The following is a 279229-nucleotide window of genomic DNA, read 5'->3' on the forward strand; positions in this document are numbered from 1 at the left end:
AGTGACATCAATAACAGCAAGTGAGGCCTCATTCGCAGATATAGCAAAAGTGCCACCTAGTGGATGCTCAGTTAAAAGTCTCCATCAACAATATGTTTAATGTTTCTCTGACTTATTTTTTTACCTGTTTTGTTATGTGTATAATGTATATTCTATGTATGTATATTTTATATAAAGAGATTATTTTCATTGTTAATCTCTGACTAACCATGTGGTCGAAGAATGGTTCAAAATGTCCCTCACAATAAACTGAGCTGCATGGTAATGTCCTCAATTGTCCTGTTTGGGTCAACCACTTCTGCAAAGTCAAAATATTAATTTAACTATAACGTAAGAGAATTCTTACATTTGAGAACAATTAGTTCTTTATTTTATCAGTTTTGTTGCTGTTGCTTCCAGCTCCCACCTCTGGCCCTCAGAAGAATCAGTAGATAAGTAATGGCAAGGATAGATCTAATACATTTATGAATATATATTTATATTTATTTCCAATTATTTTAATCCGTATACCAAAAAAAAACTAAATTATATATAGCTCTATGCATTACATGTGAGTGACCAGTATGTGCAGTATTTCAGCAGCAGGTGGCAGCAGAGGCCTAGCTGCCGTTTAACCTGCGCATTGACCCACTTACTGAATTTCAGTGGGTCAACTATTTACCCCTGCTGAAAGAAGAGCATCCTGGTTCCCATGACAACCAAGGTTATTTTATACAAAACTATAACTTTATATGTTAGCAGTAACATAGACATGAATACACTGTGTAGGTCTTGGCATTTGGATGGTTTGATTTGACTCATTTCGGCTACACAGTGTAGTAACATGTTATTTACGTCAAAGATCCCCAGATTTCAAATATCATTATGACAAAACATGTGTTTTTATCATTTAGGCAGAGAAAGAGAAGCTAAGAATGGAACAGTGAGTTCTCCCTGAAGCTGTGGGCGTCCTTCCATGATCATGAAACCCTTTATCAAGTTTTAGTTTCCTCATGGCCGGTTTCTTCACGGTTTGGTCAGGGACTGACGTGTTGTAAGTAAGTGAATGGAGCAGTTGTAATAAAAAATTTTAGATTTGGAAATGTCCCCCCCACCGTCTCCTCTCAGCTGGAGGAACCTGCTGTTGTCCAGACACAAAGTCTTGACCGTGACCCATTGCTGCAGCCTCTGTTCCTGTCTGTTGCAGCATGACTTGTCATGTTGCAACAAGTCATGTCTGCTGGGATCTAACGTTTCTCCATGTTCCTCTCGTGAAGAAATCACCAGCGGCTCTGGGGGAGCTCGGTACACTGCAGCTGGGATGTGTGGGTGTACTTTGAGTATTGTCTATTACTTATTTGTTTTACATTTAGTGTAGAGCTGAACTTTAGATTATCCTCAGGGAATGGTTACAACTTCCACTAGTGCAATGGTGGAGTGTAACTAAGTACAATTAGTCAAGTCGTGGACAGAAGAATACGTTTCTTGTGATACTCCTTATGAACTTCTCATTTTAGGCCACTTTCAATTTCATCAGCACATTTACTTTTTATTGCTGTTTATTCGAAAGATGTTTATTAGGTTTACTAATCAGATGAACTCTATATGATCAGTTTATCACATATGATCTTTGTTATATATTAAACTACCATGTATTCTTCCCGGAGCTTTCAACAACAAAAGGCTCAGTTTATTATTGAGTCATGAGTACTTCCTTAACTGTTATTTCCGAGCACTAGTGTTTAACATTATATCAACAAGGACATGGTTTTGGACTTTGCCTCCGGGAATGACATCATTAATACCGAGGTCAAGAATGAACGCACATGCTGAGTACACAAAGCAGTTAAAGCTGCCTCCATCTTGACCAATAGTGTTTAATTCTTAGATGTTTATGATACATTGTACATGAGTCTACTGGTCAATCACTGGGATTTTAGTTTTGTGATAAGGTGAAGTGGTGGTGATACTGGTCCACCATGAGATGAACTGAGTGTTTGGTGTCAGGAACCTTTAACTGGTAGGAGGCCGGCTGAACAATCGCCATTTGGATCCTCTGGTATCCGATCCACTGTTCTGCTGCGATAATTGAAAAGACTTGATTCTTTCTCTGCAGTGCGAGTCATTTTGAGGTCAGAAGGAGCTGTTGCACTTTGGACAATTTTTAAAGCTGTAGTTAATGTTTACTTTACAAGTTATGATTGACAATCTTATAAAAACAAATGCATATATTCCCCCTGCTATAGGCTTGATATCCAACGGGAAAATGCTTTTACGATAAAGTCACAAGTAATATTTAAAAAATAAATAATTGTATTGTGTGTGTTATGGTATATGATCTGCACATACACTGAGTGTACATGGAGGTTATGAAGGTTCCCCTGTGGCCTCATGATTTTTTGCACAACAGCCAGTGTCTGCTTCCATGGAAGTGTGACGCCCACATTGTTTTGCCAGAGATGTGGAAAGACAGCGATGGAGAGCTGGGATGTGACTGTGGATGAGGAAACGGCGAAGCAAGAGAGATGCAATCAACACGTGGGGGTCGCACACGCAGCAGCTGGCATGAGCTGAGAAAACAGATCTGTGTTATTAATGGGCAGATAATTGCATCAGTTTGATTGAAAACTCTCACAGCTCGGCCTGAGGATGTTGAGCACAATGTTTTCCCCAGCTGCCGTATGATGCTGCCGGAGAGTCTATCATTTTCTTTGGCACAATTACAACATCTCGGAAAACTTCATTTCGTGCATTTGGAAATTCAAAGATGTGCTTCTTTCAGATTTGAGAAATACTGTCTCACTTCACAGCACCATAGATTGCACATGACCAAATAAAGTGTTGCGTTCCAACATGTTTTTTGCTCATTACTCACTTCAGCTTCACTGCCCAGACTAATGGACGTGCAGAGTTCGATCCTAGAAGGCTGTCTCCAAAATCATATCAGCATTTTTATGTTTTAAAACATTGGGGGCCTTCGAGAATGTCAGTGATTTCTTTTTTACTGCCAAAGTAAGTTTGTGTGATGACAGACATCAATTTCTTTTAAAATATGAACAGATATGAATCAAATTCTTGCCAAAATTGCTCTTTCAAATCCGCTTTGTTAAAGTTGTTCACCAGAATATCTGGTAATGTAATAGACTTGGTCATATCATCTTAATGACCTGATGATATAATAATATGAATAAACTGGATGTTTTGTGAAGTATTGTTACTACTGTACATGTGAGTTTAATCTTGGACTTGTAATGGAGTAATTTGTAAGTGTAGGTATTTATGAAGTGTATATTGTTAACTTTACTCAGAAATGTATTTAATAAAGTGAATATGTCATCCACCACACTGACACTGTTCTCACTTCGAGGTTTGTCTTTGTTTAACTTTGCGGTTTATGTGTAGCTGTCTTTCTGTAGAATGTTTCCTGTCCAGGACTGCTAATAAATTCAGTTTATACCTGGACAATAACATTTTTTTGATTCTGATATAACTGCAAGACACATATTTCAGGACTTTTTTTTTAACATTTTCTAGAATTTCCCATTTTCAGGAAATACTTTTTTTCCTGAAGAAATATTAGAAACGACATGTTGAATTATGTTTTCATTGTGTGTACACTAATCATGTTTAAGTTTATGCAAAAGTGAATTCGTCATAGTGTTGTATGTACCAATAAAGCTTTGTTAAAGTGAATTAAATGTTATGAACTGAGAGAGGAAGATGATGGTGATGATGTGAGGAGGCTCATATAAGGTGCTTATGTCACCAGCCTGTATTCAGAAGCCCTGTCTCTGATTATCACATCACAATACATCCGATATGTTTGGACCCATCGTTCTGCAGCAGCACTTCTCTGTCGTCTTTTCATTCATTTTTATTGGGACATTTATTAAAAGCACTCTTTATTCCAGCGACCTCACCCAACCCGGTGGGCCTGTCACCATGGCGCGGGGGCGTCCTTCTCCCGGGGACCCGCTGATTCTATTGGCTAAGACAATGGGTGTGTCAGGGGGGGTGTGGGCTTCTCCTCTCAACCAGCTGTCAGTCATGGCGTCACTTCCTGCGGGTGTGATCGCCGTGGCTCTGCTTTGTATGGAAGTGGTGGGGGACTTTTGACAGCGGCAGCGCTGTGGGGAAACAAACAAGGACGCGGTCGGCGGGTCGGCGGCTCTTCTTCACCCTCCTGCTCCTCGCTCCTCTCTCGATCTGGCACCGAAGACTCCCGGGGACATGGCGGCTTCGGATCGGGCTGTTTATGGGAAGGTAGAGAGTCTCTATTGGACTGTTTCTTAACAGTGTGTGTTGTTGAGCGAGGTGCACTCTCCTGCAGCGGCAGCCTGTGAGGGAATGTGGCTCCTGCAGCCGGGTCGCAGCGCACGGTGCAGCAGCAGCAGCTCTGCAGCCGGGAGCAGAGGGCGCCCACCCGGGGCTGTTTGCATGCAGCTGGGCGGCAGATCGATAAATCCTCCTTCAGGTGTGCAATAACATTGTTATTGTATGGAGAGAGGGTGCTGATGCGATTTTCAGCGTGCACGCCTGCGCAGCTCCAGTGGCCCTGGCTCATCAATAGACAATCTCTCTGTGATGTAAGCTCTTCATCAGTGAGCCATGCGCTTGATACAAAGGCTGTTTATCTGCCTGCTGCAAGAAGAAGCTGCACATCGCTTATATGTCTCTGCTTAGCAGGTCTGACAGTAACGATGGAGGCTCGATGTTGTGCGTAAATTAAGCTCTGATTGCTGGACACACATCCATGACACCTGAATGGGGTCACATGACATGGAAGCGACTGAAAGAAATATGATTGGACAAAATATTATTATAAAATATCAGAAGCACTAAAATCCAATAAAAGGAGCTCCGTCTTATTTGTCCAGGTAATTAACACAAATCAGCATTGGTTTGGAGTCAGTAGGTCACATGACACGGACGCTACTGAAATACATGACTCTATAAAATGCATGTGCAGCACCTGTTGTAAATCTGCCTGCATGGAATGGACTGTTTGCTTTTCCTGTGTTAATGCCCCGGAGCATCCTCATAATGATTCCTTGTCATTCGTGAGCACTTCCTAAAATAGGCCTAGAATATACTTTTTTATAAACAGTCTATGTTGGGGAGTAAAGTTAGAAAACAGTGTTCATCCTACCTGATTTATCAGCAACAGAGTTTTGACTCACCTGGGGTTATTTTTTCACACATGCAAAGTTCACGACTTTAAGGCTTGAGCATGAGTTGTCTAATTCAGCTACATGTAAATAGAATGAATGGTGTGCTTTTTCTTTGAGGGGAATTAACCAAAGAGGAACTTTAAAGTAAACATTAACAACTTGGCCCACAGACTGAAGGCACACTGCCCCTCCCCCATTCACCACTGGTTGCTTGTTTATAACATTTTTCATTAATATTGAACTTTTTGCGTGTCTGGATCGCACCAAATTTGACTCTTCACTTCCGAGGCCCACAAAGGAGACACATGCCAAGAATGAAGCTTAATAGTTGAACAATTCATCTTTCTAGTCCTATAAGCCTTTGAGACAGGTTTGATATATTGCGTGAAAATCCCCAAAGGCATGAAAACTATTTATTTTAACCTTGCTTATAATCTGCGTCAGGCACTTTACTGTGATGGGTTGCGGTGCTGGATGTATGGAATGGTGGAAGCAGTGGTGAATATATCTGCAGGTGCTGTCTGTGACTCCTGAAGCATTTCACTCTCTCTCAACACCTCGCTCTACCTCAGTGACTCGCTCCCTCACTCTCCTTGCGCCTGACGTGCACAACTTCTGTTCCTCACAGCTAACAGAGGGGAGTTACATAATTATTCATTAATCAATGAAGGAGAAGTGTTTACCTTGTGTGATGACTGAAGTTCAGAGATTACCAAACACTTTACTTATCACTGTTGCATATGGTTCCTATATGAAGGAAGAAATGCATAGTCACAGTGAATAATATTGTTTTTTACTATGTGAAAGCTGTGGGCATGACATTCAACACCTCAACTTGAGCTTTAGTCCCTTATTTAAAAAGGGCAGATGGCCTTGTTTCTGTTGAAGGGAAATTTGACCCAAATCCTATACATGTCCCATTCCCCTAGGCAATATAGGAATGCATCCTTTCTAAACCGGTCCTATCTGTGATTTCAGGTGTCTACTCTTATAACTGTTCCCTCCCCTCAATGTCCATTTAAGATTAAAATGCCTTCAAATCAATAAAGTAGGAAGGAGTTCCACAGTAGAAGCCCTTCAGCGTTCCTTTTTACAACCTTCATGTTTTATTATGATTTTTGCCATTTGGATTGACTGGCTACCACCGCGAGACAATGTGTGATTATGGTTTTGAAGGCACGTGGTTGAAAGAGACTCACATTTTTATTCGCGATTGCAAAGTGCATGTGGAGATCCAGCTGTCTGCAGACACGTCTTCTAATAGTGAGACTCTGAGGGGAACTGAAGACAGGTTCTCTATTCTGCACAGTCCTGCTCCAAATACATGCACATCAAGATACAGCTCAGTGCTGTGTACCAGGCTTTTACCTGTATTTGCTGACCCTTTAAAGCTGGTCTCCACGGAGATGTGGAATTTCCCTCAGGATCAAAGGTCTTCAGTCAGAACTGTTTTTACTCAGTTTATCAAACTGGTTAGTGATGCTAAGAAAAACCCTGTAATATTTTTTTAAAGAAACAACTGAAAACAAAAATTGAAAAACATTGAATGTATATATGTGATTTAGTTTTGTTCTAAATGGGTGGAGTTAATACAGAGAACACTGAGATAATGTCAAATCCTAGTTATTAGAAAAATAAACAAATGGAAGTAAATATGACACCCTGTCTGAACCCAGTGTTGCAGGAGTGCCCTCTTTTATTTTTCAAGTCTTATCACAGCTCGTAATTCATCAGACTTTGCTATTGTGATAGTTTGAGAAATGCAATGCATTTAAAGATAGTGTTATCTGCCGTGCACAGTACATGAGACAAACGGTCAGACCTCGCTGTTCAGGCAAGTGCTTGCTCTGCTTTAAGTGAACATTAAGGAACTCGCCCTACCAATGTTTTATTTTTTTTTTAAATCTCCTGTAGCTGGTTTCTCTCTAGCTGCTGCACTCTGACAGTGTTGTCCTCCAGAAACCTGAAACCTTTCATTAGCTTCTGCACTGCTGCATTAACACCCGGAAGAGAGACCGGCTTCTAAAGACAGAAACAAGAACAGAGTCCTCGTTTTTATAGCATATATAACATGAGGGTTAGGCAATGGATTACAGGGCTGCCAATATGCACCATACAGGCAAAATCAGAAAACATTTCACACTGGAAACAAGCGATTACTGTAATAAAATCCATATTATATCTGTAATATTATAACTGTCTTTGTCCATAAGGAAGGGAGAATATGGGAGGGTATATACTTTTCTTCTTTCTTACTTTGTTTGGTTGCTTGTCAATTTTGTCCTGATGAATGAGTGGTCACTCAAAATTATATTCATTATTACTCGCTGCTCCAATCATGTGACCTACCTCACCCTACACAATCATCTATAATACACCCCCACCCTATTAGGCGATCTATTTAAGCTGATTTTCCCATCATTCCCTTTACTGCTGCATGCCCACCACCACACCATCCACTTGTAAGCTCCGACTGGGGGGTTATAAATATTTGCTCATCACTCCCATCATATCTATGTAATCATATCTGGGGGCGTGATTATGTTGGAGCCTAGACGCCGAACACTAACATGTTGCACTAAACATTTGATGGTGAGCTGTCTGACTGAACTATATCTATAATGCAGATAACAACATTTTTAATTAGTAATGCATTTTATTGTTGTTTGATCCACTTGTACAGGACCTTGTAACCTTGTCGAGTAGGTTCTTTTCTAATATGCTTGTAAAGATACAAGAAAGGGTCCCTTTGCCAGCTGAACATTTTATCACGTGTCTGTGTTTTTGGCCTGTAAAGGTTTATTGAAAGTATGTTAACAAGAGCTGAGTTTCACGACCCTTTTTTTCAAGTTCCTGTATAACATATGGCATAAGAGTGCTAGAAATAAATGTGACCACTGGGGATATTTTCTTCAGAAGGCTCTTCCAACTCTTGTGTCCAACAGAGATGAACTATACCACTGCCTAATCCACTCTGCACTTCTTGTATTTGTCACTTGAAAGAATAACCCCAGAGAAATCCGCCTCTAAAGCTGGGGGGGGTCTTGAACTAGGGGCTGGCGGTTGGGTTGTGTTTGAAACAAACTGTTTAAGGCGTCCTCCAACTACATTGAATGTGTTTAAAATCATGTGGTGCATTTTTAGGCTCAAAGGAAGTCAAGGTGTCAGACTCATTTGGACACAGGAGTAACAACAAAGAATCTGTCTGACATATGACAGGTGTTCCAGGTGTTGTTGGAGAATCTAACCATCATTTAGTTTGATGCCTTAAAGCAGCATTAACAGTGAAAAGGATAAACCATCTCCTCCAGGCAGCTGAGTTGGCTCCATATTGGGCTTTAGCGGGTAAACAAGACCATGAAGGACACATATTTGTGCATTAAGTTGTAAATGAAACCGTTTTTTCTTTGTTTTCCATCATTAAGATGCAAGATGAAAGGATGCTGCTGTGATTACTTTCCAGATATTGTTACATCCCAGCCGACGAGTGTTGTGATGTCTGATAAAGCGTCAACGTCATGGAGGTGTTATTCAAGCTGCACTTCCTGGATCAAATTTCACCTTCTCCCATGCACCTGTAGTATCACACCCACAGTCCAAAGTGTTCAGCTCAGCAAGGGCTGTTGTGTCTCTTTGCAGTCATGTCTAAGATGCGTTTGTTTTGCAACTGGTGTCCTCTATGGGTTCCGGGTTTGACCTTCATCTGAGCCAGGTCTGCTCCTCTTTGAGCCTTCCTTACGCTAAACTCTTTCTGGGTTGAATAGGATTGGGTGCCCCCCGCCAGATTTACAGTAAGCAGCTCTGGACAGGAGATTGTCTGCACTCATGATCGGGAAGCAACGCTGCGTATAAGCCGAGTTTTGTGCTTTAAACCGTGAGGGGACCCGGCAGGAGGATTTGACAGGAGGACTCCGACTGGTGTCGCTTGTAAAGGAATGTCTTTCTCACTGTGGCTCTTTTGTCTCTCCCAGGCCTGTGTTTCAGGTTTGCACGCCACATTTTTTCAACATCACTTTTGTCGAAGACTAAGACAGACCCATTGTTGGGAGATTTACTCCTTCTTGTCAACTTTACGTTGAGGCAATGGTATCTGATCCTCGTCCACGTGAGCCGCGGCCTGTAGAAATCCTCATCAATTACCTTCACCCCCCCCTGCTGGTCTTAGTTACTCTCCCATTTTAATTCTATTACTGACAAAGCCCACTGTCTCTCAGCGCCGTCAGAAAATACTTAATCTTCTATGACCTCATTTTACTTTTGATTCTTATTGTGCACAGCGAACAAACAAGGCCTCTGCAGGATTCATGGGGTGTCAGCCTTGCTTGAGAAGGTGAAGCAGAGCTCTTTGACGCTTGTATGGGAATTCACAGCGTTTATTAACATGACAGATGAGCATGCCAGAGGTCGAGGCAGGGAAAAGATTGTTTTGGTTTTAAGGTTACTATTTCTGCCACGGCGAGTTAAACAGACCCTTTCAGATCTTATTGAGAAGCAAACAGAATGAGACAACTGTATTGTGTGATTGGGTGTTCCGAATCAATTAATGTGCTATAATGCAGAGGTCTGTGGCCCTTGGACAGACTTACAAGATTTTCATTTCGATTATGCGCTGCACATCAGAGTCCATTGGTCTATTTGTCGTATACACCGAGACCCTACTCCAGACAGTAGCTGATGACCGAGTCCTGTCCCCTGGCCTGTGTGCTGCACGTCTCCCCACAAACACGTGGGCTGCTCTGGCAGCCGGCAAGGGGGAACTCAGGACTCCAGTGTCATGCTGGAAAATGAAATAAGATACAAACAGCTGTCAGAGCGAAGACGAACCGCTCCCCGCCTCATGTTGTTCTCATCTCAGTTTTGGGTGATTTTCTGTTCTCTGGCACCACTCCCAACCCCATTGTTTTTCATTATTAATGCAAAAACTCCCTCGAAACAGAAAATGCTTGAACAAGCCTCGTCCCTTTGTCTGCTGTCCTTGTGTCTCTGTGTTGTCGGGGAATGAAGGTATTGTATCTTGACAGCCTCAGGGCACAGGGCTGCTGCTAGAGAGGTATGGACTCAGTTGAACATTCCCTTCTCTTTGGCACCCGCCATGATATGTCCATTTTGCTGATCACACGTGCAGTATTTTTATGCATGGAGCATATTTGCACTGGACATAATGTTAAAAATCCTTGAAATGAGCACAAGTATATGTCATGTTGACATTTGTTGTCTGTATATCAAAACATGAGCATGGAAAGAGGGGAAAACAGTCACAATGATAGTGTCTGTCTTTTTTATATATTTTATGGTGTGGTTGCTCCATTAAATAAATGCAAGGTCAGATTTCTGTCTTGTTACCATGGACCTACATCTGTCTACAGCTGAGACAAAATAAGGCAATTTCCACACTAGTCATTTCCAGCGTGGATGAACCACAGAGAGGTTTTGTAACGGTGGCCCGCTTGTTCCATGTGACTGATTTGGAAATAAGCAGAGAGTGGCAGCCAGGAGCCTGCACTTGGCAAAGAGTGGAGGTGTTGCTTAAGGACAGCGTTGTTAGCTGTGGGTGATTTTCGCAGCTGGAAACAGCGAGGGCCGAGCCTGCCAGGCTCAGCTGTGACTACATGTAACACTGCTGCAGAGAGTTGAGCTGGGGCCGTGCTGCGGGTCAAGGTTACACAGCAGCTGTGGCATTTCTGCACACAACCTCAGATGTTGCTGACACATCAGGACTCTATTCAAAGTAGAAAGCTTTATGCGATTAAAAACTTCCCATAAAGTTTTTTTTCAACATGTTTCCTTTTAGTAGTTTTTTTTGTATTAAAACTAATATTTATTTATTTCTGTAATTTACTTGAAGTTTGAGACAGCTGGTCAACTTAAAGATACTTCAGAATTGTCCAAAGAAATGTATGTAATTACCACCTTTTAAAAACATGAGCCAGTAAGATCCCTATTCTAGTTCTTGAGATGTGTGTTGTTGATGGTCACGTGTAGGTGGTCCTCCCTCTTAAGTACAAGTCTGTGTGCGATGCAGTCTATGCACCCAAATCCAGCTGTCTATATTCTCTGTATTGACATGTTTACCAAAACTGATTATCCCTGAATGAGTTTTCCTTGATATTTCAACATCACCCTATGTATTCTGTTGTATTTCCCTTTGTTTATATTTGTTTACTTATTTATACTTTATTAGCTTTTTACTGGTGTTTCTTTCTATTTTTACCATCTCCTTTGCTGCTGCAATACAGCAATTTCCCCCCGTAGCGGGACTGATGAAGGATAATCTTATCTCACATTGCTGCGGAGAGCATCACCTCCATTTTTCATGTTGACTGGACATCACACACACCAGCACATAATGCTGTGGGGGGGGGGGGTCAACCACGCAGCGTGAAGGGTCACTGCAGACCTTTAAGGTCACATGATACACTGTCACACTGCACCTCCTGCAGTGTTTTATGGTCAGATTACATGCGCTATCGTCTCGTGACCATGTGTGGACATTTAATTATTATTTTGACACCAGACACGCTGTCAATGCAGAGGTCAGAGTCCGCCAGGGTTTATGGGTCTTGTTTTATTTCTCAACTCGCTGCAGCTGTGGGAGTTGAATATGCTGACGGCCAATGATGGATCTTCACGTTGTATAGCCAATATGTTAATCCTACTGGTATACAGCTTAACAGTGTACGGTGAATGTGCGAAATGTAGGTCATAGTCATGAATGTGAATTGTTAAAGATCCTCAAAAGGTCTCCTGGTATATTCAGTTCCCGAATAAGAACTTTCAGAAAGGAAGTGATTTGGGCTGCCTTGGCCAGTGGGTTCAGAGCACAGCCCTCCACCACCCTTGGTTTGTGCTATTTTTGCCTCTGATACCTAGAATAAGCTACCTGACTATCAAAACACACCTGACATGGCTGCTTGACTCAAAATGTGTTTCCATGATGCAGCTTTCCTCCAGACGTCTCCACATACATGTAAACTTGTATTGTATATGTCTGGGAACTCACACACACAAGCTTTTCCTGCATTGTGCATTCCCAGCCTGGTACCTTGAGTTTCTATTGGACGTGTGAGAAAGTGTGTGAGATATAGTGACTGAAACGTGACAGATTAAAGCTCCATGCTCACCAGCAGTCACCTCAAAGCAATATCAATCTTTTGGCAGATATTTAATATAAAATTATTCTAGTGATGTTCTCACTTGTGTGTCATAGTCTAAATTGTAGGAATAGTTGTTTTCTTTAGTCTAGAATGGGCCTTTTACATTTAAATACTTTATATTTACATCAGGAGTTCTGCAGCCATCCAAACCGGACAGTCTAAACACCTTTTGAGTTGTTATGACAACTGAAGGCTGCCTGGGGTTCTCTTTCATGTTTGGAAGGGGGGTGGTGAGGTGAGGAGTTAACCTCTGCCACATTCATGGCATGGATTTGAAATAAACAATGGAAATTATACATCAGCTTGACCCGGTGTTGAGGTAAGTGACCTGATAGCAGAGTGATTGTAAGGTTAGCTATCATATGGCTCATCTGTCCGAGGCTGCAGCTCAAGTCCAATGTCAATTCTTCCCTGGCCTGTACTTTGGCCAATCTACATAACGATAAGAGGGCGCCGGCCAGCATATCTGTCCCTGAGTGATAAGGGTTCAAACGAGTGTTTACTCTGCGGGCACGGTCCAGGCAGAGCTCCTAAGAGTGAACCATTCAAACAAATGGACAGGCAGAAGCGGGGGGGGGGGGGGGGGGGGGCAGCAGCCCCATCAGCCCCATCAGCCCATGTTCCTACTCTAAGACCACTGGTCTTCCCTTGTGGGCCCCTTCTCCTTATAGGCCTGTCTGTCAGGCCACAGGATGGGTTGGTTAAACATTAACATGAGGTGCACTCTTTTTCACACACTCACAAGCACACACACTCATGCATACACAGTGAATGACCACACAAACTCTTGGAAAGAGCCGGTGTCATGTTGGCAGGGATCAAAGTCGAACGGAGGACTGAATTTATTATTGTTATTATTTATTTTTATTATTGTGTTTCTTATTTTATTACCTTTAATTACAAACTGTCTTTCAATGATTGGTAGCAATACAGGTTTTGTTATTACCACATCACACAAATAGTACATGATCAAACTTCCCTTCCCTGCCAAAGTATGTTCTCTCCTGAACTTGGAAGCACAACAGTGTTTTTCATCATGTTGTTTTTCCATCCTTTTGGTCTGCTTCCAGCTTTATGTCTGTTTCTTTGTCATCACACCCTTTGCTATTTGTATTTGTCAAGCATGAATCTTGACTGGACCCCCAGAAACAATAGTTAGTTACTGAGACTGAGTGATTATATTCATACTCCGATCAGCTACTGTGTGGCTATATGCCACGTGATCAGATAACATAGTTCCTTTCAAGTTCTTATTGACTGATATCAGTAAGGAGGCTGTCAACTCAGCAGCGCTGCTGATTCGCAGATCTATGTCTTGAGGATCTAGCTCTATAAACTTTCTCTGTTATGTCCTTTTCTGTTGGAAGGCTGTCTGCATGTCCTGCTCAGATCCTGTTTATCTCCCTCAGCCAGGGCTTAGTGGTTGCTTCACAGCCTGTCTGTCTAATATAGGTCTTGCCTGAGTTGGAGGAGTTTAATGGGGGGTTTTGGGGGGGGGGGGGGGAGGGACTACTCAGTGCAGAAATCCATCGGACTGTATGGATTATTTATGCTCCACTCGTACATCCTGCGTTAGTGTTACAGACGTGCGCACAGTTAAACCTATTTTTGTAGCAACCAAAAGGGGGACTCATTGATTTTACAGAGAGATTGAATTCAAGAGGTAGCAGTGTCTTCATGTACCCACCCTATATGAACCATGGCATCGTCGGCCTTGAGGTCTTTTGTCAATGTAACCCTCATCCTTGACTTTGATACTCTTACCCCAAAACAAATGGCTTCGTAATGTAGCTTAACAGACATTCTTCTTCACCCTCTCCCAGTCTTCCTCTGTCTTAATCCACTAGACTTCTGCCATCTGTAGCTAAGTAGCTCTGTGTGTTTACATTCTCGTTGTGTATGTTGGTGGAAACACAAGGTTACCTTGGTCCACCTTTTCTGCTGGTAGGGGGTCATGTGTTTAGAATAGAGCTTGTGTCATGTATGTTATTTAAATAGAAAGCTACGCATGATGTGTGTTGACACAAAGCCTCACTCTGCACTTTCCACTGCAGACTGATCCATATCTGGACTTATTGATCGCACCAAATTAAGTTCCTAAATAGTTGACAGGCACAAGTTTGACGCTAGTAAAACTGTCACCAAGAAGCCTTTTATGTTAGACCTGAAGCAGTTTTATAACGAGACAGTGCTGAGTGAAGTGAGTGTATGGAACAGGATGTCCTCTAAAAGAGCTGAAGGTCAGGAGCTACATGCTGAATGCTAAAGAGGTTTGCTTTATCCTAGCAGGGCTAACACTGCTCTCATTCACAATTACAAGTGTATTGTAGAATGAGTTGCTCAGTAAAAGTGCTCGCTGACGTGACAGACTTCTCTTCATGATTTGAGAATGGGTAGGAATCTCCAGGGTCCTTCTCACTATCGGATTCAGTTCTGATGACATTTTCTTCATGCATTGTGGTTTTGTCTGCGGAAAGAGGCTATATTTGAGAACGCAAATGTCCCGCTCATTTGCTCAGGACATTGTCCAGAATACTTCCTACCAGCCCCCTAGTAAATGTTGGTGTGTGTCAGAGTGATCCCATGTGAGAATAGTGAAGAATATATCCAGAAAGTGGCCGTGTTGATGAATCAAGATGTCAACTTGGACAAGAGATTATTGATACGGCCCAGCGCCTGTTTTACTGTGATTTGTGGAGCTGAATTTGTACATTTTGTCTTTCCTCCTGCATGCTCTACACAGACACCCCCACTTGTCTGAATGTTCTGTGCATTTCCCTGCTGTTTGTCCCAATGGTTCCAACCCTGCAATTCCTGCATTTGAAAATGAATGAGAATGTATCTCTTTTATTTGCCTCCTGCACTTGAAGCAAATCTATATCTACATGAACTATACTCTCTATAGTTACTTCAAACCATGTATTTATGTCATTAGACCTTTTAAATAGACTCACACTTAACACTGGGGACCGAAATGTTTTGAGCGTGCAGTCAGTCTCTTTTATTAAACGGTGTATAGTGCCAACGGGGCAAGTTAAGGTTAAACTAAAGGCATGTGAGGGCATGGAACGGCTGAACAACAAACAGCTGCTATCTCACAGCCCCCCTTTCATGTTCTTATTACTGGGGGGCCCCGATGGAGAGGGCTTACCGAAGATTGACCCAGTTTCCACGCAAACGTTTAAAGTTTGAATATGCAATGTAAGGCCCTACTGATTGTCAGTCTTAACTTAAGCCAAGAAGGCAAGCCCACTTCTTAGTGCTCTATGTATCCCCTCTGCAATTAAGCAAAATCTCACCCATCTACTGTACGATTCAGTCTGTCATGTCCCCTTTAGTAAACCCCCTACCCCCAGCCTTTCTATCACAACACAACCTAAGCCAACCCATTGACCTACATTCATTCCTCCACACGTCTCTGCGCCTGCCTCTGTTTCTGTGGGTCCTCTGTCCCTCTGTTCCCGCACCACTATGAGGTTTGTGAGGATACGGTTACTGTATTTTGAGCGGAGAGCTCAGAGGAGTGGAGTGTGTTGTGTCATAAGATACTCCATGTCCTTCAGTCCCCCATTGGATGATGACCAACTCTAGCAACCCACATCACCTGTTTATGTGCATGGTCACGTTAAATCAGCCCTAATGATAACACCTAAATGTATTCACTGGTGTTGTGTTTAGTTATGTGCGCTGAAAGATATGTAGTGTTGATGTTATAAATGACGTTATCAGTTTTGCGTCATGCTAGTGGTATGGCTTCATGGATGGCAGCGTCAGTAGGGCTACTTTGATCAAAACGGAAATTCGTGAGGCCCTGCTGATGAATCTCCATGACTGTTCGCATCCTTTTGCTTTTCCATTATTACCATCATAAGGTTGATATTTGTGGTATTTAGTGCAATGTCTCAACAACTATGAGATGAATTACCATTGGTACCTAAGGAATCACTACTGTCATTACACTTTTGGGCTCCCATTATTTTACATTTAGCGCTATCATCAGATCACAGTTTAAATTTCTCTGATTCTTAAACTTTACCATAAACTATGATTTAGGACAAAATACATGTAAGACTAGTAACATGTTTATTTGTATTGCTCAGTAGCATATATCAGCATGCTAACACTAAAGTAGGCTGTTGAAAACAGTAGACATATTTCACCTGCTTAACATCATGTAAGCAAGCTGATTTTAAAACGATGCAGTACCATATATGTAAGTAAACCCTCACAGAGCTAGAGGATGTAGATTCTTCGTATCCAGGGGTGACCTTTAAAATGTATTATTGTCTTGTCTCTGTTTATCTGCCAGCCTGAGTGTCCATTGCACCTCTTTAACCTCTGTCCCCCCCCCCCCCCCCACCCTCCTTCTCTCCTCTGTCTCCAGTCTGATGATTGAAAGTGGCGGCCGCCTGCTCCGCCACCGCAATGGTCGACATGGAGAGCCACTACCATCCCCCTTCTCCCCTGGAGGACTCGGTGCTGGGCAGCCCCCTGTGCACTGATGACGACTTCATGGAAGGCATGGAGGAGCTCCAGGACATCTCCCAGTCCATTGACAATGATGCCCTCAGCTCCTTCGATGTCCCTGAATACCAGTCCTCCAGCAATGGCTCGGAAGGGTCCACTGTCCTAGGTGAATTGGATTTTAATGTCATTGACCTTAAATATCTCTTAAGGTCATCAATAATGTGTTGACAACAATATAGGGGTTGCCGCCATACTGTCATTTCACTTTTCAAAGTTGGCTCAGCGTACTTGCTTTGCGGTTGCTGTTAGATCTGTAGTCTCCCAGTTTAGCCCCTTATCCCCTAATTTCATCCATCTGAATGTTCAGAGAGGATAGACACTTGCTTTTCTAACCATTTACTACAAGGCTAATACTTTGCATTTTCCATTGCAGCTAATGCATCCCCCTTGCCCATTTCCAGCCATTTCCCTTATGTATTTCCCTCTTACTTCTCATTTTCTTTCCTTATCTACCTCATATTTTATATACACCCTTGTTTTACCTCTCTGTCTTCCTCAAGCCTTCTTCTTCTCACTCAAGATCCACAGAGGAATTCAAACATTCCTCAGCCACTTTGCTCCGCCTCTCAGGAAACATCCACTTTGCGTCTGTGTTCCCTCCTGAATAGAGGTGTCATGGACAAGTGGGAAATTTACGCCACGACCAAATTAGGCAACAAGTGAGCTATCGGTGAATAGTGTAGAAAGATACTCATGAAATGGGAGAATAGAGGGCGTGGGTGAGAGAGATAAAAGACAAAAGAGAGGGGCGCGTTGGGAGAAGGCATCACGGAAAGATTTGATGATGTCATGGAAATATCACTGGGATGGTGTTTAGGACTCGTTGGTGTTTACCAGTGTTAATTGTGAGCGACAGGAGCAGGAGAAGCCCTGACAGGCTGCGCCTCTCCACACCCATTTGAAACATTTGCACTTGCAACCGGCAGCAACAGAGCTCCACGTCCTCTGCCAAAATCTGCCCATCCCCATTCTGGCCTCTCTTGACTAACTAATGTGGCCTCACTTAATGCCACTGTTTTGCAGGTGCAAATGGAGGAAATGGAAAACTGATGGGAAGCCTTGTGACCTGTCTTCCATGAGGAAGATCAGTAATAATACTCCGGCACTGTTATTCTTGTGGCACCACACAGCACATACAGCGTGTTAATGACTCTGAATGAATAGCCTCTGCAGTGCAATGTATTTTCATCCACACGCAAACAGTGTTCAAGTCACTAAATTGGCGATATTTACTTCCAAAGTGCCAATTTTCTAAAACATCTAAACCGTGTCTAGCCTCCATGTAAAGGGGAACTGTTTTGGAGATGACTTTGTGCATGCCGACTGTTGCTTCTTGAAATGTGCGTGCACTAGAAACAACGACAACAATAGCGGCTATATCTCATTGAGCATGTTCTTATCTGGCTGGTTGATGGATTGTTAATTAGGACTTTATTGCCATCTACTGACCCCGGCATGCTTGTTTGAGCATTTTTAGTCATATTTGCTTTCTGGACTGAAATAGTTTGTTAAGCAAAGATCAAGTAGAAGGAGTTTTGACGATATCAGTTCAACAGATATCGACGGTATTGTTGACAAGGCCCAGGACAATTTCTCCTCAAAGGCGTCATTTGGTTGCGCACGAAAACAGTGCAATTACATGGTATCCTTGATGACCCAAAGGATGAAACAGATGTGCACACAAGATAATTATAATGGTGGGAACAAGGTAAATAAGTTGTGCAGTCAGAGTTGATATCTGCTCAGTAAAGATTTGAAAACCTAACCCTGCTTTGAAGACAACACTAAGTTGCATTTATAGCTTTTAAGAGTTTGCTTGTGATGAAACATAGTCCCTCTGCTGGCTGAGCCTGTTGTCAATCCTTTGTCTCTGTGCAAGAGCAACAAGAAAATTTCATTGTATTCCCAGGTGAAAATTAAACTTGATTGGCTGAGTCTATGCTACAAATCTGGTGTGTGCATCTGAGTGGTTGAAACACAAACATCTTCAAAATAAATAACTTATAATCTTTCGGGACTTCAGTGGCTCCGTACAAAAGCGAGCTAGGGAGTGAAATTCAACTAGTTCATGCATTGCTGTCTCACTTCTGCACAGCTGTTCAGTCACAGCATGAAGCGATCCCTAAAGTCAGATTGTCAGTTTCAAAACTAGGGTTTCAGATGCTGTTTGAAGGATACGGATTCCTTTGGTCTGCATCAAGAGTAGTGCTTAGAGTTGTATGCATCAGTTGGCATAATACTGCATATTTCTGCATGTTTAACCAGCCATTTGTGTGTGTTCTGTAGATGCCCTGACGCCGGCGTCCAGCCCCTCGTCGGTTGTTTACGGGATGTCAGTGGGCCAAGAGGAGTTCTCGTCTACCTCCTCATCGCTCAGTCTGGAGTGTCGAGTGTGTGCTGACCGTGCCTCGGGCTACCACTACGGCGTCCACGCCTGCGAGGGCTGCAAGGTGAGATGAAGATAAGCTGCGCACACAAAGGATAGCCAAACAATTGGCCCTAAGAGCTCATGTTAGACGGTGGAGAGAAGTAGACTAATGTAATGATCAGGGACTGAGAATTCTGATGATTGAACCTGTAGTCTGGTTCCATCTACCAAAAGAGTCCAAAAACACCAAGCTTGGCTTTCTTGTTACTTTTCAGCCTATTGTTAGTGTCTTTGAATGTTTTCACCTTTTCATATATTTTTGTTTCTGAAGTCAAAGTAGCTACTGAATCCAAATTCCTGTTGACAGCTATACACCTAGTTAAGATCCACATATAAGCTGGAGTCTTGATGTCAGTGCTCCATCAAGTCAACATGCTGTTACATAAACTGTTACATCAGAGCAGCAGCTCACTCAAGTATATATAGTAGAACAATGACTATGTCTTTGTGTTTGTACACCTGTGGATATATATCGTGCTTCAGTGTTTCAATACTACATCCAAGTCCACAGGGCAGAGTCAATGTTGTGTGACCTATGCAGAGTGAAGTCACAGGGCTGTTAAACAACAGGTTATCAGAAAAGTCAAGGTGAATTTGTATAGTTTAGCATCTACCTTTAGGAGGGAGTCTTTATAGATGCATCTATCAGTTGTGACCAATGACATGTCAGAGGGTCAAGGTGAAGACAGCACCTTCACCCTCTTGCAACATTATCTGGATAAAGTGAAGTCAGCATTCCATGATCGTGGCTCTACTACACTTTGTGTCGTATCTTAAGCAATGTCCATCAAAGACTTTCTCTGTTCCAAAGAATTTTCCATATTCAGATAATCTTTTTTTTACCCTAACCCATCTTGGCATTTTATTTTACTTTATTCAAAGCTACGAAGTGAAGTTGCCAGAAAATAGTCAAACTTATGAAACACCTAATAAACCAATTGATCTACTTCAAAAGGTTAAATATTAGAGCCACTTAAAGGGGAATTTTTTTTTTATTTTGAGAATAAAGTAGCAGTTTTAGGCTCTATGCGTTCGAGACACGGAACATCAGAGGATCAGCCTGCCTTAGAAAAGGAATATGGAACTTTTTCAGTATGGGGACTTAAATAAGATTGTGTAAGAAAATAGGTCTATTCCAAAGAAAGAACTGCAAGGACTTGGCAGAAATGACTTCTTTTGTGTAAAAGGAAATGGTTTTAAAGTTTTGTTGTGGTCCATTGCATCTGTGTGGTATTTAACGTGGTTTCGTAGAACAATGAGATTAAAAATCAAGATTTTGGATCAGGAAGGATTACTCCATTGTGCACAGGTTGTCTTTAATGTTTGATCTGCTAATTTTGTCCTCATTCTCGTAACATACTGACTATTTTCTTATTAAATTACAACTTTAATCTCGCCATATTATAACTTTTTCCTTGAAATCTCTGAAAACAGATTTTCTTCAATATGGCCTTAAATACACTGTTGAATCGTCATCAGGACTGTTGTGATTGTCCAAGTACAAGTAGTCTTGTTTAAAATGACATACATACTGTAGGAGTATACAGTACAGACTCTGCATGTGACTTGGCCATGGAACAGTAAGAGGAGGAGGCTGACCTCTGTGATGACGATACACAGATTCTTTACAACCGTGGACACGTATGAAGTCCATCCGCCCTGGGTTCCAATTCTCCCCTGGCCCCTGGTCACCTCAGGTTTGGGGTTAGTGGGTGAGAGTGCCAGCCACACTTACTTAACATGTGCACACATGGTTGTAGCATGTCTGTGTAACCTCGCCTGTGTGTCCTCCAGACTGTGTATATGTTTTTTGGCACACTGGGTGATAAATGTCATGAAGAAATTCCCCCAGGCCAATTTCAGCCCAAGCGTCCAACCACAAGCATGCCGCTCAGGCCATGTCCTCTTCAGCAAAGATAAATGTTTCTTTTTTTCGAGGTTGCTTAAGAGAGGGGAGGCTGGCGGTGAAACTATGTATCTGCGGTGAAACTATGTATCTGATATTGTCATGCGTCATTCTAACGTTGTTGCAATTAGTTGCAGTAGTCAAGGATATTGATGATTAAGCTAACAAGCATTTCGAAAACATTACATTTGTGGCGATAAGACATGTATTTTCCACTCTTCTGTGGTCAGGGAAGGTCTGCACACTCAGAGCATGCTCCACACACACATGCATGCATGCAAGCCCACGCATACATGCAAGTACACACACACACACACACCCCCCCCCACACACACACACACATACACACACACAGACACACAGCAGAGCAGCGGAGGGACTGAGGGATAGTGATTCATGTGAGGATACCTCAAGTTGACGACAACAATTCTTGTTACTGTCAGTGGCGGTGCAGTAAAAAGTACTTTATGAAAAATACCTATTCAACAAGCATGTAGAGAAACGTACACAAGCTGTGGTCCTTCGGATATTTCAGTCTGCCTAAAATCTTCATATTCTGCTAATACTCGTTAATTTAGCTTGTTACTGAGACAAAACTAAAAAAAATACATTTCAGTCTGACAACTCGCGCTCAAAAGTTTATTGCAGCAGTAGAACAGGTTTAGTGTTTGGCATCTTGGCTCCAACTTAATCACTCCCCCATATGATTACACAGGAATGATGGGAGTGATGAGCAAATACTTGTACCCCCCCCCCCATCGGAGCCTACAGGTGAATGCTGGGGTGGTGGAGGTGGTGGAGGGGCTGAAGCACCTGGTAGTAATACTGCAGCAGCAGTTCGAGAAAAGGGGATGACCGGGAATTTCTGTCTGTTTAAATAGACCACCTGATAAGGTTGGTGTGTATTAAAGATGGCTGATGTATGTCACATGATTGGAGCAGTGCAGCTCAAGTTGGCTGGCTGAACTAGCTCGCAGGTGTCGCTCCATTTTTGCGTCAGATGAGCATTATTCTCAATGTGACATTTTTTCTCTCCGCTTCAAACCTTCAGGGTTTTTTCCGGCGGACCATCCGTCTGAAGCTGGAGTACGACAAGTGTGAGCGCCGCTGCAAGATCCAAAAGAAGAACCGCAACAAGTGCCAATACTGCCGCTTCCAGAAGTGCCTGTCAGTGGGCATGTCCCACAATGGTGAGTTCATCAGGGTATAGGCCAGGTTTGGGCAGTGTCCCAAGATCAGCAGCACACGCACACATGCGCACACATGCACATGGTGCACACACACACACACTGTTCACAATTGTGCAGATGCCAAGAAAACTTGAACAGACACGTAGGCACATAATTAGTACAAATTATCAATCTAACACCACATTTGGTGTGACGTTACATGTTAGGGCAAGTAAGTAAATGAAGACTAATCCAGGCTACAATACAGCTCCATGTCTTCTGCTATATTAAACCAGTTGTATTTTCCTTATTCAAAAACCGAACTTGTGCAGTTACAATGCAAAATCAGTTTGTGTCTGTACCTTACAGCACTGGAGACGAATTGCATTTCAGTGGCTGAGCTCACTCAACCCATTTGGGGCAGATACAGTGCCTTGCATAAGTATTCAGCCCCTTTGGACTTTTCTACATTTTGTCATGGTATAACCACAGATTAAAATGTATTTCATCGTGAGTTTATGTAATGGACCAACACAAAATAGTGCATCATTTGGAAGTGGGGGGAAATATTACATGGATTTCACAATTATTTACAAATAAAAATCCGAAAAGTGTTGAGTGCATATGTATTCACCCCCTTTACTGTGAAACCCCTAACAAAGATCTGGTGCAACCAATTGCATTCACAAGTCACATTTGCAAGTCACATACTTAGTAAATAGGGTCCACCTGTCTGCAATTTAATCTCAGTATAAATACACCTGTTCTGTGACGGACTCAGAGTTTGTTGGAGATCATTACTGAACAAACAGCATCATGAAGACCAAGGAGCTCACCAAACAGGTCAGGGATAAAGTTGTGGAGAAATATGAAGCAGGGTTAAGTTATAAAAAAATATCCAGAGCTTTGAACATCTCTCTGAGCACCATAAAATCCATCATAAGAAAATGGAAAGAATATGGCACAACCGCAAACCCAAAGCCGTCCACCCAAACTGAAGAGTCGGACAAGGAGAAAATGAATCAGAGAAGCAACCAAGAGGCCCATGGTTACTCTGGAGGAGTTGCAGAGATCCACAGCTGAGGTGGGAGAATCTGTCCACAGGACAACTATTAGTCGTCTACTCCACAAATCTGGCTTTTATGGAAGAGTGGCAAGAAGAAAGCCATTGATGAAAGGGATCCATAAAAAAATCCCGTTTGGAGTTTGCCAGAAGCCATGTGGGAGACACAGCAAACATGTGGAAGAAGGTGCTCTGGTCAGATGAGACCAAAATTGAACTTTTTGGCCTCAATGCAAAACGCTATGTGTGGCGAAAACCCAACACTGCCCATCACCCTGAGCACACCATCCCAACAGTGAAACATGGTGGTGGTAGCATCATGCTGTGGGGATGCTTCTCTTCAGCAGGTACAGGGAAACTGGTCAGAATAGAGGGAAAGATGGATGGAGCCAAATACAGGGAAATCCTTGAAGAAAATCTGTTGCAGTCTGCAAAAGACTTGAGAGTGGGGCGGAGGTTCATCTTCCAGCTGGACAATGACCCTAAACATACAGCCAGAGCTACAAAGGAATGGTTTGGATTAAAGAATGTTAATGTCTTAAAATGGCCCAGTCAAAGCCCAGACCTCAATCCAATAGAGAATCTATGGCAAGACTTGAAGATTGCGGTTCACAGACGGTCTCGATCCAATCTGACTGAGCTTCATCTTTTTTGCCAAGAAGAATGGACAAACCTTTCCATCTCTAGATGTGCAAAGCTGGTAGAGACATACCCCAAAAGACTTGCAGCTGTAATTGCAGCGAAAGGGGGTTCTACCAAGTATTGACACAGGGGGGTGAATACTTATGCACCCAACAGATGTCAACTTTTTTGTTCTCATTATTGTTTGTGTCACAATAAAATTTATTTTGCACCTCCAAAGTACTATGCATGTTTTGTTGATCAAACGGGAAAAAGTTTATTTAAGTCTAGTTGAATTCCAGTTAGTAACAGTACATTATGGATAAAAGTCCAAGGGGGGTGAATACTTATGCAAGGCACTGTATGTTGAGTGCAGCAATGTCCTTGTCGGCAAATCTTGCCATCTTGGTGACGCCCCCAGGGAGATATTTCAGGATAAGATCCGGCTACTCTCAATTACAAAAGAGCCACAACTGCAAAAACAGCACAACTGCATTTATAAAATCGCAGGTCCAATCTGATAATTTTAAAAGTTTGACCCAAAATAAAGTTGAATCGTCTATTCAATTCACGTTGGGTTTTATTTCTATCTCGGATGCAAACATGTATTCCTTAATGGCTCAATCCAGAGAGGCATTATATCATCAGCTCATCCCACCAGAGAACCAGCACACTTGCTGTGATGAACCTCAGTTGTGTTGGTGCTGCAACACGTTTGGCTTGGCACGTTACCCAGGTTCAAGAGACCATTAGCTGTGTCAGGGGAGGCGCTGAACACGTGTCATTCAGCTGTCATATTTTTATTTTCTTTATTATTTTATCTTAACAATAGACTATTGTTAATCTTTTATTCATTTTGACACTTGAAGAAACCCTGAACTGTGATTTTAAGCATCTCATTTGTACTCCTGGGTTGTAATAGTCAAATTAAGTCATGTCTGACCCCTTTTTCTCTTGGACTGCAGTCGTATGTTGACACCATCTAAGCTCAAATAGTTTTTCTCAGAAGTTACCTTAATACTCCAAAAATGTGTCTAGGTAATTTGTTCAATCAGGCATGTGCTTACAGTCCAATCTTTTGGTTACACAAGCCGAGAAAGTGACTCTGATTGTTTCCTCCGTTCGTCTTTCACGCAGGTCACCGGCACATGCAACATCTGTGAACACCCAAAACAAAACATTAGTCTTTTTTAAAACCTTTGCAGCAGATTTCATCATCCGTGCCGCTTATCTTTGTTTGAAATGCAGGAATATTGAGGTCAAAGTAGGAGATTCTGGTGCACGTTGTTGACTCTGTGTAAACATACGACATGGCACGCTGACCCTTGGACGGGGTCAGTGTCCCGATCGAGTGGCAGGTGCTTGTGCTCGCTGGCCCGCTGCTGTATTTCAACTCGAAAAAGGTCAATGTAATTGGTGGGTTTACATATAGACAGTGCACACACAGCAGATATTCCATACGGGTGGCAGTGAACTTGTGCATGGAGGAAACGGATTCAGTGTCCTTATGTTGTCTCGTGGGGTTATTGACCCATCCAATACTAGATCTTGATAGTGATAGGGCCTATAGCTCTGCAGGAGCTGCATTTCTCCTTGCTGTACTTCCTCTGACGGCACACGTGTATTGAGTTTCATGTGTCTAAATGTAACCTTAGATGGAGAGGAAGGAGATGGGTGATGCATCGCAACCCGACCTTTTGAGGTCTGGTCAATTTAAAGTGCTACAGGACCACAAACCTGATCATTTTGGAGGGTTACCGTTCAGTTCGTACCGACTGCCAATTCATGTGATATGTAAATCTGTCTGGACGGGCCTTACGAAAACATCAACTGTACATTTACTCACTTACGGGCGGCTGTGGCTGAGGGGTAGAGTGGTCGTCCTCCAACCTGAAGGTCGGCAGTTCGATCCCCAGTCTGACCCATCTGCATGCCGAAGTGTCCTTGGGCAAGATGCTTAACCCTGAATGACCCCCCCATAGAATAACAAAGTGCTGCGAATAGATGCACTGTGTGAATGTGTGTGTGAATGGGCGAATGTAAAACTGTTCTGTAAAGCGGTTTGCGTGGTCATCAAGACTAGCAAAGCGCTATTTAAATACAAAACCATTTAACGTTACATATTGCTCAGTAAACCTGTTTTAAGTTTCATTTAACTAGTGCAGGGCCCGTTCTAAACTTTCCATCTGAAGCTGTATAAGTGATCTGCAGTGATTGAGCCGCGGTGAGTAAAGACCTGATGCTGGACCCAGTCCACAGAACCCTGAAGCTGCACCACAGCTGCTGCAGACACAGAGCTGCTCACCCGTTTGTTCACAGTGGAGTGAAGCGCGACTTACTACACGAACAAGGTGTTGTCGTGATTGACAACATTACTCACAGTGATGAGTCCCAGCTGCCACTAATACTGAGCGCTGGTCGCCTGTTTATCCAGAGTTGATCAATATTGAACGTGTCGCATGTCCGAATTGTACCAAATTTGACTCTGTTCTTCCTCGGTGCCTGAACAGCACACATGACAAGTGTGAAGCTGATAAGATGAATGGTTCTCGACATATTCGAGCCACGTACAGACAGATGTTTTTAAATTACTAGACAGATAGTCGCCACTTGCTTCAATTGTATTGGATTTGGCTGCAACGTGTTTTGAGGACTCAAACACTTCACCCCCCTTCTCCATCGGCTTAGTGGTAAGTATATAATGAGTGAATTAACATTTTTGGATGAACTATCCCTTTAAGGTTTGTGCTGTGTAAGTGAGAAAAAAAATAAATCCAGAGCAATAAGTCTGACTAAAGTGAGGAAGGTGTTTATTAGCTGCTGTCGTCCTCCTCAGCAGGAGATTCAACTGAACGACAGGTTGCACCCACACCTCTACGCTCCCCCCTCCCCCCCCCCCCACCTTGAGACGCAGACTCATCCCCTCACACCGGCTCTCGGCAAATGGACTTATGCTCGGCTTAGCATCACTCACTTCCTCTCATCTTAATTAGACTTGGCTCCTGCCCAGGCGAGCGCCGCCGAGCTTTAGCGGCTTCAGATGATCCATCCACTTTGCGAGCAGTAATCTAATGGGCCCTCATGCTGGCCACTAGCTCGGTTTCTCATCCCCGAGCTCAGTCTTGCTCAGTGTGAGTCTCTCAGTCTGGATTTGTTTCATCGATGGGTGGTGCGCTGGACAAACTGTGAAATTAGATCTCCTTTTGTGCTGTAGTAGTCTTGTAAATACAGGCAGCAGGTGCAGCTGGATGTCATGTTCTTAGAAGGAGGCGTGTGTGTGTGTGTGTTTGTGTTTGTCTCCATTTTCTTATGCCAAAAGAGATTGTCGGAGAGGGATAAAAAGAGTTCACCTCTAATCTTATTAGTCAAATGGGATCAGGCCGTCTGAGAGATGCCAGCATTCTCTCACAGAAAAACAACTCTGTTGTGGTGTTGACGCACACTTCACGCAACCACCACGTAACTGTGTAGTAGTAGTCTGGTGTGTTCATTCATAATCTACTATCCCTGTGATACATATAACAGGAAGCAGACTTTGATTCTGTATCATCTTTCATTTATGGTTAACTGACCCTGTATGAACCATAGGGGGTTTTGAAACCTAGAACATGGGTGGGTCAAAAACATGCACTGCCTCTTATGGTCATTGTTTTTGTACCTTAAATACTCTTGCGTTTTTTTTTTTTGTAGGGATTGCAATGAGCTTCTGCACAAAGTGTTTCTGTTATCGAATCCCATTGACATGTGATAACCGGGCGAGGACCCTGTACTTTGGATAAAATGTCATTTATTAGGATTTAGCTGATGAATTGTTTGTATTGTATTGATGTTAAATGGCTGACTCAAGTTACATCACTGATCTCTTACTCTGCTCAATCTAGTCACAATTTGAAAATAAGTCAAACGTGTTTTTCATTCTCTTTTCTTGCTGTCTATTATGGGATGTTCAGGTGTAAAGCCAGTTACACTTTAAGTGATTATGGTTAAAAAAAGGCTTTGGCACCAGTCATTTAACATCATAGGGTGTTTTTGTAGAGGTTATGAACATGATTCCTTCAGATGTCACCATGCTGGATAAGTGATTATTGTGGTGTTGGGTGCTGAAGCTATTTTACATTTTGCCAAACTGGATTGGTTTTTAAAGCTCTTAATTCTCTGCATTCTCTTTTCTCTTAAATAACAGTTGTTTTTTTGTTTTAGTTTTTTACAGTAACCACCACATATAAAAAAGACCTGTTAATATTTAAGTACATTTGATACACATACATTTAAATTCATTGGAATCACAAATTCTGTCACCTCATCTGACTTTTCCTCCTGCTCTCCGCAGCCATCCGTTTTGGTCGGATGCCTCAGTCGGAGAAGCTGAAGCTGAAGGCGGAGATGGTGACGGGGGACAGAGAGGTGGGAGACCCTCAGGTCGCTGACCAGAAGACGCTGGCCAGGCAGATTTACGAGGCCTACCTCAAGAACTTCAACATGAACAAGGCCAAGGCTCGAACCATTCTCACCGGAAAGACCAGCACCCCTGTATGTTGAGTGGGAGTAGGGGCTTGTGTGTGTGTGTGTGTGTGTGTGTGTGTGTGTGTGTGTGTGTGTGTGTGTGTGTGTGTGTGTGTGTGTGTGTGTGTGTGTGTGTGTGTGTGTGTGTGTGTGTGTGTGTGTGTGTGTGTGTGTGTGTGTGTGTGTGTGTGTGTGTGTGTGTGTGTGTGTGTGTGTGTGTGTGTGTGTGTGTGTGTGTGTGTGTGTGTGTGTGTGTGTTTGTGGATTGCGTGTTCATGGCTCTACGCAATACCAGAGTTTCTTCAGAGCTCAGTGCATTTCTTCCCCACTGGAGTGATTCCAGTGTCATTCAGTGCACACGGACAATTTGCAATCCACCTCATGTCTCAATTTGACCTGGTACCTAAAACCTCTGGGTCTATTTGCAGCCAGTGACAGAAATAACTTGCTCAATCTCTAGTGGGAGCCAAAACACTGTTTGGACAAGGACACGTCTGTTTGAACTGAAATGCACTGAAGATATGAGAAAGCCAGGGTTTCTGAGCCCATCACTCTGCCCCTCCACCTCCTGTTTCCCCCCATTCCTCTGCTTTTCTCACTACTAATTCCCAATCTCCCCGAAATAAGTCCCCTTGCAGCCTAGTTTCTTTCACTTTCTTTTTATCTTAGCAGAGGGGTTAGTGCGGGGGGGTAGGGAATGCAGTGCAGTTCTTGTGAATTCCAAGGAATGGATGTGTGTAGGTGTGAAATAGTTCTAGAGGGACAGACCGGTCCAAGTTCACATCCACGCTGAAACGGACAACCTACCCGCTGCTTCTGAAGATCAAAGCTCTCAGATGGATGAGTGTCCATTAGCATCAGAGGGAGACTCTGTGTTCTGCAGACTTTGGGAAGCAGTCAGTTGGAAATTAACATAATGTTTGATCTTTAGGTCCATTCCTGGTGTCTCTGCGCTTTTATACAAGGAAAGAACTTCCCATGAAAACCTTATTGTACTTGCAAGAGCTCGTCGTACCAATGCTAACATGTTACATAGCCATGATTCCGATTTTTTAGGATATATTTGTACACAGTTATACACATTAATAACGAAACGATAAAAATGGTTAATCACTCTTTGGAAAAAATCTATCGTCTTTGATTAACGTCCTCTGGTATCACTCTTGCAACTGAGGCAGAACATTTCCATCAGGTTTGACTCATCGGTCTCTGATGACCACTGACTGTTAGTTGTGTTTATTTTATTGTCTGACTTGACCGGTTTTTTATTGGTGTGATTCACCAACAGAACAGAGAGTCTGGATGAGCTGCTACAGAAAGTCAAGCCCTCACAAGAATTGTGTGTGCAATGTATAATTCATAACAATGATCCCAGAGACTGACTAACAGTCAACTTTGATTAGTTCTATAATTAATATCTTTATTTATATCACCATTTTGGTCCAGACTGAAGACTATTGGATGCATTACCATGATATTGTACAGAAATGCATGAACCCCAGAGGATGAATCCTGCTTTGGTAATGTGTTGACCATAAGTGCTCATCATCAGGTCAACACTCTTGAATATCTAATACCACTAAGTGAAAGCATCTTTGTGCCCATGTGCAGCCCCTCAGAGTTGCTTCCAGAGCTGTAGACTTGTCTCTCGTGATTTTGTGGCTACATGTATATTTCTTGTGTGTCATAGTGGAGATGCTGCAGAGTTGTGCCTGAAAATCACTTACTAATCACAAAGTCCAATATACTATAGTCAATACACTATAGTGACTTTGCCATTTGGTGTCCAATTTTTTAAACCCTATATAGTGCAATCATTGTTTCCCATAATGCATCATGAAAATTTGTGTACAACTGATAGTTACCAACTGAGAAATACATACCATCATGCATTGCGCTCGTTGCGGAGAAGCGAGCGGAGAGAGCGCAGCAGGAACAGCCTGACCTGTCGTACAAATTGAAATACAAGCAGAGCAGCACATCACAGCACAAACTGAAACAAAGTTAATTTCTAAATTTTAGATCATCCAAAATATTTTTTGTGTAAAATAGACATAGAAAACATAGAAAATGCGTCAAAGGTTTTTGTCTATTTTTTTCCTGATGAGCTCAGTAGTGCTATATAGAAGACCCTATATAGCAGAGTAGGGGTTAGTGATTGAGTGGCTGATTCTGCACAGAACCAAGGACCGAGCTCATTGTAACAGTGGGATGATCATTTTGTCGTCTTTGCTTCTGCACGATCACAGTTCACGCTGTGTGGCCCCAAAAAAGCTCTTCGTATCCTTGAGAAAATCTGTGTGACTTGAGCAAGTGAACAAAAACAACAAAGCATTCTGAAACTGAGATTAATACCTCATGAAATGAACTTTGGAACAGTGACACAGCTAAATGCACAATAATCGGTTACTGCTATTCACAGCTTACATGGCTGGTTACATTAATACATTTCTTTGTAACAACGTTATTATGGTACTGTGCTTCTCTTCTTTTATTTTGAAAGGATAAATTGTCAATGGAGTTTAGTCTTTTAATAAACTACCTTCTCATGTTTGGGACATTTTGAGTGGTAACTCGACTTGGCTCACACACTTTCACTTACAACCTCACCTGTGCTTATATTTCTAGTTGCACCTGAATGTGAAAAGTGACATTCATATTCATATAGCCGAAAGGTCAAGGAAAGTATTTATGTCGTTTGGAACTATTCAAATGCTCTGGACTCAGCCTCTGATCTCAGTGAAGTGTAAACACTGCAGTCACTCAAGCTTTTCAGAGGTTTGCTGATTCAGCCTTTTCCATATATTTATGTAGTCAAGTCGGGTCAGGTTTGTTTTCTGTATGTAGGCCAATGTCACAGAGCACGCTCTGCTGACTGGGTTGCAGTTCAGTTCAAAACATATTTGCATGCATGCTTTACAAAATGCAGCTCTGGAGACTGTTTCTTTCTCTTCTACCTGCAGCCGTTCGTCATCCATGACATGGAGACCCTCCAGCTGGCAGAGCAGACGCTGATGGCCAAGATGGTCGGCTCTGTGGGATCGGTAAAGGACAGGGAGGCAGAGGTTCGGATTTTCCACTGCTGCCAGTGCACATCGGTGGAGACCGTCACGGAGCTCACAGAGTTTGCAAAGTCCGTCCCCGGGTTCTCGAGCTTGGACCTCAACGATCAGGTGACTCTTTTGAAATACGGAGTGCACGAGTCTCTCTTCGCCATGCTGGCCTCCAGCATGAACAAGGACGGCCTCCTGGTGGCGTATGGCTCAGGCTTCATCACGCGGGAATTCCTCAAGAGCCTGCGGCGACCGTTCAGCGACATGATGGAGCCAAAGTTCCAGTTTGCCATGAAGTTCAACGCGTTGGAGCTGGACGACAGTGACCTGGCTCTGTTTGTGGCTGCTATCATCTGCTGTGGAGGTGAGAGTACAGGAATAACTTTGTATTTTATACTTTTTTTCCAATTTTCATGAAGTGTAGAACTATTATGGAACTTCTATTTGCTGAGTATTTTATTCTAATCACTAAATAATGCTCAAGGAATCTCACTCCACGTAATTTGTCCTGTTTAGACCGACCGGGCCTGGTGAACGTGGAGCACATCGAGCAGATGCAGGAAAGCATCGTGCAGGTGCTGCAGCTCCACCTGCTGTCCAATCACCCGGATGACACTTTCCTCTTCCCCAGGCTGCTGCAGAAACTCGCCGACCTCCGGCAGCTCGTCACTGAGCACGCACAGCTAGTGCAGGAGATCAAAAAGACAGAGGACACGTCGCTGCACCCGCTCCTGCAGGAGATCTACAGAGACATGTACTGAAGTTTGTGGAGGAGTAATCCAGGAGAGGCACTTTGCAAACCATTTCCTTTTTTTTTTTTTCAGGGACAGAAGAAGATGTCCTCCATAAGCTAGGGTTGAACCACTTACACCTTCCTAATGCAGCAGGAGTTAGTTTTGGTCAGCGCAAGAGCTCCTGTCCAGGTCCAAGTGAGAAGTCTTGAATTCTCTTGGTCTGGCCCATTGCTCTCCACTCCCAGGCAGAACAGTTGTGATGTCCAGCTGATCGAGCCCCTGTCTAGACACCGGTGTATTCAACCTCTGACCAAAACGCTAAACTAAAATCTTTAACGAGATCTCCATGGTCATATCCCCACCCTGAACCGTAAGAGATGACCACAGGTGAACTTGATCGCAGGTGTCTGGTATGTTTGAAAGTAGATTTAGATTCTGATGTCAAAGAGCCATACACCTTCACAGTGAACAGCACCCAGATGACACCTGTGGCAGCAGCAACATTAAAACCGACATGAGACAGTTTTCAGTCAAGGCAGCTTCTGAGAGATTTACTACAAGGTATTATGGTCATATACAGAGAGATTTCAAGAGTAATGTCATGGTAATACAAGAATACATTTGTGACTGAGAAAAAAGAACTCAGTATTAGGAGAATAAAGAAGTCATGATTTAGGGGAAATAAGCAGCAAAGAGAAGCCGCCCTCGCTGTAGTTCCACGAAACCTCTTTGAATATGATGCAGATGTAATAAACGATAACCGCTCTCGACCACTACCAAAGGTTTCCTCCTCCACGAAAAGAAGCAGCTTCCTCCATGTCCGTCTGGTTCTTTCTTCAGAATATAAACAATGACGTGCTCAACACCAAGTCCTGATACTTATGGTAATGTGGTTCTGATGAGCCAAAATAACTTATTTTTATTTGTAAAACTATTTTAGTGCAGGTTATTCGTCTGATGACCCTTCTTGGGTGACACAGCCTAAAATTATGACTTCATTCTCATAATATTATGACTCTATTCTCGAAATCTCAGACTTTTTATTTTCTTTAAGTGGCCCTCATAATGCTTTGAACAGATTAGCTACTGGTGAATGATGGTTATCCAATCACAAGCCCTCCAGCAAGTTTTATAGCCATAGACACAACTGTCAAGAGGCTTCTGAAACTAAACATGTATTAGTACTTTAAGTCCTCGAAGCCATACTTTGTTTAAAACGATGGTGGAAATGATCCTCGTTCTTTGTATTGTTTTCTCCTTGTAACAAAACAGCCTCTCGACTCAGTACGGATTATCCTCATTTACACTTCGATTCCACAAACTGATCACGCAATAGTACTTTTAAACATCAGAATAAAGAAGAGGAATCTTACAAGTTTATGAAGGGAAAGGGTTTTGCAGACTGACATTTTGCAGATTCACTGTGCACAAGTACCATGGTGCAAATCTGAAGCACAAACACACCGTCGATGTGTCAATGTAATATGTTTTACTGGACCTCTGTTCCCTGCCTGTTTGGCAAAACACACACACAGACGTTTGGCACTCCATCCTGTTCTGTGTCCTGGTATTCAAGGGCTAACACCGAGATCAACCGCATTACAACCTTAATACTGGCAGGGCGGATTTCCAGAGAATTAATTCATCTGTTTCTTAATTTCTCATTTGTTAAAGTCCCGTTCAACAAAATTCCATCTCAATAGTATTATTTTTTGTCTCACTCCTCGCTCTACTTCTACTGTGTTTGACTGGCTGTGTTTGGTCCTCATAATGTGCGGTTGATTGAGATTCGAAGGGGTCATCTATGTGCATGTCTTTTACCTGATGGCAAATGCAAAGCGTTCTTCTTAAGAGAAGAATGATAGTATGCTGAAGTTTTTCCATCATCAGAAAAGAGTTATTTTTGGGTGAGAAATGTTCTGTGTTGGTCATTTACGGCAAACAGTCAAACCAAAAGACAAACATGTGGCCATCTGCTCTTATTCGACTCAGAGAGCGTAAGATGAAGCCAGTCAGACAACATGGGTTATTTTTCAGAATAAGACAAGTAAAAAGACTGTACTGTAAAGATGGATGGACCAAATACATTTCCATATGGTATCATTTAGATGTTTTCTTTGTGTCCTCCATCTGTTCTGATGAACTGTGCATTTGAAAAGGCCACTCCTCTATGTTGTCATGTCGCATTTTGTGAAAAAAAAAAAGTTAATAAGTAGAAAATGCTCTAGAGATGACTTTCACTAAAGGAATGTTGATGGTGGAAACATGCATGTGTAATAGTTTGGATAATATAGAGTATATGTGGACCTGTGAGCGAATGCTCTCCCCTCCTCCTCATCTGCTTCTCATCCAAAATCTCCTTATATCACCATGAATTGATTTGAAATTCAGTCACGAGGAACAGACCTTGTTTATAATCGCAGTGAACTGTAAATAGCTGAAACGATCACGCCGACCCCTCGCCCTCAGCTTTTTAACCCTTGCGGTATACAAGGTACTAATGATGATCAACTTTTGTATCCCTCAGTTAGGTATAAATACTTTTAAATGTTTTTAAAAAATTTACTATAAGTGTAGTCACGTACTGTATTGTTTATTCGCTTAAAATGCCACATTAATTGTGTTTTTTCGATGATTGAATTGGAATCATATTTTTATACTAAAGTTAAAATGTACTGTAAATGTCTAAATCAGATTATTGTTTATTTGAGACGGCACGGTTTGAAGCGTGCGGTGTAAATAGATTTTTCGGGTGATAGGGCGACTGGTAATCTGAATACCCACAGATCTGAATCCCATCGGGGGACATTCCTATTAATTAATCGTTGATTTCTAGAAAAATGCATTCAGTTCATTTCAGCTGCACTTCATTTATCTGTTCAATTTAGCGCTTATGAGAGAAAGTGAAAGCACACAGGGATGTGCACGGCCACATGAGCTCACGACTGATTAAAACTTGACCTCTGAATAAGACATTTACCTTTTGAAAGGTCATAATACAACTTCCGCACTGATCACAAAATACTAGTCTCCTCCTTTTATACTCAGGTTGCATTAAAATACAAATGGGGCGTTTGAGATATGCACAGAATTTCATTGTTGTTATCAGAAATTCTCCATAGTTGCCTCTTTATATTTAACAAACCTGTATTTTGTGCTCACGCATCTCTGTTGGTCAAACAGAGGAAGTGAAGGCACTCACAGTTTGCCATCACATGTTATTACAATGACGACGATGCAGTAATGAAAATGCAGTATATTGTTGTTTTATAATTCTCCTTTTGCCACACGTTTTTTTTTTCTTTTTCTGACACTTCTCTCATAACACGCTGCTATAATGTATGAACTCGCGTTAACACTTCTTAAGCCATGAGTAGATTAAAGACACTTCAAAGTCCCTCTTACTTTACATATATATATATATATATATATATATTTTCTCAGAATGTCAGTCCCACATGCAGATTTCATCGAATGCAGCTTGGTTTATAACTCCCCTCGCACACTCCAGCGGATTTGGGAATGTACTTGGGGATTAACCACAATCAACCTGTGCCTTAACGCGTATGCCCCGTGCCATACAACACTAGAGATTCAGAAAACAAACACAAAAAGACTTGACTCGTGCACACACACACTTTTAGAAAACTGTTTGTAAACTGTTGCGATTCAGCGACATAGTACGGTGGGGGCCACACATACAGGAAATTATGTCATGGCAGATTTTAAGAGAATATCCTCCGAGGTGAAATCGAAGCTCAAAAGTGAAACTGAAGCTTTGTTTTACAGTAACAATGAAGGATTTACTTTAACGAATGCTCAGACTTACAGAGGTAAAAGGTTTAAACCCATAATGGTTGAAACACTAGAGCCTGGCCCTTGTGGAGAGGTTGTGTAAATGTGTGATGTCTTCTTACCCTTAGGAATGTCTGTTTTGTTTTGAAATGACAAGGGAAGGTTTTTTTTTTGTTTTTTTTTAGATTGTATCAGGGAAACCTAGTCTTCCTTTGTTGAACTAGCTCAGGACATAAAAAAGGTACTGTTCTTCCTTCTCTAGCTCTCTCGCTTATTCTCTCTGAGATAAGTTTCTAGTGCTCTGCCTTACAGCACAAACACCCACAATAGTGATTAATTTGACTTTATTTTTATATCTCCAAAACAGACCGAAAATAGGGGCAGAAGTCATAAGAATTAGATGTTTGATTTGATTTTTCGATTTTTCCCAAATTTATTGGAGTTTGTTTTTGTGGCTATAGTGTCATGCAAAGAGAAAACGGAGACTGTCTATGGATGTGTTGTTAATGTGTACTGTGGCTTGGTAACAATACTGTAAATGTTTGATGAATGTATATCTAGTCATTTAAACAATGAAACAAGTTGTCATTGACCGGGTGTCAAAATAAAATGATTTGGAAATTCACTACGTTTGTTTTTAATTGAATTGGACAATGCTGGATTTAATTATGGATCATTGAAGTTTGGTTTCTGTAGTGGATTCATAGCACATGTCTTTGTTTGACTAAAATGTCTACAGATTTATTTATTATGTTTACAAAAAATACATTTATAAACATAATAAAATCCATCTTCTCAGCAGGTCCTGATGCGAGTTCATCATGTATTGATCTGTGGACAAACCTGCAGAAAGAGTATATTTACTTTATACAGTGAAGAGAAAATGCTGCATTTTGATTTAGTGTACTGATTAGTGTCTGACCTATGGGGGGGGGGGGGGGGGTCAGGTTGATCCTAATATTAGGGGGAGTCACGAATTTAAAGACATGCTACTGCAACATATTTCTCAATATGGTTTTTGAGATATCTTTATCAAACCCTTATGATAATGAAATGTAACTGAGGCTTTTAATGTTATATTACAATAAACCATAAGCTTTATTATAGATCACTTAAGCTTATATCCGAACAAATATACAATTGAAATGAGAAAATAATCATTTGAATGTAAAACATTTGCATTTTCCGCATTGTCTATTCTGTAAAGTTAAAGATTTTGCATCAGTGAATGTAAACGCAGATACAGAGATGTCTGCGAAAGGCTCATATCACTAAATAATTGAGATCATTGATTGATAATTGTAATGCCAAACTAAATTGAGTAAAATAAAACCACACACGATTCAAAATAGAAATCACACACTATCACGCTTTGCATGGATTGCAGACTAATAAAGTGATATCAGTAGAAATTAGTAAAAGTCGTCAATATTTGTTTTAATATTTGTTTAAAACAAATATTGGTTTGATTTGATTGGTTTGATTTGATACTTTTTATATTAAGTGTATGACTTTCACAAGCTTCAATAAAAGGGAAGAAAAAAACGACAATATTACATTGATTATTGTTATGATTATGATTATTATGGGTCCTTATTCCTTTTTCATCGAGTATGGGAGCACCTGCCACCAGCCTTCTTATTTAAGAACCAAAGCACTAGAGGGCGCTGTCGTCCCAACACACCGCCCATGCTTCCTCGGTCTGCTCGTCACATTGTCCAACATGGCTGCGCCCTTGGCAGGAACCTGCCGCTTTCTACCGCGGCATGCGTCCTGTGTCCTCCTCAGGAGAACGGGTGTGTGGCTCAGCCTCAGGTCTAGAATTCACTGCTCCTCCCCTGCACTCAGCGGGCTGCTCTTCTCCCTCAACAGACGCGGTGTTCTGAAGGACTCTTTCCCGGAAAACGCAGCCCAGGACCAGCTGCCGCGGCTGCTCCAGTCCGGTGCTCAGACTGTGTACTGCGGCTTTGACCCCACGTCCGACAGCCTCCATGTGGGCAACCTGCTCGCCATCATCGGCCTGCTGCACTTCCGCAGCGCCGGGCACCACGTCCTGGCGGTGCTCGGAGGGGCCACGGCCCGAATCGGGGACCCGAGCGGGAAGACGAGCGAGAGGGAGCCGCTGTCCGCGGACACCGTGGAGGAGAACACCCGGAGCATCCGGGAGAGCATCCAGAGGATATTCTCCAACCACGAAGTGCACTTCCACGATGGCTCCAGGAAGCCGGGCACAGTGACCGTGCTGAACAACCTGAGCTGGTACAAGGACTGGGGCGTTGTTCCCTTTCTGTCCGAGGCCGGCAGACACTTCAGGATGGGCACCATGCTGAGCCGCCACAGTGTCCAGTCCAGGCTGAAGAGCGCCGACGGCATGAGCCTGACTGAGTTCACGTACCAGGTGTTCCAGGCCTATGACTTCCACCACCTCAACCAGGTGTACGGCTGCAGGATCCAGCTCGGGGGCACCGACCAGCTGGGAAACCTCATGTCTGGCCACGACTACATCCACAAGTGAATAACGCTCCTACTTTTACTTTTAAACAGTGTCACCGAGGACTGTTTCCTAACCTCCCCGAGATATCTATTAATGTAGTACATCATTGATCCACGGTAAATGTCCACACAGCAGCAGATGTGATTGCATGTGCCATGTGGATTGTTAGGAGCCCTGCTTCAATTCTCCACTAAGGATCTATTTTACCAGTGGGGTCGCTGTTTATACACCACAGGCCTATAACCTCTACCAGCCAAACCAGTTATGTATGGTTGCAAAATTCAGCTCAGATATCAACCAGCCCGGTCGAGTGATTTCTGTCATTTACAAGGGAATGTCCATCCAACTTAAAGACAACTCTGAAATCTTCTCCATGGAGAGATACCTGTATACCAGACCCTGTTAAAGATTATGATCAATTACTAATTTAGCAATCCTGGTAAAAAAAAAATCTGCATTCTTCTAATCCCCCAATTGACAATGTGTTTTAGTAAAATGTGGGAACTTAGGTGCAGGCATAATTTCTGTATACACTGTGCTAGAGCTACCAAGACACTCGAGAATGTTAATTTCCTTGTTTGTTCTATTGAAAGTTTAACACAATATGGGAAATGTAAACAATATTCCATATCAAATAATTGTGCTGTTCGATATGATGAGGTGTTCTCTTATTATGCAGACCAGAGAAAACTTCATTTAAAAAAACAACTTTATTTAGTTCTTGTTTGACAACACAACTTTGTAAAACAATAATGAAACTTGATCATATCATCTCTCTATTCAATTCTATTTGAAGTTGCTTAAGATATTATTTATCTCTCCAGAGTGAGTGGAGAGGAGGTGTATGGACTGACCACCCCCCTGGTGACCAGCTCTGCCGGGGACAAGCTGGGGAAGACGGCGGGCAACGCAGTGTGGCTCAACAGAGACAAGACGTCACCGTTTGAACTGTATCAGTTCTTTCTGCGACTGCCTGACAACACTGTGGAAGGGTACGTGGAGATAAAGGCATGTGTGTGTTCGCTTTGAAAGCTTCTCAAAGATGGGTGCTTGGGGGGTGGTTGATGATGCTGCTTACATGTGACAGACGCAACAATTAAAAGGAAAAAGGCTTTGACACGCACATAGAAGACACCGACGAAGATGTAGAGAGAGTTTGTGGTGATAGGAGCCGACACCTGTGTCTGTGTGCAGTCTAGAAAATAGTGTGATGTGTGAAAAGCAAACCAATCGGGGAAACTCTGTATACGATTCTCCAGACTTAATCTGTCATGTCTGACAATGGCTTGACATGCTGTAAATGTGCAGTGGCTTCAGAAAGTTTTGATTTCCTTTCATGTTTTACACAATTTCCATCAATCTCCACCTAGACTTGTATAAAGAAAAAGAAGAAACGTGTCTTTTCGAAACTTGTCTCGTTGGTGTGCCTCAGGTCATTGTTGAGTGAAAGATGAACATCACCCCCACAGGCCATGTGTTTGCCTTCATTCATCCCTCCTTCATATCCTGATGCTGCCACCACTATATTTCATCATAGGGACAGTATCATTCAGGTGATGAGCAGTGTCTGGTGTTCGCCCGATGTTAAGAGTTTCAATTGATATCTCATCAGACCCAGAAATTGTTACCCTCATATTTGCCGACTCATTGAAATGCACCGTGGCAAACTCCCAGGTTTTACTGAAATCCTTTCCCATTCTACAATAAAGATCTCATGGATGCAAGGCTGCTGAGAGAATCCCCCTTCCTGTCAGGTTCCCATTCTCTGCAGAGAAGCTTTGTTAGCATCTTGGTCACTTCCGAGCTCCTGCAATAGAAAAAGACTTAAGAGTGGTTTCCTTATCTTGCCCTTATCTATGCCTCACATTACAATTTAATAGACTTTCTCTAATTAGACCCATGGCTCGGTTTTTGTTCCGACTTGAAGTTTGAATTGTTTGACCTCATTTCTACCGGTGTGAACCTATTTCATCTATAACCAGTCAATTTACTTATTCACAGCTTGACTCCGGTCAGGCTCTAGGCACATTTAAACACAATTGGGGTTGCTGCAGACGAGGGTCTGAAGAATTTAGTAAATTTTAAAGTTTTTTAATACATTTTCAAACATTTCTTGTAACACTTTTCCACTTTGTTATTATAGATTAGTTCTTGAAGGCTAGTAAGAAGGCTAAAAGGAATTTTATTAATTTGAAAAAAAATTGCAAAGAGTTCAGAGGTCTGAATACTTTCTGGAGCTGCTGTAGATATTCTCAGCCTTGAATCCGAGGCTCAGGTGTATTGTCTTTTTACAGGTATCTGAAGCTGTTCACCTTCCTGCCACTGGCGGAGGTGGAGAGGCTGATGGAGCAGCAGAGGGAGGATCCAAGTAAACGACTTGCACACAAGCGACTGGCTGCAGAGGTGACCAAACTGGTGCACGGAAAGGAGGGCCTTGAAAGTGCTAAGAGGTCAGATCAGGCCCTGTGTGTTTGAGTGTTTGTCTGTGTGGTATTCAATGCTGTTTTATTCAGGGTTTCACATTTCTTATTTGATAGGTCATTCTTAAAAGTAGCAGGATGTCAAATAGCTGGACCATTAACAAATGTAATTTAGAAGATGCCAAATCTGTAACTCCACCATGTTCCCAGTTCAATAACTCCTAGTGACCTATGATCTCATTACTGAGGGGAAATGTACCTATTCAGAGAAGAAAAGTCATATTTAATATTATCGTTGCAGATGCACCGACGTACTTTTCCACAGCAGCGTGCAGGCCTTGGAGGAAATGAGTGACGATGAGCTTCAGGAGCTTTTCAGGGAGGCTCCCTTCGTCGAGCTGCTGTTGGAGCCGGGGACCACTGTGATAGACGCCTGCCGCAGAGTCAACGCAATCCCAGAGGGACCCAGAGGGTGAATACGCCAATGTCGCTTTCCTTAAATAAAGTTACAGTGTGCAAATACCATTAGTTTATATTAATAATTTATTAAATTGAACATATTAAACTGTAAATATGAAAGTTAGGTCAGTCCACTCAAATCACAAACATTTCGTGCAAACTTCTTTTATGTGGCTGCACATTGTTTTGACAGCGACCATATAACTTAATATTCAATCATTAAAAATCAAGCAGCTGTTAGGCAGAATGTCTGCAGTACATCCTGTGGATTAATTGGCCACTATTTCTGGAGACAAATGTTTCTGTTAAATTTGTAAATTTCATTGCTTACATCACTTTGTGAACAACAAATATAATTCAATTCAGCTCCATTGAATCAAAAACATTAATTGAAATAGGACAAATTTTTAAATAATCATTACAAAATGCCCCAAAAAATATTTTCATTGCATTTCATTAGCCCATAATGACATTTACAAAGTCCCTGTTTTTTCAAACAGTCCAATCATTCAGTTTATAGAGATATAAATTAGAAATGTTGCAAATCCTCAGTCGAAGCAGAGAATGCTGGGAATTCCTTTCCTGTCTTCATATCAGTGAGTTTGCTCTATGTTGAATGTTGTATGAATAACTGCAGTGCACGTTTGTTTGATAATTGGAAAATGAATTACAAATGATTTTGACCAATAGATTAATAATTTAAGTTATATATGTTGTCTCGTGAGCACTCTACACTGTAATCTGTCATTTGCACCCATGCTTTAATTAGATTATACAGGTTAGAATGGTTTGGTTTGCATGCTCACTTTGTGTTCAGCAGCTATGTGAGGTAATGTCTCTGACTAGTTGAGATGGTCCTAACCGACCGTGTTAACGCTTGTGTGCAGGTATCAGATGCTTTCAGACGGTGCAGTGTGGATCAACCACAGACGGACAAATAAACCAGAGCAAGTACTCATCCCCAAACTCCACATCCTGTCTAATGGACTAACGTTGCTCAAAGTGGGCAAGAGGAACTTTTACATCATCAAGTGGCTCAGTCTCTGAAGTCACCTGCTCTCAGCAATGGACCAGTATACTGTAATGGACTGACTGGGAAGGTAGGAGACTGCACCTCAGCAGGTCAAAGAGGAGACATGGATGGACTGATAGTTTGGTACATAGCAGGTTTTGATGAAGTTGATTTCCCTGTGGTTGTAATATAAATATGTATATGTACAGATGTGACATTTATCAAAAGCTGCGGTATTAAAAATAATTTGACATGAAGACGTTGTTCAGTTTTTGCAAAGTGAACACTAGGGGGCAGCATGGTCCCAGTCATAATGATGGTGCTGCAGGCAGCCACAGCTGAACCACTTCGCCTTCTGTGACCCCATAGACAAATAATTGCTAATAGTAAAATAAAATTGCATCATTGCTCGCAAACAGTTTATGCTTCTATTTTGAGCAAATTGTGTTTTTCCAGTTTGATGTGAACTCGAGGCCAACATCTGTCTCACTGCTGCTGTTCTCTTCTGTCTATTTGGTGTCCAGTGCAAAATGCACCACAGGGAAAGAAGGAGATTTTAGATCAAATTTAAAAACCAACAAAATTCGATTGGGGATTATTGTCTGATTTCGTAATTTGTATATTTCCGTGAGCAGATTTTTTTGTCAAGATAAGAGTAAGATTTCCCCCATTAAGTACAAAGTTTTCACTGTGGTGTAGTTAACAGTTTCTGAGGCTCAGCACGCACGGCCTCCTTAAATGTTTTTTTTTTTTTTTTTCAGTTTGTATTTTGGTTTTTACTTATTTACAGACACTTGAATGTGGACATGTTCGTGGCTTTTTTTTTGTCCTGCATCTGATCTTTTCTTTTTCTCCTGGGGGCCAGTGGAGATGAGGACAGGGTCTGCTGTGTGCTGACGTTGATCTCCCTCGCTCACCTCCCGATTACTGGGGGACATACCAGGTCATTAAGATACACTTGCTAGATTTGAAAAGTTTTATTTTTTTTCTTTACTGGACATAATCGGATAGATTTGACATCTTAGCGGTGGGGGAGGGGAGATTCACTACAAGCAGAGGACCCACACCTTGAAGCTTCATCCCATGCATGTTCAGAAATGGCATCTCTTAAGGTGGAGTGTTTACAAGCGATTCATTTTTAACAATTTGGTTTAAATCAAAAATCAACAACTTACATAAGAAGAATATTTTCTCAGCCCTTTCGATTTTGATGTATGCAAACGTTTCCCGAAATGTAGATTGTTATGAATATATTTGGTTAATAGTTTTGACTCTGAATCCAATGCAGTTGGTGAGTATGTCAAAGATTTAGCAAGATGCATTTGGCACGGCTGAAGTTTAGTCTTTTTATAGGTAGGCTGCTTTACTAAAATCATATCACACACACCACCTACCCACAGCTTTCATAGATTATCTAAAGAATAGTTTTTTTATGTTGTAGTATAAACTGATAACTTATGAGAATATGAAGATATTATGTAGATTTTGATTCTGAAAAAAAAAATAGATAAATGTATCTGTAAAATAAACTACAGCCTCATTAAGAAATTAAACCCAAAGGAAGAGAAACATTTGAGGAACATTAGCAGCTGCGTGTTATTGTTGCGACATTAATCTTCATTTGAAGAGAACAAAAATAGATTTAAGCGTAAAAAGTTGGCCGTTTGTCGCAAGGAGCCGGTCCACCTTAAGAGAAGTGGGCGGGCTTAAGCGCGACGGCCAATGAGCGGCCCGCTCCGCATTTAAATAGCTCTCCGTGTCAATCATCCCCCTTCCTCGTCCCCCCGCCCCCCGGACCCAGGCTCCTCTCGGTCCAGCTTCATCATCCATCGCCATATTGGGAGCTGAGACGCTTCGCCCGCAGTCTATCTCACCGCGGGGCGACATCTGACAGACAGCGCGTCTCCGGTGCCCCGTGTTTCACTTCGCTCTTTCCCGGCTCCGCGCAGACGACGCTCGGCTCCATCACAACCGCGGCCGTTGGCGTCCCCTGCTCCGCGTCCTGCATGGCAACGAGCCGCTTCTCTCTGGCTGTGGATCCCGAGCGGAGACGAGGAGATACCCGTTGTTTCTGAACGGTGGTGGGCTTCTCTACGTGGGAAAACTGGACGATCGTTTGAGAAATTGTCTCTGTACCGTATTGCTTTTTTTTTTGGAGGTGGGGGGCGGAAAATAAAAATGTCAAACGTTCGACTTTCAAACGGGAGCCCGACGTTGGAGCGAACGGAGCCGCGGGTGTCGGAGCACCCGAAGCCGTCAGCCTGCAGGAGCCTCTTCGGCTCCGTGGACCACGAAGAGTTAAAGAGGGATTTAAAGGGACACTTGCGGGAGATGGAGGACACCGCCTCCGCCAAGTGGGGCTTCGACTTCGCCAGTTTCTCGCCGCTGGTCAACGACAGGCTCGACTGGAAGTTAGTGGACTGCAGGGACGTCCCGGATTTCTACAAGCGGCCGCTGCGGACGAGGACCCGGGAGAAGGGCGTCTGCTCCGCCGGGAATAACAATGTGGATCTTAACGGGAATCATAGCTGTGTTGTGGCGGCGGCGGCTCCGGGCGACGACAGCGCCAGGTCCGACGTGCAGATGGAGTGCACCGGGCTGAGGAAGAGACCTGCGTGCCACGGTACTGAGACCTGACACCGACTCACCTCCATGTTTTTACACCGACTGCATGTGTTCGTGAAACGAGAAGCCGGGCCGGGGCTCGAGTGCCCATCACTGTGGTGGCACCCCCCCCCCCCCCGGCTTTAAAATGCGCTGAAACAAAATATTCACACCCTGACCCAAACCCGAGCTTCCCGCATGACAGTTAAAACATTTTTTCCCTGAATATTTTTGCCTGTTTTTGTTTTTTTTTTAACTGACGCAAACTTTGCTCTTTGCAGAAGCCTCGGGCCAAAGCAAGAGGTCACACAGCAGCAGCGCGGATGGGGTGATCTGTCCCAGTCTGAGCCCCTCTGCAGAACACACACCCAGAAAGAGCAGCCCCAAGAGGCTGACGTGAGCACCACAGACGGTAAGACCCTCCGGGATCCGCTGCTACTGGGACTAGAGCGTGTGTTCATACTGGTTTGAGCGACCGCAGCTGGTTGTTTGCCAGCGTCAGCAGAGAAAAGTTCGAGTCTTTCCCCACCCCCCTCCCCTCTCTCCCAGTTGTTGTTTGCCTCCAACGAAAAACTTACATAAGACACAAAAAGTTCGCTTCTTATTTTATTTCCATAATAATAGTTGGTTTTCCTGGATCCGATCACTTATCAGATGATGGTGTCCGATCAGGTTCAACCTTGACAGTTGTTTTCTCCGTGTGCGCGTGTGTGTGAGGGGTTGTCTGTCAGCTGGTGCCATTCATCGACTACGGGTGGAAATCGTAGTAGTGAGTAAAAGTGGTTCATTCTTGTTCCTGCTCGTGTCTCCGCACCGCGATCGATGAGTTCAGAGTGAAAACGAAACGTGTCGGCTGCACATTTACACGTTTTGTTTTTACTACAACCCGCTGGCCGCCGCGGAGAGTTTCCGACTGAACTGTAAACAAGTGCTGAACAACAGTGTAGTAGTAACACGTCAGCAGCCACTGCCCCTCACCGAGGAGCAGGGACGGGAAGGGGCCGGCCTCTGTGTGCAGAGTGCAGCACACACACACTCTGCACACACACACACACACACACTCTGCACACTCTCTCGTATCTGCCTCTGCCGCCGGAGAGCCGTGCATGACTGAGATCAAGTGTGCTCGTCGGCCCCTCGACGGAGGAGAATAGGCATGAATTCTGAATTGTGGAGGCAGCATGTGAAGTTTCAAAGCTGCAGTGCAGGATAAACACCGAGTGATAACTTTTAGTGCATGCTCATGTTTTAATTTGTGGAGAACGGTTTGTTTTGCTGGGGGATGTTAAAACAAATCCTTAGTATATTTATAATGTCCAACGGGGGCTTATTTTAGATTCAGAAGAAATGCAGGAGGCTTGTGATTCTCAGGCGGGGAAAAAAATTGTCATGCCTGGTGGTTGTTTGTTTAGTTGTCTCCTAAAATATCATTTTTATCAGTGTGAAATAAAGTATGAATGTGCAAGTGCTCATCAAAAATCACTTATCTGCTGTTTTTAACCACATAGTAAAAAAAATAATTTAAGTGAATTCTTGCATCAGTATTGTTGTATACAATAACCAACACAAAGTACATCGAACTTGAACTTCACCCTCCTTGCTCTTGTCATAAGTACTAAAGGATACAAGCAATACCCCCCCCCAACACACACACACACACACACACACACACACACACGTTTTGTGCACAAACTCTCAGCCCATCCTTGATACAGTTGCTTAAGTTTTTTCTGTCTGATGTGAATAAATGAGTCCTCACCTCATGTCTTCTTCTGTTCCCACAGAGCCGACGATGTATGTTCCCTTTTTTATGTGGAAAGATTCAGCGTTGGCCGAGTTTTTTTTAGTTTTTCTTCTTCTTTTTTTTCTTGCAAGAGGAACTACACAGCATCAGAAACATATCAAGTCTCCTGAAGGACGAGGAGGACGCTGTTGAAGCACTGAATAGAAACACTAAAGTTGTGGCACTCAATTAAAAGTTACTGCCTCTGAAAGCAGTCAATGTAGCAGTGTGCAATTAGGTTTGATTTCCTTTTTTGCTCCTTTTTTTACTACCTGTGTGTAAATAAATATATATTATATTATATTTCTCTCCATATGTAGCACATAAGATAACATTATGATTTTGAAAACAAGTCCTTTATGTAACAAGGTGTGAATTTTGATTTGACTTGAAGAATTGCAGTGTAGTTTGATACATGTTTCCAAAATGCTGTTTTTTGTTTTTTTTCTTATTTTATCTTCTGAAAGACTTTGACACGGTCCCTAATTGCTACATTTAAAACAAAATCATGGCTCCTTACAGTTTCTTATCAGTGTGTCTTCACTCCGTCATCTCCCTAACTCAGCAGTGAAGAAAGGTACAAATGTAGCGCTTCTGTCTTTTATTTAAATTTATTTTGGGTAATTTCAGTGTCACCAAGTGCAGGTTCCTCTAAAAGATCTATATCCCCAGGAAATCAACAAAGAGAAAGACAGTAATATTTCAGTTTGAGTAATTTAAAGAAAGTCCTATTTATTTTTGTGGGAGGTGCTTTTAGCATCAGTTGAAATCTGGAATATTTTTTGTTTTTCTCAAGTACTCATGCACACCTCAGCCACTTTGTCACGGTGTGTTTTGATTGTTCTCTGGAGTTGTGCGGTACTCAGACGTTGAAGGACTAAGAGCGTACAAACTGCACAGGTTCCACGACTGTATTCCTGTCGTTTCATCAGCCTAGGGAAAAAATTGTTTTTTTGTTTTGTTTTTCTAAATAAGGGTTGAATGTCCTACAATACCAAATACAATGGTTGCTTCAGTATGGTTGCCAACACTGCCTTTGCTTCTTAGTTGACTTCACATTGTATTTCTTTGTGATAACCTAGACTTAATATTCCATTGTTTTTCTTTTCACCAATGTTTAGCCTGCTGACGATGCCAATGTGAGCATCTAAAAGCTTCCCTCTATTCGCCTAAAGTTTGGGTTATGTTCAAAGAGACCAGTGTGCACCTGGATGCAGAGAGAAAGAACAGCTCGTCTCAGAAATGCAGTCACCATGCCTGTGTATTTGTGTAAATCTTTGCAAATGTACCTTTTGTACATAATTTTGTAAAAACACTGAGAAATTATACTAACTTATTTATGTCAATTTTTTTTTATGTAGAATAAAATAAAAAATGGGTTTTTGATTACGGTTATCCAAAGTGGCATTTACTTTATTATAATTGTCTTATTTTGTAAAAGCATATTTTTTGTAGTTTTTTTTTTTTTTTTCTCTTATCAATAAGGTTGCAAACTGAGCCTGATAAAATATTTGATGTGGATTTTGTAATGTGTGGTTATAAAATGTGTTGCAATCAATTAAAATAATTAAATTTGTCCTGCTTGAAGTTGCTTTTTACACTCGGTGTAGTTTCCCCACACAAACACAAACACACACACACACACACTCCAACATATTTTTACGTTTTACCTATAAAAACACAACATTTTCCAATAAAAAGCCAAGAAAATAATTGCAGGAAAAACTGCAAGTATAAAAGAGTGGATTTCTGTACATGTAAGCATCCTGGTACAATGCAGTGACTCCCAAGACGAGTGTAGCACCGTTTTGAGCAGACTGATGATTGACACTCTAGTCCTCCAATGAAAAGGAGAAAGGGGAAAGCAGACCACTTGTTGCAGCCAGTAACATTCAGTAATTTATGGGAATGGCTCTCATGGGAAAAAAAGGGTAAGTGTGCTAAACTCGGACTACGATCTTCAAAAAGCAAGGTTAAATTCTGCAGCTGGTAAATACTTTTTTACAATTTTTGTGAGAATCTGTATTTGTACGTGTGTGTGTGTAACAAAGTGAGTGTGATTGCATTTATGTACATTGTCTGTCTGTTAATTTTTTTTTTTACCATAAATTCAATTTTTATGTTTCATTTTCCTGCAATTTATATGCAGGAACTTAGTTTATATGCAAGATAATATATACATTTAGTCAATGAATGTAAAATATATTTTAAATATTTTTTTAAAAGCATTGTTTTTGTTCCTTTCTATTAGTGATGCAATCATGTTAGTTTAAATAATAATCCTGTAAAAAAAAAATAATGTTGCAATTACAAGTAAAACCTAAATTTACTACTTTTTGCTGGAATTGAACTTGTGCTTATTTCTTGTCATGTGAGCATGTCTGCCAGCAGCAGAGCCCTGACCCAAGGCCCGCTGCTCTTTGACCTCTGGTGACTTTATGTGTTTTGCTCCCTGTCATGGCACATCTGCTGCTGTGAGAGCCAAATGAATGCTTTCTCTACCTGGCATCTCCCGGCTTCCTCATGGTGCCACTGACACAGGAAGACACCTGCACCGGCTCTTTAAAGCTGGCGAGGTGGGGGCTGTGTGTGTGTGTGTGTGTGTGTGCATGAGTGTAGGGAAGGTGGGGGGTGGTGGTGGTCTGCTTCTGAAGTGTGCAGGTGGGTAACCTCAGCTCAGCCGTCCACCCCCACTCTGAGACCGGCCTATTGTCCCAGTGTGTGGGCCTTTGTGTGGTGGGCCATTGTAAGGGGGCTGGGGCTGGCCACTGTTGTGTCTGGGGCTTCTCTGCTCAGACAAAGGGCCTGTCTGCGAGCCTCCACCCTGCCTAAACAGCAGACAGATTGACTGACTGACTGGGTGTCTGACTGACTGACTCGGTGGCTCGCTGGCTGACTTACTGGCTGAATGGCTGACTGGGTGTCTGTCCGGTTGACTGATTGATTGGATGGAGGCAGAGGAGGAGGACGTGTCAGCCAGTCAGCAAATGCTAATTATATCCCTCAATAATTCATGTAAAAAAAACACAACGGTGACTTTACCTTTAAATGTAGTATTTTCTTAATTATTTTGTCATTTAAATAATTTAAGAGCATTAAATTAAATTGAAGCACATTGTGGTTGGAATATATGAGAATATTATTATTCACAATGCATATATTAAACATGGGAGAATAAAGCAAAGTTTATAGGAAATTTGCATAAAATGCATGTGATGGTGTGTTTGTGTCTGTGTGTGCAGTTGAGAGAATTAATGGCTGAATATAATATTTTAAATATTTTTTGTGTGTGTACAGTCATGTGATTTGTGTGAAAAACCTGTTATGTGCAATATGGTCACTGTCTTATTTCATTAGGAAATGAAATAACAATTTTACACTTGTATCCTCATATGTATGTAGTTTTATAGTATGCTTTTTTAAAATTAATTTATTTTACTTTGTTTTATTTAAATTGAGGAGTTGTTCTTATTGCACTGCTGAGCGGACCTGTCCTCATCCAACACTTTTCATTGCACTGATAAACCTGTACACTCACTTAATACAAATAAAACTTGTGTGTAATTATAACATCACCACACTGATGTAATGACTACATACAAGTTCTGACAAAGCACATAGTTTCGGTGTGTGTGAGTGTGTGTGTGTGTGTGTGTATTTGTGTGTGTGTGTGTGTGTGTGTAGATTTGAATTAAGGCTAGAAATTTGGTTTTTGAGCAGCTTTGTCTTTAACACATTTTCGAATAACCGCCATTCCATGTTGAATCGGTCCAGACTAATTGCTGATCAACCCTCTCACACAATTGTGCCACAAGCTCAAGTGTTTCAGCTTAAACTAAACCCTCCATTTGTGGGCACCGCAGAAATGACCACAAACAGTATAACAGGGTCAGTTATTCAATAGGTCATTAGGTCGCATAAGGTCCTTATGAAAGTCCACTCTGAAGCAACAGTATCACTCCTTTCATAACACCTTTTCTGTTACATCAGGAATGTCCCTGCAAGCATTCCTGTAACACTCCATCACCGTCACCCATACAAAACCACCGTGAACTCGAGGAAATTCCAGTGAGCCAGTCAGTCAGACGCAGGACGGCATCGGCGGCCTGTTCCTGTCTGCGACAACTCGCATATGCCAAGAATTCACTCTTCCTTGCTGTATCAACAGAAGCAGGTTATCTTTTCCTGTGAACCGCCCCCACACTTAATATAAAGCCACAAGTTCCTCCCCATGTTTCCTGCCGAGGCCGCAACTCACGTCATCAAGCTATTCCCCTGGCACCCTGGGCTCTGAATGAGGGGAAAGAAGTGCCCACAAACAAACACCTAACAACTCTCTCTCTCTCTCTCTCTCTCTTTCTCTCTCTCTCTCTCTCTCTCTCTCTCTCTCTCTCCACTCCTGTCTCTCTGCCTCTGATTCTTTCTTTCCTTCACTAACAGACTGCGTGCAGGCCAACCTGCGTTGGTATTACTCTAATATTTTTTCCCTTTCTGCGTCTGAGCGTTGGTTTTAGCCTGCATGGAATGCCCCCCTCGTGGGTGGAGTTTGGATGGTTTCTTGGGCAGCTGGAGGGAGCCAGGAAAGCTGTATCAATATAGGGAAACTATTTCATTCAATAGAAAACACACTGAAGTCACTTTTGTCCCTCAGAGCGTTGCGGCGTGTGATGTGTGTTGGTTGGAGACGCGTGTGCGTGAGAGCATGGGGATGAGTGACTGGCTAGCAGGAGGGGAGAGGAGAGGTTGGGGGGGGGATGCTGAAGAGCATCGAATGACAGATGTGCAGATGTGCATCTGCAGTGCGTTTTTTCCAGGGAAGAAAAAGGGGGGGGGGGGGGGGGCTGGTAACGTTCATTAAAGCAGCGCACCTGCAGCCTATCAAAGAGCCTTTATCTTTTATCTAGGCAAATCTGCTCAAGCACGCAGCGCGAGACGTGACAACAAGCAGGCTGTGCTGCACGCCGACCATACTCTGACTCTCCCTTTATCTCTCCCTCCCTGACCAGTGGACGGTACCTGGCCCAGTAATCCCATCAGGAATGCTTCGGGATGCGCTTAGATGCATTTGGCTGAGAAACAGAGGCCGAGCATCCAGCTGAAACATCTGCGTGTGGAGCAGATAGACAGATTTTTTCCTTTTTTTCTTGGCAATGCCTCACTGTGCTATCCTCTTTCATTGTATTCAATAAATCAATAATCAATGTTCGCCGCTGTACATTAGTTATCTGTAGAACTCTACTTACAAACCATGCTTGCTCTCCCCTTACATCTTTATATACATTCATTGCTCTAGGTTACAGGAGATTTGAACTTTATCTGAGCTGCAAGTTCAAACATAGCCTGGAAAAACTGGTTTTAAATACTGTACTTTACATAATCTGAATGTGTTACACAATTGGTCCTAGACGATAAGACTACCTGTTTGAATCAAGGAGGAAGGTTAGTCCTAACTGCATTAATCACTATTTCCATTAGCACTCAATTATTTTTATTTTTTATTTTTTTTATCAGTTAAGCATTTATTTAATAAATAATGAAAAATCCCTATCACAAGTTCCAGTAGGCCAATGTGACATATTATATTTGGATAAATGGTGCACACTCTCAGGTTTGGCCTGAGGGCTGCATTCCAAACATGTCCAGTGTTTTTGACAAACAATTCATGAAATAATATGAATTAAATGATTAATGCATATGCAAACATTTATTAACACTCATATACTGTATGGTTGTTGGAACAATATATTTGTGTGAGTGTGTGAGTGTGTGTGTGTGTGTAGTGGTATTTTGCAGTTCACTGTGTTGGAGAGAGCGCTTCAGTGAAAGTCAGATGTCTATTTCTATACACAATATATATGTACACTATACATGGTCGCACGTGTTACAGACGTGTGAATGTGATTTTTTTTCATCATGTGCAACAGGGGCTTTTTCTTATTCAGGTGATTCAAAGAAAAACTTCAACACAGAGATGTAATAATCAGACACAAGTTCTAAAGCAGAATGTAGTTTCTGATAAATTTACTTTATGTGTAGTATAGTAGAGAGTATATAATGGTAATAAAATATATATATATTTAAAATATAAATGTATGTGTGTGTGTGTGTGGGGGGGGGTGAGAGTATAGCATGGCTGCATACAATGAACTATATTTTAGTCATGTGAGTTCTGTGAAAAACCTGTTACTAAATTATTCTTTTGGCAATGACAATGTTGAAATAATTATACACATAGTTCTTACACAGAACATACAAATTTATATATATTTGTATGAATTAAACAAATACAAACAAGGACAAGAACACACAAACATATATGAATAAATAAATAAATAATAATGATAATAATAATATAATATATATGTTTTTGTGTGTTTGAATTAAACTAGAGACTAAATTTGTCGAGTCAGTTGTGTAACATACTTTATGCATAATGTACAGCAGCAGTGTGTAAGCTAGCAGAGGAGCATTCCCACACAGCTGATGAGGATGGTGACAGTATGGGCGTGTTAGGATGTGATGTGAATTGGACATGATGCAAAACATTTCAATGTGATGCAAGCTTTTTGTAACATTTGCACAAGTGTGTGTGGCAATAGTTCCAGTCAGTCTGAATATGTCTTACAACACGGACCACATCAAATTACATCCCATCCAAGCGAGCTGTGATGTCTAAACCAATGTCAGGGAACAGTGTTGGTTCAAATGAATGGAAAATTGTCTTTAGCCTCGTTTTGGATCAGTACCAGAAACGATCAGCTTTTCACTTTTCATTAAATAATAATGTGGCCCACGTTACACATGAATATACCCGGGCTTCTTTTTTCTGTCCTGCTTCTGCTGCCCTCATCAGGAGGCTTGGGGGGGCCTCTGCTGCACTGCTCGGTCCTCGGCTCTGGTGTTGAAAAGACTCCTGCCGTAAAAGAATGAGTGAACATGTTCTCCAACATGGGCCTTGATGAGAAAAGCAGACTCCTCAACCGTATGAAACCTACCTCTGCCTTTGGACGATGTGGTCCGCCGGTTAGCCAATACTCAATTTTTCAGTCTGTTTTCAATTTTCACTCACTGCAGAATATGGTGTTGCTGTTTAGGGGATTTTGAGCTGGTTTGCTGTTCAAATTCAACAGGGAGGAGGCAGGTATACAATCCGAAGACCCTCGTTGAACCTCCTGATCGCCTGGTAAAGAGACATTTGTGTGTAACGCTGACGGAGGTTGAAAGGGATTTTGACAGCAGTTGATCGCCGCCTCATCATCTTGGAAACCCTATTCCTGACACATCACTTGTGAGAATCAGCGTTGTGCGTAATAAGAAGTGTGTCATAGTGAAACCATATTCCACAGAACTACACACCACGTTTTTCAAGGAATCCTTCAGCTTTTGTGTTCCGTTTTCACTTCCCTTTCCTAATTAAAAATACCTGGAAGGGCCAAACACAATGCCAGTCTGACGTTTCATGCTCGTGTGTCACTTCTTTCTAGTTGTACAATAACTGCCCCCCCCCCTGCCTGCCCGCTCCCCTCCTCTCTAACAGTAGCTCCATGCAGCTGTCCACCATGCCTGACATTCTGCCTTGGCTGGCCAAACATCAGCGCACCACTGAAGTCCTTCCAGTTTCACGCCAGAAATTCCCTTCCCCGTCTGGGGGAAAAGTCCCCCAATAATATGACCTATATACTGTCGGCAGCCCCCAAAGCCATGCAGCCTTTCTTTGCTGCCCCATCCCTCCACCTCCAAAGTGTGCGGCAGCCGTAACAACACATTAGCAGCAGTCACACTTAGCATAGCCAGCCCTGGGTGGGGTTTCTGTTCCTGGCCGGACCCAGGATGTGAAACTGAGCAGCTCAGACGGATCTCTGGCTCTCGAGCGGGCCTGGGTTCGCGCTGTTGTTCTTGGCCGCAGGAATTTTTTCCTCTGGCCATGCATGGGGAGGGGTGTACGCCGTGGTGAGCCACAGGCATATGGTAAAGGGAAAACTTGCAAGGCCAAAGGTCACGGGGGTCAATCTAACCTCCCGGGCTCTGGTTGATTTATTATCCCGTGGGTTGATGTCCCTATGCCTGGACCAAACAGAGATGGGGTCAAAGGGCATACTGTATTTGCTGTGAGAGGCTGCACCAGAAGTTGGGGATAAGGGGACACGTAGGACCCTGCAAACAGCGCACACGGTATTGTGAGACCGTTTAGAACAAGGAACTTCACCTCTGCTGCATTCCCCATAAGGACACCATGGAAACCAAGTCAATACTTACATAATACGAGGGCTTACCCTGATACGTTATAGGGGCTGCTATATGCTTGTTATTGCGTGAGTTAACCTTGGCTCTCAATTGCCTACATACCATAATCATAAAATGATGTAAATAATTTTTTCATCAGCCAATAATACAACTATAATCCAAACCTCCAATCATCTCCCTTCCCTTTCTGTGAGAGCTGGGGTTTCTCTATGTAGTTGCGGTTCAAATGGGATCACAGGTGTGTTTTTATTGGGTGTTTCACGATGGTTTGGAGCCGGGACTAAGCCAATCAGAACAAACTGCAACAATCTATTTAATGCCCCCAGACCAAAAATGGGAATATTCTATGGAGAGGTGGGCGGGGGAGGGGGCAACAAGGTACACCAACTGTCGTCCAGGCAACTGCTGGCCCTAGCTATTTAGGGACAGCTCCTGACGTGGTGCCTGGCATCAGCTGCTACTTGACATTGTTTGTGTCACACACACACACACACACACACATATGCACACACACCTGTTGAGTCATATCTGCTTTCATATAGCACTGCTGGGCCTCTATACACGCCTGGGCCTCTCTAGACAGGTGGCCTCCAAGTACCCCCATGGTGGGACGGCGCAGCCACACAGCCTGACAGCTACCACCCGTTCACCAGCCGCGGCCTCCCTGCTGAGCCTGGTGTGTGTGTGTGTGTTTTTCTTTATGGGCCCACCCCATCATGGGTAGTACATGGTATGAGCCACAGATCCAGACACACTGAGGACTGCTTTACACCTGTTGCCCACGACTTTTCAAGTCTATTACACATGAGATTTAAGACAACTTGTTTTACCCACAGATCAGCCACAACATGAAACCTTGTTACTGTCAACACAGTCGTGGCTGATCACTAGGCCAGATCACAAATCTGATTTCAGTCTGTCTTGGTTGTCCTGGGTCGTGTGCCGTAGTGTCCTTGGGCAAGATAACCCTAACCCTAATTGCCTCAGACGGGTCTGCCATCAGTGTATGAGTGATCTGTGACGGAGAAAGTGCTGCAAATAGCTGCGCTCTATGAACGTGTGTGTGAATTATAAATAAAAAGTGTGCTGTAAAAAGCAGGTTTACACCGGCTGGTTGAACACAACCTGCCCAATGTAAAAAGAGCAGACAGTTGAAGTAACGAAAAAAGGTTTAGATATGACATCAACAATTTTGCTGCATCTTGTCAATATACCAGTATTAACAGGTCAGACAATTTGGTACCATAGCATCATTTAATCATTTTTTCTAAGATGTCTAAGTTCCACAATATGTCCTTATTTTTTAACTTCAGCCTCCTTTCAGCAGCATAATAAGAGCTCTGTCCTGTCCTGAGCCTGGCTACGATGACTGGATCAAAGACGACATGGACGATCAGCAAACCTCAGAGGGTCTCTAGCGTTTCATGACCTTGCATGAGTTCCCCCTCCACATGGATTTCACTGTCCAGTGTCTGTGACAGTGTGGCCCTTATATGCTCCTTTTAACTGCTTTCTCAGATCCTCTTTTAGGTTGCGCTCCCGTGTACTTCTAACATCAAACTGTCTTTTGAAGTCGGGAGTCTCTCTCTTCTCTCTGTCTCGCCTTAAGATGAAAGAGGAGTACGGGGCGACATGGAGTGGCCTCAGCAGACAGAGGTAGCCATGGGGTCTCTCTCTCCCTCTCTTTTCTGCTCTCTCTCTCCCTCTCACTGCCAAAATCCCCTTGAGGTGATAGAAACCAGAAGAGGACAAAAGGCAGTGGAGCACTGCGGCCCTCCGGCCCATGTAGTCTCTCTGGCTAATTGAAAATGGCTTTTGCTCCTCTTTGCTCTCTGTCCTTCGCCTGCCTCTCTGCCTCTCTCTCCCCCTGTTTGTCCATCCCTCTCCAGGGACCACCCCTCTCTTCCTTCCTCCCCTCTCTCCCTCTCTCAGCACTGGAGCGTGCTGATCTTGGGACATCCCCAGTACTTTTTGGCCTCTCACAGCAAATATAATTGAGAGGTAATACGAGACATATTCTCCTTTTCCTCCGCATGCCTCATTCAATGGGTTATGGAATATTGGAGTTCAAAGTGGGCGCGGCGAACATGTATTTCTTCTTTCTCTTCTCCCCTCGTGGTGATTGCAGTGGGAGAGGAATTCGGGGGCGAGATGGTGAGCCGAGGAGATTTTATTTGGATGGAAACTGTGGCCTGTGGCTTACCTTGACCCGGCTCAGCTCCGGATTTTTAGCAAACAGCTGAGAGAAACTGCGAGACAGGTTTTCGCCCTCCAACGAAAGCAAATTATGGAGCAGATGAGCTGGTAATCAAATTCTCCCTGAGCCAAGAGAGCGGGCCAGAGCGTAATGAAATGGGAGTTTTATTATTTACAGCAGAGCCACATTGCAGAGGGTATGCGTGAATATCATTTACAATCATTTCCATCCATCTGTACAACGGGAGCCTCGGCCTGTGTTTCTCATCACACCGACAAGCAGACATGGTCCAGGATGATAATAAATACAGTACAATAAGGCAATGTTTCTATTTACATCTCTTATAAAACTGTACAGCAGATCAGACAGGCAGATAGGTGTCAAGGTCTGTCACAACATTAGAGTTTATTCAAAATTAATTTCATGGAAGATAAATAATATTCAATCACAGCAAAAAATGAAAAAACATGCTGGTGAAGAGAATCATTCTCTCCTCTCCCCGTCCATTGGTTCATCCCTCTTTTGTGTGTGCATCTGACTTTTTAGGAATGTGAATGCTATAATTACGGGAGGCCTTTCAAACAGTAGCTACATAGTTATGTTATTTTCTATTTTCTATTTCCTACATGCCTCCGTGTCCAGTCAGATAAATACAATGAATACGGGAGCACAGTGAGCGTATTGTCTTTTTATCCGAAATGTGGGCTCTCAGCGGTAGCCTGATATTTCCCAAACGTTTCGCACAGAATCGGTGCGCCCGCTCCTCGGAGCTTGAATTCTGCACATTTTCCAGTGTTTCCTTTCATTAGAAGCTCCCAGTGACTGATCTCCCCTTACCAGGAATTCAGCACTTCATTAGCTCAGAAGAGAAAAATAAATAATCAGAGGTCTAATGGGAGCAAATTTATTTCAAATTGCACACAGCAGAGTGAGCCCCCCCCACCCCCCGAAATGGGTAATAGAGCATATTAAGCCTGCTCCTGGTGCAGCCTGAGATCGAGATGCATTTGCAGTCTCCCGGTGAAAACTTTGAGCAAACAGAGGCCGTGCCATAACTTCTGACTGTATTTCTGTAGCACAGCACCAGGCCCTGTCATGGCCGTTTGGTTATTTTTATTAGCCCAAACGTAGCTGTAAATCAGCAAGGCGTTAACCACCCCGCACACATTTATTCAGTTCCATTTCTTTTTACTCCAGCCTTCCGGTCCCTGTAACGCAGGCAAAGTCAACAGATAATCTGCCTTTCCCTCCTCGGGTTATTTGATCACTACTAACAAACAGCCGCCGCAGTCTAAGTTCAGTTAGGCTAGATGGATATGTGGCTATAGAAATAACCCTGTTGTGTACTTGGTGTGGACGGTGCCAAGATAATCAGACGGATTTGAGGAATGCCTCTGCCATGGCTGGATTCTGGGTTTTTCTCTGTGTCTTTGGGGAACTCGGGTGCTTTGATTGCATTACGGCTTCATTACTGGGTTAGTTAGCTTTGGAATAATATTTGGAGTGCAGGAATGCAGCTCAGTGACAGGCCACATATAAATTAACATCATCTGAGTAGTGTGATTATGAGGCTAATGCAGTGAAATAAATTCATGTGGCATGTCGCTGCACGGAAAGAGACAGAGGGCCCACAATGCAGGTGCAGGAGGTGCATGTAGAAAAGAGAGACCCTTCCAGGCCTCTAATCATCAGAAAGTCAACTGTCTTACAAAACCTCTCTCTGTGGTTCTATGAATCAAGTTGTTCTCTTCATAGGGGTCGAAGGCCTTGGAGTTTTCGAAAAAAACGTGAATGGAGTTCGGAAAATTAAATTTTTGCGATAGCCCCCTGTATTGGAGGCCAGGCTGTGTATGTGTCCTAGTGCCCTTTGTAATTGTCCTTTGGTGATGACATCATCATGCCCAGCAGCGTGCCGTCTCCATGACTTCATGGCCCGTCATCGATGCTGGCACCCATGCACTTCTGGATGGTCACCCTGCGGATGGAGGGCTTGGACCTCAGCTCCGGTTTGGGCGAGAACTGCTCCTTTAGAATCCGCAGGACTGAGTCCATTTTCTGGTCCATCTGATGAACCTGGATTCAACACAGGGACAATACACAAAACAGGCCGAGTCAGCTGGATGCCTCCAGGATACATACTCTGCACATACAGCAAAGACCTGCGTTATGAAACAAAGAATGTCAGCGAGTTTGTGCTCTTCTTTCACATGCTGCTGCCTCTTTAATGTTGCCATACACCAATGACAGAGCAGCGCAGAGCAGGACAGGGTGTAATGACATGTTAGTCTGCCAGTCGCTGTCTACATGCTAAAGCCACTCATTACAAAAGCTGTTTAGCCATATGATCCCTGGGTGGACACACACACACACACACACACACACACACACACACACACACATCCACCCACCCCCCCACACACACTGCTATTGTTTACACACTTTCCCAACTGCAAACATAGGTGTGTCACCCAACAGACAGTCTGACCACAGTGTGACAACAGAGTGATTGAAGTTCAAAAATACAACCAACTACATGCAAATACTGTCAGGAGATCTGCATAAATACACACTCGGACACATTCACGCACAATACACACAATAAAAGAAGGCACTGAAACATCCTGCACACAGCCTTCAAAGGGATTTTCTACATCCTCACAGCCTTGGCCTTGGTTTTACCTCTATACTTATCTAGTTAGCCCTGCCGAAATGCTTACACACCACACACGCACACACACAAACACACACCAATATCTTCCAATGGCTCCAGTGGATTCAAGAAAGCATAAGAAACGATAAAGATGGCGCTTTGTAAATCAAAGACTAAACAGCGAAGCACATCAAAAGAGCCATAACATCTCATGCACCAGGGCTAGAACAGGCAGATTCAGACTCCCGTCTTTACAAGACGCTGATAGCGAGCCACTCCGGCCCAACTGTGCAGTACTTTTGGCAGGGGCACTGTTTCGGACAGTTAACATCAATGGCTTTTTCATGGGCTTAACGGGTATATGGCCTCTCTTTCTCCCCGTCTTTTAGTGCGTGTGCCTGATGGGCTCTGACATTTTAACAGCAGAGCAGGACATTTAGCAGCTATTATTGTTGTTGAAATATGAGCCATGATAGGAGGTATAGATCTGGGATATCAGAATGTGTTGCCAAAAATAAATGATTATAGTGATTATGGGTGTTGCGCCGAAGTGTCTAACAAATCAATTAGTTTTGCTTTTTCATGAGCAAAACATCTCTGTCATCCACTTGCTGAAATGGGTTTCCAAGATCTCATTACTGCAAATCGTTTGCACATCTCCAGTCAAACACAGCACAGACTCTCAACTTGAGGTCATTAGTAGGATCGTGTACAAGAACACTGGCTGCTCATGGGACCGGTTTTCATCACTTGCTTGTAAATGATGGATTGCTATGAAATATACAGTATAATGGAGCAAGAATAACTTGATATTGACCCTTTTTGCTCAGGTTCACTGACGTTTCGCCAACCGCAGTACTTTCCTCTGAGATTTTACCATGACCTAAATAGTTGCGCTAAGTAGACGAAGCACGCGCTGGGCCCGGATGAAGCTTAGAGAATAATAGGCTATCATAAACATGTTGAGCAGTAATCTACAGACGTATCAACATTCTCGTCGGGGCTTAAAAAGGATCAGGCATTCCTTCTGCCGTGTGTCTGAACAGTGTGGCCCACAGGACTCACCGAGAGACAAGAAAAACATAATTAGTCAGACGTGCTGCAGACACACTTTTTTTATTATTGCCACTAACTGAGTGTGTGTGTGTGTGTGTGTGTGTGTGTGTGTGTGTGTGTGTGTGTGTGTGTGTGCTTTCTGGGTGTGCATATGGGTGAAAGATTGTGCAAGTGCATGTTTATGAATGTGTCTCTGGAGGTTGTGAGTGAGTGTGTTGCAAGAGTACATCTCCTGGTATTGTGGATTTGGATGAGACAGATGAGTGTAAATGCAACGAGGTGTGTGTTTGTCTTACTTTTCCTAATTGCTACATACAATCTGTAGCCTAGCTCTTTCTGCAACTAACAACCAAATGCTTCCCGTTTACACTGGCACATGCATGCCCAGTGCACGCAAGGGTGGTCGATTCAAATTGATACAAAGCCAAAAAGAGATTGTTTTAGTTTGAAAACCGTGTTGAATAAAAGATGTAGCATTAGAGACAAAATACAAGGAATACATTCAAATGATCAGGTTGTGGGATGAGAGGTAATGGCTCGACTCACATTCATTACTGGAAGTAGAGTCTGTATTATCCTGTTGAGGCCTACGTTCAATGCTGGGGAGTACTTGAGTGCATTGTTGTTCTTTGCCAATGTACCTTCCTCCTGTGTTTGACACATAGTATTGTATGTTGTCATGATTTCTGAGATGTGACATCATTGTGCAGAGCTTACAACAGAAGCAATTATTACAGCTACTATTGTAAATGGCCTCAGGTACTATTTATACTTCATTATCATCTTACAGACACAAAAGGCTCCAACATGGCATTTTGTATCTTTATAAGCTGAAAATTGGAAAGAAAGTGGGAACCTTTGACAGGCGTTAGGGCTAGATGGTACTTGTCTAATTAAATATGGTTCAGTGATTTGCCTTTGGCATTTTAGTGCAATGGACACAAGGCTCCTCAAACTGGTATTTACTCTCTGGCCATTGCATTGGGAAGGGCGTGTTCTTTTTTAAATTCTGTCCACCTTATTTAGTGTGTAGTTGGGTATCACCACTGCTATGTCATACAAACACATGTGATCCAGTGACAGGTGATGCTCCAGCTGTCCCTGAGCCTCCATCTGACCACAGACAACACATGGGACAGTCACAAAAAGGCCTGACACTTCAGCAGCAGGGCATTCCCCTGACCCCAGATAAGGTCCCTCTGACTGAGTCCACTCACAGACACAAGGATACTGGTGCTTTGAAGCTTTGCTGCACAGACGTTTTTTAAAAGTCAATTCAAGATGTACACAATGTTTTTTAAATGAAAATTAAGCATTCGTTTAAGTTGACATTATTTTCTTGACTGTTTTTCCCAATTTCTAAACAAACTGAAATGCAGACTCTTGTATCGTTCGGGCGTGACCGCCTTTATCACTAGATGAATAATACAGAGGATGTAATAAAGCACAGCGACACAGTACGTAGGAAATAGTTATGTAACGTTTTTATTCAACAAAGATAAAACAAGTATTTTGGATTCACTGAGGATATGTTGTCTCTCAAAACACTGGAGAAAGATAAATTAGATATTAGTTGAGACTGATTATCTTATTCATTAGACATTGACCAATTATTTTTTATTTATACCAAGATTTTCTGTAACCCCAACCCTCTGTGATTATCTGTGACCTGCACATCATGAACTCCCAGTCATTGCAGCGACTGGGGGAGACATGAAGCACAGGGACAACAGCGGGGAGGACAAAGAGCTCCTGTTCACACAGGAACACCCTTCCTGGACCACCTTCCTGCCCTCCCCTGGGGGTGACTGTGTGCTATATGGTACACTGCAACAAACATGGGAGGATACGAGGAGACAAACAAACGCACATACATTATGTACAAACACTTGTTTGTGCTACTCCCCATGTCAGAGAGCAAACAACGACCAGTAAACAAGAGACAACATCCTTGTTAGGACATTAGCTGAGGCCAAAAAGCTATAGGTAAGAGAGTAATAATGGAAAACTAATAACGACATGGTGACAGCAAACAACAGAGTGTTACCACTAGGTAAAAGTCATCATCAATCCAGCAGTCAGTCAGTGAGTCAATAAGACTTTATTTGTATAGCACTTTAAAAACAAACACATTGAAAGATAACCTGTTTTTTACGATGAAAACAATACTCCATCCATACACAAACCAAAAATGTAATAAAAAAAAGACTCAATAAATACAATTAAATGTTATCTTAAAATTGTAATTCTAAATACTGGTTGTACTTACTGAAGTACAACCAGAGTCAGAGAATATAAAATAAAGGCAATCCAGACAATAAAAATAGAAAGAAGGGATGCAATTATTTAAATTTATTATCTATTAACTTTACAATATTATAATAATTATAAATTAACAAATAAATGCATAAAATACGTACAATTTAAGGAAGCATCTGAATTGTACTTAAAAAAATATCAAAACTCTCTGCAGCCCTCAGGTCATGAAGGCTACTCCAGAGACGTGGTCGACAGTAATGAAAGGATGAGGATGTAATTAAAAGGCCACAACCAGAATACCTGAGGTTTCTATAAGGTTCATAGGATACAAGCAAATTTGTTAAATAGGTTGGACTAAGATCATTACGAGCCTTAAACAAATCAATGAAAGGATCTTTAAAGCTGTAGAGCTGTAGAAAATTCTTAATGCGCCACAACCTAGTATCTAAAATAGCCTAAAATATAAAAGGTAGGTCCTGCATCAGCCTACTTACGGGAATTGATGCCTTGATGCAGTGAAGTTCGCAATTGGCCGCATGTAAAGTTTAAAAAGTGTATATGACCTACGACTGAACAGAGAGAATCAACTTCCCTCAGAACACCTTTATTTTCATCCACACTGATGCTGGTGCACAGAAGGCAACTGAAGCAGCCAGAATAAAAACAAGAACAGTGACCAGCCCATGTGAGACACACATTACATCATCCATGGACATTTGACAAAGCTTTGCTCTATAAACCTATACTGGAGAATTACTACAGATGTTGTGGGGCCAAGCAACATTTAAACAACTTGTTATTTTTTCTTCTACCAGTGCAATAGTTTCCAACTGTTTCCAGGGGTGCTGAATATGCTGAATGTGTATAAAATGACACATGAAAACAACTGGAATAAAGTGCTTCAGTGCCTTCGGTTTTTAATATTTCACTTTCTGCAACACAAAATACATGGAAAAATACACAATTCTCACTCTATGCTATACGCTGCTGTATATTTTCCCTGAATTGCAAGAGAATTTTGGCAGGAAATCAGAGTTAAAATGGTAATTTAATTATCTCCCTCTTTTGTAAGAGAAGAGAAGAGAAGAGAAGAGAAGAGAAGAGAAGAGAAGAGAAGAGAAGAGAAGAGAAGAGAAGAGAAGAGAAGAGAAGAGAAGAGAAGAGAAGAGAAGAGAAGTCTATAATTTACTAATGTAATGTAGAGCGGCAATCCTTCACTGACACTCAGTCCTCTCGAGCCGGCCGGTGCTGATAGAGCGATTCACACTGCCATCTGTTGGGGAGATATAAAGCCTGGAGAAAAGCTAAGCGCTGCTTTCTCTGATTTCTGCCAAATTCTACCATTGCATGATTACTGACACATGGAAACATGACATGCTGGATATGGATATGATGAGATACTGGCTGAGGTAGTGTGTGGTAGCCTTGACATGTCATGAATGGTAATTAGGTGTTGTGAAGTGGACTGGCTTGTTCAGCAGGGAAGAGAGGCCGATGTATTCACTGTATAGCAGAGTCCTGGCTGGAGTGGATAGTCTTTCGATGCACTGACACAAAAACACAAACAGAGACACATTTATGTTCCCTTCTAGCCCTTTCTCCCTGATGGTCACCTTGAGGAGCACGGAGGAATGGAGGAGGAGTGAAAAGAGAGCAGAGTGGAGGAGACAGAGGTGCGGGGCTGCCAGAAGGATAGGCTACCAGCAACTGGAATGTGTTGGCATCTATGTCCGAGCAGAACGTGCTATTCAACAAAACAAGATTCCTGCCATTGAAATGCTCTCAGTCACACAGAGACAAAGGAGACGGAGCAGGAGCACAGAGAGAGATAAGACCAGAAGGAAACAACTGCACAGGTCACCGTCCTTGCACCGTCCTAGTGAATGTGGAATGCATTTTCCCCGCCGCTCTGACCTCAGACGGCCTCAAGCTTTGGGCTGTGGAACACCAGACCGTTTTAAGCATCGTTGTTTTTTTCTCACCTTTGTTATGACTGTGCTTACTCACACAGCACAAGCACGACTAACATAATGTTTATTCCAAATGGAAAGGAATTCTTTAATATCCCCGTTGGGTCCTTCACTTTCACAACATGTTTTTTCCCATAATTGACATCTAATTTCACCATTAACTATATATGTCTGTGAAGTCATTTAAACACACACTGCCGCATTCTAGGGACAAAACTAGAACTACTGCACTGCGGTTGTTTGTCTCCATGATTCAGTGCAGTTTCCGTCAGCATATTGGTACATCATTTTTTTCCTGAATTATGTAAGGTCACTTTGACCTTTGACCATTGAAACACAGTCACTATCTGAAAATCATAGCCTGAGTGACAACTGATCAAAAATTGATAAAATTCCCTCAAGCACCATTGCGATATCACAGAGGCTTTGACCTTTGACCAAAATCGATTGAGTTAATCCTTGAGTCCAAGTGAATACTTCTACCAAATATGAAGAAATTCCCTCAAGCCATGATATATCGCATACATGGGATTAAACATATGTTTATTGTCTAGCCTGTATTATTTATATCCACGTTAAGTGTCTAGCTGTCATCTTCGTCCTTCCTGACTTCTGGCACATTACTGTGGTTCTTGCCGTGTTTCCATCACCAACTGTAGATCGGTGGAATAGTGTATAATCCATTAGCATTAATGTGTATGGCAGAGTGCACGTGTATCATATGAAAAACTAACTTTTACCTGATCTAAAAAACCAGGGCTCAATCCTTCACTTTGGTTCATGTTCTAGATCTAAAATATTAAGATATAATGAATTTAACAAAAAAGGAAAAGTTTTTTACACTATAGAAAATGTGAAAATAGCCAAATCATTCTCCAAAGAGCATGCTATTAAAAGCCCGCTAGTGTTCATTCAAAACATTGGTGAATATAGGCCCAGGTCAGGTGGCAGGCGCCTTGTATACAGAGGTTGAGGTCCCCATGCAGTGGACACAGGTTCACTCCCATTTCACACTGAAACTGTCCTGTGAGTGTGGACGCAGTGGCTGAAGTTATCTTAAAAAAAGTTGTTCTATACAATATTTCATTGTTAAACAATGATTACTATGTGTAATGATGGAAAGACATGAGAAACCCACAGAGAAATCTCGTCTGACTCAATCTCATTTAGAGCTACAGAGCATTTTATCATCTTGAAGCCAATAGTTGTTGTTTTACGGGCCTACACCTCCACTCTCACCACTTTTACCGAACCACTTCCAGCTGCAGGAGGCATCTGTCTCAGCAACAACAACAAAACCCTTGTCGCCCAGTATAATTGCACCCTACTGCCCACGCTGTGTACCAGACCAGATCTGACATCTGTGAATATCAGACTAACACTCAGTGGATTATAATATGCCCCCAAATTAAAACTCTAGTGCACTTTCACCAGGTGCCTGTAAGGCCTGTTCCATGTGACCAAACCAATCAGTGCTCTCTGAAATGACATTTAAACCTAGATGCTGGACGCTCCTACTTCCTGCGGGTGCTTGTCTTGAAAAGACAACAGTTTAATGCTACTGTTTTGTTATATCCACTCACAACGGTAAATTAATTTGAAATTAAAATGTGTTGAAATAATCACTTGTTCAGAGAAACATGGAGACTGTGGTCATTTAAAATCCTTATCCATCACAGTTTTCCCGTAAATCCTACAGTTTAATCAGCTCACTACAGCACAGGGTCAGTTCAGGTGAAGTTTTCTGCCTCTGCATAGATCCCCCTGTGCAGCTCAGCCAGACTGCGCTGCCTGCTCTTTGGGTTTCACCTACACACAGACACACACAAACACAGACGGGCGAGTCGACACACACACACAAACACACACACACACACACATGATCCAGTGTTTCTCTCTTGACACAATGGACAATGCAGAAAAAGCAACAGAGGGTGTACACACTGGCCTCGCTGGTGGGCCAATAACAAGCTTGCATTACACAGAGGTCATCATTATCATCACTGTGACAGGGCCGCATGAATGGAGAATGGAGATCAGGAGTGTGTGTGTGTGTGTGGGGGGGGGGGGGGGATGAGGGGCAGAGAGAGAAAGTAAAGAGGGAAATAAAAAAGAAAAGAAAAGAAAAAGCCAGAAGAAAAGGAAAATAAATTTGAAAGCAGGGAAAAAAAATCGGACACTGGTGGCTTTTGTCTATGGAGGTAAACACACACACACACACACACACCGAAAAACACACACACACACACACACACACACAGACAAAGGAAAGACAGGAGGCCACAATTGTGCTGATACTCTAAAAATAATAAATCATAGACTGTAAATCAAGATAAACGACGTGACAGCTCCCGAAAAGTGAAGCCAGGACTGACAGCTGAGACTGACTCACGATTGGTCGAGTGTATCTATCAGTAGCCCCCACCCCCCCGCTCACTACTGCACAGACTCTGGCTCCAAATGTGGAAGATGGTAGCGTTTGATATTTTTGCTTCATTTCTGGAGGGCGTTTGGAAGTTGAGAAGCGTCGTCCATCTTTATATACGGCATATAGAATAAACCCAGAGTGCATAGAAAATAATAAATTCAACACAGCTACTCTCAGGTTTGTTTTTAGAACATTAGGTAAAAGAGAAGAACGCCTTCACTTTGTGACATGAAATGCCTGTAATTTGTGTTCACGTGTACCTCCCGCTCTGAACGCCAGCTGGATGAGAGGTCGTTAGAAATCATCGCAGCCGGCCCTCTTAGGTTCTCTCGTGCACCGACACATCAACACGAAGCTCTCCTGCAGCCGACTGGATTCACTTTCACTCGGCTGGTCTTGGCTTCCAGAGCAGCTGTCGTGCATGTTTTCTCAATTTAAAAAGTGCAGAAGTAGTGTTATATTTCACAAAGTAAAAAGGATGGGCGATGCAGCTACATCACACTACATTTAATGAAGCTTGTTGATGACTTTAAAGAGTCCCATCAGGGAGAAATGACTGTTTTCCTCTGTGTTTGTTTGTTTGTCAGCAAGATTAAACAAAATTTACTGAACTACTCCCTTCTAGAAGGGTGGGGCATGATCCAAAGAAAAAACGCACTTAACTTTTGTGAGGCTCTGGATCAGAAGGCTTTTTCTTTTTCTTTTAGGGGACTGATATTTATTAATGTAGGTGCAGATCCAAACCAAATCTGGATTAAGGGAATCGTTTGATAAGAGGGATGTTGGGCCTTGATGTCATGTATCAGTAAGTGTAACTGAGATTTAAGATTTCTTCATGAGTTTACATTATCCTGTTCTCCTCCAAAAACTTCCAAACTTTGCTGCATGCCATTTTTTCAATAATTCACAGATTAACTGTTCAAAGTTTTCATATTTTCAACGTTTTGCATGGACCATTCAAACATTTGGTAGTGGCCTGCATCTGTAAAATCTCTTTTTTATCATCTTCAGTGGAGGTGTGTAATTTTCTTCAAACTTCTAGCTTGATAAAACCACAAAGCTGTACAAACTGTAAGCACACACACACACACACACACACACACACGCACACACACACACACTGTGGAGTGTGTGTGTGTGTGCAGCCTTGGCTCTATAAGAGAAGTCACTAAATTTATAACGCGCATTTTAAAACAGCACAAACTGACCAAAGCCAGTTAAAATGTTCAAACGCGTCTCGTAAAATCAAATATATAAAAACAAAGCACACATATATACAACATAAAAGAGAAGCACAAACAGAGGGGAAGACATATAATTGTTTTATGACAAGCGTGAGCTGGTGGTTAGGAGAGGCTGAGGGGAGGAGATGTGTGGATAAAAGGATGGATGAGAGCTGGAGGAGAGAAAAGAGAGAGGAGGACAGTCGGGGCGAACTTCAAAAGACCCTGCTGGTCTTTTCTTCAGCAGTTTGTTTTCGCTGCCTTTGCCGAGTGTGTTGACTCATCTTCTGGGCTCTTTCATTTCTGAGGGGGGGGGGGGGGGGTTGTGTTCTGGGCCTGGACCATGATTATGAAATGGGATAGCGTCTCATTATTGGTGTGTTTGTGTCGGTTTGTGTTTATATCAGCTTTCATTTGGTGATGTGTTTTGGGTTGCGTGTGTGTATGTGTGTGTGTGTGTAGACTGCAGAATCAGGGCTCCACACACACTCTATTTCACCACGTTTACGGAAAACAAATTTGAACTGCCCCGATGTCCAAATGTTGTTTCGTAGGATGACCATGTTTTGGTCAAAGGGCAGACGGACAAACGGACAGACAGATAGATGCACATTAGCAACACAAGCTGGACCTGCTGACGTAATTCAAATCATCCCAATGCCTTTTAAAATCTCATCATCATGACATCATTAATACCACGATGATGACAAATAATTGGTTTATCCAAATAAGGTGTAGATCACATCTCTAATCTTATCGGGTGCAAAAGTTAATGCACCACATTGTCTCCACATATCTAATCTCTATAAGCAGATTAGGCAAGAAGGCAGGGGACAGGATTTCGGGACAAGAAGCCTTCTGCTGCAAAGAAGGTGGAACGCATTGATCAAATGCATCTGCTTCTCAGTTTATTTGCCTTCATATGCAGAAAGCTGTTGATAGAGATGAGCCAACATGTATTCTGGAGCAAAAACACCTCCAAAAAGCACAAAATCACTGGTTGTGTTTTGTGTGATAAAAGAAAATATTCAGATTGTGACCAGTGTGTACACTATTTCATCAGTAACCTATTTTTTCATTTCTGTGTGCTCCAACTCTCCGTGAGCTTCAAATTGCATCTGACTGTTTCCAATTGTTTGCCATCGATCTTTTATTTTTTACTGTTAAAGTACCTTTATAACTGTGTTTTGAAAGGTGCTATGAATAAAGTTTACTTTCGACGATGATGAGGATGATGATTATTATTATTAATATAACTGAATTATCATTATTCAATTTTGGAGTGCCATAGTCTGTTTCCCTGGTTAAGTGCCACCCTCGACTATTGTTATTGTGCGTTTTTCCCCTCTACAGCAGAATGACAGTGGGCGAAGCCAGTGCTGACACAGCCCAGCAGACACAATGAAGCAATAGAGCTAGCAAGCAGCTGGTGACTGTTTGAATCCAATGACTAATGAAAAATACATTTCGTGAAATTTGTCCTTAAGTTACCTCAGACTCTGGGTCTGTAGGTCAACTCAGGCTCCATGAGGCCGACGCAGTAACCTCCTGGGTGTTTTGTTTATCCTGCGCAGTGTATTTGTGAGGTCCTGCCAGTAAGCCATGACTGAGGGGAGAGACGGACTGGTGTCACTTTTTGCATAAGATTTGTAGCAGAGACATTTGAGTGTCTTTAGCAACAAGTTATGTTTAACCTTTGCTAAGTGACAGCTTGAAATGAATTAATGAATAATCCTACATGAAATCCTGTCGTAGGGGTCCTGAGAAATATCTGTGTCCAGCCAGGATGACGGGACACCATCAGTCTTGAGCCCTGCTGCATGAATGTTGCTCTTAGGTATTATTGGACTTTTTTATACTTCAGTAGTTTCAAGCTTCATATGTAGGCTACAGTACAGCGTGCTGCTTTGTGTGTTTGACATTTTTTACAACTAAACAGGAACATGATCTTAAAATATTCTTCCTCTCTGGTTTTGAGCTCAAACGGCCTTTGCATGCAGATAAAGAAATGCAACTTGCAGTGAATGTGTACAACTGTCAGTGTGATATATTAATGTGACCAATTTCTAACCTGTCCTCAATAAATGATTCCATCCTGTTTGAATTCACCGCCAAGCTCGTCATATTTGAGAAATTCCTGTATGTAGTCATACTTTGTGCAAGTAAAATGTACGTCAGCATCATTCAAGTGTAACACATGAAAATGCTCCATATGAGGTGAACTGGGGTTATACTTTGAAAGCTGAGAGCAGATAAGAGAGCGAGAGAGAGAGAGAGAGAGAGAGAGAGAGAGAGAGAGAGAGAGAGAGAGTTTGAGAACAAGAATGACAGACTGAGTGAATGAATCTTAAACCGACGTGTCAGCTGAACTCAAATTCAGTAACCCATCGAGCCACCGATCTGCCCCACCAGTGTCCTCTGTGCCAACTGGAAGACACAGCGAGCCCGGCTCCGATTCACCACGAGCCCAAGCCGCTGCCAAAGAGAATGGATTCACTTTAACACTGGCAGATACAGTATGCTCTTTGTATTTGTAAAAAGCAGGGGAAAGAGATGGACAGAGAGAGGGAGAGAGAGGGAGGAAAAGTGAAGGGCAAAGCCGCACGGGAGCGGTGTGGATGGACTGTTTCTACACCGAGAGAGGGAGTAAAGCGGAGGGGAGAGAACGAGGGAAGCGGTGGTTATGTTTTTAAAGAACAGGAAACCGAGCGGGAGCACCTGACGCACATGATAAGCATCGAGGGCTGCGCCACGTGCCGCTAAACTGCAGCCAAAGCTCTTTTCTGCGAGGGTGGTGGTGGCAGCGGTGACGGTGGTGTGTGAAGGGGAGTGTGTCCCGGCTAATCTCTCCTCAGAGTGGGCGCACACTCAAAGCTGCTTTTGTTTCTGAGGGCTACTTTCAGGAGGACGTACAATCCCCCAAGTCCACTCCTCCCCTCCTTCTCGTTTTCTTCCCCTTTTTTTTTTATCTCTCTGTTGTTCGGTGCACACTCCTCCTCTCCGAAGCACTGTGGGTGTTTTATTTGATTTAGTGATCACTCTGTTTAGACATGACTGCAAGGAAACTTTGTATGCGCATCGGTGCACACCCATGTTCTACCGTGTGTGTGTGTGTGTGTGTGTGTCCCTGAACATGCGTTAGTGCTGGGAAACACGGAAACACTGATGGTCTTTCATGGTGTCAAGGTAAAGAGTCAAAAGCCAAAACAGCCAGAGAGAGTGTCGGGTGAGGGAGAGGCTTTGATGTCGTGTTGGAGGCGCATGAGCGTTTTTTTCACATTGACAGATGTGAAGGTCGGGGAAATGTTACCGCAAACAAAATAAACTTTGGGCCTAAACAAGCCGAAAAGAGATGAATCACGAGAAGGCGGCAACAAGAGGCTGCTCACAGGAGCATGCCACAGAACATGAACACTTTTAGGTGTCGGTCAATCGAGTAAAGAAATAAACATTTTAAATATACATTTAGATTTTCATGAGAAAATATGGGTAAAATAAATACTGAACATCTTATATTTATATAGACTGGAAAAGACAATTTAAGACCTGTGTTTTTTTAGGAAGTTTAGGTTTAAAATTCAACAGAATAAAGGAAATATTACACCTCGTTCTCATATCTATCTGTACAATTCAATGGCTAATACAATGTTGTTACACTGTTTCTATTCTGTTTATGTTTTTTTCTATTCTATTAATATTTATTTATTTCCTTACGTTTGTATTGAATGTTTACGTATTCATTATTTTTTCTATTTTTTATTTCTAGTTTTTGACCGTTCTCTCTGCTGCTGTGAAACTGCTGCAAATCAGAATTCAACAAAAGTTATATTAAACAAAGAAAATGTAAAATGCCCACGATCCTCTATTACATGTAAAGTCCATGAAGCAAATCACTGCCTGTCCATAAACACCTCCAAACTCCATCCAGGAAGCTGTCACCACATGCAGCTATACCTGTGACCAAACTGTTAAAGCACTGAAAATGCTTTTTAGTGAGTACAATCAAACATACGGGGGGGGGGGGGGGTTAGGAGCAGATGAGGGAGGGAGGCAGGGTAGAGGGGGGGCGTTGGGTGAATAAGCAGTTGCCCGATGGAGCATTTGTCCTCAGAGACAGCTGAACGCGATCTGTTCTGAACCGCTCCCCTCGTGAGGACAACTACACACACACATTGATACTGTACGTTCAAAGGTGGAATATCAACATTATCGCGAACACATCGATTCATAGATATAATACAAACACAAGTACGCAAACACGCGAGGGACAAAGATTGGGTACCTATGCGCACGCACACAAACACATCTAATCATTTAAGGCCTCTTCTCTTCTAGGGATTATTTCAACACATCCAACGAAGCAAACACTATAATTTCTTCATAGACGGTTCGAACATAAGAGGACTAATGGCTGTCACCACTCCGTCAGACATTGTGATTACATTCTCCTGATCAACAGCTCAGCCACAAGACACCGCATCTACAGCAGCAGTGACGCAGCAGCACTCTTTGAATTACTCACACACACACACACGCACAAGCACACACACACACACACACACACACACACACACACACAAATATATATGCACATGCACTCTAGTATGGAAGGACAGTGACATACGCAGCACCAGTGCTTTGGCAGTTGGTGCATTTAAAGGTACGCTGTCAGCTGCCTTGTTCCTGCTGTCTGGCATATCTGTGTGTTTATCTTTGTATCAAAGCGCGTGTGCATGTGTGTGTTAACAAATGTGTGAGCATGTGTACGTGCACTTCAGCGAGCGACTTTCATCCAGGGCGTGGCCATGCTTGGGGTTCACACAGGGGAGTCTTTATAAATCAGAAAACACCACTCCCCTAACACACACACACACACACACACAAACGCATACAACTACTACTCACCACCAGCTGCCACAACCACCGAAATGCACCCCGACCCCCCAAACACACACTCACCCTCACCCCCAATCCCTTGCCAGGCCGTGGTGGCAGCCAGTGTGGCATCGTCCGTCACCGAGGAGGTGCTATGTTACTACGGCCACTGCTGTAGGTCGGCCACACTGTGGCTTTGTTCTCGTCATCAATAGGCCAGTCAGCCTGATATTATAAATGACAAGGGGCGTGCCAGCACTTTGGTCTAGGTTGAGGGCGACTATTGAAATGGATACTGGATGGATAATGGTGTCGTGGCCTAAGCACAGGAAGAAACAAATCCCCCAACAACACAAGCCATTCTGTTTTTCGGGGGCCTTTAGATATAAAACACACTATACAAATTCTGAAGCCTAGTTGTACTATATGTCTTTTGAATTACTATTTAGTCGGTCTTAGAAAATAAAACCTGTAGAAACTGAGGGTTTCCAATGGCTTTTTTTATTGATCCAACAAAGCAACTGAGTTTCAATTAAAGGTTTTTCAAAAAAATACCAAGCAGTTAAACGTCACATTTGAGAAGCTACATCAAGTTTGTGTTTGTTGATAATCATATTCTGTGAAATGACTGATCACTTAGTACTTGTTACACAAAGAGAAACAACTAAACCTAGATATTTGCCAGTGATGTTTTGAGCAGTAGATTTCCTCTTCCTCAGACCACTCAGATTTTCTAATTTTCAAACGTTTTGCATTGTTTTATGTTTTTGCTGCAATCCGTTGTTTGAGGATGCCAACAGTGCTCTGAATAAAACTGAAAAACAGTTTATCGTGATGGTGTGTTAATAGGCATTATAAAACATGCAGTATCTGGAGTCTATATCAAGCACCACCTAAGGTATTCCTTTATTTCAATTTACGATAAAAATAACTTGCACATGGACCAAAAAGCTCATTGGACATGAAAGAGACACAAAATAGCACAACACATGCGATGTAAACAAGAGTTGCCTCGGCACAGTGGAAGGAATTAAAGATTATGATGTGTATGTGAGTGTGTGTGAGTGTGTGTGTGTTTGTGTGTGTGTATCCTAGACGGAGAGAATCCCCTCGTGCCCCACCCCTCCGCCAGCTGTCTGCCCCGTCCAGACAGTGGCCCTGTGCCTGGTGCCACGGCTCCCCGACGGCATGCCAGCTGATCCTTGGGACGCAGGAGTCAGCCTGACCCCAACCAACCCCCTGTTCCCCTTTTAACCAGCATTAAAGCCATTATTTCAAATAGAGAGCCTTATTATGCTTTATGACCACAGCTGGCCCCATGCACAGGCGGAGAGATGGAAAGGAGGCGGCGGCACAGTAAAGCAACGAGAGAGAAAACGAGAAAGAAGGGAGACACTTTGTCGGCCCTTTGTCCCTTTTTCCAAATATAGCATCTTTCCCCCGTCCCACTCAGCCCGGGGTTTTTGTTATGGTGGAGTTTTTCCTCATCACAGATGCAGACATGGGAGGCGGTGTTAGCAGGGAGCCTTGCAGATGTTTCTCTGGCTTCATGAGGAGTAAGTGTTTTGATGGTGTTACATACAACACACAGGGAGGAGGATTTTTTTTCCTACTGGTTGGCCAGTGAAAGCGTTCAGAGACAGGCGGTTGGTCAGAGTTACCTGGAAAACTGCAGAATGGTCAACAGATCATGCTTGTTCATGTAACCTGTGAACTAAGAGGGGAATCTGAATGAAACACTGATAAGGCCAGAGGAAACTAATCCACTCATTTGGCCTTTCACTGTGGTCTACTTGATATACTGTGTTCACTGCATCCGTCTTCAAGGTGCTACTGTATCTGCATGTGTATATGTACGATAATAAAACACAATAAAACTATAAAATACAAATTAAAATGTTATTATGAACCAAAACACTTTGGACACTTTTTGCCGCTTGCGACCTACTATGCTCCATAACATTTTTATCGTCCATGCAGACAGTCAGATCTCATGGTGTAAACTACAATCCAGTTTGTCCTCTCACGCAAATATTTTTCTTTCTTTAGTCTCTACACCTGTCACTGTGAATCTGTTGTTGGTGAGAGTGTGTGTTTGCACCCTCACGCACGTGCACCCCCATTGCTGCTAGTAACTGCTCCTGCTCAGTCAGGAAGTCTGTCTTCTTGCACCTGCCTCCTAAGTCACATGCACAGTTCCTGTTATCTCCAAACTCCACTACCTCATTCACTCCTCTCATCCATTTGAGACCTGACATGCTCACGTTCAGCCAATCATCTGTAAGCTTTCAAACTTCTAAAAGTCCTCCCTCCCTCCTATCGTTCAGCTGTCAGTTCAGTACCGTGATCACTGAGTGACCGACCTCCACCTCTCTACCACCTCAACTCTGGATACAGGGTCATCAACCTTCCAATCAGAAGTGCTTCATCCAACGTTCCATCACCATGCTCCCTTTTCATCACCAGGCTCCAAGTGGAAGTCCCCTTCTATCCAAAACAACTTTTTCAAAAGAGCTTCCAAGAACCAAAGTCTCTTCCTCCGACGCAATTCATTTTAATTTCATTCTGATTTACTCATTCTCATTTGTTCCTCTTAAAATCCCTCCCGATTGAAATCTTTTTAGTTTGTATTCCTCTTTCTCTACTCCTTTTGAGTCAGAGTACTTAAGTCATATGACATTAACTACAAGAAGTTCCTTTTTGCAACGAAACCGCAGACGTACAATCATTTAAAACATTTAAACATATAATTAGGAGGTCAGATGCCAAAGGCGTCGTCTGAAGTGTCTGACAGCTACTAGACCCGCAGAGCACTGGTTTTACAAGTGGCTCCCTTGGACGCACTACACTGCCAATGGGTCACAATATTCTTCTTCGTAAACCTGCAAAGAAGTAGAAAGCATAAAGAAGAAGAATGCAATGTACTAACCTTGGATGAGAGCATTGCACAGTTAAGGTAATTAATATCAAGATCCATGAATTATTAATGTTAAAGAAAGAGAAAAAATCCTCCGGGTCCGGGTCCACACCAAATTGGAACTGGCTCCTCCTCAAGTCATGCCGACCCTCTGCAAAAGGTGGATGTTTTTGTGAAATTCTGCTGATTATTAAACAAACAAACAAGAATGACACCCAGTAGATAACATAGCTTTGCCAAGGTCCAACTACACTGTCCCAGCTGACATTGGGGGAGAGAAATGGAACCCTGGACAGGTCACCAGAATATTGCAGGGTCAACATCCAGAAAAAAAAACTTTGAATAATAGATATTAGTTCCGTAAATTTAGATCATTCTCTGGGAAATCTGTAAACATGCTGAAAAACGTCCTAACTTTAAAGTAAGAGAAAAAAAAAACCCTGCATCAGCCCTATGATCAAGATCTGTTTTGTGAATAGCCATCCAGTAGTTTTTGTATAATCTTACTTACAAACAGATGGACAGGGGTGAAAACATAACATCCTTGGCGGAGGTAAAAATGTATTCATCTAGTGACCCACTATCGTTCTCTTGTTGTTATCCACATGGAATTTCCTGCTTCACTGCAGACATCCGGAGTGTTTTCAGCATCTCAGGTATGCCAGTACTGAGCCAGGAAAGTGGCCATCAGCGTTACCTTGTTTTTAGCCCTCATGTTGCCTCTTTATGTGGCAACTCTTATCTGATCAGCCTCTACACAAACAGGAAGGTTTTTAATCACAGAATTTGTGAGTACTTTTGTTTAAGAGATGTGGAGAGCGACAGCGAGAGAGAGAGAGACAGAGAGAGAGAGAGAGAAGGAGAAGTAAAGAGGGAGAGAAGGAGAAGTAAAGAGGGCGAGAAGGAGAAATAAAGGGGAGAGAAGGAGAAGTAAAGAGGGAGAGAAGGAGAAGTAAAGAGAGGTAGGGAGAGATGCACAGCTGCCTGGGTACAATCCCCCTCACAGTACCTAGTCGCTGTCACTTGAGAAGGCCACTTGCCTCAAGACATCAGGGTAAAAGCAAGTCGTGGGCAAAGACACACACACAAACACACACACACACACACACACTCTTAAAAATAGAGGCCGAGTGAGCGAGCTGCCGCCGTGAATGGCAGATACAGTACTCATACCAGAGCTTTAACATCCGCATCAACAACACGCTCATTAATTTTGAATCATAGCACTGCCTCAGTTGGGATTTAAATAGATTAGAGAGCATGAATACGACAATTCAGACTCGAGCCAGATACAGGGTCTGTGGGACACCCGGCCTTTTACAAAGGCTGCTGGTGTGTAAAGCTCATGTACATGTGTGCACTTGTAAGCACAGATTTCTGCACACGCTTGCACACGGGCTTAATGTCTGTATGAGTAGTCCAAACACAGAACCATACGCCTTCTTGCCCTCCCATTGTCCCCCCCCCCCCCCGTGCAGCTTTGAGGGATCCTCTCTCAGCCTTGTAGCCTCCAGCTGTTGGGTTAGGGGCGACATACGCACAAATGTACACAGATCTGCCCCTCCCACCCGCGCCTCATGCCTGCTGCAGACCAGGCTGGGTATTATTTTTGAGCTCCCCTTCCCATGATTCTCCATCTCGCACGATCTCCTCCGTCACTGTCCGTCCTGCTCAAAGGAAGCAGTCAGGACACATCACGGTCCTTATTTAGATGATTGTTGATCTAGAAATAAGGGGAGGAAACGTGGCCCTACTCAGGAAACGTCTGCAGGTAGCTGAATCTTTTCAAGTGCCATGCTGAATTAGCTCATTTTATTTAGTAACTACACTGTGCCCACTGTCTGTCAGAGAGAGTGAGAGACATAAAGAGACATGTTCTTGCTGCTGAAACAGACACTCGAGGACAAGCTGGAAATATGCAGTTATACGGCTTGTTTGCCATTAGTTATACCTCTTTCCACCTAACGGAGTCTAATTTGAGCTCAGTAAATAAAGAAAAAAAGAGGTTTGTGGGGAAATGCAAGAAAGGGAGTAAGAGGCAAATTAAACTTCCACTTACATGGCAGAGTATTAATCACTTAGCGTGTGCAAAAGAAGACCTTGGAAATTTGGTGTTGTAAAATGTTGCCCTGGGTGAGAAACATGCAATGACAAATGAAGGGAAGCCACCCAAGTGGCTGAGCGACGCTCCTCCTACCAAACCGTGGTGTGTAATAGAAGGAGTTGCTCGGTGTCACACCTCATGGCTCTTGAGGTCATCCCATGCTAGGTGGGATGACTCAGACAGAATCAGCAATGACAGGCTGATGTATTCCATCGTAGGCAAGTTTGTAGGAATCAGTTTTGTTCCTTGGTCACAAATCCTTTCCAAGTACTGATCACTTCTCTTCTGTTGTTAAAATGCAGAATAATCACTTCTCTTTAGCCCCTTTCACACTGGACAAAAACGTCAGAAACATCTGTGGCTCTTGTCTTCAGTGTGAAGTGTTTCCCTGATTAAATGACTCTGCTGTAGTCATGAGCATTTATTTTCTCCGGCCCCTTTTCTGTGCTGTGACGTCTTTTAGAGATACAAGCACTACAAGTGGCCCAAAACGCTGCTGTTGAACCAGACAGATTCACCTCACTTATAGATAGCGTTTTGGCTACATGGCTCAGCATGGCTAGGTTTACGGTGCTATTCATACAAGGACTGCTTAGAATGTCTTGCTACTGTATAACTTATAAAAAATCAGTAGGCGAAACCAACTACTACTATCTTTTGTTTTACACAGTTTTAAAACTAAAACATGCTTTTTAGCTCCATAATAATCTCTGTCCATACTAACACAACTAAAAACTCTATTCATGTACACTGCTGGGCATGGATGTGCTGATGTAAACAGGAGGCAGACTGTCTTCTCTGCTCAGTTGCAGAGGTTACAATCAAAAAAGAAGAGCAGGGCTTTATTTTCTTTGACAGATGTCGAGCTGTTGCCGACAGTATGTGACAATAAGTCGTCATCTCTGGTTGTTGAATCAGGAATCGAAGGTGGGTCTTTCTGTATCACTCCAAAAGTCTCTGTTTCTGCCTGTTCAGAATACAACGTGTTCCCTGAGTTTTCAAACTACAATTGGGCCCCCAAACCTCCTCCCTTCAAGCTGCTGGAGTAGTTTGGAAGCATCCTTAGACACAACTGATCCCCATTAATCACACTTTTTGATGTAATATGCTATTTCTGTATATTTTTTTTACTGTAGTACATCTGACCACAATCACGACTAGTCTTTGATGTGAAGACCAGAGATTTCAAGAAATTGCTCTGGTTCAAACTGGTTAATGTCAATTGCAACACCAAAAGGCTAAAAGTCAAAGGAAGGAAACCCAGTCAACATATGGCCTTATTTAGAGGACAAGTTGCAAAACAGTTTTTTATTTTAAATCTGAGTCGGCAAGTGACGTTGTGTCACTTCCATGCATGAGTAAGCAGAGATCCACTATGCCCTATTCCTCAAAATACACCCTGAGTCAAAAGGTGGCTAATGAGAGTCACCCTCCAAAGGTGTGTGTGGATGAATTCATGTGCAAAATTCATGTGACTGAATTTGTAAATGTGTAGGTGTGTGTACAGGGCTCTCTGAATCCAGAAACTCATAACTTGTTCACTCACTCACACACTTAAAAGGCCCTGTGTGGTGACACAGCACTAATGCCAGTGAGGGTGTATTGTGAAAACAGAGAGCTGAATGCTTTACTGGTTCTGAACAAGGCTGGAGGGTCTGAGCTCTGATCCTGATTAACCTCTCTATAGCCAACCCCTAACATCCGGACCACTCCTGCCAGCACACTAGTGAACCATCAACTTAAATACCTGGGAGGATGCAACAAGACCGGGGGTAGTCGCACAGTGAAGATAAGAGCACTTTGACTGAGGGAGAACTAAATCCAAATAACATCTGAAGTTAAATTTGGAGATTTTGGCTAATATACTAATTCTAATTGACCAACATTGCAACAGACATATGATACTGTAATGTTGTAATATCGTTAGAATACACATCACTAATGCAGTTAAGAAGGAATTTCCATGGGACGTCCAGCTGACCGATCACATGTTACACAGGAAACTAAAGAGAAATAATCTAATAGTTAAGATGCATTTTATGCATTGACTAGAAATTAACTATTTTCAGTTAAATCTCCGGCAAGGAAGTTATGACAGTTATATTGCAGTATCAGGAAAATCTACTCCAGAAATAGAACCTGAGGACCGTAGGGCAGGAGAATCAATGTGTAGCGGTTTTAATATTTATACACTTCTACCCTGTGATGTCAGACATAAAACTACAGCTATTAGCCCTCTACATCAATGACGTCCGTCCGCTAATTGGTTGACCTCCGCTGATGGGAAGGATGTCTATCCTGTCTGGAAATATTTATAGGTCAAGAAACAAACTAACATTGTCCAAACAAGATGAAGCTCAAAACAAACTTTCCTTCTCTTTTTTTTTTAATGAAATAGAAACGATTCAAACAAACACTGTTAACAGCTGATGTGCTGGATGGAGACCAAGTGCAAATAAAAACATCAGGAAGGAAGACGGAGTGAAGGCTTTTCCGGAACAAATCCTTGTCCAAACACAACGACAGACAAGGGTTTGTTTGTCTCTCTGGCCTCTTGACCTAGGCTTTGTAGTAGCAAACTCCGAGATTTGTTGTGGAGTTAGTGTGTTGGCTCAGCAGTTAGGACCGTGATGGAGTGATTTTCGATGGCGTGCTTTAACCTCGCTTGTTGCTTTAGGATCACCTTTATGATCACCATATCTCCCATGACCTCCTTCTGCCAGTAGGTTGATAGCTACAAAAGTAAAGCAGCGATCACGCAGTCGTCACACTAGTGCAAGCTGGAGAGAAAACGCTGACTGCAGCACTCCCCCTGACGAGATAACACAGACCAATCTTGAGACGTAACTGGAGCCTGCGATAAGAAGAGAACTGTTTACTTTGGGCCATTCCAGACCATATGTCACATGGAGATAATCCTGGCAGAGTAAATATATTTTAGGGCTATCGCTCCAGCTATTTCGTAGTCAAGGTCAAAGTCATCTTCAGCATTTCAAGGAATATAATCTCTTCAGGGCTGACACAAATATTTCACTACAAAGTTAAGAAGCAAACCTGACAAGAATATATTAGTTAGAATATATATTTCTAGTCTTTACCTTTCTAAACATTTATGCTGCAAATAAGGAAACAAAATCCTCACACAGGCAAACTTTATTCCGTTTAGCCCCAGTGCAGAGCTGCATCATCCAGCCATTGGTAAGTAAGATATACTCAAGTAAAAGTACCACATTAATGTTTCTACTTGAGTAAAAGTAAGTACTTGCTTTTAATACTTGCAGAGTGTAGCCTATTCCCTAATGCAACAGTCTTCTAGTCTTACATCCTATTTTCTGTGTCTCAATGACCTCGTTCAAAATTCATTTCAGGTTTTTGTTCTTCACCGGTGAGTGCTGGGGGAGGCGGGGTCTAATGTTACCTACCCACCTTGATTTGATCAATGAACCCATTCCCCTCTTGTGGTTCATTACTTTTAAAAATATAAATAAGTAGCAAGTACAGACATTTGCGAGTAAAAGTGAAACGTAGCAGAAAGCAGGACAAAGCGTAATAAATACACGCGCATTTGCTAATGGTGATCCTCTGGAGAATCTCTTACTTTATTGCAGATTACTACAGAGGGCTTATTTGAGGGGGCTGGCAGGAGAAACTCCAGAGAATGTCCACAGCAACTGACTTGGACATTTGTGTTTTCACATACATACTCTCTGGATAATATCTGGAGAAAATCTGGATTTCAGTCCGTATCTGACAGCTGCTATAGCTGTGGTCTAGTTTTACTATTATAAGTATTGGGACAAAGAGACAATACTGCCTCTAAGGAAGACATTTGACACATCTGCATTATTTGAGTACAGGCTGAAGTTTGTAATTGATAAGTTCTACGTAGACTCAGAAGTCCAGGGCTGCAGAGTGGATAGCATCAAGCGCTTCCTTCTCTCCAGCAGCTCTGTATGTCACGGCTTCCCTGGACATTAGATCAGAATTAAGTAAGAATGTAAGGAATACCTTCATCCAAATGGCACGCACATAAAGTGTCTATTGTTGTACAGGTGACGCAACGTGGACCATTTTCACCAGGCTGAGGGATGTGCTGACTTTACGTGTGCATTAAGAGGCCCACTATCAGATTTAGGCCTGGTCCCTGTGGGCTATAAAGCATGGTGTTGGATCACCACTCTGCTGGGGCCTGTAAGGGCTCAGTATGAGGGGAGTTTTTTTCTCCCTTTCCTCATCCTCACCTAAGTGAACTTTTTTCCTTTCTGAAAAGATTCTCTCTGTTTTTCTTCATCTCTTGAATTGACTTGGGTCACCAGTCTCGTTATTTCCCATTGCTTTATGGCATAACTGTACTCTAGTGCAATGCTGCTATATTGTTATATTGTACTCTCATTCTTCTGCCAGTCAAATTATTTTTGTTCATAATTGTTAATTTTTCTCTATGATAACAAACATCAATTCCAAGTTTGAGAACCTTTGCAGAAATCCTCTGAAATCAAGCTCTGAAAGGGAAATGATTTCCCCATTATAAGTCAACTTGTGTCAAGACTTGTGTAGAAATGCAAGTCAGAATCTAGACAGAAGACAACGTAAGGAAATCGCTGCACAAGAATCCCAGAAAATAACACTCGATTCAAACAAGAAAAACTGTGTAAAACAAAAGAAAGTAGTAGTTGGTTTCGCCTATCGATTTTTACCGATACAGTAGCAAGACATTCTCAGCAGTCCTTGTATGAATAGCACCTTTAGCCTATGAATAGCATCGTAAACCTAGCCATGCTGTGCCATGTAGCCTAAAAGCTATCTAGAAATGAGGTGAATCTGTCTGGTTCAACAGCAGCGTTTTGGGCCACTTGTAGTGCTTGTATCTCTAAAAGACGTCACACCACAGAAAAGGGGCCGGAGAAAATAAATTCTCATAGCAGAGTCATTTAATCGGGGAAACACTTCACACTGAAGACAAGGCTAAAGAGAAGTGATTATTCTGCATTTTAGCAACATAGGAGAAGTGATCAGTCCTTAGAAAGGATTTGTGACCAAGGCTACAACAAAGAAGTAAGTTTAAACCCAAACAAGTAAAAAAAATATCTCATGTACTGGTAGAAAAGGAAAAACAAAAGAGTAAAATACTTTAATTGGCAGTCTGAAGATGACTCCCTGTCTCCCCCTACATCACCTCACCGTCCTCCAGCTTGGGAAGCCATCAGCGAGGCTTTTTTCTCTGAAGGGCCTGCGCAGAGGCAGAGGGTTACGGCTCTGGCGTTTGAAGCACATGCAGAAAGACACACAGGTGGTGTTTCACTCTCACTCTAGGGAGAAAGTGACTGACTTGACTGAATGTGACTGGGCTCCCTCTGTCTTTGCACATCTGGAGAGGGCCGAACGGGGGGAGGGAAGGGGAGTGGAGGGGAGGAGTGTGCGGAGTGGTGAATGGCAAAAAACGCAAAGGCTGTGTGTGTGTGTGTGTGTGTGTGTGTGGATCAGAGATGTGCTTGTGTATACATAAAGGGTGATGACTGTAGAGAATGTTTTCCATGAAAACTTCGCAGTAGTTCTGTTTGATATTTTAACCTACTTCTTTAAAAGTAAAATAGAGAAAATAGCTTTGTGCATCAGGGCTCAGTAATGTGTATGGAATCTGTATTAATGTGTCTGTTTGTGAGTGTGTGTCTGTGTGTGTGTATCTCCAATGTTAAGCATTTTCATTGGCGATAAAAAGGTTTCTGTCAAGTCGATCAGGTAACTTTACTTAAAAACAACGTAGGTAAGTGAGAGGGCTGTGGAATCAGAGAAAAGGAGAAGAAGAAAAATCATCAGAGGAACAGATGTAGAAGCAGAGAAAAGAGAAAAGGCTGGGAGTGTGAAGAACGTAAAAAAAAGAGAAGAGAGGCATATGTGACATAGTGCTGCAGCTCTGCCCAGCGAGTGGCAGTGAAGTGTGCAGCTGCAGCTCCCGATGACGAATTGTTTCCCAGATGAAGATCTGTTTAAAGCCGGGCAGGAAATTTCCAGTTACTTCATGTGTAGTGAGCTGATTATCCGCACAATGCAGCGCTTGCCTCACCACGTCAGAGCTCAGAGGCCTTCATAATTCAGAGCCAACCCAGCCAAACTGAGCAATCAGGGGTAAGAGCTTTGGTTTAAGAGGTGACCAAGAACCCAATGGTCATCTTGGATAAGCTCCAGCTAGAACATGGGACAAACTTCTCGAAGGATCACTGCAGCGTTCCAGCAAGGGGCTTTATGATGGCCAGACAGAAGATGTATGAAGTTTGAGAAAAACAACATTCTCTGGTCTGAAGAAACCGTGACTGAAGTCCATGGCTTCGATTCAAATGTCTGAAAACCAGGCGGCACTCATCACCCGCCAAATACCATCTCAACAGTGAGGCATGGAGGTGGCAGCTTCATGCTGTCGGGAGGTTTCTCAGCAGCAGACGAAGCTGAATGAACTGAGTACAGAGTTTTCCTGAGTGTAAACCTGGGCCTGAGCTCTAAGGACATCACACTGGGCTGAAGGCTCATCTTCCACAGCCAAGACAACATGGGTATGGCTTACTGAGATTCACAACCACAGGTCTAACTCAAACCTAATTTAAAATGGATGAGCAGGCCCCCAACCAACCTGAGAGAGCTCCAGAGGATCTGCACTGAAGAACGGCAGCAAATCCTTAGAACCAGTTGTGCAAAGCGTGTCGGGCTCCTCGGTGCTGCCAACTTTAAGAACTGCGTAAAGGGTCTAAATACTTATCAATGTTATATTTCAGTTTTTCCTTTTAAATACATTTCCAAACATTTCTAGAAATCAATTTTTCCTTGTCATCACAGGGTACTGAGTGCAGATTGATGAGGGGAAAATGAATTTAAATGATCACAACGGAATGTCATCCTAAACCATGAAAGAGAAGGAAAACTAGTGCTGTCTGAAATGAACGAGCTCTATCAGGAGACTCCCTTTTGCTTTGAGTTGTATAAACACATAAAAGTAATTAATGTAAAAGAAGGGCGAGCCAGGCCCTTGAACTTTATTTTTCCTGAGCTGCCTGGTGAGCTCTGAGCCGGTGAGGAGAAGCCATTCCTCTTCTGTGTGTGTTGGAGTGTGCTTCACAGAGAGCTACCTCTACGTTTGGCAAGGGAGGAGTCCACTTCACGCAGCTGTGCAAATCTTCATGGGTCATGTCGATGCATGGTGTGTGTGTGTGTGTGTGTGTGTCTCTGTGTGTGTGTGTTCGTATAGGCACCAGCACCTGTACAAAATCTCTCCGTCTCATCTCAGAGGCCCCCTCAAGAACTCGATACCGGGTCCTGCTCAATAGCAGCCTCACACAGCCACATCGTCCAAGAGCAACAGCGGGGCCGGGGGGGCCTCCTGCGCTCCTGTGGCACGTGCCTGCCGCTCCTCTAGCTCATGACCCAAGATGGAGTTACGGGGTTTAGGGGAGGAACGGCTGCTCGCTGCCCCCTGAGCTCCCCTGAGCTCCTCAGGCTACACACTCCATGGCTACCCCTGGCCCCATCAAAGGCTCCACTGGGTGGAGAGGGAACACGGTCGGACCTCCGGCTCATTGTTTTTCTCTCGCCCAACTAGCCGAGAGCATTAATGTGTGTGTGAGAGGCCACATGTTGAAGGTGGGATTGAAAAGAGAGGAGAAAAAGAGGGGATGTGTCAGAGAGAAAAGTCCGTTAATTAGGGGGCTTAGTGAAAATGTGCCTTCGCGTTAAGTGACACCAAACGTCGCGGGAACATGGCAACTATCTGCTATAGCGAACAGCTGCTGCTTGCATATTAAAAGAACCATTCATGTCACCAGCTTCACGTGTGACGGTGCAGTGTCGACTTCGGTGGGATCTGGACATGTGATCCGTTCAATATTAATAAATATTGAATACACAGGCAGCCAGCGCTCTGCAGCGGTGGTGGCTGGAACCCATCAACGTAAGCACCATTGTCGTTCCTGGCAATGGAAACAATTGATTCTACAGTTCAGGGTCCTGTGTACTGAGTCAAGCTTAAATAATTAGTGCAGGCCACTTTTAGAGTTTCAGAAAGAAGGCTGCACCCAGTTGTCTAAGCCCTCTCTAAAGTAATCACATTACTCAAGGTCATACCAAAGGAAAGGGTATACGATACACTTGCAAACGTTTGAAATAATCTGTATTTTTATCGGGCTAAATATTTATAAATCTCACATGAAAAAAGGTCTTTGAGACATCATGGCTGAAGAATGTATCATTTCTCAGGAGAATCTGCTCTTGGCCCAGCTCACGGCTTTTCACACATCTCGTGCCTTTGGATAATAAACATGGTAGGAGGGATGAGCTCAGGGATGAGCTGAGCTGCCCGTGATGACGCTAAGTTCCTGAATGCAGCATTTGGAGGAATGCTTGAACGGAGAGGCTTCATGGGAATGTTCTATTTCAGTGTCAGCCCTATTCCTGGAATAGAAACTATTTCAGTCATAACAACGGCACGCTCACAAGACGGCTGATAAGATGCTGATCAGATGAGCTCAGTCTGGGGAATGTGTGAGTGTGTGTGTCTATGTTTGCATGATAGAGAGTGAGAGAAAGGAGAACGAGACAAACAGGCAGAGGAGAGAAGGCGGGAGGCAAACAGGCAGAGTGTGTGAAATGCCTGGTTGGGATGAATGAGACAAGCGTCGGTGACCGGAGCTTTGTGGCGGACAGGATTTGTAATGTGTAACTAACGTCAGAGCCCCGTTAATGTTTGTTGTGAGCTTCCTGCCGGAGGGGCTTCCGTTCTGTGGGGAAGGGGGGGGGGTTGTTTTAAAATAAAAAGTGTGGGTTCCTGCTCTCGTATTAAAAACATCACAGGTCACTATGGAGACGGACAACATTTTGCCTAAAATCTTTTTCCGACGATTACAGTAAATGCGGGAAGGCTTTGAGATAGTACACATGTGGTGATTTGAGGGATTCATTTAACTTTTTCATTTGAATCACTGCGGTTCAAGTGCAGTTCAAGTCCTGATTTTTTTTCCCAGCGAGAAAAATCTCTGAAGACAGCTACATGTTTCACGGCTCTTGCATTGTTCTCCTTAACGTGTAGTATTTCCCCTCTCACCATCTTCCCCCCTCACCTTCCCCTCTTCTCCTCTGCTCCGGACTTAACAATGTTCCTCTCATGGTGAGCAATTCATCACTTTTATGCAGCTCGAGGGTATAAATCAGCGGCTTAAAATGCTCCTCAAAATCCCGGGAATCCCACTGCCCCCCGAAAACTGGCCCGCAGTGAGCTGGAGATGAGGTGATTTAATATCAGGAGGTGCTTTGTTTAGCATGCTGTGCCACCGACGTCTCCCCGCACCACTAAAAGCTTGTGCTAGGTCAAGCGTGCAGCTGCAAGAAGGGAGGGAAGGAGGAGGAGAAAAAAAACTGAAACACGTTGTGGAAATTCATGCGCAAGCCCATTGTAGGCAAACACACATGTTGTCGTTACACAATCCCTCGTCTACTAATATTTGATCTTTTCTTTTTATTACTAATTCATAATTCTTCTAAAAATAGCAAGAACATACATTAAATGTTTTTAGACCCTAAGAGGCATCGGCCCACAGGTCTGTGACATTAAGGGCGTAACTAGGAAGGAAAACTCTCCCCGCGGGTTAGGTCAGTGTTCATGGATGATGTGAAGTTACCACATCATTACCCATTAAAACTGACAGAATGGAGAAACCGGCGAGGCCGAATGGAGTGACCACCCACCTGACATCATGCTGCATTGTCACACGCTCAAGCATGAAAGTCCCTATTCTGCGCAAACCGTGTCACCAGTGCACAAACTTGGCACTCGTGGCCTCGCACCTCATGCCAAGGAGGTGTCCGAGACACTCACAGCCACAAAGGAGCCAAGCGAGGCCCGGGATCCCCCCTATTTGCACCTGCCAACCGGAGGAGGGATGTAATACAAGATGTGTGCCAAGAAGTAGACTCATCTGTTTCTAAAGAAGAGCCTGGACTCTTAAGTATCCGAGTGTCATAAGGTTTGCCATTCGGCGACACAATAGAGTTACAAATACCCCATAATGCAACAGTCGGTGAAGAACTGAACCATTAATCGTAACACGTAACTGTAAGTGTCCATATTATGAACACTACAGTTCCCTCTCTCTGCGGAGGGGTAGAGAACCCTCAGCGTACTGTTTTCTGGTTGTGAAGTTTAGGAGCTGCGCAGTAATGCTTAGGCCCTGCGCCTAAGTCTTATAACGGCCGGGAAAACCCTGACATGCCAACAGCACTTATGGGAGTATAATAGGAGCCTTAACTCCACTCATTCTCTTCCTATTATGCAACTTCTCTAGGACCACCATTTCAGCTCTTTTGTCTCATTGCCCCTTTACCCCTTCATCCTACACAATTATGATAAAGTCATTACCGGCTACCATAACATAGTTTGAGGAACGACACATAGGAGCACTGTCCCCCCCCGTTGCCTCAAACTAGAGAAGAGCGCTTCTCATTTATAGTGGGGGGCCTTCTTCCACTGCTGCATTTTCATGCTTTCAGTTCTCATTAAAACCACAAAAAGAGAACCGTAAAGGCCCCTTGGAGCCCGGGCCTTGGAAATTTCGCTACGCTAAACCACCATAATATGTGCCTCAGTCCCACAAACATACTCGAGGGGGGCTCTCTGCTTGCCGTGTAATAAGTCCTGGCGTGCTAGCCTTGTAATTGGCCATAATTAAAAGGAGGCAGAGGGAGACGAGGCTCTTCCTCTCGGCTTCAGCTGCCAGGCGGCAGGAAGTAGTAAAGACACGCTGTCTCTTCCTTTACTAGGTGCCACTCCGTCTTTCTCTTGGAGCCTCTTTTCTCCCTTTCTTCCTGTCACTCAGCATCTTTGTGAGTAGTATCTTTCGGTTCCCTGTTTGAATCCAGCATAGGGTGGAGGGAGGGGGCGGGCTCAAGTGTGTAAAGTCTATCCCTCTTTATCCCTAAAACCCCAGCCGCCCTCACTGCACAGTGTGTGCGTGTGTGTCTCTTCGCCATCTTTGTCTCTGTTCAGCCTGTAATTATTCAGTCTGCAGATGCTCCCTGTGTGTTTGTTGTCGTTGGTTTCCTGCCTCGTCAATTTCATGTCTGTGCAACTTTCACGACACTGCACCACATCTTTAGATCCTGTCTTCACTCAGCGGGCCTACTACGCTTGACGGACAGACAATTCACTTGCTTTTTCCACTCGTGAATTTAGTGTCAGGATCCTGTATACCTCTTTGGAACAACTCTTTATACATAATAGTGTAACACGTGTTTTCCGCTACAACATTCAGTTTAATAACCTTTGCAAAGGATGTGCTGTTTGTTTATCAGATTTCCACTAAACTTGGTAGAAGGATGCAGTGTGTGTCAAGGAAGAACCCGTTTCATTGTGGTGCTGATCCAGAGCAAATCCAGATCATAATCTGGATTTTGTCAATCAAAAATAAATATCTTTATCAGAGGAATTATTTTTATATAGTCTCTGTACAGTAATACATATTTCTTCCAACTAGATAGTGGATTTTTTTCCCTGTATTTAAGGTGAGCAGTTAGTAATAAATGTTTTTCCACATGGTATATATATCTAATGTCAAAATGCAATATGGTGATAGAAGGGCCAATCCGCACTCACTGAGTGTCCTACAAGTTACTATTAAATGCTCAAAATAAATCCCAAATAAAGCTGTTTACAACTGACTTTTCAGCTTTCAGCCTCTTCATGCTCTCTCAGTCTGCCTTGCTCTTCACTTTATGTTGTCAGCTCAGCAAGTAGTGCAGCTAAACATTGACAAATTAAAGCTATGACTTAATAATTTCAGTAACAAAGTATTGCTCTGCCTTTGAGCTGCACACAGTCAAAAGAGGTCTTTGTCAGTCATTAATCACTTTGGACTTAACCTACAGAAACATTTCAGTTTCTTTGTGAGGACAAAATAACTTCTGAAGAAGGGGATGGAAAACATTTGCATAATAAACAAAACAGTAAAAGGGCTTTTTAAATACAAGACCCATGCTGGGCTTTTAATTTCCCCACGGAGCATTTCTAATTCATGACCATTATGTCTATTACAAAGTGATCATTGCTTATTTATAGACCCCCTCAGTGCCGTCTGTGCAGTACGCGTTTGGGGGCAGTGCACTGGTTCATCAGCCTCAGCTAACATCTGCCTCAGCGCACCGCAGTCAGAAGTGCTGACAGGGCAGCGTGGAGCTTTTGTTACCTGAGCGTCATTCGCCGTAACCCAAAACAAGACAGCTGCTTGACTTAGCATCAGGCTGAAAGGAGACACCGACAGGGCAGGGATGGAGAGAATCAGGGCGGAGGAGGGGAGGAGGGTAAAAAGAGAGGTGGCGCGAAAGTGAAAAGTTCATTTGTGTGCCAAGTTTATATGCACAATGCTGAATGTCGGGGATCCTTGTCTTCAACACTGTAAATAGAAAGGGTGGTGAGAAATGCAAATATTGCGAGATTGACAAGTCAATGACGGGAGAAATGTTCCAAAAACAAGCAAATCATCATAAAACAGCCAATTATATTCAAACAAAACATAATGAGCTAATATTTGTGCCGTATTAAAGTCAGACGACCCTAAATCACCCCTTGTTTCGACACGGTAACATTGTAGCTGCTTCCCGTTTCTTCACATCTCCAACTAATCATCTGAACTCAACTGAACTTTGCAGACCTCCGTTTCTCCTTTCTCCTGTTGTCGACAGACGGAAAAAAAATGACAAGGGGTCAGGCGGGGCCCTGCGGCAGCCATATTTCCTGAGGCTCCGCCTGTGGTCTTCACAGCCAAAAATACACACGGACAGACAGTGGGAGGATTCTGCCATGACCTTACACCCCAGCTGGGCTCCCTCGGGGTCAACTGAGGCCATGTTGCAATCTCCGCAGAGGCCAGCACCTGGATCATTGGGCCCATCCACAAGAGGAAGGGTGTGTGTGTGTGTGTGTGTATGTGTGTGTGTGTGTCTGCGTGTGTGTGCAAGGGCTAGGGAGGAGGGGGGGGTCTCTGGGGAAATGAATTAGCCGCTTAGTTCAGCAACCCGCCCCCTCACTTACAGAGCTCGCTTCAGCAAGACCCAAAGGTCAACTCTCACCCTTTCTTGCATTTCTCTGTCTCTTTTTCGCCATCCCTCAATACCTCCCCCACCTCTCTCTCGTCGGAGGTGAACAAGGAGCTGTTTCAGAGTGATGTGAGAAACAGAGGTGGGTGCTCTCTCTGGGTGTGTGTGTGTGTGTGTCTGTGTGTGTGATAGAGTGTGTAGTCTTTTTTTAGACATTAACTTTGAAAATGTTCTCCGGACTTTCTCTGGAGTTAGCCCTTCACATATGAAGAAGGCAGCAGGCGCTTCACCTTTAGATGCCTTCACAACAGCACAGAAATCTCTGGAGCTTTCAGGTTTCTATGCACATCAGCATAAAGTAAGATATTTACTTTACATGTTTTTTGGAGTTTGTGTCCGTCCTTTGTGACCGTCCTTCCTATTCTCTATTCTGACAAAACCCTGAAAATATTTGGAGATTATCCGGAGTTCAGCACAGGTCTGAAATCAGCTTATGTCACTTTGGTCATATCAGGACACAGTGTCACCTCCTGTCCTCCTAGCTAGACTGAACACCACATAAAAAAGCAGACATGGTACATTTCAGGGAAAATCACTGACGCCCATATTTTAATTCAGTCCTTGGCTCGACTTCAAGTTGAAAAAACAGATGAGACCTTAATTGATATTCCACAGCTTTGTTGGTGGCTGCAAAAAAAAAGACCAAGAGCAGTCGGCTGTAATTGCACGTCTGACAGAAGGCAGTAATTAGGCATTTGACATCTTTAGGTGTGGAGTGGGCCGGCAGCAGACGATCCGTCGAGAACACCGGCTGAAGATAAAGAACGTTTCCTAATCTGCTTAAGCACACGGTTCCATAAGAGGCGTGCAGGTATAGCACACGTCTAAATAACATGGATTCATGCTGGAGATGGTAAATTGCTAACTTCACCGGGAATGCTTTGTCAAAATTATGGCTCTGTGTGATTGTGGTTAAGTATGCTGAGCAGTATGATACCCATTCAACAACCACTCTTTTATCAAGGCACATACCTCCGTGCCCTCAAAATGCCTCCCCTCCGGAAAGCTCGGTACAGTATATACTGCAAAGTATAAAACCATGAAACACGAGCTGGTATCGGTGTGGTAGTGTGTGTGTGTGGTAGTGTGTGCAATCATTTTCCATTGGTGCATTTAGCTTGTGTGTATGTGCAGTCAAATTATTGTATGTGTGTAGTGCCCTAAGCGTACCAGTTGGGGCTATCCCTTACCCCGTCACCCTATACGACATCAGCGTGTGCCAAAGGCAAGAGAGCGGAGTCAGATTTGTACGTTGTATGACACTCATCCCCCTTCGCCATGGCTGCCAAACACCCACTGATAGATCGGCCCAACATGCCCTCGCCGGGCATATCAACACAGGTCGAAACACACCCTCAAACACACAACCACAGCGGCACATACACACATACTCACACACAAGCAGAGAAATTGGAGGCAGACACCTACACTGAAAGACCTCAGGGCAGAGAGCGGAGAAAGGATACTGTTGTGGTTGCGAGAGACATGAAGAAGTTGATTTGTGAGTGAGAGTGTGCGGCGTTGTTATGGCCGACATCTGGCTGTAAGAGAATCTGTGGCTACTTAGACGCCCAGGGGCCTGGGGCTGTTGACAGTCCCCCCCCCCCCCAGCCTGATGGCAAGGCCTGATAGTGACCGGAAAATGTGGCCTTCGTCCATGTGTGAATAAACCACAGAGAAAATCACACACACACACACGTAAAAATACTGCCAAAGATATTCTTATCTAATACTTCACTCCGGCATAGTCGTAAATCAAAGTGATAGAAGAAAATGGGGCCACTGAGCTGAGATACGTTTTCACTTTCCCCATCATCCGGGAATAAACTTCAAGAAAAGACGGATCACTGCATTTCCATCCACAAAAAAAGTAAAAACTCTGAATCCTTGATCTTTGTAGTATGAAAATATAAATCCTGCAACTGCAAAAAATGACTAACACAAACACAGATGCAGTGTCGGTAGGCACTGACCCAATATAACTAATTGGCTGCAGAAAAGAAAGAAAAACAAGTGAATTAATACCTCCCACATACAGTAAATTGACACATTAAGCTACATATGTTTTGTAGTGCACACCCCCGGGGGGAAATCAAAGTCACATTCACGTCACTCCATTACACAGCAGAGGGCTAGAACTGGAGAGATCATTGTGCGGCTTTGCAGGCGTCCAGTTTCCACCCCCTTCCATTGCCTCAGAGCAGCAGGCCGGTGCAACTGGATCTGTCAGCCGGGTCCATCAGATAGCCGCCATGGCTGTGCCTACCTCTGTCTACCTGTCAGAGCGATGTGGCTGTCATCCAGCCAGTCCAGGCAGCCATTGCCCGGCCACCGCCCGGGCCTTATCAGGATAATGAGCTGCATTTAGGTCCATTATGAGCTGACCCCGAGGACTTTCTCCGCCGCTAAGCAGGGGCCTTGTGCCAGTGATGGACAGGCTGGCGGGAATGTGATACGGGGCCGCAAGAGCAGGCCTACGGGGGGGACAGGGTGAAGGAAAGCTGCATGTAGAGGCGGGAAACTTCAGGACAGTGACAATGTAAGAGGGAGCAGGAACGTCTGTTCATGTTTTAAGACAATTATAAAACTCACAACAAAAACTACTGAGGAGACAGACAGCGTCTACATTCCACTTTAAGCCACAGATATGCTTGCCTTTCATTTTTACACTACTTGAGGCGGGAGTGACTCTGGGCAGTCTTCTGCAGGTGTCGCTGCTGAGAAAAATGCAGCCTCACCGCTGCAAAAAGGCAACAAAGGCAGCATGGACGTACTGGTCGAGGAGCTCTTTCAGTCATTTCCTGCAGAATGCCACATAACAGAATCTGCAGTCGAGCTCCAGGAGCCATCTGGGAAACTATGCTCCTTCGTTATGACATTAATGAGGGAGCATAGAGACGTTGGCACTCTCTTGCCTCCAGCTGATCCATGTTTGTGTTTGTGCGAGCCACGCACAGCATGCGAAAAGTTATGCGAATAGCCCAAATGATTGGACGGCGCACGTACGTCTGGGAAAGACGAGTATAAACTAGGCTTCACACTTCATACTGATCTAACAATGGTTTTCTGGTAAAAGAGAGGACATTAAGTTTTGAAATTGTAGTTTTCAGATGGTGGAAAGGTAGAAGGTCAATGGAAAAAAGGCTTCCCAGAGGTTTATTGTCTTCAGTAAAATCCGAGAGAAAAAAAATAGTCAAACTGAACAAGAAGGTGAATGGAAAAGGGATTAGGTGGAGTTAAAAAGTTTCTATCGCCACCTAACCAGTATGGATAGTTTCTTTCTTTACTAAGAATAAATATCTTACCTCGTTTCACAGTGTTATTTGTTCACAGTCACGACAGTGACAGCAAGACAGCAGCTGATGTCTGCTTTATAAAATTCAACAGCAATCTGGCCGCTAGTTTATTGAATAAATATTTAATTTCAGGTCTTGGGGTCATCAAGAACAAACACATCCATTCTCTGAGGGTTATGGACACCCACATCAAACTTCATGACCAGTCAAGTCCAAAATACACTGGCACCAAATGGTGTGCCACAAAACCGCCGCCTTTTTATCTTCAGTATAAACACCAAGCAGCAGCAGCTGGCCACATGTTAGCGCAGGTAGACACAACAGTTTACAACACTGTGTTATTTTCTGGCGTCAAAGTTTTTTTGTCTTCTTTTCTCCCTGTTCACTCTCTTGTCGGTCACAATGGACAAATATCCAGATTTCTACGTCCCACAATCCTGGTAAGATATTTAATAAGTAGTTCCAGACTGTAGAACTAAGCCGAAGATGCAATATCATGCAAATATTTTACAGAATACAGCAAAAAAAATCCTATAATGTCCAAAATTTTATTGACTACTTGTGTGATCTGGACTCAATTATTACTCAGGATTTATTTCTCTGGACAAAGTGTTAAATGTTAATATGCAGTCTTGAAAAACATTTTTTGACGGAACTATTAATCAATCAACAAAATATTTAAGAGCAACTACTTTGATTTATCATTTAAGTCAACTATCCAGCTAAAAATGTCTTTTTAAACAGTAATGATTTAGTGATTCTCATTGTTTTTGACCAGTGAAAATATATATATATATTGTATTTATATTTGTAACTGCTGGTTATGTGATATCTTTAATAATGACTTGGAGAATTCTGCGAAATTCTGCAAATAATTTAGGGGAAAAAGATTAAAAAAAAATTGAAAATCACAGTGTTAGTTGAAGATGTTCCTGCTCAACATAACTTTTATGTTTCAACAAGTTCAATTTGAGACTTTATAAGGTATTTTTACGACCATAATAAAATTAAATTTAAGTTAAATGTGTCCCAGAATTTATTCTCCTTAACTGACGATGAGATGAAGTAGACAGGGACAGAATGACCCTCAAATATGGTCTAGAGTACTGAGATAAGTATGTAGTACCTACTTTAAAACTGTTTAAGGCCTAAAATTCAAATTTAGGATTTTATTTTTTATATTTTCAAGACTTAGAAACCATGCAAGTCCAAATCGTTATAAAATAAAATCTAATGAGAAGGCGCTAAACATACCGTTCAGAAGTACAGTGGCAAATATACTTCACACACGACAAGCCACAGACATATAATTTTACTTCCCAGAAGCTCGCTCGTTATCTCTCCCTCTATCTCCCTCTCTTTCCCAATCAGTCAACACAGTTATAATCTATTGATTGTGAGCTCCCAACAAGCTCCTCTTTGTTTTTGCACCCGCAAATTGCTCTGGGGACAGACCTCAGTGACAAAAAAGAGAGTGGGAAAACCCTACAAAGCTTGTCCCCAAGTGACGCACCCTCATTACCATCATCACAAGGGATAATTAGTACAAGAGGGTGAAAATAATGTTGCCATCAATCAAAACAAAGGCCGATGGAGGGGGGCGGCAGCGCAGAACCAGTGAAAGGAAGAAGGGGAGCAAAAGTGGCGGGCTGATGAGTCAGCACAATGAGGTCTATGGGAACTCTGAGTCAGGGGTAGTAATCAGTACGTGTGGGAATGACTGGCTGAGCGCGCGCACACACACACACAGACACACACAAACAAGGACACATGCGCACACGTACATAATTTCTCCTTCTACTAAGTCCACACTCATACTCACACACACACACACACACACACACAAACACCTTTACAGGAGTCCGGAGATAACTCCCAAACAAAGTTCCTCTAAAAGCAGCAAACAACCGAGTTTCCCATGTTCTGGTCTGTGGAGCTCGATGTGGGCTTATCCAGACGTCACTCTGCAAACTTCCTCACTTCGATGGAAATTGCTCTAGATTACTGTTCAACTAACAAAGGCGGTGAAAGTCCCCTGCAAAGGGGCCTGAAGCTTACGTCCGATCTCTCACGACCTCATGACTCTTTCGATTGTGCAGCGACATTGGATTAGTTCTCAAGATGGGGGCTCTTGTCTGCAGAAATCCTGCATGGAGGATGATTATCAGCCTGCAGCGTTTGTCAGAGCAACCTTATCGGCCGTGGCTGGAGAACACTGTGTCGGTCGCTTTGCGTGTGTCTAGTAAAACACCCCTTAAGACTCAGACTCCCTCTCTCTGTCTGTCTCTTAACAGCCGTGAGGACTTGCAGCCGCAGCTGATATTTTTTATGGGTATGGACAAGCATGCAATATTGTTAATAATGCAACCATTATGCTGTCTTGTTTTGTAGCAGATTCATAGTCATGAACTGTTCTTTTTGCGGTGGCTTTTTAAATGTGATTTAATATAATGGGACATTGGTTTAGCTGTAAAGAAGCAACAAAAACAAACAGTGGTTGATATTGATCGCTGCTTGTTTGTTGGTCAGAGGCCTGATAACTTGAAGAACGTCGGCATGGTGCGTTCTCTTGGCTGTGTCTGCTGGAAAGAGTAATCGTGCCATGTCTTCAGTGTCCCATTTTTTTTTACGAGCTGCATTAGTGTTTTCCATCAAGCTGCAATTACAGGCTATTCATACACAGGGCCGGCCCTCCTCCGAGCGCCCTGAATGGAACCAGCTCGCGTTCTCTGCTTGGTTCTTCCTGGGAACGTCTAGCAGACACAAGTTATCCATTGATGTGCAAAGCAAATACATGTCGGTATGCAAATATATATGAGGTGTAAATCTATTAGAACTGAGACAACACTGCAGATATCATACAAATATGGCCTTTGGCTGTTGAACATGGGCAAACTGAGGATTGGTTCCATGCAAATATATGTGGTTCACTAATCTACTTGTTAGGGCTGCTTTGAATTTGATCAACAGAGGTACATTTGGTAGTTGAGACTATGAGAAAGTATCCTAATCCTCCGATGTAGGGCATGTATTATCTACTGGACATTTGTCTTTAATGCACATGGTCGACAAGCTATCTCCCATGCTTCCTCCTTCTTTCCAAAAACCACAGATAATAAGTTTGCACCACCGACAAAACCTGCCAATGATTGACCCACATACACTACAGACTTTGAGCAGCAGCCACAGTTGTGTACTTATGAACCACACCCTGCTACATGATGCTGACATCAACAGGGAAGCCATCCCAGCTGGTACATCCCGAGGCTCCGGTCTCTTTCTCTCCTCACAGCCACAGTGGGGTCGGGAATTTCCTCCTTTCCTACAAGGCCCAGATGAGCATCTCATAAAGGGGCTGATGACTGGGCAAGTGGGAGCTTAGGCACTGACACACATACTGACGTGGGCTGAAAGATTTAAAGGAAAGACAAACTTGGGGGATATGCTCTGAAGAACATTTTTAAGATGATATGCCATCATATAATTAGTTGTCTGTCACAGGATCGCTTGCCATCCTTTGACAAAGGCTATTAACCAACAGTTAACACTTTAACATGAGATGATTAAGGGCATTTCACGCCTTAAAGTCTGAACATCATTTGATCCGGTTAGTTTTGGTTCCATATTAAAAATTTGAGAGCTAACAAAAGACTTCTGTTTGACATACATTAGTCCTGCTGATGTCACCTACATGTGCGGCGTCTACCTATACTTTACATTGATTGGTTATAAACAGACATGCTTCTTATGTCAATTTGTCAATTAATGTCTTTCTGTTTTGAATGGATAAATATATTCACCTGTTATTTCTGTTAATGTCCTTGGCACTGTAATGTAATTGTGGTATCAATACCAGTTTCACCAGCTTCAGGCGCAGTACTCAACCAGTTAAGGAAAGTCCTCGTTATCAAAATACAACTGTATTACATATTCGCAGATGCAGACTGTAAGCAGACCTGTGAGCCTGGGCAACTCTGGAGAGACCAGAGAGGTGTCTGCTTCTTTTTCTTCTTCTATTGTTTACTGCTGTCTCCACTTTCCAAAGAAGTATTTTCACACTACAAATGAACTGAAGCGTAGATCAGTTTGCTCCAGGGACCAAGACTGAGGCACCTTACTGTTATTTTAGTTCAGACTAAATGGAAAAGATCAAACCAGGCAGGAGTGAAAACGTAGTTAGTCTTTGTGTCCCTGTTAGCGTTGTGTACCTCAATGGCTATATTCACTAATTATACTTTGTTCTGTTGGATTTGATTTAATTGTTACCTCTGTGAAGGAGGTTATGTTTGTTTATCTTATATCAGTTTTTTAACTGGTGCTTTTGAAATGATTAGCCTGCGCTCTGTTTTCTTTAGGTTGCTGGTGAGTGCCTGATGAACTGAGAAACACCTGGTTGGGACACTTAGCAGCAGTCAATGAATAACACAATTAAAGCACTACCTCTGTCACTCAGGCAGTCTGGAAGCCATCTAACCAGAGACCATAGATTTATTTCTGCTCTAAATGAAACAAAAGTTGTGTCAGAGCTTTTCTTAAATTTCCACTCAAAGACATGACTTCATTTATTCAGTAACTTGCAGCTCAACTCAACTGTTTTAGTGTCCTTGCTGTTTAATTTGTGACTAACGGTGTTGGTTGGATCCAGATTCCAGCTAGCCCTGGCACGACAGGCAAGATGCACAGAAATGCAGAATCATCCTACAGTAAGAGAAAATAAACTTGAACTTGCAGTGATGTCTGGAGGTGACGACCAGCTGAACATAAACATGAATATGTGTTCTACGACTGCTCATGATTGCCCCTGTCTCCAGGATCCGGACATTTCTCCTGACTTTCACTTTTAGAGTTTCAGCTCAGCGCTGCAAGAAAATATCATGTGATTCACAAGATCACAAATTCGTGAACACATTTCTGAAAAGTGGGTGATGTAAACTAAACTTTGAAATAACAGACTGCAACAGGAGTGCAGGTGTATTTTTGACCTTTCAAAGTTTCAGTGTTTGAGAGATTTTCCCCCAATGCATGTGCATCAGCATGTGCATCTCAAACTGCTTTGTGTTGATGACAAATTTAAGCTTCTACTGCATTTGTGAGACAAAATATAATTCTTGAAACTTTAGACGTTAAAGAAGCAGATCTAAACCTCTTCATAACCTACTGTAAGGGCCGATTTTATGTAACATTGTGCTTTGCAAAGATTAAGCCCTGCTGCTTTAATATACCCAAAAAATTACTAAGAGGCCAATGGCAGTAAACACCAATAAAGACTGACTGGTGGCAATGGTACAAGACAAACTGCCAAAACTACGGCCAGTGGTCGCTGACCGACAGTCGGTCGGCCCCAGCCCTTCGTAACCATAGATTTGAAGGGCAGGCTTTTCCTCCCACACTAGATTTGGAACGTTTGGCTGATGGAGAAGGTCTGAACTATGGGAAAGTCTTAGCGTACGACTGCTTGAAGCGTGGGAAAATGCGATCCTATGTTACCGCACCATTCACGCTCAATTTCATGGCGGTGCTTTTAAAGTGGCACAAAGTGGGATGAAGCTTTAGTGATAGCCTTAGTTTTAACATTAAAGACTTGATAATGAAGAATGCAGCCTGAAAGGAAGCAGACAAAGTATTGTCTTAACTCATGAGAGCAGTTGTAATGTCTGTGTGCTGATCATTGGAACAAACTGGGGTATAGTGTCTATAATGTTTTATAGCTTGGGAGATATACAGTTTTTTTTTTTTTTTTGGGGGGGGGGGGGGCAGTTAAGAGGCCCGAAGATGTTAAAACTCACTTCTCCAATCTTTAAAGAAAATGACTTGTGAAATGCTTCTATTAGTCATTTTTTCTTATGAGAGTTTATTCTAATAGAAATGCATCTTCTTCACCCTTCCTATTTATCACAAGAGGGGTTTACTTCCTCAAACGCTTCTGTTCCCAGACTACTGTGACGTAAGTGTGTCTGTCTGTGTGCATCGGTGCGGGCGAGTGGATATTTGTGTTATGTGTTTGTCAGCTTTTCTCCTCGAGGCTTGTCACACTACATCTTGTGATGCAGCAACCACATATGCGTGACTTCACGCCCAGTACCGGCATGACTCAGCCACCATTTGACAGAGATTTAGAGATTTTTAGCCGATCTGCCAGAACTTATCTGCATGTGGTTTCACTTTAAGCCTCTAACATGGCGTGCATCAAACGTAACACTGTGAGGTGGATGAGTGGATTTATGTTAAGGTGTGTGTGTGTGGTAAATCTGCATCTGCAAAGCCAGTGGTGGTTGATTTGTGCGCGTGTGTGTGTTTTGCATATGTGTCTATGCATGCATGTGTGTGTGCACTGGTGACCACTAATGCGCAGCTACAGCAGAGTGACCCTGTGGTTTGAAGGAGACAATGTGCTGTGGCAAAAAAACGCAATCAAATACACACACATGCATGTATGAACATTCACTTATAGGTCAGCCTGTGTGTGTGTGTGTATTGTGTGTTTGCGTGTATCACAATGACCACCACCCCCTCATTACCTCCACCATGGCTGGAAACAATCAGCCTCTCTGCCCCAGTTGTAGGCCTGACTCAGGCGCTGCAGATCTGCAGACCTAGCATTAGCGAAGCCTCGATCACCACAGGCTGACTGGCCTCAGATTGGATCCAGCTTTCTAAACTATGGGTAGTATAACAAATCATCACAAACCCAAATCAAAATAGCCTATCTCCCTCTTTTTAACCATATATGCTGGAAGCCTAGACAAACAATTTATTGATTGGTCGGGTATGGTCAAATTCAGACTTTGGATGCAGTTGGAAAAAAATGAATCAAACCACCACGAATGGATGACTATTGATAGGAATTGTGAACGCTGGTAAAGCACGGAAAGAGAAAGTGCACGGTAAATAGTTACAGATATAAATTAATCATGTATTTGGTTTCTGTGTATATTCTGCAAAATATATACGAATAGAATAAATATACAGAAGTAAGTCATTAGTCATTTTTTTGGCAAGATCACTTTTATCTATTCGATTGTAGAATCTGCACTCCACAGATGAGGTTTTGAAATGTATCCTGTTATCTAAACAATTTGCTGATATTTTTATTCTACTTCTATTTTTATTTTGTGTTCTGTGACAACAAAAAACATTGCAATGAATATACTAAATCTAAAAGAAACTATCCTTTCTTGATAACTCATGCTTTATATATATATATACGTTTAATTTTGAATGTAATTACTTATAAATTACTTTTGTTCATTTGTTTAATGAAATGTTGCATGGTACATGGTTTATTGTAATGGTCCTTTGTAGCAAAAGTTCTCAGGAACTCTGCAGACATGACCTACTACACTTGTAGTTGTTATGCATGCAGTTTTGTTGTGTGGTATGTGGGTCACTGTTACATCATCTAGAAATTGTCGTACAGTGAATAATTAGACCTCACAGCAGATTTCCTGCAACTTATCTCAAATATATGCATATAGAATATAATTTTTATACAGGAAATAAATAACCTAATCAGTCATCGACCGAGGTGTCTGCAGAGCGATGTGCTTGTTGTTGGTAGGTGTGAAATGATCTGAAGTGTAGGTGTGACAGACACCAAGACAATAGCTTTGGGCAGTAGACATTCCTCTCCAACAGCTGACAATGAGTGATTCTTTCCTGAAACCTGGAGGTTCACCAACGCCCACGTGATGAGGAAGCTCACAGGCACACAAACACAAACAGAAACCTGCACAGGAAACCATCTTAGATTTACATGCGTGAGGATGCTCGAATGCATGTGTCCCGGCATGCACAGTTGCACACCCACATGCATGTTGTGACATTGTTAAAGAAGATTCCTGTGCACACAATCACAAACAGACACACACACACTGGGCAGGGGACAGTGAGAGCAGGCCAGGCTGTTATTCTAGTGCAGGCTGGCTGAGCTGACCGTGTAATCTCCAGGGTGGAGTCCATATTGGGTTTCGAGGCAATTCACCGTTTTTGGCCCCTGATTTAGCTAAAGAGAGAAAAGACAGAGGGAGAAAAAGGCAGCGAGAGGACAACAAGTGTGGGTTGTTTTTCTTTCTGCCCGGCATATTGTTGATGAGTTGTAATGCAGTGTAATACAAATGGTGGTTAACCTCAACGGCCAAGACAAGAGGGGGAACGGGGAAATGAAAGAAGAAAGACAGAACAAAAGAAGGAAAGAAAAAAGAAAGGAAATGAAGCGGAAAAAAAAAAAAAAAAGATCACACAACGCAGACGAGGAGACAAATATAGAGACAGCCTTAAAGGGGGCGGATCCAGAGAAACTTGCATGCAAAACAAAGTTGTGTGGTTGTGTGACACACCTGCTGTACATTGTGTTTACAGTGAAGAGGGGAAACATGTGGAAGGAGGACTTATTGTGCACGATGACATGATGGCTTGCGACTTGCAACAGATACCATCTGTCATTGTTGGGCCTGGTGAGATAAGGACGACAGGGGCTTTACATGCTGTCATTATCAAATGCCTCCACTGGAAAATAGTCTCTCGTCCATAACATAGAAGATATTAAGCTTTTATTCAGTTTTAGTTAGAGCACGAATCATTCAAATTAAATGGGTGATATTAGGGTTTAACTGTTCATTTCCTTTAGTAACAGTAGAAATACACTTCAGAATTAATCCAGAGTAGTCATTTCATAAAAGTTGTGTAGCGGATAAATAATACATTCATATTATTTTACAGGTAAGTGCCTGGTTAAAAGTGTAATAAAGGTGGCTGGCAGTGTGTGAGAACTTTTTTTTCCAGGAGAAATTAGGAATTGAAATGGCTGTGTGGTATTTTTTATATCTAAAACAACATTCCTATTGTCTTCGCTACTTGTAAAAAGTACCGACTAGTTTTAGCTTTTGATAAACCACACATTGTCGCTGAGGAAACACATTGACAGCTGCAGGATTTTGCTGGTGCTGCAACAATTCACACTACATTCTTTTACAACAACGCAACAAAAACAGGAGGACATAACCCATTTCATGTGTGTGACTGTGTATGTAGGAGGTGGGTTTAAAGGGCCCATATTTGACACCTTTTTGGGATTTAATTTGAGGTATTGGTACTCCTTAAATGATATATCAGTGGTAAAAAGTGGAAAAAACTGCTTCATTGTGTATTTCCATGTCCTCTTCATGCCTCTTTCTGGAGCTGCAGCCAGAACAGGCTGTTTTTGCCTGCCTCTAGAGCCCCTTCTCTGATTGGGTGACTGCACTTTAAGTGAAACACGACCGGGCCTATCAGCGCTTACATTCTAGTGCATTGACCATCTCTCTGGTGAACAGCTGAAAGTCACGTTTTTATGTTGGCAGCTATAGAAGACCAGCCACATATTTCCATAAGAGGACGGTGTGACTTACTGTTTCTAAACAGTAAGTCACACCGTCCCGTCCTCTTGTTTGTTCAAGTTTTCGCAGGACAGTCGGCCAACGTAGGAGTAACGTCCCTAGGTTCACAATGGAGTTTCACAACGGCGTTTCAACACCGACATGACAGAAGAAACAAAACGTAACCGCTGGTCTCGAACAATAACGCTCTTAGGAGGAATGAACACGGACAAGTTCTCTTCCTTGCTTCCCTCCGCGCTGCAGTGTTTCTTCAGTGTAGCTTGTTGTGGTTAGCCTGTGGTAGCTAATAAGCTGCTAGCTCAGAGGGGTGGTGGTGGGGAGCGGGGTACGGGAGTGGGTAGTTCAGAGGCTGGACTGGTAGCGGCTGGGTGGGGCTGAGAATATAGTGCGATCTCGAATGACATCAGACGGGGTAGGACGTACGAAACAAGACTAAGAATGTGCTGAGTGAAAAAGTCCATAGAGTGACTGTTCTCATACTCTGAGGGTCTATACTGACCAGCTACAAGTCATTACGAATAGTAAAAGCCAAGAAAATTATTTTACACAATACGGCGCCCTTTAATCACAGGTGAATCACATTTAGGTTCATATTTTGACGGGTCCAGACATGGACATATTAGTGAGAACCTGTGCATTAATCTATTGCAGGGTCAGAAAAAGTATGAAATAGTTTACAAATGACAATAATAGTGCTAAACATTTATCAGTGATTGTTGTTGGCATGAAATCAACCAAACAACAATTTAATTAACCAACCTGAATCGCTCTCAGGGGGCTCAGACCTCCACCAAGGCCAAACAGTCCCCTTAAATTAAATCAAGCCACGCTACACTGCCACATTCATAGATATCAGTTCTCTAAATATGGCAATTTTCTTTTTAAATGAACATTCTAATTCTAAGAAATTTACGAAACATTTCAAAACAAAAAACTTCCAACCGCCAACTGCTCCAGATCCACACCATCTAATGAATTCTACCCTGAAACCATGTCCTTCAACCAAGTTTTGTGGTAATCCTTTTGTGTTATGCTGCTAGTTAATTGATCCTTTAAATCTTTTACGTTCACTATTCCGTCCTCTCAAACCTCAAAATTGCCTTGGTTAACAAATTTGTTTCTGAAAATAATCAGCGCACCACTAATGAATAAACACCAGAACCTAATTAGCCCCGACTAAACCCATGGTTGCATGAGAGTTAAGATGAGATTGTTTTGATATTTTGGCAGCCATCTGCCACAGCATGCTGTCACAGCAATGACAGCACAGCCTGATGACGGACACCGGGCCAGCTCGGCGTGCGCTGGGAGGGGCTCTCCAAGCACGCACACACACATGGCACCTACATTCCCACAGTAGCCCAAGTGAACAGTCACAGCCCATCCCCCCCCTAAACTCCTTGACACTATCAGGGAGGGACGGACTGAGTGACGGGGGGGCGAAGGAAATCCTTCCACAGAGAAGGGAGTGATTTAAGCTCTTCTCCCCCGTTGAAGGGCAGCTGGAAGAGCCTGGGGAGGAGGTGGGAGTCGAGCAGCAGTTGGGGAGTGAGTGATGGGGAGGGGGGGTAATGGTCAGGGGAAAAGGGAGGAGAGTGATCCAGCTGAGGCAGCAGATCTCCATTGAGGCCCCGTGCCAATGTCAAGGTGCTGAGTGAGCCAAGAAGGGGAGCTCCCAACACACAGAGGAAGTCAAAAATAGCCACATGCACAAACACTCCTCGCTTGCCTTCCTGAAAAATGCAGTAGTCAAAGCACGCAAACATCTACTACATATCCCTCAGGATCAATACATTATCTATCTATCTATCTATCTATCTATCTATCTATGTGCACATTACACAAACTCTCAGATGGTCGTGAACGCACGCACGCACGCACACACACACACACACACACACACACACACACACACACACACACACACACACACACACACACACACACACACACACACACACACACACACACACACACATAAACACACTCTCACACACAGGATCACTGAGGCCACAAGTGCTTTTCTCACCCTCTTCCCTCTCTTGTTGCTTCGCTCTTCACCTCTCACTCCATCCACGGAAAACCTCAGCCGAGACAAACTGACAAGACAAGACACACAGTGGTACAGACGGCCAGAATGGGCTCCATTGTGCGCTAATGACCAGGCCTGCTGAGATGACCTTTGACCCACAGACACAGGCTGTTTGGCCAGTGGTGGACTGGTGGGAATGACCCTTTGGCAGACATTGACCTTTGGATGTTCATTTCTCACCTCCAGCTGCCCGGGTGTACACTTGATGTGTGGATGTGTGTGTGTGTGTAGTTTATATTTGTGACCTCTTCCAGCATAAACACTGACATTGCCAGCACCAGTAGACCTAATGGGTACCAAAGCTTGGTCCTAATGAGGACAAATTAGTTAAGGTTAAGGGTCCAGATGTGAAGTGTGGTTAGGTTAAGCTTAGGGCTAGACAGAAGTGGTCATGGTTAAGGTTTTGGTTAGGCTGTTCGTGATGAACGGAAGTCAATGCAAAGTCCTTATAAGGGTAGTTTAGAGAACCTGTTTGTGCCTATTTAATGGTCAAGACTTGGTTTTTGGGTTAGGGTTAGAATTAGGTTAAGGGAATACATTATGTCAATGAATTTCCTCATAACTATAGAAAGACATGCATGTGTGTGTGTGTGTTCACTGCTGATCCTACAGAAAAAAGTCATTTGACATCGAAGACCTGCATGAAAAGCAGCCATGCATTTGTGGACAAACATATGACAGATGAAACAAAAATATAACTTGTGTTACCCTCTGACTTTGTACTTTGAGGGATTTTTCAAGCAACTCCTATTCTGGATGGGTCAGGGTTAGGGTGGGTATCTGTGAGAGTGAAGATACGTCAGAATACTGTCTATTCCTTATCACTCTGACATTGTTCCAGTCTTCCCTGAACTCCTCTAAAAACTCCTCCTCGCGTATGTAGGGAGAGACATATCTCACTCAGCTGGTCCTTCTGTTTCGTCCTCGTCTGTCTGAGGTTCACTTCAACCCGTTATCTGCCCCGCTTATCAGGCCGACTTCAGCTCAGACACTCCTGGCCTCCCTCTTCCTGAGCAGTATGTCATGGAGGAGACATACAGTATCAAGATCTCCAGACTAATGTCTGCCTCTAGCTCTCTCCCTATCTGCCACTCTGTCACTATCTCTGTGTGCGTCTCGGCTCTTAAGTACCAGTGACATGCAAGTAGGCGGATATGCTCCTGTAGATTTCTTCCTTCAGACATAAAATAGGCAGCATTTGGTTTCTTTTAACTTCTAACATGATGATATAACACCGATACGACAATTACACAATAACTGAGTGATAATTAAGTTCAACAAAGCAGAGCTGGAAATCCTGCACCAGTGTATAATTTTGAAATGTTGGTTGTTCCCACATGACATGGTCATTCTGTTTATATTGAGCAATGCTTGCAGAGCACACCTCTCTTGTGACCACCATGATGCCTCTACTCAAAACCGTCATTGCAACATCCTATCAGTCAGCAACACTGTCAGTGTCACTTCTTTTGCCACTTGACCCGTGTCACAGATTCCTGGAAGTAAGGTCCTCAGCAGTGTGTTGCATACAGATAATCAACAACTTATGTAGCTCACTCGAAACCAGTCAGGGCGGCAATCCCCCTCCTCCACCACAGCAGACAATAGGTATTACCTCATCCTCACTGATGGAGCTTCTGGTGCTTTCTACCAAGTGGAACTTCTCTCTGAATGACATCTGCAGTTTATTATTTAACTAGAATGGAGCACATACCTCCACCAAAGGCCATGCAAAAGTCCCCTTATGAAACCACATCTAAATCCTCTGGATAGGATCAAATGCATTGTCTTGCAATGTTAAAGAAAGTGATTATGAAATCCTGGATCTGCCCACATGTCCGGATTTGCCCCAAAATTGAATTGGTTCTATCTTGGCCCTTGTTGAAAACAGTAGTTTCTTCTGAATGCTGCTGACAAACCAACCAACCAACTAACAAACAGACAGGGTTGTAAACTTAATCTCCTAAGGGGTAGTAAATAGGATTACAAAACATGCTTTTCCATTTTCTTTGATAGTGATGTACTGTATTTATATAGTGCTTTTCAAGTCACATTCACCCATTCCCTCACACATTCATACGGCACTTCCTTACGGCAAAACCACTGTCAGCACAGCCACAATCAGGATTTGAAGTTTATTGCCAAGTAGGTTTACACATGCAAGGAATTTGCTGTGGTGTGTTTTGTGCAAGTACAAAATATTAAAATGCCAGATACGCTGCGCCACCTGTGGCTGTACTATCAGTTGGTAGCTGCCCCATTCAAGTGTCATATACTGTATATATATATATGTAGTTCCCATTCACAGACTCATTCCCTCATTCAGCCTCAAATAACAGCTTCCTGATTTTACCCATTGTATCGAACAAGACTGGGCGAAGTCCGCATCCTGTGTGGACTACAAACTTAATTACACACAATTGAAAGGTGTGCCGCCTTAATTGTTCTACAGGGAAACACAGAGCCCAGAGTTATATAGACAATCACCACCCTCCATTACACTTCCATAAAATCATTAGTCATTTACCAAGAAAAAAGTACTCACTGTGGAATACGGACAAGCTTATTAAACGTGTTTGCAAAAAAGAAAGTGGTAGACGACCGAAGACTTGGCAAGGAGTCGATGGAGCGAGTCGGGCAAACACATAGGTGTGCACGCACACACACATACACATTGGTTTACAAAGGGCACTACCAACACCACTTATGCCCGAGGGATGTGTCTGGGCACAGAGTACCACAAGGCCCATGTCTGAACCACAAGTGGCCCAGTCAACTCCTTACATAGTCATAAACACGCCTGCATTAGCAACAGCTAGTTAAAGTCATTCCGTGAACCTGAGGTGCTGCCATGGCACAACATCCAGCCAATCTGCTCCCGTATAATTGGGTGGTAATGTCACTGTGTTGGTCGGTCCAACATCCCGGCTCAGACGGAAATATCTCAACGATTATTGGATGGATTGACATTCATGCCCACTGAGGATGAAGCCTGCAGATTCCGGTGATGCCGTGAGTTGACATTTGTTTTTGGTAAAAGTTTGCAACATGGATTGGTAATGTTGCCTTTGATTTTGAAAGTGACATCCATTGTTTTTTTTTTTACGAATCCCTTTCATCCTGAAAAATGTCAAATCTGCAGCGGTGTTTAATGTTAAAACAAGCATCCAAACCAACAGCTGATCATAAACTAAGCAGAAAAAAGAACTAAGAATCTGTCTTTGCATTTCTGTAGACAAATTTTTATCAGTGCTCAGCAAAAATTGGGGTTTGACCCCCAACCGAAGGTTTATGAAGGTATTAAAAACACACATAGAGTACAGACATACTTACAGTATTATACATAAGCACATACTGCCCATTATATGTTCCCCAGGTACTCGCTTGACTTAACAGCAGTGACATTTACACTCACTTTCTCTGGAGTAATTTACACAGTTTGTCATTATGTACATCTGGTTTACTGTTCCAGCAGTAGACTGATTTAATAGCTCTCAAAAGTAGGGTGGCACCAGGGCTACTTAGCACCATGTATTAGTGGAGCTGCAGGTCCCAATAAAACACAGACCTCTGTTTCATGAACTGTACATTGACCCTTTCATAACCTTTTTTAAAGAAGCTCACACCTCCCCGCTGATAATGAACTGGTCCATGTAGGAGTATATTAGTGGTCAAGCCCAACTAGAAGTTGGCGGGGCATTTAGCCAAGATAATAAAATATCTGCAAAAAAATGTATCCCGGGGCCCAGTGAAACCTAGGCAATTAAAATGGAAATGTAGTATGGGTATGTACAGCCAAAAAGCAAGCCCACATGGGCGCTTGAGTGATGCAGGGGGAGATTAGGAGAAGGGAGGAGCTGACGAGAGACAGTGGCAGCGTAGGACATGATTTAGATGCTGCGAGTGAGACTGCAGACCTATAATCCTGAAGGCACAGCACCAGACGGAGAAAGAGGAGGGCGAAGGGGCAAGCGCTGGGAACGAGAGACCAGGAGGCCACAGAAAAGGACAGTTTGTGACAGCGGGCAAAAGAAAAAACAAAACAACAGGGAGCAAAAGCTAAAGAGTGATAGACAGACACAAAAGCAGAGAGATAGAAAAGGAGAGAGACAGGGAGATGGCGAGCAAGCAGCCAGACATGCAGGCAGACTGTCCGTCTCTGGTTTGTGGGAATGCGGTAAAGACACAGTAGTAAGGCAGGGTCCCGGCTCTGAAATTAGAGAGTGGCGCTAAGAGAAGGGAACCAGAGCCAGAGACCGTCTGAGAGCTGCCAGCGGCTGCATCCCCAGCGCACGGTCAAAACAGGATTTACTGCCGCGGCCGCACCACCAACAGCACGCTCCTCCTGGTGCGCTATCAAACTCAAGGCAGCACACCACTCGTCGCGTGCTATCAAGTTCACAACGCTATGAAAGATACCACATCATGTGTCGAAGTGAGAAAGACCAGTTCAGCCTGGTGCAGCAGTGAGTCAAAGGAAGGTTGATGGAGCAGGCCTGAGGGCAGATATAGCAAAAAACCACACACAGGCTAGTTAGTGTTGGTGTGGGCAAGTTGTGACAAGTGAGAGGATGACATGTAATATTGGAGTTTCAGAGGTTTCTCAGACACTGCACAGCCATTCATAATCCTGTGTGAAAGACTTTTACAACTCTGGGAAGTTTTCGCTGTGACTGTAATTTGTCCATCGCCTTAAGGGCTACTCTGCTGGCTCGTATTCAAGTGGCCAACGCAACAGTTAATATTTAAGTTGCACTGCAGTAGCAAAGGTTCACCAGGGTTTTAGGTTCAGTGAGCTGGCGTCTTTTCAGTCTTGGGCTCTGATACAGCAGCACAGTCATCCCAGTGACATGAATGAGGCTGAATTTAAATCACAGTACTAAAGCTTTCTCTTGCCACTGAAATCTTTTTCCGGCATAATACAGGAAGCTTTGCAGCCTCAGCCGAGTGCTGTTATAAGAGTTGGGTCGGATTACTTTGAAATGTCAGTTACTGTAAGAGATTACATGGCAATTTTTGTCATTAGTAATATAAACCATTGGAATAGTATGTATAGTATATCATTGGATTGCATTGTGTTGAAAAAGTGGATTCAGCCACAACATTTTGATATACAAAAACCCATTTCTTCTTTTGCAATATCTGAAAAATATTTTGAATGCATTTTTCACTTTCAGCAATTGTACATTAGCTAAGCCATTGCTACGATTATCAACAATGCTACATTTGGCAGATGCGTATTTGCTGATGAGCACTGCTGTGAAAAGGGTTGAAACAAAATTCACCTGAAAGCAAACTCTCTCCCATGTTTTGTCAGGGAAAGAAAAGTGCTTCTTCAGAGATTTTAAGGTGAAATCTTTGCTTTTCGCAGCAACTTTATTTCTGGATTGCACAAATTGCACTGGGCATAAACTTTCTTGTCTATGGAGTGTAACACTGTATGTGAGATCCACTTTTCATGAGTTAGTAGGTTTGGTTATCATGAGAATAATTTATAATTTCTTTATTTTAAATGTGATCAATCAATTCTTGACAATGTAATAATTACACTTTTCGAATGCATTTTACGACCAATCTGATAAAGAAACCCTGATCACATGTAATCCATTGCTACTCAGCCTGGCTGTGGATGACTTCTGACCTCCCCGCGGCAGAGTGACGATTTCAGAGACCTAGATTTAATCTTAAAAAACAAAAGCTACTGCAGGTCATGTCCAGACATGCTGGGAGATGCTGTCTGGGCTTGTTTGCAGCGTGGGGCATTTAGGAGCGCGGCTGCAGCTCTGACGCTCTGTGTTCCAGGATTTGTGTGCCTGTGTGTGAACGCGCTCACGCACTCGCCCAAGCTTCCTTTGCCAAGTTTCCTCTCTTTGTTTAGACCGGCCCGGTCAGTCCGGCTCCCCGCTGAGCACACTGCAGCCAAATACACACACACATATATCAAAACACAGCACAACAACACACGCGGTGCTCGTAGGGCAGAGAGGTGCTGGGAATAGGAGCAAAGGGGAGTTCAGAGAGAGACAAACTGGTGTCTGTACTGGAGAACACAAAAAAGAGGGGGAGCACACACAACAAGACAAACTGAACTGCTTCTTATTCATGCTATACTGCTGTTAAGAACGCCCCTCAAAAACGCTGCTTTTACTTGTTCACACTGAGCCAATCAAGCGGGCACACAGCACTCCCCTCCCCCCCCCCTCCGCGTGATTTTAGATAACACATCAGCTTTCCAGAATCAGAGGTGAGACGTGTGATATTATGGGAGACTGCGTCCTATCTCCCTTTGACACACACATGGATTTGTCCTGTCACTACCTCAGAGGCGGAACAACACTGCCCCGTTATTCGCTGTTTGCACCTTTTAAAGCAGCCGCCTTGAACGGGCCGTGTCAAAAAAAGAGCTCGAGACTGACGGCCAGGGGAGGTGGGATGGCAGCAGGCTCACCCCTTCTCGCAGAGGGGCAGGAAAAGGACAGACAGTGGGCCACTATAATTACAGAGGGAAATGGAAAGAGTTGAAGAACATGCAGAGAAGTGGAAGAAAGAATGGAGCAACAGCAGCGACCCAGAGGAGAGGAAGGACAAGGGGTTGCGCAGAATTACAGTGGGACCTCAACTTTACAGGAAACAAATGTTTGAGTTTATAATGGAATATCTAAAAATGTAAACAAGAATAAATAACATTTGTCTAATTAAGCCAAATAACAAAGCAGGGTGCATTTAAGAGGGATGTTTCATGCTTTAATCCTCTGTTGCATTCATTTCCTCTATTCTTTGACTCTTCTGCATTAATTTAGTATTGAATGTAAAACTAAAACTTTACGTAGTGACATTTACAGCACTTTGTACTGATGTGAGCTTAACTTATTCTAAGGGCCAATATCTAAAACTGAGGAAAACATGACTGGATAGAAAATGTTTACTCAGGGATTTTGCATGTTTCAACAATTTAATAGTATGTGGCTATTAATTCAATTATGGTTTAATTTTCATTCGTTTTGTTACTGTCTGATCATTACACATTTCCCCAAGACATTAACAAGAAAGACTGAATTAAATGCAACTATATATTATGGCCTAAAATCCAGATTTCATTTGATTTTCAACATTTTAAGACTTTTTAAAAGACCCACAGAAACCCTGTTATTGATTATTTTTGTGCACAGAACAAATCATTCATAGGTTTACAGCTTGTAGGGCATTTGACTCTTCTGCTCTCACCCCCAGCTGTTCAGTCTACGACCAATCCTGCAGAGATAATGAAGCTGTTCCTGTTTTCTGGAGCTCTGCTGAGAGCTGAACTGTGGGGCTGCTGACTGGACAGTGTGTGTGTGTGTGTGTGTGTGTGTGTGTGTGTATGCCTGCATGCGCGGATTTGTATATTTATTTGTGTCAGGACGTCCACTTATATTTTTGTGTACAGTCTAATATACAAATATATACACTGGGTCTGGACTGGACATATACACACTCTCACACACACACACACACACACACACTACTGCCCCCCTCAAAGCCATGCTTTTAGAGACGAGGGGCCCTTAATGCCTTACAGATGGACTCCTAACAAACACAACACTCTGTCTCGGCCCTCAAGTATTCCCAGTATTTGGCCTTGCTGTAATTTACAGCATACTTATCTAATTGAGATGCTATTAAGGTCAGAGCATGGCATTCTTCTGCGTACGCCTGCTGCTAATGCACATGATATAAGCATGACATATATACGGAGCGCAGTGTACTTGCCCTAATATAGCAGAGTGAAGCAAACCACACAGTGGGTGTGATGTACGCTCCATGTGGTGTACTGAAGTCAACAAATATAGTGATGTGCTGTGCAGAGACGTGTCTGTGCAGGTCTGCAGGGCACTTTACACCAGGATTTCCACATTACACACAGCTGAGGGTTTTACACCCAACAACCCTGTGCAAAATTACAAATACAACAGAAATACTACTAATGATGACACCATGGTGTAATAGATATCAAATATGAAGCAAAACTGAAAAATTACACCCATGATGCTGAGCGTACTTATTTTTTAACGAAAAAAGTTTGTCTTTTAATTTTATCGTTTTTTAAAGCAATGCAATGCAGCAGATGTATGTAGTGCTAGTTGATAGTATATAATGAGATATTATGATATGATAATGGTAATTAACCTTTGACTTGAAGTTTTTTATCTTTAATTGTTTACTTTTTATGCTTTAGTTGTATGTAATAAATGTATTTAATCGTAGTCTTCAATGCAATATTATCAAATGTATTTTAATAAATAATGTATAATTTATTTTATAAATGACTAAATCCTATATTAGTTTATACCAATTTAAGCTCATAGCTTCCATATCTAATGTTATAAAATACTAAATTGGACTTTTAAAGAATTTCATTTAGTTCAATATTTCAACCGTGTGAAAAGCTTTTAACTTTGAAGCAAACAGATTCCTCTTTGTACGTTAATAAAAGCTGCCGTTTCCTCTGGACTGCACAAATCACCCCAAAACAAATAGGATCAGACTTAAAAAAAAAAGCATCAGCTCGTTTTCAGACAGACATTTACAGGGCAGTGAAAGCATATTGCTGTAACTGCCTCTTCTGTCTATTGCTATGAGAGAAAAAAATGTTCCTATAAAACTAGGAGCGATTTACCACAAGCAGGGGGCTGACTTCATCAGAAAGCATGCAGCGAGCTCCTCTCTGAAAGGCCACGCTAAAGCCCTCAGACACTGGCCACTGTTTGAGCCTGTCGTTCGGGTATTTTTCACTGAGTGTGTCTGACGGAAAGATAACACACTGTCACGCAGTGCCATCCATCTTCCTTGCCAAGTCGCTCCTGGAGAATTCAATCTTGAGAGTGTGGGGTTAGACACATCGGTGATTAATCAACTCCGCGCTCATGTGTGTGTGTGTGAGAGTGGACCTATGTGTCTTTGTCTGTGTGATAAATCACTGTCTGACCCTGTACAGGACACACAATGCCTGAGCCTCCTTCAGCCCGCTGAGGATAAATTCATCTCCAAGTGACGTGCTGACAATGGTTGGACAAGAGGATGATTCCTTCTCCCTCGCTCGGCTGCAGCGTGAGGAGCAGTGGGAGTGGTCGATGCCTGGTGCTGGGGTAGAAAGTGGGAATTTGTCTGGAGAAGAAAAAAAAAAAAGAAAAGCTGGAGGCGAACCAAGAGTGAGTACTGGAAAAGGCATGGGAACACTCTCATGCGCACACAAACCCCAAAACACACAAACATCCCGGCACAAGAGTTGATGAATCATTCCTCAAGGTTATTGGGAAAGATTCCATTCAGAAGTGAATCAACTGTGACACCAGGGTTGGTGCGCTGCGTGATTAGGTTTACTATTATGGACGACATGCGAGAGGTGACGCAACCCCGGGGGGGAAATTACACAACGTTATGAAATAGACGCAGCCGCGCGAGGCAAACAAAGGTGACAGCGCCGGAGATTCTGTTTGCTAACAACTCGCTCGCAACTGAACTCTAAAGGGTCACACCAGCAAACTTCATTCTTTGTGTACATTATCACAATATAGATCTGTTAACTACAAGTAATGTGGATTTGTTGTGACTGTAATGTTTTGATGAGGTATTATATTGTTACTGCGCCACAGGTTGTAATGTTGAAAGTTGTTTCAGGTGTCAAAAACACAAACAAATCACAATCTTATTTGCTTACGTATTAAAAATCGATGTAAAAAAAAATAAGAAAATAAAAGTATTATCATGTATAAAGTGTAATACTAAATTCACCGGCTTTCAGAAACATGGAGCAGGCATATATAGTTCCTCAGACATTAAGATGTGCTTGTGGAGCTTAAAAGGTGCATGTCCATCTGGAGGAGGACCAGGGAATGTACCACGCAACGGGGGTCGACAGGTTCATTCACCTGCTGCCTGAGGGAGAAAGGAAGCCCCTCTCCCCCCCCCCCCCCCCACACACATAACAGGTGTGCTGGCCCGTCACAACCATCAAAACAAGAAATTCAACATGAGCAGAAAGGAGAGACGAGGAAAGGGGGTGGGCGCTGAGGCGAGGAAAACAGTAATTATGAGGGATGGGCGGCTGTAGCCGTCGCTATGGTTTCTGTTGCCGCTCCTCCGCTCCACTTTAAGAGGTCGCTCGGCGCTTGTGAACGTCGCTCTGATTAGGGGAACAGTGATTGGTTCCACATTGTACAGGGAAGGGAAAGCAGCTAGCATCGGTAGGCTTCCACTGATTTGTTTCCCCATTATCCACCTCTCGGTTTGATTTTGCCTTGATGTCACTAGAAAGAAAGAAAATGAGGAGAGAAAAAAGGGAAGGGGAGAGTCGTAGGTAGAGGGGAGAAACTTCTGAACGGACGTTTATGTTTCCAATCAGGAGATTATCATCACAACGTGTACCCACAGCAAATGGGCCTGAACTCAATCACCGAGGTAGGTCTTCAGGCCCCGGGGGCGTACGGTTCATCGGTTCAAGATCATTACTCCTCTCCATGTAACAAAGGGCTCTAGGAACAGCCAACGCATGCAAACATAAGAGGACATGAGCGTTGATGAGCGCACAGAGATGGGAAGGTAAATGTCAAAGCAAAGTGGGGGGAAATCCTGAGCCGGCTGAGTTGAATTGAAAAGCAGGGTCTGCAGAATGCATTGTTCTATTGTACAGGTTTTTTTACGTGACCATGAAACAGTTGATTCAGAGTATAAGAAAATTGAATGTGCACATAATTATTTTAAGAGTGAAGGAACTACACAGCTGCCGCCCCACAGCAAGAAGGCTCCTGGTTCAAATGTGGTTGGAGTCTTTCTGTGTGTAAATTGCATGTTGCCCACGTGTCTGCGTGGGTTTTCTTCGGGTGCTCTGACTTCTTCCCACAGTCCAAAAACATTCAGATTGGGGCTAGGTTGATTGAAGACTCTAAATTTATAGTATGTTTGAATGTGAGTGGGAATGATTGTTAATCTCTTTATGTTGGTCCTGAGCTACACTGGTGCTGCAGTGTACGGCACGTCTTGCCCAGTTTCAGCTGGGATTGGCTCCAGGTCCCTCCACGACCCTTTAAGGTTAAGTGGTACAGAAGATGGATGGATAGGATGGAACCACACATCCCATAAACCGTTGTGAATGATTCCTTTCGTCTTCCAGCACCCTTCTTCTTGACTAGAACAATGCTCTACAAGCTCTACAAAGGTTCAGTTTCCAATTTTTAATTGTTCCATGTAAAAAACTAAAACAACTGCTTGAATGCAGAAACACATAAAACCAAACGTTTTCCAAATCCACAAACATAATTTCGCTTTCTAACGATGCGACCAGTCGCACAAACAGATGCAGCCACACACCAAAACTAACAAACACATTTCATACCCTATGATTTGCACGCAGAGAGACATCGAGACAGACAGGGAGGCAGACACTTTCTTAGACCAGTCCGACCAGTACAACCTTGCCCACTGAGGGAATGTCTAACTTGGCATCACGCTGGCACCAGAGTCTGCATCATGCTGACATCACGTTGGGCTTCATAACACAGCTGCTGCCTTCTAGCTATAACTCACTGCATTAGGATTTTTTTGCTGCAACCACCCCAATGGCACCAGTACTCATATACTCCCTTATGGAAACATAAACGTCCAAGACCTGGAACCAACTTACCAAGCAAGGACGACAGGAAATAATGAGGGCTGGCGTGGAAAATGGACAAAATGACCACGCCCCAAATATAGGTCAAGAAAAACAAAAACGAGTAAAATTGAAGTACAGCATGGATGATGAGTAGATGATGATGATAAGGTGGAGAAAAGACAGGAGCCTGTACATGTATCTGATGGTGGCACGAACTTAGCTGAACGCAGCCACAACAAGGTCATATCAAAAGATTCCACCACACGCACTGATCTGATAACAAGAGACACAAACCGGCACACTCACACACAAACACACACACAGTCCTGTTGTCACACACATACCTCTGCTCATAAACAGAAAGGGTGGTATTCAAATTTTATGGCTGTTACAACACACACGCACGCACACACACACACACACACACACACACACACACACACACACACACACACACACACACACACACACAGCAGGAGGGTGCCTACCTTATCTTCTAGCCTGATCAGTCTTGCTCCAACGGTCGGGTATTCTTTATCATCCCCTTTTCCTGGATAAAAAAAAAGTGGAAACAAATCATTAAGGCTATTGTATATAAACACATGAAACAATAAACATCAATACAAATATTTATGTATAAAACCATGGTTGCAAGAATTTGCAAATACATTTTTTGGTAATAATCACAAGGACATACAGATTTATTCTCTGGGCACTTGTCACAGTGGTAGTTTACAATGTTCTTTACTGAATGAACACAATAAATGAATATCAGGAAGAGTTGCAATGTGTGACCTTGATCTTCAGAAAACTTTCTCCTCCACTCTTCAGTGATCAAACTTTGGGTAAACTGACTTCAAGTAAGATGACCTTCCACTTCTGAGTATCCCTGAACCCTGAATGCATCAACTCCTAAACGTCACTGATAACTGTTAGAGTACACAAAATACAGCCCAGGAATACGGTCTCCAGAGCTGTTATCTTAATGTATTCACTTGTCCCCCTCGACAACTAGTTAAACATTTGAGTGACCAGAGTCAGCAAGGCACCATTAGCATTTACTAAGAATCTGGAAACTGGACCAAAGGTAAAAGGGCAGGAAGGAAGATGAATAGACGTGAATAACAAACCAAAGATCTTGCAATTTTTATGAATGTAGCTATACATAGTTTGCTATGTAGCCACGTAACATTTCCATTCTTAACCCTATAAAATACTGCAAAGGTTTAACTTGTTAGTTGTGTCGTTAACCAGAGGATGACAGCCATCATTCTGATATTTAGACTTTTTTTATCGAAACAAAAACTGTGTCAAAAGGTTAGCTATTACAAAGTGGCAACACGGACACAACCCTGATCAAAGTGCTGAACAAATACATGTGCTAATTCATAGGGCTGAAACCAGACTGTTAATAATTTCAATGTAATAGCAAGACTCATACGTTTATTAATATGTATTCATTTATTTACTAAACACAACACAATCATATATTACTGATGCAAAGTCATTAACCTTTAAAATGCTGATACATTTATTTTCTTTTATTTTTTTCCTTTATATTACCAAATTGATAAATAATATCCCATTGAAAATAACTTTGGTATACTTGTTTAGCAGATGCTAATGATTCACTCATAATCTATAACTGATTTTCACTCTGAATTCCAAAAAAACATGCAATTCTGTGCTGAGAGAAACAAGCAGCACATGGAGGTAAACATGCCCACAACCAATCAGAGACATATTCACACACATGAGGGACGTCTCTCTCTCTCTCTCTCTCTCTCTCTCTCTCTCTCTCTCTCTCTCTCTCTCTCTCTCTCTCTCTCTCTCTCTCTCTCTCTCTCTCTCTCTCTTATTTAGTCTGGTTCAGTTTGTGTATGTGTGAGCTATATACACAGAGATGGAGTGAGGAGTGACGGCTGTCTATCAGATACAGACTGTTTTGTTTGCTGCGGATTTACCTGGAAGAAACATTCCTGGTTTTCCCAGAGTGCCGTCCAGTCTGGGGGAAGAGACAAAAAAATATATTAGACAGGGATAGGTTAAAAAAAACACACAAAAAAACATACACAGCCCAGCACTTTATCCTTCCATGTTGTGAAAGAAGAGATTTTGACAATAAAGTCACAGTTTTATGATAATAAAGTTGTTAAGAGAATAAAGTTGTAATTGAGAACACTTGTAATATTAAGTCGTGATTTGTGTATATGAAAAACTTTTTTATCATAAACTGGCCAGAATACTTGAACAGTAAAAAAACTAATTTAGTAAAGTGCAAATAAAAAAAACAAAACAATGGCATTAGATTAATAGAATTCACATTGCTTTAGGACAGAAAACAAGTTTTAAATGGGTGAATATATGAATAGGGTTAGGGTTAGGGTTAGGGTTAGGGTTAACCCTAATGCAATGCTCCCATTGAGATGTGAAGCTCTGAAAATGAACAGTGAGAGAAGGAGAGGTTCCAATTGCCCATGTGGCCCGTTAGTCAACCATAAATTCAGTGAAGCAGGAGGCACTTCACAATGCACTGTGCGGCCATTCTCTTCTTTTCATCACCATAAATTAAGGGTGGATTTTTATCAAAGCCACCACATGTCTTTATTTAACTTTTATTCATGCCACTGACACTTTTGATTCAAAGCGGTCGCTGCATTATTGCAGTGTTTTCAGACGAGTCAGATGAGGCCGGCCCTGGGATGTTTTTCCTTTTTTCTGTTGCTTTCAAAATTTTAGATTCCAGTAAAAATCTTTTCTAGGGTTACAAAACAATCTGTCAACAAGTTGGATTTCATGAAACAGGTTTACCAGTATTATTACTGCAGACGATTACTTCGGATTTACAGTCAAATGATTTCAGTGGTGTGTTGATATACTGATACATGGTTTAACGAGTGCACAGTGCATTACCGGGGTTCAGTTCAGGTTCTGGTGTTATGAGGTCCAGGTGACACACTTACGTAAGTTTGACCCAATTTATTATCAAACGGACCTCCTGTGTGGGAGAGTGCGGTTTGGTTTGGAAAAGAAAATCACTTTAGAAAAAAGCAGAACGGTTTAGAGCAGAGGACGAACGCTTTTACTTTAGCGGGGACTGGAGTTGATTACAGCTCAACAAAGTCCAACAAGGTGGAACAAATCAGAGAGCAGCGAGGCTCCGCTCTGTCACAGCAACAGTACGGACAGGAGGATGATGAAGGTGCAGCTGACGGAAACCATTAGGTGAGGCAAAATTACTGCAAGCTGAAAAGAGACAGTTGTAATGGAGACATCTCTCTCTTCCTGTTGTTTTCACGACGCAGATCGGTTTATTTGAGGACCACGGCCCATTCATGGCTGTGCTCCATCGTTTACATCTGAGCTGGTTAGTTTTGGTTGCACATTAAGATTTAGGGGGCACACATAAGAATTTTGTCATCTGTTGTCATGTGGGCCGTGTCAACCTATACTTGAAGATCAGACAAGGATCTTACTGTTAATTTAAATAGTTTTTGTTTTTAGTTAGATTCAAACGATTTTAAAGAACAAGTTGATCATATGAGATTTAAAAAAAAAACTCTTACACTCCACAACTTGAATTTGATGTTCAAGAGGTCAGGAACATACTCTGTAAAACTAAAACCAACAAGAGCCCCGGCCCTGACAATATCTCTGGTCATCTACTTAAACACTGTGCAGATCAATGATCTATTATTTTCCATTACATATTCAAGAGTTCCTTAGAGCAGCACAAGGTGCTTTCACTGTGGAAAAAGGTCACCAAGTGCCTGTGGCCAAGAACAGGTCCCCGAAGGGCCTTAGTGATTTTAGACCTGTTGCCCTGACCTCACTGGGTGTGAAGGCATTTGAAAACCTCATCAAGAGCGAGCTGGTCAGGGCTGTGGAGGATTCATCGGATCCTTTACAGTTTGCTCATAGGAGCAGTAAAGGGGTTGATGATGCTGTGATAAAACACATTTGTTGTCTTATTTGAACCTGTGTCCTGGCATTGTTGGACGGAGTTTAGGCCTTCCTGTGGACGGATCCCAGTGTGTGCGACTAAATGGCTCTGTGTCTGACATGCTGTTCTCCTCCACTGGTCCGCCACAGGGCTGTGTCCTTTCACCCATCTTGTACATCTTGTACACTGACGACTGCAGAAGTCCCCAACCAGGCAGACTTATCCTGAAGTTATCAGATGACATGGTCATAGTGAGCCTGTTACAGGGGGAGGACACAGCACCTGGCCCAGAGGTGGAGGATTATTTCTGTCATAAATACTAAAGACTTGCTCATAGATTTGAGAAGAAAATCATATCCAGCCATTCAGCTTAGTATCAATAGAGAGGTTTTTGAACAAGGCGGAGTTATAAGTGCCTGTTTATTGTTATCGATAATAATCTAACATTCAATGATAATACAGAAGTTCTTTGTAAAAAAAGCGCAGCAACATCTCCACTTCCTCCAGAGGCTCAGTTGTTTTGGTGTGACACCTTCTTTACAACTCAACGGTACAGTCTGTTCCTACCTTTGGCTTTATCGACTAGTTTGGTAATCTCTGTATATCGGGGACGAGAGTAAGTTGCAACACGTCATTCAGGTCAGATCATTGGCGTTAAGCTACCTGACCTGTCTCTCGCCTTCGGAAAGAGAGCTTCAGCTAAGGCTCGAGACATCTTACAGTGTCCTCGAGATCCTCTTGTGCCACAGCCTGTGTGCCTGTGCTTCCTGTTCCTGTTCCTGTTTTTGTTCTTTTGCCTCGCAGCAAAACAAAATTCCCCTCGGTAAGTTGACATTAATTGGTTTCTAGATGGGCGTGCACCTGTCACGCAGCAGTTTTCTGTCAGACACAATGGCCGATCTACGTTTGTTTAAATCCGGGGACATATATGACCACAAGTTACTCAGAGGGGACAATTATGTGTAAGGTGCACATTTGAGTCATCCGTTGTTTGTTAGCTTCATGGCCCAGAGCAAAGCCACACATCATTGAACATGTTTTGAAAGTTGTTCCTTGTTCAAGAACATTGTGAACGTCAAAAAACTTGTATTCTTAACAAATTGGTATTGTTACTAAGTGATGAGTTCATTAAAAAAACTGCTGACCAGACAAGGACATCAGAATTCACCTGGGGCCACTGCCCCCCTGGCACCACTCCTGCATCCACCCCTGATATAAAGGGAAGTCGTTTTCCCGTTTGATTGAACTTCTTGGCCGTTTCATGCGTTTTTTGCAATGTGATTGCTAACTTTTGCTTCTCTTCAGCTTCTTCTTCTATTGTTTATGTTGTCTTAACTTTGGGCAATTGGACAAAGTCTGCACTATCCCAAAAAAAGGGTGTTTGCCCTGCGAAGTAAGTGGACCATGTGTTGGTTTGACCAACACTTATTTGGGTCAGGATCATTTGGTCCGCGGCACTTTTCAGAACTCCAGACCTGTTCTTACACTTAAGGGGCAAGACAACTCAATTTTTTAGAAAATGGAAGTATATATTTGTCATTCTCACTTCTTCCTTCTTCTTGTAAGTATATGTAATGGTTTTAAAAATTATGGTGCCAAATGGAACAATGAAGGTTTGAAACAAATGACACAAGCTAGGGACAACAAGACAAGAAAGAAAAATCAAACATCACACACGCCACCTTCTCTGTAGCTCCTTGATGCGGACCATCATGTTGAGGTGACCCTGGGAGTACTGCTCCATCACGTCCCGCACATCGTAGGGTTTCCGGGCTTGCTGCGGATCCATGAGCGTGAACACACGCACACACACACACACACACACACACACAAACACACACACACAAACACACAGGGACACAAAAGCCATTGTCAACCACAGCCTCTGCTGCTTGGTCCCTAAAAACATCCCCAACCCCCCCCGGGTTCAAAGGGTTCATTGTTAACTCATTGTGTGTGTGTGTGTGTGTGTGTGCATGCGTGCGTGGCGTCGCTAACTCATTAGGTTGTGTTTGTGTGTGCGTCTACGTGCGTGTGTGAACGTCAACAAGTGCCAGCCAATGTAGAAAGCAATCGTATTAAGCTCCTTTCACAGCTTTGTTTAGTGCGACACAGATACAAGCAACATCAGAAAGAACCCAGTGAACTCTTTAGGGTATCCCTGGTACACACACAGTATAGCCCCTGCAGCTGACATCACTTAGGCTGTAATTGAAAACATACAGAATTCTTGGAGACGGTATGAATATACAGGAACCACTCTGCAATAACATGCAGTATGAAAACGATGTCTCAAACACGGTCATTGTTTTTCTTTCACTCGTTCCTTTATTTCACTGCACAAAACAGTTTGCACATTTCTGCTGACTCCAGTGCTACATGAGGCCACGTCCCGCTGTGTGTGCATGTGCAGCTTCTGCTGTGTGTGTGTGTGTGTGTGCTTGTGCAGTACAGTAAATTAATTCCTACTGTAGCCCCAGAGACAGGTTAGAAGATTTCCCCTGATACTACGCCCGAACTGAAGCGAGCACAAAGAAGACATGCAGGTGCAAGTTCCAGGCATTTACACACAAACACGCACGTACACACGTACACATGCACAGCAGCGCCGCCGCAGCTGATAAATGCCTTGGGGGCCTTCCCCCTCCTCTTCCTGTAACCACACACAACCACACACGCACACATACACACACACACACACACAAACACACACACACACACACACACACACACACACACACATACAAACAACACACTTCGCTCACTCTCTGTAGCTCTGTGTTTACTCCTCCCTTGCTCTCTTCTCTGTTGTGTTCCTTTCTCCTCCTCTTGATTTTCTTTCTCTTACCTGAAATTTCCTCCTGGCCACAAAGTACTGCATCCTGCGGAGGACTTTGACTGCTGACCTCTGGGCATGGGACAACCTGCGATAGAAAAGGGAGAACGGTTAAAGCTACACATGTTTTTTGATGCAATAGTTTATGGTTTGTTAGGGACAGATTCACTTTACATGTATAAACTAAGAACAGCTGTCCAGTGCGAGTATCTAATGCTTTCAGACATGGACTGAACTGCAGGACTGACTCTGCCTGCCGAGTCACCCCTCACCAGAATGTTCAGCAGTTTTCTGTGTTTGTGAATGCATCTGAGCGGAGAACCTCCTGCTGCGCTGCCCACGTGTGAAAGGCAAACTCTGCAGAAGGTCCAGACACAATTCTGCGGACGTTTTGAGGAGTTCATGTCTGAAAAAAAACAGCGATAGACAAACTGACAACAATCGTCTAAGAAGGCAAACATCATTGTGTTTCTAGCCGACGCTAAATTTGCAAGGCCGTCTCCCGGAGAGATTTTCATTAAAAATAAATAAAGAGCAAATTATAACATTACAGATTATGTATGTGTGCAAGTTTGTTGCTCAGTTAACCAGGATTTGGTGGCTCTTTTAGAAATAGTGAAGTTTGCAGTACATTTTTAGACTTTGCTCCGTTCACAGAAAAAGCACATGATGTTTTACAGATGAAGACTTCACAGTTGCCACTTTAAGCTGCTCTGGTTGATCGACTACAGCTCTATAGTCTCTGGGTTGACAGTTTTGCATTCATGCAGTTCATGAAACTACGCATTTAACCTTTAACAATGTGCATCATCCCAGATTATCGCCTGAGCCTGATTGTTCCAGCCTCAACGCTCACAACTCTGAATATGAAAACTGGTGCAGACTAAAAAAAAAAAAGATGACAACCAGACTCATCAAGACGAGCCCAACAACACATGTCTCCCCCCCCCCGCCCCCGATTGAAAGCAGCACATCTGTGTCAACACAAAGCAAAACCCACTGGTATTGAGCTAAACACTGAAACAGAAACCGCTGGATGCAAACAACACACACACACACAGACTCGTACTTGCAAATCGTGGTGGTTGTGTGGCGTGCACTCGTGTTGTTTTTTTCAGAGAGGCACTCATTCGGTTTATTTGTAGGAAATTGCCGTAACATGACCTTGGGTGTGCAGTGTGTGACAGCAGCATGTTGGGATGATGTACACGCTACGAGTGGAAATCGATCATGAGAAAACACAGAGGGGAAATTTTGTTGAGTGACTGGTTTCCACTGGTTGAAAAATACACAAATACTGAGTGCAGACCTAGACACACACATGGACACACTAAAGACTGTGCAACAAATTGTGATAACCTGCGATAGGTTTTTTCAACTTCAGCAGCCAGTGAACCTGGTTTAATGTTTAATGTCCCAGGACAGTATATAGTCCAACACATCAGCTTTCACCCCTCCCTTTCATTCTACCAACTACTAGTCCAATTAACAATGTTCATTTCAGCATGGTGAGGCTGCAGTAATCTGAATAATATAAAAGCAATACAAGTACATAGTGAAAATAGCCCCGAAAGTAAAAAACAGTTTCTCCTCTTTTGTTTTGCTCCCTGTTCCTCTGCCTGTTTCTCTGTCTGTCCTCCATTTCAGTAATTATTGTCAGACAACTGAGAACAGGGTTTTGGCCACGGCTCATACTGTGAATGCTCCTCATTAATGTTGATCAAATCCCTGTTTCATAAGTGCACACTCAGCGTTCTCGCCTGTCGTCCTGCAACACTCTGCTCGCTTTTCTTTGCTCCCGGTGTGTCTGTGCCCATTTCTCTGTCTATCCTTTATTTCACGTACTGCATGACTCAGAGACAGGTGACAACAATCAAAGACATCAAAGTTAGCTGGTGTGTCATGAGATGGTGTGTGTGTGTGTGTGTGTGCCACTCCACACACAAGTCTGACTTCTATAACTTCCCAAAACACTGAACTACAGCCCGGTGCATCACTTTTTTTGGGTACCCTGGAAACATGTCCGGTGTCGTTTTTGCCATTTGCAGCGTGTTTCTGTATTTGCATGTGTTTGTGCCTTTTTGGAGTGAATGTGTCTTCAAATTGACGAAGTTGTTTACTCAATTTAAACATGTTTTCTTCTATTTGCGTGTGTTGTCTTATCAGCCCCTGTAGAACGCAGCCTAGAATGACAGAAACAAAGAAAATATGGAAACAAATACTCGGAGGGAAAACGATCACGTGTTCACTATAAGTAGAGAAATGATTGTTGGGACTCCAGGCGCCCACTTTTACACACACTTGTCTGGAGCATATAATACTACACTGTGCACAATAACATGCTCAAATGCCGTTTCTGAATCCTCTGTGTGTTTGCATGTGCGTGACTGCAGCCACAGATAAGTTCTTCTCCACTTAAAACGGCTAGCAAACAAAAAACACGAATGCCTCCATTCGCACGTCAGCGCTCACACTTTTGGACGCAAGGGGGGGAAACGCATGTGTTGTTTTTGAGCACGTCTCTCGAGCCATGTCCCAGTCAAAGCAGACACACCCACATGCACACACACACACACACACCCACACACACACACACACACACACACCCTTGACAGACAGAAAACACATACGCCGCCCTCCCCCATCCCCAAACAAGGGTCTTTGTGGAGTCAACAAGTCGCTCTGAGGTCTTAATTAGGGCCGGGGAACAACAAAAGGACTTAGCAGACAAGGCAATGACATGGGACCATAAAACCTGGACATCAAAGGGCGGCTGTCTCTTTTTTTTGCTGCCCTCCATGCTTGGCCTGCCCGAGCTACAGGAGGAAATGCACACAAACAATGCAAGACATAAAGAGTGTGAGGCCCTGTTTTGGGTGGAAAGAAGTCAAACCACCTCCACCACCGCCTCCTCGCTCTCTATCGTAGATGAGGGATTTTTGTCCCTGTCAACCCCTCCACATACACACCCCCTACACATTTGGCACACAGACGGTGAAGGAATGTGATTCCCACATCTCTCCGCTGACGCCGCCCCTCAAACACTTGACTCGCTCCGACTCTTCTTACTCATTACCCTCTGCCTTCATCCTCCTCTGTCTTCTCTGCTCTTTGTGTTTACGTTTCATCTGCGCAGTCCTCGTGTGAGTCAGCATAGCTCAGATCTCACGCATGACAGTATTCTTTTCCATTGTCCCGCGCCATATGATTCATTCTCTGCAGTGGAGGTTGGCTGTGTGTATTTCTTTTCATTCCGCTCTGGATTAAACCCCAACTTCCAGCTCAACAGTATAGAAGTTATATGCACGCTATTGTTGATGGAGCCGTGAACTGACCTTGGCCCCCCCTACTTGAAAAGCTGTGACAGATTGAGCCCCATGGTCTCCCCCTGGACACTTCTCTCTTAATAACGTTTCCGTTTTTTTTTTTTTTTTTTTTTCATTTTCAGATGGCCACATTGGAGATCTCAGAGTTGTCAATGGCAACTTGCCCTCATTCACCCCCCCCCCCCTCCCCCCTCTGCTCTTTCTTTGGCAAGGGGACTGTCAAATATCCTGTGCTTCCATGGTGCCCAGCAATAACCTTGGAGTCAGTCGGGAGAAAGCCGCTGCAGACATCAATGTGCTGTGTTCGGGACCCAGCAAGACAGCTGGCCTGTGTGTGTGTGTGTGTGTGAGATAAGCTTTAAGACTAGTGACTGGTCCATCAAAGAGATGTGCTCGTCTTCTGTTCTCCGCAAAAACAGACATTCCTTTATCATATCTCGGAGGGATAAGATGACTACATTCTTTCAGGCATGTTTGATCTGAAAGTGATGGCGTGCCAGAGGGTGTCGTGGTAAGAATTATAAGGGTGCTCTGCTGAGACGCTTGTACCGTAACGGACAAGTTTCCCCATTCAGGGAGGATTTCAAATGAATGGGCTTCATTGAAGTTTCTAATGGAAGAAATTCCCCCAATGTGGACCTGTCACTTTGGAGGGGTTTTCTAATGAGATATTCAACCAGCTGTTGCAGTGGTTTGCACGAAAGAAGAACAAACTTGGTCTCAGACTGTGGTATACGTCTGAAAATGTCTTTAGGGAAAAAAGACATAAAATGAAGAGGGCCTGAAATAAAGAAAGAATCTTACATTTTTTTGTTTGTTCTGTTTCCATTGGGGAATAATGAAAATGTCCATCACAACCACTGTTGGGTCAGTTATAAGATGACATAACCTGGAGCTCAGCTGACATGCGTTGAACTCCACATATGCTTCTAAATATATCAAGAGGGGCGGCATGTGAGCGAGTGGGTGTGCTGATGAGCGTACATGTTGGAATGGTACTTGTTAACATTGATCCAAATAAACAGCTCTTACTGTCTTTCCCTCTTCCATGTTAGCACTCCCTTGCATTACATTATTGCAATGTCTAGTATTGTTAAATATGTTTACAAATATTTCAGAATTATGAATCTAAAAAAAGGTTTTAACTTTTACGACAGGGAGCATCATGCAGCTGCTTAAATATAGTTTCTGACGCAACAGTTTCCCATCTCCTTGTGTCTCTGCTCCAGTTACTTTTATGCCCCCCCCCCCCTCCCCCCCATGACCAGATCAATAGGCGCTGATCGAGACATGCTGGAGACAAAAGCAGCATCCAAACCACATCAAAGCCCGGCGTCCATTAAGAGCTGATGACAAAGAGAGAACAGAGAGAACACGCCATGTTTGATGTGTGTGGCCGTAGAGGGGGGGGGCAGAACAAGAGAGCAACGCCCCAAGACACTTTGAATTCACTGAGTGACCGTCTCCTCCTGGAGACACAGAGTTAAACGACTGTATACTGTGAAAGAGGGCCATAATATGTATATAGAGACAGGAGTAAGGCACATGTAGACAAACTCTTAGCACACATCTGTTTTTATCTGTTTCTCTCGATTTGAAAAACTGTTTTGAAAAGAGACGAACCCACGGTCAATAAGCCAATGATTTGAACTTTGTGGTAACTTATTGTAGAGTTCGTCTTAGCGCATGTTTTCAACTGTGTTTGTTGAATCATGCAGAAACGACTGAACTGATTTTCACCAAACGAGGTGGAGGTATAGGGCATGGGCTTTAGAAGAACCCATTAGATATCAGTGGAGATGCAGATTAAGTGGCACTTACAGTTTTTTTTAAATAACATTTTATGACATTACAACGCAAGATATTTTTCAACAATTGTGTCGATTTTGCACTGGATTATTCACTCAACTTAAGTTTCAAAATCAGGCTCATAAGTCGGACGATATATCAACGATTCCTGTGCAGATAGGGATTGTTCAGGGTTGGTAAAACAATGATTTAAACTTAGTACCATTTTAGTTCTTGTGCCCTTGATCTCATGGACACACACACACACATACACAATCAGCACTTACAGTAAATCTAAAAGGTATCTGTGAGGACACTCGTGTGAATATCCCACCAATGTCAAATATCTCCTCTCTAGACATGGTTGACATCCCGGTGACCTCAGAAAAGTCCGCCCGTGTTTAATGTTAATGACGCCAACTCTCACAACATGTCATTATTCGAGGAGAACAGACAGCCACAGCTTTTTTTTTCCCAGCGCGCAGGGAGAAGATTGGAGAGGAGAGCCCTTTTCACAAAGTGCACTAATGACTGGTGAACTCCTCCTGACACAACTCTAACTGCCAAATTAACTAAGCGATCTGGGGGCGACGAGGTTTCCAGTTAGATAGGCGAGAAAATGAAAAAGTGCCGCCGTGGGAAAAAACGCCTTTTACTGGGGTGTGAATACCACAAGGAGCTAAGATTGCAATCTGTAAAATGCAGAAAAAAAGTTTAGTTGGTTCAAGGATACTAGTTCCCATGGGTTCTAATGTAAAATACAGTTTTGTTCTCACAGTAAAAATTACGGATATAAAAGAGGGAATAAAAAGAGGTGTGGACAATAGCTGCCTTGTAGATGTGGCAAGTCTAATTCAGGGTTATAGGTTAGTGTTTGAGGCCTCAGGTGTAGCTTAAAGAGAGACCGCGGCTTCTTCAAAGTGAGCTTAATTAGAGACTCACATAGATTCAGGGTTAATGACCCCCTCTTTGGTGCCAGACCCACCTCTAGTCTCCAAGTTAACCTATGGTGAGTCACTAAAGTCACAGCATTACCCCGGGGATGGACAGTCAGTCAGGCGACCACTTTACTCCACATTTAAAGGTTTCGGCAGCTTTTTCTAAAGACCCAAATCAGGTCAACTGTCCTATTTCCTTAATACGTGGGGCGTATGTGTTACTTTCCGAAGCTTCCACACCCACTTCTTGCTGTAATTTGCAGAAATGAGTAAGAGAAACAAGCTACATTTAGACCTTTTCTCTCTAGCAACACTTTGTGTATCTGGGAAATGTGCATCATTACTGTGGGGATTTAAGGGCAGCATACAGTATGACACACCGAACCATCTGCAGCCATTGTTTCTGTGCACGTTGTAATAGGCCACCTCCCTCCCATAAAATCAGTGGGTATGCTTTGTTTTTTAAAGCGCGGGTAACCCCACCTCTCATTGCGAGAGGAGCTTACATCTTGGTTATTTAACATCGAAAACCAACATGTCATAATCAACACATTAAACATCACACAAAAACCAGTACAAAGGAAAAAACTCTTGTGCATAGTATGCAAATGTGTAAAGGCAGACTGACACTTATTGGGAGAATTCCATATGCCTCATTTTCACTCATCTCACTCTGCTTGCACATGTATTTTTACATATTTTTAAAGGTTGTCTGACTCTACTCGGTCCAGGATGAAGAGTGGGGAGCAGTGAGCCTCGCCAAGAACAGCACACACAAATCCTCATGCACCAGCATTCATTTTTGAAACAAAGCAAAAAATGCTCATATACATAGACGTACATATTCGCGCATGAAAATCAAACAAAATCCCATTCCCTTCGTGTGAGGAGCACACATTCTTGAGATCTAGTGAGTGTGGGTTTGCGCGTGCACTTTATGAAGACAAGAGGGCGATTGGGTTTCTCTGGTGGGGGAGGAGAGGGTGAGGTGGCAAAGAAGGATTTATAATTCATGGCCTAATAGGATTTGTTGCTGTTTAGCAGGATTAGGCATGTTAGAGAAAGAATCTATTTATTGCTGCCAGTCAGGGGGTCCCCGCTCCTGGGTGGGGTGGGGAGGTGCTAGGGTAGAGGGTGGCGAGGTGAGGTCGGGGGGGGGGGGGGACTCTAGACCCTTGAAACTTTTTTCTGGGATAACCCCTGTCACTCAGGGTCCCGAGCAACCGAGCCCGACCCCCCTCGTCTCTGCTCTTAGTCCCACTAGAGCCACCATTTTTGGAATAAATTGGCTGTTTTTCTCTTTCATAGCTCTCTGATCATCCAAGCACATGAGCCCAGTGGTTGATCATGCCAACACAGCTGGCTGTTCACGTGTGTTTTTGTGTGTCTGTGTATGTTCGGGGACCATTAGCACAACCTCGCCCTTGGGGGAGCAAGAGCCGGATGGAGGTGGCGGTCACAGACCTGCTCAGGTTCAGCCTGGCTTAACCCTGGCTCTGGACGCAGCAGGAGGACAAAGAAGAAGTGGAGGAGAAGAGGGAACAGGGGGAAAAAGAACATGAGAGAGAGAGAGAGAGAGAGAGAGAGAGAGAGAGAGAGAGAGAGAGAAAGGAAGAGGTGGAGGGTGACCTGTGGGCCTTCTTAGCTAAGGGGCTTCCCTTTCATAAGCCAATGGGTTCAGATTATAAAACTTTGCTACTTTTCAAAAGAGCATTATTCTTTCATTCATGTGTGGTTGAGGCTACAGTGGGGGGGCTGGCTGACCTTAAAGACTGCTGTTTAATTAGGTCTTTCTACAGTGGTCAGCCTTTTTGTTCCTGCTTTCAGTTATGGGAGGCCTGGCTGGCCTCCCTAATGACAGAATAGCATTTGATGTGAGTTTGTTTGTGTGTGAACGAAAGTAAGAAAGAAGCAGTTGAGCAGAAGAAAAATGTGTACAGGCAGCATTGTTCATTAGAACTAAATTAAGCAAAGTAGCACCTTTATCAATAGCCTTAGGCCGTAGAAATAACTTTAGTCACATATTTGCGTAATTTTTCGTATATTAGCTAACATACCACACAAGTAGTACACATGTTAGAGGAGTGTTCCAGTAGAGGCCACACCTCAGAACTGAGAATGTTAAACTTCCTGATTCGTGATCTGAAAATTAGGAACAAGGCGACGCTGAAGAAAGTTGGCTTGGGATGTTTCTGAAATCATGGCAGAAAGGTGTGTGGCTTTTAAACAATGTCTTTGACTTTGACAAGTATCTGCCTCTACACTGCCCCTATTGTTCATGTACATATTGCATCTTGCAGACACGTAGGGTTCCCGAGGACAGGGATAAGTGACGCACCATAAAAAGCAGAATATGCGATGCAGCCATGTTGCACACATAGATTAAAGCATGTAGATCTCCAGCCTAAGGAAGTTCATACTCCTCTTTTTCCATCGCAATGTGTTTACTGGTTTTCGTAAGAGCCATTAGTGGAAGGTACGAATTAGGCAATTCTAGTTTGAGGGAGGAAGGCGAGGATGATCAGCATGCAAAGTTTATAATGTGCTGAAACTGACATAGGGAAGAGAAGAGAAGGTAGAAGTTTCCTAGAGAGAATAGAAGGCCGTCATGGAGGGAGTGGTGGTGGTGACAGTAGTAAGTGTAGTAAGTAAGTTGTAGTGAGGAGGAGGAGGGATTTATGGCAGCAGTTGAGGCTGAGAATGTCTTGGCAGACCTCCTTTAATAGTTTCTTTCCCCTGGTCTACTGTACAATTAACACACTGCCTCTGTCTCCACGTCTGTCCCTGCCTGGACCATAATTACACCACACACAGGTTGACACAGGAAGACTCACACTCTCTCTGCACCCAACATTTAGTCATTTCATGGCATGTCTTTTACACTCAAGTTGTGAAATGTTCATTATAGACCTGGATGTGTCTTATAGATGATAGTACATCTAGAAGTGTAGCTGCAAGAAATCAACATTATTATGCTAGGCGCTTTTATTTTGCCTCCCCAAGTGATTGAAGGATATGCAAACACACACATACACATTGGTATGTGCGTGTGTAAACAGGAACCCGCAATGTTTCTCTGTAGCCAAATACTGCAAGTCAGACACAACAATGGTGAAAAGTAAGATAAGGGATTTATTTTTTCATGGAACAACAATGAGGTGAAACTGTTGAGCCGATCAGCAACTGCAGTGGATTGCGTCTTCATTTCCAAACGTCTCACACTTTGCTCGTCTAGAAAACAATGCAGCCCGAGTGTGTTCAAACTCAAGCAGGCTATTCTGCATGAGCCGCTCTTTCCCTGAATCTATACGACAGAGGTGGAGAATGCAAAGTTAGCACAATCCATAAAACCCACATTTATGGAAACTACATCCCACTGTAATAACCAGAATTATCCTTTAACCTTAAGCGGTCAAACAGGCAAGGGTCAATTCTGGGTTTTCAGCAGGAAAAGCTGAGCTCAGTTTGGTGTCGTGTGACTGGAACAAATGACAGGCCCGTATCGATTCCTCTGTATGTTTCAGTGCATTGAGAGCAAAGGAAGGGAGCGGGCGACACTGTTCCATTTGAAAGGCTGACTACGAGCTATGATCCCACCGCTCCGAGTGTGTACGCAGTCCAAGTTCAGAAACTGCCTCTTGCTCGCTCCTATAGTGGGATCGGATGACTGCACACTGAGAGTTCACAGGCCCAGGAGGAGTTGAAAGAGGATAAGAGGGCTCGGTGGGTGCAGCGGGGTCTATGATTGGTCAAATTGACCCTCCTAACGTTCTCCGGTAAGGTGAGATGCAAGAGGGGCGTGCGTCAGGGGGAATTACGGGCCTGCATCGTTGCCCTTAAGCTCCTCCGAAAATGATCAACTTTTGGTTGAGCACTGTGTTGTGAGTGGTACTGCTCAACTGTCTCAACAACATCTGAATATTGAGTCCCCACGGCCGTACTGATGTATAAAATGTTATTGAGCAGTAAATCCTGGCCGCGTCATTTCTATCACCGCCTTTGACATGAACTTAAAAACTTGATGCATTTGTTGTCGAAACCTTTCACTGATACACTGAGCGTTGAATGTTTGAACACAGTTCCAGGGTGGCCTCAAATCATTTTCTGTTATTATATCCAAGTTACACAACAGTGAGCGGCCAGATCTGCCGATCTTGAAATCTAATTTGAGTGGGACAACAAACAATAGCCAGAACATTTGGGACAATGTTGAAACCAGGAGCGGCTGCCAGCCTTCATAACAGAACACAGTGAACTGAACGTCTGATTTATTGCTCCAGGAGATACAAATAATCACCAAACTCAAACAAAACGCCAAATAATATATATGTTGCATTGCAATAATTAGAGCAATATTATGTCAAACAGCCTTATAGATTTAGGATAATATTCACACTGTTGAGAGAGGACGTCAGCTCACAAACATGACACAGAGATGGAGAATCACGCACAATTTACTGAAATTGATGTAATACTACCAGGATTTAACAACACTGACCTAATGACATGATACAGTCTGCGAGCCAGGGTAATGAAAATGATGAAAAATGACTTCCAACACTGCTCCACGCTGACAGACAGGAAAAACAGACACGCTGGCTCGCGGCCCAGAGCAGTAAATGACAGGCTGAAGTTCAGAGGCATTTATTTGTCATAATACTAAACTAAAGTCGAGATACAGCTGATATCTGTCAACATGCTCCATCTAACCTCGGAGTGATATAACTCTGAGTGGCCGTGTCAGCAATGTTTACATCAAACAGAAAAAAAAAAACACTTAGAGGCTACGAGGGGATGGGGAAGAAAAAAACTGCCTGAATAAAGGAAACATAAGAAAGAGGAGAAGATGGAGAGCGGGATTCATCCTGTTTTCAAAGAGAACGGTTATGAGAGCGGTTATCTGAAACAAGGCGATGGGAACGGGGGCTGGGGGGGGGCAAAGCCATAATTGGATGCTTGTCCTCGGCCAATTTTTCAAGGCAAATTATCAACGCATGGGCTGGATCGCTGGAGCCACATTGTGGAGGTGGGAACAGTGGGAGCTTTGAGGGGCCAGCGTGACGCGCTAATAGAATCATTTAGCACACTGGGATAACGACAGCATGTGATGGATGGAGCAAAGGCCCTGCATCTGTTTGCTGCTGCTGCTGCTGCTGCTGCTGATGAGAATGTTTTAACATTAGCCCTGCTGACTCCAGGTAGGTGCCGGCCCTGAAGGCATCAGGATCTGTGTGTGTTTAAATGTGTGCACTGACACTGAAGTGTATGTGAGCACGCGAAAGGCCGTCTTGACAATATGCAACGAGCATATCTCTGAGTGGCTAAAAAGCTAAAATGGCACAAAAGTACCACTGCCAGGGCCATAACAGCCCCCTTAAATTCAATCAAGCTGCATCAAGTTGCAAACACTCATAGATGCCCTAAATATGCCTGAATCTTTTCAACATCAGTCGTCACCACCTGTCACCAGTTTCCTAGACCAAGATACTGAATCCCCGAATTGCCCCTCATAGAAAGTGACGCCCATCGAAGCACTGTATGAATGTGTGGTCATCAAGACTAGAAAAGCTTTATATAAATCCAGAACTTTTACACCATCAAGCTCCATGATATATTCCCTTGGAAATCTAATAATGTCCCATATCTTACATTGTTAAAAAAAGAGGGAAAACTTGTTCTTGGTGTATTTCTCATCCTTCCTTTCAGTTTTGTGGAAATCCAATCAGCAGTTTTTGCCAAATCAAATTATTGTAAGTTTGTTACAGCTCTGATTTGACTCTGCTGGGATCTTCACTATAGTAATGAGACCTCTGTCCCTGCAGCATTTACAGACATTTTGTCGTGGCACAGTGATAAGAGGATTTCTGATGGTAAAAGGTAATATTTAACATGCATGAACCTAACATGACTTGTAATCCTGGGGCCTTCAATGCTGCTGCTTCACTTCTGTATGTTTGAATAGCATAGAAACATAATCGTTGTGCTCAGTATTATCATAAAGACGGCAGATCTATGAATATTTTAATCATTAACTTGTCTCAACCTGAACCACAAGCTCACAGGCGAAGGTAAAAGCTCAGTATGACCAACATGTGACTGGATGTTGAAGTAAAGGGTTGCATATGCTACAGCTGGCCTGGAGCCAGTCCAGGAGGGAGGATATCTCATGGAAGAAATCCTCTCTGTGCAGGAGGTGTCGAGAGCGCCACTTGTCCACCGCTGCATGGTGCCCACTATACTGCACTATGGGAAACACAACCTCACACACAACACAAACAAAAGCGCATGTGTATTCAACGCTCCTCTCGCAGATAAGGATACACATGCTCACACAAAGACGGCCTCGAACACACAGCACATAGAAACAACAAGAGGGAAAGAAAAGGAGTTGGGGGGGGGGGTGAGTGGTGCAAGAAAAGGGAAAGATCGAGAGAAAGGGCAGTGGGAGAAAGAGTACGAGATAAAGCGAGTGAAAGAAGGGCCTGCGCAAACAAAAGAAAAGTCAGTTACACACAGGGAGCACGGAGGGCAGGGCAGAAAAAAAAAAGCAATGAAAAACGAAAATCAGCACAAAAAAAAGAGGGCGGGGGGGAGAAAAAAAAAATCCTGCCTTCTGCTTTGCGAGGAGTGAGAGGGAGAGGACAGAGGAAAAGGAGTAGAAAAAGAGATATGGAGAAAAAAAGTGAGTGAGAGAGAAAGAGCAGAGGCGGAGGAGGAGGAGGAGGAGGAGGAGGAGGAGGAGGAGGAGGAGAGTGTCAGGGCTAGGGGTGATTAAGCCCGGGGTCTCCTCTCTGCAGAGACACGTGCACAGACTTAATCAAGTCGACGCCAGCCAGCCACATTTCCACATTACTCCCTGGCCGGCTGCCTGACAGGTCCGAAAGAGGGAAGCGATGAGGAGCTAGAGGGGTCCGCCTGCTCCACACACCCGGCCGCTCCTCCTTCTCTTCCTCCTCCCCGTCCTCCACCACCCCCAGACCCGGAGCGATGCCAGAACACATGTGAGCGGAGTGGAAGGGAGTGGACGGGTGTAAGTTAAGGAGCAAAGAGCATAAATACTACTGACTCCACTAAATGGAATGTTATTAGCTGGGAGCACCCGCTACTCCCCCTGAAACCTCGACTTTCCTCCGGCTGCCAGTGCCGAGGAAGTCAGCGTGATACAATCAATTTACTGTGTAAACCCCAATCAGGCAATGCTAGGTTTTTTAAATGGTAATAATGACATCGTCATGACACCACATGATGAAGAATAATTGGTTAATCTACATAAGATGTAGAATCCCCTGGTACTGTAAGTTACAGCATAACTACACTGTATGATGTCATTTTCACAATGACATCATGATGACATGGTTTCTACCATATGATCATTGATCATTTTTCCTAAACAATCTTTTGTTCATGTTTATAAGTTTCTAAGATACAGAGACACCTTGAAAAAGAACTGATCATTATTTGCTCTTGACATTTGACCAATTAATCATCTGAATTTCCATCCATGAGTTCTTGGGTTATTTTCTACACACACACTCACACACACACATAATTGGAAACACCCAGCTTGTGTGGCTTTTCTTTAGAGTTATGTTTAAATAAAGTTCTTCTTTCAAATTTATAAAATTGGTTATGAATTCAGCATTTCATCTGTACTAGCTTGGGTGAAATTCTGTAGCTGCAGTTTTGGGGATACGGCCATTGTTTGAATGGTGATATGACTTTGACCACATCCTGAGCCACACTCATTTTCTTATAGACTAAGTTATTTCTCAATCTTCACATTTTGTCCTGACAAAATAATACTGTACACCCTCTATTTTCTCCTCCACTGCTCCTATTTCGCTTCCGCGCTCTTTCATCCCTACTCACCGGAGGCCAAGTGGGTCCGTGCCCGAGGTGGAGTATAGCGATGTCATTTAATAAGCAGCTTAACTCCAGCACACATGCCACAGAGAATTCTACACTGTAAAAAATGAACCAACAAGCGTTTTCTCTGTTTTTGGCAGAATCACTATGTGTATATATATATATATAAGAATACCAACAATCTAATCTTTTGAGTACAGGGAAAGTTATAAGTATTAGCAGTTTTTTAGGGATTAAAAGCACTTTGCTCTTAATGTACAACACATATCCAGTCTCTGGGTCCCAACAACTCATGTTTGTACTGCATATTTCATGTAAGTGTTTTAAGTCTAGAATGTATCAAATGTTTAGAGTGGACAATCCTTTGCCGATAGTTTTTTTGCAGTGGAGCTCAGTTGACGCTTGCTTACAGCATTTCCCGTAATGACTCAAATGCTAATCTCCTGGAGAGAAAATCCCTGATAGAGGTGGAAACAGGACATTTGATGCCACGCTGCTGTTTCTGAACAACTAGTGAGGTGTAATTTCAACATATCAATGAAACAAGGACCAGACGGGGCCAGTCTGATCCGTCTTAAAATGATACACAGGTGCTTTGGTGATAAGGAGGTGTAGATACAGTGTGTTTCTGAGCGTGTGTGTGTGCATACATGTGCACACATGTGTATCCCCTGGCCCCATATGAAGTGCAAGGCTAAATCTCAAAAACACGCATGTGTGTGTGTGCGGGGTGTTCAGCGGTCTCCTCTGACCTGTGAGTGAGGGCTAATTAAGTGAAGGCAGATGACAATGAACAACGGCCTCCCATAGGCCAAGCCATCACTCAGGTCTGCTGTAATGAACACCCACCTACAGGTGTGCTGATCCCCAGACAACTCTGCACACGCACACACACACACACAGACACTCACACACACACACACACACGCACACTCACGCAATCGTACTTCCATATGTTCGGTATTATTAATCCATGCGCACACATGTTAGCAATTTTTCAGGGGGAAAAAAACACATTGCATGCAGAGTACTATATACTAAAGGATTCACAACAACACACTGACCAACTATTGGCACAGACACACTGCCATGTCAGACTTGGTGAGGCAGCTCTGTGGACTCTCCCCTTTGGAGGAGGGCCGTGAGGAGTTCGATATCACAGAGAAGCCAACAACTAAGAAACATCTGTGACCTGCTCCACTAGACATCAAGCTTCATCAAAGTATGTACAGGGGCAGATCCGAAAGGCCCCTGAAGTGCCCCGGCCCTGTCAGTGGTCTTAAAAAACAAACAAACAAATAAGTAATAAGAGAAAGAAAGTCGCTTACAAACAATACTCACATGACAGTTCATGAGTTTTTATTTTCTAAGCATTTATGAAGTATACAATGTGCTTGAATTAAAGCTATAGAGCTAAAAGTAAACAAGAAATTACTTAAATGTGCACCTTATCGAATCAGGTATTGTGCATGGCCGTTGAACATAATATCCACTCTGTGTAAATTTTGGCCCCTTTATGGCCCCTGATTTAGAAAAGTCCTCAATCTGCTACTGGATATATCACATTTTTGACCTGATGAAGGCCCAAAGGAAACAGTAACCAAATCTACACTGCAGGCCTTGATTTTTTCTTTTCACCTTTTAATTTAGTGTTACCAGAGTGGCTTTCTTTTATGGCGAGGCACAATTTAAATGTTCCTCCTTCCGACTGAGACCAGGTCTCCCCCAGTGACTCGTCTTTTCCATTTCCAATGAATGATTAAACCTTATTTCACTTCCTCAAAACCTGCCAGCTTGACAGCCATGGCTGCCCCCGGAGCCCAACATTCGGCTAGAATTTTTATGGGCTTAATTAACGGACCCTAATTGCTTCTGAAAGGAAACAAAGAAGGCGACCAGCGAAGCGCATCGTACAGTTAACGGATTATTTCCTCTCTGATACAATAACAGAGCATTCCCGTTAGCTCCCGAGGGGCCAGTTAAAGATCTCAGCCTCAGTATTTACACTGACGGTTTTTAAATGTAAAAGTTGGTCATCCTTGAGGAGCAGTGTGTCTAACAAATAGTGTGACAGTGTGAAGAGATAGACGGAATGATCGCTTGTGTTCTGAAGCACAAGGTTTTTTCCTCATCAGAGTAGTCATTCATAAAATTCTCATCAGATAAACACTACTGGAATATGGAAGTGTCTACAACTTCGATTATTTTGAAGCTCACCCAGTCCTAACTGGAACAATCACCATTATTCATGTGATGAGAAAAGACCTCGAGCCAAGACAAAGGCAGCTCGTTTTTTCTTTTCCTCCTCTTCCCTGGTCTTTCTAAGATCTGTGACGACAGGAAATGAGTCTCGACATCAAAGTCCGAAGAGGAAGTGACTCTCTTCCTCTCCTCTGTGCGGAGTGGACCACTACACCTGACACATTAGAATACAGACACGTATATCTACAAATACATCACCCCAGCCATTTTGTTTCCACTTTCTCACATAAACCCCTGACTTAAAACCCAAATGGTGTAATGGCAGGGTTTTATTTTATTTTTTTCGGGGGGGGGGGGGGGGGGGGGGGGGGTTGCACAAACACCTCAATATTTCTCAGGGGGCCTGGACAAGAGTCGCTGGAAGTTTTTATACGGTGGGAGGGTTCGCAGTTTGTGGGGGAGGCTCGTCCGGCAGTGGAATGCAAATATTTAGCTTGCCCTTGGTATAAAATGAAAATTACACAGTACGACAGGAATACCTGCGTAGCTACCCAGGTGACAGCCAGGCTGGCTCCATCCACCGGGACGTAAATATAGTAATTACCCACAAGCCCCATGGGCACTCATGGGGAGTCAGTAAAGACGTCTCACTGGACAATGATTCATGGCTAAAAAGGAACTCGCGCTGGCCAAGCCGGGCTGTGGATGACATGACCAATCAGGAAGGCCATGAGAATGTTTCTCTGAGATTTAGGGTAGACGTAAATATTTGTTGCTCTGTGATAACGAGCTGGGGATTTAGTTGAGTGGAAAACTCGGGAGAAGAAAAGTATCAGTGTGTGTATGTGTGTGTGTGTATCTATGCTGTGTGTGTAAAATAATAAGGGAGGTGTCTCACCGGCTCACTGTTTCAAGCAACCCCCCATGACCCTTGTGTCTTTGAGACATGCTCATACCTCCCACTGCCCACTAATACAACCCACCTATAGTTAGTTAAAGAAAAGGCCTTTGTCATCTCTCTGTTTGCACCGGTGAGGTGTGAGTGTCTGTGACTGACAAAAAAAAGAGAAAAATAAGAGAAGAGTAGAAAACATGACTCCTAGGAAAGCTAGAAAAATGGTTGAGATGATAGAAAAGTGTTTGAATTTGGACTTATGGAATGACAAGAACATGACAGAGGAAGGGAGGGAGGGAAGAAGAGGGAGAGTGCCCCCTACAGAGAGCACAGGAAACTCTTAACTGCAGTGACCTTCGCACTGAGTGAAAGAGACAAAGGAAAAAAAGTAGAGAGAGAAAGGCCAAAAGAGCTCTGAGATCCTGTCTGATGCAACGACTGATGGATATTACTATATCAACAAGTGCTAGCAAGTATATATGTAGAAATCTGAAGTTATAACATAAAACTTAAAAACTGGCAAAAAATTATATTCATTATAAATGCCAGTTTGGATTATTCTATATTTAAAAAGTTGATGAAGGTTATTTTAATATATAGAATTACGAGATTAAGATGTTTTTCATCACAGTCTTCATGCACAAAATATTCCACAATCTATATTTCTTTGAGAAAGTACTCTTCAATACGTTTCATTCATGTATAAACAAGCCAGTATCTGAGATCTAGTCTTTGTGTGTGTGTGTGTGTGTGTGTGAGTGTGTTTCTGTCAATGTGAAGAGAAAACTGTCTCATGTATCCACATGTGTCTTCTCCTCATGCATGCGTTTGTGTATTTATGTGACTTATGTGCGTGTCTCAGTACTCGCTGTCAGCGTGTGTCAGGCTGTGTGTGTGTGTGTGTGTGTGTGTGTGTGTGTTTAAATGGCTGGGTGTGTGAGTTTAAATGGATTTTCCAGAGGCCCACGTTTACCAGCGCCATGTGTGAGTGGTTCTTTCCCTCGTATATTGGCCATGACACCCTCCCTCCGTCGCTTCCCAGCATGGCAGTCAGCAGCACCTGCTGCACCATAAACACACCTGCAACACAGTAAAACCCATGGAAACACCCAGCATGGAAACACTGCACAATACAATACAATAGAGACAACCACACAGCTGCACAAAAGCTGCACGCGCCAGGTTCTTGTCCTGTTTTAGCAACATTCAAGATTTTGTTTGCATTTTTTTCCATCAAACAATATAAAATTAGAAACAGAATTCTAAATCCAAATCAACAGCGAGGGGCTCTTTCTGGAGACATGAAAAAGATGAAAATGATTAACTTGAGACACGATAGAGCCCATAAATAACTTTGTTTTGTTTTTCAATGACTTAAAAACAAATCAGCCCATAATGATATACATAGCCTGCCTTTGGTCGAGGCACAGAAGTGCAGTGCAGCCTCCCCGCTCCTCTTGCCAGCACAAATAAGAGTTTTCTTTATTCTGAATTCCTCGTAGTATTCGGGCTGGCACTCATCTTCACAGAGGACTGTTCTGCTGCAGCTCACTGAAGGTGGAAAGGCTATTGAAGCTGCTCATTTCCTTTTCTCTTGTGTAAGAACCTCTTGCTATCAGTCAAGGATGAGACAGATCCAATCTTGTCAGAGTCGTCAGAGTCCAAAAACAACTCAAGTCATCCAGAATATGGTTGGAGGCGTAGGAAATTTCCTCGGCCTGCTCAAAGACGTTGCCGCTGCACAGAGGTGGGTTCAGGCACAGTTTGGAGTCTAGGTCTCCTGCATCATTAGTTGCATTCAGAGCCAAACTCACTATATGCTCACTGATACTACACTATACTATACGAGGATCCGTCTCTTAGCTCACACTCACTCCTAACAACATGTGGAAGCTCACATGGCCGTTTAATGGTTAATCCTCAACAAATCACACAAAGGGATGTGTGCATCCAGAGAGAGTCATAGTCTAAAGTAAGAAGTGAGTAGGCTGAGCATCACAGTGCAGAAGGACCTTTGGAGAAACCCAGCAGGGAAACGACCAACCGCACGGCCCTCCCTCACTGTACCGTGACTAAAGGGCTTGTAAACCGCACCCGAACCTTTGACGGCTTTGCAGAGGAACACACATGTGCCTCGTAACAATTAAGCATAAATGAAGAAATGGAAGGGGGGGGGGGGAACGTAGGAAAGGAGGAAAAACTCCCCTTTTTGGGATAATATTTCTTCAGTTGTCATTAAAGGAAAAGTGAGAGGAAGATGTGTTCAACTGTAATGCTGTGATTAGTTTTGGACGTTTACTTGAGCCTGTCATGCTGATGGGACGGGTGACAGGTGCTGAGAGCCGGTCCAAGTGTGGACATGGGATGATGGTTTGCAGATGATGGCTTCTTTTTCCAGAGCCCCTAAGAAACTGGAGCGAGCCCAGTTGGCTGACTGAAGGCTGTAACTGGACTGTTTCTCTCGCTCTCTCTCTCTCAAAAGTTTGTTTGTTTCTCCCGTCTCCTTGCTTCCTTTCTGCGTCTCCTTTTCCTTCTCTCTCTATCCATCTCTGTCCTTCTCTCCCTCTTCCAGCTCCACCCCGGCCTCTCTCTCCAACTGCTTTGGAAGAGCCTCATAGGACTTAGAGCTGGAAAGGAAAATATAAAACAAAAAAAAAAGACTTGTTGCCATTCACTTGGACTGATCTGATCTAGGATGAAATTCAAAGCCTCCCAAACATCAGAGCTTTGGCCACAGTAATACGATACAATCAGAACTTGTGTCCGTGATATTCAGGAACAACTGTCATGCGTTTCTTTCACCAGGGAGGGAGAAAGGAAATACATACCCTCCCTCCCAGTATGAGTAATGTGTACCATAATCGTGTGCGTTCCTGGATGTGTCCTCCTGTGTTTAATGCAGGGATGCATGTCACAATAAACAGCATGTTGCGTGTGTTTGTACGTGTGTGTGCATTCCCAGAGCTCTGCAGTTGCTCCACTGAGGCCAGTCAGTCAGCCATTTAGTCATTAGGAGCCCAGTTGTCACTACTGGGCCCAAAGGTTATTCATCACCTAAAAAACCCACAGGACAGGGAGAGAGAAGCCCCCACTCTGCGGAACACACACACAAACACACTGTAGCCACAGATTGACAGAAAAAGGCACCGGGAGGTTTGGATACGGGGAAGGCAACATGAGGTATATTCATGAATAAATCCAGAGACACATGAAAATATACACAACCAAATACTAATGTGCACACACACACACACACAAAATCATACACACACACTGAAACTACATAAGCACAGATGCTGATCCAGACGCCTCCTCTCTTTCTTAAGAGCACTAACATGTTACAGGTTTCTTCCCCCTCCTTGTGATTTTTTTTTTATTGTGCATGTAACAATATTCACCACATGATAAAAAAGGGTACTTTTACTAGGCCCAGGCCTCATCAGTGGAAACAACATTAATATCCAATATCACCAGGCTGCTCTGGGCCCCATGTTTTATGATAATTCATTACACATGACGACATATTTCTGCTTCAAAATGATTAAACTCCTTATTTTGCTATGAGGAAAAAAGAAGACAAAGATAGTGAGATACAGCTGGTATTCAAAGGAAGATTTGCATTTACTTCACTTCTCTGAAAAAGAAAATGTGCAGTATGAGATCTTGTCAGTGGTAAGGCTCAATCTGCAGCCTCACCACCCCGTTTAACCTGCAGTTTCAAAAAGTCTCAGCGTATCAGCTGGATCTTCCCTTCATGGCCCAAATCAATCAAATGCGCTACAAATCGAGACAAAACACCTTCGCTCACTTCCTGTTCATTGTGGTTGATTGTGAAGCTTTGGCAGAAACGGAACACAATATCAGTTTGAAAAGTTCCCTCTGCGTGACTGAGGCTGGTGGGAGCTGAGATCTGAACCGAATATCACAAGTCCCTGATTTAATCTCATAATAGTCGGCTTTAATGTCCAAATGAAAGACATATGTGGCTTCGCTTTGGTTCGCTCACTCTGGCCACGGAGTACAATCTCCCAGGGCAAGACCCAGGAAAGAGAATTTGCATTGGAACCGAAGCGTTCATGCTAGTTTAGTTTGACGCTAATTAGCCGAGACATTATAAGCACCATTTGGTTAGGAGATTTAGAGGCGAAGTTTTGGAAGATGGGCATTTACAGAAACATCTGTTTGATAAATGCTTGAAAACGAGTTGACAAACATTAAAAAGGGTCACGACAAACACAAGATGAAATCATTTTGCAAGCTTTCACATCAACATAGTGCCGGATCAAAACAAATGCAGTGGATACAAACACTACTGTAAGTTGTTTTGGGTCTCGTCCAGCTGAACTCTGAACTGCTCTAAAACAAACACAGACTCCCAGGCATAAGTGCGTCTCCCCCACTTTGTCTCTCTCTGTCACTAGAAACTGTTTTCTCTCTCTTACACACACACACGTACAAACACTCACACACTCACATGCTCACACACACACAGTCTGCTTTTGGTGGCAGCTCACATTTTCTGCCCCACACACAGAGAGCTGTATGGTCAGGGCAGTGGGAGTGTTGTGACTGAGGAAGAGCGGGGATTTGTTTAAAGCAACAAGCCCAGGGGAGCCTCAGCTCATGCAGACAATGATATGGATCCTTCTCGCTGCAGCCCATGGTGCACGCATTTCACAATTTGCATGTGCAACATAATGTAAAGTGTGTGTTTTTCCGTCTAAATATTTGAAGCTTCTCATGCACATGTGCAATTTCATATAAACTGTGCACAAACATCCTGTATTCTGTTCAAAAATAAATCTAAATATCCGTTGCTACTTTCACACATTAATGATTCCCCGATTGCGAGAATATATGTTGTAATATATTAGTCACAGATGTTACCAAATTGTAACCTGTGAGAACAGACACTTGTCACTTGTGTGTAATGCCATCTTGTTCTGGTTTAACCAAACATAAACAAATATTGCAGATTACCCTCAATGAAAAAGCACATGTGTGATCCAGGTCTGGAAGCAAGTCGGAGGCTCGTTCCCCCATTCCATGTGCAGAAGTGAAAATACTGAACTCCAAATTTACCCTGATGATTTACCCTTTACCAGCAGTGTATGAAAGTGCTGCACATAGATGCGCTGTATGAATGTGTGTTTGTGTGGATGGCAAACCTCTACTGTAAAGAGCTTTGAGTGTTCATGAAGACTAGAAACGTGCTATATAAAGACAGACCATTTACCATTTACAAGACAACAAAACATAGGTCTAGTCATTTATAAATATTTTATCGAGGAGCTGTTTTATATCTTCAAAACATTCCTCATTGATACATGAGCACCTGATTATATTTGTGACAGTCATGACTCTGTCAGCTCCCTCTGTTCTGATATTGGCCTTTCAAACTGGTTATTTGGGCAATACAGTAATTAGATCACGTGCAGTGTCACAGAACAACAGAGTTGGTGTGTCATTGTCTCTTCTCAGGAGGGCTTATCCTGTGATAACAATCTGGCATGGCCGCGGCCAGCAATGATCCCCTTGACCTGACTGCGTGATTTTGCACAGCGTGTGACCGGATGGATCCCTTTTTGTCCCCACACCGGAATGGCACAGCGAGCAGTATGGGAATGAGCAGGGGGAAGTGGAGATTTCAGGTCTGCATCCACTGGTTCTAGCCCACTGGCTGTGGGAGAGTTATTGTAGCTACTGAGTGCAGCGGCTATCAGCGCTGGCTCGGACTGGTTTAGGGGTTGTCTAGAACAACAATGGAAACACTGGTGGCAGTATTAACAACATAGATACTATTGACTATACTAATAGTGATCATAATGAGTATGAGAGAAATGGAAATGAAGAAGAAGCTAAATAATCCTTCAGCTTTTGACAAGTCAAGTTTATGTATACAAAGATACACAGAGAGGTTCTTTATTGTTGTTGTAGGCATATATTAAAATTTGTTTGGTGACTCGAATCAAAATCAGCAGCAGCAAATAAAAACAAGATAAATAACAAGATAAATAGACAGGATCAAAATTATTAGTGATGGAGGCTACAGCTCTAAGGTGGGAGCTGTTCCTCAGACTGCTTGTCCAGGATTTGATGGCTCTGTATCTCTTCCCCAATGGCAATGGGACAAACACACTGTGACCTAGGTGGCTTGGGTCCTTACCAATGTTTCTAGCCATCCTGCGTAGCCAGCTAGCATACACCGTGTCCAAGTTTGGGAGGTGTTCAGGGACCATTAGAGACCTTAGATATTATTAATATGAATTCCACGGAATTGGATGATGTTGACAATCTCCACTTCCTCATTATTTATGTAGAGAGGGGAATGTGTGGTCTTTCTGGATCTCCTTAAGTCCACAATGACCTCCTTGGTTTTTGTGGTGTTCATGACCAGTTGTCTGAACACTACTTAACCAGATGTTGGATCGGAAGTGTGTTTCCTCATTATCAGATGTAAGTGGTGTCATCAGCAAACTTCACTATAGTGTTTGTGTTAGAAGGGTTAATGGGGGTGCAGTCATGGGTGAAGAGAGTGAAGAGGGCTGGACTAAGCACACAGCCCTGCTCCGCCTCTGTTCAGGATGAGGGTCGAGGATGTGTGGTAACACATTCTGACCCTTTGTGGTCTGTTTGTGAGGAAGTCCATAATCCATGAGCAGAGTGAAGAGGCTAATCCCAGGTTTCTGAGTTTGACTACCAGTTTATGGGGAAAAATGTTGAAACAGAGCTGAAATCGAGAGAAGCTAACAAAAACACATTCTTAATACGTGGATTTAGGCTGAGGAGCAGATAGCCTTAAGAGTGAGTACAATGCATAACTCCTGCCACTAAAGAGCTCTCTATCAAAACAATACGATTTGAGGATGTCGCGAAGCAGCGTGGGATCACGGGAGTTGTTGTCTTCACCGCATTTGCCGATGAAAATCTACCTGACGCGACTCAGGCATAAATCATGTTCACGCATTCAAGTTTTACTCATGTTACATTTGGTCACGTTTGCTCATGTTTACTCACAATGGGTGATATAATGCAAAAAGTGGAAAGACAGAACAACCAACTGGCTAACTGGCTAGCACATGTGTTATTCCATTGTCAGTCCTTGTTTGCCCCGAAGTTACAGCAGAGACAGTAAAGGTGATGCAATTATATAGAGTCCAACGTGAAATGCCATGTATCCTTCAACAGCATTGTTGATTTCTCTGGGTCTGAGTAACATAGGTCTAGTTGTAACAAGTTGTTACATATTTTATTATTGTAAATATTCAGCTGTAGGGGCAAGAAAGTTCCAGGCAAAACAGAAAAAACTAAAACAAGTCATGCACAATTTCCCCAGGAAATGACAGGCCAATGCGCCTTCTGGAAACCTGAATCCAAACAAAATATTACTGTTTTTAATAGTAAAATAACAGTACTGCAGATTCTGAAGAAAAACACATTAAACATGAGCAGAGGAGAAGGTTGTAGGTGCACCTGTGAAAACTATTAGCAGTGCTCATTCCTGCTTGAGCACCACTCCTTGGAGAGGAGGCACATCCTGGATTAAGCCTTAAACAGTCTGTCACACACACACACACACACACTACAGATGTCCCCTCCTCTAGAGTGGTCAGCTTGTCCGTCACTTTATCTCCACTGAATTGGAGCGAGGACATTCATAGAGGATCTGGTCTCATGACGAACAGGAGAGGTTTGAACTGGCAGCCAAGTGCCACTGGCTGCACTTCCTGCCTCTGTGCATGTGTGTTTTGTTAGGGTGCTTTTTCTAATTATACATTGTGTAAACCTCTGTAGTACACTGTGTCCTGCATGTGTTTCTTGTGTGCGTGAACGCAAGTCTGTGTGTGCAATCTGGTTTTGGAGGAGGGTTCACACGAGGCTGGCGGGGCTCTCCAATGCCAATGTGTCTGAGTGGAAAACCCCAGCACAATGGGAGCGGGCCCTGACTTCAGACTGGCCATCCGCCACCACTAACACAGCGATGAGTGTGCGTACGAGTGTGTTTGTGTGTGTGCGGAAAGAAAAGTTATTCCACCGTCGGGAGAAGACACATTTTTGTGTATGTATAAACATATATACAGCCTGATATACAATGCATATTACGTAAGGGGTCAGTGCACTTCTGTTTCTGTGAGTGCATGCGTGCATCTCTCCTGCCAACTATAAACATCGCTTGTAAGGGAACCTCTACTTATTGTGGACTGGTGGTGGAAAGATATAATTGACCATGATAGTGTAAATATGGATGGTACAGAATTGTTGAATGAGAATTGCGTATTTCATTGCCCCTGCCAAGGAGGTTATGTTTTCACCCCTGTCTGTTTGATTGTGAGATGCACAATTACTCAAAAATCACAGAACAGATCACCATAAAACTTGGTGAGAGGATGTGGTTAAGGTCAGGGGAGAACCCCTTTAAATATCAACCGAAACAATCTGTGCAGTGGAGTACACTGAAGCTACTGACAAATGCAGATGTGCATACATATTGCTCGAGTGGCGGTGATCTCCATGTCAAACAGATGGTGCCGATATGGGCTGGTCACAGTACCAGAGTACCAATTGTGTGTGAGATGCGCTACATGTTTTTTGAGATTTAACATCAGCGGCGTATACTGTGTGTGTGTGTGTGTGTCTGTGTGTGTGTATCCACAAATGTGAGTCAACATATGCTAAGCCTAGCAGATGTTCCCTGTCTATCTGTCCATCTCTTCAGGTTGTGGGGCAGCAGATATGTGCTCGTTTCAACTCAACCCTACTCGGCTTGTTATGCTGCAGCCTGTTACTGTTACTGTAAGTCAGCTTTAGCTAAAGTAAACAGCAATGCCCTGTCCTGCCTTGAGGATTCATAACTCAGGCCCTGGGGGAGCGAAAGAGTCTGTTGCACAACTGCAGCTGCATATGTGTTGCAGTAAATTGTATGTAGGGGCTAGCAATGCTGTAAGGAAATGTAATGAAATTTTAGTACACAGGCTCATAAATATAAACATATGCTGAACAAATGGAATACATTCTATATTGACAAAATACAGACTGACGTTCTGTCCACACTAGTGAGGTTACTTTGCAAAACCAGGGCCACGCTTGGACCTCTCGACAATACGCCAACAGCATTTTAAGTAACAAAAACTGGGATTTATACAAACGCATGCCAAAGTTTTAAAACTCGGGTTTCTGTGTAACTTTGTGTACATGTATAACAAAGCGTTTGTGAAACAATTTCTTACTTTGTGCACGCCCACTGTTGCTTTGTGTAATGAGCATGCGCCCGAAACAGCAACAACAATGACTGGGTCCATGGAGCTCTGGAAATTAAAATATCCGCTGCAGTGTTTACTTTTAGTTTTGTAGGGAAGTTTGCAAATTTAGCTCATACAGTGCATTTAAATAGATTCACTAGCATGGACTGTACAAAATGAACAAACAATTAACTCAGTGAAGTGAAACCAGCATCATCCTACTGTCAAAGGCAAGACAGAAGAGATTTTCCACAGTCACACCATCCCACCAACAGTCTATTGTGACCTTGTGTGCTGTGTTGTTAGAACTATGGTAGCCTGGAGGTTATAGAGGGTGGTTTGTCATCAGTCGGTCTGTGGTTTCAATCCCAAGAAAGGCATAATTTGAGTGTGTGTGTGTGTGAGGGGGGGGGGGGGTTGAATGAGTAACACTTTCCCTCCTTCAGGCAAGGTGCTTTGCCCACAGCTGCTCTTGTGGAGTTAAGCGTGTTTGGAGAAAAAGTGTAACTACTGCGGTTGTGCTGGGCAGCTTGTCAAATGAGAACTTGTGTTACTGACTAAATGAGAAGAGCATGTGTCCCATGTAAAAACAAGCAGTGGGTAGAGGTTTAAAAACAAAAACAACCCTTTTTGGAAAGGGAAAGAGTAATGTGAAACTTGAGAGGACAGTGGACACGTGTTCGTTAATAACGGAGGCTTAGTGAAGTTTTAGTTTAATTTCTTCCAACAAAATAATGCAACCGGAGACTCAATCAAAAACGATTTGCTATATTATTAATCAGGATGGTGATTCACATGGATCACTGGCTCCCAGCTGTTTGTGCCTGCATGTGTGTTTGCTGGTGCATGTTTGAGTGTGTGTGCTCATGTGTGCCTATTCGGGCTGGTACTATTGGCCTCCCTGTTTTCCTCCCTCCCAAAAGATTAATCACCCAGATGTTTCCTTGTTTTGCTGTTGGCTCTTTATCACATTATATATCAAACAGAAACATCTCTCTCTCTTGCTCTCTCACTCTCTCTCTCTCTCTCTCTCTCTCTCTCTCTCTCTCTCTCTCTCTCTCTCTCTCTCTCTCTCTCTCTCTCTCTCTCTCTCTCTCTCTCTCTCTCTCTCTCTCTCTCTCTCTCTCTCTCTGCCCCCCAACCCATAAGGCAATGTGTTTTTTGTTAATGGGCATGTAGTGAGTGAAGGCGGACCAGCAAGAGTAGGATTTCTTTTCCACTTGCTGTTTGATTTCAAACAGACATGTCTAATTGAATTACAGGGAATTTGGGAAGATTTGTTCCTTCTCAAAAAGTTGGAGCAGATGGAGCCTGACTGTCAATTCTAAACTGAAGGTGTTTTCTATTTCACACAAATAAGCTCCAGTTTTCTGTAGTTTTGCAGGTGTCTTATGCTTTGGTGGCTGGGACATATGTACAAACACAGTGTGTACATCTGTTCTTCTGGACTCGCATTGGCATCTGTTCCTCAGCCCCCTCACCCTATCGCCATTAAAGGTTGGGTTATGTTATTTTCTTTTTTTATCCATCTCAAATCAACTTGTACATGTCCATATGTGGGTTGGAAGTGTTACTTGTCCCTATAATGATTATTCCTGTTCATACTAGCCCTGAAGCGATACCTTGACTGGGCAGAAGACACAGATGACAGGTTTTTATCGTCACTGATCTGCAGTGATGGAAACATGACACCCACGCAATGTGAAACAATGCCTCAGTTTTCGCTGCGCTTGTGACATCTATCAGGGCCAGAAAATACAAAGACCAGGGTCATCTCCTCTAGAAGCAAAGGGAAAAGAAGTTGATCAGAGTTTCTGCCAGTTGGTGTCCTAGCTGCAAACCTACGATTAACTACACATCTGGATCTGCAAAGAAGGACTGTACCCAAGAAACACATAAAGAATCATCCCCACCATACACACCACTTCACAACATGAAGAGTGAGCTACCTGTGTGCTTGCAGGCTGAAAGTGTGACTCACAAAAGCTGTCACCTTGTTTTCACAACCGAAGAGACTAATGCAAACAGCATGTCGTAGAGAAACCAATGAGCCATATTAGTCATGTTAGCTTCCTCTGAACTTTGCATTATTGAATCAAAGGATGTTATCCACAGATATCTGACAGTGTCGGTGTATCCTAAACTGAAATTACCTCGACCTTATTCATCAGTCAGAACCCTAAAACAGTCCTGAAGCAAAGCATTGAGAGGGAAAAAATGTTTATTCAATAAAAACATGTTCAAGGCTTTGACTGAAATCTGTATAAAGAAAGATCGATGTAAAAGAGCATGCATATGCACGCACACACATAAGCACAAGCGCACACACACACAAATACACACAGGTATAACTCAATCCTGTAATGCAATCCTGACCCTTTGACACTTAGGCAGCCATGTAACACTAGCCAAAACTATGTGGATGCAGAACACAAACGCACACACATGCACAAAGTCACACACACCATTTGCTCAGCATCTCTGCTTGCTGGCTTGCAGCATATGCAGGGCTGAGCCTGCAGTAAACAGGCACCTTTGCTATACAGCCACCGGCCATATGGTGGCCATGGGCCGGCCTTGGTAATTGATGGTATCCATTGGTCTGTCATGGAGAGGGGCCCTGGGGCCCCGAGATGGGCGACCTAAAACATACAGAGATCCAGTATGGGGGGGTTGGTTAGTGAGGAGGGGGACATGCTAGTGTTTCAGCCCTCCTCTTCTATTCATCCATTCATCTATACAAAGAGTTAACTCCCCCAACTCCCACACCGCACACCACAATTGTGCTCTGGGTTTCTGATAAAGGCCCTTCTCTTTCCCTCTCTCTTGCTTTGGCTGGTTGGCCCAGACCCCTGTCTGTGGACTAGGGTGAAGGGATTCAAAGCCCCCTGGCCTGGGACTGGTCTGGCTGCCTGGTTCTGGCCCTTCGCACCCTCCCCCATCGTGCTGCTGCTACTGAGTTAACCCCCAGAATGAGCTCTTTGATCGGGGCACAGGCGGCCAGATGGCACCCACTGGATGAGGATCACTGGGTACTGCCAGATTGAGACTAGGAGAAAAATTCGTCACTGGCAAAGCTTCATGGGAGCCATTGGTACCAGCCACTCTAGATGAAACGCTTATATGATTGGATCATTCGTCTTAAAGCTTTCGCTTTGAGGCATAAGAGTTCAATGCTGGCCTATCGATCAGAACATTTGATGATAATATATTTGGCTCCTCAGATCATTTTTGTGATGTTCACACCAGAGACATGGACATACACTATTAAGTGTACATGTCATTTATCAGTAACAAAACAAATGTACTCAAATATGCAGACGACACTTCACTATATTTCAGCAAGATGGGAAAGGCAGGGATCTTTTGTTTATTTTTAACAATACATTTCAATTCTTCATGTCTGTTTTAAGCAATGTCAGGCAGAGGTGTTAATAGACACCAGCAATGAACGGACAAACATGCAACACATACAGTATATGATCATTTGCACATCCTTTTTTCCACGGCAAAGTTCACGACACCTCACCAGGGGTGAGGCAGAGGTACACAGGATAAGATGAGTGTGAAAGCGTGGGAGAGAGGAGGAGAGAAGCCGGGCTCTTTCCCACAGGCCTGACTCATGGCTCTGCGCTCACAACAAAGACCTCTGAACCAGGGCATGGCACCCCAGCGGGTGGAGCAGACAAATACACAAACACACATGAATACAAATACATACAACACATGTTTGCACACACAATCTATTATATTTTGGCAAAATATACAATGCATCAAGAAGTAGATATGTTTGTAGGTTTGTGAATGAATTTGTGACTTTAAAAAACAAAACAAAATGCCCAGACAAACTTTTTTACAGATTCAGTTTTAAAAAGACAATGTTGAGGCACTTCCAAGGTCCACCAGGGACAAAAACAAGAAAAACATGTTTTGCTTTTTGCACTGAAAGTGTTCTACGAGAGCCAATACTGTAAAACAGAAACCATCACTAGTAAAAAGGAAAGATTTCCAATTACTGCAAAGGGCATTTTAAATGTAGATTTAAAGTAAAGATTCATTTTCATGCTTTCTTAAGTGTAGCTGTTGCTACAACCACACAAATCCACACCCAAATGTGTCTCACCAAGTGTTTTACGACCGCGAGAACTTCATGATGTTTTGTGCCCTTGGACATGAACCTTTGTGATCCTGATAATGACCTTGACATTAAAAAAGCACTGAGGGTGGATCAGACACCCATGGAAAAGACAGGCACATTCTGCATGACGCCATGTCTCTGGCCAACAAGGAAAACAACCATCAACGAATGATGCATCAGAGGATGAACTGAAATCTGGAGCATGGTAAGCTGAAAGCCAGATGAAACACTCCTTCATGTTGAAGCAATTTGTTCCTGCTTCAGCACCATCGAACCAGATAAATTACTTAATAGTTTCCACTAAGTTCCTCTCTGCTCAGACTATGAACTGGGCCAATCGATAAAGGGGTCCTGGTGAGTAAGGGATAATGTTACCATAATTTTTGTGGATGTGAGGTGGAACTTCCTTATTAACTTTACGTAGAGAAGCAATAATATTTTACGAATAAAACATTTAGCTAAAGAAAATAGCATTGTCCTGTTGAGAGTCAAGTATCATCAGTCATGTAAAAACCAAGGAAAATGACAAATAATAACTAGTAAGCGGATATGCACTGTTGGACTGACCGTATGTGGTAAATAAACCATCTTTGCGTTGCTGACTGGCCACTATGACCCTAAACATTCATTTTTTGTCTTTATAGCCTTTAAATAAAAAAAAAATGTAAACTCCTTGTAAGCAAAAACGATCATTTCAAAGTTTTCTCTAAAAATTACTTCTTTTTCGGAGGCCGCAGAGTTATAACAAAGCCTGAAGGATTAGGATCATGAAAAAAAAAAAACCCATTAAAGTGAACATTTAGACCAAAACTTGACAATAAAAAAAAGCCAGAGAGAGCTAACCAGCCACAGCATGGTCTTATGAAAATGTGAACAGACTTCAATTCTTATTCTAATTATGCCTTAATCTGATATGGTTTGTGCGGCAGCCGCCACACGCAGCACAGACAAACAGCCTCCTGTTTGCTTCGATTCCATATGGCACGTCTCAGACTCTTTCATTTGGTGTTTCCTTCACTCTGTCATTCTTCCTTGTATTCTGTTCTCTCTGTAAGAGCTCCTGTCCCCTCCCATGTCTGTCTCTGTACATTACAGGTCTGTCCCTGGAATGGGCAAACAAAGATGACTATAGTGAATGGCAAAGCTGTGTGGCTGAATGGCTGCTCTTATCTGCAGTGTACAGGCCGCAGCACATGTGCTGATGACAGCCTCACATTGGAAAGACTCTGGCACCATTCAATACCGTCCACTGTACATCTGTCCCCCGCTCAAAAGTCTACAAGGTCTGGACTAACCCACAATAAAAGTCATGATGCGCTTTCAGAGTGCATCTGGCTTTTTAGGTCACTTTTTGGACGAGCAGAAGTTTCGGACATCATGAGATAAGCTCATCATCATCTGCCACTGTGTGATTTAGCGCCACTGACCTTGAAGGTGTCAGGGAAACATCAGCCACCTGTGAACACCCCCAAACTAAGCCACCGCCTTTGTTGAGCCAGTGTTTGCCCTGAGTTGCCCTGGGCCAGACCTGTTTGCTCTCGCTGGATGGAGAGAGCGATAAAGGGATGGAGAGAGATGGAGAGGCGAGGAGGCTCTTCATTTGTATAAGGTCTCTAGCACCATTCAGGCCTGCAGGCTTTGACAAATGGAGGCAATAAAGGGGCAAGGCTTGGCAGGGGCTCAATTAACCACTAGTGGGACAGGAGAAGAGGGGGACACGGACCAGGACCCTCGCCTCTATAGAGCAGGAACAAGTGAACTGCAGGGAGGGGGAGGTCTGGCAATTTGTTCAGCTGTCTGTCTGTCTGTCGGAACAGTCTTGCCAATTTTTTCCATCTCTCTTTCCGCATGTTCTGAGTTCGCTTTTGCTATCGAGGGGCAACTTAAAGTTGTCTCACATGGGCCTAACAGATAAGATGAAGAGAATGGCAAACAGGTTTGAGAAGGAAAAAGTAAGAAGATCTAGAAGTACTGTGTCAAGTGGAAGTACTTTGTGATGACGTAACATGATGCTGCAGAAGAGCACAGACCGACCAAGTACCTCCGCATCAAAGCAAAAGTGAAATGGTCTGGACAAAATGCCCAACATTATAAAACATCTCCCATCCAATCCCGATACTACTTCAGCCAAGTGTACATCAATATGGCGCTCATGCTAGAGCAAACACACCGTCACTTATGCAGAGCCAAAAAGCCAACAGTGCTTATTTAGGGGACAAGTTCACAATCCCTGTAGCGCTGATATCCATTCCCAGTGACAGTCATTTGTGTACCTTACACTCTCAGCACCAGCTAGCTACCTCCATTCAAATTCAAATTGAAACCCAGTGGGGGACAATGGTTTGGGATTCGCTGAGAGCAATTAGTAGTGGACTCCTCCAGTGTCTGGCCCAAAGACTTTTAGCCCTGTGGTTCCATCATGCAAAGGCATTGACCCCTTTCAGATGCACGAAAGGAAGAAGAGAAAGAGGGTGCGGGGGGTGGGTGGGGGGGGGGAGGCTGCCTAGCGACGCCGAAACGGGAGGAGGGGAGTGGATTGGCAGAGTCGGGACCGTGTGTTGGTTTTCCTCTCCCGACTTTACACTAAGAGACAAGAGCTGGAGTGTGATGGAGGGGTGCATGACTGTTGTGTCAACAGAGAATGCAATGGAGACAATATTATTGTCAGGCCAAAACATATCAAGCCACACTTACAGAGCACTAAGGGACAAACAAATGAGAAGCGCAAATCTTTAAAACTAATGAACTCAGCTTCTATATTATGTTTTGCAACTGCTAGTAGGGCCATGAATATTAGTGCTTTTCACAGTCATACATGTACATAAAACCATGCACTTAAACTACTTCATGAACCTTAGGTCCCAGAAAATAGTTTATGCAGCATGTTAGGAAGCAGATTACACCAGATCGTCTTTCTCGCAGTTGGAAGTGAGATGAAAAGGAGAGAAGGCGAAATAAACGGCCAATTAAAGAGAAGACAGAGCAGGATAATGAGCTAAAGCTAAAGAGTAATATTTAAACTGAAAATTACAGACTAGGTTAACTGCTCAGCATACACACACAAGAAAAAGTAAAATATACATGAATGACACAATGACAGACATTTAAAAGGAAACTTATACATTAAATTTTTTTGAAAAGCATTACTGTTACATGGGTGTCTATGTCATCATTTCAAAAAGTCCAAGTTTCAGCTGAACTAAAACGTAACCCCGGAGTTTCCCAACTTAAAAGAGACCAGCAGCGTTTTCACAGGTCTCAGTTTTAAGGACTCAGGCGAATGTGGCAACAGTGATGCATTTTAAAACTTAGATGTATAAGTGTGGATGTATCCGCCTCACCTGACGGCTCAGCATGAACACATTACACCAAGCACTACTCTTCATGATGATCATAGTTTACTGTACATGTGCTGCGATGAAGACAAAGACACTAAAATGATCCAAGCGGCAAATGTATTTGCATGCCGGTGGAACTGACATGTTAGTGTATCCATAAGCCCCTGCTGTGTGTCCAAATGCTGTGACTGTAAATGTTTTCCACCCTCTCTGACCGACAGCAGGTCCGCCCTGCCTTCTGACGGATGTGGAATGTTTGTACAGTATGAGCGTCGGTGCTGACACGGGACCCGAGTGCGGGTGTTTAATCTGTTCCGAAACCATGTGTGTGTGTGTGTGTGTGTGTGTGTGTGTGTGTTGGGTGGGCCGGGACTCTTGCCTATGGAAGAATAAAGCTCATAATATGGGGGTTAGTTTGAGATCCTTGTAACTCATACTGACACCAAAATTTGTGGTATGACTGGTGACAGTTTAAATGACGACAGCGCTGATGATAGTAATGACTGTGTTGGTTTTATTGATGGTGATGCTGTGTGCACATACAGTCCACTAATGGAGGAGAAATGACATACTGCTGCATGCACTGATTTTGAGCAGAAGTCTCAAGACATTGTTAATTTGTACAGCTTTAATAGCAAACATTTACCTTATGTTTCAAATCAAATATACACTGAGCAGCAGTAGTAGTAGTTTCTGGCCAACTGAGTTAACTTTAGGTTAACTAATGAAACTTCCAAAGTGTCAACTCACAAAACTAAACTGTTGTTTCTTTTCTAATTTCTTTATTTGTGTGAAATGTGGAAAAATATATTTTTCTGAGGGATCACATTTTGTTCATATCAACACAATATTCCATTCAAAGCCCTAAACTATTGGATGGCACTGAGAGCATGTGTTTATGTAGCCTGTGTGTGCATGTGAGCAGATGTTTGTCTACTCAGATGACTGTGATTTGACCTTGAACTTCTGTAACTTCCAGTCCAACCCCCTCTCCAGCTGCAGATTTGGTGAAAACCCTGCCATTCCTAACTTTGTCTCCCATCTTGATCCCCTCCCTCACCTCTTCTCTCCTCAGAATACAATAAACATTGTTGTCAAGGGGCCCAGGACGCAGCACATCACTATGAAGCTGTTGATGTTTACTTAAACTCTCTATCTGCCTATCAGCCAAGGGAGGGTTGTTTCAGATAATTCTTTCACTGTGTTCTCAGTGGCTCATGTGTGAGTATGTTCATGTATAATCAGGTATATGTGCGTTGTATTCGTGAATGTGTGTGTCAGGGGTTGTTTTTCTAGCTCCTCCTGAGTGATGGGCCTAATAGAAGCACCCGGGGGTGTGTTTCTGTCTCTAAAGCTTAGACGAGGCCTCTTCAGCTGCATCCTTACCCTCCCGTGAGGTCAACCGTAGGTCGTGGCGATAAAGGCTGAACTCCTGACACCCGTCCCAAAGAATGAGACAGCTCATTGTGTAGCAACAGATAGCAGACACAATGACCCCTAGTCTGAGTCCTGTTTTCGCTCGACGCCGTGTTTCTTTTCTTGGCCCCGGTGGCGGCGGCTCGCTGGGATTCTCCTTTATGGTTGGCTAGTGACCCCGTAATCACCCACGGGTGTGCCCCCTTTATCAGATTTTTGTCCAAATTTCATATCAATGCAAATGAGGTTGGAAAGGAGTTCATCCTAGAACGCTTTGGGAGATGAGGCATTTTGAGGTTGAGATTTGTGTATCGCTGCTGACTGCCTCGCTACAATGTGGAGCTACGCTGCTCTGCCCTGTCTTTGCACTTTATTTCCTCAAGAATACTTGAGGTTTGGAAGAGGCAAATTTAAGCAGTGGCCATGAGAAAAGTTGGACGTCACCCAAACACAATGTTTTGATTAAAAAAAGACAGGAGGACAAAAGACGAACCACCTACACTTATTACATTTCTGTTTCACTCGCTGTGCTTTCGCTCCCATGTGAGGATCACTTTTATGGGTATAAGTTACAGCTATTGTTTTGCCTTTGTGATAAATCAATGAGAAAGTCTGAAAAGAAAGGTTTTAGAGTTTTCAGGGCAAGTTACGACCTGCTATATTTATGCATTTTCAACACACTCTTTAAATGCTCAAGCTTTATGTCAATGGTCAATAACAAGTATTTCCTTAAAAAAAATTTTTAGCTTAATCATCTTGCATCTCGGAAACTTTAATATTTACTGAAAAATAATGATTTGATTTATACAAATAATCGTTTAACTCTTCATTCATCACAGTCAACAAATGAACAACAATTCAGCAGGACTAAGTGACAAAAGAAGCACAACAGCTTGGCGATAATCATTTAACAAAATGTAGTGTTTTAACAAAACTCCATTCTGAAGAAATCTTTGAACATGTTGACTTGCCCCCTTAATTCACTGGGTGGTCAAAGTGAGGGCCTCAAATTTAAGTGAATATCATCTCTACCCACGGGAATCCAATTATTGTGATGCTAATACGACAAAGGCAAAGGGTCATTGGGTGAAATATGATCTGACATCTACTATGCTGTTGCCCAATTCCTGGCCAGCGTAGATCAAATGCCTTCTTTGTATTCACAATCCAGATTATACTCCTTTATTATCATAAGGTAATCGTGGTATTTTTCATTTAGCGTAAAATCAATTTCTAGGCAGGGCTAGCATTTTTTTCTTAAACAGTGCCAACATAGCCTGGAGGGAACAATGATGAAAGTTAAATCAAACGACATCTGATGGTTGTGGTTACATTTGTTAAATTCAAATGGGTTCTTGTTTATAGATAAACCATAATTTCCCGCTTTTGAGAACATTGATCTCAACTGAGCTTTGCCTCATTCACCAGTTTCACCGGAGCTTATATATCCCCAGGTATGGTTTTACTTATCTGAGCAGCTATGGGTTAACAAAAAGCTGCCATCTCATCAAAAAGGGATTGAAGTGTGTGTGTTTCTGTGTGTCACAGCTGAGCTTTGCAACCTTGGCCACGGAAGCTCATACAGAGCTGGAGAAGCAGCAGGTGTGAACGCCCCTGGGGCTGTCAGACTAACTCTCTCTCTCTCTCTCTCTCTCTCTCTCTCTCACTCACACACACACCCTCACACAAACGCAGATAGACAGTATTTGAACTTGTTGGCTTGCTCATAATTGGCCCGCCTTCTTCTCACTCACACCTCGTACTCTATCAAAAGCCCCGGGGCCATTCCCTCACCAAACCAGGTGGCCATAAGTAAAGAAAAAAATAACTTTTTCAAATAAGAGCCCACGGCCCCCCCGCCCCAACGCACACAACATCACTTTTGCCAGAGAGGAGGCCTGCCCAACCCAGCTGTGGCTCTCGCCTTTACCATCTAATAACCATGACCTTCACGCTCTGCCTGTCAGACCTTTATTACTGCCTGCCACAGTGAGAGGGAGCAACGCTAGAGAGAGAGAGAGAGAGAGAGAGAGAGAGAGAGAGAGAGAGAGAGAGAGAGAGAGAGAGAGAGAGAGAGAGAGAGAGAGAGAGAGAGAGAGATAAAAGCAATAAAAGGCCTCAGATGGGTGTGGGACAACACAGCTGACTAACAGAGAAACAGAGATCTTTTCACATACTGTGACTGCTGATGGTGACTTCAATGACCTGGGATTGGCTGGCAAATGTCTATGCCTTCAGAAATGCAAAATGCCAATAGACGGTCTAGCAGTAGTATATTACAAAGTGATAGATGTCTGAATTTGTGTACTCGGGGGGGCATGTGTGCAATAAAAGGCAGTCCACTCCCATCTTAAATCAACATGCGCTGCAGGGCCTTTGCTGACGGACTAAAAATAATATCTAGGTTACAATGCCCTGCCAAGCCTCAAACACAACAAAGTCTCAGGATGCTGTCTTTTCAGCATGTTGCCATAGTCACTGACCACATGTGCAATTCAGATAGGGGTGAGTGGTCAAACTAGCAGTCAGGCAGTGTTGTCTCCTTGACTATAATAGGCCTAAAATACAACCTTCATTAAACTAGGCGCAGATGTGTTGAAGAGAGCGGGTTTTCTCTTGCAGGTCATGCTGAGGGCAGCTGATGAGCCCCGGCAACAACGTTGTCCCCAACAATTGTGAAAAGCTGTGTCCAGATTGAACATCCTGCCTTTAACCTAAAATGAGTCGGCGTAGTGCCAGAACCCTTTGTAAAGATTTGAGGCAATCGCAGGCTGTTTTCATCACAGGAACTTTACGCAGGAACTAGGAAAACTTTGAATGGAACTCAGCATCTAAATTGTGTTCCAGGGAAGTCTGATTACCTGTAAAAAGTCTCTGCACGTAGCCCTTTATGAAAGTACATGAACCTTTTGGAAGGGGTCAGTTGGTCAATCTCCACAATTGCTTGTTAAATCTGTTTCCTTGCTTAAAGTGGAGCATTTCCAGTTTTTTTTAACAGGCTTTGCGCCTGTGTATCATGTCTTTCCCGATCAAGAGCAGCACAATTAGATATTCGTCCATATTTACTGTTGTTATTTTGCTCAATTCATTCAGCATTCTGGTTGTAGTCTTCTGCGTTACCAGCACTCGGTGGACTCTATAACTTGTTTAACCGCCAGTGGTTCATATGTCAGCAACATAATTGGCATCAACTCCTCAGGGATTTAGGCCTTAGCTATGCTTGATAGATTGGTCAATGTGTGCCAACTATGTCATCAACAAGACGCCTCTCCTTTCCATACTTGCATTGAGGTGGGGTGACTTAGTGCAGTCTTCTCCCAACTGATAGGTGTCACCACTAAGAAAAACCACTGACCTTATAAAGTCAAAGATAAGAAGAAGTGCCTAAACTGTTTTGGCACTGGTTTGTTTCCTCCTCCACTTTGGGCTTGTGCTCACTTTTTGTGCAGCTTTCTTTGCCCTGACAAACACATCACAGAGGTTTTTTTCCAGAGTTTCCAGCAGAATTTCATGAACAATTTCTGCAATCCCTCTCCAGGAGCCATCTTTGAAGGCACTCTTATAAAGGTGTCATAGAGATGTATGAAGAGACAGACCTGTTTGCAGTCCAACCTTAAGTAAAAGTTGCACAAGATGTGCAACATGCAACAAGAAAAGATGGGAAACGCAAAAAGTGCGTGCAACGATTCCACCATGCAACTAGTCATGGTGGAATCTTAAACCTTTTAGTTGCTTTAAAAAAGTGCCTGTTGGACTAAAAGTTCCAGGTACTTTTTTTTTGCGAAGCACAGCTTTAGAGCAAAATTGGTTTTGTGTATGTTACTATATTGAACGTGAAGAGGATGATTTCAGCCAGTCCGTTCCCCTCTTACCTCTCCCTCTTTTAGTTGATCCCAAAAAATTATATATTTGTGCTCAATTTGGTGACTGTGATCAGTCATGCCTGATAAGTATCTGCCTGTTGTCCCGTTGTAGTGATTTGCTACCACAGGTGAAAAGCAGGAGAGTCATAAATGTAACTGATGAAGCTGAGGTTAACTGAGGATGATCTATCCTCCAGAGGAGGGAAGGATCCAGAGGCAATGTCAACAAACCAACTGCTGCTCGCCAGCTATTAAGATCATCCTTTGGGAATAAATTACTCCTGCAGGGCTACGACTCATATTACTCTGTCATTTATCTACCCTTCGGTCCATACAGCATTTCTATCATAGTAGTTTTTAAACAAATCATCCTCGTTTGTGAGCACTTGCCTGCAGGTCTAAATTCTTGACTGGCTGTGAAAACATTAAAAAAGAAAAAGTGAGGCATGACTAAGATGTGACAGTAGAAAATCCTCAGCTAAACCTGAGGGGCTAATTTCCAACAGCACAAAACACCCTGTACATTTATAATGGTCAACCCTCAGGTGTGACGATTTGTAACGTGCTGTAAGTGTGAAGCAGGAAGCTGCTGCATATGCTCAGTCAACTTTTCCGGGATAAACAAATATGTGATTACTTCAAAGGTGTTGAGAAGTGGAGTGAAGTAAAGGGTATGAACGAATGTAGTGAGTGTAACTACACTGAAAAACATTTATTATTTATCATTTGTATAGAAACTCTGCAAATGTGCAGCTTTATAAACAATCATGGAGGTGGTGGTCAGACCTGTGTCCCAATGTTTAGGGCATTTGCAGGTTCAAACTACTTATTTGGGGGTCTACTAGATTAAGTTTACACTATATAATGTTTCTCATACAGTACATTGCTTCTTCTTCGTTTGTGCTCTTGGCCCACCAACCAAAAAGGCCATGGCTTAGATTGGTCAGCTAGGTCACTCTTTTGAGAACGGTCACACACATTTTGTTTCAAACGTATGTTTCACGAGATCACTCTATACGTCACAGTATGTTGCATGTGTTCCTTAAAGGAAAATATGAGCACTTTAAAGAGCAAAGTGCTCTCAATGAACAATACAGATATAAGTAGCAATTTCTCCAAAGGCAATAGTCATCCTTTATTTAAGTATAGGCTTCAGAACCTGGATGACTGTTATACCCTTCCTACCATTTATCATCGTATAACACGTGTATGAAATACCATGGAAGATTGAAATGAATCACACTAAAAAGAAATGTAGAGTAGAAATGCATATAAAAGAAATGTCTGTGCAATTGAATAATGTTGTCAGTTTCAGTCATGCAATTAATGCTTCTTCCTCCTAGACAAGAGAAAATCGGTGTAATGAGGTAAGTGTCAATAGCTTCAGCCTTGGAAACTGCACTCGTCTCCAGGTGGAGAGTTGAGCCAAGGTTGAGCTCGACTGAAACTTAACAGGTTAGAACACATGGTCTCTTTTTAATGGTTTCGTGCAGCTGCAGAGAAAACAGATTCCATTTGGCAATAGCTGAACTCCAAAAAATTCCCAATGGCACATTTACATAGACTTTGAGCAGAAAACAGTCATCCACTAAGTGTTTTTTTCTCTCTGAGCTGCCTGAAAATATAAAGGAAATAAAAGGAAAAAGAAATGAAACTCAACGCTCTGCAACAGGACTTGGATTTTTACGATCTCGAGGGTTATAGTAACTAAAAACAATATATATTAATAAATGCTTATACTGTGCAGTTATACTGTATATATGAAGTTGACCCGAAGTGTCAAAAGACAAAGACCAAGCTTCATTAATGTTAACCTTTCCCTAACTTCAGCCACCTATTTGTTCAGGTACATAGTGTGTACAGTCAACTAGGTGAGCGAGTCAGTCAGCCAGCCGAGCAGTCAGTCAGGGTTGGAGGCAGGGGCTCCCCAGCGAGCGGTGCAGCTGTGCTACTGACAGATCGGTGCAGGGCAGCATGCAGCCGGCCTCTCCAGACCCTGGCACATCAAAGCTCCAGGCCCCGTAGCTAGCCCCCCCGTAGCTCCCCAGCCGGCCACTTCAAAAGACTTTCGGGCGCATTGCAGATTCCCATCAAAGAGCCTGGACGCAGCGCTCACCCACGCAAGCGAGGCAGCCAAGGAGATATGATTAAAAGCACATTATTGGAGAAAGGAGGGAGGACAGAGGAGTGGTTTTGCAGGGAACAGAGCAGGGGGGGGAAAGAGGACAGGATATCAGGCCGAAGGGATCATTCTTTACCTTTCTCTCATATTCTCGCTCTCCGTCTCATTCTTGTGCTAATGCAGCTCTTGCCAGATTTTGTATCACCATCGAGGCAAAAAAGATGACAGAGCCTGACAAGACTGCAGGCAACCCTTATTTCACATAATCTCTCTTTGTTTTGGAAATGCTCACTCTGCCCCCCCCCACCCCTATCCCCCGCCACCCTCTCCTACCCTTGGGGGTCATGTCTCAGGTCATTTAATATAAGCCACTGGCTACACAGCCAATTCACACCTGAAATTGCCCGTCAGTAGCAGCGAGTGGCCTTGAATGGTGGCATTGTTGTCCCCATGGGGGACTCAGACAGCAGCACACCAGCTACTGGCCACAATGGGAGCCTTAAGGCCTGGAATAATTTGACTAAACGCATGGGATTTGTGCGTGCGGATTATCATCGTTGAGCCACGCAACCAACCAGCCAGCTAGCCAACCAATCAACCCCCCACCAGTCTGACCAGTTAAAGCTGCATTTTTTGCATGCTGTTGCAACCACGTCACATTGATTTACATTGTTTTACTTTGGTACTGTTGCAACACTTACGTATGAGCCGGAACACACACTTCCATGGACACACGCAACATTCACAACTGGTTAACAGTACATACATTTTTGCAGTTTGGGCTCTATACATTGTAATGTTGTCAATAACCTTGTCTTTAGCCATCCAAGAAGTGCATCTCAATTTCCATTCATTTCATGCCTTGCCCCGATGGCTTCATGCATTTAGCATATCACCGTTGTTTAAAAGTGTCTGCTGGCGAAGCTGGTGTGGCTGGACCCTTTTAGCCGCTCATGATAGCTCTGCTCCCATTATCCTGCCTCATTAGAGTGGATGTCCAAAATGTCAGAACAATGTTTTATGGACTGTTGAGAAATCACTCTCCAGCACAAGTCACCCAGTGTTCTGCCATGCAAGAGCAGGGGAGGGAGAGAAGAAGATAAGGGGTTTATATTCTTAAAGGGTGGTGTGGGGGGGGCCGGTGGGGCAGCCTGCCTTTAGAAGAGCTTAGGGCCCAGTGTGGCGAATTAAATAGAATACCCAGACAGAATTAGTTCCAAGGCAGACTGGGTCCCATTCTATGAAACTCAACAATTAGACGGATTAAACGTAATAACTCGGCCTGCACTACCACAGCAGCATTACGGTTACCACGGCACCAAGGGGATCGCTCTGTGTGTGTGTGTGTGTGTGTGTGTGTGTCTGTCTGACTGTTGGTGTGTGCCGTGGGGGTATTTAAGCTTGCATATGAAAAGTGACGAGCTGGAGAGAGAATGAAATACACTTTGGAGAACAGACGTTAACGCAGTCCCAAACATTTTTAAGGTGCACCTTTCCTTCCACGAATGCAGCCAGTTGACATGATTTTGTGATTCTGGTTGTGTATCGTGATTTGATGGGTGCACTGCGTTTGTCGAGGAGGTTAAGGCTTGACGATATTGTGTTCAAGAACTGCAACCCACGCGGCCCAGTTTCACAGAAGTATGTTAGTGTCGGGGGTCACGATGTTCCAAAAATGATGATGACGGTGGTGGTGGTGAGAGATTTTAAGAAAATCCAGACTTCCACAGTTGTTCTGGAACGGCTCTGCGAGTGGAAGGAAAAGCTGTCAAGTCACACTCCACCGGTCCAAACATCACACATGGTGCAACTGAAGACTCTGCAGTGACTGGCAGATTGATTAACTTACTGACTGGCTGGTTTGCTGACTGACTGGATTTTGGGCTGATTGACTGACTGTAGCCCCTGCCCCCCCATCATCCACCTGTGTGTAAAAGGCCCTTTGTCAGCGAGGCCTAATTTGATCTGACGCACCCTACACATGTGGAACAGCTCAGCAGCTCCACACACGTCCAGTCATTACACTGTGTGTGTGTGTGTGTGTGTGTGTGTGTGTGTGTGTGTGTGTGTGTATCAGGGGGGAGAAGAGGCGATGTAGAGAAGGAGCTTGAGGGAAAGACATTTGCTGAGAAAGAAGTGAGGCAAAGCAAAGTGCAAAAGCTTTGGTTCACCTCACAGAAACTATAGCCTTCACCACTTCTTCATTCTCTCACACTCTCTAACACTCGTCAACTGTGCTCTCATGGTGCTGTCCACACAGTGTCACACGGCTCACACCCACACACAGAAAGAAACCTCAGTCAAGTTTATTTGAAATGTATAACATAACAGTTGTTAATTCTGTTATTCTGCAATAACTTTTATTGGACAGGCTACATAGCACTGTCACTGCAGGAAAGGCCAGAGGCATGACGCATTAGACACTATCAGTTGCAAACAAGCTAATGGTTGAAGTACATTTTGTGCAAATACAATTTGAAGAGCACAACTTCATTTTAGTGATAAAGATAGAGGCAAAATGAAGTGACATTCCAAAAGTGTAATTTCCATTCATAATCATGAATTATTCCACTTCAGTAGTGCTGCCCAAGTTATTCTCCATTTCTCCATTTTTTTATTATTATTTTTAATTAAAGAAAAACTTAAAACCACATTTTGGACTAAGTGAATGACGTTTTATCATAATTATATCATAATGAAACTATTTTTGCACTTGCCATAATTACATCAGAGATCTCTAACTTTGTATTTTACTCCATTGCTGCACAGCACAGCTGTATGCATCACTATTTGCAGCATAGTTGTTTGTGCCATTGTTCATAATGCTGTTACCGTCCATAAAGACAGACCTGAAAGACAAGTTTCAGAACTTGTCTTTCACTCATTAGTGTGTGAACCTGTCAATAGAATCTGTTGCGCATCAGTTTGCCTTTCGTGCCCGTGCACCTCCGCTACCACAATGGATTTAATGAATTCTGTGGAAAACACTGCAGAGAAAGTGATACATCTTGATTCTTCTCATTTATTCAGATCAATACTAAAACTTTAAGATTCCTTTCCCCACACATACCACATCCTTCCACCAAGTTTCATGTTAATCAAATATTTTGTTTTTGCATAATCCTGCTAACTAACAGATGAAAACAGAGTCCATAAAAACACTTTAAGAGGTCGCCTTGTTTAGCCGAGGCGACCTCTTCTTCAGACGTAAAATAAAACAACAGAAGGAAATCACATCATACCTCCATACTGCTTGTGTGTCATCCAAGTGTTCGCAAGCCACGACATTCATATTCCACTTGAAACAAGCTAATTTACATTGTGTTTAAAGCTGAAATGTCCACGAAGCTAGCGGATGTAGCCAAACGATTGTGTGCCTGAGGGTCATTGAACGCACCTTTTCGGAAAATATCAGCTGACAATAAGACTAAAACCACCTTGTAAAGTCTAATTTGAATGTCTGGGCTTGTGGACACCTGGGTGATACCACAGGAGCAGTATGTTGTAGAGGCATGTTGCGTTTTCTCTGGTATTTTATTACATCTGAAGTGTAGGTCAACATTGACCTCCATTGTATTGGATTCTGCTCTAACAAATTTAACCCCTGAGACTCCAGAAATGGGCTGGGGACTCAACACTTCACCCACCCCTCTATTGTGGTAATGAGTGACTTTTCATTTTTGGTGAGATATCCCTTTAACAAGCCCATAGCAGCTCCTCACACAGCCTCATAAGAAACAAGTTACAAACTGTAGCCAACAAGCCTACACACTGGTTTCACTCCTCAGGCCCAGTCAGTGTCTGAGGAGCCTCCTTGGTTTCAGGTGAAACAGAGCAGAGCCAGCAGAAACACAGCAGCCGCAGGGGCAAGTCCTGTGGTGTAACAGAGCCAGTCCAGATCCGCGTGAAACGTGATCGACCAACAGACAGGGTTTGAGGAGACCGGGAGGGATCGGGGCTGCTGTCAGACGCGCAGACACGTAAATCTATCTGAGCTGTAGCAATGAGCAGAGACGTGGATGGATTTAGGTGATGCCAACGCAACAGGTTGTAAGAACCAGGGGGGCAGAGGGAGCAGATGTGGTTGCACGTTAACGACGTGCAATGCTGTGTGATTACAAATGACAGGTAAAGATTCTACAGATATTTCAAAGAACTGCATGACATTTCAAGAGTGAAGAAAAAGCATACATTATGTCTTCCTGCACTTAACTTGCGACAACTAATTCCCTTCAGTCTGGACACTCAAAGTGGTACTAAGTGTTTCTCGGGGGAAAAACAGTATTTCACGTAATCTAGACTTAGCTGTGGGGTGTTTCTCTTTCCTCCCACTTCACCTCTCCCCTCTCTCTCTCTCTCTCTCTCTCGCTCTTTCTCAATGCCTCTCTCTTTGTGTCTCTCTACCTCTCTCTCACTCTACCTCTCACCCTCCCACAGGTCAGCCCGGCTCTGGCCCTCTCCTGTGTATTTAAAGTAATTGCTCGTGGCAGTCAAGGTGTCTGCATAAGGGCCTGTCATAAGCAATCCACTGGCATGAGTAGGGGCCTTGTGCATGAACCTAATCCCGTCAGTAAAGCCAAACGGACGGTCAGAGGGGGTTAAGAAGTTGTTCAACGGGGACCAGAAAAGGAGAAGGTTCCTCTCAACATGAAAATGAGGCCAAGTATTTTTTTCTAATGCAGAATTTTTCCCTTCCGCCATAGCTATGTCCTCCATGATTCTAAATACATGTAGAATCATCGAAGATATTCAACTTTGTTTCTGTTTTTTCAAGCAGCACCGCATGCCACAGAGTTCGAGGCCAAAATAGCTAATAAAACCTTCAGACATTTTCATTTCTGCTTTGGTGTTTTGACTCCTCTGAGGTACATTTACTCTACGCTCAAAAGCAGATGTATTTTAAACATAGTACCTTTTCGGGTTGTTATCACTCGTCTTCATCTAGTTCTCTTTTTCACTTGTGTCTAATCAGCAGAAAGGAACAGGGGCCTTCTACGCACAAGACGATCCTTCTCCGTATTTGCTCTGACACTGTGGGAGCTGTTTGCTGTAGGCCTTAACACACACAGAAATTCCTCACACACTAACCCCACAACTACCGCTACCACCACCCCCCTACGTTCTGTAGCATGTTTCGGAGGGCTGACAGACCGACCCACAGCCAGATGAAGCCCAAACGTCAACCCTCTCTGGGGCATGGCGACTCTTGGTCAGACACAGCAATAAGGAGTGGAGCCCCGGCCCCTGCAGCCAGACTTGAGAGGAGACGACTTAAGGTCGTCTAAGTGTTTGGGAAACAGGCCCATCAATGTCAAAGCCTTTTATTGCTTCGGCTTCCTATTGCTTTTCCCTGCTTGGGGGTTAACATGAATCTACTTCTACAGAGAAGGCAGCAGGATGGGTTCATCTTTTATCAGTCATAGCCTTGTCAAATTAAGTAAGCGCACATGAGGAATGACAAACGATTCAAAGGAAAAAGGGTTCTGGATTTTTTTTAGTGGGATGTAAGTGAGGTTATTCAAAAGCTGTGTGTCTATCTGAAATGTGTTCAGATCAAATTCCTATCAATTTGGAACAGTCTTCTTATGAAACCACATTTAAATTCAATAAATCCAGATTTGTATTTGGATCTGCACCAAATTGCACACACTCATAAATATTAGTGAAATTTCATAAAAATTCATGGGTTATTCAGGAATCTAGAACATTTTTGAAAAATGCACAATGTTAAATAAAGTGAAAAAATACTTGCTGCGTCTGCCCCCTGACCCGGATCCGCACAAACATTTTACGGGTTCTTCCCAGAACTGTACTGCATTCTTTCACTACGTTTCGTGGTAATCTGCTCAGTAGTTTTTGTGTAATACTGATAAATAACAGAGTATAACACACCAGCCTGATTTGCATACAGTCTTGCCGGCCCGTCAAAAATCCTTTAAAAAACAAAACTCTGTGGTTGACTTCCTGAGAAACTGGCTTCTTGGCTGAGTGTTGCCACTTCCTGGAACCATCATTTCCAATTAAAAGCCCTGTTGCATTTCTTATATACTCACGGTTGTAATTTTTACTCACACATTGTGCACCTAAAGCTTTTCTCCCCCCCTGATACTGACCTGCACTAAAATGTAATGGGTTCTCTCATGACACATAGTTTTTGTGTAATGCTGCTAACTATCAGACAAACAAAACCATTAAATCCTTGGCAGAGGTAATAACATTTCACCATGTGTACTGTGGAATAATCATATAATGAGCTGTAATGATGTTCAACCACAAACATTACTAGAATATCTATGAAAATTGAAAAAATCTCAGTCCATACAATGCCCAGGACGAATGCAAAACTAATTGGCCAAGTATATGTACATTACGGACAAAATAAATAGCAAATTTACAAAACTGTGACTAAAACTCTTTCCAGATTTCCATGGAACAAATGGATGAATTTTACCCATTTTTATTGGAAACTAAATTGATAACATCATCGTGGCTGTTTTGTTTCAATCACAAAATACTTTCATAGCAGACAAATTACCACATGTAAATGGTTTAGAAAAAGATGGAAACTCAGAGCTCATTAAGTCCCATTTACCAATAAAATTTAGGCAAATAACAATGTCTGCTTCCTTTTCCAAACAACATTTTATAGCGCTACTGAGGAAAATGGTGACACAGAGGGGGGGGAATGGCTTGGCTTAACCAAATAATAAACGTTTGTTTTACCCCGACTCACACACACTGTTCTATGTATACTGTGCATATGTGAAAATGTCTCTCTCCTTCTATTTCTATCTATCCAACTATAGAGCTTCCTATAGATCTGCCTGACTTTCTATTTATCCGGTCTAGGACACACAAAAAACCCATGTAGTTACACACACCCACACACATTAGTGAGTCTTACGTCTGAATCACCCAGGATGGAGCTGGTGGATTGGGTGCCGCTGGCTTTAGCCTTACAAACAGCTTGTTTTAATGCTCCTGACAGGCCGGGGAGATGAACCCCTGCTTACGCCAGCACACGCTGCCCTCCACTCACCCCTGTCTTTCCTCTGCGAGCCTCAAACACGAGGTGAATCCATTCTTCTCTTCCTTCTTCCTCGCTCACAGGCTTTCCTTTCCACACCAATTCAAAACCAGCATTTTTAGGATTGTGCACAAAGGACAATGTATCTTGATCGAGAGAAATCTAAGGAGGCCTAAGTCTTTACTCCGTTAGAATGAGTGTGCACAATTCAATACAGAGTTGAGTTAATCAAGCAGGACTAAGAGCGTTTGAGTTATTGTTGTTTCCTTCCTAAAAATGATCCTTTGAGTAACATCTCTCCAGTTGGATGTACCTTGAATTAAAGATATGGTTGGTAATCTTGGTACAGCTGGATAGAGCAGGCTATACTTAAAAGCATCAACCCTCTCGTCCAAGCCATGCCCCTAAAACACATGAACGCACACTGCACCTCGTGAAGACTCTGGTCGAGCGCAGTGAGAGCGTTCATTCAGTTCAAAATGTAATACACAATCATTGTGTTTATCACAGTCCTGCCAAGGCCACAGGCACTTTAATGATGGATATTGGGATTACAACAAATACAATTCTATACCTTATACTTTTAAGAGTCATCGCTAAAGAAAATGGAACTGACAGACTGATCAGAGTGAAACTGGTCTACTGTAGTGTGATTTGCCTTTGTGACATTATCTTGCATGAGAAGCAGCATATGTGGTTTGTAATTTGTGAAAATGATTAGCATTTACACATCATTTTCCTCATGGTGGCCCAACACATGCATAAAACAGATTATTTTACTCTGTTATGGAACTTCTTCTGAACCTCTCCTGCAGGAAACTGTCCCTGATTCCAACAATATTGTTTTCCTTTCAGAAAGGGAGGTTGGCTGGTGAGTCAGTTATCTGATATGAGGCTTCTGCAAGTGTGTGTGTGTGTGTGTGTGTGTGTGTGTGTGTGTGTGTGTGTGTGTGTGTGTGTGTGTGTGTGTGTGTGTGTGTGTGTGTGTCACAACGTAGGGGATGCTGCCTGCTTGTCATCGAAGCTGTCTTGAACCCACAAAGCCAAAATGCCGCAGGAGGAATCTGTGCTCCCGTGTACTACAATATCCTGTTTGGACTCATGCCGCTCTCCCCACTCCAACACACGCACACACACGCACGCACAACCACACATACACACACACAAAACACACACACATGCAACACACACTAAGACAAACCTGCACACCTTTCATTGTGTCGTTTTTTTTAGAGGTTTTTAAATCTGAAACAATGTTTGAGGAAGTGGCAAATGTGTGTATATGTGTGTGTGTGTGTGTGTGTGTGTGTCTGTGTATTTGTGTGTGTCTGTGTACATAGTGAGTTAGACAGTAGGCAGAAGTAGTGTCTCAACAGTAACAATATGGGACCTCTAGTAATCACAAGTCAAACAAATCTCAAACTGTTTTGTTAAGGTGTGTGAAACTGTGTGTGCCTATATACTGTAAGTGTGCACATGCACCAAAGTGCTTAAACACCTTAAATGCATACAAACACACCGTCCCCATTCATTTAAATACCTATCTGCTCATCCAGCTAGTAAACTGTCTGTATCCGTCTGCGTGCAATCACAAAAACAGAAGAGAGGGCTGAGTGAGCGGTACTGTGTGTGCACGGCTGAGCTGTGCTTCCCGTAAGCACAGGATAAAAATTACCAAAGAAAAAAACTGCTAGAGAGAGAGAGAGAGAGAGAGAGAGAGAGAGAGACAGCCAAGAGGCAAGATACATCACTTCCCAACAGAGTGCAGTGCATTTCCTGAAACTGACAACTGCGAGGAGTTATACTGAGGCCAGGCCAGACGTGAACGAGAGAGTGGGGAGAAATAGAGAAAGAGAGAGAGAGACAGAGGGAGGGAGAGAAAGAGAGAGAGATGAGAGACAGAGAGAGAGAGAGAGAGATGGGGGGGCAAAAGAAGGAACAAGAGAGTGACTTGACCTATAGTCAGTGAGAATGTTGTAAATACTGCAGGGACACACAAGAAAGAGCTGGCAAATTCACAGCAAAAACACACACACACACACACACACACACTTTCTCTAAGAGATAAAAGCAGCTGCTCAGAATCTTCACCTCCAATCAAACTTGTTATCGACTATTGTGTTGGGACCGGCTCAACACAGCCATTGTTCAGAGCAGTATGTTTGATATGAAAAACCCCGAACACTGCTGGACCACAGAAAGAAAAACAGTGGAGGGAAAGTGCGGTTTTGTCAATTATTTTCATGCATATCTCCTTTTATTTTCCTCCCTTTCTTTTCCCCTTCAGAACGGAAAGTGGAATAGAAACGTAATGAGTTGCAGGCAGAGAGGTTGAGCGGGGCAGCAGCAGAGATGCCGGTGGTGGTGGTGGTGTTGATGATGGTTTTGGTAATGGGCACAAACCGACCAGAGACACCAAACTCATGAAAACACACCGACAAGGACATTTCCACTTGAGCTCAACCCGATACTTAGCATTTCCTACTTTTTGTCTTTGGAAAACCAGCACAGGCTGAATTATTAAATCGACATTAAAACATTTAGAGTTCGGTTATTGGAGGCGGCCTGTCAGTGAAGTGAGCAAAGCGGAGGAGTGATGTCGCTGCAGCACAGCCTGCTGGTCAGAGAGGGGAGTGTATTTACTGACATTCCCCTCCTCCACTCTTTGCAGTCCTGCTGACGTTTGGCTTTTTTACGCTGCCGTTTTTTTAAGCCCTTCAGTCTGAAGAGGTAAATATGTCCCAAACACAAGCACAGATAAAAACATTTGAATTGGACAGTTGTCAAAGATCACACTTAAAAGTGTGTCAAACTCCCTGTAGCTCTCTTTACAGATTTACTCGATTTTCAAAGTTACATTATCTGTCTCATCTTTGGGTACAAGGTCTCATTTTTACACTTTTCCTTTTTACAGAGGGTAAGAATGAAACCTTCAAATTGTTGTAAAACAGAAAACTGAAAAGGAAATGTTACGTTTTCTGGGAATATTTATCTTTGAGGTGAATTTTACATTCTGCAGTCAAAGGTTACAAAAGCTTTTCTTTAACACGCACAGTTGTAAATATTTGTTTAGGTTAAGTTTTGAATTTTTTAGGTAGCTTTGAATTAACACATTTTTAATTGATTCTTTATTTTGGTGTTTATGGTGCAGGACAGTGTGGTTCAGCTGCGGTTAGTGTAGTAAACCGAGTCAGAGTGTGAGAATGGAAACGACTGTGAAACATCAGAGAGCCTGATTCACATGGATTGGATTTAAAGGATAGAGACTAAAAATAAAAACACCAGCATTAATTCAAATTAGCTGTAGACAGTGTTTTGCAAATAAACTGTACTACTATAACTTCTCTTCACTGCTGTACTATATGTACAGTGTATATTATTTTGTCACCTTATTGATATGTTTTGTCCTGCTATGCAATATTAACGTCATTTTTATGATTTTCCTGACAAACTTTATAATATATCTTAGATTCACAAACTTTCCAAAGTGATCATAAACATTTGGACACTTCTATATTCTATACTTCATAGTACTTCACAATTAGTGCAACATTGGTGGTGAGGTTTTTTTTTCAGTTCTTGACAGTATATACATATTTCCTCGAAAACCCTAGATTATCCCTCGAGGGATCAATTGTATCTTGTATTACAGTTAAACTTAGTACCAAGTATTAAAACCGTCTCTTTTTAAAAATACTTTTACAATTCCTTTTCTGGTCATTCATTGTGAATCAGATTCATTATTATTAAACGATTGTGTTTGTGCAGTAACAAAGCCTCTATAGTAGTAGTCTGACAGGTGTACCATTTGTATGTCTCTCATAAAGTTGGTATATTTTATGTTTACATTATTCTCTGAAAATCTAAAACACAAGAACAGTTTGGTGTTGGATAATTTAAAATTACAGTGCACCCTCTTAATCATTGACTTAAAATAATTGAACAAAAAACCCTGCCAGATATGAACTGTCACATAAAGTTATACAGTTTATACACGCACACTATGAAGGTCTGTGATCCACTGACACCCTCTCTGACTTCCCTCCCAATTTCCTTTGATAGACGAGGATAAAACAAAGCCATAAAATTACAGTAGCAGGCTGGAAAAAGACTTTACAGCACATATACACGTTGAGTATAAAGAGAGCAGCCTTTCAGCACCAGAAGAGACTTACTTAGAGGGTTATTAGTCCCATTTACTACCAGTGCCGCTGGGGGGTCTTTCATTATGAACTGGGCTATATATGGCTCCTATTAACAGCAGTGGAAACAAATACACTTGGGGAGTAGGACGAAGTGTGTGTAGTGTATAGAGTGAGCTTGGGGAGTGGAAGTGACAAACACATTGCCAAGGCATACCTGTTTCCACTCAGTGAGTTACAGCTGTTCACATCCCTGCTTTAAAACATCTGGCCACAGAGGCACTTGATTGATAAGCTGTGGGTTACGTCTCTATTGCAGCGAATTCAATAAAGAGCAACAAACAAACCTAATTTTTCTCGTCATTTGAATTCTCTGCATCGCTTATCTTTTCTTTATACTGCCAAGGCGTCGCACGCAAGATAAACTTCCCCTCCTGCGACCACAAAAACACAGCGGCTGGGTTTCTCGGAGAAGAGCGAACCAAATTCCAGTTTACTCTCTGTGGTGAGACTGCAAATGTGTCGGGGTGGTGAGGGGAGCGGCCTATACAGCGAGTGCAAAGCCGAGTGATGGAACTGAGTCACGGTGATAAGAAAGGTTCTGAGGTTGAGACTTCATTTAAAATTCAGAGAAACGACATTTGAATAAGCTCTTCTACCAAGTGTTACCAAGAAGTTCAAGCCACTGCTCCACAAAAACACAATGCTGATCAATGTAGGGCCTATATTTGAATATTGAGACCATGTTGCTTTGACACTTTTTCGTGTTGCAGCCTTATGCTTAGATAATTCAATTTAATTCATCTGCTTATCGACACTAAATATACCAAAATGACAAAACGAATACTGAATGAAGAAATATTTGTACATCTATTTGAAAAGAAAAGCTGCAATATCACATTGACAGAAGTATTCAGGCCCTATATCATGACACTTGAAATTAAGCTCAAGTGACTCCTACTTCGCTCAATCCTCTTCAAGATGTTTCTACACTTGAGTTAGATGATAGTTAAGGATCTGACAGCAAAGCTTCAAGACCTGAGGAAGGCTATAAAAAATTTCACCATTGAATGATTTTGTGAGTACAGCATTCTCCATAATTCTTCCATGAGTTTGGATCAAACCAGGACTCGTCCAACAGCTGGCGACAAGGAGCAAGCAACTGGGAGGAGATCCTTTGTAAGAGAGGTAAAGAAGAATCTAATAGTCACTGTGGCTGACCTCAGGAGACCCTGGCTGAAGATGGGACAAACTTGCATTGCAGCACTCTACAGTTTGGGGCTTTTGGGCAAAGTAGCCAGACTGAGGCCTCTCCTCAGTGAAAACTACACTAGAGCAAAACACCATGTAAATGACTTGTAAAACATGATTCTCAGGTCAGATGAAACTGTTTGGGGAGGCATGACACTGCAGCAAATGCCCCAGTCGGGCATAACCGCCCCCAAAAAATCCTTGAATGATTTGGAAATAGCTGTCCACCAATGGTCCCCATCAAGCCTGACAGAGTGAAGACATTGACTACATGTTTTATAATCAGCATAAAAATACATGTGACCTTGACTCTGGATCTGGAGAATCAATGAGGTCCTCCTTGAGTCCCAGAGGACATTTATAGTAGATGTAATGAAGCTTCGGATCCCAATTTAGGATATTCCCTAAAGTCAATAAATTGTATTGTGAGGTTGGTAACATTGACCTTTGATCAAATTAATTGTAAATACAGGTGAACATATATTTGAAGAAATGTCCTCAGTGGGAGATGGTTTGTTCATCGTAGTGCGACTGATGGACGAACATCCAGAGGGACAGCCCGAAATGATAATACCTCTGACCATGGCCTCTGAGCAGGAAGGAACAACAGAGACAAAAAGACACATATATCTATTAGGGCCATGAATTCAACTGAAGGAAAACATAAATAACCTGCATTTTCTTTAACTTCTCTGATCCTCGTCAAAGTGATCTCATTATAAAGTTGTTGTTTGCGACAAGTTCTGCAGAGTCACTATTTTCACATGGTTCATGCTGCTTAAAATTGTGTTAAAATTGTAAAACTATCTGAGACTACATTCTACGAAAAATTTAAATTAGGCGCCATGCTAAAATGATAACTACAATTAAATGAAACATTTATTATCAATGGTTGTATTACATACATTCTTATTGGCCTCCTGGGTAGTAATTAATGTAATTTTGCAATAATTAATGACGCTTAATTGTTGCAATTTCCCTTCAATGCCATCTGGAGTATATCATCAGTTTGTTTAAGGCTGAGCTTGTGAGAGGGGGGAAAATATCCTCAAGCTGCTGTATACTTTGACTTCCATTACTGGAATCCTAATAATTTAATTTAGGGTAATTATGCCGGTTAAGTGGTTTCATCTGTATATTTAACCTTATTGTTGTCACGCTACAATTAGGACCAACATTATTAAATGAAACAAAAATCTAAAGTTAAACAAAAGTACTGCATGGGAAATTTAATTTCCATTTCCAGGGGCAACAAAAACAAAAACATTTTTGGTATAATCCAAATAAACACATTTTAAGGTTTTTCTAAAATTATTATTATGGAATAAAAAGCAGCCATGATACAAAAATGCTTGCGAGTTTGAAAATAACTATTTATCAGGCAATTTTTTTCCTTTAAATGATCCCTAGTGTGTGCGCTTTCTGTTTAATTGGGCCCCATATGAATCGTGCTACAGGTGATGGAGTGTACTAGTTCGAATGAATACAAACTGATGCCAAACAAAGCAATGCAGGGCACAGGAGAAAGCTGGGACAGGTTTGTAAGTGACCTCTGAGAAAACACACACACACACACACACACACACACACACGTTTGTACAGCTTCTTAGTGAGGACAGTCATTGGCATAATGCATTCACTAACCCTAACCATACAAACTAAATGCCTAACCCTAAACCTGAACCTAAACCTAATATGAACCCTAACCCTAACCCTAAAACCAAGTCTTAACCCCCCAGCAGTCCATTAAAGGGGGGTCATAAAGTGAGGTCCTCACTCCGTAGACTTAAACTGGTCCTCACAAAGAGAGCTATACATGAGCAAAAACACACACACACACACACACACACACACACACACATACACACACACACGCACACACACATTTCTGCTACAGACTCAAATCTCCTCACTGACTTTTGGCAGTATTAAAAATGACCAGACCTACAGAAGTGGAGCCGTCATGATTTTTTGATTCTTCAAGCAGCACAACAACAGAAATAATGCTCCGCAGTAGAGTTAATGTAAACTTTGAATCTGAAAACTTAAGACACTGACTGTGAACCCCCCCAGATTTTGGAGAGACAAAGACATGAAATACAACAACACACCTGTAGTATCGTCTTTATTACACAACGCAATGTTCAGCAAAAGAAGCACTACTACTTGACTGCAGGTTATGGAGCCAACTCTTGTTTGCCTGTCTATTTTTGGGTTTGCTGCAGCTCGCTCTGCCTCACTGTCTGGCCTGGTTTACTGGCAGTTACTCAAGCTGAATTTGGATTCAACCCTGATATACTGCAACGCACCAGGATACTCCAAAACAGCAATCTACTGCTGTGTGTGCATCCAGGCAGATTTCATTAAAGCTAACGCCGCCAAAACAGCGCTCATAATTTCCAGCCACTGCACCCAGACTAGGTAATAATTTGGTTGCATTCAGTCAGAGATCATGTTGGTGAGGGTATATCTTTTTATTTCGTCTGGACGGTTTATTTCTGCACTCCTTGCTTGCTGAGACTCTGAATTTTCCAACCTGTGGTACGAGGCAATAAACCGGGGCCATCTCCCACTCCACCTCCGCCAACACTGATGGTCTCCCACTGTAAAACCTTCGCAGAACCACCGACACCACTGACGGGGAGTAAACACTCTCACCCCTCATAACAGTAGCACGAGGACCTTCATAATGCAGGATTCCCAGTGTCAAAATGCACTCTGTAATTAAGTACTTATAAAATGCCTTTTATTGCCCTGGGTGTACGTCATAAAAGATGACTAGCCCACTCCCATTTTGGTTCCAGTGGGAGAATAGACTCCAGCCGCCACTGACAGGGGCGGACTGGGGGAAAAAAGTGGCCCGGGAGTTTCTGTCAGACCGGCCCACTCAATACACGGCGCGCGGCCCACTAAGTAGCCGCGTTGCCCACTCAATGGATCGCGCGTATCGAACAGTCAGTGGCCTTCTGGGAAAAATACCCATACACTTAACATTATTTTGGATGATTACAAAGAAATTACATCATATATGTATGTTTGTTTTTTAATAACATTTGGATCCACCAATTTGCCTGGATGGACACATGCCTGGCTCTTATCTTGGCTCTCATGCCCCTGGCTGCTGCTTCCAGCAGCTGAATCATCAATCTAGATAACATATTAACATTTTGTTTAATATGTTGTGAAATGCATGCTATACTTGGCCAAGTCAACGCCTCTACATAACATATTAACAATCTAGATAACATATAAACATTATTTATAATTTTAGATTTTAGCATAACAAACTAGCTGGTTAACTTATTTGTCACAGGTTAATAGAAATTATAAGATTGTCCTATTTACAACTACCACCATGGATAGCTTGCTCATCAATTGTAAGCCAGTGACTACGGCTAACATGTTAAAATAGATAATCTAGATGTTGACAACAACACCAGCTTGCTTATTTTACCAGATCATAACGGTCTATGGGGTTAGGGTTATCTTACCTTTTCACTGTCACCAGTCGGTGGTTTTCCAAAGAAATTTGATATATTTAAATGTTTTGAGGCACCTTTCTCCAGACATTTTTTCTTTTTATCTCTTAGCTTTTCAGCTCCACCTTTTCGTTTTGGTGCCGACGGCATGCTCTCGCACTCTCCAAAACAACGAAGGCAACGAAGAGCTGGGCCTCATGGGTTGTGCGCATGCGTATAACTGGGTGCCGCGTTGCGTGTATGTATGCAAATCCAAATTCTCTACACTTCGGCTGTGTAAGAACCAATTTAGAGGTGTTTATTAATAAGGTGGAGATCTTTTCTTACTTTGGACTTCCGAAGTCTGTAAAACACATATTAAAAGACACTTAAAAAAAAATCGAAAAATAGTCACCATGAGTGTGAAGACCGATTGCGAGTAGCAGTATAAAAGCAGTCAGTGCGAATAGATAGGTATAGCTCTTGGAGAAAATTACGCTTGTGCCGCTATTTCAACCATTGTAGGGCTGATGCGATGATGGGCGTGGGCCGGTACATCATAGTGATGGGCCGTTGGATTTATATTTTCGGCCATCGGCCCACCGGGGATGTCCCCGGTATTCCCGATGGCCAGTCCGCCCCTGGCCACTGATCTCTTTCTGTGGAATTGAAGTCAAAACTTCTAACGTCTGTGTCATCTCTGATCTGTGACATACAGTATGTGATTTAGTTTGTTGTGTCCGGATCCAAACAGGAACTTGTTTTACAAGAAATATCACAATTTTGTGACTTTCTTCATTGTACCAAAGGATCATTTTCTCTTTGTTTAACACTCAGATACTGTTCAGAAAAAGAGGTTACAGACTTTAACTGCGTCGGGCGCTGATGTAACACTGGATGTTCTCCACCTTGAAAATTAAGTTATTCCAGAATAGACACTTGATGACGTATGGTGGACGGCCTCAGTATAGCATTGAAGTACTATTCGGCAACATCCCTACAACTACATTTTCTGTTAACAGCATTTTCAAACTGAAATAATCTGTGTGTAGACATTTTTTTCTCCTTATCAGTTTGCGGTCTCAAAAAGCACATCACATGAACACACACATAGAGGATGCAAGTGCCATTGTACACAGAAGGCAATTGATTGTTGGTTGCACAAAGGGCTACCAAAAAAATTAGAAGCAGTAATGGCGATAAGTAAAAAACAGAATTTAACTGTACAACAAGAAATACACACACTTAGGTCAATTATTGATAAAACAGTTCCTGCATTAGGGTGTGGGGTGGAAACCATTACGTAGAAATGGGAAGATGGGCCACAGAAACAGCTGCTCAGTAACATCCAACACTATTGCCTACTGTGCGAATGGCAACACAATGGAATCTGTGGCTGCATTGGTTTGCCTGTATCCACATATGACACACCAATCAAGGTAGGTCATACCGACTTTCCATTCCATTTTGAAGACAACTTGCAATTCTTTGCGATGCTGCCACATCTGTGCAATGCAATGCATTATAAACTATATGGCAGTCAATAGAGTGCATACCTCCACCAACAGTCCCCTTCAATTCAAACAAGCGGCACCAAATTGTACACACTCATAGATATCAGTCTCTTAAACATGCCTGATTTTTTTCATCAGTATCCATGAATTATTTCCAGGGAAAGCTGTGAAAAAGCTCTCTTTCGCAATGACATAAGAAAGTGTGATTGCCTCCTTTGCCTGGATCTGTGGCAAATGTTAACGGGTTGGTCCTTGGCCCGTACCGCACCCCTTCACCAGGTTTCAAGAAAACCTGAGTGTGAAATTACAATTTTTACTGTATTCCTGCTAACTGACACATGGTAATGAAAACGTTACCTCTTTAGCTCAACTCAACGTGAGCAACTCAAAGGTTCAGAGCTAAGTGAATCAAAGCTGACTTACAGGCCACCAAACAATGTCAATCAAAAGACACTAACCGAATGAAAACACAGGGAATGCTAATGAGGCAATGAATGTTGGTAAAGTTTTGACAGGTTTTGACTAGAGGCCTGAACACTCAAACCCAAACACCCCCAGCCGACATACTGCCTGTAAGACCAAGCCAATCTCAACTGTAAGTGAACTGTACTACAGGCTTACGTGTAACATTTATTCTGCTTGTATTTTGGCCAAGTGATGGCAATTAAACCATTTCTAAAACGTGCAAGTGAGTGAAGGTAGAGCGCAGGTCAGCAACCACATGAAAGGGCCCGGGCCTGTAATGAGATTAACTTCTGAATCCCTGCATGCACAGAACACATGAATCAGTGTGTGTGGCTGTTTTACTGCCCCAAGACTTTTTTATGCTCTAAGACATTGGCAGACAGTCAAGAAACCGGGGCACAATTTGTTCTTTACTTCATTTCTTTCATTTCTCTATCTTTTCATAAAGCAACAGCACCCAGCCAGCTTCTCTTGCGGCGGGGGCAGGAGGCCACCGATCTCACATCATCCGTTTGGGTGCATATGTGTGCATTTGTGTCTTGTGCATGTGCCCAAAGTGGGGCCACTGCCTGGTCTAATTTGTCATTCGAAGAACTTGGCAGTAAAGCCAAAAATATTAAGAGGATTTATTGGATATGTTCACAGTAGAGTCACTGTCGAATCCTGCGTAGAGTCCTATAAAATAACTTCTTGGCACATGTGTTGGGGCACAAAGTGACAGCAGGGATAGGACCGTGTATCACAAACATTTGTCAAAGGGCTAATAGTCAAGAAAAAGATTTATTAATGAATTAAAGTTTCTTAGACTTTTGCTCTTGACTAAGCACCATATGCTTGAAACACCCCTCAGTGCCATTTATATCAGAGTACAGTGTACACGACAGGCATACAGAGGCCACGCAGACAAAAAGTCAATTTGTTCAGAGCTCTGCACAAAAGACGCCAGTTGCTCAGCAGAGAGAGGCCCCTACTTGAGGAGGACGGGCCGTGATGCATGTGTCTCTGCCTGCGATCCCTCCTGTAGGGCTGCAGTGGGTTCTCATTGTTTAACTTACCAGCTTGTAAGAGGGAAACTAATTAAGAGCTGCCTGTAGGTGGCCCAGGCAGACTTTTAAAGGTCTGAGAGGAGACATGGAAGAGGAGGAGGAAGGAGGGGGTCGTGGCCACACCCGGCAAGAGAAAGACACGACTGACTGCCTCAGGTCACAAGATGACAGGCATCACTGATCTGGCGCTGCTTGACAGAATACAGAAGCAGGGGATGTGTTTCTGGAGAACTTTTAGAGAGGCTGAGAGATGAGAACGGAGAGAGAGAGAGAGAGAGAGAGAGAGAGAGGGAGAGAGAGAGAGAGAGAGAGAGAGAGAAAAGACACAATCACTGCAATCAGCTAAACAAGACCTTCCTCTATTTGGGCCCTAAGACACACACACACAGACACACACACACACACAAATAGACAGATACAAGTGATTACAACTTGTCTTGATCTTAAAATTTGATGTTGGTTATTTTCGTCCCCATAAAAAGACAAGTCCCAATGATGTGATTGTGCAAACAGATTTAGGTCCCCACAAAATAATTAATATCCGGACCACAGACACACACAAAACACAAACACACACACAAAGTACCTATCAAACCACTGAGCCACTAGGTTCTCGCATATTCTAACGTACGTACACAATCAGCGGAAATCAGTGTTTGTCTGAAGCGTAACAAATCAAGCCTCATTTACACAGGGTCAAGTAAACAGATAAAGAGTGTTTACAGTAAAAAAGGAAGAACTCTCTTAACGGTATATGTGTTATACATAAGTGTATGTTGTTGTATGTTGGAATTTTTTACTTAAGATATTAACAAATCAATTTAACTTGATGAAATAACAAAGATTTGTCATCGCAGATCTGTATGTGTGTGTGTGTGTGTGTGTATGTGCGTGTGTGTGTATATTGGGTTTAGAGGAGCAAAAGACATGATTGCGTGCGGACGCTTCCCTGCACAACTTCCTCATCAGAAGCGGACATCACAGCCAGCTGTATTGATGCCTCGCTCACACACACACACACACACACACACACACACACACACACACACACACACACACACACACACACACACACACACACACACACACAGCTTCTGCAGTATCAAACAAACAGTTAAAGGTTCCCGCCGACACAGAGAAATAAAGCTGATAAGGCAGATAAAGTCTGTTTGACCAGGCAGCAATCTGAACACAGAAAGCAGAAAGGAGCCAGCCCATGTCAAATTTACATTAAGACTTGAGGGTGCGGATATGCATTAATTCCTGAGTATAAAATAACAGAAAACCGATACAGTGTATGTGCAGGCACAGCACCTCAGGCAGTATGGGTGGATCTGGTAGCTGTCTACAGAAATCCAGATAAGGTTGTCAAATGACAGTGCTGTCCTTCGTGGCGTGACACCGGGGGCCAAACAAACCAGCTGTTATGGGAGTGCCCAATCCGAGCCCGGCTGTTGTGGGCACGGTGGCACAGCAACGGGTATAATTAGACGCAGTCTGTCTCCACAGCTGGAAAAACTCCCTCTCACACACTTGGGCATTAACACCCAGCGGTCACACACCCATATACACACGCAACCAATCAGCTCCATAGAAATTAGTCCACGCTAATGGGATGACACAGGCTGAATGTTTCCTTACAGAATTAATTTTGACAAATTAATAAACCTGGCCTCATGCTTTTGCTGTGATTAAATGTGTAAAAAATCAATTGTAACATAAAATGATAATAATAGAGACTGGTAACACAGGATGCAGAAATAATAATCATAGTTGGACTTTCATAAGCGAACAGGTCCCTAAAACAACATTTATATTGTTTTAAGCTGTACCACCAGACTGTGTAAGAAGAGTGCCATCATCTCATAGTTGCTAATAGAAATCTATTTATATTTCCATAAATATGTTAAGACCGTGGCTCACGTCTTTACAACCTCTACCTCGGCCAGTTTTAAAGCCCCAACCTGAAATACTTTAGTGTACGATGCTACCGTGTGTAATTTGAGGTGATTCCTTTCTAAATCGAGGGAATGTGTCGTCAAGCAGTTGGTAACTGCTGTGAGAACTTTAATAGTACCCTTTGAATGCGACATTAAGATGAATACATGACTACATAACGTGACTAAGGTCAGATTACTACTTTCTAATTTAATTGCTTATTCAGAGTATGATCTTATGCTGGTTAAGATGATCAGAAAATGCTGTTTTAATTAATCTGGTTAATCAGAATATTATCGTCCATGTAAATATAGGCATTGATACAGTGTGAGTGACTAAAGAATATTTTAGCACAGCATATGCATATTGTTTACCTTTACAGGGTGACAGCTGCAGACACAGTGTAAAGCACAGAGAGTCTGGCAAGAAGATTCAAGGAACAACAAAATGTAATTTGAACAAAAAAAAATACATAAAAACAATAGGTTTCTATCTAGGAACAAAATACACCCACAATAAAATATCAGTAACTGCAATCACATTTTCCAGGAGTGAGGATCAAATGGTAAATGATTAATGGCAGTTTGGGTGTTGGCTAGTTGTGGTTTTCTATACCATCTCAAAAGTGACTTTTTCCTTTCGCGTTTATTGGCCCATCAGATACGATCAGGGTGGATGGAGTAATGGAGAGGTAGAGAAAAGGGAAAGAGGAAAAATAGCGGGAGAGCCAGTCCAGTACCTTGTGGAATTCAAGTGGTGTGTGGAGAAAGAGTCCTGGACCGATGCCACGAACGGGCAGGTCAAAAGAATGCAAGAGAGCGAACAAGTATTCTGCAGCTCGTATCTCTCGTTTTAGCGTCGCAGTTTGTTTTATTAATTTGTTTTCAATAGGAATGAAAAAGACTGGATGGTTGGAGAGTCTTTTATCACCCCTCATGACTCAACTAACTAAAAACAAGAAATGGAGTGACGCGGTGCAAGAATTTTGCCGAATATGGTAACAACTGTGTTCCTCTGTACAAAAGGTTGCTTATTTTTTTGTTTTCAAGAGGGCACAGAGAGGAGAATGCAGAGCAAAGCCAGAGGCCAGAGATGGAGTTGAATGACAGGGGTGACTGTATCTCTGCAGGGAACCGAAGAAAAAGAAAGGCCATAACACAAATATGGTAAAAACAACATCCACGTCTATGAGAATCAACACCCATGCGCTCATCTATTTTTTCTTGTCTTTGATTTTAGATGTTGTTATATATGATATGATCTCAAATTACTTTGTATTTTGGATTTGGACCAGATCTAAGCTTATCCTGGTCCTCACCATCAAGCCTTCCTGATCTCCTCTACTCTGGATTCTCCCTCAGATCGGCAATCCTCCTATTTGGAGGTTTCAATAAAGACTGATTATATTGATATTACAATCCTGCCTCTGTGTTCAGCTTTTCAACTGATATGTCTGTGAAAGACTCATAGTCTGAACAGATTTATTGGACAGGCTCCAAGTTTAAGATTCAGTGAATAAGTCAAATAATAGAAAGATCCATCTCAAAAATTAAATTGTATATTTGGAACATTAGATCCTCTCGCTACACGGTACTTCAAATTTGATTCACATATATAAGAACTAATACTAAAATGCAGCCAACGTAAAAGCTCATAAAAAGGACTAAATGTAATACAGAAAAATAAACAATTCTGCACGTCAACGTGTCGCAGCAAATCTCAGAAGCCTTCAGTGCACATGAGCTGTCAACAGGATTTTGCAGATCACTGTGGCAGATGTAAACTAATGCATATACATATAGTGACAGGGAACAACCACATGTACACAAAAGATCAACTACATGATAACGTCTGTGTGGACTCCACCAGTCTCCCACTGCAGGAATGAAGCAAAACAGCATTGTTGACATATACTGGAGTTTTTTCCACTTTGCGCCTATTGTGGTTTTTAAGACATGACCTCCAGGCCGTTCACAGCAGCAACAAATCCTCTGCGGTATTCAGGAGAGAGGTGGAGCAGCTGGGTGTAGCAGGCAGAAGCAGGAAGTGATGTATTAACTCAGCTCCGGAGATCAAGCGATGATGTTGACAGCCCCCCCGACAGCGTTATCAGGTCTAGCACCACAAACTCTCTTGACATCTCTCCCGGTGTCTTTGACGTGTATGCCGCCTCTTTTTCACCAGGAGATATTTGTTTTCTTTACGTTTTTTTGTCATTTTTGCATCAGTCGCATGTTAGAAGCGTCATCAACCCCCCCCCCCCCCCTCACTCACGGTGAATCCAGCGAGGGATCCCCTGCTCTGTTCAAACATCAGGTTCTCCTGGATTTCTAGGGACATTATAATCTAGGAGGCCGGTCTGAGAAAATCGATACACCTGCTGAGCATCTCACTCGGACATTTGCGTTCACACAGCTTCGTAGCTCTTCCATAGGAAATACGGAGTAACCCAGTGTTCAGTGCATGTCAGAGAGCAGCTTAGGTGAACACGTGATGTAAAAGATGCCCGTGGAAACATGTGAAAACCCCAAGTGGGAGAACTGGGGATGGAAAGAGGGATGGAGGGTGAACTGTTGTAGCAATCAAGAGCACGCTTTATACAGCAAACTGACAGAGGAAGCAAAGAAATCACATTTTGATGAAACTCATTTGTTCGAGTGGCTCAGCAGGAGGAAGAAACATCGTCAAAAAATCACACAGCGACAAAGAGCAGGGAATTCTCAACCTTCCGAGGGCATGTGGCGACAAGCTCTCAGTACCCGAACATGTCCTACATCCAACTGAGAGGGATTTCTTTGTCATTTCCCTCAAGACTAAAGGGATAATCCTCTTTATAAGTCTCTGTACCTGGTAAGGCCTCGGCCCTCGAGAGCCTCTTTAACCCTCGAGAGAGTTCAACAAAACAACTTCATTTAGAGAGCGGCCTGAGGGGCTCTGCTGCTGAAGGCCTTCACGATAATGATAAGTAGGAAAAATCTGTATAACGTGGTTCGGCCAGAGCAGGGTGATGCAACTCCAGAGGAGAGCAAAGGGAGAATGTCATGGGACTTACTGGGTTTTGTCCGACACCACTGGCAGGGGAACGTCCTCACTCATGTAGTCGAGCTCATCGGTTATGCTGCTGGTGCGGGAGATGTCGATGGAGGTGTTGTTGTCGTGATTCCTCCTCACTGAAAATCACAAGAATCATGTACAATCTTACAATACATGAATCTTATAAACTATACATAACATTTTAATTGACAATTTTTTTTTTTTTAATGAACTTAATTTGAATACAAAGAAAAACATATATAGTTGTGTTATAGCCTTAAAACTACCAGGTACAAAAGTGTTAATTTAATCATTTTGCAAATAAACTAATTTCTCTACTGGGCTATTTCACATCAGAGAGAAGGTATCTTACGTTAGGTTGAATTAAAGTTTGATCTTTTATGACAAAGGACAATGTTCCATTTTAAAGCAAAATAAGTAGAGAAGGGCAGATGTGAAAAAGAAGATAAAAGCAGACACAAAGAAATGACAGATACCTGGAGAGGCAGGACAGCTCTGAGCAAATGACGACCAAGAATGATGATGAGGGCCTGACGTCGTGCAACAATAATAAGTGGAGAAGAAGAAGAAAGAAGAAAATCAAAAGGAATTCAAAAAAAAGTTGAAACACAATTTGCAACAGTGGGTTTCTTCACTTCAATTCTAAACTGGAATGGCAATGAGTGGATCAGATACTTCCACCAGGGCCCAGCAGTCGCATTAAGTCCAATCAAGCTGCACCAAATTGCACAAACCCATAGATATCAGTCCCTTAATGTACCTCAATTATTTCATCAAGATCCCTGAAAAAACACCTTTTCTCACTGTTCATGGTATCACTACTGTTTCAATCAGACAACTCACGTTCTAATGTTTATTGCAACAGTAGAAAATGTTAGTGTTTGGCTTCTAGGCTCCAACTTAATCCCTTCCGCAGATATGATTACACGCAGGCAGTGCGGCAGTTCTAACTGATAACATGGGCGTTGTAAAAAAAAAAAAAAAGATTTGTTCCACGACAAAATGTAATGGGCTCTTCCTACGTAAACTTCAGTTTTGTGGTAAACTGTTCAGTTGTTTTAATGTGATGCTTACAAACAAACATACAAATGGAGTTGGAAACATTCTCCTTGTCTTAGGTAATTAACTATATGTGAGAGGAACTTTGTAATTGATAACTTACAGCAGGAGACAACCTGTGCAGGAGCATACATTGCAGTGCTCCTCCAGCTCAACCATGCAGCTGGATGGCTGCTGGTGCGGCCAAAAACTACAGTAAAGAACAACATGTGTGGAGGGGGGGGCCTTGACCTGCAGTCAGACTGTCAGCCGAGTTTGACATGTCTCTCGTCCAAACCACCGGGCCTCCATTGTGGCCGAGAATGGAGAGGCAAATCTACGTCCAAGAACAGAATGACCATTCCAATTTGAGTAAAAGCCATTCAGACTCTCTTGTTTTCCATCATCGAGTTTGTTTAACATTGTCCAAGCCGGAAGAATAGACATGCAATAGAGGGAGGAGAGGGGAGGGGAAAAGTGGGAGGGGGGGGGGGGGGGGTGTAATCAGAGCCACCTTCAGAGCCCCTTACTTCAACTCAGTAAAGGAGACATGCACCTACTTATCAGCTAAACAAACAGGATAAGGGTTTATGGACATGAATTTAGTTTATCTGGACCATCAGTGCAAACGTGTTTTGGAAGGGAGAGAACAAGCCGAGGGCAGGAGAGAGAGAAAAAAAAGAGAGCGCCATTCAGAGATTCTCACAGACCGGGAGGTACGTGGGACCAGACAGATAAGTAGAGCGATAAGCCGGACATTGAACAAATCAAACAATGACCAGTTTATTTCTGACCACTGGTGCTCCACAATGAGCACCCATCAACTCCACAACCCCTCTGCCTCTCTTTCAGGGGCCCCGTCTCGGCTTCCCCGGTCCCCACTAGGCCCCTGCCCCATTCCTATCCGGGCCAGCCATATTCCTCCCTCACCCATGGTGTTGGCAGGGCACCCAGTAAAGAAAACAGGCCAGGTCAACCCAGGACCACACTGTTAACCCGAATGCTCAAATTAATCAACTGGATTGAGTAGTGTAAACTTAAAATCTGTTAAGAAGTTCTCCTTGCTTAAACATATTGAGTACCAAAACGACATTCTAATTTTAGAGTATGTGTAACTAATAATTTTTGATTTACATGAACTATTTTTGTAGATTCTGTAAGTACTACTTAAAATTTAAAATGTGCAGAGACTCATAAATCTACAGTTTCCAAGATTAAGTTTTTATTCCAGCAGCTCTGCTGCAGATCTGCCACCAGCAGCGGACTTGCTGCCAGAGACCGCCGCGACGCACAGCCTGTCTGCGGCGCATCTGCAGACAGTGTTTTCCCGATAGCGAAAGGCGTCGACTGTGAAGAGTACTTAAGAGATCGAAAAGTCAAACGCGATTTACAAGTTGGTGCCCTCATATTTACAGAATAAGTATAAGTGAATTTTAAGAAATAAACAGTCCGACGGAACGGTGTAAATGTATCTATTAAATATTAACAAACTACAAAATCGTCTCCACAGGTAGTACCTACACGATTTTACTTTGAAGTTCGAGGTTCATTTCCTGTTCTGACGGTTAAGCTTCCGTTTGAGCGGGCTTTGACCGGAGGTTAATCTCTAGAAGGCGCGCACCGAGTTTTACCCAGAGATAGTGTTCCTCACCGGTACCGACAGAAAACGACAGAGAAGACCTGCAGACCTGTCTTTTGTGCTTCTGGTTCTAAGTCATCAACGCCCAAGGATACAATTGTAAGTATTCAATTTGAAGTTAAGAATGTGAGCCACACATTACACAAATATGACAATGTATATGTATAAAAGTAGTCCTATCTACTAAGCTAGCAAGACTTGTCGGGAACTTACTGAACTTGTGTGATGTACAGTTTTGATGATACATGGCAGTGTGTTATTTTTTTAGTGTGTTAATCATGTAAACTCTAATTTCAACATCCAGGTAAACCAATCTGTTGGAGCATCCTCATCCTCCTTGGCAAATTTAAAACCGAATCTTAGACTACCCCACTGGAATATCTTCTTCTAGTTTTGCTAGGTAAGTTAAGGGGTTAAATGTATGTAACTCATTTTCAGGGGTGCACCGATTTATCGGTCGTACATCGGCCGATGTTCATATTTGTGGTAAAACCGCTGGGCACGTGCCGCGGCTGGTGGAGCAGTCGCTCCGTCGCCCTCCTCTCGGCGCCGCCGGAGGCTCAGTGCGCGGCACCGGGAGGTCCTCATCCGGTGGCGCCTCACGGCGTCGCTGGTGCGGGGGCTTTCTTTCTCTTTCTCATGTGCATCGTCTCATGCACAGGTAACAAGGGAATTGACAACATAGGTCATACACACAGAAGCCGTAACAAATCTAATAAACGGGCAATACTGCTACCGTAAATCAATGAGAAGAGTGTCTCTATAATGATACTTTAACAGGGCTGTTTTAGACAGGGTAAAAAGGTGCTGTTTTAAATTATCCTTGTGGTATTTTGACCAAAATATGTTACAGTCATTTCATTAAGATCCCAAGGAACCATTTCAACTTGCGGTAAAATGGGCATAATATGTCTCTGTTAAATAAAGTTTAGTTAAATCAAAGATTGTTTCATAAATCTGATTAAATTCGTGCTCATTAAAAGATAAGAGTGATGAAGGGCTGAACATTTTTTAAATAGTGCTTTTTAAATAAATATTAAATATTAAATATTTTTTCTGGCACAAAAGGGTGAATGAATAACAACAAAAAGAAAATAAACAAATATCGGCTATCGGCCAGATTGTTATTTTAAATATCGGTATCGGCCAAGAATTTCCATATCGGTGCATCCCTACTCATTTTATAATTTTGTGACTGCAAAAACAAAAAATGCTTGATTTGGCAGTTGGTTTATTAATAACAAGAATAGAACTTTGTGAGTGCCTGTTTTCCTGTAAATTGAAAAAGCAGGGAGCGGGGAAATCCTTGTTTGATGTTCAGGACACACTGCCTATGCATGTCCACACAGAGCACTGCTGCTGTTGAGCTGATACTCTCAGCCCTGTCTTTCTACATTGACTTTGCATTTTACTATTACTTGAGATGACAAATATATTAATATGATTACATTTTCTATTTTCAGGTAGCTGCTCCTAATATGACTTGGAACTGTAAGTTGTGTTCAGCTAATTTCACCACCAGGACACAATTATTTAAACATTGTAGACTGAGGCATAGCCACTTTTCAAGAGTTAGCCCACTACCATGCCTCTATGATGATTGCATGTGCACATTTCTAACACTTAGTGCACTGGGAACTCATTTGTCAAGATACCATATTCCAGAACATAGAACCAGTGCAGGGCAGAGTCAGGAACCTGTAACATTCAGGTGCCCTTTATGCACATATCAGCACCCTTTTTCTGAGTCTGTACTCCTCAGTCACATAAGATCACACTTAAAAAAACACGAAATGGTACTCTGCCCATACAAAGACTGTAACTATAGCACAAATGTGTACTCTTCATTCAACTCTCATAAAAGCAGAGTGCATCGAGCAAATCTTGCATCAGACTTTCGCAATGACATTGTCTCTGAGCATACGCAGAATCCTCAGTCCACTAGCTCCGAGGTCACTTGTGACTTGAATGAGGAGTGTCCAGGTAATAGCACTGACATACAGGATGAAGAGCAGCATGATAGCTTTGAACTAAAAAATCAGCTCAAACTTAATTTAGCGTCTCTATTTTTAAAGATGCAGGCTATCCTTCATGTGTCAAACACAGCCACACAGGAAATAGTGGACAACCTGAATCAGATCTTCTCTTTATCCCAGCCATTGATCAAGGGGGCAGTTAGTGATATATTGGAGAGACATGGTCACAATATCACAGATTCCACACTCAATGAAGTTGTCAGTGCGGTCATGGAATCTAATGTTGTATATAGTAGTACCTCCAAAGGTGCAGAGCTGTCCTCTTCCAAGCGAAGAAAGACATTTGTCGAGCACAGCTATCCAATGGTCATCCCGGTAGAGTACCATTTAGAAGCATCTGGTCATACCATCATGTATGTTCCAATCCTTCAAATGATTCAGGAGTTGTTTAAAAACACAGATATTCTCAAGAAGATTCAAGAACCTAATTCTGAGCCTGGTCATTATGTGTCATATCGTGATGGCTCTCATTTCCATGATAATATGTTACTCTCAAAAGAAGAACTAAACATAGCAATCCAGCTATATATTGATGACCTTGAAATTGCTAACCCTCTTGGCACATCACGAAAAATTTACAAAATTTGTGCATTATACTGGGTCATTGCCAATCTGCCGCCCAAATACAGATCAGCAATGCACACTATACAACTGGCTGTGCTTGCTAAAGTAACGGACCTCAAGAAGTATGGGTATGCAGCTATACTTGCTCCATTTGTGCGAGATGTTCACATTCTTGAACAAGATGGTGTGTTCATTGAATCGTTAGGTCAAAATGTGAAAGGCACCATCTTTTGTGTTTCTGCTGACAATCTGGCTGCTCATGGATTAGGTGGCTTTATAGAGTCATTCAAAGCAGAGTATGTTTGCAGATTCTGTATGGCCACAAGTGAACAGTTTCAAAAAACTGAAGTGAGAGTGGAAAAGTTTGTTCCAAGATCCAAAGCCAGTCATGACCTTCATGTACAAAACGTCCTAGAAAGTGACATTCTGAGCAGCCAATTTGGTGTCAAAGGTGATTGTGTCTTGCATGAGACCCTGAACTACTTCCATCAAATCACGGGTCTTCCTCCAGATATCCTTCATGATCTTCTGGAAGGTATTGTTCCCGTTGAGCTTTCTCTTTGTATTAAAGAAATGATTCGGCTGAAGTACTTCACTTTAGAGTATTTGAACCAAAAGATATCTTCCTTTCCATATCAGCACACTGATAAAGTAAACAAACCTAAGCCTATTCCTAAGACATTCATGACTCGGAGAACAATCGGAGGTAATGCGCATGAAAATGCCACTCTGCTCAGACTACTGCCATTACTTGTAGGTAGTAAAGTGCCAGAGGGCAATGCTGTATGGGCAGTTTTGATGGAATTAAAAGAAGTGGTGGAACTAGCATTGTGCCCATCTTTTACTGATGAAACCTTGGATTATTTTGTGTGCAAAATCAGCGATCACAGACAGATACTGCAAGAGGTTTTCCCTCACTTTAGGCTGCGTCCTAAACACCACTATGTGGAACATTACCCCAACCTTGTTAAGTGCTTTGGACCCCTGGTACATGTTTGGACGATGCGATTCGAGGCCAAACATCGCTTCTTCAAAAGAGTGGTCCATGACTCTCAAAACTTCAAAAATATATTGAAAACACTCGCAATCAGTCACCAGCACATGATGGCATATCATCTTGGTGCACCCTCATTTTTCAAGCCGAAAACCCAAACATCCAGTGTTGAAACTGTCTGGGTTTCTGCACTACCAGAGGTAGCTCAGGCTCACATTAGAGGACTTACTGCTAATGATACTGTCTACCATACATCAAAGGTGATAATTGATGGCATCGACTATATCAGTGGAATGTTTGTGTCAGTTGGAGTTAGTGGGGGACTGTCTAAATTTTGCAAACTAGAACAGATCTACCTTGTGAATCAGAATGTTTCTTTTCTCTGTTGTGATTTTGACTCCTGGTATGTTGAACATCTTCGGTCTTATGAGCTTTCAGCCACACATTGCCTGTCCATCCACCAGCAATCTGATTTCAATGATTCTGTCCCACTCTCTGCATACCAAATAGAAGGATTGCTGCTGTTGACTCCGAAGAGGTTCCTACAAGTGAGACAGAATTGAGACTACTCATTGGTAAGTAACTATTAATAATAACAAAAATGTGTGCATCAATCAGTGTATGGTCTGTATTTTGTAAGTGCAATCTTTTAATCCCTCAATGTTTCTTCATTTTTTTTAGTGCAATGGCAGCTGAACCTTCAGAAATGATCCTCCGTGTCATTGAGGCAGACCGTGTTATAAAATTAAAACTCAGCTCCCGGCCTAGCTCTGTTGACCAACTAATCAACATTTTGAAACACAAACTAGAATTGGACAATGACTTTAGCTTACACTATGAAGATCCAGATTTTGATGGGAAACTCACTTCACTAGTGGACATTAACGAGTTGCCACAAAAAGCTGTTCTTCATATTTCCCTTTCAAATGATTCCAGCTCTGTTGCATCAACTGAAACACTCTCAGACGTGTCAACACCGGAACGTCTTAGCAGATGGCCTTCAGGTCCTTTTCCAATTCCATCATTTTCATTTGTTGTTGAGGTAATGCTTACAGAAGGCAATAGGGAATTTGAGAAAAATGGAACCCCTCTTCGGCTGGCTAGAGACCAAAAGCATGACATTCTTGAGCAACTTGCTTCTACTATATATGGTTTTAAGGCTTACCCAAGTGACAAAGAGTTAGCTAAGGCAGCTGAAGCTCTTGTGGCCAAACATCCATGTTTAAAGGAAGCAGGATCTGACACTGGATGGAATGGCTGGAAAAACAGCATCAAGTTTAAAATGGGTAACTACAGGACCAAGATGAGAAGGGTCGGCTGTAAAGAGGTCACCGTAAATGCTGGAAAGAGAAGCCGAAGAAACCCTGACAATGAACCTTCACACACTAACATCAAAAGGCCCAAGCGGGCAGAAGTTAACTTTCTGCCAAACTTTCCCAAAGGAGAAGATTCCTCAAGTCTCGAACATTTGAGGGATCTTATTGTTGAAGAATTAAAGAAGACTGAGAGAAACCTTCCTCTCATTAGTAAGATGATGCAGACCACATTTGCCTTGCGGCGACAGACAATAGTGATGTCCTGCCCACCAGTGAAACAGCTCTTGGACCTGTGGCCTGCTCTTCGCATGCAGTCTGAGGTAATATGGATTGATTTTTCACCTGTTCTGCTTTACCAATAATGTCATATTGCATTCACTGGTAACCTTATTGGGTACACTTGCACAATCTTATTTAATCAAATACATTTATTGAGTTTGCAGAGGAGCTGAACTGGATGTCATTAAATTGTTGGTGTTTCCAATATTTGGGCGACACATTAAAATACATGAGGGGCAGAATATTAGAAACATAAAAAACATCTTTCAGTATAATGCACTCCAGGAAAACATCACTGCAAACTACAAACTCAAAATAATTAACCTTAATAGTGTTCGCCCCAAGGCCGTTCCTTGCTACACTGGTCTGGTGTCAATTCCTACCAACCGCCCTAACCTATCCAATCCAAATGAAGGCAAATCTTAATATCTTCCATTTGGTGGCCAATGATTCTATGTGTAGTTTTACCTTATTATCAACTAATCAACATTACTGTGCTGTGTGTTCTGCCCCTTATCCTCTTCTTAATTGTAGGTGTTTGCAGAGTTCCAGCGGATAACTAACCAGAACCTGTCTAACACATTCTATGCCGAACTTGATCGCCACATTCCTCGTTTGATGGCTTTATTCCGACAAAAGGCTTCTAGAACTGGAAAGAATGCAGATGCTTTGGCTGAAATTTTCAAAGTCCATGATGAACAGGTAATTATATATATATCACAAATTAACTCTTTATGTAATGCCAGTAATAGGTTCCATGATCAAAATTTGTTCACAACATTAATTTTAATCTCCATAGGTATTACATGATATCCACTCAAGGCGTACCACTGTTCTCCATGCCCTTCCTGTGTATCTGCGTGAAGATACCTCCGGATTTTTCCAAACATGTGTGGTAGGTCTAATTATATAAATATCAGGCCCATTCTATATTTAACATTCATATTTTAATTTTTGTTTATATTTATTTATAAAACAATACTTGTCAAAATTTCTATTGACATGCCAAAGGGTTTTGCTTGCCACCCACTTATTTCCCATGGTGTTTCAGTGGATGCAATTGTAATTATATGATCTCTCTCTCAAATTTTTTCAGGATGGTTTGGATGAGCCAGGTTTTGGGGATGCGTCAGTTGCTCTCCTTACAACACTCAGCGACAATTCAATGAGTCGAGTTCACTACCAACCAGAGAAAATCTCAGTTGTCCTAGAGGGTGAAGTGGTGGCCACCCTCCCGAGACTCGCTGATGCCTTTCTGGTAATGTTCGGCCTTACCTATGCACTACATCTCAGCTATCCCAAAGGACTGACCAACACCTTCGAATTTGCTCAGAAAATTTTACTTGGTCTGGAAGAATGTAAATTGTCACCCAGACTGCAGTCGCTGAAGAATGACTTGATGGGACAAGTGTAGAACTGGAAGATCTGAAAAGCAATAATGGAATAATCTGGCTCATTCAGTTAAGAGCCTAATCCATAACAAAAATATGTTACTGTCTGTGTTAGCTGTTGTTCAACTATTAATGTTAAAATTGCTGCTCTATAAGCTGTCAAGCACTTGTTGCTACCTCACTGGTTTGCAGCCAGATGGCACAGTGTGTGCATATGCAATTTTTGTGTTTACTTTAATTGTTAACTCTTCTTTTTGATATTGAAATATTTTTGTCCCAGTTTGTGATGAAAATGCAGAGCATGAACGAAAAACATGCTGATGCCTTCTTGGTTACTTTTGGCCTCATCTATGTACCTCACATTTCAGATATTCCAAAGAATTGACCAAGACAATTGAGTGCCTTAAAGAATAGAGGACTCTCGAGTCTCACTGTTAAGAGCCACAACATAAACATGTAAATTGTCTGTGTTGATTGAACTGTTCTACTGTTGATGTTCAAATTGCTGCTGTACTCTAGGTTTTTAGCCACCTTGCACAAATTACACACTGACTTTGTAATTTTACATTTTAAAATGAAACATTGCCATTTTTACGTAGATGTTGAAGCAGTATTTATGGTCAATTTTGTCCATTCAAGCAATAATTTCCTCAGTGCTGCTATATTGATCAAGAAAAAAGGAAATGTTATGGTCTTCCTCTCACAGAGCTATGTAGGCTATGCTCATGTCCACAACATCACTGTGACATCACTAATGCAGGAACAACAGATTTAGCAGTTAGGGCGATATGGCACACACTAAGGAATTTATTGTGCAAATTGCCTATATTTACCGGAAATGCAGTGGCAATGTTTCCTTTTAACATTATTGTGAAATGGGTTGTAATAAGAGTTATGGTAGATTTAAACCAAAAGTAGCTGCTGCCTTACATGTAGACTAAAAGGTTTACAAAAATGGCCCCAATTGTGCCTTTGCAATTGTTGTTTTTTATGTAAATGTGTCTGTTTGTTTTTAAATATTCTTTTTGTTGCAGTCTTTGCAAGACAACCTTTTGGAAGGGTAAAAAAGGCTAACTTTGATGTTTGAAATTGTACAAGTTGGTAGTACTAGTAGTTTTTGGAGTTTCATAAAGTCAATTGTTTTGATTTGCACTAAATGGAAATATTGGAAAATATACTAATAAACATTGAGTTTATTGAACACAAAAATACTTGGTGTCTATACTTTAAACTATTCAGTTGAGCTAACTTATTGCATTGAGCAATGTAAATACATTTTTTGGAGTTACCGTTACTGAACATTTGAGGTGGCTTATGGATATTTTTGAGTACCTGTTACTGAAAACATTTGAGTTTGCTTATGGGTATTTTTGAGTAACTGTTACTGAAAACATTTGAGTTTGCTTTATCAGTCATTTTGTTTAACTAATCAAAAAGTATGTGTACCTTCAACTTCAAATATACAAGCTCCCATTAACTCAAACTTTTGAGTTTATGAACTCAAAAAAATTGTGGCAATTGATTGCCTCAATTTTTTTGAGTACTGCTTACTTATTCGGGTTTACAGTGCAGTGTCTGACTGTCTCTCTCTCTCTCTCTGTGTCTCTCTCTCTGCTTGGCTCTGGTTTGGTCCAGTTGGGGACAAAGGCAGAGCCAGAGAGCGAGTCTAATTAAAATACTGTCTGGGCCACATTAAAAAGGAAGGCTAGCTAATGATTTACACAGAGGAGGTTTTAATGAGAGAAAAAGAAGTACTTGACTATTGGAAGGGGCTGCTGCTCAGACAGAGCAGTGAACACACACACTATATGCTCAGCCTTTGTGTCTGTCGTTTGGACAAAGAACAACTGGTTCATAAAAAGAGTCTGTCTTCTTGTAACTTGGATTTTATTAGCACCGTTCATACTTCAAAGTTACACGATTAAGAAGTGGAACCTGGAGGGACGTGCATCTCAGTGGTGATGGGAGCTACCAGGACTAACCTGTTTGTCTGAGCATCCTGTTGATTCCTGCACAGAAAGGAAAAATTGGTTTAATATGGGAGCACACAGCAATATATGTCAAAATTACACAAACGTAATCAATGATCTCTTATCAGTTCCTGCTTATCAACACCACTTATCTCACAAACTGCTACTGTACATATCTTATGTATTTACATTCCATTTTAAATACGCATAATACTCTGCACTTTAACTCCTTTTTTTGCACTTCTGGTTAGACGCTAAACTGCATTTCGTTGTATAAGTTCTTGTACTGTGCAATGACACTAAAGTTGAATCTAATCTATAGAGACAGTATCCATTGTCTTTCCCACAGCCAGGCCGACTGCAGTCAGATAAAGTCTAACCAGGATGATAGTAGACGATCAGTTATCAGTTCAATGTTGGTCTCGTTTGTAGTTTTATTACAGCGTGCTCATATATGTATAATAAAGATGATAATAAGGTGATTTGGTAACATTTTGGACACATCACACACTATGTATGCCACCAAAAATTTCTCCAAATTGGTACTTACATGAACATTAACATATTTACAACCTCATAAGTAATATTTAAAGTACTTTAGACTTTTAAGGCCTTAAATTTAGATAATTAAAAACTGGAGAAACCAAACTCCTTAACAACATTAGCTAATTCATAAACATTATGTAGTCAAATCATAATTACATCAATTTGCTATTTAGGACAAATTATTTATAGAAAGTAATGTATAAAATCTGATGCCTGCTGAGCTTACACTAAGATAATACATGTTCACTGAGTAGTGACTTAAAAGCAGAAGAAGACGCATCACTGATCATGAGATATCTTAACAGACATTGTTTCCAAGCTCCCTGTCTTTCCTCGCTTGGGTTCTAACGTATATCTGGACAATGTTTAATTAGAATTGGCAACTGCTCGAGTTCATGGAGTTGAACAAATCAATTATAGAGGGTTGGTACTCGCTCTCATTAAAACTCAAAAACCTTTGAGTCGCTGGCCTAGATCCCCGGGACGCGGTGGCTAGGATGTGTCTGTTTGTGTTTTGGGATTTCCATTTTTCTTTTAATTTTAATCATTGTTATTTGCTGCATATTCTGTGTATCTGTTATCATTTTCAAGTTTTCACAAATAACAGCAAGTGTTTTAAACTTTTCCATCTCTCTGCTGTGTATGTTTCTAAGAAATCTAGGAGTCAAGCATCAATTTAAATCATGATGACGTTTAAAAAAAAGCAGCAACCCCCAGAATAGAGATTCCTGTTTTATGGCTGGTTTAGCGAAGGTAATTGAGTCTGATGCTGTTTCACCTCTACACATTATCATTAGTGACAGCAGGCTGCAGATGTTGGTTTCTTCCATCCCAGCTTGTCCAATTCATTTTCCACTGACCTTAGGTGAATACACAGAAAGCTGACAGAACGTAAGATTTACCTGTTGAAAGCTTAATAAGGTTCATGTTATGGTATAGATATGTGACTACTGGATGAAATGGGATATCTAACTGGTTTGGCACTTTTTTCCTCTCGCACTTTCTCACACATGTTCTCCTTCATCCCCATCTGAGATCCACCCAATTAGGCAGGAAACTGAACTGTTCCCCTCGTAAGTGGTCAATGTTTTAGTGATGTTCTGCCTTTATGTCACTCCAGCTGCTTTTATGACTCCACACTTTGACAGGAAAAACTCATTAAGTGCATTTATTAACATGTCAATATATTCGGTAGGGATGGCATTTTTTACACAGGAAGTATAACCGCCACCCCCTGTAACCAATCAGCTGTTTCTATGGATTCAAAACAAAAAATGTGCATGTTTTGTGTAAGTGATGAAACAATTAGGAATCCATAAGGGGGGAAATGTATATCTTATTAATGAGTGTATGCTCTGAATGCAACAGAATGGATGTAGTCAAGCTTTTCTCAAAATCATGAAAAAAAAAGAAGATCTTGGCTTTGACATGATTACACCAATATTAGTATACTGCAAGTGTTTTAAATTCCAACCTTGACAAGTCCATATAGGTTTTTATTTCTACCCAGGCTCAGCGGGTAGCTGAGTATTAGCGAGTATCAGTGGCCAGCAAAGAGGACAAGTGAAGCAGTAAAGAGCTTGTAACCATGACCTCTAATCACCACTGAGACTTAAATGGCTTCCATATGGCCCACTGGAGACACCTGGCAGCCATCTTGGCTTTAAGGGGGAATCAGGATAGGGCCTCTGTTTATTGTGTGAAAATGAGAAACCAGTCCATTACAAGCCCTCCAATAATGTGTCATACTCTAAACTGATTGCATAAACTGAGAGAACCAAACAAAGCTTAGCTTTAAATACCACATTCAAGTAGATCCTTTACGCTGTAATTAGCTCTGTCAGGCAGAGGTGCTTTGTGCCTTGTCTACACTACTGAAGATAGGTTTTGCACAGATGTCTTACTCCTGGTTTAAAAGTAAATCTCCAACCACACGACCTTTGTCAAGATAAGTAGACGAAAAGGACTACAAATGCTCCAACAAGCAGGCTTGGCCAGTAGGTGGCGATACAGTCTATGTCAATGATCTGTTAAATACCAGAGAAGAATGCTGCGGACCAAGTAATATTGGGCAAGGCAGACATAAAGTGATGTGCAGATGCCCATATGAAGAGGATAACGGTTGTTGAGCAAAATATCCACATTTAGGGGACAGGGTAAAGAAGGCTTAAAGAGAAAGCTACTGTCAATGAGTAACATGCTCAGGGTTATGCTTTTTATACATGCGGATGTCTAGCAGATACGATGCTCAACATGTTAGCCTGCTAACATAAACACAGCTGAGGATTGTGGGAATCTCCGTGGTTAGGTAAGACATTTGTCAGAAACCATTGGCCAAACTGAAATTTCTGTCATCACAAGATTTGCTCGTACATGTGTCTCACTAATATCGCCACAAAGACGGAGAAGAGAGATATTGGGATTTATCTATTTATGATCTCTGGTGGCGGCAGTGAGCCCCTATGATCCAAGTATAAACACGTTTGAATAGGCCCCCATCTTTAGAGATTTTTTACTGTCAGATCTAAAGTAGTGTGACACAATAAGATGTTGAGCTCATGGTTTATAGCTTTTGTGGTGACTTTTCAAACCTAAAAATGTACTTATTATTAGATTTGGCGACAGAAATATTCAGTGAAAGTTATTTACGTTTATCTACAGTATTTATTTTTAAACCATTTAAAATAAAGATGGAAAACAGGACGAAAGTACAAGCTGAAAACAAATTTATCTCAAGCAAGTGCCAAAACAAATGGCTTTCCAAAGAGTTGTTTTGGCTACTTAAATGCCCTGAATGCAAAAGCTGCGCTTAAACTGTATAACAACAGCAAAGATAGCTACCCAATAATATTCAATGTTGTTGAGAGACACCTTCACAGAGCTGGAGGCGTCAAGTTCTGAAAAACCACAATGCTGTGAAGTCAGCTTGATTGAGCAGTGACATAATTGGCCTCAGATCTTTTATTGTGAAATTGTGGTTCACTTGACTGAGACTGAACGGTTGGGGGAAAGATAACTTTCAGAAGCTGGATGGTTTTCTTTGGATGATATGTTTGGTTTAATGAACTTCAGACTGACACTAATCCTCCATATATTTGATATCTATTTCTAACTATCACAGTACATCACAGCAACAATGAGAACACTTGAAACTTGAAACTTGAAAACAGTACTATTCTCAGTGCATTACCTTCAGCATTCTCCCTCGGCTCTTCCAAGAAAAAGGTGGCATCTTTCTTCCCCTCTGAGTCATCGATGTGATCGTAGGTGATCCGGGGGATGGATATGGCTCTCTCTGATGCTTCACGCATTGAACTATTACCCCTGGACTTCAGCCTCCTCTTGGTCCCCCTTTTCTGACAGAGGAAACAGCAACACCCACATCAAAAAGTGTGTCAGGATTATAATAACGACATGTAGAGTAATTATACAAATGGGATAATTAAAAGAGTTGATACCTGAAAATAACCAACAGAATTACATCCATGAGATGATGTCATAGTCAAAAGAGGAGTTTTTTTTGCCTTTACTTCACATTATCCCTCTTAAAATTTGTTACATAAGCTCCCTATTATAGCTCAGCCTCCGTATAGTTCACCCATTGTAGCACTGCTGACACTGCACCAGCCAGCCTGTCTCACGGTCCATTATGCTGATGTTCGTGAACTCTTTCATTAACAACAGCAACTCCTGTCCAAGCATAAGGGGACAACCCACTAATCAAGGAATCTAATCCCAGTTACTTCCTATTTGGGTACAACTGTACACATGAAGATGATAAAGGGATAAACAAGATCAGGTCATCAAGGTCATGCAACTCTCTGCTCTTTGTCTGAACAACTAAGATTCTGTCAGGGCCAAAGCCAATAGAAGAAAAGAAAAAACTGGATTTATTGACCTACTGGATCTGTCAAAGACACAAGCCACTTTCATTCATTTAATCTCATTTAATTTTGAAAACAGAATGCCACGAGTAAAATCTTTTGATATAGACTGGAAAAATTTTTGTAAGATTAAGCGATTCACTTTGCTTGCTGATGCATCTTGTCTGTTTGAACAACAAACTGTGAGTGATAGTCTGGTCACAATCAATCAGACTCGCTTTCTTCATATACCTGTGTAGTTCATGTTATTGTTATATAAACCCTGACCTCGAACCTCTGAGCTTGCATACTGGGGACAAGCTGTTTAATCTCAGTTTAACACATAGCTTTTTTATACCCATGTCCCAGCAACTTCCTGGACCTCAATGGGGCTCCAGTCCAACTCTCAGACCAACCGACCCTCACCAACGTCATTGATGTGGCCTTTATAGAAACTCAATTATCTGGACTCAGTGGATCAGACTTTGGCATTGACTAGTGGCCAACAGTTCGGTCCAAAAACCAGACGTTTGAATGACTCATTAGGAGAGCGAGAGAGAGAGGTGGAGCAAGACTCAAAGGGAGAAGATGTAAAGGTAGGGAGAAACTGTAACAAGTTTGAAAGACAGGAACAGAGAGATGGAGTTAATATAAAAAGAGGAGAGGGATGAAACTCATTGTGAATGGGAAGGAGCGGGAATGAGATGAGGCAGAGGAAAATAGAGAGGGGACAGAAAGAGCAGAAAGGAAAAGAACAAAGCCCATCAAACAGAGAAGAAACAGAAGCAAGTCTTGAATGAGGGAGAGAGAGAGAGAGAGAGAGAGAGAGAGAGAGAGAGGGAGGTAAATCAGAGGAGAAAGTCACAAGCTGAAACAGAAAAGAGCGGAAGCAGGCTTCACTCTCCCCAATGCATGTGGGCTCAATGCTACACAAAGATTTTTTTGTTGTTGTTCTACTAGACAAAGGTTTACTCCCATGAGAAAGGCGGCGGTGACATCATCTCAACTGACTGAGTCTTTGTGCCGCCCAGACAAAGGCCTCAAGTCATCCTGGTGGAGTCAAGCCTTGGTAGGGAGGAGGGGGGGAGTGCGTGAGTGAGTGTGTGTGTGTGTGTGTGTGTGTGTGTGTGTGTGTGTGTGTGTGTGTGTGTGTGTGTGTGTGCGTGTGTGCGTGTGTGCGTGTGTGCGTGTGTGCGTGTGTGCGTGTGTGTGTTTGTGGGAACTTAACTTGCCCTTTTAAGCTGCACGGCCCAGACACAACATAGCTAATATTGTTGTGAAAGGTGACATGCACAAGGAAACAATACGCTGTGGGTCAGCCATTCAAAACCACAGCGTGCACTATCACAGTCTGATGACTTCTTCTGAAAACATGACGACTTCTTGTTGTTCCACAGCTCAAGCTCAAATGGTAATTCAATTGTGCATTATAACGTATTCCTCTTTAAATGCAATATAGGACATAACATGTATTGATTTTTCATATAAAAATGACATATCTACAATAAGAATGAACAAATAAATGGACATTTGCCCAAAGTTTGGACTGAATTATGTTAATCTCTTGATGGAGTTTCTCCTCAGTGGAAAGATCAAAGTGAAGAGACAGAACAAACGGAGGAGAGAGAGACAGACGAGGAGACAATGGTTGGATGTAAACCAAGGGCATCACAAGGTCAAAGACAAACTTAATATCTGATGGATATAACATTTTTTTTCAGGGGAATAACTGGCCTGTCTTCTGAGAAAAGCAAATCAAAATCAGCTGAAAAATCACAAGGCCAAAAAATACTATTGGTTCAGGGTTGAAGTTCAAAGTAATAATTACCGATAGGTGCAGTTTCCTAATGTTAGGACTGGAGTTGTCAGATTCCACTTTGGTGACAGCCTGTGGAGTCAGGACGTACATTTTCCATGTAGTAGCACAGCCGAATGGTTTCTCTGCTGCATAACACCTCCACAGCGTCTGAGGAGGGCAGGTTACAACACAGAGTTACTGTTTGTCAGTCCAATCAAAAATTGTAAACCAATCAGAGGACTATGCCAGTGGTGCGGCAATAAACCAGGTACATTGTGTACTACAGTTTTTAGATCAACATTTTAAATTTAAGTTTGTGTGTCAGTTGTATTCAGTGTGACTGTAACCCTTGTATTGGTTCGATTTCTGGCACAGGATAACTACAATTCACCACTGGCATTTTTGGTGTGCAGCTCACCTTTTCCACAACTCAATGGGAATTTCCAGAAAGCAAACACTACAACTTTTTCTCTGTTCAGTTTCCAAACTTTGCTGAAGTTTTCATTGGCCAGATCTGAGGAGTGCAAGTTTGCACCTTTCAAAAAAAATAAAGATCAGATTCTGAAGCCATGTTCACGGTCCAATAAAAACATGTCCATGGGTCTGTTTACTGTCTGACCTGGTTTTTTAAGGATATCTTGTAGTTTAGTATGAAACGCTTGAATACATCACCACAGCACACACCAGCCCCTGCATTTGACTTCAGGATGCAGGACATTAATAAAGTGATGGATTCAAAATAGTTTAGTTTATATCTTTTATGAGAAAACCCAGATGCCCTTTGGTATTTCCTTAAATGTACAATATGCAACTTCGGCCCCTACAGGTCTCTTTCTGTATGCAGCAAAATGCAATGAATAATCATGATCAATTACTCGCAAACTGGCTAGCATTGTTGTTTGGCCTGGAAGTTACAACAGTGACGGGCAAGTCACAGGTAAATTGGATATAATGCAATTGAAAGATGACAAAACTGGGGATCTGTCTGGGTTTGAACATTCTTGGAACATTTTAGAGAATGTAATTACACAAGTCAACCAAATATTTAAAAATAGCTTTAATATTTTAACACATTTGAATGAAACAGTGTTACATATTATATTATATTATATATAGTCAAGATGCTTCAATTTTATGCTAAAATGTACCTGAATGAGACAGGCTGCAGCAGGAATCTGTCTATTGAAATGCTTCTGTCTCTGCTTCTGTTGAACCTTTAGAGCAAAACCTGAGCCCAAGATACCCTGGTAGGGGAGAATTAAGTTGTAATGAACAAATAAAAGGTATATCACAATAACGATGCAGGTAGATACTTTACATTTAAATCATTAAATCTGCACATTCTAAAAATGCTAAAGATAAATAATCGTATTGTTCCTCATCACTGAGCAAAGTGGCAACCAAGCTAATAAGGTTGGGATATAATGAAAGCAGTTTAATAACATTTTAATGGAAGTCGTTCCTTGCTGCTGATGAATCTAGGATTAAAATCATATTTACAGCCGGCAGAGCGAAGAAGGAGATGGCGAAGACGCTGAAGCAGGAGGCAATGGCCTTGCCGACCCATGTTTGAGGAATTTTGTCTCCATAGCCAATGGTGGTGACAGTCACCTGTAGAGACAGAGAAGAAATGCAGTTCCTATTAAATCTAAAGAGATTAATATAGCCAGAATATAAGAACAATATGTGCTCTATTGACACAAGAAAGACTTAAGACATAACAAAAGCTAAACAGTGGTGTGTTTAGGCAAACCAAAGAGTATAGTCAATATGGATTTCAAAAGAAAAGTCCGACCAAAAACAAAGACTCACAGTAGAGTAAGTATAATAATACTTGTCCTTACAAAAGGAGCCCTTTAGAAATCTTTTAATGAAATTACAACTGATGTGTTTTATCAATGTAGTGTTCATGTCAGGCCCTGTATGATGACTGTTATTTATCCAAGATGAAGCTGAAAAATATTTGAAAATTGTGTGACTTGATTGCCATTGTCTTTTCATAATAAATCAAATGTTTGCTTGTGTTTAAAAAGTATTTGTCAAGTTATGTGTTTTTATATTAACTTTATTCAAGAGCTTTACTTCTTTAAGAGTCTTGTATGGGCTGTTACTGTAACTGGTTTCATGCAGTGGCACCATCCATAGCTTTATTATAACACCAGCTTCCCATCAGAAGTAAAGCTCATGCACCCACAACAAGAGCGTCACAATTTCATTTGTCATCACTACACCTGGCATTCCATTGGTTTAGTGCATTTTGACTGACATGCACACAGAAGCAGCTCGACTGTGAGGAGAAGAGCTGAAGCTGGAGCACAGGAAATCTGTCCAAGCAACAAAATATCTGAGTGTAAGCTCACAATTTGAGCTCAAGCAGAGTAAACCTAAGCTAAAGTGTGTGAGCCCTGGATTTGGAGACATATCAAATCAAAAATCTGAATGTGGTTTCAAAAGTCCTGCTCTCAAACTGAAAGAGTCGGCTCTTGAATAAAGAAGAGAAAACACCATATTAAACAGACAAAGATTGAAAACATCAGTCAGTGCAGAGCTCTCAGAGGTTTACCTCAGTAGTCTATAACGGGCGCTAAACAACAAAAGAAAAAGTTCATCAGCCATTCTGGGCCTCGGCTCCACGACCGTCAGCGGTGGCCGGAGTATTTCAAGCTCCTGCTCCTCAAAAGGGAATAAGATTCCCGACCACTAATCCTCGGCGAGTGTAGGAATTTGCTGGGGTGAGGCGGGAATGGGGTGTGTGGGTGGTGTGGCGGGGGCAAACAAATGCCTCTTACATTTGCATGTACACCCACTCTGAAAGCCAAGCCAATTCTGACACATTCAGAACCCACAGCAGTGGGTGTCTATGGGGTGTCACCGTGGTGCGCTAACAAAGCGGCTGATGTAAGGTGAGATACTTAAAAAGGCTTTGGGAGTTTAAAAAAAGAAGAAGAAGAAGGAGCAGAGGCAGGAGGGGTATGTGTGTGTGTGTGTGTCTGTGTGTGTGTGTGTGTGTGTGTGTGCTGGGGGGGGGGGTGGAGTAGTGGGGGGTTGTGGTTAATCCCTCATCCACAAATCCAAAGACTAAACAATGTCCTCCAGACCATCAGAGTGGAATGGTCTACTCAAAAACACCCCTCTCATTCAGACTGTAGGGTGTGTGGCACAAACCTCTTCATGTCGACACAAAAGGTCACAGACCAGCTCTTTGACTATGTGCCCGTCTGTATGCAAACAGAAACGAACCCTGTCCTGATCTGCATGCCGTGCACACTGTATGTGCGACTGCACCCGATTCAAATTGTACATGATTCTCATTTCCCGCAAATTTTGGTTTCCTCTTCAAAAAGGGACACTCATGAAGTTTGATTGGATTTCAAAACTCAAAGAAAAAGCAGGGAAGGTCATTTAGAGTGAGAGAGGAACGGGGGGGGGGAAGAAGGGAGGGAGAGTGAGAAGAGGAGAGGATATGAATCATGGCGTTGGCTTGTCCTCCAGCTGTGCTCTGCACCTGCACGTCCGATAGAAGTAATAAGCAGTAGGAGAGCTTAGCATTTTCCAATCAGTGCTATCTCATTTTAGTAAACGCACACACACACACACACAAACACACACACACACACACACACACACACACACCCCTACTCACAAACCTTGCCATGCTGCCTATTGTAGCAGCTATTGTAAGGCTCAGAAGTTTACAGTCTCAGTAAAACAAAAAGGTGCAAATCCCAGACCTTGATTCTTTTCTCGACAAAGGGAACAGAGCAACACAAACAGGAGCGTTTCTTCCACTAGTGAGGAGCACCGTGACCCCTCTAACCTCCGTTACATAAAGGTAGTAATCCCACAATTAAAATTTTAATTAAGGGACCTGACACTTTACAGTGGTGCTTTAAAAAGTGCTTTGAGCCAAAGAGCTCAGAGGTGAATGGTTTATTACCGTCTCTTTGTGGCGCACTGATCCCCTGCACAAGGCTGCCATAGGTTTCTCATTACTCTGCGCTTTTAATTCAAATGTTTAATTAACTGCTCTGGGAACCCGAGCCTCCGCGCACTGAAGGAAAAAGGCGAAACCAGCTCCACTCACGAAAAACATCTACACACCTGCCCGTGTTGCAACAACATGTGCATGCTGCATGAACAAAACACAATGACGAGAACTTGGGGGGGAAAAATGGTTTATAACTGGTCCAAGTAGAGTGGCCACCCATCTCCATTTCTCCAGCTAAGACTCCACTTGAGTGCTCATTGTACATATAAGTTGTTACAGCTCTTCAGATAGAGGATTTGCACGGGATGGGGCCCATCAAGAATTTTAAGCTATGGTTGGGAATTCAAGGAGCATTCAAGGATCCCAGTAATATATGCATAGCGAAATTCTGAAAATATGCTCATACAAAAACATCATTGAAAGACTAAACAACAAAGAATTAGAACAGATTTCTTTTGCTAGATTGTCTGCCTTACCACGCCCCACCACAGGGCATCAGCGTAGCTGGAGAAGCCCGTCTTGCCCTCCTCATCCACAGCGTCCTTCTCCGCCAAGTAGACAAAGTAGGACGAAAAGATCAGGCCCAGGAATCCGATGTACAGAGTCGTGATCAGCTCCTGGAAGAGAAAAACAGCCATAGTTGACTGAAACTTATGAGAGATTACCAGGTATGAAGAGTGTAACCTAAATATAAATATATATAATTTAAGTCTGGTTTTCTCTGCCAAAGATGTAATGGACAACATCAGCCATCAGTTTTACACGCTAAATCCCACATGTCTTTGTACACTTTCCTGACTATAGGAAATATCAGTGACTCTTTAAGCTAAAATGTTTAAAGTTGCTCTTAAGGGCAAGGCTAGTTAATTTGGAAAGCACATTTAAAAACAAGGCAATTCAAATTCCTTTTGTAAATATAAAGGCATCATGACTGTTGTAAAAAGAAGAATATAAGCCAATAAGAAACAAAATAGACAATATAAGAAGTAAAAGAGGGAACCTAATTGTGCAGTGTAAGAAATTTGTATGTTTGTGATGTAATCTAAAAAGCATTAATTTAAAAGAACTAAAGTCACGCAGACATGCAGCTCTATGGGAGCTTGTTCATCTTATGTGGATCATAAACTCTTCATCCTGCTTCTCCATGTAGTTTTGTCTCTGGGGACAGAAAGCAGACCTGTGGGGTCTCAGCGGCTCATAATGCAGTAGTAGGTCAGAAATGTATTTTTAACTCTTTAGTTGCTTTATAAGCCAAAAGCTTTATTTTGTCATAAATAATGTTATAGACAGGGAGCCAGTGTAGAGATCTCAGAGCTGGAGTGATATATAGGATCCCCTTTATTGGTGTGAGAGAGGCCTCGAGCAGCATCGTATTGACTCAGCCTCGGCTTTCTAACACATTTTTTAGAGAAACCTACAAACTATCCAAGTTTCAAATGAGCTGATGCGACATGTTGCTAGCTGTCCCCAACTGTTTGAAGCAAAAAGTGCCAAGTTGATCTCTCCCTGAATGATGATTATGTTTGGGATCTTCTCCGTGTCCATGTGAACTGATAACACCAGCTTGCAGATTCATTATGCTGGAGCCATGACAGTCTTTTTCGAGTTTTATGTTGCTTTTGGGCCTAATGTCATTAGCTTCACAGTGTGTGCTGTTGAGACCAGTCACGTTTCGGACAGGTTCCCCACCACCTTCTAAATAACAGGAGGGATTAACAGGATGTGGTTGTTATAATAGTTTACGACAATACAATCAAACTTTTGGCATATAGGGGCTGAGTTAAACATGACTTTTACATATGATGCTTCATGGCGGAGAGTGAGCCATGCTCTTTTCTTTTAGAGCTATGGAGGTTGAAACCCATTTCAATAGGATCCGTACTTCTATGAAAACCAGTGAGGAGCTCGACACATTTCCACTAAACAGAGCAGATCATTTGATAAAGTGGTCATCTGACAACAGGGGAGGTGGCAACAAATCACGTTTGACCCGTCTTGGTTTCATCTTAGCGTTTTGTTTTCTTGACCTTTGCACGCGATCCTCAGCGGTCAGTCGCGTTCTTATGCATCAAAGAGACATGAGCGTCCGGTTTGACTATAACCAAAGAACACGGTCGACTTCAGAGATTAAGAAAAGAACGGTACATCCTCTGACTTCACCTTGTGTCAGCCTGAGCAAATACTGCAAACAAATGTACCAGAATGGAAAAATGGTGGGGCCAACCTTGACTCTCTTCTCCTTATGAAGCCTGGTCTACTGTGGATGATTTGTGCGCATGTGCATGTATTTCTGATTGAGCACACAGAATTAGTTAAACTGCATTTAGCTGTAACTATGGTATGGACTGCGGCCGTTTATCTGCATGCTGTACAAGCAGCCTATAGCAGAAACTGCTGCTAAATAAAGCAACAGGACAGGTCTTTGTGATTTTAAAAAGTACTTAGAAACACGACCATACATTAACATACAGATAAGAGCTGCAGCCTGAGTACTTTCAACCCACCTGTCGATGAATGAAGACTACAGATCCCAGGAGCCTCCATGTTCCCCCCTGCCGATCCACGTGCAGCATGCGCAGGATCTGGAGGAACCGGATGCCCCTGCAACACACAACGCAACCTCATCTGTCTCCTCATCTTCTGATCCACTGTCAGCTACTGTGCATGAGAAAAATAATAAAACAATGCAGAGGGAAAATAACTGCTGTACCTGATGGCAGACGTAGCAAAGACTTGGCCATTGGACCCGACACCGAGCACAATGATCGAGGCAATGACCACTATCAAATCTGTGAGAAGGACAAGAGACACAGACAGAACAACAACAAAAAATGAAGTCAGGGTTACAATCAGCTCAGTTTTAATTAAGCTAAGCACTAGAACAAAGCTGGAATGATGTAAGTTTTTGATCTACGAGACAAGTTCACGACATCAAATGGGAACAAAGAAAAATGCCAGGTGCACCTATGATTGATATGGGCTTCCTGATAAAGTGGAGGCGTCCTTTGATGCCTGAATATTTGTTGCGACAGCCTGCCGACCACAGCCGCACCACATACTCCGTTCCAAAGAACAGCACCAGCACGATCTCCTGCGGAGCACAACGCAAAAAAACATGAGCAAAGGTTACATTAATCCATTGGTACAGAGACAATCATCGCAGAGCACGTACGGGACGAGGGGATGTGGAATCAGATAAGGTATTGTTTCTTAAAAATGCCGTGCCGTGCATTCAAACTCACCTAAAAGCATCGAGGCCATTTTAATCAATCATCAAGATTCACGATGCGATAGGAGAGGGTAATGAGAGGTGTGTGAGGCGGAGACAGAGAGACACTGAGGTGGTCTAGTTAGGACCAAGACCACCGAAACCACCCAGGAGGAAAGATGGAGGTTGATAACAAGGCTGATGACAGCTCATATTAAGACAGGGTCAATGGCTAAGTGATGGAAGCCCCAGGATGAAATGCCATCGCACTGCCTGACAGATAAGAGGGGGAAATAATCAGCTTGGGTGTGGGAACACCTTAAGACAGATAAATATACATATGAAAGTTTACGCCTGAGCTGTATAATCGTTCACTATGTGCCACTGTGCATTGTGTTCTCCTTGAGCGTGCATGCATGTGTGTCCTCTCTGAACTAATTAAGTCCGTCCGACAGAGATCGCTTTCCTGGCCACCGCGTATCCATAATATTTGGCCACCATACTGTCTGTTCGAATCTGAGGCCGTGTGGGTGGCCATCTCGTTGATTGCTTGAACTGGCTGCTCCCTGACCGCTCCTTATATGAAACTTAATACCACGAGCCCTGCTGCAATAACACAGCGCCACACAGGCCCCGAAAACAATGAGCTGCCAATCACACCAGACACGACTCAGGCAGGCTGAAGTGTCACTTTCGAGTATCACAGGGAAAATGTGGTTTTGAGTATCTTAAGTTATAGTTTTTGCAACAGTGTAAAACAACTTTATTCTGAATACCGGCCGGAAGGACAGATCTGTTTTGATGCTTTTAACATTTGAAGTATATATTAATACATATTCAATAACTAACCATTTTAACAGCTTTAGATTTTGAACTTGAGACGTCTGGCGTGGTATTCTTATATACTCACTAAAACAAAGAGAGAGGGGGGGGGGAAAGGAAGAACGGAGACTGGCCGAAATGGTTCAATACAACTCTATAACATACCCTGATAATTAAGCTGAAATGGTTTCACTTCACAGAACAAACTAGAAGGGCAGTTGGGGAGCTCAACCTCCGCGAAGGCTAGCGCCCTAACATCCCCCTCTTTTAAAGAAAAGAGGGGGATGTTTTATGTTTTATGCGGATTCGCTCCAAAATAGAAAAGGGTTGTCCTTTGGCCCTGCCCCTTCCCCACGAAAATATCATGGAAAATAACTATTTTTTTAGTAATCATGCCGGATGAGTAACAGACAACCAAATGAAAACAAAAACATAACCTCCATGGCAGAGTTAATTCGAGAATCTTCACTTAAGTTAAGAGTCTCACTAAAGCATCAGCACACACACAGCAGTATTTGTGCCGACTCCCACTTCGTCAAGCTTCAGTAATTATGACATCTGGGTCACATTTGAAAGTCAAAGGTACACATGAATTGGTGGAATTTGAGGGGATTACCCAGAATAATTCCATAAAGTGGGTCACCCAGATGTTGGGGTGTTTTTTGTGTGTGTATCAGAAACTGGCGACACCGTGTTTACTGAAAACAGCCGCCCGTTCGCGCAGCGGTAATCTCATTCACAGAGCTGCGAGGGAATTACGGTATCAGATGAAAATGTGATTAGATTGCTTCATCCGTGTCCCGCGACACGGGAGATGCACGTAAACACAAACACGCACACAGACACTCATCACATCTAGATTTACCTGAGCTTCACAAAGCTTCAGCAACTCGAGCGGATGTTCGACAATTCAGAGTAATAGCCTTGTTATTAATTTTGGATTCCAGACAAGAGCGTAAATCCCATTTAAATGTTTCCTCAAAGGTCAGTTGTTTTATAATACCTTTATAATCACGTGGCAAACTCATCTCCACTTAGCAGGTACTGGTGCTGCTGATGTGGCTTTAGTAGGAATATGATAGTGGATTTTGAAACAATTAGTTTGGGTTTTCTGGCATAATAACCGGAATCAATTTAAAAGCTTCAGTGTCACATGAGACAGGTGTCACTCATAAATAGGACTTTATTTTCCATAGAGCTTTTAGCTTTCGCTCAATCGTCCTTAAGGTTTCAGTATATTTTGTGTTGGAAACTGAACTAAGTCTAAAGGTTTGACTCAATAAAAGATCAGACAGTCACAAAAACCACAAGAATTCACTCTGTAAATAAAAAAATGCATATTTTGAGGTAATCAAACTTCTGGCACAGTTGGTCAAGGGGAAATTGTATATTAAGCATTGTGCTAAATGGAGGTTATTACAATCCTTAGGCATGACTATCCATATATATTGAAACTTAATGGAGATTTTGTGATCGTTTTTCTCCTAAGTGTTGGGTAGATTGGTGAACCACAAATATTCCTGTCAAGAGATTCCAATGAAAATCTAAAATTAAAGCCTTATGGTTGTCTGCCTCCACCTGCAGGTCACACAACTTATTGGTGTTAAGTAATGGCCAAAAACGTTCATCATGATGTCCCAACAAAACTGACTTTTGACCTTCTGTCATCATTTCTCCAAAGATACATTTGTCAGAATGAATATGTGACCTAATAATGGCACAAATCCTCAGTTATGATTATTAGTGTCACTACCTCATCCTCATCCTCATCCTCGACGCAAAGTGAAGGTTTGTGCAAAATCTGAACAAAATCCAGAAGAAAATGGACAGAGGCAAAAAGACGGACGAAACGAAAACCGTATGAAAACCAGAAGATAGTTTGTGGAAAACTTTGCTAGCGCAATGTTGGCCTCAAGTACATGAAGAGAACAGAGTCATGATGGAGTAAAATGTTAAAAATACAACAAATTCAAGACTTTTGAAGACTTTACAGAAACCCATCCCTATCTGAAGGGTGTTAAGCTTGAGGCAAGGTTATGCAGCTACATACATGGGATAGGTCAGAAAAATACTTTTTGAAAAAATATGGAAGCGATGAACAAGTCAGAGGCAGAAGAGAGAACAAAGACGAGATCCATGTGACACGCGTGTGTGTGTGCGTGTGTGTGTGTGTGTGTGTGCGTGTGCGTGTGTGTGTGTGTGCGTGCCTCCTGGCCAGCCTGGCTTTACTTTGGCAGGTGCCCTGAAGGCCAAATATCCTCAAGGACGAATGTCCCTCTCTGCCATTCAAAACAAGCAGAGTGTGACTCATGGATGTCAGCTGACTCTGAAACTTCTCCGTTTTGCTGATACAACCAGCCTACGCCACCATGACACCACTCGCACACAGCTCCACCCCCTCAAACAAACACACACACCCACACTCAATAAGGCATTATCTTATCTCGCAATTTATACTGAAGCCAAACCACGCATAAATATGTCCAAAGAAAACGATAATAAGCGGTAATGAATAAAGGTCATTTTTTTATATATTTTTCGTTATATCTTTGTGGGGCTGATAACTGCTGATATTTTTAGTAATGAAGCAGTAGAAAAAAGGTGTGGAAAGACGATGGAGAGTGTTTGGCTCTTCCTGAGGATAAATAAATGAATAACTTTGATAGGAGGTCTTCAAAAGGCCCTGGCCAAAAGTTTAGAGAACACAGTGTCCACTCTGTCCTCTGGTTGCCCCTGTGACTCAGGAGGTGGTAGGTGTGTTTGTTCTTGTGTGTGTGTGTGTGTGTGTGCCCACGTCCCTCTGTGTGTGTGTGTGTGTGTAAACTGTGCACGAGTACGCTGTAGCTACATGTGTGTTTATGTTCACAGCGTGCTGGCAAGAGACAGATGACAGCAGTCGTAATTCTCTCGTACCTGTTGTAAGCCCTGGATTTATTGCGTCATTTAGGAGCTTTAACAGCCTATTAAGCCGCAAAATAATCAATTTGGCAACAAGTATCAGCAACTGTCTGAAGAGTCTGTGTGGAGCCATGTGCTTCTGATACAAATTTTCATGCTCTTGATTTTAAATCTATTGTGATGTCACTATTTGTGCACAATGTTGCTTACCATCAGGTGTTTTGGGTGAATGAAATACAAGCTGCGGACTACCTTATTAATAACTGTAATATTTTAGTCTTTTTAACATCTTTGTGCTGAGGTGTAAGATGGCGGGTAAGACCCAACCCAACCAAGATCTACTGTCCCCATCATGTGGACACAGATGGGTACTGCAGTAAAGCAGAAACAGGCGCGTGTCTCTTTTTTCTGTGTGTTTGAGAAATTATCACTTTAATAAGAGAAACATGATTTTTACGCCAAAAAATAATGTGTTATTGTTAGTTTGCATCGCCGAATTCGCAGAGCAGCAGAGCAGCGATAACTCCTATAAAACGGATGTGTCACCATTTTTAAATAATGGATTAAATGTTAGATTCACACGGTAAAGGTTAACAGGTCACAAGGTGATATCTTCAAATGTTTAATTTAGGGCCAGAGAATCTTTAAAACCAATGATATGTCATTTCATAGTGGTGTAATTCAGAAAAAAAGAAGCAAATAATTGTCATTCAGAGGCTGAAACAAAATGAGGATCTTCGGCTTTTTCACTTCAGCATGGATGACTTAATAATCCTTAATAATTATAATTGAAACTATTACTTATTTTCCATCAACTTGTGGGTTTTTCTGCTTTGCCAATTATGATTATGGATTTGAGCTTGTTTGAGAATGAGCACAATGAAAGTACTCACCATCCAGAAGAGGCTTCCAGTGGCGAAGTCTGCGTATTGCTCTATAGTTGACAAGACACTGAAGATGAGACACACCAGGACCATGACGAAGCTGTGGAGAGGGGCAGCGATGTTAGTCATCATCACTCACTCTATCACTAATGGCATTTCACAAGGTAGAAATATGTGATTGCTGTTTATAGATATACAATTATTTATTACTTAAAATGTTATGAACAAAACTAAAAAGACATCAATCACTTCATTTGTTTTCAAAACATCGAAATAGAAATCACTGGGAAAATCTGTGAATCAAAGAAATATAAAATCATAAATGTTTAGAATATTAAGAAAATAATGGGTGCTGGGACTACGATACATTTTTCCTCATTATGATAATAAATGTTAAAACAAGGTGCTTTTAATACTTTATATATAGTTTATTTATATCTCTATGGGGACAGTAAGTTGTCATTAGTTTTTGGCCCCAAATAAGTGTGAAGGTAGTTTGTTTCTGTTTCTCTTTTTGTCATCAATCTGCTTCTATTAACTCTGAACAGGATGTTTATTCGTCCTCTAGCAACAGAGAAATATTCCGATGAGACCGTCCATCTTTTTGTATACATGGTCCACATGTCCCTCACGAGGGGGACGTCCCCGACCAGCACACCTACTGTACATGAAGGTGAGGGCAAAAGAAGAGGAAGGGGGGAGAGGAAGGAGTGATGTGGGGAGGAAGGTGAGACTGTAGCAAATGATTGTCTACATTATGTATTAATGTTATAATATCAATTATACACACATTATAGCCCGACATGTGAACGTGTGTACTTTGTCACACATGCATTAACTTATGTCATCATATGCATAAACAAGCCTACACTCTGTACACAAACACACACACACTTATAAACACTGTATGATGTATAAAGTATGACCTCAAGCCAAAGACCACTTTCCCCTTCACAAAGTTTCCAGTTTATATGACTGTGTGCGTGTGGGTTTTTGTGTGGTTCAATGTTAAGATATTTGTATTCATCATATATTTTATTATTATATATACTTCAACCACTGCACTGTTCATTCACTTAGTCACTCGTTCAGGATTTTTTGAGAATCTCATAAGGGGCCTTTGCTTTTTTCCCTGAGCCGACAGGAGCAGAATCAGTGCTGCCTGAAATGATCCTTGGGACACACACACATCTTTTAAGTGGTTTTACATGAGGTTTGCACCATCATCACGATCAAGCTCACTTTGAAAAACACACAGCAGTTATGAGGCTGTGGACCACGAGCAGGATTACATGTAATATGCTTGAAGGGTTATGTAAATATCTGTTGTTTATTATTATTCATGTGCCATAAAATAATGCAGAGAAACATGTACAGTATATATTACGGCAGGGATGAACTGGATGAACCTGCCCATGTGGATTTCGTACTGGTCCCACTGGAGCTCTGATCAATGTCAGAAAAAGGTGCTTTTTTGTATTTACTGAATCTCGCACCCCCTTGAGGCCTACTTGTGTACATGACGTGATCCAGATAATTTATGAAAAAATTATTAAAAGGTGTGTGTTGCCTCAAAACGGTCAAATTTCTGGTTTGTCGGGAAAATAACTATGAGTCGCAATCCATTGAGAGAGGGCAAGACTCCTGAGGAAGGATCCCTTTACACATGGACTCTGACACATTGGCCAGATGGGACAAAGATTTTACTCAATGGAGGATTACTTCTCACTACACCACCCCCACCCGGACCCAAAATAACACGCACACACACACACACACACACATCTCCATCTCTCGAATGCTGCTTCAAACACAAAAATAAAGAGGCATTGGAACACAATGTTCTAAGCGTAATTCTGGACCTATAAGGAAGCCATTCATTGACAGGAGGGTGAGCTGAGGTGACATCATCCCCTGAGATTCAGTATAATGTCATGAACTTTCCTTTTTTTTTTATCAGAGTGAGCACAGACTCAACCCAGGGTGGTAATAAGTGAGTGAGGGGGCTATCTGGGTTTGCTGCTCTATTTGCTCTGCATTACTACATGTCTTGTACTGGCTTTCAGCTTTGAAATCAGCCAGTCACTTCTCTGGATGTTGGATTGATACTTGAGGTAGCCAATGAGCTTCCACAGCTTGACACGTCCTCTGTGTAATGTCCCCGCCATATGGGACTGAAGGATTTGAGATGTGCATGTCAACTCAAAAGTAGGCTTAAAGATACGATTTAGGTGAAACAAAGCTCTCAGAACTCAATTACATTGCAAGTCTTCATAAAAAATGTATTAAAAAAACAGACATTCTCTAGTCTAAAAGAATAGCCGATACGATGCAAACAAACCTGGTCCAATCACAAAGTGATGGAAAATCCATCTATCCATCCAGCCATCCATTTTCTATATTCTCTATCCTCTTAAGGGACACAGGTCATGGGGGGAGCTGGAGCCAATCCCAGGTGACATTGGGTGAGAGGCGGGGTACACTCTGGGCAGGTCGCCAAGTCGCAGGGACAAGATACAGAAACAAACACTCACATTCACACCTACGACCAATTCGTTTCTCAAGTACCTAACCTCAATCGGACTGTGGGAGGACACTGGAGTACCTGGAGAAAAACCCATACAAACACAGGGAGAACTTGGAAAGTCCTCACAGAAAGGTTAGGGTTAGCCTGAAACCTACTTGCTGTGAGGCAACAGCAAGGACCAGCGCAGCACCATGACTATAAATCTGTGTCAATGTTGGCCATTGTATATTTACTGATCTCATAAGTACATTCTTCTAATTTGTTGATACTCTGCTTTCAGGCAGTGGCATTAACAGTCTCTTGGGAAGAAAGAGAGCAGACAGACGAGGGAAGGTAAAGTCCACTGAAAACCCATTTCCCTTGTGTTGAAATGAGATCATCCTCTTAGGATGAGCATATATATGATGTTATGGCCATGTAGGTCATCGACAAGGTCCAGTAATCTGTGTTCCCTTCAGTACATGGGACTATGGCATTTGTTTGGTTTTGAATGGATAACATTGTAACTGCAATATCCCAGAAATACTGTACCAACAGAGGGCTAAAGGTCAGAATAACAGGATAGGTCATCCGGAACAAGGCTGCAGCCAGCTCTGTATTTCATGTGGCTCATTGGAGGAACATGACTGTAGTATATTCTCTAGTTAAAATCTCAATGGCCTAAATGGTCATTAAAAGACGAAAAGCAAGCACTGAGGTAACTAGGTCAAATATATCATAAGAAACAATGAAGTTAAGTCGTTATCTCGATTCGATGGTAGTGGTGGTTTGTGTAAATTACCAAAATTGCCAGGTTTCATGGTCTGTGAATTAGAAGGTTTGACTAATAAGTTGAACTAATATCCCTTGAAACATAAAAGCAAGATTGAGATTCAACAAAACATTATAAATCATACAGTTTAGTCAGGCTGTGTACAGATCATAGCTGGTTGGAGTGATTTAGCATTTGCCTAACATCATATTTCAAAGCGCTCTGCATTGACACCCGGGGAGGTGTCTGCTGCAGACAGGACTGTGTCACTCACAACCATTAGCCAAACCTTATTTAGCCAGGCCCAAACCTCTGAGATCTGATTAAAATAAAACAGCTGGGGGCTTTAGTGAGTATTACTGACTGCAGATCATACCAGCTCCAAGTGCAGCGCAGAGCCACACCAAACTCCATCCACTGGAACTAAGGCAATATGAGCTTAGAAAACACCACCTAAATACTTGTCCGACTTACGGGATGTAGACTGCAGGTCTACGCAATTGAGTGCATATTGCAGGCAGCACTCTGCTCCCCATCGGCTTTCAGCCTGTTACAGATTCCAAAAGTATGTCTGCTATTAGAAACAGTGACATGAAAACACACAGAAAATGGCATGTTTGGGTGACGTGGATCGTGCCATCGCACAGTCGACATAAGTCTTTCACGGACGTTTGTGGTTATTTCTTTAGTCACCTTCCAGATGTGCAAATGTCAAACAAAAACCTCCATTTGACCAAGTTCTAAAACTTTGTACTGCTTTTTACTGTTTCATCATTTAATCCATGCAAAGATCGACCAGTCCGCTCATTCAACATGTCACACATTCACACTGTACCTGCTTAAGCTGAACCACATTTGGTACCAGCCTCGAGGGTGTACATTTGTAGATCCTTCCACTACAAACTCTAATAAACAGTGAGTAAGTCATATCAAATTCCTACATTTGTGTTAGGCCTTTCTTTTAAAATGTAGGCGAGTCAACCAGGGCATCAGATCAGGTATTTTATTGAGATGGACAATTCCACCGACCCAGGACCACCTCCTGACCCTCTTTACCTGAACCCACACATCTAACACTGACCCCCACACGACAAGAACTATGTAGCACAGTGAGACAAACAACTCTTTGACACCTGACAAGCCTCTCTACTGTCTCCTCCTTCAAACGATGATGAAAAATCCAACAGCATATTTACATCCAAAACAACCCGGCCTCACAAGACATGCTAATCACTAAGGATTAGCACATTTCTTATATACAATTAACATTATTACCACAGAATTAAACAAAGATTGCATAGTTAAAAGTAAGCTACACAAATTGTCTTTTTTAGTTTTCAGTGTCAGATCTCACATCTACAAACCTTCACCCTTATAACTCACTTTCTTCACACCTAGAAACATTCACTGACACTATAGTGGCAGCCATGTTGTTTTTTACACAAACACCTGTTTAAAGCCCCACCCTCAGCAAAGGCTCCGCCAGTATCTGTATATTAAAAATGATGTAATACATTTACAAATAAAATGCTGGCAATAAAGCAGTTGTTACCACTGCTATACTGTCTGTGTGTGTGCTCCCATAATAAATGTGTTTGTGTTCGGTGACCTAACATTCTTTATGTTTACATATTTGTAAAACACTAAGGTTTCTCTGGGGCTAAACACGTCTCCACTCTGAGGCGGCTCCCTGGACATCACATGAAAAACTTTAACTGTTTAACAGAAACTTAAATAAAAACCCTGCAAATTGACCTGGATAGCCGTGCTCGCTCTTTCCCGACCCCCCGTCCACATCCCATGTACAGAGGAGCTTAGCCTGGATTACACGACATCAGCCACCAGTCCGCAAACGTAAATATTCCATCCTGGCTAAGCTATGATCTTGTCCAGAAAATACTTGGAAAATAAATGTAAATCTTATTACAGGTTAAAGGTCAGGATGAATGTAAAGAGAAAAGCCTGGGGGAGTTATCAGACAACAGCAGCAGTGTCATTCAGAACCAATGACTTCAGCCGATGTATGTCACATTCACAGCATCAGCAACATGCAGCTGTCAAAACATAATTCCCTAAGCTTCATTTATACACCATTGTAAAGTAAACAGTACAATAGGGAATCATGTATCAGCCACTTATTCCTTTTTTTCAGGTCAGATGGACTCGTTCGTCATATACGACATAATAAAACCTTCCAGGTAGAAAAGTATTTTTTCATGATTTGAATCATCTGATCGCCCTTTATTGACACCACCGATCATACCAATAGAATGAGTATCAGCGGACTAGAGGATCAGGTGGGTCAACTTGTGCCCTGATGGTATGTCAATTAGACGTGTCAGAAAGGATTAAAATTAAATATAATTTCAGATGACGCCTACAATAAAATGCTTTTTCATCTCCTCAAAGAAAATCATCATATTACTCTGAATCTCTTTAAGGTGAAAATCATCTGCTTGGATTTGGAAAGTTAGATTTGCATTTTAAACAGACATTTATGACTGAGAGAAAATAGTCTGCATGTGAATTCAAAACAAATTTTAAATATATTTTTAAATGTAAAGCTCATTTACTCTAAATCATTATACACAGAGGCCTCACACTTGATACTGACTGGTTAAACAAGTCTGTCAATATATAGGCTACATGACTGTGGACTTTCCTACTGGCATTTCATTTTGGAGTCCAATCAGTCAGTAATCTTGTAAGCAGATATCAGAACCAAGTTCTCCTGACAAGGTCTGGCCCACTTCCTTATCACAAGGTTAAACAGGTGCAATTCTTTTTAAGTGGCAAACTGGTTCTAATGATGACACAGTGAAAAAGACCTTTACCAGAGAACAACATCTTGATTCAAATCATGAATAATTAAAATACAATTAAGGATTTTGCTTTTAACAGCCTGAATGTCATGCCCATGTTTTCCTCTTCTAACCGGAACATTTATGGTTCAAATTTACTTTGACGTTTTCCTCTGTACCTCACCGCGCTGTCAGAAACTGAACTTTTGGTGGATGAGAGGACCAGGATGTATGGCTGTAATCTGCCTGAACTATTGGAAGGCTGTTATGACGACATAAATGTTCATTCCCTTCGGTTATGTAAAAGACTGAGAGGGAGCGGCCCAAACGTGAAGGCGCTCATGGCCCGAGGTTGCCTGTGTGCTGGTGAGTCGGCAAGCCATTGCATAAGACCCTTTTCGGACACATGTCCACGTATGCTGTACCGAGGCCAAGGGATTTCTATCCACTCTGTTTAACTCTGTCATCATTAGTGTGGTATATGCGCTTTAATGTCCGTGCTTCTGTGTGTTTACTCTGGGGTTAGACAGATATGACACTTAATATACATACATGTATTTTTTCATCCACCAACCGGTGTTTTTATAGGATGGAGAATGTTCCTTGAAGATAACTTAATAATATAAAACTATATCTACTCTCTCTGCAACTTTGTTTGCATTCATTACAGCAAAAAAAGCTGATTTTTAAGGTTAACCGTTAGGGTTATAGGTTTAGGCCACAGGTAGGGTTGAGAGTAGATTAAGGTTTAATTTAATGGTTATGGTTATGGTAATGTCAAGGTAAGGTAAATTAAGGTTTAGGGGTTAGGGTCACCGGGAAAATAAATGCAAGACCTGTGATAAAGTGCGCCTGTGTGTGTGTGTGTGTGTGTGTGCGTGTGTGTGTGTGTGTGTGTGTGTGTGTGTGTGTGTGTGTGTGTGTGTGCGTGCGTGTGTGTGTCACCCAAGCCTAACACAGAGCAGGCCAATTAAAGCTGTCATGAGCGCTGCCTTTATCCATCCCTTCTCCCCTGCCAATCTCTTGAGAGGCCAGGGAAAGAGATGGCCACCAGCAATCGCCAAGTGAGAGTTACTTTAAGGAGTGTCAGCGGGGATCAGTCAGAGGGGTTTAATATTAAATGAAGGAAAGGCTCGGGTTCTCCCTCCTCTGTGACGGGAGAACATTAGAGCCTCAATTACTGCAGGGACAGATTGGATCAGCAATGTGAGGCACAAAACACAATCTCTGTTTCCATTCACCTGTGACTGTCAGAGGTAGGATTTTAATTGAGACACTTATTTTGCAGCTCATCATGCAACAAGTCAAACAGACTCGGCTCGAACATGTTGGCCGTATCTGTTACTTTTAATGGCTGACTTATTTAATTCATTAAAGCAGATGAATGCAACTGAGCCACAGCACTAGAGGGGGACCAGTTTGTTTCTATGATGGGTGATTTGGAAGAACAGGGCCTTTCAGAGCTTGGAGACATTGAGATTGTTTTGCATTATTGTGATTATTTACAGCAGGGTCCCTGTCTGAGGTCAACTGAGACACAACATGGTAAATGGGGTCTGCCTCCCAGCTGATTAATGACGCAGTTTAGAATGTGTTAACACACCTGCAGCAATACACACACACACAGACACACAACTTGCATTCCGCTGCTCTATCTGACTCTGTTTGATTTGCACTGGATTCTTAAATTCACTGACTTTACACCATATCTACACTCAACACATTGATTTTAACCAAACTAAACAGGCGAATGTGGAGCTATAAGCCACTGTGGCTGCAGGGGCGAGGCACAGCTGAATAATTCCTTAAAACACTGAGTTTTGTTGTCTTGATTCTGTCACAATCTACAAATGGAAACGCAATAAATCTGCTTTGACCCAATGTGTGATTCAGCTGAATGCAGACAGAGTTCAGCGGAGGCCTTTCGAATGAACTTCTATTATTATCATTCATATTTTCATCTAATCTGGTCCAAATCCATGTGCTGACGGCTTACTATGACGTCTGGGACTAAACTGTGGGACACTTCAGAGATCATGAAAGATGCTTTAGTCACATGCTCAGGGGTTCTCTCTGCCGTAACGTTTAAAAAAAATAAGGCTACAATAAAGTGATATAATGCACTTATTGCAGGACAATTGTTTTTCCCATGAATTGGATATTTTAATCTTTCCATCATAATTTTATTGTCCCAGACAGTGATGTCTGTATGAATTTACTTTGATAAAAATGTTCATATCTTTAAAATATTCAATGTGCTGAATACATTTGACTGGAAAGCTGCACTAGCATATTGTAGTACTAAGGTTTCTATTTACCTCTGATTTCTAATATATTACTTACATATTAAGAAATCGCTATCCATGAATAAACTGGTAGGATATGATCTTTACATTTTAACCATTAATTAGTGTTTATTATTTCACCTATATATACTACATACATGTCTTACTAATTCATTTTCCGGAATATTTAAATTAAGTAAAATTAAACATGATGTATAAATTACTTAATTTTTACTGAATAAAACTCAATATATACTATACTGTGCTGCAACACAGTTTTTCCCATAACACCATGCTGTAACACACGGTCCAAACATATGAACGCCAACAAAGGAAAGACAGTGTTCCTAAGAGGGGGTTAATAACATGATTGGTGTGGGTTATGTCTTAACTGGGGGTCAGTGTGCTTCTGGGCGGGTCAGGTTTGCAGCATCGAGAAGGCAGCCCCATGTTTCATGCATGAGGCGGCTGATTTATTGACAGTAAGGAAGACCAAAGAGGAGCCGGAGCTCATCAGGGCCAGAGGTGTGGTTGAGCAGATCACACTGACCTATAAGGGCAGACGGCCGCCACAGACACCTCTCCTTTGGTTAGTGGGAACCAGAACCTAATACTGGAGGGAGCGGGACTAGATGTAATTAACGAGAGAGGGAGCTGAGGAAGAGACACCGTGCAGGCCAGTGTCCCCTGAGACAGATGCTCAACTTGTTTTGCTGAATTTATAACAGCTTTAGCGCTGACATAAAAGTTAAATCATCCGGATTAGATTAACTTTTTTCCTAGAGTTTGTACATTGATGCATCAGATCTCATAAAAGGTTTTTTTTTCTTTTTTAATTTGTTTTTTTCAAGGTTCTTTTGCATTGTGTTGACAAAGGACAGTTTCCCCTTAGCGCTCCAAATTGTGTGTATTCACTACAATTCAGCCCAATGTTCTTAGCACCATCTTGTCAGCCTCTATGGCCCTCTGTCAGCATGTCTTCTAATTCTGCCCTGCTCCCAAACTGACCTGAGGTCTGCACTAAAATCATTATACACTGAACCAGACAGGTACTCACACAAGGAAGTGGTAGAGGAAGCATTTCAGTCCAGCAGGTCTCTCTAGGAAGTTGTAAACATCCCCCTGCATGCTAGTATTGATGTACGGGCTCGGGAAATGCTTTTGGTGATGATGCATCCAGCTCGAACGAGGGAGCGGTAGTGGGATGGAGGTGGTCGAGGGTAGGTTGTTTATCATCTGCAACGCTGGGTCCTTTGTGTCTGCTCCATTATTCACCGCTGTGGGGTCCATTTCCAGTGAAACAGGAGAGAAGTGGCTTCTGCCGGGTTCAGGAGCCCGTTCAGCAGTTGTGCCCGTCATGGCTGCGAGGTCAGCGTCCATCTCCTGGTCGAAGCTGAGGCTGTTGCTGGCATATCCATTGGGACTGCAACTTATGAAGGAGCTCCCCATCCTGCTGCCATAGTCGCGCTGCACGTGACATGTCATGTGGAAGGAGTGCGCCCGTTTCTCCCCCATGTTGCCAGGTTGGGGATGGTCAAGGGAGGCTTGAGAGTCCTGGACGGCTGTTGAGGTTCTGACCAAGGTCCTAGGAAGAAGGGTAGAGCCCCGCAGGATTAGACACCGAGCTCGGCATGGCCAGCTACCCGCTGCAGACACGAGATCTCACTGCTGAGCGGCATGTGTGTCCATACCTGCCGTGAAAGAGGTGAAATGAGTCAAGGAGAGACTGACAACAAGCCTCCCCATCTAACAGTGACACTTTACCACCACCATAATAAATATAAATCATTACCTAGTAGGTTTTGTTTTCATCATTGTTTGTATGTTAGTTAGCAGCAACACATTTCCATGAAAAAGTCTGTGGAGGGGTGGGACATGGTGAGACACCTGCTCTCGTTACATTGCTCGAGCAGATCTAATTAAATGGGCGGGAATATTTTTTACTTTCTATGTAGTGTTTCCCACAGAATTAATTCAGTCTAAGGTGATAGCTCGGGTATGAAGATCACTCTCAGGTTCAACAGATTCCAAGTGAGCAAATCAAGTTTTTTGCAAGTGAGAGAGAGAACTGCATAGCATGCCAGAACTGGTACGTGCACAACTTCAGCTGTCTGCACTGACAGTAATAACTTTATGGACAATTTTGTAAGTGATCATGCAGCTACTAGTGCCACAGATAGGAGTGCACACAGGTATACAATTCAACAATGGAGCAAAACACCATGTTAAAGATCTTTCAGGTTATTACAGGAGGTGTAAGAAGACTGTTTGTTCATTATGAAACTGTAGTAGAAAAGGTTAAAATTCTAGTTGTGTTGTGTTTTCATAATTGTGTTGACAGTAAAAAGTATTTCCATAGCAAAAGGAAATTGAAAGTAGAAAGCTTTGACCTAGTCACTGTTACTGGAAATGTTTGACTCTTTTTTAATCGATCTAAATGCAGAATATGAAGCCATTTGAACTCGGTGACTTGTCTATAGACATCTGGGACAATGCAGAAAAGATCAAACTTACATCACAACTGTCACCAGATTAGAATCTGACTAATACTAAAGATGGCCCCCTCAGCATGATACTTTTGAAATGATCCTCTACATGGATCAGTGACCTGTTGTTCTTTGCTCTCAGATGCCAATTAGGGCTTTTCATTGTGTAACAGTCCTACTTCTAGTGTGTGCAGCACCACAGTGTGTTTTCAAAGCTATATCTGCCATTTGTGAGTAAGAAATCATAATGACATTCTATGAACTTTCTGCAAATGTTATGGGCTATTACACTGTGACCTGTGAACATTATAAAAACAGCAACAGCTACACAATATTCCATCTCCACACAAGGACTTTCTAGCTGCATCCTGTTGCATCGTCCCTCATGGATGTCAAAACCGGCAAATGCACAGCAGGCACTCTGACAATATTCAAAGAAATTGAATCCAGTATATGTTTGCCAGCTTATACCAGGTTATGTTTTTATTCCTCCCCGTTTGTTTGTTGGTTTCTTGCTGTGATTGTAAGTAAAACTGCCCCAAAATTACTGAATGGATTTCCATCCTCAGGAACCCATTAAATTGTGGCGCGAAACCTGGATTTTCTCTCTGTTTAATGTTGTGAAATAGGATGTTTTTTATTGCAAAAGGGGACAGCAGGTTCACTAGTACCCTAGTTTCACTTATTATTATCATTATCATTATCATTATCATTATTATTATTATTATTATTATTATTATTATTGTTGTTGTTGATGTTGTTGTTGTTGTCTGTGAGTTCAGGTGATTAGTTCACTTATTATGCATATACCTCGTGCAAATCCCGAACACATCCTTAAATATTCTATGTAATATAAACTAGTCTGGATGGAAGGACAGTTTTAAATGTCAGATTCAAGCTCCTTAATTCCTTTGGGACTGACAGTATGTTTTATTAATAAGTGTATCAATGGTAAGCATGCTGCGTCCTGTGCCAGGTAGAGTGATGGATGTGATAGATGGCCGGATGTCACCTAAATGGATCGGGAAAAAGGTCATCATGGGACAAGAGAGGAGGACTACTTGTTGGCAGCAGGCGCCCCCGTTCATCTCTGTCCTCAGCTGTGTGGAAACTGATGACAGCAGCCACATGCAATGCTGTCTCCCTGAAGATAGAGTTTCGAGCTGCTGTAAAGCTGCTCACACAATGAAGTGTCACACGTGCACAGGCTGCTGCACTGCAGGGGGCAGGACTCTACGGTTACAGGCGTGTATGACTTTCCACTCAACTGAACCGACCTCAGCACCATGGCACACGAATTACGTGACAGCATCTGGGTTCAAATAAAATTAACAACATCTGGCTTCTCTTTCCAGAACTTAACTGAGTGAAATCAGACCAAAAAACAAACAAAAGCAAGCACAGGTTATAGTCTGTATAAATGTTAATTCAATATTTGCATCGAAGAAGCGCTTTGGTTCCAGGCTGGGACCTCAGAGATTCACACAACAAACTGAAATGTCAAACATCTTACCTTTAACTCCAAATGCGCGTCCCTCTTACTTCTTATCTTTCCATGAGAACATTTACAGTCATAAATAAACTTGAGTTATCTCCCAGCGCTAGAAAACACAGGTACCATGGAGAGAGCAGCTGTGGCAGCAGCCTGCAGATCCTGAGTCTGTGAGGAGCATCGCTGCCCGGGCCAGGACACGTGATGCGTTCAGGACGCGTCGAAAAGTGGATGGATGGATGGATGGATGGATAGATGGATGGATATAATTAGTATTTCAATTTTATTTTATAAATCAATACACATCCTGCAAGCTGATAATAATATATTATACATAGTCTATATATAATAAAATGTTCATATCCATCACATTTATGCATATATATACTGTATTTATTTTTTCAACTTATTTGCTATTTTTGGGGGGTTCACCTTCATCTCTATGTGTTAGGACACTGAAAGCATTGAGTGAAATTCCTTGTATATGTACACATACCGTTAACTCTGATTCGGTCTATCATTCTGAATATGAAATATAATGTATAATAAATCCAATGTGATTCAAAATAGGAATTATTTCTATGCCATGTCCCAATTATTTAGGTTATTGGACATTTACTCTGCATTAAACAAAGGGAAAATGTGGTCCTTCAAAAATGTATATTGGGTAGATTATTGGGTAATTATAAGGATTCAGAGAGAAGCATTTGAGGACAGATATAACCTTATATTATATTAATGTGACACAACCTAGACTTTTGGATCTTATATTATATGTGAATTAAGTTGTGTTTAGTCATTGATAGACACTTGGAGTCAAGTCGAAGGCCATAGTTCAAAGGCCCAGGTTAATCCAGCTATTCACCTTGGCATTGTTTTTCGTCTTACTGTGTTTGAGCATGTGTAATATCACAACAAGGGCCACATGGGTGTGTAAACTAAGATAATTGTATATGAGTCTATTAGTTTACTTGACAAGAGTAAACAACTCTTTTTATCCCTTTGAAAAACATGCTGGCAAGTTTTTGTAGAAGATGGCTGCTGGCCAACCACAACACAAAAACACAAACGGCAAACTTCTCGTCCATGCAAACTTACCCCACATGCAGTCTTCTCTTTTATTCAATAGGCTCAGTTCATGCCATTTTAAAAAAGGAATTTCCATCTGCTTCCCCTCATGTAGTGCACTCTAGTAGTGAACAATCAGTAGAATAACATTGCAGAAAACTTCAACTCTCAACTGTGTTCAAACCGGTTCCAACTGAAGACAAGACCATGCTTATACCTCTCTGTTACGTTACTGTGGGTGTGTTTCCATGTGGCAGGCTGTCTCCACAGGGTACTGTTTGTTTGTATTGTTAAAGTGATATTTTACGAGGGTACCCGAACGCACCACTTGTTTCAAGCCCTCAGCAGCTGGCGGACAGTGCGAAGCTGCTCACACGTGGATGGAGAGAATTCACCACTGGACGTATAGATGGAGAAGGAACGAGACTATGTATCGTCTTCCAATTAATTGGCTTTTTGAGGGCTTTAACATGCTCAAATTCGAAAGTGGTGAAAGAATATGTATTCTGGAGGAATTTTCAATGGGCGCGGTAAAATGGCTCAACGGTAAAATAAATAAAAAAACAAAAAAAATATATATATTTAAAATATATGTATAAAAAAATAAAATAATACAGAATAATACAAAATAAATATAAAATTAAATATAGAAACAATTAAATTTAATTAAATGAAACTGCGGGCACATCCTGCAGAAGCCCATTGCACACATCCTGCGCAGAAGCCCATTGCACACCCTACGCTGAACCGAACTGAGCACATCCTGCGCAGAACCCTACTGCACACATCCCCATCGCGCACATCCTGCGCAGAAAACCATTTTTTTTAGTTTTTTCCCTGTTTTTATATTTAATTAATTTATATTTACATGGTGTAAGATATTGTTCAATTACTAGCGATTGAAATTCTGCCAATTTTAAGAGTTCAGTATATTGCCAGCATGAAAATGGGAAAGAGTGGGGTTTGAACACAGGACCCTCTTGAAATGAAAGATCACACTACCGACTAGGCCATACCGCCTGCTAATATAACTTCCCGTGAGGAACTGAATGTAAACAAATGTAAAAGCCCCTCCCCCCATCTCTCTCTTTATGTCTGCTTGTGTGGCTGTAGTGGATGGGCAGAGGGGGGCATTTAATAATGTTATTGGTAAAATTGGTAAAATTAAAACTCCAGGACAACAGAAGGGGAATTCAAAGTATGGGATGCAAATTTGATCCTTTTTATCATTAATACCGTTTAAAATCATTTTTCAGTGCGTTTCCTGGCGCGATAAGCTAGCGTCAAGAAGAAAAAAAATAGACTCGACGCCGAAACGATCGTTGCACGGAGCTAGGCAGCCTTGAGGAAGCGCTTGAGCCTCGGGTGTGACCAGCACAACGGTTTAACAGGGGGGTAGATGGGAGCCAGCTGTTATTTAAAGATTGGCTCTGCGCTTATGCGTCGCTTTGGCGTCGCTTTCAGCGTCCGGTGTGAACCCGGACTGTTCATGTCTTGTCACTGCAAGACAGAGGAGCTATATAAACACTGGAGTAAACTTGAGATCAGAGGCCCCTGGAGATCTGTGCAGTTTCCCCCTGTTCACTGTTGCAATCCATGTATCTCCACAATCGTTTTACCTGTAGGAGGCGCTAAACACACTCTAAATTAAACCCTTCGCTTTCTCTGTGTTTGTCCCCTCGCTGGTGGCCGTAGTCATTGGGGAAACATGGCTTCTCACTGTAGTAAAGTATTCCTGTGCTTAGGTCGAGCTCATGTCCGTGGACCTGGACTGCAGCGAACTCTGAACAGAGTCACGTACTCCACGGCAGCGTCTGTAAACCATGCTGCTGGAAACAGAGGTGAGTTGTACTGTCGCTACACACGGAGGCTGACGCTAATTCACAGGCTACATGCTAAGCTACCCGGAGGAGGTGCTGTCAGGCTCTCACCAAGGTCTGTTCGGCTGCCTGCTGTCCTCTGTACCATGTACAGTACTGACAAACGTTGATGAGTCAGTTCCATGGCAGGAAGAATCACTGCAATGACCAGTCTCCTGCATGTTTCCACTGGTCCGTCATGACATCATCTGGCTGAACTCCACGTAGTGAACTGATGACCAAAATAAAGATTGAATTAGACAGGATGAGATCAAATCTGCTTTCTCTTAAATTTAGAGCTCTATATAATGTGGTATTACAGAAACACATCAACTGAGGCATAGTCTCTAGAGAAGGGGGCAATCGCTTGTGTGTATATGATCAGACAATAGTCAGAAAGGTCCATTGCAAGTTTTAAAGCTCACTTTGGCATGGACTTGTCAAGTACAACAGACAAGTCTACAACACATGCTGATTAAATGCTTATGAATTCAGTTTAGTTGCACTTATATGACACTTACTTGTAGCACTTGTTTGTCTTTTGTTTAAGTAAATTGTACTTACTTGATTCCTGCTGCTCTGGGTGTTTACCCTCATGGTTGAGTGCACTTATTTGAAGTCGTTTTGGATAAAAGCATCACTTAATCATAATGTTGTGTTAAAGCTGCATTAAGGGAGTACATCGCAAGTTTGTGTGAAAAGACTTAATGACAATAAAACTATCTAAGTTATTTTTCAGCTCCAATTTACCATATAAATAACATCAATGAGCTTAGAAAAGCCAACATTACTTCAAACTGTAAAATACACCTGTCATATGCATCAAGCTTACTCTGTGATTGAGTGAGTGTATTGTTGTAAATACAAATAATTACAAATAGAATCAATACAATAGAAAATCTGCTCTCGAGAAAAAGGTGTATTACTGTTACTGCATTTACTTTGGACTTTTTCACAGTAATGAAATTGAGTGTGTGGCTAAACTTGAAATCAAATTGTAGGTCCTCCAGACAGAGGCGGTAGAGGACCCTTTATCAGAAAACCCAGGAGAGAGGTAAGTGTGTCTGTTTTTCAATGTTGAATCTAACAAGAAGAATGCATGTAAAACATATTAACTAAGTGAATTGTATATAGTGTATCATCATAGACAGAAAATCATAAAAGTACAGATCAAAACCAAAGAAAACCTTATAAATGGTCAAACTTTAAAGCAATTTGAAATGTATGCAAATTATATTTGGAAAATAAATGTGGAATGAATGAAGTCACTTGGCTAGATGATTATAATAGCATCATGATATGATGAATATAGTTGTCATGAGGCTTATCTCTGTAATCTGTGCTGTGGGGCATCAGGCCGGGGAGCCCAGGACAGAGAAGATGTCGGTGGATCAGGACTGGACTGCAGTTTATCCATCAGCTACGCCCTTCAGATCAAACACCGTCCCCCTGCCTGTGAGGATGGGCTACCCCGTGAAGAGAGGCGTTCCCCCAGAGAAGAAAGGCAACCTGGAGCTCATCAAGGTCAGCCATCTTAACTGTACACCAGACCGTAATGGAATTATCTCAAGACGAGAACGAGGTGCTCTCTACTTAGAGAACACAATCAAATTTGAAATACACCAGGAATATGAGAAGTTGTTGGTGTTATGTCTTAATGGTGATGGTTGAGGTGCTGTAAACAAGAAAATATGTGATTTTCACAGGTTAATTCACAGATTAATTTAAATTCACAGATGAATTTATACGTAATGTGCTGAGTCGATGCTCCACCCCGGCACCATCCTGCGCCTGAATGTTCTGACTTTTTTGTTGTTGTGAACGCATCCGACCCAAACAAATTCCTGCTGCTGTTCAGCCCATGTCTGAAAACGTCTTATGTCAAATATCTGTGTATCTTAGCATTTACCTACTTGTATTCACTAAGTCCAGCTGAGTTAATGTAACAGGCAGGTGGCCCCTGCAGCTGAGCTCTTTCCCTGTGCTGCATGGCTCTGATGGCCCTGTTTCTGTGCCCGGATTACTGAGCTGCTGTGTCCAGACACCAGCTGCTCCATCTGGACTTGAGCCACTTGCAGATCCACCACTTTCACTGGCCACAGCTGGAACTCTGCCGTGCAGTGACACCATTGATATCCATCTCTCGCCTTGCCACGAAGGGCCACACTGCTGCTCATCCCCACATCTATTCCGTCACATTAATCTGTGTTATGTTTTAAGTCATACGTTACAGATGTTAAGCCAATAGGGTGAGCTATGTGAAGTATATCTCAATGTGGGTATAGAACGTATTATATAACTGTGTTATATAATGTCCTTTACTAAAAAGCTGAAAGATACATTTTGTTCTCCTACAAGGCCACTGAAAAGCAGTTAATTTTGAAAGTCAACATTTAGACCATAGCAAGACCATTTTCTTATGCTTTCTAAAATTGATTCTTAGATTTTAAAACGTCTTAATCTTTGAGTTTTTATGACGTGAATAGTTTTGCATTTGAACATCCACAAAACCTCTTGCTCATATTCCCTTTCAGATACCCAACTTTCTGCATTTGACCCCAGCGGCCATCAAGAAACATTGTGAAGCTCTGAAACGTAAGTGGTTCATTTAACTGTATTGAGAAAAACTATTTCTTGATTTATGGCTCTTGTCAGACGCAATTAGAATATATACGATTATTTACTTTGAAACAAATGTGTAGGCTCAATAAACATGTGCCAAACTGTCTCTCTGTCATCAGCGTTCTGTACTGAGTGGCCGTCGGCCTTGGACACAGACGCCAAATGTGACGAGCACTTCCCTGTTAAGGTGGAGAGCACAGACTACCTGTCTGCTGGTCTGACGGTTAGAAACCCTGCAGCTCGCATTGTTCATCTCAAAGTGAGTTTTTTTTTATTTATTTTTTTAGTTTGCTGGCTGTTTTTACACCCCTTATTTGAACTTTTAATTTATTTCTCAAGGATATTGGATTTATACAGGGTTTTGTAAATAAAGAGGAAGCCAAGTATGGAGAAACCAGACATGTAAAATGAGATTAGAGATTTACAGGGATGTATAATCACCATCTGACATCATGTCCCTGTTACTTATCTGGAGAGACACCCACTGTCCATTGAACTTAAACCTTAGAAATAATGCCATGATGACAAGAGATTAGTCGGAGAGAATGATTCTACATATAACATGTTCTGAGACTTTTGGTGTTGGTTTAATGGATGCAGCACTTGTTTTTTTAAAGGAATTTTCTTCTTCTTCTTGTTTCCAACTTGATATTTTCACAGAAAGATGAAACCAAACATTTGAACTTTGACACATTTATTGAGACATTTTTAATATTCCTCTTAATCCCCCCCCACCCCCCACCACCACTAATCCATAGAGATGCAATCTTCCCCACAGACCAGAGCCATGCATGTAAACTCATAGGAACATGTTAAAACCACAGTCTGTTGGAAAATGATGCATTCAAGTACCGTCAAAGAATTTAGTCAAGGTCATCAAATACACAACAGTTTAAAACATGGTGTTGTCCTTATTTCTTTTGTATTATAAAGGTCAGAACAAAACTATTTCCATAATGGCTGAAAAGTCCCTTTTCCAGCAAACAAATTTGTTTTTCAGTTTTATTTTATTCTATGTTTATTTATAAGGTTTCCATGTGTGAATTTTAATTCTGTTTTAGTGTCTTGGATCTGGCTACGTGTTTACATGAATTAATAGAAAATGTGTAATTTGTATCATCAATCACCAGCCATCTGCTCCACTGACACCCTTCCTTAGATTATATTAGTAATGTAGGAACTATTCAGACATTAATCCTCGTGGATTAGACTGAAAAATAGATTGGAGTCTGAAGAGTAAATCTGACACAGGTCAATAGGCGGAACAAACCCCTAGTTTAATTTTAATAAAAATTGATTGTTTCCTGTGGTTGTTATGATCATTGATTAAAATGGTGTCAGGTTTGATCCAGGAAAAACACAGCAGACTTTAACTACCACTGTTGTGTTGCCAGAGCCCAAAGCTTAGAGGACAGAAAACATGCACAAATGTACATTGCATTACCTACAAAAGCATTTTGTTGCATTTTATACATTATATTAGTCAAAGCCATTACAAACAATGTAATCATGGCATAATCTGTTTTGCATCTATGGTATCTGCATGGGGCTTAGGGGTTGTTCTGGGCCACAGCACGGATCCTGTGATTTCATGTGCAATAAGTATGTCAAGAGACTTAAGTACAACACTTTTGCATCTTTTGCCTTTCACCAAGTGACTCTCTCTAAAAAAAGTTTGTGGATATAGTTGATGTGTCACAGTGCAAAGTTTTTGGTAACATTTTTGCTGTGGCTCTATTTTCATTATTGATATAATATAGAAACAATGTGGAAATTAGATGATGATGATGATGAATAAAAATCAAAGAAATTTCAGATAAGAAGCACATTTTGAAAGGGCACCTCACCAGACGTTAGAAATATGAAATCCATTTTATTGATTGTGTATGTGAGATAAAGCCACAGTTCAGAATTAAATCACTTCTGCATGAATCTCGTCTCGTGTTATCTTTACTTCCTGATAATGTGTCCATCCTGAAGATGCTCGCCTTTATAATCAAATTATAATTCTCGTGTCATTTCCTTCACAGGTAAAGATGTCCAGTTTGAATCTTGACGACCACGCACGCAAGAAAATGCTCAAACTTGTTGGGAAGAGATACTGCAAAGCCTCTGACGTGCTCACCATCACAACTGACAGGTAAACACTGCTTCCTTCAATAGAAAGTTCATTAAAGAGCCTGAGCGATCCTGTGGGCATTTAAAAATATCTATTGATGTTTTGGCCTTGATCTTTACATGATATCCAAAAAGTTTTCCTAAAGGCACATATCCGACAATAAGTTAATGTGATGGCTCAATATCAACGGATAAAATCCCCAAGTTTAAAACACTAAATACTTGAAGTGTAATATAAAAACTTCTCTTGTCTTTTCCTCCCCCTCTCTCTGCCAGCTGTCCACTGAGGAAACAGAATTTGGAATATGCCACATACCTGCTGACTGTTCTTTACCACGAGTCGTGGGTGAGTAGGAAAGATTGGGTCTTTTTTTCCTCTTTGTACGTGTCTGTTCTGACTGAACATCAGACACATCCATTACCGGGGGAGGAAATATCCGTCCCACTCTAAACCTGCAGCAGTTGCCCGAGTCATTAAGTGTACACAAAGTGCCGGTTTAGTCTAAATGTGGGACTGTTTGATCCAGACCATTTAAAGATCCATCCTCAGCCCCTTCCTTACTCCCATTCAGATGTACCAGGAGTTAGCTGTGACATCTGTGCTCTTTCGTCCAAGTTCTCCTGTGACTGTGGCCTTTTCCTCAGCCTCCCCTTTTCTTTACTGACCTTTCATCGACTTTCAACACACATCCATTCATTTAAAAGTCAATTGCTCCCTGGCTCAACTTGTACTGATGACCCACTGTCACGTTCCTTTAGTGTTCCCTTTTGAGGAGATCATGTGCAGGACAATGGCTGATCTCATACACTGCAGCATGAGTTTTGTGATATATGATGTATTGTAATTAATCAATTTTATCCATGAGGTACAGTGGGTCATCCATTAACCAGCATGGTGGCCGAAAGTGTTCTTGAACAAGACACTGTACCCACAATTGCTCCTGAAGTGAATGTGACTTGTAGCGTAAGAACTGTGGTCGAAGACATAATAGGCACTATATATATGCAGTTAATTTATTGTGGAGATTTTTGTTATGGAGAAGCTGTAATTTCACAAGGTAGAGTTGGCATTAGTGCTAATTATTTTTCATTCCTTCATCTTTGACATTTGCTTCCTGCTGGTGCCATGGCACTTTACCTTTTACTCTTGTCCGTCATGCTCTGAGATCTGAAAAGCCCATTAGAGCGGTATCAAGAGTTGAATTGGCAAAAGGATGGCAAACAGCAGCACGGTCCAGTTGGCATTTCCCCACAGATGAGGAGAAAATAGCCTCCCTATCAGGTGTTGACCCCGATACTCATTCACATTAGGCCAACTATCCCACCGAGAAGAAATCAACCAGAGAAATCTGCCACCAGGTCATTAGCCTGGGCGCTGATCGCATTATTTTGCAGCCAGCCACATAAAAGAAAATGACTCTACCCTGATTACATATAGTGCAACCTCTGTCTTTAGTGTTTCCAGTCATGGCTTAGTCACATTTAAAGAGAATCTTTCAACTGGTAAAGGTGTCCGAGCCAGGAGGCAGAACACTGTCCGCTGCCCTTTCGGACACACAATGGAAGGCACAGTGCTTGTCCAGCAGGCTTGTGGAAGCTGTTGTAACGCTAGCCCACAAGGAGTCCAATTGTTTGCAGTCACTGAGGTGATTTTATCTCCCCACTCAGGGAGATGGACCTTCCCTGATAAATCCAGTGTGTTCTAATCCAGGCCAGCGTTGCGGCTGACTGCTCAGAGGTGCCTCCAACATGCACAAACATTTACCACTAGAGGCACTGCATCTGCTGTCGTGCCTTCCTGGCCAACACCTGTCCCGTTCCCTTTCTGAAAATATAGGCGTTATCTGGCAGGCACATGAAGTCAATCAAGAATTCTTCCCCTTGCATGTTATCAGATGTCTTTAGACTAAAATACTTAGTGATGGAAGCATTTCCTTTATTCCAGCAAGTCGCACCACAAATGTTTTGATCTAAAACTATACTCAGTTTTCATTATTTCAAAGGTAATACACTGATCTATTCCCAAGTGTTGAGCGCTTCACTCACTCGGATCCAGAGACAGGATGTTATGCGGATCAGATACAGTATGTACAGCGGTAATGATGGTCATTAACCTCAAACACCTGGAGAGCAGCAGAGCTCGGGCCCAGCCTCTGCCCTTCTTTAAGCTGCTGCACAATGGAGCCCGTTGTTCTCCAGGGAATGTGATGTTAGCAAGACAGGCAGCGGACAGACCGCTACATATGGAGAAATACTATCTCTGTGAGAGGAGCATCAAAGAAGAGGTGGGCCGCGACCAAGGACCATCTGTTGCCATACATTGTTCCCAACTAGAGGTCTGGCCTTAGCCTCAAACATTAATGTCTGGACTTTTTACAGAGTTGGCCTCTCACTTACACAGAACGCAGCAGGGGACCAGACGTGTTCACAAAAACAGGAGAATGTCCGTAACATTCACGGAATTTTTAAGGCAAAGGTCTGAATGATTTAGTCTGGTTAGAACACACAAGAGGCAAAACACGACATGACAGCATATCAACACCAGCATCAGCCCTTATCACCGAAAGCTCTGGAATCTTGTCTTTCCAAATTGACATCTTTATCTTCCGTGTATGACGCCTCTTTTCCATCCTGTGATGTTTCTATTCCTTTAGCTGTTTTTTAAGTTTAGCATGTTAGAAACGTCATCAATTTGCCCACACACTCGCAATGAATCCTCCAGACAATATCCTGCAGTGTTCTAAGATGGACATTCTCTAGGGTTTTTACGAGGGGGGGCTGGCAGGACAAACTCAAACAGCCCCTCCAGATCATTTCTGGAGACTATTCTGAGTTCAGTGCATGTCTGCCACAGACAACACTGTTTTCAATCAAGTTGGGTAGATTGTCTATCTGCATGAAAAATTGATTTTCTGTTTTTGTCATTCTCAAGAAAACGGAAGCCTGGGAGGCTGAGAAAACCGTGGCAGACATGGAGGAATACAGCTGGGAGGACAGCCAGTCCCAGAAGAATATCTTGGATACGCTAGTGCGCATGAAGGTGGCCGGGGAAGGAGAGGGCGAGGAGGTGCGAGAGCAGCTGCTGGGAAGAAGAGAGGTGCAGGAGTATAAGGACTCGGTCGAGAGGCTGAAGAATGAAGGAGACAGCGAGATCACCATGCGTCAGTACAAAGATGCCGTCAAGAAAGTATTCAACCTGTGATGCAGATTTATCTAAGAGGGAATTTACACAGAAACAGGGACCAACAGGAACCTGTGACAGGGTCAACCAAACATCTGCCTGTAACACAAAGATGACAGTAGATAATTACTATTCCATTATACATCAGGATATTTCAGCCTCATTTCTCGACTGAGCATTCAAATCATGTGAGGGATGCTGTCCGTCTTACAAAAATAAAATTGATGAAAGCTATTGTTGAAGATTGTTCTGTGAAGTTCATGTGGAAGGTGGGTGAGGCTTAAGCCCCAGTCCGTCCCACTGCGGCCCAACTCGAGCCAAACTTCAGGAGCGGGACCCCGAGGGAAAGGATGCGTTCAGCAGCACACTGTTAAAGAGCGTTGGTCTGTAGTCCGTACCCTTCTAGGTCGGTAGAAACCCAATCCACTGAGATGTGCTCAGCGGCAGGAGGGTTAACCACAGAAGGCCAAAAGGCAAAAACTCCACAAAGAACTGGCAAATGTCCTCGAGGGTTTGGCATCATGAGCAGTTCAAACTCACTGAAGTGCATCGAACTATAGGTCAGCCAAATGTACATCATATCCTCTTTCTTAAGGCGAATTGCTGTGGTAGAAAACATCGGCTGAATTTGCGTCACTCGGTTAAAAATGAAACCAAAGATCATGACAACTATGATTTTGGTAATCTAAGCCATAAATCACCTGCCAGTTCAGTTTAAATACATAATATTAGCCTCACTGCATCAACTTACAGCAACTACACTTCCATATCTATATGTTAAAAGGCATTCATTGTTTTTTAAATAATCAAGTATGCAAAAACTAAAAAGGAATAGTTAAAATGTAACTCAAATGTCTTTGTCCTGGAGTTATTCGTTGAACACTTTACTGTAAACAAAACAGAAATGTCAGTTCTCACTCAGGAACGCTCTCTGACCAGCACGTACTTAATCAGACGCATGGAGCCTCTCCTCCCTCTCCATGACGTCCGATAGCGCCCCATCCTCCTCCTTTGAGCCCTCCAGCTCGCCACCAGCAGGATGGAGCAGCAGCAGCTCAGCAGCACGGTGATGCAGATCGCCACCGCGACCAGTAAGGTGTGAGCAGCCACGTGCCACCCAGGTCCCAACTCCTCCAAAGGGTCCTCTGCGCTGACTTCCTTGCCTCCATCACCGCCTGCAGTGTGGTTCCTCCCCAGGGGGCCCTCGGTGTCATTGGGGTACTGCTTGCTGCTCTCTGTGTTGCCCACAAGGCCGGTGGTGGTTGGAGGGCTGGTCGCTGACCGAGGGGAAGTGGTGGGGTGGCGCTGGGTGAGGGCGGATGTAGGGGGCTGCGCAGTAGTGGCGGAGAGGATAGAAGTCATCTCAGGATTGAGGGTCGATTCATTCATGGATGGAGGAGGTGCAGTAAAGCTGGGTGCAGGAGAATTGGTGGAGGTGGTTGGGGCTGTTGCTTGTGCATGGTTCTGCTGGTCTGTTATAAGAGCAGGTGAAGTGGCGGACAGTGTGGTTGTTGTTGTGGGAACCACTGTAGCCTGACTGGTGCTCCGCAGGGTGGTGGTGGTGGTGGTGAGCCCTCTACGTGCTGTGGTGGGCCGTGTACCAGTCGGTGCAGACGTCAGAGGCAGGGCAGCGGGCGGGGGCGGGGGCGGGTGTATGAACTGGCGTTTGTCTGAGGGCAGGGGTTCAGAGACGTTGGCTCGACTGTAGTGGTGCGGCAACACACGCACATTGGAGGTGAAGTACTTTCCAAACACCAACAGGTCAGGATCCACCCCTGAGACATGAAGAGGTTTTTATTTTGACACACTAGCTTTTTTAAACAGGTCTAATATTGTCACTATGAAAATAATCCACTTTACTCTCCTAAAAATGTAGTTATATACTTAAACAAATGTTGTAACAATTAAGTAGTTTAAGTGGATCAGAGTGAGTATTTGTAGAAAAAAGGACTTTCAAGGATCAGAGTTAAATGTATATACATTCGCACAGTAATTGACCACTATCAGTATACCAGTACATTATTATGTTTTTTATTTATTTTATATTGCCTTCCTAAATGTTCTCGTTTTTATTAATATTGTATTCATTGGCTTCTAAAGCTGGTATTTAACTCTTAATCATTTAATTCAAGTGTTGTCAATCACCTGTAAAGCACTCTGAATTGCATTTGATTTGTTTGAAAGGTTCTAAAGTTGTTTGATCGATTATATATTGTAGGACTGCAACTCATGCTGTTGAGAGTTAGTTGCTGTACTTAGGCAAAGTGGTAAGAATTTCAATTTTATGTGAAAAAAATATAATCTTCAAAGTACGAAATAACTTTAGCGGGTACATAATCAGAGCAGAATATAAAAGTAACGCTTTTTAATCTGATATCAAGTGGAATGGATATAAAGTGGCAGAAAATGGGAAGTTGTCTACAAGTGGTTCAAAATAGGTCTTAAGTTCCCCATTAAATATACTAATCACTTGCTGCTACAGTTTGTGTTAAGAGCAGAATTAGTATCTTATGAAAAACGTATCTTTTCTTTATAGGCACCAGTTTTAGTCCCATGCATACCTGGTGGATTGATCTTAAATCTATTGAGGCTGTATAAACGGCTACATCTGAATAAAGGCCGCGGAACAAACTCACCTTTAGTGACATTGTACAGAACAACGTTGCCCCTGTGGCTCAGGATACAGCTCTCCAGCGTGGGACAGTGCAGGTGGAAGCAATTCACGTTTTCTGGAGAAGTGTCATAGTGGAATATGGCCAGATTACAGGAAACTGTGGGAGGACAGATGCGCATTACGATGGGGAGAGTGTGTGGAGGATCGATACCGTTACAAATGAAGGAAAAAGGGAAAACCAATACAAATGTCATACTCACAGTTTCTGGTGAGGCAGCAGGTGCGGCTGCATTTGAGCGCCGTCTCCTCCTGGTAGTGCTCCAGCAGCTGCGCTCCTCTGCGCTGAGACTCCTCGATGTCGATGAAAATGCCCGGGAAGCGTCGGATCCAGCAGTTCTTATAATAAGACGTCGGCGAGCACCTCGACTCCGTGTGGCACGCCACGCTCAGAACCGTCAGCAAGCCCCATGCCACGTTCATTGCGCGTGATGTGAGTCACAGCATGTTAGAGGACAGTGTGAGCGGGGCATCGACATGTTTGGGAGGCTGGTTCGCTGCTGTGCGAAAGTGGGGCCAGTGTGGTCTGTTGTTACTGGGACCAGTTCCTCATACAGGTGAGTCACGGGTAGGCACCTGGAGGAGGAGACCCAGCCGTGCGTAAAGTGTCCGCGCTGCAGCGGTGCGCACTGGATTGCTCTGAGACTCTGCTCCGTGTTGACATGTTTGCATCACATATAGGTTCATTGAGAGTTTTTGCAGATTAGTCAGCTGCACTTTAACGATGTCAACCTCCTGTTCTGAAACTACACAGTTTGCACTCAGACTGCGTTGTCAAATTGTGACTCATCATAAATCAACGTTCTGTCAGGGTTTGGGTTAACGGTCCAGTTTTGGAGTATCTGTGCCCCCCTGGCAGTGGTTATGCCTGTCACCATATTAGTTCTGTCACCTCCAACCAGTTCTATCATTCTATTCTCCCCTGAGTCGTGTCAACAAGGCATTTCCATTTAGTGAACTGCTGCTCAGTGGATTCAAAAAAGGAGATTCTGTTGTGCATGAAAATCCAGGATATTGTCAGTTTGAGAAATACTCACAGCAGCCTGTCTGAAAACAAAAATCATGCCTGGGTCAAAGTCATTAAAATCCCTTTCTCTTGTTTGATGTGAACATTGACTGAAGCTCCTCCTGACCCACATCTGCGTGATTTCATCCATGGATCTGCAGATAATAGACTGAATAAGCAGGCGTATAGGTGTTCCTGAGTAGAATCACAATATGACAGCAGATCTACAAAGCTATAAACCCGTGCAAGTAATATCGATGCAAATGAAAATATTATAGTAAGCTACAGGTTATGGAGCATCTTAATATGGAGTCACTAGTCGGGATATAATACAATATACACCTTTCAACACAAACTACAGGCAAAAATATAATCTAATACCACTCCACTGCAAGAAATATAATCTTTGTACAGTTGATCATGTTAACCTCACTCCTTTGTCAATGAAACATAAATGTTCAAATGCTGCTCCAAAAACTTAAAGTTGAGAACCGATTTTTGTTGTTGTGTTATTCTCAAATCTCACACTGTTGACCTCCTGTAAATGTGTAGCACCAGTGTCCAACCCAATGATCATTTTGACCCGTGGAGATTCCTGTTGGTGCTGTTTCAATGAACCTCCACACTGAGGGTTATTAAACTTTGCCTCATTACACTTTGGAGTAAAACATGCTCCCGTTTCAGCAGGACACTATTCTATAAATACCTGCGACAGGTTGTTTTCTGTCTGTTCTCAGCGAGGTCAGACATCTGAGAGTGGATTGCCATAATTGCAGCAATCTGCCTGAATTCTTTCAAATGGGATTATCACAATAAGCCGTCTGGAACCCTGCTTTTGGATTTGCCTCCTCTGCCGAGTCGTTGCCCTCTCCCCTTGTGAGCTTGTCTCTCCCTCACAGTGCCGCGCTCCAGTTTCCTCCTGGGATTTCACAGGACCTTTTCGGGATAAAGAGCTTACGGGGTGAAAGGTGTAGGCTGCAGGTGTAGAGAAAACGACTCTGTATAAATGGTTTCAAATAGAAATGATTTGCACTGATATCTAACTGAAAAGATATCATAGCATTTAGAACATACTTATTTGTTTACGTTAAATGTATTATATTCCCTATTAATGATATATATTCTCAAATTTTAATACCAAAGGTTGTTAAAAATGATAATTAGTCTTTATGTATATGCAGCAGCTTTATCATGAGACTAATATCCAGCAGCAGAGTTAAAGAAACATCTGCCATATTTCCCAGTTTAAATTTGTGTGCGTGTAGAAGTGGGATCCTTTGGTCTGAAGCAGCCTCAGGTGGACTACATGTGAACTGGACCAAGAACACAAAGTAGTTTCCATGTCCTCAATGTTCTGTTTCTTATCTCAGCCTGAGGAGTTTGACTTTTTCACTGCCAAGGAAAAGTGTAATACTGTCTAATGCCCACCAGATGGCAATGGTCACTTCCACTAGATCGCCATGTCTGCTCAAATAACATTTAAAGTATGATTAAAACAGGAATCAATCTGTAACTTTACAACAACACCAGCCATGTTAATATTAGCGTCTGTAGAAATGTGAGGCTTTTCTATAGCTTCTTTTCTGAATTTTGATTTCTGAACCCTTTTGAGTGGATTATCTTTTAGTGGTGGGCTGTTGGTTCGACAAAACGAATGCAATCTGAAACGTTCATGTAATACTATGTGATAAGTTGATTGAACGATTTATTAAAATAAAATATGGACATTATGTTACTGCACAGAATAGTCAACAGAGCAGATAACTACACACCTTCTTCCTGGTGCTCACCTTCTGGTTTGGTTTGACGTCCTCTCTGAGCTGTATCAACGACTTCCACAATTAGTTGGAATCTTGTGCAGCTGCAAGCGGTGTGCTATTTCCTCTGTGCATGGCATTGTGGGAAAAATATGCCCATCAGCACTTCACTTAAAATTTCAGATTATAATTTCTGCATGAGCACTGATATGTCTCTTTTACATTAGTCTCCTGCCAAGCATTATTATGTGGCTTTCTGTTATCCAACATTTAAACTACTACCATAAATATAATTCCACATACCATAACTAATGATCTGTCTGTGCTCTTGATCCCAGACGCAGGTCATTTGAAATAATGTTAACTTATTATGTGATTATTAGCTGATCTGTAACCTCAGTGATATAACCTAAAAACTAACAAAATGTTTGAAAGTATAAGGAAACGTCAAAGCTTTGCTCTGTTTACAGGTTATATATAATTAATGTATATAGTTCTACACATCTGAATGATCTGTAGGTTTACAGCACATGTATCAGTGTGTGGCAACAGTTTTCACATAATTCAAAAACTCAGCAACAGAAAGAAGTTACGTAAGAAACACTTGTATTTTATATCTGACACTTCAGGACAAGTTACAGTCACAGACCACTTCTGTAATCAGTTTACAGATCCCGGGTCTGGTTCAAGTTAGCAGTGTTATTATGTGCCTTTCGTTGTAGTCAGATAGCTCTCAATCAAAAACAGTAAGACAATAGAAGAAACATAGAACATAAAACATCAAACAAAGTGAATACAATAGCTCTTTTAAATCTTTTTTTAGCCTCTTCTTTTCATAACTCTGTGTAGAGGAGATGGATGTGTCACTGTACATAATTACTCAAACGCTCAAAGAACACAAAAGATTGGCACCAAAACAACAGTGACATTGGTATGGATGTGCAAAGGAGGGATTCTCGGTTTAATTTCATATCACTTTTCCCCATTGTTATTCATATTTAAGTCACTAGGTGGCATCCTGAGGCAGCCGGACTCCTCTGTAGCAAACACCTTTCTGCACATGCACGTGTGTAAAATAATCTAACCCCCCCCCCCCCCAAAAAAGAAGCACTAATAAGATGAGATGAAAAACACCACCTAAGACAACTCTCTCATGCAGGTCTTGTTGGCTGTAGGTTTGGCTCCTTTGGCACAGGGACCACAGTGTATCATGGTCCTCTTCTGTTTACTTTCTCCCACAGAGCCCACTTCAGCTTCCGCAGGCTCAAATCCCACATCTTCCTCAGCAGAGGTCGTGTTGCTGGGCACGTCGACAGAGGGCCGGCGTCTCTCTGGGCTCCCGACCGAGTTGTAAGGTTTCAGCTCTGTTAGCTCACGGAGGAAGTATAGTCCATTGTTTAGTGTTGTTGCTCACTGAGGTGCTACAGTGGGTCTGTCGAAGGTAAGGTCCGACTGTGTGCGACTGTGTCAGTCTTTCACTAGCCTGTAAATGTGATGCTGTGCGCCGTGCTCACTGGTGGACACCTCAAAGACGTAGGCCACGCACAGCAGGGTCTCCAGTGTGTCTCTGTTGGTCACCACCTGTGGACACGACACAAGATCCTGGTCAGTCATGTCAGGAAAGAAAAACCTCCTCTGACCTGAATCTCACAATTTCTACACACATACAGCAACGTTTCCACTGATATCGATTTCATGTTGTCTCTGTTCAACTGAGATATGTGTTGTGCATCCAAAACGTCACAAGACTCATCACAAAATAACTAATCTAATGGAACGTTAGGCGATTGCTTGAATATAGGATTTCAAAACTACTTTTACATAGTTCTTTTCAACAGAGACCTCCATCCAGCAGGCACAGCGCAATCCTAACACTGTAAAGGATTATTTGGGGAATTGTATGCATGGAAAAAACAAATTAGAAGCACATTTTATGTCCGAGAGGAGGAGAAGGAATGATGTGTGGACTTATGGAGACCCGTTCTTTATATTTCGTATACAAGCTTGAGTAACATACCTAACTTTCATAGTTCAACATATCAGTTCAAATCTCTTTAAAGTCTTACAGACCTCATTACAGAATATAAAATGCATTAATTAGAATATATTAAAAAAAGTCACTTATTAACAACACTAACAGTAATTATGACAATTTGACAATCTGAGCTTTGGTTAGTACAGAATGTGCTTGAACAAGGATTATTTTTTTAAATATATGCAGTGATTTGCTGAAAGCTATAGAGCCAACAGTAAACAAGGAATGAGCTACATGTGAATGTGCACCCTACTGATTCAGGAATTGTAAATGGATGTTTGACATATAATTGTCCACTGTGTGTAAATTGTGGCCCCTTTATGGCCTCTGATTTAGAAAAATCTGAGATCCACTGTTCACCCCCATGTTTTCTATTAGTAGAGCCATTCTTTTCCAATAGAGCACCAGAGCATTACTCCAAAGAAGGATGTTCCCATACCTTTAAATGATGGTTGAAATTGTACACAAAACATAACACAACACACTATTTACTAATAAAGACTAATGATAGACACATGGTGTCTCTGTCACTCTGTTATTCTATAGACAAGCGTAGATTGTGTCTCAAACACAAGAGGGATGTGGTAACATACAATGCAATAGAAAAGCACACAACGTCGTGAACTCATTAATCTCAATTGCACTGCCCTGAATACAACACTTGTTACATGAGCCATGTTGATACAATTTGTTCAGCCTTGCCGTGTGGAATCCGTGTGCATGCATCTGTTGTCTGTGTGTGTGTGTGTGTATGTCTGATGTGTGTGTGTGTGTGTGTGTGTGTGTGTGTGTGTGTGTGTGTGCGTGTGTGTGTGTGTGTGTGTGTGTGCGTGTGCGTGTGTGTGTGTGTGTGTGTATGCACATCTGTGTGTGAGCGGTTCATGGTTAATATGAGCTAAATCAGCCCATTGAAAAACAAATGACATGTTGCCATGTAGTCGTCAGTGTGGGCTCAATATGGTCATTGTCCCTCGGCCAGTAGGAATGTAGCCGCCGATGCAAAGGGGGCACCAGTGCCTTTGAACCCTGTTGTCTTTGTTACCATGGTGATGCACTCAGCTCTATTCATTTCCCTCCCTGTGTCCGCTCTCCGAGGAACTCATTCAGAAAAAGTCCAATTTACAACAGACATAAACAATTTTGACTCTGCAAGAAATCCTGAAACAGTGCACACTGGTCACAGGCAGAAAGAAAGAGTAATGAATGGTCTGTCGTGGTTTCACAAAGGGAACATCACATCACAACCAGATTCATTGAGCACTGTTTCTCTGCTTCAAATCCTTTAAAACAGTGAGATACTTTAAAATACCGATGAATCGGAGAGAAAGAACCTGCACACATACTGAACATGACGCAAGGTTGTTTTCTTTTGCGCGGGGTTATTGCAACAGAGCTAATATAGTCTGTTAAAACCATAGACTGTAAACAAAGATTGATGAATTCCTCCCACCATCGAGAAAATAAGTCAAAGTATCCCTGATATTGATTAAGATTAAGATGCATTTATTAGTCCTAAACACATGCACAGACACACTCATGCAGGTAGGGAAATGTAACCTCTGCTTTTGACCCATCTGGTGCAGGACACACAGAGCAGTGAGCGACCATGTACGGCGCTCGGGGAGCAGATGTTGGGGGAGTGAGGTGCCTTGCTCAGGGGCACTAGACAGGGAGACTCTTGGATTTTTTTGGACAGATCAATCCAGGTTCTTCTTTTGTTGTCTCTCCGTGGAGTCGAACCAGAGACGAACCAGCGACCTTCTCTGCCCATAGTCCAAGTTTCTGCCACTAGACCACTGCCACCGCCTCTGCCATCTTGCAAATTTGGAGTCAGAGTGAGGGAGGATGGAGGCACGGCAGTGAGGTCTCGCCGATCACATGACCAATCATGAGACAGTCTCAGCTGTCAATCATGACATTTCAACCTCTTTTTGTATGAAGATTTATAAACACAATTTATTAAAAGAATTAGCACTTAAACATATGTCGGTGTGATAAGACCTACCTAGAATAACATAAATCATCTAATCCAAGATATACTTTGACTTTCAAGTTTTGTCCATGCCCCATCAACTAGCATGGATGAGGCGGGGTTTACGACTTGTACTACAGCCAGCCACCGGATGGTGATCTGTGTTTTGGCTTCACCTTTGGTAAGCTGCTATTTCCTCAATCTTTATATACAGTCTACGGTTAAAACTAATACTAAATGGGAGGATATAATACAGACCTAATATCCTCAAATTCTACACAGACACACACACACACACACACAAACACACATGCATACAAACACTGTGTACTGTACATTCTCTGGTCCGTTTGTGTACCTGTAGGATGGTGAAGTTCTCCAGTACACTGTTCATCATGTACTTCTCTGGCAGGTGTTTAAGCTTGTGAATGAAGTTGATCATGTATTCACACAACGGGGAGCGGTGGATCCGAAACACGTAGCGTCCATTCTCAAAGCGTGCGTACTCCGTCTAGAGAAACAGATATGATGGATACAGAGAGATATATAACAGATATAAGACAACATATACCACACGGATAGAGGATTTAAAACGCATTACAGGATCAAATGTGAAATCTTTGTAAAATAAAAATCATAAAAACAAGGATACATCTACTGAAACTCAATTGGACACACAGGATATGATCATCTATGGGATAGGCTGCGATATGTGTAATATAATACACCCAATGCAGCATATGGCATGCCAGATATGACAATAAACATATTTCTCGTGACAAGCGTAATCAAATGACGAAGCCATTAAATATCATCATGTGGCCCACTGAGGCAGATGGCTGTACCTAGGGATGTGTGTGTGTTTATATTGTACAATCTATCAGCAGTAGGTGGGGGCGGGGCGACTGTTGTGTCTAGTTAACGGGAAAGCAAAACACTTAGTCATAAAGGGGAGATTTTGTGAATCACATCATTTCCCTGACAAAGTATCAGTGGTAAATGACTGGAATCCATCTCCACCTGCGGCAGTTATTCACTCCTCTGGGAGATAACGTTGAGAAATCTGTGATGCAAAGAGTCTGAATTGTAGCCAGATGTACTGTAGAGGCTACTGCACATAATTGTAAGAACTCTACTTTCTCTAAACATGGGGTTTTGTAACTAAATGTGCACAAAGTTAAAATCAATTAAATGAAATAAAAACTAGTGGATGGATTACCATGACACGTGGTGGAAGGATGTGGAATGGTCCAGGGAAGAACAGGGAACAATCTGTTCCCTCCTAATTTTGTATTTTTCACTTTCTTTAACATTATGAAATAAGTTGTTTTTCAAAGCTTTCATTATTTTCAAAAAATTAAACGTGAATCTTAACGAGAAGATCCACACACATTTAAAGGGTAGGTTTCATTGATTTCGTGCCATCAAAATAAAAATCTGGATTTAGTGGATTTAAATGTGGTTTAGGGTGTATGCTTTGTTTCAGCCACTGTATGGTAACAAAAGGGACTCTATAGAAACCTGTTACTTCCACCAATGTGAAACTGAGAAATGCAATGTGTTTTTCACAAAACATAGTCAAACAAAGCTAAAAAAATCATAGATCTGCATCAGCACCAAAATGTAGTGGGTTCTTCCCAAGCCCAGTCCCCAACCCTTCACCAAGTCTGGTGGGAAAATGATGTAATCCTGCAAACGTGTAGACCAAGCATCAAACAAAATGCTCTGGTTAAAGTTAATATATAAAATAAAAGTATTCTTATCCATATCCTAGGTCTTACCTCCACTTTCTCCACCACCTGCTTGCCAAAGGAGCAGACTTTGGTGGATGAGGTGATAACCATGTTCTCAGAGCTCTCGTACTGGCTGGACACGCCATAGAAGAAGCTGCTGTCATCCTGCAGGTTTATACTAAGATCCGCCTGGAGAGGAGATACACACAACACGTCACACACACCTGTCAGTCTGAACTCAAAGGAACCGCGATTAGTCAGGCATCCTGGTGGTGTGGGAGTATGTGTGAGGATTTGCTGCTCTGCTCATTAGGACCTCCTTTAACTCACTGTGTGCTACCCTACGCTGAGCGGCCAAAAGGATATACAGTTCCAGATCCGTAATCTATAACAAAATATCTGATCCTACTCTTCTACTCACATATATTGGATTTTGAGATACATGTGTGCGTTTGAAAAAGATACAACACTTAGAGTGTTACAGCTCAACAAAGCTTGAGAGTGACTCTCCGTAAAGCCAAGAGGCATCCAAAGACCAGATCCTTGTTGACCCACTGTAACACTGGCAAATCCAGCCTGGGAATCCCCAAGGTGCTGTGTATCTCTTTGTGTGAGTGTGTGTTTTGTTGAAGGATGATGGAAAAACATTTTTTAGCTTTGTTCTATGGTGCATTCAAGTGACTTGCAACTAGGGTGTAGCACGCCTCTCACGCAACGTCAGCTGGGATTGGGGCCAGCAACCGAACTGAATGGTAGTTGCACTGGTGGATAGAGAGATAAATGGATGGATGGGTGAATGAATGAATGAAGTAATGAATGGATGGATGAATTAATGAATGGATTAATAAATTAATAAATTAATTGATGGACAGATGGATGGATGGATGTTGTGTCAACTGCATTCATTAAATCTAGCGGATTCAAAATCCACTGGACTGGACATTTTCCAAGATGAAGGTTGAAGCTCGTAGTTGGAGCCAGAGTTACTTATATCAATATTTTACATAAGATATTGAAAACCTTTAAAGAAAACCCTTTGTGTCCAAGACTAAAGGCGGACCAATCTGAGTTTCTCCATCCTCAGCTGGAAGCAGGTTCCTCTACCTCTGATCCTTCCTCTGGTTCAAGTTTGAATTGAGGGTATAAGTATAATCCGATTTTGGATCAGACGGAGATGTCGACTCCTGTGTCAGACAGCTGGGCTGTTTTACCTTTTCCCCTGTCAGGCCCTTGTCTCCTAATGGGCCATTGAGACACCGCTCAGCCTGCTCTCATCTCTTCATCAGCCGTTCATCTTCATCCCCAGCTCATGTAATTCCTCTATTTGTCTTCATCCCTGGGGCCTAGTGACCCTCCCCGAACCGCCATTCCCTGCTTCCCTAACAGCCTGCGAGGGAATTCATCCAATTACAATCATCAGTGTGCAATTGGCTGATTAGATCACAGCGGGCAGCCCGGCTGTGTAACAATTTAGCAGAGGCAGCTTAAATCGGATTCCCTCTGCACTTCAAAGGCGTGAGACAATCCGTTAGGACAGGGCCACGGGCGGTGAGGGGGTGAGGAGGAAAGTGGGACGAGGGACAGGGCAGCCAGCGGCCGACAGGGGGGGGTTTGCTGGAAATTCAATCTAGTATGCCATAGCTTTGGAAGCCGGCCAGCCGCCTGTCATGGTCACCATGCCAACCTGCGCCTCAGCACACCCCCGAGTGATGACCTGCCACGTGGCTGTGCCACTGGGGTGACATCAAATAGGCTCTTCTTTGGTGTAAATGAGGTTAGTGTATATTCGGATGTGTCGAGGATTTCATTTTGCTTATTTTCATGGCCGAAGGCATCTTTGCTGGTTTTTTTCCAGTGTGACTGTGGAAATCTCCAGTTGTTTTGCAGCATTTCTGTGTGTTGTCACGAATGCCTTGAGAAGTGGAGGACCCCCTTGGGGTACGGTAAGATGAACAGACTGAGAGGGGACAGTATTATGAGCTTGTTTTCCTCTAATGTGGAGCTGCATATGTCATAACTAGTGACTCCACGAGACTCTGACATGAATCAAGAGAGTATTATTTCAGTGATGAATGACTTGTTGGTTACATGCCACCCATTGTCTCTTCAGCCATCCCTATCTCTTGTTCAAACTGTCCGTGTCCCTATTTCTATCTCCTCATTGCTGTCCTGCTCTCTTTTTCTTAATGATATATGGCAGGACGCCTCGTCCCCTCCTTCCCCTCACCCCAGAATCAAATGCCATGGCTCGACCAGCTGCTCCATCCATGGACTGTCTGGAAGATTACTTGGAATATAGTGTCACTCACGAATGTCTTTTATCTTTGCACAATAAATAACAACCAAACATGAGTGAAGAGGAACGCCATGTACACAAAAACCATCTGGTGGCATGAGATCGCACAACAGCACTTTGAAGCTGACACAGTCTTTGGCACTCAGAACTTCAGCAGTTATATTATAGATCAGCTTTTTAGCAGTGGCCTGAACACAAATAAACTGGATCAGAGAATATTGGTGATCATGTTTTACCAGCACTGTAAGCCTCCACCTTCATCGCTCAATCTCCAGAAGCAAACCACAGACGGTAAGGGATACAAACCACTTCTGACAGTTGCCGAAATCTCCGACCTGTGGATGACTCTGAGTTTTCAGGTGATCCCCCATGATGAAAGCAGAGCCTGCTCCCCAACAGGGTGTGGCAGGTGTCGGCTGCTGTGGCAGGTGGATGCTCATCGAAACTAAATGTCACAGCAGGACAGTCGTTGTCCACTGTCTCTGGTAACAACCGCTCACCCCTTTGGGTGGACGTCACAAGCCTATGGATGACTCAGTTCAACTGGAACCACCCTGTCAGTGCCTCAGTGCTGGAGACGGGGTTGAAGTGCACAAAGAACATGATAGGCATGATTCTTGTCCTGAGAGAACCTCTCATAAAACAAGACACTCATGAGTGTGAGATGCTGCACACGGTCACACGGCTCATGCCCTTTGTGGTTAAAAACATGGAAAGGCTCTTAAGGTCTCTTTAATGTACAACTTCAGCTGCTAGGGGTCACGAAGTCAAAATAATAACAAAGACCAAGATTGATGACATCATGAAGCAGAATGGAATTTTTGCCACATGATGTTCTCTGGTTGTTGGGACCCCTGTTTGTTTGCTACCAGAAGAGCTTTGGGGACAGAACAAGCAGTAAAGGGCAACGAATAACTGCGATCCACTAAGAGTAACCAATACAAACAGTGGAAGGAAGCCGACTCGCTAACTGGCTAACTGTTTGTTTCTCCATCGTCGTATATCGTTTGCCCAGGAAGTTAAACCAGAGACTGACAGAGCCAGAGGTAAAGTCAAATTGACCCAGTTACAAGATGACCAACGGGAAACGTTTTATTACCTTGAATGAAATTTGAATATGAGGTTTGAACATTGTTGGAAACATTTTGGGATCAAGTATGTACAAAAAGTCTACAAAAGATGTGCATAATACTATTACTGCAATAGCTATCATTACAGTTGTCATTGCTGCTCCCTTCGTCTGTGTCAGACATTATCCTTTTGATACTCCTCTCTACTTATGTTGGTCACTGTCTCATGAATATTGGAACGTTCTTCTTCTTACATATTATATCTTTAAGTCTCTATTGAATGCGTCAACAAATCAGAGCGGTGAGTTAAGATTTGTGAGTCAGGTGTTTCTAAGGAACTGTATTTAAACTCTCTCTACGTCCGCTAGAACTCTGAATGATGTGCTACGGATTTTCACTAAGTTACTTTGGCCTTAGATGATGTGACCTCTTCAGAAAACCAAGACATCTCATTCATTTCACAATGAGTGTCAAGAGTTGTATAGAATAGGGCCAATCTGTAACTGTGTAGATGACTTGCATGATACAAATACCAAAGGTCCTGAGGTGACGGACGGTGGCCAGATCAGACATATGAACAAAGCAGATGTGCCCGATCCCACCCACATGACAGCCACCTCCATGTCTCCTTCCCTCTCTTTCTCTCTCGCTCCCTCCAAAGGTCTGTTTTTGGTGTCAACTATCTGTCTGCATATTAGGTGGTCTCTGCCATCAAGCTTCATTCTCTCATCTCTCCGTGTGTGTTACGGGGATGTGTGTCTTTGTGTGTGTGTGTGTTCTTTGGGTTGGGTGGGTGGCTTATCTATAAATAAGTATACTGAGGGGAGGGGTACATGAGGGTTGGACTCAGTCTAATAGTGCAGGGACAGGTGTCTAGGCTCACATTTCCCAAGTGAAAGATCAGGCCTGCCACTCTCCCCAAGGCTGCTCTTACTCACACTCACACACACACACACACACACACACACACACACACACACACACACACACACACACACACACACACACACACACACACACACACACACACACACACACACACACACACACACACACACACACACACACACACACACACACACACAAACACCTGATGCACAGCAATGCTTTCCTAGCTGGCATACAAACGACTCATCGGGTTAAGGGAGCGATGACTCTCCATTCATTCTGGGCCTGAATCACACTAAAGTTAGTTGAACTGTAGAGCTTAAGCCATCTCGACACCGTAAACCCTTTTTGGCCATTAACAGCCAACAGGTGCTACAAAACATTAACAAGAGCCTTCACTGTACTCTCACTTCACCTTCATGGCTTGGAGAGGATTATATGCTCTGATGGTGTATGTAACATGCACCAGGCCAAACTTTACACTAAGAGTAGGTTTGAAGTTAAACAAATTATTGAATTGTTAAAATTGGTTGAAGGGAGAAATTATTATTATTATTTCCAATTTAATATGGACTTCTCCAAAAAGATGCCAAATGTTTTACCCAGAACTTGACGAGAAAGAAAGCGTTGTGTGGCCCTTTGTCAAACAGGTCCTTCAGGCCTCCTTTCTTCTCGGGAAACTTGTCGAAGATCTGCCGGATGTCCACTGACTCCAGATAAGAGTCGCTGTAGCTCGGGTTGGACTGGCCGATGTGCACAAACAGGTGCTTGTTGAACTGGAAAGACAAATGTGAATATCTGGAGATGAGCCGAGCCAAAAAATGTCCGGTTTTCTATATCAACAATAATGCCAAGTGCAGTGTGCAATCGAGGATATGTGTCGCAATGGGCCTGCTTTTCCACTCCATTCATGAACATGTGACTTCCCGTTTTGTGTATTCATGTGCGCTATAACGCTGTTTCAATGAAATCTATCCAAGATAAAAAATTATTTATCAAATCATTTTTTGAATAATTTAAAGGTAAAGTAAGTGAAATAAAAGTTATTTGTGGGGTGGTGAAAAACAACTTTTGGAGTTTCGTACGGACAAAGTTACTTCTCATTCTTGTCTACTCACAGTCTCTGGGTCCTGAGGTTGTTCCAGGAAGGCAGAGAACTCCAGCATCCGCAGCTTAGAGCTGGCAATACATCTACCCTGCCAAGGAGGGGCACTGGGAGACATGGAGAGCCCCGCTGTGCTTTCATAACCTGCAACATAACCAGACAGTGACAGTGTAAATGTGTGGTTCCACTGTGATGGAGAAAAACTTGAAAATGCAGTGATATTGCAGCTATTCTTGTGAGCTCTGAGGGAGCTCTTCCTCACGAGCCGCGTCGTCTCATCACTTTGGCCGGCATGACAGCCTTCTGTCAACACAGCTGGGGAGGGAGGGAGGACACCCACCTGTTATGGGGGCCGGGCCAGACGCTTGCATGGCGTAACTCTGCTGGGAGAAGGGCTTAATGCTGGGGAGACGAGACAGACGAGAGGGAGACGCATGTTATGCACTGTCTCACCCTCATGACCCCATCTCACGTACTAATTGGACTGCTTGACCTCTAAAGATGCAGCGGGCAGAGAGGTATGCTGGGAGTCAGACAGCTGAAGACTTTTCTTTATAATTGCACTGACATGTTGTAATTTGCTCTGAGATTCATTTCCTGAGTGAAACATATCTAATAGATATTAAGCTGATCACATGAAGAGTGACTGATGGATACTGCAGCAGGTCAGAGGACGAAAGAATGTCTACTCACTCTTCATGGCCGCCCGGCTGTCCTGGAAGTGCCCCGTGCCAAAACTGGAGGGAAATCAAATCAAGTGCAAATATATTTACTCATTTAACAGTTGAGCTATTGTTTATATTGAGAGCATTTCAAAATAAATAGAAAAAATGGATTGCATTTATAAAACTCTGCTCTAGTCTTAATAACCACCCAAAAAATTTACAGTACAAGTTTCATTCAACCATTCGCGTGCACACACACTTGCAGCGTACTACTGTGTTCATTTCAGAGCAGCTGCCATGGGCAATTTTAGGATTCAATTTCTTGCCCAAATGTGGACTGGAAGAGCCGGCGATTGAACCATTGACCTTCTCGTTAGTGACCTTTATACTGAGGTATAAAGCTTAGAAGTATAACTTAAATGAATTGCGCTTAAATGTTTCAAAGGGCTGAAATTGTGTTTAGCATTTAAATGTACCTCACAGAAGTTGTTCGGGGGTCAACTCATTTGTGGCCAAACCCCAAAGTCTTTACACCAAATAGTGTCATCTACAGGATAACATTTTTAAAAAGGAAGAAAAGGTCAAATTCCTCAACTAATGGAGGCAACTCTGTTGGCCCACACAGGTCAAATCTGCCGGACGTTGAGACAGATGATCAGAACATAATATTACAATGACATTAAAATAAATATGATTGGTGTCACATCTGTAAAAATCGAGAAAACCTGACTGTATGAAGAGGGATAGGGGTCATGAGATTAAACAAACATCCAGGGAAATGATGTATCAGTATAAAAGGTGATGGTAAAATTCAGCTATGTGTCATTGAAACCCAACATTTTTTAATGGACACGAAAAGTTGTTTTATATAAATGTGGCCAGTGCTCAGCATTTCACTTTAACCTGAATAATGTGTTGGAGGGGAAACTGGTTAGGGACTCACCCCACCGCTAGTCGGATACGGTGGCCTTGCCAGGCCCTGGAGAGCCATCTTGTTCTGGAAGGCCGTGGGTGAGAGGATCTGGGCTGAGGACATGGTGGCCATACTCTGCAGGGCCTTGTCTTTGGCGGCCTGGTCCTGTGGAGAGCGACAAGACAGCGAGAGTTAGAGAAAGAGACGATTGTGCAAAGAGAACAGTCATCAGACTCCGATAGCGCCCCACTTTACCAGCAACGCAAGCCGAGCCCTAAAAGGGGAAACGGAGGGCTGAGGCCAGCTTGCATCATCGGTGAATCCCTGCCAAGCAGAGAGATGGAGAGAAGGTGATATTACAGTCAAGGGCCTTTGGGTCAAGAGTTAAGTTTATTGCTTTGGCACTGGCAAGCCTGTGATGACAACTAGCTTCTGTTGTAGGTCCAATCGGAAGACGAGGCAGGGCAACAGCGGTGATATGTTAATATGCTCATCATAATCGAAGCTGTTCAATGCCAATGCCATCGGAAATAGTTGAAAACAGGTGAGTGCTAGAAAACTGTGTCTCCTGTGCCGTGCGGTAAAGTGATACAGCTCTTGTTTTTGAATCCACTCCTTCAGCAGTTTCCAAACCACAGAGGACAACAAACACTTGCCGCCCTAATGGGCAAGGCCACACGGAGCATTCTTCTTCCAAGAACTGGCTAACACAAGGGCATAGCTGAAATATGGGGGGTACATGTGGCAGGGATCTCAGTTACACCAAAGATGTATTTAAAAAAGCCCGTGACAGGGGGCAAACCCTGTGACCAATGCAGGCCTCTGCCAGCTGAACCCTCCTGGCCACCGTCCAAGGTGAGGGAGAGTCCTGTTGTGTGCGGGTATGCGGATGAGCAATGTAAACTGAGAAAGTACTGGGGGGAAGGGGATGTGTAAGCGCTCAGCGTACTACACGAGAAAAACCTTTATTGTTTTACTTACCATACACGTAATACCTGGAAGGAATAATGCAGGGATTAATTTGTTCCCTGACAATTGTGTTTGGTTGGTCTTGTTCGTGATTGTGCACAGTAAGCCCCGGGCTGCCGGAGAAACGTTCACATTTCATCATAATGTATAAGCATGCCATTTACAACTAGCGTCAATTAGAGATTGCAATTAAAACAGCCAGTGGCTTGTGCCTTTGTGTTAACGGAATGTGAATACATGGCAGAGCAGGGGCCATGGATGTTGAAATACCTTTAACATAACACCAAACTTCAATATGAGAGGAGATAATGTAGAGTTAGAATGTTTTCAACATTCCGGCTGCTCAACTGGATTAAAGTCATGATAACAATAAACATGGTTTGATTATGATTTATAATCCTGAAAGATGACACATACTAATAACACTTATTAACAAGGACTTTCTTTATCAGCTTACAATCACAGATAAAACTATGTTACCCTGTCCATGGAGAAGTATTCATGTTATTCAGATTTGTTTACCTCCGCCAAGGCTTATCCTTTCATCTGCATTTGTTTGTCTGACTTATGTTAAGCAAGGTTACACAAACATTTTTTTCAATTAATTCATTCTTTATTTGTAAAGAGAGAATGTACATTAATCAACATTCATGCAAATGTAAATGCCACCAAGTTAGCTGACAGGCTAATTTTCATCAGCAGTTCCATTGCCCCAGATGTTGGTAGGAATCCTGTAGTGATAAAAAATAGTGCAATAATAATACAAGAATACAAATCAACTGATTTCCAGAAATATGGTGGAAGGGCATAGCTATGAAAAAGAAGAAATACATCCTATTTTAGAGCGAAAAATGTTTTTTGTACTTTCTTTAATATAGCGAGATAGGGGCCTAACCTTGGCGGAGGCATACACTCTCTAAAAGCCCCTCTAGTTATCAAAGTGCTGATTTGATTTTATCCCTTCTTCATATCCCTCCAATCATTGACATCTTCCAAAGCATTCACTTCATATAGAAAAATCAAAAAGAAGTTTAACTCACGTAGCGTACCTTCAGCTTCACCTGGATCTCTCTGGCCTTCCGTCGGGCCAGGACTTGGATGTGACTGGACACCTGGAAGACAGGTTAGACAACACGAATCTTAGCGGCTTTTTTTGGTGAGCACCATCACCCCACTGCAAAAATGCTACAAGTACAAAACTAACCCCCTCTAGCTGTGGGGCTTAAACCCTGTGGGTTTGCATGGATTTCCTCCAGGTGTTTCTATTTCCATGTCCAGTCTTAAACATGCATTTAAGACTCTAAACTGACTAATGGGAATATGTTTGTGTGTGACAGCTTGTCCACGGTGTCACCAAGGCCCATTGGGATCCATTGCAGCCCCCAGTGACTGCTCAGGTTGAGGTGCATGGTCTGGTTAGCTGGTTTTAATCTAATATATTTATTTTTATTCCTTTAATATTATTTGTTCCTTTTATTGGTTTGATGTGTCTTATTATTTTATTGGCAGAATTATTATTTGATTTAATGATATTTGATTCCTACGTTTTAATAGCTGTTTTAAAAAAATCTTTTTTTTACGTTGACCTGCACATGGTTTTGTGGTAGCTCATACTTTCTGCATCACGTTGTGCTTCCATCTCAAATTAAATGTGCTATATAAATAAGTCTCTGTTTGCTTGTGGATAAACGCACTTATATTGTTTATACTATATTCACATGACTTCATATACCTTAACAAATTCTGAAAAACAGGAATCACTTTGAGGAATAACTTTCTTTCTTTGGGGATTGATGTGATCAATCCCCAAAGAAAGCCTAACCCTAACCCTAACCCTAACCCATAATGAGCTATACCACTGATACACTGATCTCAGAAACAACTCCAACTTCAAATTTAATATTATTTACTCATTATAAAAGTGAAATACTTCCAAAACATAACCCAGTCATATTTACGTTTTTGAATGTACAAAAAATCTTTGCACACACCTCCAGTCTTTATGAGGGTGGCTGTGGCTCGGGAGGTAGAGCTGTGTCATCCACTAACCAGAAGGTCATTCCACGAGGAATGTAGAATTGCCAAAGTGTCCTTGGGCAAGATACTGAACCCCAAATGTCTCCTGACAGCTGTGCCGGCAGTGTATGAGTGATGCGCGAAACAGAAAGAGCTGCAGATAGTTGCACTGTATGAATGTGTGTGTGTGACTGGCTGAATGGCTGAACTGAACTGTAAAGTGCTCTGACGGGTCAAGACTAGAAAAAGCTCTATGTGAATACAGACGATTCACCACATCACAGCACAATAGTGTTGAACACTCTGAAGAAGCTGCTCTGTCAGTCCACTGCCGTTGGTGTCTCCTGTGCTGCTGGCCTGTCCCACCACCCTGATCTGATCCGTGACTGCCCCCCCACTTCTCATTTCGTTTTATTTCCCAAACGGAATCTGCCGGATAACTTAACGCGGACCCTTTCTCTCCACATCAATCATTGCCCCATACATCACTCCATCTCGGGTACCATAGGGAGGATAGAGTTCCAAATCCCCTGGGTGTCCCACCTCGCTCTCCCATCCATATCTCCGTATTCCCCAGCTTCACCTTCTAACAAGCACCAGATCCATGAGGTGGCGAAGAAATAACACCGACACTCGATCCTATAGCATCTGTGCATTTGGCCCCGGCCCTAAATCAATCGTCATCCCCAGGCCTCCGAGCCGAGGGGGAGTGAGAAGTGACAGGGGCTGCGCAGGGTGCTGGGGCATCACTCAGCAGGGTAGAGCTTCATGGAGGAGTTCAAAAATAGGGGCTGATTCAGACGGTGGCTTGCAGAGAACTCACCTGCTTCCTGGTCCTCGTCTTCCCCGTACGGAGTTTGATGTAGCGTGCAATCAGCTCATTTCGTCCTGTAAGAGTCAAGAACAAAAGCAGAGTTTACTCACTGGACGTTCACTCACGTTGGAGTTTTAAGACACTTTCCAACTCCAAATATTTATTGTCTTTCAGATTTGACTGAGAGGCCCAATATTATTCATAAATCAAATTTTAAGAAATACAGCACAACGTACAATACTGTTGTTTAAAATTGTCTTATTTCAAACAGGTGTTTACTTTTTTTTATAAGTTACTACCGTATACAATTTTCTTGTGTGAAGTATTTTTAATTAACATAAGAATATGCTGTTTTTCCTTTAGCCATAGTGTCCTCGAACTGAAAGTGTCAGGGGGTTAATGAGGAGCATGTTCTAAGTGTGGACCAATTAAAATGTTTACCAAAGATAATTATTGAGTTAGTGAGACTGCACCTCACGCTGTGCCAAACCATAAAGCACGACACTGAGGGATGAGGAAATGTATATGAGCTGTATATTTCTGTGCACATATTTGTGAAAAATAATTGTGCGCTGAGGTCACTTAAGTCACTGTATAATTAGCTAAATCAACTTCTCAAAATATGCCTGTGTGTGCACTTGCTTGCATGCACGTACAGATGCACGTGCAAACGTATTTACCCAATGTCAGGAGTCCAGGCTGTCAAGTGTGACATCGCAGAAAACTATGTGTATAAGTAAATCACCAAGTTTATACATCTGTGTTTAAGAGTGTACATCAGTCACTGTACACTAGGCATGTGTGTGTGTGTGTGTGTGTGTGTGTGTGTGTGTGTGTGAGTGTTTGTGTGCGTGTGTCTGCTGCCACCGCTGACAGACAGGTCACATTGGCAGAGCAGGTGGAGGCTGCAGCCATGCGATCCTCAGACCGGACTCAGGACAGACACGGCCAGTGACCAAAGGGGGCCCAGTCTGCTGAGGCTGCCCGGCAGCTGGTGTGTGTGTCAATGTTTATGGAATATGCCTTTACGCCCACAGTAAATCTTGGGCTTGTTCCCTCCCTCCGAGCACAGTCTCCGGTTACAGGGGAGGGCAACGGTCATGTGGCTTTTTTCACCCTCTTTCCAAAAAGATAAACCTCTAGTTTAAAGGCTAAACTGGATAACACACAAATAGGCATGTAGAGACAACTATACATATAAGGTTTCTGAGGTGCAATCCAGGAGGATACTCCTTCCATATTTTGAATATAAAAATAAAATGAATATATTCCCCTTAGCATCAGTCCTTGGTCAAGGAAGTGACCAAGAGGCTAATCTGGGTCCCACGTAATCCATATTCTTCCATATAGAATAGATTACACCAATTTGACCTCCAATACTAGTGTGTCCAATACTCCATGACTAGGAGGTTGAAAATCATTTATTTGGAGATATGTTTTAGTAGATTGCTATTAGGTGCAGCATAGGTCAATATGATGTACGGTTTTAGAAATGTTTTTTTCTTTTTACGATTGAATATATTTGACCTTTTCTGGTCAAACAAAATAAACTGTTTAAATAAACCATGTTGTTCTCAGCGGACATGGAATGGGCAGAATGTCTTTGAGATTTGTTACACAATAAACTTACCAGAGTAATATTGGAAATGATTAATTAAAAATAGAATGAAATGAATTGTTAATGGCAGCCATATAATTGAGATCAGCACATTCACGAAGAGGAACTGAGGGAAGGGAAGACGGACGAGTTCGGTTCCAGAGTGAATGACACGCTCACACACACACGAGTTTACAAGACTTTGCACCAGCTCTTAAACACGATCATTTTTCCCTTGGCACCACGTCCCCATGCGAATTAACACACAGATCAGTCACAACACACAAGTGACACAAACCCGTCACATTTTCCCCTCACATAGTGCCACTTGGGTCAGACCTCACAGCGCTTCACAAACCGGCCGATCAAGTGACCCCGAAGGATGAAGAGTGGAAAGCTGACACCCAGCTCAACCGCTATCGGGAATTTCGTCAGCCAATAAAAGTGATCCGATTTTGCGCGGAAGGCGATGCACCGTTTCATCGCCGTGGTCATGTGATCTGATCATCCTGTGCCTTTCAGTTATGAAGGAGGTTTAATGTGTTTTAAAGCCTCTGTGCTGTATTGCCAAATTCCTTTAAAAAAAAAATATTTGCAGTTTTAGGTATTCAAACTGAAAAACCTTTCAGCCTTTTCTGATGGGAACAGAAGGATGTTTCATCCATATTTTGAATAAAAAAAAAAAAAAATGAATATAGGCCAGGGACAACAAGGCTTCCCCTGAGCATCAGTCCTTGGTCAAGGAAGTACCTTTGAGCATATTGGCTAATCTGGGTCCCATATAATCCATATACTTCCATATAGAATAGATTACACCAATTTTACCTCCAACACTGTTGTGTCCAATACTCCATGGGTAGGAGGTTGAAAATCATTTAATTTGAGATCCATTTTAGTAGATTGCTTTTAGGTGCAGTATAGGTCAATATAATTCGATTGAATATATTTGAGGGACCTTTTCTGGTCGAACAAAATAAGCTGTTATAAAATATTTGCAGTTTTAGGTATTCAAACTGAAAAACCTTTCAGCCTTTTCTGATGGGAACAACCTGCTCACGTGAAACTATAGGTTTTCCTAAAGAAAATAAATCTAATTGGTATTGTATATTTTGGATGACTTTGTAATCATAAGATAAGAATGTGTTGTATTTTTAAGGGTTGAGTGTTATTTAATTGCACACAACAACACAATGTAGTTAGACAGGAAAGGGCTCTAGCAGTCAGAAGATCAACCAGGAACTAAAGGAGGCAACAGTTTAGTCATATTGTGGAAAACAATTTTATTCTGAGGAATATCCCAAAATTCTCTTGGAAATTAGATTGTAAAACCATGTGTTTTTTAATCACATCGTTTACGTTCACATTTTCCTTTCTGTGTCTGACACTGACGACCAGACTTCAGGAGCAGCAAAGGTTTTTAGAAAGGTGGTAACCACATCTCCTGCAAAATCCCTGCAGCCTAAAAAGACTGGATGTGAACTCAGCTGCATGGGTCGACATAGGAATCCACTTTTCGACAGCTCAAAAAGTGTGAACCAGAGAATGAATCAGTCAAAAAGAGGAAAAAGTGGTCGATATTAGTCCTGGTAAAGCTCCAGATTCCTGAAAAACACACACACGCATGTGCATACACAAACACTCAAATGCACACACACACACACACACACACCTACACAAAGGCACACACACACGCATTACCCAGCCGCAGAATTGCCTTTGTGTGAAGCTTTTGTGGACTAAACCCTTCTCTCAAATACTGTCTACTCCCGTTTATACACAAAGTTGCATGCAGCGATAAAGACAGAAAAATCCCACACACACCCAAACACACGCGCACACGCACACACACACACACACACACACACACACACACACACACACACACACACACACACACACACACACACACACACACACACACACACACACACACACTTCAGTCACAGTCGAGGCATTCATTCCATCTAAATCTTATTTTCCCTTCAGGGCTGTAACTCCTCAACCGTTTAGTGTTTATCAGGAGGTGCACTCGCCGACCGATTGTTTGAGCCCCTAAATACATATTTCTTTAATTCCCCGGGGATTAAGAAAGTGTTCCACATTTCCCTCGCAATCAAAACTGTTGAAAAGACGAATAGAGAGCTTTGTCAAAGGCCTCACGGTACTTTGACCTCAAATGAACAACAAGTTGCCCGTATCGAGTTCCTCCAATTACAGCGGCAAGTTCTGCCAGTTCCCGGCAACTTATCTCCCGGAAGCTTCACTCGTACAGTAGGATGTGCATTTTGAGTCCAATCCAAGAGGGATATTCAGAGTAACAGACACAGACGTGTGAGCATATAGCAGATGAAGAAGAACCTCTCACGAATTCTGAAAAGCAGCCACTCTTCTTCATTCGGTCCGCAAGGTTTTTCCATATTTAAATTTGAACTCATACCTCAATTTTTTTATTGCACCTTCTAAGCTGTTCAAGCTGATTCCTCTTCTTGTTTTTATCTTCGTATACTATGCACATTAAGGTTTGCTGCTAAATTTCATTGTACACTGTGCAATGACAGTAAAAGGATTCTGTTCAATCCTATTCTCTTCAGATCCTTGTGAAAAGATTCTACAGACTCTCATGGGAGTTGTTGTCAGACTTTATCTTAACCTGTACAAAACCATGTTAACCCCCAACAATACATACATTTTTGGGGATTAGGATTTATGATTTGAAAAACATATATTTCACCACCAAACAAGCCCAAGGACACATTGTTTTATTGACTGCATCTCCACTCAATATGAACCAGGTAATTATTTAGAGCATTAAACAGCTTCCTTAATGGGCTGTCAAAGAGGCTTTGCTTCATGGTCCTGTCTCAGACATCCGATGCCCTACCAGTCCTCTGTGAGGGAGCGCTTGGGGAGGGGCCCCATCAAAAAATACCCTCCAACACACCCATCAGATCAGAGGGGGGACTCAGTCACACAGCGATGAGATCATGATATCCAAAGGGATCAGCACAGACACAGAGCCAGTGCCAGCCAAGGCTGCAGGAAAGTCACATAGGAACATTATACCATCACCCACTGCTCCACAGTTTGATGTTGTTTATCACATTGCCTGCGGTCACGGACTTAACTTGGGGAAATCTGATTCTGGAAAACATTTCTTCAGGGCATGAAAAGAGACTGACCCGCAGCACAAGCAAAGTCACTACTGTTATGTTCAGAACTCCGAAAACCTTAGAATTTATGAGTTTACTGGGAATATTTCTGTGGCTGGTTCCAGTTGGTTAAGTTTCCATATTGTATCCTCCTTAATGTTTACAGCCAGAAATGGGGTAGAAGTCTCTTTTACGTGACTCCTCGTTTTAGAAGTTGCTTTAGAGTCAAGGGTTTTCTGACTGAGTGGTCCTCTGTCCGTCCCACCTCCCACTAGGGAGTGAGGTGTTTCCAAACCACTTCTTCCAATTTTGGTTTTTCCGAGCCTTATACAATGATTCCTTCACAGATGCATGGATAATAACAACAGTAAATAAATTAGTTCCCATGTGGACCTGCTGATTTTATATAGTGGCACCATCATACTGCAGACATGTCTTAGATTTGTGGTCCTCCTTCTTGAAAATGGGCAAAAACAGAAACAATGTGAATAATCATTGACTTCAATTGTATTGGATTCTGCTGCAACAAAGTTTACCCCTTAAACTCCAGAAGTGAATTTTCATTTTTCAGGGAACCATCCCTTTAAAGCCATTACTGCACTGAGCGATTGGTATGAGGACACTTTGACCTTCACCCTTTATGACAATGTCAAGGGATTTTTAGGATATGACAATGGGGACTGGACCTGATTAACAACAATGCAACTGACGAGCCTGGGGGATGTCTGTGGATGCACCACAGCATAATTCGGCCTGTGAGACATTCAGGAATAATAGAAAAAAAATTCAACAAGCAAGTAAATAAAACTCATAGCAGCAAATAAGTTTTTTTTATACAGTAAATTAAAATAGTAGAGTAAGAGGTCTTTCAGGGGGTCCCCTCTGTGTGCCTGACAGGTCACTGCAATGAAACAGCAAACATAGAATAAGAGATAACACATAAGCAGCAATTGTGTGTGGGATCACTGCTAAATGTCACACTAGATAGGAGTTGTTGTCTTTCCAGGCCATGCATCCTGTGGAACTTGCGACTGGAAGGGGTAACGATGTGCATTCTCTTACTCTGCACGAAAAGTCTAGCCACCAATGAAATACATCATCCATCCATCCATTATCTAGACCTCTTATCCTTTGAGGGTAGTGTGTGTGTGTTGGGCGGAAACCAAACCCAGCTGGCGTATCGTAGGGCTAAAGTACAGAAACAAACAACCTGCAGAAAACCCACACGGAGGGAAGAACATGCAACCTGCACACAGAACTTTACATTGCCGTGTAGCATTTGAATACAATTATGTAATTGTGTAATTGTGTTGTGGGCAGGGCGATCCCGGATCTAGAAGTGGGCCAACTTTCTTTCTTAATTTTGTAACTTTCTTCTGTGCAATTAAAATCATGTTATATATTTCATTTGCCGCGTCAGAATTTCCTAATAACTGAATTGCAAGATGGACATAAGGCGGGGTTTCAAAAAACTATTCTCTGATTAAAATTGGATTTCATTTGAATAATCCCAAACAGGTCCCCGAGGAGAAAGGAAATAATATTTTTGGTGCTGTCAAAAAAACTAAACAATACACAGAGAACAACCGAGCCAAAGTCTCCAGTTGCTACAGTTTGTTCATCTACTAAAGCAAAGCGGCTGTTGAACTTGTTTTTTAACATACTTTAAATTGTCTACGCCTGCATCATTAAAAAGATTCTTCAGTGTTCTGTCTAACTGCACTGCGTCTGTTCACAACTTCCTTACTGGAACTCACCACCTGCTTCCACACAGGTGTAACACATTGTAGTGGAGCTAGTCTGTGTGTGGCACGTGTAAAAATTATAATTAAATAATAGTGATTATTGTTATTATTATTATACCAGGGCTTGGTTGAATTTTCTATTGTGACACGTTCTTTCAAACTTGGAAAAAACTCTCAACACTAACTCCACTGTGTGAAATGCTTCCCACACCAAATGTCTAATTACCCCCCCGATCTAAGCGGTCTAGATCCGGGACTGGAACAGGGAATTGCTGTGGCACTAAGCAGTGTGCTGGCAGCTCAAAGTGAGTGAATAATGGATACATTACAGATCATAAGGATAAGAAACACTACATTTCATAATGACCTTTACAAATAAGCTGTATTTAATAAGGATGTTTTAGATCGTGATCAATAACCGACTGAATCATAAAGTCCTATCAGTACGTTCCAACAATGGAGGAGGGTTTGAAGCTGAACATTGGAAATGAACTTTATCCAAACTTCATACTGTATGAAATAAAACAGCCTTGAACATTCACTAACTTGCAGAAAAGCCACTTCCGGTCTTAAGACAAACATCAAAACTATATAACTCCTTCTCTCCTGAAGGAAAGGTGATGCTAACAGACAGTTTTCATTGTCCTGCTCAGGCCTGTTAGGAAAGGTCAAGGAGAGTTGGTGAAGGGGGCCTACAGTGTTCCTCACAAACTCAACCTCTGGGCCTGGTCGCTCATAAATCTGCCACTGACGAACAGTGCTGTGGTCATCACTGGCCTGGCCTTGTCTGATATCTCACTCTTTCTCTCCCTCTCTCTCCTTCTTAGATTCTCTCTCCCTCTCTCAGCCCAGTGCATTCCTCACATTCCCATATACTGACCGGGTCTTGCATCTGCTGCTCCGGCATCACCCCGTGGGTCCATGTCCTGTGCAACAACCGCTCTATGTACAAAAGCGCAATTCAATCTATTGGACACTTAAAATATGTTTTTAGACTATAAGTAGCATTAAAGCAATTAACATCGTGAATACCGCAGGCATTTCTGGAGTAAAACATATTTCATTGTGTAGGTCTGTGGCAGAAATATTTTAGTCTATTTAAGTTCAAAATATTGAACGTGGTCAGTGTGTGCATTCAGTGTTGTTTGTGGGTAAATGTCTAACTGTATGCCTGCTGCCATCCACCCTGAAGACACATCTGCCTGCCAAACGTTTTCCCTCCGCAGCACACATGCCCCACTGTGTCTGCTCAGGAAAACAAAGGTCACATTTAGGCTGCAGGAATGTCTTGGCTGGGTGTTATTTCCCCTCTTATAGAGTCTGGATGCAGCCGACCGGGCTCTGAAAAGACCTCTAACAAGCTTCCATACCAGATTAAAGTCCACCGCTGCATAAGTGAAGAACCAGAGACGCAACAGCATGCTGGTTCAGGATTAATACAACCACTAAGGATCTAGTTTAATCTAATTTAATTTAGAACCCTGATACAGCATCAAAACTATTTAAAATGTTTATGACTTCTAGAAAGACAGCCTTGTTATAGAGGAATGAAAGTTTTCCAGCTCAACACGTCTAACCTGTCTAGCTCACCCACCTTGCTGATCTGAAAAGTCTACATGAACTGAAAGTGACAGCTCTGTTATGAGCCTGTCGCTGCTCACCCTGTAATTTCAGTTACGCTGTGAGATATGGAGTGCATTGAAAAAAAGCAAGTGCAAGAAAAGAATAGAAAGAAAGCCGTCTCTAGATTCTAGGAGTTCATTATCAGCAGGACGTTTCCTTGAAAAACCTGCAGAGAGTGCTAGATTTATTCCCCTTGTATATCCAATATCAATCTCTGCACCCATCAGCTTTGATCAAATTAGTCTATAGGGAAACGGCAAAAACAATGAAGCTTGTAGTGTGGACAGTGGATATCAGTGCCAAGCCTCTTCCATTCACCGTACACTGTTTACAGTCTCAAGAGTTTCGCTTGACTCACGAGTTAAATGTTTCTCTGCACAGTGATGGCGTTTTCAGTCCAGATGACATTTTGGCTATTAGCTATCTGCATATGATGCGGCATCTCAGTCAAGGTGTTCCAACTCTTCTTCTCTCCACATGGAGAGCAGCCAAACCTGCTCAAATGCGATTGTTCAAACTAGAAACCAGAAGGCTTCCCACCTCAAAATCTCATCCTTTGGCAACAGATTCTTGATATCTACGAAATAAATTCAATACTAATAGTGGGTAAGCCCCCTTCTGTCTGTCTCACAATTTTTCTCTCCCAATCGATTTCATCCGTGTCACCCTGCATTATGCAGTAGTTCAAATATCCAAGCGGAGAACTGTGGCGCTGTTACATAAGCAAACTACAAAACCCAGCCTCTGAGGCCTCTTCGAAAGGTCAACAGGTCAAGGGGATCTCTGGTGAATCTCTCACTTTACTGCCAAAGTTGGGACCTGGGTGATGAGAAGCTGTTGCTTTCCACTGACCTTTATATCAAACCCTTAATGAGGATCACTTGAGACAAAAACATATTTGCATCGCCTGACAAGGAAACGGACATGTTGCTCAAGCGAAGCTCAGCGGGAGCATGATTTACCGTGTCTGTCTTCTTTGTTCTGAACTGACAGAAAAACCGAGCCACCGCTGAGGAACGCTCTGTTGACTTCATCCACTTCATTGACACGAGCGATCCCTTTTTTCCCCCCCACAGGAAGTAAGAGCCATCAGAATGTGAGAAAAGTGCTCGTCTAACAGATGTGAGGAAATCGAGCGTGACAAAACCAAACAGCTGCATAAAACGTGTGACGCAAGATTCAAAGCTGCGGGGTTAAAACGATTCAACGGAAATCATTAAACTTAAATTACAATTGCAAAGAAGTGGCTCATAAATTTATATGGCAATTATATTGCAGCAAATCAACACGGACAATAGTCATAATTCCAGTGTCACATAATCCTAGCGGGAGCTGTCAGGCTTTGGTTTCCTCAGCACTACGAGTTCAGGACTGTTTTTCCATTATTGCAGCATGAGGCCTTCGGTCAGACCGCAGGGCACGTCTCCCGCTGAGAGCCACACAAGGCAGGACATGTTTTCCTTGGCAGATGCATGTCAAATTACCGCAGGAGCGCACAACCGCCACAATATCTGTGACACCGTCCCTAATAGGCGAGCTAATACGTCTGTTGAGTAACGAGCGCGAGGGCCAACGCTATGCACAGCATTGTGGGAGAAAAATGCGCTGAATGCCCATGAAATATGGGATAAAGACATTCCACGCAATTTAGAAATCTACAATGGCGAAGGTGATCCGAAACACATTCCCTTTTGTTTCGCTGCTTGGAGACTCAATATCATGTTGTTAAGCCATGAATGGCATTCATTCCTCAAAGAGAGAATTCAACCTAAAATTCAGAGTATGTCGCTCCCAGATACTTACTTTGCTAGTTTGTTTTGTCTGTGTCCATATTTTGCTTGTGCAAAGGAGACTAAATAACATATCTTAAACTTTCAAGTCATGTCTTCACCATTTCACATATGCCTTTAAAGATATTCTCAGCTGATATTTGATTTGGCCACCTGATTTAACACCCATCCACCAGCTATCAGCACTTAAACAACATTAACAACACTAAAGACCTTCAAAGTGGATTTGCAGCGATTGTGGTTGCTTGAATGACTTGAGTTGTTGGCCACTTGTGACCCGGGGGATGGTGATAAAAGGGCGGAGGGAGGGACCGCGGTGCTGCAGGGGCTGCTGTAAGAGAAGAGCTGGCCGTTTAGGGGCAATGGGGGCAAAGTGGGCCATGCATGGGTTCAGTCTTGCCTTATTTCCCAGGTCGTAAATCTGGATTTGCAGCAGGGGCTGTCAGGTTGAACTCAGAGAGCAGCTGGAGGTGAACTGAAAGTCAGACAGACTGACGGACAGAGGGGAGAAGAGGTTGTTCATGACGACCAAGGCAGACAGGGATCTGAGACAAAGAGATGTGAGTTGTTAAATCACAGAAATAGCAGAGAGCAGGGGAGGTAAGAACAAACACGCCCCAACTTTGTCTCACATATGGAACACATACACACACAAACACACGCACAGGGACAGGTGTGACAGACAGCCCAAAGGCCATGCAAGACACTACTGCCCACCTCAGTGTTTATTTGTCCAGCCCCCTCCTCCTCTCAGGCGTTCAAAGGGTAAACGTCTATTCTGGTTTAGGGTTACAGCCGAGCTGCCTTGAACCCTCAGGCTCCCGAGCGCACATGCCATTCCTGGCGGGCCAACTCGCTCCCTGGCGTGCATCACCTGCCCCTGACCCACACATGGAGGAAGGGGGCACCTCCGTGCCTGCCTTGCCAAAAAACACCCCCACCACCAACACCACCCCTGTCCGTCCATCCCCCTCGCTGTGTGATACAGGATGAGCCACCTGCCCCTCTCTCCTCTGTCCCCCTCCAACTATTATTACAGGCTTTATACGGGTTTAAGTGTTGATCAGAGGGTGGCCGTGACCTCGATAGTTGGCTAAGCTAGGCTAGGCAGGCCTAACGGTTAAAGGAGCTGTCTGGCACAGTGGCAATACAAGGCGATGACAGACGCCGTCTGATAGTGCCACTACCTCTGTCCGCCACGTTTTTTTCCCCTCCAACCAGATCCGCTATCAAACAGTAACGCGGGAGGACACTCTGTGGCCAAGCCATCTGTTACCGAACATCTTTCAGCGCGATGTCGGAGTGGAATGTCCCTTCACCTTCCCCGAACCTGTTTAGCAATGACATGATCCGAAGTTTCACTGGGGGAATACCTGCAGTATCGTCATCTCGCTCCTTCGGCTCAAATCATTATCAAATATAGGGTAACTAAAAGCTCATCTCAGGAGGGAACACTGTGGTTTCTATGAGTCTGCAGTTGGTAACAGAAACTGGAAGGGTATTAAGAGAGTGAACGGTCCAACAGTCACCTTATGAAACCAAATTGAAATTCATTAGATCCAGATTTTTATTTGGATCTGCAGCCAATTTCACACATCAGTCCCCTAAACATGTCATCAAGATCCATGAATTATTCTCTGAGAAAACAAGGAAAATGTTTGAAACTCCTTATTGCACAATGTTAAAGAAAGTGAAAAAAAATCCTGGATCCACACCAAATGTTAATAGGAACCTGACCCGTTTTCGTTCCCGTCCATAAACACACACTTTCGTCATAATCCATACCCCAGTTTTTGTGTAATCCTGGTAACTACCAAATGAAGTGAAAACAAAACCTCCTTGTCGGATGTAATATCTGACCAAGCTAGAGACTTCTCCATCCATACCACTTATCCTCTGGAGGTATCACAAGGAGCTAGATCTGATCCCAGGTGACATTGGGCCGTTACTTAACAACTTAGAAAATGTCACTTTATAACTTTTGGCAATAACACAAAAAAGTTTGTGGCCATGTCATTTGATCTCAAACCGTGTTCTCTGAGTAGGACGTGAGAGTACCATTACATGTCATTTAGCTGACGCTTTTGTCCAAAGTGACTTACATTTTTAGAACTCTCAGCATTTATGAGGGGCCATTTAGGGGTTCATGATCTTGCCAAGGACACTTAGGCATGCAGATGGGAAAGAGTGGGATTCGAACCGGCAACTTTCTTGTTGCAGAACACACGCTCTATCCCCTAGGCCAAGAGTTGATCCTATAAACAAAGATTTTGGAAGTAACATGAATAGCTTAAGTGCTCAAGACTAACAAGGCCAGAGCAAAGTTCAGGAATGATGCTTGAATGAATGTTTTATCAGTTCTTTGTTGTGGTGGGTCTTGTTTTAAGTTTTAATTGTTTGTGACATTTCTTCTCTGAAAGTCTCAGACAACTGTTTTCATTCTCCTTATAACCACTAAGATGAACAAACCCTGAAAGAGAAGCATGTGTTGTGTGTGTGTGTGTGTGTGTGTGTGTGTGTGTGTGCAGAGGAATGAGGTATTGAGTGTGTGCTCCTGTTTCTGATACATTGTACAGTCAGACTGAACATTACTGGACCAAGTGGAGCTGACAGCTGTGCAGGAAACAGGAGTGATGTGAAACATGAACATAAGGAGTGGTAGTGAATGGGGCTGTGTGTATGTGTGTGTGTGTGTGTGAGCGCGCGTCTGTGTGTGTGTGCGTGTGTGGGAATGTGAATCTAAATTGTCAGAACATATGAAATACTGTTTTTAATGGGAAGTGTGCAGACGTGGACTTGTATCTGTTTATAACCACAGTATTGCAGATATGGCTTTCAGTTTTTATAAGATAATGCATTCACTGCAGGTGGATCCTCCATCATCTTCTCAATGCAATATATAAGGGATACATATGAATACAAATATATAGGGATGTGTAGAAGTTGTGTTCTAAATTCAGGGGCTGCATCCTGCGAAGGACCCAGTCTACGCTGCCCATGAGCAAGGTGGTCTTCATGGGCCAAGTAGAGCGCGAAGGCCGAAACGAAGTGAGTCTACAGAGGGTTTCCATGATCGCTGTCACCACTTTGTCCTGGCCTTATCGCTTTCCCCTAGCAACAGAGCTGCAGTTGGACACGAGAAAGTTTTACTGCCCCTTGTTGTTTTTTACATGTGTACTGTAGCCTGATAGGTTGGCCTGAGAAGGATCCACCTGTTGGAGCCTTTGTTTCTTGGGGATGAAAGGATGAATATGTCCTAACTTGGAGGAGCCTTCTAAATGGGACAGTGTTTCAACCATTGCATTTGTGTGGAAGTCAGTAGCTCCTCTCCACAACAAACACACGCACACTGAAGACACATATTTTAGACTATAACTTCAAATTTTAAACTATCCCCAACCCTGGTGGGGGGGTCACTGCCATGTGAGCTGGTCCCCAGGCCATCTGTGTTTAATCATATCATTGGAGGAGAACATTAGTAAGATGACGATAGAGGTGGGCGTACCGTACATCTTGCCCTCATCAGAGAGGATGATCTTCCTGCGGCCACAGGGCGGGTAGATGGCCAGTGCCTCCTGGAAGCTCTGCTCGATGTCGGGGCTCCATACGCCCTCCGCATCATTTTCCAGGGGTTTGTCGAGTCCGTCCCCCAGCTCCTCACTCCCGCCCCTGGGGGAGGGAGCCGTCGACCACTCCGCAGACGTGGTGGGAGATCAGGAAGGGGACCACAGAGCAGCGGAGGGTGGAGGGTCAGGGGAGCTGGGGAGGTGGGGAGGTGGGGGTGGACGTAGAGGGACAAGGCAGCCGGGATTGGATCTGCCTGTTTGGAATCCACGGGTGTGAAGGTGGTGATGCGGCTGGATGTGGGAGGTCAAACCTGGGAATCAGAAAAAATAGATCAAATTTATATGGTACTGAGTGAGGAGGAAGTTACACAAAAACAATGTTCCAAACATATTACTTATTACTTTACTGCTGCTTGAATCTTTTAATTAATCAGTGAATTATTAAAGCCTTCAATTACATGTTTTGTGCAAACAACAGATAAAATTCGAAAGATACCGAACTAGAAATAATGTAGATTAATGTATAGCAGCAAATTCTCACACTAAAGTTGAACTTTAAATTAACTATTATTTCTGATATTACTTATTTTCACCAAACAATTGATAAACTATTCATTCCAGATCTGATCACGAGCAAGAGATTTCCAGGCCGTTCTGATTCATTCACAAAATCCCAACTTTTCAAGAATGCAGAAACCTGTGTATTCAGAATGTCCCCTTCTCGTGTGTTTGGGTCTCATAAGCTCCGCTGTCCAAACTTGACAGACCATGTAATTCTTCATATAACAGGAGAAGACAAAAGCCACTGAGATCAGACTGAAATGCTCCTGAGAGCAGCTGACATCATCACCTTATCAACCTGTAGCTGCCGCATTAAAACTCTCATCGATCTGACGGTGGACTGTGTGATCACATCACAGCTGATGATGCTGACTTGGAAAAGGCCCTTTGGATCATAATGTGTTAAGTGCCACGATGAAAGTAAAGACACAAAGTGGCACCGAGCGTTGACACAACAGCAGCAGAGGACAGGGATGGGGGTGTGGGGGGGGGGGGGGGGGGATAAAGTCAACAAATGAGGAAACCCATTAAAGTGGGATCACCGTCCCCAGACAAACTTAGACACGCATGCCAAGGAGGATCATACAAGGATATTAAGGCCTGGGGGCTTTTTAGGTTGCCCACCTCTCCATCGGCACTGCAGCTGACTGCATCATTAAACTTAGAATCAATGTGTTTCTGGGTGGGGGGGTCACTATGGCATGATCAAGCTGACTTAAATATCAAAAAAATATATAAATTT

The 279229-nt window shown here is 42.6% G+C and overlaps 8 protein-coding genes across 14 annotated transcripts in view; 5 read left to right on the forward strand and 3 right to left on the reverse strand.

Moving 5' to 3' along the window:
* Positions 1–4017: 4017 nt before the first annotated feature.
* Positions 4018–36728, forward strand: pparab (peroxisome proliferator-activated receptor alpha b). Its single transcript, XM_062389955.1, has 7 exons — positions 4018–4242; positions 16689–16937; positions 19118–19281; positions 22217–22355; positions 28349–28548; positions 31485–31938; positions 32091–36728. Exons 2-7 carry the CDS (start codon positions 16730–16732, stop codon positions 32333–32335), a joined length of 1410 nt encoding a protein of 469 aa, XP_062245939.1. The 5' UTR covers positions 4018–4242; positions 16689–16729; the 3' UTR covers positions 32336–36728.
* A 1039-nt stretch (positions 36729–37767) lies between these two features.
* On the forward strand, positions 37768–42745 carry yars2 (tyrosyl-tRNA synthetase 2, mitochondrial). The gene is made up of 5 exons (XM_062389975.1): positions 37768–38614; positions 39422–39589; positions 40892–41047; positions 41319–41489; positions 42364–42745. The coding sequence occupies exons 1-5, from the start codon at positions 37827–37829 to the stop codon at positions 42521–42523; spliced, it is 1443 nt and encodes a 480-aa protein (XP_062245959.1). The 5' UTR covers positions 37768–37826; the 3' UTR covers positions 42524–42745.
* A 1510-nt stretch (positions 42746–44255) lies between these two features.
* Positions 44256–48451, forward strand: cdkn1bb (cyclin dependent kinase inhibitor 1Bb). Its single transcript, XM_062389981.1, has 3 exons — positions 44256–45111; positions 45374–45504; positions 46877–48451. The coding sequence occupies exons 1-2, from the start codon at positions 44667–44669 to the stop codon at positions 45490–45492; spliced, it is 564 nt and encodes a 187-aa protein (XP_062245965.1). The 5' UTR covers positions 44256–44666; the 3' UTR covers positions 45493–45504; positions 46877–48451.
* Positions 48452–57481: 9030 nt separating this feature from the next.
* On the reverse strand, positions 57482–229269 carry kcnq1.2 (potassium voltage-gated channel, KQT-like subfamily, member 1.2). The gene is made up of 18 exons (XM_062389985.1): positions 228778–229269; positions 219366–219456; positions 214509–214635; positions 214255–214333; positions 214049–214145; positions 212021–212161; positions 209057–209167; positions 208705–208800; positions 207587–207724; positions 205086–205251; positions 201362–201388; positions 190599–190652; positions 190121–190238; positions 125109–125184; positions 123943–124037; positions 120282–120322; positions 118806–118867; positions 57482–59389 (listed from the first exon to the last, which is right to left on the reverse strand). The coding sequence occupies exons 1-18, from the start codon at positions 229233–229235 to the stop codon at positions 59243–59245; spliced, it is 2124 nt and encodes a 707-aa protein (XP_062245969.1). The 5' UTR covers positions 229236–229269; the 3' UTR covers positions 57482–59242.
* Positions 192304–200657, forward strand: LOC133955226 (uncharacterized). Of its 3 annotated transcripts, XM_062389950.1 has the most exons (8): positions 192304–192898; positions 193104–193199; positions 194263–194290; positions 196904–196968; positions 197075–198029; positions 198523–198690; positions 198788–198883; positions 199085–200657. In XM_062389950.1, the coding sequence occupies exons 5-8, from the start codon at positions 197079–197081 to the stop codon at positions 199400–199402; spliced, it is 1533 nt and encodes a 510-aa protein (XP_062245934.1). In that variant the 5' UTR covers positions 192304–192898; positions 193104–193199; positions 194263–194290; positions 196904–196968; positions 197075–197078; the 3' UTR covers positions 199403–200657. The 3 variants fall into 3 exon arrangements, with proteins under 3 accessions (XP_062245934.1, XP_062245932.1, XP_062245935.1); XM_062389948.1 differs by having other exon boundaries at positions 192304–193199; XM_062389951.1 differs by lacking the exons at positions 192304–192898; positions 193104–193199; positions 194263–194290; positions 196904–196968; positions 197075–198029 and having other exon boundaries at positions 198171–198690.
* A 5169-nt stretch (positions 229270–234438) lies between the features above and the next one.
* mrps35 (mitochondrial ribosomal protein S35) lies at positions 234439–242780 on the forward strand. Its single transcript, XM_062389972.1, has 8 exons — positions 234439–234607; positions 235627–235679; positions 235982–236149; positions 237160–237220; positions 237367–237506; positions 239278–239387; positions 239642–239711; positions 242298–242780. Exons 1-8 carry the CDS (start codon positions 234475–234477, stop codon positions 242565–242567), a joined length of 1005 nt encoding a protein of 334 aa, XP_062245956.1. The 5' UTR covers positions 234439–234474; the 3' UTR covers positions 242568–242780.
* A 659-nt stretch (positions 242781–243439) lies between these two features.
* LOC133955231 (MANSC domain-containing protein 4-like) lies at positions 243440–245677 on the reverse strand. The gene is made up of 3 exons (XM_062389958.1): positions 245421–245677; positions 245183–245317; positions 243440–244321 (listed from the first exon to the last, which is right to left on the reverse strand). Exons 1-3 carry the CDS (start codon positions 245638–245640, stop codon positions 243465–243467), a joined length of 1212 nt encoding a protein of 403 aa, XP_062245942.1. The 5' UTR covers positions 245641–245677; the 3' UTR covers positions 243440–243464.
* A 2892-nt stretch (positions 245678–248569) lies between these two features.
* LOC133955232 (transcriptional enhancer factor TEF-3-like) overlaps positions 248570–279229 on the reverse strand; it is a 37652-nt gene continuing 6992 nt past the window's right edge. The window contains exons 2-13 of one of the 5 annotated variants that reach the window (XM_062389960.1): positions 277866–278237; positions 264466–264530; positions 262676–262738; positions 260913–260981; positions 260688–260822; positions 259773–259816; positions 259420–259481; positions 259093–259223; positions 258577–258750; positions 253769–253909; positions 252346–252498; positions 248570–249561 (exon numbers count right to left, since the gene is read on the reverse strand). In XM_062389960.1, coding sequence (XP_062245944.1) covers positions 249448–249561; positions 252346–252498; positions 253769–253909; positions 258577–258750; positions 259093–259223; positions 259420–259481; positions 259773–259816; positions 260688–260822; positions 260913–260981; positions 262676–262738; positions 264466–264530; positions 277866–277872 — 1158 coding nt within the window. In that variant the 5' untranslated portion in view covers positions 277873–278237 and the 3' untranslated portion in view covers positions 248570–249447. Of the gene's footprint in view, positions 249562–252345; positions 252499–253768; positions 253910–258576; positions 258751–259092; positions 259224–259419; positions 259482–259772; positions 259817–260687; positions 260823–260912; positions 260982–262666; positions 262739–264465; positions 264531–277865; positions 278238–279229 lie in introns of all 5 variants that reach the window. The other 4 variants (XM_062389959.1, XM_062389962.1, XM_062389961.1 and 1 more) reach the window with 4 other exon arrangements.

Source organism: Platichthys flesus, chromosome 6 (genome assembly GCF_949316205.1).
Source record: "Platichthys flesus chromosome 6, fPlaFle2.1, whole genome shotgun sequence".
Classification (NCBI taxonomy): Eukaryota; Metazoa; Chordata; class Actinopteri; order Pleuronectiformes; family Pleuronectidae; genus Platichthys; species Platichthys flesus.

Coding starts and splice junctions, on each gene's coding strand:
- pparab (XM_062389955.1), top strand. CDS start 16,730: ATGGTCGACATGGAGAGCCACTACCATCCCCCTTCTCCCCTGGAGGAC. Junction 16,938..19,117: donor GGAAGGGTCCACTGTCCTAG/GTGAATTGGATT, acceptor TGTGTTCTGTAG/ATGCCCTGACGCCGGCGTCC. Junction 19,282..22,216: donor ACGCCTGCGAGGGCTGCAAG/GTGAGATGAAGA, acceptor TCAAACCTTCAG/GGTTTTTTCCGGCGGACCAT.
- yars2 (XM_062389975.1), top strand. CDS start 37,827: ATGGCTGCGCCCTTGGCAGGAACCTGCCGCTTTCTACCGCGGCATGCG. Junction 39,590..40,891: donor CCTGACAACACTGTGGAAGG/GTACGTGGAGAT, acceptor GTCTTTTTACAG/GTATCTGAAGCTGTTCACCT. Junction 41,048..41,318: donor GGCCTTGAAAGTGCTAAGAG/GTCAGATCAGGC, acceptor TTATCGTTGCAG/ATGCACCGACGTACTTTTCC.
- cdkn1bb (XM_062389981.1), top strand. CDS start 44,667: ATGTCAAACGTTCGACTTTCAAACGGGAGCCCGACGTTGGAGCGAACG. Junction 45,112..45,373: donor GAAGAGACCTGCGTGCCACG/GTACTGAGACCT, acceptor TGCTCTTTGCAG/AAGCCTCGGGCCAAAGCAAG.
- LOC133955226 (XM_062389948.1), top strand. CDS start 197,079: ATGGCAGCTGAACCTTCAGAAATGATCCTCCGTGTCATTGAGGCAGAC. Junction 198,691..198,787: donor TCAAAGTCCATGATGAACAG/GTAATTATATAT, acceptor TAATCTCCATAG/GTATTACATGATATCCACTC. Junction 198,884..199,084: donor GATTTTTCCAAACATGTGTG/GTAGGTCTAATT, acceptor AAATTTTTTCAG/GATGGTTTGGATGAGCCAGG.
- kcnq1.2 (XM_062389985.1), bottom strand. CDS start 229,235: ATGGGGGAGAAACGGGCGCACTCCTTCCACATGACATGTCACGTGCAG. Junction 190,653..201,361: donor CAGGATGCTCAGACAAACAG/GTTAGTCCTGGT, acceptor GCACGACGTCAG/GCCCTCATCATCATTCTTGG. Junction 125,185..190,120: donor GTGGTGTCGGACAAAACCCA/GTAAGTCCCATG, acceptor TTTCTATCGCAG/GTTGTCCCATGCCCAGAGGT.
- mrps35 (XM_062389972.1), top strand. CDS start 234,475: ATGGCTTCTCACTGTAGTAAAGTATTCCTGTGCTTAGGTCGAGCTCAT. Junction 237,221..237,366: donor ACATTGTGAAGCTCTGAAAC/GTAAGTGGTTCA, acceptor CTCTGTCATCAG/CGTTCTGTACTGAGTGGCCG. Junction 239,712..242,297: donor TTCTTTACCACGAGTCGTGG/GTGAGTAGGAAA, acceptor GTCATTCTCAAG/AAAACGGAAGCCTGGGAGGC.
- LOC133955231 (XM_062389958.1), bottom strand. CDS start 245,640: ATGAACGTGGCATGGGGCTTGCTGACGGTTCTGAGCGTGGCGTGCCAC. Junction 245,318..245,420: donor CTGCTGCCTCACCAGAAACT/GTGAGTATGACA, acceptor GTCCTCCCACAG/TTTCCTGTAATCTGGCCATA. Junction 244,322..245,182: donor TCTGTACAATGTCACTAAAG/GTGAGTTTGTTC, acceptor TTCATGTCTCAG/GGGTGGATCCTGACCTGTTG.